This window comes from Rhinolophus ferrumequinum, chromosome 13 (assembly GCF_004115265.2).
Source record: "Rhinolophus ferrumequinum isolate MPI-CBG mRhiFer1 chromosome 13, mRhiFer1_v1.p, whole genome shotgun sequence".
NCBI classification, from domain to species: Eukaryota; Metazoa; Chordata; class Mammalia; order Chiroptera; family Rhinolophidae; genus Rhinolophus; species Rhinolophus ferrumequinum.
The window spans coordinates 50,676,529-50,964,886 of record NC_046296.1 but is presented as its reverse complement, the minus strand read 5'-3'; the positions used below and the strand labels follow the sequence as shown (position 1 = coordinate 50,964,886).

The 288,358-nt window shown below is 41.2% G+C and overlaps 1 protein-coding gene and 3 pseudogenes across 8 annotated transcripts; 3 read left to right on the top strand and 1 right to left on the bottom strand.

Annotated features, from left to right (window-relative positions):
* Window positions 1-75,448: 75,448 nt before the first annotated feature.
* On the top strand, window positions 75,449-238,180 carry LCLAT1 (lysocardiolipin acyltransferase 1). 8 transcript variants are annotated; one of them, XM_033124459.1, is made up of 6 exons: window positions 75,449-75,606; window positions 130,548-130,716; window positions 140,126-140,324; window positions 170,752-170,898; window positions 175,843-175,959; window positions 234,279-238,180. In XM_033124459.1, the coding sequence occupies exons 2-6, from the start codon at window positions 130,552-130,554 to the stop codon at window positions 234,779-234,781; spliced, it is 1,131 nt and encodes a 376-aa protein (XP_032980350.1). In that variant the 5' UTR covers window positions 75,449-75,606; window positions 130,548-130,551; the 3' UTR covers window positions 234,782-238,180. The 8 variants fall into 8 exon arrangements, with proteins under 8 accessions (XP_032980350.1, XP_032980351.1, XP_032980353.1 ...); XM_033124460.1 differs by having other exon boundaries at window positions 75,449-75,627; XM_033124462.1 differs by lacking the exon at window positions 75,449-75,606 and adding an exon at window positions 75,672-75,807.
* LOC117033479 (uncharacterized) lies at window positions 167,122-167,232 on the bottom strand (annotated as a pseudogene).
* Window positions 185,627-204,846, top strand: LOC117033283 (40S ribosomal protein S20-like; annotated as a pseudogene).
* Window positions 238,181-250,627: 12,447 nt separating the features above from the next.
* LOC117032808 (phosphatidylinositol N-acetylglucosaminyltransferase subunit C-like) lies at window positions 250,628-255,635 on the top strand (annotated as a pseudogene).
* The last annotated feature ends 32,723 nt before the right edge of the window (window positions 255,636-288,358 follow it).

The following is a 288,358-nucleotide window of genomic DNA, read 5'->3' as shown; positions in this document are numbered from 1 at the left end:
CCCATGCTGACGGGAATACTAGCTGGTAAGACTAAATGAGAAAGTTTGTCAGAGTCTCCAACAAGGTGATTTGAGAGGAGTCAGGTGATTTTTGTCCATGCGTCGTCTTTCCTTGTGTGCTGATTTTAGAGAGTAACTGTACTCTCATCCTACATGGTGACTCCTAAGGGTGGGACCCCAGCTCCTGCTTCACTGACTGCCAACGTTCCTTTGTTCTCTTCCCATCCAGCTCTAGACCCTTGCCCCCAGCTTTTGACACCACCCCAGGCCTTTAGCTAGGATGGAAAGCAAAGTGCTCCATCCCAGGGGACAGCTGGAGTATCTGGGTTGGATCAGAGGCCACCAGAATTTGAGGGGGGTTCTTCTAATCCTGCAATGGCCAAAAGGACTCGAGGGAGGGCCTGGTATTTCATGGAAAAGGCATCAGCTTTCTCATGGAACTCCGCTGAAAGGATTCGTGCTTGAGGGTGCCAACCCCTTCACGGTTACAGGAATCTGAACTATGAAGACACTGGATGAGGGACAAGGCCCTGGGCTTGGGCACAGATAAGTGTTTCTCTGGAAGGGAATCTTGGCCTCTTGCAGACCTGGGAAGTGCCAGGGCTTAGCTCCTGAGTGAGGATCACTGGTGCTGACAGCTGGAAGTCAGGGCTCTGGGGCAGCTCATTTTGCAGGAGCTGCTGCTCCTGATGCAGCCTGCCTGAGGCTCTGGTTTCTGCAGATATCCACAGGCTGGCCCCTCTGGGGGCTCCTGTGGTGTCAGAGCCATTTCACAAGCACCTGCCACAGTTATCAGCTCAGGCTGAGCGTTTCTGGAGTGTGGAGAGAGGGCGGAGGGAGAGAAGCAGCCGTGGCCCAGAGGAGCCTGCAGCGTTACAGGACACGGTGCATTCACCTCAGAGTTGTCTCCAGCCTTGCTGGTTCAGAGCACACACTTGGGGTCTGGAAGCCTGAGGTTCCAATCCCATTGCTGTAGGTATAGGCTGAATGCTGTGGACAACTCACACTTGAATTCTCTAAGCTTCAGTCTTCTCACCTGTAAAGTGGGGATAAAAAGATCATCCCCACAAGGTTGTTGCAAGGCTACATGAGACAAGGGACAAAAGATACAAAGATGTGTCATAGAGAATGAACCTGCTGGGTAGGCTGGGCCACATGCTGTCAGGGGCAGAGAAGGATAGGTGGCAACCCGACACTGAAAAGGAGCTCTGTATCCTCAATGATGTCTTCTGTTTTGTCTCTAACAAAGGTTTTCAGGAAATGAGAAGAGCTCCCTGTGAGGAGAGGAAGGGATCTAGAAGGTGGGGTGGTGGTAAAGGGGAGGAGGCCAGGATGGGCAGGGACCCCTCCTCCTGGTGGCCGTGGGGTCTGCCTACGTATTTTTGATGTCTCACATATCAGGTAAAGACGCCTATTAACTAAAATAAACTGTTCCCTATTTATCAAAGGAAGGGATTGGATGGGCTGAACTTCAAGCTCTATCCAAGTATAATTTGGTGTCTCTAGACAGCCTGAGAAACACCCTACACATGCACACATGTACACACGCACATACACACTTACCCGGATGCATAGTTGCTCACACTGACACACACATTCTGTTTCCTGGGTCCAAGTCAGCATAAGCTGGTCTTTGAGAAAAACCACGGGCTTGGGCTCCCGGCTTGGGCCCACCTGTGTTACTGCTGTGAGGCCTTCCCCAGGATGAGAGAAGGACCAAGAGCTAGGGCGGCTTTCCGGTCCTGTCTCTCCGCATTATCCCAGTGGCGAGGTGGACAGTTGGGCCAGGGAGGATGCAACAAAGAAGGGAAAGGTGGGGACCCAGGCTGAGGCAAGCCAGGAGGCAGGGGTGTACGACCTTGGCCTCACCACACCCCAGATGCACCCTAGAGAGGGCAAAATGCCAGGCTTAGCCCAAGAAGGGCCTAGCAGAGCAGCCGGTGCTCAGGTCACACCTTATGTTTGGGCTAAAACCAGAGGGACTCGGGGGTGACATTTACAGTCGTCTCCCATGGCTCTTCTGACACAGGACCAAGCAGCGTGGCTCCTCAGCATAGCAACATTAAATCATCGAGTGCTTTATCCATTCACCTAACACACTTCTGAAGCAGACCTATACCCTGCTTTGGGGGAGCTCAGAGCTGTAACCCCCAAGGTTTCCTGCACTGCTGATTTCCCGGCAGGATGAAGGAGGCCTTCTCCTGCCCTCTGAGCATGATATGACGTCAGTGGGCCTCAGTGCAGCAAAGCCCAGTGGAGGGCCGGGTGTACAGCCTCTGGGTTTTGAGTGCCCTCTGAAGCCTTGGAGTAGAGAAGACCTTTGCCCTGTGCCCCCCACACCTGTCTCTCCCCTGTGCCTTCCCAAGCTGATGCCAGACTGAATCCGAATGCCGCAGCCTTAAGCCATACGCTCCAACAGTCATACCGCAGGTCCGACCAGGACAGATGCTTCCACACAGCTGGTGATTAACAGTCCCACTGTAGAGACACAGAAGGCAGTGATTAATGCTGGCGTGGGGACTCAAGGAAAGCTTCATGACGAAGGAAAGCGATGAACTAGCTCTGAGAGATGGCTAGAGTATTAACAGAAGGCTGAGGGGACGTCAGCAAAGGCTCCGAGGCAAGAACAGATGAGGGCTGAATACATATTGGTGGATAACTCAAATGGCTCCCTGGCTCACAGCCAGTCACTTCCTTGTACATGGTTGAAGGGACATGGGTTTTAGAATCCAAAAGATCTGACCATGTACTAAACATGTGACACTAGATAAATCATTCAACCCCTCTGAGCTTCAATTATCTCATCTGTAAAATGGGGATATTGCTGCATAGTACATGGGGATAGCACTACTACAGATAACCCATCTCACAGGGTTGTCCGAGCTTCAGATATATTATCAAGTAAAGCAACTCACTAGTGCCTACTTAGCACGTGGTAGGCAGTAAGTACTGTGTCTCTTCCTGTTCCCTTTCCTTCCTTCCTTATGCCTCCATTTCACCTTCCCCCAAATGCCAAAAAGCTGCTCTGCCCCTGATCCCAACACCATTCTTCTCAGGAGACTTGTAAATTGCTGAGATAGCCCAATTCCTCAGAAGTAAACAGCACAGCAGGGGGAACCAGGCAATGGGCTACGTAGGTCAGCATCAAATGTACTCGTAATTTTCCCAATAAAAGGTGCCTTTAGCCTACATCAGGAGATGAAGCTTCGGTGTCGAGCTGAGGATAGAGCTGAGAACCAAGAGGAAGAGGGAGGAAAGGAGAGATGAGAGGGCCAAGTTGTTTTTCATTTGGAGAACCTCCAGCTCCAGCCAAATAACATCTTTAATTGCTATTGACATGACAAAGCCAAACTTCTTGGCTTGGGCTTGATTGTTTGTTTTTTGCTTCAAGTCCAGAACTGAAGAATGTATGTCCTTTAAAATTGTGTCTGTTAGCCCAGTCCTTTCTGTCCATGAGGCTCCAGCTTGGAGCTGGTCCAATTTGCCAAGGTCAACGAGTGGTTACATGGGCTCTGGCAGTGCACACTTAGGACGAGGAACTGAATGCTGCAGAAGGCCAAGCATGGAAGGTTTCTCCTGGTGCAAAGCAAGCCTTCTCAGTGCCCTTTTCTGTCACTCTCTCAGACCCCGGTCCTTTTTCACACTCCTGTGTGTGTGCACACATGCCGTGAGCTGTGTGTCTGCTGTAGGGCCACATGATTAACGGGGGAAGCATTGCCATATCTGCCTGTAGCTAGAACTGCAAGAATCGAGCGAAATGGAGACATTAGGCAATTATTCCAGTTCTTCAGGTTTTCAACTACTGCCACCTAAAATAACCAGATAAGTGAGGTTGGAGCGGGTGGTCCATTCTGCGCGAAGTGTCTATATAATTACCTCAATTTAACTGTTCCTTTTGCGTGTATAAGACACAGCATTAGTATAATCCAGGTTAAAGAACACGGATATTAAGTAAGCCTTATTACTAAAGGTTGCTGTTTCTAGCCCGGTCTCTCCACAAGTGATATGTTTCATCATTTATTCAACAAACATTTTTCAAGCAACAAATATTTATTTTGCCAGAGACCATGCTAGGTGTTGGGAATAAATGATAAGTAAGCAACCATGGGTTCTTGCCCAGACAGATCGTGTATTTTGGTAAGGAAAAAAGACAAGAATAAGTAAATGAACAAATGTGATGCTTGGAAATTATAGTAAAGGTCACAATGAGTCAAAACTGTTTCTATGCTTACTGTAAACAATTTTGGGTAACTATCCACAAAAATAAAACCTGTGTATCAAGTCAGATTGCCTGTGATCACACCTGGTTACTTGTCTAGTCACTGCCACTAGCCTCTTCCCAGGTCAAGGGCTCACCTCAAGGTTGTATTAAATTACCGTGTTTCCCCGAAAATAAGACTTAGCCGGACAATCAGCTCTCATGCATCTTTTGGAGCAAAAATTAATATAAGACCTGGTCTTATTTTATTATAAGACCCGGTCAATATAATATAATATAATATGATATAATATAATACCGGGTCTTATATTAATTTTTGGTCCAAAAGATGCATTAGAGCTGATTGTCTGGCTATGTCTTATTTTCGGGGAAACCATCAACTCTGGCATGAGAAGCCCTGAGCCTACAGCTTTTATCAATAGCTGAATAACCTTGAGCAAGTCACTTTAGTCTCCTTTTTCTAACCTACAAAGTGGGTGTCATACCTACCCTACCAACCCCAGGGTTCTAGTGAGGACCAAGAAGATTGTAGGTGAAAGTGCTCTGCAAACCATAAAACTCTAAAGTAAGTGGTGTTGGTCAAGTTTCTCCAAAAAGAGGTTTAGTAAATCTGAGAGGGAAGGGAAGGATAGGAGGGAAAAGGAAGTGGGGAGAGAAGAGGGGAAAAGGCAGGAAAGGGGAGGAGAGGAGTGGGAAGGACTGTACGGCCATTGTCATATTTAAATCCCCACAAAAACCCTCTGAGAAGAATCAGCCTCATCTACAGACGAGGAAACTGAGGCACGTGGGTTAAAGGAGCTACACTGCTAATCTGTTGGGAGCTGGGCTGTGATCTGCCCCCCTCCAAAGCTCTAGTCTACCACAAAGCCACAGCTAACTCAGTGGAGGGAAGACACTAGCCTCCCTTTGTTTTGAACTTGACAATTTGAATCCCAAATGGAGCTTGCCCAGGAAATGCCACAGGTGATTCGTTTTAAAGGAAGAAGACGACAAAACCACACAACTTCAGGGAGTCAAGGAAACTATTGACCAACCCTCTTTTTGTAGATGAAACTAAAAAGCTCTGTAAAGTCTAGGTGACTTTCCCAAAGCCATATAACAGATTAGTGACAGCATCAGAGAAAAGAAAAAAGGAAGGATCGATTGTTTTTCATACTATGGGTGCTACTCGCTAGTGGGTCATTACATTCATTAGTGAGTCATAACTAGGAGTTTTAAAAAATGAAACCGGAAAAAGAATCGAGTGCATCGTGCCTACTAAAGCAAAGTAACACTTGCTACTTTTCAGTCCTGTGTGCAGCCCAGTACAGAGCCTGAAAGTAAAACGACAGTGAGTCATGGTCAGAACCCTCTGAATGTCCCGGACTGGACAGTAAGTGTGGAGAAGGAAGAGCCCCATGGGACCGAAAGGAAGTTGGAGCAAAGTTTGCTCCTCCAATTCAAGCAAAACAGCTCTAAAATAACTGCAGGGCCTATTTTTAGCGCCGACTAAAATTACCTTTCCTTCGATCTCTCTCTCACATGGACCAGGGGGGCTCCTCCACAGCGTGCTGCTCCTGGGGAGATGACAGGGGCCCAGAAAAGCCATCATGCAGGAAGGAGGCCAGGGGCCAGACTTTTGTATAAACCCCAAAGCTGTTTCCTTTGCTTTACTTCCCCTGCCTGCCTGGGGATTAGAGCAGGGCCTCGGAAACAGGCAGCAGCATCCTTCACAACAGGATGTAGCAGGGACCACGTACTGCTCTCTGAGTCAGGCCACCAGTGAGCCAGGTTCTGGCTTCACTTCATCACTTCAGGACACCTTAACCCTTCAGGGAACAGGAGCAGACCCAGCCGAGGGCCTGGAGGAAGGTTGCCAGGGACCTTTCTACCCTATGGCCCTATGGACAGGTCTTGCACAACCCCAGGGCCCACGTTCCTTCACCTGGAGCCCACCAGCACCCAAAGCTTGGGGGGTGGAGAATAGACGGCATTTCAAGGATTCCTCCCCATGTCAAAAGGCACGCGTGGGGTGCACACACAGGTGTGTGCGTGTGTGCGTGTGTATGTGGTGGGGCTGTGTGTGGGTGCAGAATAAAGTAGAATCATCAGGAACCTTGTCCCTGGACCACAGAAGGTGTTGGTGAGGGTCCCCACTATTGCTTAGCAGAAGGGCCAACCTCTGTCTTTTCACATGTGAGGAGATTAGTGTATATGTGTCTATGAGTAGAAGTAGACGGAGGATAAAACTATTTGAGACACCATGGGAAACGTTCAATCCTGATAACATGATAACTGAGAGCCAACCAAGTGAGAACAGAAACAGGAAACATGTGGCTGAGTTGTTTAAAAGAACAGTACAGTCAATTTCAGGAGCTGCTCAGCATTTAGGTCTAATTTCCTTACAGCTCATTAATGATTATGCCTGTCCTTCAATACCGTGTGAGACTGACATTATTGTAGGTTTATTTGATTACACTAAGCTCTGCTCATAGGTGTTGGTCCTGATGCAGAGGGGCTGTGCTCGTAACTTACAACATCCCTCAAAGAGTCCTGAGAACCAGTACCAATCCCTGCCCAGAGCAGCGTCTTTGGGAAAGAAGTGCCTGCTCAGGGATTGTGGCCAGTAAGAGGTAAAGCCCAGTGCCTGCGTCCTGACACCCAACCCTTCATCTGCCAGGCTGGGCTGGTCACAACACCCCTGTCTACACCCCAGATTCTGGTGGGACAGACTCCTAGGAAAGAGATTCCTGGGAGAGAGGCTCAGGGAGGCTCTGACGCGTGGCCGAGGTGGCCTTGCAGCTGGAGACACACAAGGATCGATCCTAAAAGGCCACAGTATCCAACGGTGAGACACCCCGAGCTTCTAATCCTGGGTTCTCTCCTTAAAAACTGCATACCCTTGGCCAAGTTACTTCATCTTTCTGAACTTCCTCATCTCTAAGAAGGAGATAATAATACCCGTCTACTGGACTGTGAGGAATAAATGAGAGCAGTGAGCCAAAGCTCCTAGTCGAGAGCTGGCAGAGGAAACTCAATCCTGGAGCTTTCCCTCTTTATAAGGTTGGCATTGACTTAGAGCTGACCCACAGGGCAGGGAGGCCCCACTGCTTATTCCCCTGAGTTCTCAATATTCGGGGTGGTCTCCTGGCAGCCAGTGCTCCTAACTCAATAAGGTCTCTAAGACTTCCCTGCCTTCTAGCACAGCCTGGAGAGAGCTCACAGGCCCCCGGAGGCTGAGAGTTGCTACCATGGCTCCAAAGCAATTGTGGCTTGGAAAGAATCTCTGGCATGTGTCATGTGTCCTCCACAAGCCATGATCCATGATGTGTTGGAGAAGTGCTTTGTTCCGGGGCCAAGAGGTCAGTTTGTGGGAGGGTCACCCATAAGTCTGCATGCTGGGCAGCTCCCCTCATCTGTCGATTCGGCCGCCCACCCCTGTCCTTGGAGCCATCCGTCTCAGATCACCAGTTCAGCCAAGGAGACTGGGTGGCTTGTGCCTGAGCTCAGAGAGGACTGCTAATGAGCTGTGGCCGGGGGACAAGGCCGAGGGTGGTGAGGAGGGGCCATGGAGTGGTCTGCCCACCTGGGTGACCAGTAGGGACAAGAGCGGGTTTGGAAAAGGGTGGTGGGAAAAGAACTATTTTTCTCAGCTCAGTCACTCAACTGCATTGAGACCCTGTGCAAGTCGTGTCCTTTCCTTGGACAAGTTGTGTCAGTTTCCTTACTGGTGAAATGAAGGAGTTGGACAAAACAATTTCTAAGGTCTCTTCCAGCTTTACTATTTTTTGGCTCTAGATTCCTGGTTTTCTTACAAAGCCCACAGTGGTCCTGTGACTAGGAGCCACAGGTCAGTGAGTTGAAGTGGAGGGGGTGGGGTGCAGGATGGCAAAGGGGGTAGAGAAGGCAAGAAGTAGATGCAGATGGTTTGATTTGCCAGTTGGATGACTGTTATGTACAATGTCCTTTTCTTTATGTTTCTGTCATTGGATTTATTTTCTGTCTCAAATCCCCATTTTGGCTGATGGAAAAAAAACTAGTGCAGTTAGTTCCAGGTAAATCTGTCACTCGCCATTTGCTCAATCATTTCAGTACTCAGCTTATGAAATTCAGGATTGTCATTCTCCTTCTTTTCCCGGAGGAGATGCTAAGGGCAGGATCCACTGCATCTGTGCAGAGAGGGAGCCTGTGCCTCTCCTCAGTCGTCCCTGAGTCCTCCTTTGAGATGTGATGTGTCCCTGTCTGCTACTCACATGTGCCCTACCCGAGCGGGTATACATGCCTCAGCCCGCCGCTGGGCCGATGCTCCATGCGCCACAACCTCTGTGCACCATGTCCCCGTTCCTGCACAAAGCCCCTTTGCAGGCCTGTGGCTTCCTCGTGGTCACTCTCTCTAGGCTCATTTCCACCGGACCCCCAACTCCCCACCTGGAAGAGGCATGGGAAACCTGAGGGAGGGGAAGGGAGGGGGCCAGGTGTTCTCTGCCTACACATGCCACAGCGCCACTTCTACTCTGTAGCTCCGCGGCAGGTCCGCGGCACACCATGGCAATCGAGGGCACTCCCTGAGACTCACCATCTCCCTGGGCTTCCCAGAGGCGTGAGGGACAGGTGCTTCCTGCACTCATCCTTCTAGGAGTGCTCTGTCACTTCCCCCACCCAGGACCCGAGAGGGGACTGGGCCCAGGGATCCTAAAGCCCCGGAGGTTCACCTAACTCCCCAAACCCTCTTCCTCTTCTCCAGCTTAGGGTGTTGGTCTGGGGGAATGCAAAAAAGAAGATTTTACATATCTCATATCACATCTTCTTTTCATCTTTCCTGTCTCTCACCTGGGTCAAGGCCTTGAGCCTCAAAAATCAAGCACTTGGTGTCTTTGCGCTCTAGGTCTTTTAAGACTCCCACCCTTTTACTGCCTAAATAGGAAAGAATCACACAGCATTACCACTTCATATGTCGAAGGCTGGGCAAATCGTCAGGGGCAGTCCTAGGCTCTGAGATGCCATAAACAATCATATATAATCGCTGGTGTCCTTTAAAAAAAAATCAAATAATCAAAAGCCTCTGAAGTAAGTACAAAGTCCAAAGTTTTTATCTGGACTTTCAGGTTTTCCTCCTTAAGGCCCAGCTTTCTTCTCCCCACCACTCTCTTACCTGTAACTTCACAGTCCTTTGAGCAAACTTCCTTCATGTCTCTGAGCCTCAGTTTCTTCATCTCTAAAATAGGGTTAATCACTCATGTCTTACTGTTATGGTGAGAATTCTAAGAAGCACCATACACAAATCAATTTTACTAAAAACTAAACTAGAAGTAAATTCTAGCACAGGACCTGGCAAACAGGAGGCTTAACAGGGCTTAGTCCCCTCCCAACTCAGTCTCCAGCCAACCTGAACACTTGTATTCATGGCTTGGTTCTACTAAAATGCCTCCCCCTCCATCTACCCAACCTCTACCACTAAGGCTCCTCTAAAATGCTATCACCTCCTGGAACCATCCCCCCAAACCAAGATGGCCCTGTCCTGGCCCTTCTCATATGATAGCTCCTTCTGCCCACAACTCCTCCTATACCTATGTCGTTTTAAGCTTATTGAGGACGTAAACCTTGTCCTATTTTGTATGCCTTGCCCATAGCCAGTGAAACCAGGCAGATCCATCCATCGACAACACCCCTGCTGGCTCACCAACCACGAGTCAGTGTTTCAGGCAGCTGCCCAGGGCCACTCCCTCCCTGCCCACCTGCTTTTGCCCTGATCCCACCTGACTCCCACTCTTGGGCCTGTGATTCTGACCTCAGTCCTACCTCTGGCCTTCTGAGTGAGGGTTATTTGTGCTCTTCAGTTTTGCTCAAATCTTTGGCTCCTAGCTGTCCCTACTCCTAGCTCTGACCCCAAGCACCCCAGTCCCTACTCTGGTGTCACATGGCCCCACTGTCTGGGCCTTTGTAATCAACACCATAATGAACGTGTGTGTGTGTGTGAATATAAATTCCAAAATGGCTAAAATTGTCCCCAAGTAACTATGACAAAGAAATGAGAAACAACCAGAGCCAATATCTGCTGTGTTGTAGTCACCATTTCCTGCCAGTCAAATGGTAATTGCTCATCTGCTGGGAGAAAAGAAGACAAGATTTGTACGCATGGCCCTAACTAGCTAAGCATGGCAAGAGGCTTCCTGTAGTTTGGGAAGACAGAGCCCAGGTGGAATCCCTATACTCATCAGGCCTTGCAGATCTAAAGACAGATGGCTAACTCTGTAAAAACACTCATAGAGGGTTGGTCAGTAGGTGTTTGAGCCAATGGCTGGGGTGTGAGATCCCCACAGTCTTTACCCAGCCAGGCTTGAGGAAGACCTATGTGGGACTCCCGAAGCCATGGGGTGTGAAGGGAGAAGTATGTTGTCACTATCATGAAACCAAAGTGGGTAAGATAAACATGGAGGTTTCCTGCAAAGTAGGACAGGCCAGGAAGTGGGCTGCTACAGAGCTTCTCTGCATCTACCTTGGGGGGAAGGCATTTCTTCCCTCCTTCAACACATTCTTATAGGGTCCCTTCAATGGGAGCCAGCCACTGTTCTGGGCACTTGGGGGTATGCTGATGAATGAGAGAGACACAGGCCCTGCCCTCACAGAGCTTTCAAGAGTCACAGACCGTGAAACAAGGAACAATGGAGTACGATGGGTATTGTGACCTGCCCCGAGAAGCATATGGGTGTAGGAGTCCTTGGTGGGGGAAGGGCGGTTAGGGTTAGTCAGGGAAGACTTCCTGAGAAAGGTGACAGTTAAGGGAAGATTGATGTTTTAAACCAAGGAAACAGCAGATGTGAATGATAAGTGACCAGAGGGAGGACATCATCTGCTAGAAACTGAGAGACATTGATGGTTGGAGCACAGAGGGCAACAGGGTGGAGCAAGGGGAGGCTTGGGAGGCAAGGTGGCCATAAGAGGTGAGTGAGTGCATCTGGTTTGCTGGCATCAACTACTAAGCACTTCCTCACTGCCATCCAGTCTTAAATCCTGAGAGCAGACTCCGACCTTTTTCATGCCTTCTATTGTATCTAGCATGGGGCTTTGCATACAGTAAGTGCTTAATGAATGCTTGTGGAATCCTTGACCAGGGATGTGGTAAATGAAAGGCTAGGGACTTAGTTCTACATAGAGACCATTAGAAAATGAAAGCATGTACTTGTAGTCACGTGAACTGTAAGTTTATGGCCGTGCAGTTGCGATTTTATAACTAAAACAAAATACTCATTAAAAACTAACAGGAATGTGTAAAATCAGCACTGGCAAGTCTCAGTTGGCAGGCTGGAAAACCTGGCTTCGTGAAGCCTGCCTGGCTCCACGGTCAAAACATGCCTTGGGTAGAGATCCAGAAGTGAAAAATCATTTGCTTCTGGGAGCAAGAAACTAACTCAAACTAAAGTGGCAGGTTTCAGCTCCCTAGGGCAAAATGACATTGTATGCCTCAAATTGTTACAGATTTCAGCATACAAACACATCCATTGCAATGGGAATTCAGAAGAAGCTGTCAGTCCTAGCTGGAGTCTCATGGGAGAAGGTGTAGCACACCGGCCTTGTGCTGTAATTGGGCCTCAGCCAGATCAGAGGAGCCCCAGGTTTCCCAGAACCCATCCTCTCTGTCCTTCAGAAGCCACTGGCCTCCCAACTCTTCTCTCCTCAGCCACCCTCTTCTGCCTGGGCCTCACCACTCAGCTGCCATGCCTTCACAGTATAATTCGCTGTCACCTCTAGGCACACATGGGCCATCTCCAAGCCCGACATTCGCTCTTATACCAAACACCTTTGGCAACTGATTTCTCAACCATTTCAAAATACTGAACGCAGAAAATCTTGTTTCTCATTAAACAACAGCCTCGGATATTGTCTCTCCTCACCCCAGATCTCCTCTCCAGGCCTTTCTCCCCAGCCCTCATGCCCTCCGTCCCTCCATTGTTTGATTTAGGAGTTGAATGAGTTTTCTAGAAATAAATTCCTCAGAGGCAATGCAATAAATTTCTTGAGATATGCAAGAGTGATGGAGCCTTTTGGTAAGAGATGCTGAAGAATGATAATCATGGAAAAACAAAATTCAAGAGGCCAAATTTTACAGGGAACAATTAATATTAACAGAGTACATGTCAGAGGCAGTGGGGTAGTGGGAACTGGCTGCCTCTGCCTCCTTTTGTAAGTTGGGTTTACTAAATGGAACATAATGATATGTAACCAAAATACTGCAAGACCATTTCTTTGCTAAGGAGACCCAGCCAACAAACACAGTGGAAAAACAGAAGAGATACCTTTCACTCTGTGTTTCTTTATTTTTCAATCTTCCCTGGGTGTTTAGAGGACAGACCATAGAGCCTTGAAAAGTCCTACTGGTCAAAAGAGTCAGTGGGGAAAATTCTTTTATTCTCCTGAGCTGGGTGCAGATAAAAATGTCAGTTTTAAAGAAAGGACAAACTAGGAATTGTTCGGTTAAATGTCTGTGTTTGCAAACCTTCTGCCCTGTGTTAAGAAAAGGTTTTTTTTTTCTTTTTTTTTTAATAAAAAAATTTGTGTTGTCATCTAAATGATTGGCTGGATTATGCCCTCACGGGGAGTTAAAGAGAAAACTATTTGGGGTTACAAAATGGGAAAAATTAGTCACCAGTGATTCACAGAGACTATAAATATGTGGTATATTGTTCTCTTATTTATGACCCAGCTGGGATGAGCTGTTTGAGAGGAAGCAGGAAGATACACAAACAGCGCCAGAGGGGAGCGGAGGCCCCCCTCCAGGTTTGGTGGCGCGAACACGCCCTCAAACCTCCCCTCAGAGCCTCTTTGTCTCCGTACTCAGTCCTGGCTGCAGAGAACCGGCCCCTAGAGGGCTGTTCTGGAACTTCTGCTGAGCCAGGAAAAGAGAACAGGCTTGTACCAACCATCCTGGTGTCCTTCATGAGGCTCTGTGCTGTCACAGGGTGACACACAATTAATGCTGGTGTCCTAGGGGTTATTCCTGCTTTGCCATTTCCGGAGGTGGGTAGAAAAGTAAAAGCAGGGATGAGGGGATTGTCAGCTGGCAGAGTTCTACTGCTTGTTCCTCGGAATTCCAGAAACTCACACCCTAAATCCTCCTCACACACACACAGACACATATATATATATATATCATTCATTCATTCACTCATTCATCCATCCATCTTCCAAAGTATATTGAGCCTTTGCGTGCGGCATGCTGGGGAATGATGGTAAGAAGGACAACCCCAGGCCCTGCCCTGCCAGAGCTTTCAGCCTATTGGAGAACAAGGATATTTGCTTCAGCTTTGGGGGCTGTCAGTCAGGGTGTCACTCTGATTTGGACCCACTACCTGTTTGATTCAGGTTGACCGCAGCACTCTCTAGGCAAGGGCTTAGGGTCCTAGGAGCAGGTTCAGGGTCAGCAAATGGTAATGGTGACAGGAACGGGTCTGTTGAGTTGCTCTCCTTGTCTCAGTCCTACTTTTTCCGGACTCATGCCATGTGCCGGCCACCATCTGGATCTGCTCAAATTCCTGGGTGCACGTCGTCCTGCGCTGCCCCATTTTGCTATCATCTGAGTGCTAAATGGGGTCTCCCTGAGGCCTTCAAGAGTGTCACAGAGTGGAGAGCTTAGAAAAAAGGATCTAGAAGAGAGAATATGACCCATAGCTTGGACACTTGCTCCCCGTTCTTCAGAGAGCATGATGAAACCCCCGGGAGGTTATCCCTGATGCCTCATTTTCCTCCCACTGGGGTCATTCTCCCCCATTTCTGAGCATTCTGGGTGGCTTCATACCCTAGTGCTTCAAACTGATGAGGTAACACTTTCTGCATTTGCCTTACCTACTGTCCAAACCTGCTTTCCTCCTCCGCTCAGTTTGCCCGGCCTGGATCTCAGCTTTCCCGCACATGGATTGGCTTAAATATTCCTCGCTCTGGGGAGTCTTTCCTGACCCGTAACAGGATTGGATGTACCTACTGTGTGCTTCCACGTCGGTGGGACTCCCCCATCCTCACACCATCAGTGTCCATTGTAATCGCTGGGCAAACATCCTCTTCTCCACTGGGCTGGAAGTGAGGCCCTAGCCCACACTTGTCAATAGAATGAAGACTGGAATCCACATTGGACTATCTACTATGAGGCTAAAGACCAAAAGAACTGTGCGCAGGCGCTGTCCTCTAGCTAGTATGTTTATTGCTTGTAAAGGGATGGGTTAACAATTCTGAAACTACTTTATAGATTTACTGGAGGTGAGCAAATGCAAACAGATTGCACAGAATGAGAGCCAGGTTCTTCACTGTTGGAGAAAAGAGTTACGAATAAGGAAAGGGGAAGGCTCTGTATATATCACACTTTGGTTATTCATTCATTTGTGGAAGGACATTTGCATTGTTCCCACCTTTGGGCTGTTGTGGATAATGCTGCTATGAACAGGGTGTACAAATACCTGAAAATAGGAATCTTGTCGTCAGTGATTTCCCATGGTTTGGAACAATGCTGGTGCATAAAAGATGCTCAACTAAATATTCATTTTGTGCATACTTGCCTGTATATACAAAGGGTAGCAAGAAAATGTATACACATTTTAAGAAAGGAAAACTATTACAATTGTAATTCTCAATATATACCGATAACAAAAGATGAATACAAGTCACGTTTGACTTCTGCAATTACAAGAGGTGCTCAAAGTGGTGACCATCAGCGTCCAGACACTTCTGATTATAGCGAACTACTGCTTGAGCAACGTTGACCAAAGTGTCCACTTGTATACATTATTTTGGCACCCCCGGTATATTCCATTCCCTCTGCCTAGAAACCTTTCTCCTTGTTCTTGGAGAAACTGTTTTTATCTTTCTAGGCACACATTTCCCCTTCCCCAGGAAGCTGTTTCTGATAGCCCCTCGCCACACACACACACACACACATACACACCCCCACACACACACACAATCACTCTTCCCAGTGCTATCATTGTGAACCATATATGCTTTAGAAAAAGGTTTTAATTGCAAGTATGCACGGCTGTAATTTATTTGGTTATATATCTGTCTCCTCCATTAGCTTGTAAGTCTCGTGAGGGCAGAAATGATGCCCTAGTCATCTCTGTGATCTCCCCAAACCTAGAACAGTGCCTGGGACAGAGTAGATACTTAGTGTTTGATGAATGAATAAGTGAGTAAATGAGTAAGTGAATTAATCTCTTACATAGTCTTTGTTATATATCGAATCACATTAGTTAACACTTTGGCTATGCTTTTCCTCAGTTGTTTTAATCATGGTGGAACCTGTTAACGTAGAAACAAAAAGGAGAAAGTGTATGGGCTCAGATTAGAAGGGTATCAGGGAGGCAGCATGACTGTATATCCCATGCTCTCAGACGGCCCTATTTACACCTGCTGTCCCAGCATCAGTTTTAATAGTGTCCCCTTTCACTGTAAACGTGTCCTGCTTTGGGTATAAATTATATTGACCACACTATGGAGAGAACAAACTTGTATGGACCTGCTGGCTGGGGAATGATCCCCTCCACCCAGGGTGGCAGGGCCCTCCCCTTGGGTTGTACCACGTCACAGTGCTCCTCCGGGGAACCAACTGCCAGTAGCCACCTCTGTTCACTTGAGGAGTTGTTCAGAAGCCCAGAAAGCCGCACCAGGCCAGTAATGCCAGGGAATCCGTATCTGCCAGGAGTAACCCTCAACCAGTGACAGAAGGGGACTGTGTGTCATATAGCACAGCACCCCCGCCCCCCCAGGGAGGGAGAGGGCTCAGGTGTGTGCTCCATACCATTTCCCAAAATATCCCTGTCCCACTTCCTCATCCCCTGCACTTGCCATATAAACTACGTGCCCTTGAATCCTTGCCTCAGGGTTTGCTTCGGGGGGCACCCCAGCTGAGTCACTAAGCTACGTGTTCCCCCCCCAGGGCCTAAGGAGCCTTGTTGTTATTAACTTCCTTTGCACCCCTTTCCACGCACCCCATTCTCAGCCAACCCTGTCCCCAAGGCCTCAGCCCTTCACCTGCCTCCATCGTTCTCTCTCTCAAAACGCGTCCTTCTTCCCCAGCTGAGTCAGTGCAGGACTGAGTCAGCAGCAGGTTGGAGTGGACCTGGGTGTGAGCGGCTGACACCTCCTGTTGGTCATGCCCTCAGCCTGGGCCCTAAGGCTTGGCAGGTTTTCTCATCAGCTGCTGCTATGTCCAATTCCAATAGCAGTCCAGTAACACCTTGGTGATCTGCTCCTGGACCTGACTGCAAGTGTCCACCTCATTGTCTGTTCCGCAAGGACTGCAGACCCCAGAGATGGCCAGGGCCAACAGAGGAAAGGCAACTGTCATTTCTGGGGTGTCCAATTAATATGTTTCGGGCTCTGTGTGGCTATGGCCTTATAACAATTGTTAAGAAGTAATTAAGATTTTCATCAGCTTTTTAGAACTAAAGATTTTATCCACAATTGAAAAAGAAATCGATCTTTCTAGAAATTCAGAAAATATGAAAAAATGAAAAGCATCACCCATAATTGTAGCATGCAGAAACTACCTTAGATATAGTAGTTGTTCTTCTCCTGGTGCTTTATCCTTGCACATCTCGTAGAAATCACACTGGCTTCCTTTTTCACTCAGTGTTAAAATAGGAATATTTCTTCCACGTTACCGCATACTTTACAAATGTTAGAACAGATCGCTCGTCTCTTATTTGTACATTTTATACGGTGGAGAGAGAATATCCACTCCATTCCTGAGGGACGGGCACTTTGGGAAGGAATTTTTCCAACATTGCTGATCGGTGAAATCAAGAAAAGAAACAGAGTGGGCCCTAGTCTCTTGCTGGTCTTTTTTTCTGAGTTAAAAAGAAATATTAAGCAGTAACAATAAAATCGCATTATTTAGATATATGAAAGAAAATACCAAATAATCAGCTAACATAGTTAAAAACTGTTGCCTGTCGGAAGGAGAAACGGGAATGAATGGAGGAACTATTATTTTTCCTAGCAAATCTTGTTGAACTATTTGCCTCTGTAATCTTTGTGTAACTTTGATGAAGATGAAACAACCTCAATGAGGGAGACACGGAATGATTTAGTGACCTAACATAAACACAGATTTTGTTATAAACTTTGTAAACATCATTTTAATGGCTCTGTATTATCCCATTGTGTGGAGATAGTACAATTTATTTATCTATTTCCCTGTCATTAAACATGTCATTTGCTTCCAAATTGTATTCAGATAGTATTGTGATGAGCTACCCAGTGCATAAAGCGTTTTCTGTAAATCCGAGATTTTTGTAAGAAGATGAGAGTGTTCATAGTATCTGAGATCACTCGTTTTCCCACGCCCCAACCAGCTTTGATTAAATAAATGCCTTTTAGAAAGTCTAAGTAACGAGTGAAAAAGTATCTTCCCCGTTTCAGCAGTTGAGAAAATGGAAGGTCAGAGACCTCCAACCTTCTTCTGCCTGTGTGCAAGGTTAAGGAGTGATGGAGCTGGGTTTTAAGCCTGGTCGGTCTGACTGCCAGGTCCTCCAACACCGGGCCTCTCAGGAGAAAGGCCTGATAGAAAGAAGTAGTTGTGAAGAGAACAGGACCCTAGTCCAACCTTTTCTACTACTAGCTAGAACTCTCTTTGTTTCAATTTCCTTGTCTGTGAAACAGGATGCCCTGCCTACCCACTAACCTTCACGGAGCCATAAGGACCAAAGGAGACAATGACTATGTAGACCCTGGAAAGTCGAAATCGTTCCATTTGATTACAGATATCAACAAAGCACGGGCCCTTCATTTTTTTTCCTCCCAACTATATCTAGAGCTCATGTTTATTTAGCATTCACATACGGCAGTTACAGTAGGGTAAGGGCTTTATAGGGATTATCTCCTTTAAGCCGCCTAAAAGGCCTATGAATTGGATACTATTGTTTCTGTTTTAGAGATGAAAAATTGAGGCGATGTCCCGCAGCCAGTAAATGATGGAGGTGAGTTAGAATCCAGGTGATCTGACTCTAAAGCTTGAGCTTTTATTGTTTTAGTAGGTTCTATTAGTACATTTTAGTAGGTTCTATTATTATTCAGCTATGATGGGGCCAATAAATCAGGGGATGTCAGCCACTGAAAAGCTAGTTTCTTACAGTTCTCAAGAGGAGGGGGCTCTCCACGCCATGCAGGGAAGCTCCAGGTTTGGTCAGGAGGCAGAAGGGGTGAGAGAACAGCCTGGGCAAGCGCCTCATTGCAGGTTTTCCTGGGACGCAATGGATGAGGCACGTTAGGCAGGCTACACAGGTTTAAGATGCCCTGGTTTGAATATTTCAGCAGCCTCCAGGGTGTAGGGACTGCCCCTAGTTGCCTGCTACCGGGCCTGGAGTGATGATGGCAGGGAATAGTGGCTCAGTCTGTGAGAGCTCCATAGAGGAAGGAGGCAGTTGGCAGATGTGGGCCCCGGGTTGGTTTGCGTATGAAAGGCATGCTCACAGGGGAGCCATTTGCTATCTTAGGAATTAGCTAGCCCTGGGAGGGGTGGTCTCTCCAGGACAGCAAGGCCCCTCATGCCGAAGCATGAAGAATAGAGAAAAGAAGAAAATATAATTAACATACTTATGCACTAAACTGGGCTGCCATGGGTAGTGCTCTGGCCATAGCTGGGATGATCAGGAACCATTAAAAATAAGGATGTCAAGTCATTCTCGTCCGAAAGTACAGTCTGTGAGGACAGGAACCATGTAGCACCCAGCACCCAGGAGCACTCAGAAGGATTTGTGGAATGAGCAAATGAATGAATGGTCCCCTGCCTTCTGAGGGTAGAGATTCATGCACTGTGCAGAACACATAGTGTCGGTGCTCAATAAATACAGTATTTTCTTCATCAGGTAAGCAAGAGGTCAATGAGGAGAATATCAGGGACAAGAGACTCTCAGCAACTTTAATAGCCAGGACCTAGAGCTATGCACGTATAAAGGGCTCTTCCTAGAGGAACCTACGTAGTCTTCAGACTTTGTCTAGTGAAGAGCTCATGAATGTCACAACTGCTGACTTTGTCTTTAGAAAATACAGAGGGTGCCAAAAAAATGTATACAGTTTAACAGAGAAAAAAACTGTATTGAAATTACGCTGACGCACGTCTTGTAATCGCAGAAGTCAAACGTGCCGTGTATTCATCTTTCGTTATCGGTATATACTGAGTATTACAATCTTAATACAGTTTTTTCCTTTCTTAAAATAGGCACACATGTTTTTGGCACCCTCTGTCTAGGCTGACTCCTCACCTGACTGGTAATCTGACTTGAATCCTCTTTCTCCAGGGGCCAAATGTCTGTCTTATGCAGGGTGTCAGCCCCCTGAAGAAGACAATCAGGAGGTTCTGGCTGTTTTTCATCATCAAAGTCATTCCAAGCATCTTGAGTCATTTACATTTATGCATACACTGAAGCGTGTTTATTTTGCACAATGATTTGGATCGGTCTAGTTCATAGTTTACAACTGTCTTCAGGAAGGAGCTACACAACAGAGTCCTGCTTGACACATTTCAACCGTTTGTCAGAATTTGGAAGTCTGAGATTCGACAGGGGGAGGGCTGAATACAACTTTTGGGCAGACGTCCTGAGCTCTCAGAGAGTTTCATGCTGCTGTATCATGTAACTACCCTGACAGAGTGGAGGAGTGTTCTAGTGCTATGTGGGGAGCTAGAAAGAGGGCTGCCTGACCTCAAGGAGTTTACAAAGAATAAAGAGCAATAGAAACAAAAAGATCCACAGCGTTGAATATTGTCAACATGCAGTGACAAATATATTTCAAAGGGATTATTGACAAAAGAAATAAATGTGGAAACAGAAAAATAATATTGCATACATTAGATCCTGAGCTACTCCCTTCTCCAGAAGTTTCCAAGCCTCACCCAAGCAGCTGGCCTCCCATCCCATCTCTTTATGCCAGTGTGATGTCTGATCCTATTGCCCATGTCCTCTCCTGGTCTAGCCCATTGGAAAGGCACTAATTCTAGAAGCTATTTTTTTCAGAGAAAAAAAAGAACCAATGACTATGCAAAATTAGAAGGACTAGAAAGGAGAGAAAGATAAGGCTTCAATTCAGGGGAGGCGCAGAAAGCCTCACTCCTTATCCAGAGGCTGTCATGTCCACTTCCTTTACCAGCCCCATTCCAAAAACATCTCTCCAAAGTTATTCAGGGATGTCTGTTGCCATGGCTACTGGGTGACAGATGCTTTTTGAATCTGGTATATGAAGAGCCTTTCCAATTTGGAATCCAACCTGGAACAGGTGGCTATTTTTAGCCACATGCTGCTAATACATGCTTTAGGAAAGTCAGTTCTTTGCCTTGTACTTAAACATCACGTTTCTCCACACTCCACCAGTTCACTGCCCAGGTGGCTTGAGACGTTGATAAAAATTTTGCTATATCATTACTACAATGTGAGAGATACAACCAAGACCCCAAGATTCAGGCCATAAATGTTCTATGTCAGACTCAAGACACTCATGAGGAAACCAGCACAAGCCCTGGACAGCGTGTGTCAGCTTCCTCTCCAAGACGGAGGGCTGCTCTCTCCGGGCAACTCTTTGAGTGTTGATTTCCCACTTGATGCTCAGAACAGCTGCCACTACACCTTGCTCTGGGACTCTTGTGTTTGTCTCATCCTCCGTTTTGGTAAGTTCTCCATTTCATATGCACAAATCTTTGCTATTATTTGTGAAATGATACTTAGGATTCTGTGTTTATCCCACGCATAGGTGAAGGCAGCCTGGTCTAGTGATAAGAGTTATAGACTCCCCCACCTCCAAGTTAGTTTGACATTGAAGCTCTTACACGATGTGGCCTCAAGTTATCTCCCTAAACTTACCCCTCAAATCTCTCGAACCCCAAGCCTGAAATCCCCAGGGCATTCTCCAAACAGGCAGTGCATTCCCACTGGAAAGTCTACATGGTTTTCAATGGCTGCATCAAGCTCCCCTTCCCCAGAATGCCTCCTTTTGCCATCTCTCCTTACCTCCTAGTTAAAAGCATTCAAGCATTCTCTCCTTCCTCTAGGTTCTCATATTTCATGAGTAAATATTTTAGAGCTTGAAGCACTGCACACAGCATCTGGTGTTATTTGGACATTTCTTAACTTCCTCATAACCACTGCAAGCTTCATGAAACCAGAGAGGGCAGTTTTTCCCCATGCTTGTATCTCTAATGCCTGATTCAGTGCTTTGTCAGTAGTAGAAACTCAGGAAGTATTTGTGGAATTCAATTGCTCTATAAAAATCTTCAGACCATGTTTCTCGGATCACCTCTGTCACTGACCTTGACCATAACTTTTTCAGATCTCAGTTTCTGTATCTGTAAAAAAAGAATAATATATATTTCGCTTCTCTCACAACTGTATCATTAGACCCAAACTAGCTTTGCCTTGTAAATGATACCTTCTAAGATGAAAACACATGTCCCCCAGAAATGACAGAAAAAGAGAGAATGAGCAAATACTATAGGAATACTGGAACTATTCAAACTAGATACTAGAGTTGTAGGAAACACCAAAGTAATTCAAGCAGGCTGTCCAAGAAGACAAATAAAGAAAAGTGGGGTTAAGGTGGAAGAATAGGAGGAAGATGAGGAGGAAGGGAGGAGATAGATAGGAGAGCATAACGTGGTCACAAACACACACAGTCCAGTGTGTGTGTGTGTTGGGTGGGGGGAGGGCAGCAGAGCAGAAATAGTCACTGATGGGAATGGCAGTGTGGGGCCTTGGAAAGGCAGAGCTCAGATCCACTTTCTCATTGTTGGCCAGGGCTTTGTTTGGGGCAGGGGTTTCCCAGTCCATAAGAAGAGAAACCAGAAGAGGGAGGGCCCCAGGCCAAAGCAGAAGGATCGGTCAGAGCTGGAGCCCAGAAATCTAAATGTTAGTGATATGCACAGAGGATTTTGATTCAGACAGGCTCTGGGCCATTCTTTGAGAAACACTAAGCCAGATAAGACAAAATAAAATGTATTGAAGCGCCTTGATTAACTACCGCTAGAACCAAAACCCCAGAAATGAGAAGCAGCAATAGAAGTAAAACGTTGTATAAAGCCTGTGAAACAAGAGACACACAAGGCAAGTTTAAGAGAGAAAAAAAAAAAGACTTGAAGGAGAAAAACATTAACACAGTATTGGTAAGGCAAGACTGAAAACAGATACACACGGAACAAATGACATAAATATGCAGAACGCTAAAGAGAAAAATTGGATATGGGTTGATTTTCATTTTTTAAGGCTGAAGGTAAATTAAGAAACTCATTATTTATCAAGAAACTGGGTTTACTCCTGGAATCAAGGATAGCAATCATGTAGGGAAAAGTTTTTATGGAGCGTGTATGAAACTCTGGACCAGTAGATACCGCTGATCCCGAGACCTGCTGATATGATAATCAAGGAGAGAAATAGAGGCAACATGAGACAGAATAGTTAGCAAGATTCAAAAGAATAAGTGTTGCAATAACGGCTAAGTAATGAACCAGTCAGATGGGCGAGAGCCCTAGGGGTCAGCATGGGCTTGTGGGCTCGGGCAAGAGATCTCAGGACCATGGATAGCTCTGTGCCTGCTGTGTCTGGGACAAGGGTGGCCTGTTAATTACCTTGATTGGTAGCACTGCCTGGGTCCCATTTTGGATGATGAAAGGATCGGCTTGCCTGATTACCGTATAACTCTAGATCTGAGGAATACCATGTTTCCCCGAAAATAAGACCTAGCTGGACAATCAACTCTAATGCATCTTTTGGAGTAAAAATTAATATAAGACCCAGTCTTATTTTACTATAATATAAAACCAGGTAATATAATATAATATAATATAATATAATATAATATAATATAATATAATATAATATAATACAATATAATATAATGTAATATAATATAATATACCGGGTATTACATTAATTTTTCCTCCAAAACACGCATTAGAGCTGATTGTCCAGCTAGGTCTTATTTTCGGGGAAACATGGTAGCTGTTATCTGTCTGATGGCCTTTGATAACTCTATTCAGAGGTTGTATAGAGATTGGTAGAAAGAAAGAGTACTGGGCTTAGGGTCTGGAGACCTAGGTTTTGCTCCCAGCATTGCCATTTGCTAGATGGATGGTTTTAATGAAGTCAAACTTGGTGAAGCTCAGTTTTCTTTTCTGTAAAATGGGGTTCCTAAGGTTTTCCCTACTTTCTGTAAAGACCTACTGGCAAAATCAAATAAGATTGTGCATGTGAAAGTATTTTGAATTGCAAAACCCTATTTAAGTATGTGCAGTAGTTGGAATTAGTTTCCTATAAAATGAAAAATAAAGGGGGATTCCATAGAAACTCTGAAGGGTAAGGAGACAGGGGTGACAGGCCAAACATGAGTCAGAGCTCAACATCTCCAATAGTAGAAATAGAGCCCTGATAAGAATGTGGATTTTCAAAAGCTATGGGAGCTTGTTGGAAAGATGAATAAATGTGAAAGAGAAAAATGAAAGAATGAAAGGGCAAAGGAAGGTAAAAGAACAGACTTGTAAATATTCATGACTCTGCCAAAAAAAGCAAAATGAATGGACAAGGTTGATTACTTCATGTCATTTATGGATAATACCTGAAACAAGATCAAATAGGTGAAATACATTTCTTGGAAATTCAAACCCATTTTCAACAATATCAAAACTCTTTCTGCAATATGTTAATAAAAAACCTCTTTGGCAAAATAGGATCTCCTTTTTATTATTTTTTTAAAGCCTTAGTTTTAATCTTATTACAAATGTAACATACGATCATTATAGAAAAAATCAGAAGAAATAAGCAAGCCAAAAAGATAATATTAAAAAAATACTCTCATTCCTACGAACTCAAAGATAATCTTCAATTCTTCTTCTAACTTTTCAGTGTATGTAGAAAGAACTAGTTTCACTCACCTTTCTTGAAAACAAATATGGGATCAGCATCACACCTTTTTGCAACACGTCTTTTTAAATAACCAGCATGTCAGGAATATCTCGTCATGTAGGTAACCATAAATTAATTTGGGCAACACAATTTTAATGATTCCATATAATATCTATTATATAACTATATCATATTTATTTAACTATTCCTTTATTGTTGGATAGTTAGGGTATTTCCAACATTTCTTCACTGCGTACTGTGCTATAGGGAGTTTATCTAGTAGTGGTTAAACCTATGTGATCCAGTGACAAACTAACTTCAGCTCCCAGATTCCCTGCATGTTGACTGTATATCTTTGGAAAAGTTAGTCTCTTTAAGGCTGAGTTTCTTCATTTGTGGAATGAGTTTAATAATAGTACCAACATCAAAACCTATTTTTAGAATTAAGTAAAATAATATATTTAAAAACTTTATGCAATGCTGGGCAGATAATAGGTACTCAGTAATAATGTTCATAATTTTATAAATCCTTATAGCTAATTTCTGTTCTCAGCCTGAACTATTTCTGTAAGATTAAGTTTTCAGAAGTAGAATTTTTGCATCAAAGGAAGGACATGCATTTTTTTAGGACAATGCATATTTTAAGTGTGGAGAGAAAAATTCAGTTGTCATGAGGAAGAGGGACAGAGCCAAATGTTAAAAAAAAAAACAGTAATGTATTTGCAAAGATGTAGGACTCATTGCTGTTAAACTAAGAGTGAGCATATCCTAGAAACAACAATCCTACCTCTAGAAAAACATCTTACAGAGATAATTGCATGAATATATACATATTCATTGCAGTATTGTTTATGATTGCAAAAAAAAAAGAAAATAACCAAATTATCTCATTGATAGGAAAATGATGAGATATATTATGGTACATCCATACAGTTGAATATTATGCAGCCACTGAAAAGAATAATTAAAGCTACAGATGTTAACTTTGCAATGAGTTCCTGATATAATGTTGTGGGGGAAAGTGCAGTGACAGAGAGAAAGCATACCATGATCATACATCGATGTAACAATTTTTAAGGATACAGGATTGAAGGCTCATTAGTTACATGTGCTAGCAAAGGAACAAAGCTAGATAATGCACATGAATGGTACTTGAAAACTGTAAAGTGCTACACAAACTTTATCTCAATAATCTGACATACACTTACTAAAAGTGAAAGAGAATCAAGCAAATGAAAAGGACAGGATATGCATGAAACAAAGGTTGTTACAAAATGAAAGCCATCTCTTCTGATCATAGAAATCCAAGTGTTAAAGCAGTAAAGATGCTGAGAATTATCTTATCCATCACTTTGCCTTTTGGTAAAGTATGTTTACCCCTGTATGTAAATGGGAAAACAGAGATGCACAGAGCTGTGATTGACCCAAAGTCACATGGCTCATAAAAGTGGTTTGATGACCAAGATTCTTTCTCACGATCAAAATGCAATTCTCAAAATCTTGGAAATCTGACAAGGTCTAATAGAGAATATGCAAATTCTTATTGGAACAAAAAGAAATTAGAACTATAAAAAGGATCATTAGGAGACAAAAGACTTGCTTCCTTTACAAGATGCCATTTAGAAGTAGGACCTGTTAAACACACACACACACACACACACACACACACACTCACACACACACACACACAATGCTCAAAGAGAAGCACCAAGCCAAAGACTTTAAATAACAGAATATCTCTCCTCTTGCTCAGGAGTGATCAATGAAGAGCATTTTTTCCCCTATAAAGGTGAAGAAACTAGAGCATAAATAGCAAAAATCAAAGAACAAATGAGGAAAGTCTCCAAAAACAAGGTCATGGAAATGAATGAAGATAGAGAAGGTTAATCAAGAAAAAGGACAATACCTATAGGTAGCTTAGAGGACAAGGAAAAAGATGGAGTGTGCCACATATGAGGGAAAGGTCCGGAATGTAGTCTGCCTCCTGAGAGCCACTCACGGGACAGCCCTGAAATTATTACACAGACATCACAGCTCAAGGAAGCGGCACCGTCAGGCTGATGACAGGGGACAAGCTCCTGAGTGTGGACCTCCATGCTGAGGACCACAAAACTTCCTACAAATGTAGCAAAGTATGGGAAAATGACCAATGGGTGCAGCAGTGGAGTGGTGTTCATTTAAAATGACCTGGAGATGTTAGGCAGGAAATCAGTGGTTCAAGGAGGGAGAGTCTGAAAAGTCACAGTGGACCCAGAATCCCTGCAGCCTTCCTGGTCTTTGAGTTTCTACTTCTCTGTTCCAGCTTAGATGGCTTCTCCCTCCTTCTTTATCTTCTGTAAGGTCAGTAGCATCACCATGACTATCTTCAGAACATGGACTTTTCTCTTTGTGTAGAGAGAAACAATCGATATTTTTCAAATGGAACCTATAAAGACCAAGAATACTTGGGAAATACGACCCAATCTCAAGTCTCCAAATACTCAAAATGCATTCGTTATCAATAGATTACTAAACCTTAGATTGATGTGGCTGTCACAGCTTAATGGGGATGTAATACCCTCAGATTCTCTACAGCTCAACCTTAACTCCTGCTTGCCAGATTTTTCTGAAGTACACGCAGGAGTTGGCTAGTCCCACTGTTGCTCTGCTGATCCGTTGTTCTACACTTATTTCTTGGTCCTATTCTCACAAAGGGTCACGTTGGCCATCTTCCAAGGAGCATCGTGTCCTCAAATGAACTCATTCATGAGAGACAAACTTATCTTCTTCTAAAACTCACCACATCTGGTTGAACAGAATGTTCTCTGTTTCAGGTCTCAGAATCACCTAGGTTCTTCACTGCTCTAATAACCAACTCCTTGCCCATCTGCAAGTGCTTCAAGAAGCGCTATTCTTAGGGGATAGTTATTAAATTAAAAAAAATTAATATCCCTTCTCTTATACAAACTGGGATTGCAATCAACTGCAAAATAAAGTTCCGGAGATTGGTTGCACAACAATGAGAATATACTCAACACTACTGAACTGTACACTTAAAAATGGTTAAGGGGTAAATTTTGTATTTGTATTTTACTGCCATTTTTTTTTTTTAAAAAAAGATCCTTAGGAAGCTATAGGAAACTTTAAAACATAGGACAAAACAGTACCGCCCTGGGAATGTCTTATCATTAATTATTGAGTTGGTAGAATACCTTTTAGTTTAGAAGGCACTTGAGCACACCTTCCATTTGATCCTTACAACCATGTTGATTGATAAGTACAGAAGATTTTTATTATCCCCAATTTATGCAATGCAAAATGAAACTAGATTCAATGCCTGTCCAAAAAGGCAAAAGCTGGAATTAAACATAGGTCTTGTGATTCCATAAGCAAGTATTCGTCTCACAATACTGCGCTCCTATTATAGATGGTGGAAAAGAGGTGAAAGTGGGATGGAAAGCTTAGGAACTGACATTTATGGGCACCTATGCCATGCCAGGCACACAGCTCTGTAGTACTCAGGCATCATCATCTCTTTAAGTCTTAACTATAGGCCTATGAGCTCATTTTCATTAGTTGACAGAACTAAGCTCAGAGAGGTTAAATAACTTTCCCAAGGTGGCCCAGCTAGTAAGGGAAGAACTGGATTCAAGCCAATGTTTAGGAGCAAAACTGCTGGGAGATAATTGGACAGGACCTATCTATGTGCCTCTAATTGTCATCAGGTCAGGAAGGAATTTGAAGACAGCTGGCTAAGCTAACATGGAGAACAGCTGCAAGTGCAAACAAAGGACAAACCTTTTCCCAAAGGTAAGCGGGAAAAGGAGCAAAGGATTACCATCTTGGAGATGCAGACAGGAAAGCAAAATTGCAAAGACGTATCACTGTGGTGTCAAGAGAACTGTCCAGAGGAAGACAGCCTGCTTCAGAAAAGACAGTAACAGGTGAAAGGACTTTTTTTTTTTTTTTTGCATGTGCTGCACTTATAAGAAAGTGATAGACAATGTCAGTAGGAAAATATGTGAGTCGAGTGGGAAAAGCTATAAACACATTTAACATTTCGCTAATTTTTAAACAATTTTAAATGCAAAGGGATCCAATGAGATAACACATGGGAAATGCTTCAGTGATAAAGTGTTATACAAAAAAATAGAGTGGCACTCAGTTTTATATGAGTGTATTTATAATAAAAGTGGAAAGAACAGCCAGGCCACGGGACTGAGCTCACGCTGCGCAGAGCTGGCTGGGGCTCTCACTGCGCCTGTCTTGCCCAGGAGGTTCCTCTTTATCTTGTTGAATTGCAGCTCCGCTCGGCCTCTGGCGGTGTGTGGTGATGTGGTGCAGCTGTTCAACAGCTGGCCATTGTTCACCCCAGGTGGTGGTATTTGCGGAATCCGTTGAGCAATTGCTCGGTTATGTGTTGTTTGGGGGTTGCAAAATCCCGTCACGAAAGACTAAGTCATCTCCTAGGACTCCCCAAACTGGGTGGAAGGAGCTACTATCCTGTGTTGGAGAAGTGGGTTCTGGGAGTGAGGGGGAGGCGAGAGGATGCGTGGGGTTTGGGGTGGAGGAGGAATCTTACATTTGTGAGGAAGCATCTTTTCCTTTTTCTTAGGGTTTCTAAAAGATACGATTTGCTGCATGGCCATGTCTTTCCCACAGGCCTTACGGTTTTTCAGGTGTCACTGGTCATACTGTTTCTTTCCCCTTTTCTCATTTAACTTTTTCCCTCTTTTACTTTCCTCCCTTCACTTTTCTCCTTTGCTTTTCATTATCACTTTTTCTTCATCTGCTCCCCTTCTGTTCTTCTCTTTCTCTTTTCTTTTGGCCAATTAACATTTTCAAAGTAGATAACGTAGGTCTGAGAGATGGGCTAAGATGTGGGGTTTTTCAAAAGATGAACGACTCTTGAACCAGATGCCACACAAAGACAGCCGCTCCTGCCACCTTGAGGATCAAGCTGTGTGATCAGAGTCCAGCATTGCAGAAGGAATATTTTCAGGAGCCATTCAGTGATCACCTCCTTAAAATAAAAACCATCAGTCTCCCTCCTAAACAGCCTTCAGGGAGCCCCCTGCTGCGAGTGACAGACCTGTGGCAGTGGACATGTTTTCTGCTCAGTCTAGCCTAATGTGTTCAGACTGCACCTTCCTGTCTCTGGGATCTGCTCTGCTCTTGGAAAGCCTAATCATTCTTGAGACTGATGGTTTAAAGGAGTGATTCCCAATATTTTTGCTTCTTAGCTCTTCTCCCTAAACATTTGCTTTTGAAAGATTTGGTCTCCAAGCAAACAAATGATGTTTTTAAATGATCCATTAAAATGACTTTGTTTCTCCATGTTCTAATTAATCATAGACGAATGTGTTTGCCAGTCATGCTTCTGATGAACCCTGAGCACTCAGTGTCCCCACATGAGCAGGTACAATTGCAGGCTGGTGCGATGCCAGTTGACATTTCAGTTGACCTTTAAGGTCTGATGACAAATAAATGTGTTTCTTCCCTCGGCTTCCTGAAACGTTTGAACACCCTCGGAGATCCCAGACACCCAGTCTACCTTCCCAGGGAACATTGCTTTGAGGTACAGAAGATGAAGATTAAAGTGACCGATGATGGGGACACTCAGAACCAAGGAAACTGGCATTTAAAGGGGACACTTAGGAAGGAATGGATTGTCTCTGGAAAAGGGGAGGGAGAAGTCATGCCAATCAAAGAAAAGGAAGAAGTTTTGGGATAGGGTCGATCCAGGTTTGGTGGAGTTTAAAGCTTGTGCCATTTGGGGAGGCCCTCCCTAAGGTAAAGTCTACAAAATTACAAATGCAAAATTAGGTACTGGACCTTGAGGGGTCCTGCAGCTTTAGGTTTACTATCTTCCCAGCAAATCTGCTCTGACCCCATGGAAGGCTTCCTTCTGGGACTCAGAACTCTTCCTAGGCAACCCTAGAAGGGCAGACTCCTGGGGTTTGTTTGCAAACAACTGAGGTTGTTTGCTCTACCCAGCAGTTCCTTTCCTCTGAATAGCTGCAGTGCCATCTGTCTTGACACCTTGACCTTGAACCTGACCCCCTGGCCCTTGGCTCAGCCTGTAAGAAACCCTTGCAGGGTTTCGACAAATGTTCTAAGCGCTTCTATCTACTTTATGCCAAGAATTGGGGTTGTAAAACCGAATAAGACAGACTCAGCCCGTGAAGACAGCATAGTGGTGACAGACATAATGCATGTTTGAGATGGAGGATGGTGAGGGTTATGTGGAGTCTGTCCAAGTTGCCCTGGAAGCACGCTGGAAGGCGTAATTAACTCTGCCTCGGATGAACGGAAGCTCAACACCTGGGAATCCTAGAGAGAGAAAGTCCACCAAGAAAACCCGTGTTTACTCAACACTTGTGCTGAGTAAATGCATACATATACTTTATTCATGTTTTAGCAAAAATTGTGATTTTCCTGGAAAGCTTAGGAATGAGACAGATCCAAGTTCCCATCTTAGCTTGGTTACTTATTGGGTGTGTGGCACTGGGGCAAGGTTTGTAAAATTTTTGTGAAGCCTTACGTGAGAATAAGGACAATAACAATATTCATATGATTGCTCTGAGAATTAAATAAGACAATGGATAAAAGCACAAGTATCTGACACTTAGTAAATTGCTAATAAATACTAACTATTATACCAGGCATACTACGCTCAACCACTTATGTATAAATTATCTTGAATAACTCCATGAAATTACACAGAGTGCTACCTTTTTCATGACTGCATAGTATTTTATATGGCGGTGCCAGTTTACATAACCAGTCTCTTACTGATAGGTGTTTCTGTTGTTTCTAAATATTCATTACTACGACAAAGCTTTAACAAACAACCTTGCACATACATCTTTGCACCACTGTGCAAATACTTTCATAGTATTAATTTCATGAATTGAAACTGCTGAGTCTATAGATCTGCCGATTTAAGTTTTTCATAGATATTGCCAATTGCCCTCTAAATGGGGCATGCTATTTTAGATTCCCGCCAATGGTAGGTAGGTAAGACTGTTCTCCCATCTACTTACTGACACCAGGTACTACCAGTCTATTAAATCTGTTTCATACAGGCTTTATTGGAACAGAAAGTAACAAGAACAAGTGCAAAGAGGGAGGTGGGAAGGTATAAGAAAACACATCAAAGGGTGTACGAAGTCCAAGGAAGGAGGAGAGTTTGAGGGCAGGGGACTAACTGGCCCAAGTGCAGGCAGACCTATCTCTACCTGCTCTGGTCCCTGCAGAATGAGAAGGCTCCAGGGTAAAACCCCAGCAGTCTGCCCTTCTTCCCAGGGTACTGGGTCCCCAGGATAATTCTGGAAGCATTCATTGCCCAGGCCTTCCGGATCTGAGCCCATGGCATTTGGCCATGTCATCTGTTCCTTTTAGGGAGGCCCACAGCAAAAGTCTTCACCAAATCTCCAGAGTGTCAACCTGTGGCCGTAGCAGATAACCCAGTGTTTGAAAACCACATTTTGTTGAACGCAAGCCTAAGGCATAGCTTTCCTCTAAGGGGTTTCCTGAAACATAGAGAAGTTCAGAATCTAAGTTCAGAATATTTCCTAGAACAGCTCCCATGCCATCTTTTACCCTCAAGGCAATCTAAGACAGGAAAAGAGCTATGGACAGAAGGGCTTTGGATTCACATAGGCTTGTGTTAAAATCTTCACCTCTGCCAATACTAGCTAGCTGAGTGACTTTGAACTCAGTTACTTCATCTGAAAAATGGGGATGATATTCTCCCATTACAGAGAGAATCTTCTTGTGAAGATTCTGTGGGCAAGGAGGATGCATCATATAATCTATGTCAAGGCCTGGGCTCATAATGAATGTAAGTTCTCCTTTCCCCTAATCCAGAGTGAAGCAGATGAGGTGCTGGCACCCCCAAATACATCTGCACTTCCCTGGGGCAGTTTTGTATGTTTGAGTTAGACTTTTTGTAGAATTTTAAAAACCACCATCGCTCCAGTATCTACTCTCCTAAGCATTGCTTGTATTGAAAGATTATTTGTGACAACTCTATGAATACAATTTAAAAAAAAAACAACACATCAAATCATGCACTTTAAATAGTGAAGTCTATGGTATATGAGAAATATCTCAACGAAATTGTTATTTAAGAAAAAGAAAGATTATTTGTGGAGGTCAGCTTTCTGCTTTTATTTGGCTGCAAAGAACCAGTGAGAAAGAAATGTCGTTACGTTATCGAAATATCAATCTTTGTGCTTTTCTTTTCTATGCTCTCAGTCTTAATTCTCCTCAAGATATCTATGTCATTTTGGGGATAATTAGGATTGTTCAAACAGGAATGCCAAGGGAAAAAAGCCAGTGTTTTGTTTTGTTTTTTAACTTCCAAATTTAAAAATTTTGAAAACCAATTAAAATCAATTTCTACAAGGAAGGTTTTGTTGAAAGAAAAATCTCATTGCATCAAAGGGGGCAGCCCTGAAGAAACAAGACAGAGAGTTTATGTTCAACATTGAAAAGAGCATGGGGCTCTGACCACCCCACTTCAGCCCCTGCCCCCAGGGAAACCAGAGAAGGTGCCCTAGGTTGGGACCTGGGTAGGAGCAGGATGGAGCAAGATCCTGGAAAGGTCAGGGGACTGGAGTGGTGTGAGATAGGGGTGAAGAGGTGGTCCTGAGAGAAGAGGGAAGTCAGCAGTGGCCCCGTGAGTCTTCTCCATTGACAGTGGCTGCAGGTTCCCGAAGACCACGCCTGTCGGCTGCCATCACCCAGGTGTGCACCCAGCCTGTTGACTGTACTGAAGAACAGTATGGGTGGATGCAAGTCACTGTCGCATGAGGACCGTTCCTTCCTGCTTGAGGGCTTGTCACTGGTGAATGTGGTAAGTGACGTTTGTCCAGACCCTAAGATGTTGCTGAGCCCAATCCCAGCTGCCCCAATTACATGATGTCATTGCACTGTTTTTCCGTGGCCCTCGCCACAGAGAAGGCATCCTGTAAACACTGAGTAAATTTTTCAGACACAGCCCTGCCCTGCCTGGCTTCCAGCAGCAACTAAAGATCCACAGCCATGCATGGGTCTCCACTGAGCGCTTTCACTAAGGACTTTGTGTACAGGTCCTTAGCTATGGTTGGATTCTTTTTATCTTTTTGTTGTTGTTGTTGTTATTTTGTTTTGTTTTGTTTTTTTAAGCTCAACTCCTACTGTGTCCAATTCTTGCATCAGCCACTGCTCTGCAACCTGGCACCACATATGAAGCATGAAGAACCCATTCAGCTCACTTTCTGAATCCTTTGACGTTTCCCAGACTCCTTAGCCTTTGAGTAGCCAAGGGGAGGAAGAGACATGGGAACGTGACTACATGTGATTTGTCACCTGTGACTTGACTCTGTCAGGAAAAGTGTCTAGCTCCAAGAGTGGGAAAGTTGAAAGGGAGGACAGGGAAGAATAGCATTCTTTTCCAAAAAGAAGAAAGCAGGATGCCTGGGGCCAGGGAGGATGAAGTCACTCTGCCTCTCCAAGAAGCCGGGCTCTGAGGAGTGCCCCTCTTCCAGAAAGCCTTCACAAGACAGAACTGAGATAAAGATCAGGGGAAGATAAACAACTCAGCAAGGATCCAGGCTGAGCTGAGTTCCCTGCTGGCATTGATGAACAAGGCCAACTCAGACCCTGGCTCACCAAGCCTAGCCAAGCCTTGAATTTTAAAATTATGGGGAGGCTTTGTTGTGATTATTTCCAGAGGAAGAGAAAGATGAAGAGAGGCAAGATTACTTTAAATGCTCTTTCTTCATCCCAGAAAATGTCCCCTGATGTTGGAAAGGGGCTAAGCTAAAAGCAAAATCCCGAATATAGAACACATCAACCGAGAAAGGATGGGGACCAAGTGACTTAATGACAATTCATGTGCAGAGGGTCCAGAGACATTACCTCAGTGCCCTGTAGTTGTACTGAAGCTTCAGAAGGGCACGTGTATTCCAGGATGGGGCTTTCTTTAAGGGACAGGGCCTGGGATATAGAGATTATCTCTTTATGCCCCACACTGGTTGGACAATGTCTGAGGTGCTGGGCTGAGTTTTGACAAAGCGGAGCTCTTCCATTGCCTCCTCATTGCCACTGCCGCTGCTTCCCGTCGGTCCACCATGAGCCTGGTACCCCTAAATCCAAAGCTCATCTGGAGTGAGTCATAGTGGTGGACACCTACCATCTGTGCTTCCCCAGGATCTGCCCTCGTTTCCCTCTGAGAAACCACCCTTCCATCATTCTCTGCCTCACATGGTAAGATGTCCACCTCCGAGCTCTAGAAATAGGCACATGACCCAATTCTGGGACATTTTATTAGAATTCTTAGGAAACATAAGCTCATTTTCAGCTGAATATGAAGTGGGAGGAAGTAAACCAAAGCTGCTAGAAGCTACCCCTTGAAAACATCTGCCTTAGAGGAACATCAACTTAGAGCTAAGAGATAGTCACTTGGGTCCAAGAGTTCCAGAAGCAGGAGCTACCCTACACACCAGTACCTTGGAGTTACAGGCACCATTAAGTTTCCTTTGTGCTTAAGACAGGATGAGTTGCGTGTCTGCCCTTCCAGGCAGAGGAATCTTGAAAATACAGACAAGGGGTAGGTCAGCAGCTTTGGCCCCACATTCTGTTGAAGCTTGGAATTGAATAACATTTTTTTTTTTTTAATTTTAGATCTATTTTTATTTTATGTTTACAGAAGTATTTTTATATTGACCTCAACTGTCAGAAACATTCAAAATAAAAAAGCATGGATGGGGGAGGTAGCACGAGTCCTCTGAACAGCCGAAATGGGGATTATAATGGTCAGGTTTTCGTAAGTGAGATCCTTGCATCCACAATCATGTTCATCCCAGTTCACTTTTCCTTTACTAAGCATTTTATTTATTTATTTTATTGGCGTATAATTGACATACAATATCCTACTAGTTTCAGGTGGACATCATAGGAATTTGATATTTATATACATTATGAAATAATCCCTAAAGTAACAATTCCTGACTCAGACTCCTTCACCAGCCTCTTCCCTGAGCCTCCTACCTGTCACTCTTTTGGAAGACCCAGTATCCCCAGGGCATGAGTTTCGGTGACCCTTCCCTCCTTCTACTCCGTCCCAGTCTGCATCTCTACTTTGTCTTTGATTCTGACTCTGTGGCCTAAACCACCAGATTGCAATGGATTCTCTGGTCAGGAGCTCTGTTTGCCTGTTTGGACTTCCCAGAGGTGGCCTTGATCTAGCCAGTGTTGGAAATTATTGTGAACTTGGAGCACTTTCTGGCTACTCCTGAAGTTGCTCCTTAGAGCCAGGTCCCCTCTTCATCTTGGGAACAAGGGTCTTGAGCCCGACAGACTGAGACTAAAGATTCTTCTTGACTCCAATGTGATTCAGATACATATACCAATGGGAACCTCAAAGGTAACCAACCAGGATTGCAAGGAATCTGGAAACCAGGTCCTTGAAGTCAGATTCAATGGAGTGGGGTGGCATTTGGCCTGGAGAAAAGGTTAAAGGAGAGACATGATATCTTTCTGCAAATATTTATAGGACTGTCATATGAGACTAGACTCAATGGGTGAATGTCCCAGGGAGATGAATCTCAGGGGTCAATAGAAAAGGAATTACTTTGGATTATTTTTATGCCCTTGAGAATTGCCCTTGACTTTAGCAGGATCGTCTTTAACATCCTTGCTGTCTGTCAAATGCCTCTCCCTGTTTAGGCCAGCAGAAAACATGTGGGTGAATTCCTGGGAATGGCATCTGGGAAGAGCTCGGGGAGACTGGAATGAGCTTGGCGTGAGTTTCATGGAGAACACCCACTGCCCAGAGCTGGAGCAAACTGCTGGACTGCAGGAGTCCGGGAGTAAGAATTATTGCCCATAAGTCAAGCTCAATTCCAGGGATCCGAACTATTTCCTCACTGGGGGACAAAAGGGAGAGTCCCCTGTGCTAAATCAGGAGGCAGCCATCTTCACAAGGCTGGTGGGAAATCGGGGCTCAAGTTTAATAACGGTAAATCTATCAAAACCAAATGGACATAGCTCACATGCTGTGGGTAATAAACATCCACAGGTGAAATTTTATGAGGTTTTAAAGGGAACTTTATGAGTTTTGAGGGAGCCTTAGTATAAACTGAAACCAGCCATGGAAAAACAATATAATGTGAACTGTAGAAAGCAATATCTGAAAATTCTATCACTGTTACCAAACCAAAGAAACCTCTCAGGGGAAGAAGAAAGATACGTTAGACTCAATGTCTCTCTCGTGATTTCTGGTGAGGTAGACTATTCTATCAGCAACATTTTTAGCTCCTTGAGAGCAAAGGCTATTAAAAGTCTTCTGTTTGCCATACAGCACTTCATACAATGTAGGTGTACATGTGTGCATCTTGCAAACACACAAAGTATGTCTAAGAGATGGGGAATATTTATGAGTGCTTCACAGGAAGTCCCCATTGTTCTGGGGACTTCTTGTATCGCAGATAGGAAAACCGAACTCTGAGTGTTAAGAAGCTTTCCCAAGTTCATGTAGTTAACAGCTGAATCCTGATTTGAACTCACATCTGTCTGTCCCTAGAGTTCCTGTCCTTTCAACCACATCTACGGTTGCCAGACTTTTGGATTTCATCAACCAATATACAGTTTCAAAAACACTCAAGAGAACCCTTGGGTTGCCAACATTTTATTGAGAGGATATTGTTAAAAATTGAGAACGTTGTATTAACAACAGCCCTCAAAGACAGGACATGATCTCAGAATAGAGAGAATAAATTGAGTTTTATGAAATACTCCATTCCTTACTGCACACATGAGTGTGTGCGTACCTGTAAAAACATTGTCATTGACAAGCACCGGATTTGCTCTTGGAATCGCCACTCTCTGCCACACGTTACCCTACCCTCCTGATCCCTTCTTACACCTGGCATCATGTCCTACACAAAGTAGGTGCTTAAGACTTGGTGTTGAATGATTAATGTGATTTGCTCATTTCTAAAAAGTGTGACCCTCTAAAAAGACCTCAATGCTACAGATTTTTAGTGGTATCACAGACCTAGACGATTGGCCTCATCTTGTTTACCTCTGTACTTACGCTTTAGTAAAAGTTGGGCTTTGCCACCACCTCCTTCTCCTCTCCCCTCTAGAACAGCAAGGTTTTTCTCTTAGCAGACTATCATTATAGCTTCATTTCTCCCCACTAAAGAGATTCAGTCACTGCCCCCCTCTGGCCTAGAGTCTCACCTTCAGAGGTTCTTTAATAAATGGGGTCAGGAAGGGCTGTGAAACCCTGAGGTGGGTAGGCATGTTGGCCTGGAGGTTCTGGGGTTTGAGAGTCCCATTCTCTTGTTCCAGCTCTTCCTCTGGGTGATTTTAGGAAATTCTCTCCTTTTCTTTGGCTCTCAGTTTTTTGTCTTTTTTTTTTCCATGTACAAAATGAGGAGGATTGGCTGAAACATCACAAAGGGTGCCCCCAATCTTGTCGATTTCCACCTCTCTTCCATCTGGCTGATTGCAGCTCCTTCCATATCAGGGCTCCTTTTGTTTGAGGAAAGCTGGAATTTGGGGACGGATTCAATGACAAGTTGGCTCTTGAGGAAGATTCTGTAATATGATCCTGCAGCTGTTTAGTGATTCGACATGAGTGTAAGATCACTTCAGGGTGGAATGTCAAAGTTTACCAGACGTTATCTTGGACCCGTTCTCCTTTTTCCATGAGACCAAACCATTATCCTCAAAAGCATTACTAATCATGCACATCCAACAGATGGTGGAAGTCGCAAGCTGGGGATCAGAGGACCCGGGCTGGGGGTCGTCTACCTCACTCAGGTTTCACCTTGGCTGGGCTTACACTCGAGAGCCTGGCAAGTAGCCAGGCTGTGCCCTGAAATAAATGACTTGTCAAGTAAGCAGCCACAGCCCCAGGAGGGGCTCTCACACTCATTTGGTCTTTCATTTATCTTTATAGCCGTTAAACTAGGATAGCAGATAGGCTATCCTAGAAGCCTATCTCACTGAGGGAAAGGTTAAGTTACAGGGCCCACGTTGAAAAACATTTTTTTTGAAAAGACTTCTTTGCCCTTTAATTTCAGAATAGTTACTCTCTGGCACCCATCAGAACAGGGCTATTTTGATGTCATCTAGAAACAGAGAAGAAAAGGAGAGAGAGCTAGCTGTCTGGGCTGCCAATTGGATCGACTTTGGTTGCTTTTTCACATACACAGATCAAAAGCCTCCTGAGCAGTTAACCCTCAACCAGGGAGTGACTCCTACACATAGAGAGGATTTAGCAGACGTGAGTGAGTACTGTGTGCAAATGCATCACCTCACCAGTGCTGGAGCTTTCTGGGCACCTCTGTAAATATCCTGAAGATGAGCTTTGGCTGCACTCCAAACAGCCCTAGGATCTATTAGCCATCTTCACCTGCAGGGAGTAAGGGTCCCCAGAACCTTGGAGATTGGGTGGTGACTCTTTCTCAAGACAGAGAACTGTGGGGGGAGGGGTGTCCAAGAGTGCATGATCTCTTTGTCTTTGGTGCTACCTTTCTATATTATCTCTGGTGATTAGTATCAGAGCTAGAGTAAAAATAGAAAATCAAAGTCTTAGGGAAGGGACAAGACCAAAAAGGCAGAGATACAGAGTTATGTGTCCAAATAAGAAATATTGGGAGTGAGTAGATTCAGGAAAGGCCTTCAGGGAATGGCCACAAAAGAAGTTTGGAGAGCAAGCAAGAGCACAGAGACCCTTAGGGAAGCTGACTTGGGAAAGGGATGCCTCAAACTAGAAATACACCCCTGCAGGAATGCCTGTGAGTGAGAAATTACAGGAGAACATTGCTCAGGTGGCATGGGGACCTTCTGAAGTCAAGTCACACCTGACGTCTACTGAAGGCCCAGAGAACTGGGAGGAAGGCTCCTCACTTGCTCAGCAGCCAGGGAAGTCAGATGGAAAAAAAGCCAGTGTAAGAGCTGCTGGGAGAGGAGGAGAGGGACAGAGGGAAACAGGGAGAGAGGGAGAGAGCTGTTAAGTGGAATTTAATGGGGCTCAAACTACCAAGATGGACTCCAGGCACCCTAAGAAAGAGCACTTTGACCCATTACAAAGAGTTAGAGAGAAAGAGTCAAGAAACTGAAAGGTCAGAGGAAAGCCTTTCATTTAGGAACCATCTGGACCATCCCACCACCAACCTGGGGAGCTACAGGGGCTGTTCTTTCTGTTGATGGGTTTCTCTCATATCTATGAATACAAATGTGGGCCTCACAGAATTAGAGGCCAACCCCGCCTCCTCCGTTTACCAGTGAAGTTACCCAAGGTCACCCTGGAGCTGGTGGGAGAGCCCCCACGGGAACTCTCCTCCTTCCCAAGCCCAAATTCCTTCCACTGCTCCACTGATCTTTGGCACTCTGACAGCGTGTAGCTCTATGCCCCATTTTTGAAATCTTGAGAGTCTCCCATGGCATGTGCCTATCTCTCTGTCCTAGAGATCCTCCCACTTTAGCCTCTCGCTTACATGAACCTGTGTCTTCTTCTGCTGCATGTGGCATATCTGTGTCCCCTGAGCTCACAAGTGCGTATCAACCTCTGCCGACTACTGTGGGCTTGTTGGCTGCCACCTTCCACAGCCACCTCAGGAGCCTCTCCTGGCCTCCTTGTGGGTGTTTCCTTTTGGTCTCAGGCCCACATGTTCCGCTCTTCTTTCAGGACAGGCATATATGTGATTCTGAGGGAAAGGGAAGTGGTGTGTGGATGTGCAGAGAGTAGGGCAGCATGCAGGCAGCCACGAAGGCCTGTCCCCAGCGGCCCTGCACATTTTCAGGCACACAGATGGGAGAGATGATCACGTGTGGTCTATGGTAGCACACGTGTTAGTGCTGCGTACATTCTGTTTTAGTCCAACAACGAGCAAAGAAACTCTCGGAACTGAGAGATGTGACTTTCCTAGGCTCCTGATTATGGGTTTACCGCTTCAGCCCAAAGTTTCTGTCATTTTGTTTGAAAACTGGTTACAGGTTAAGAGGATCTGTTCAATTGGGGGTTGAAAAGGTCATTTAAAACAGGTTCCATTAAACCAAGACCCCATGCAAATCCAAACAGAAAAACAGCAGTGAGACTTAGGGATGAGAAAAGAGGCTTCTCAGGAGGAGCTGGTTTCTGTCTGAGGTGGATGAGTTGTCAAAGCCGTTGCTCCAGAGAATCGCAGGCTCCCAATTGGCCTTGAGCTGGGATGGACTCGAGGCTACAGGACAGACCATAAGAACTGATCTTTCTCAAGGTCTTGCATGTGGGCTTTGCTCAAGTCTCTCGATACCAGAGGCCCCACTCTTTGTTCTTTCAAACGGAAATGACTTTCGTTGTCCCACCGGCCCCTCTAGGTGCTATTTATTTCTTTCAAACCCCAAAAGGACTTATCAGACACCTGTTCTGAGCCAGGTACCACGGTTGGGGCTTATGGGGATGCAAAGAGAAGCTGAGCAGGGTCTTCTGCCTCCCAGAACTGAGAACAAGTTCCAAAGATGTCAAACTTCCTTGAATTTTGAAAGCTTTTAAATATTTTTCCCCAAATGCTTCCCATGCATCGCTGAGAAGTCTGCTCCCCAGCAAGTCGGATTGCAAGTAGCATTAGAGCCAATTTCTGCTGGAAGCAGGTGGCTGTGTTGTCATCTGTCTGGGTCTCTTTCACTTTTCTTTCTATTGTCACTCCCTGAGTGGCTCCCTGAGCCAGTGCTGAGTTGAGGCTGACTTCTGACCCCAGAGGCCTTGCTGGCCTCGGGCTCGGGCTGGTCTTGGTGTCTGAGACTTAGCCCATCCTTAGCACCCCAGGGGAGGTGCAGGATGCTTCTCTCCATTTCTGTCTATGGCTTGCCTTACTGTCTGTGGATCGGGGTGTTGAATGGACCCCTAGGGAGGCTTTAAAAATTGAAAGCCAGTCCTGGCCAGGGCCCCCACCGGATGGTGAGAGAGCAGGGGAGGAAACAAAAGTGCTTGTGTTAACAGAATGTCATTTCCCAACATGATTCAGGCCCCGACATTCAGGCAGGAAAAGGAGAGCAAATGCCTTCCCATTCATCACATTGGACAGGACAGTTATTTTTAGAGCACGCACCAGCTCGGTGCTGGGCTCCCAGGGCCCTGCCGTGGAAGGAAATGAGGCTGGGCGGATAGAGTCAGTCAAGAGTGGCGATCTTGCAGGCATGTGAGAGAGAGAGAGAGAGAGAGAGAGAGAGAGAGAGAGAGAGAGAGAGAGAGAGGAGAGAGCAACAGAGAGAGAGAGAGAGAGAGAGAGAGAGAAGGAAAAAAGGAGAAGTGGGCAGGCAGCCTTCCTCCCAAACAGTAGGTCCTGAGCCTGGCACCTTCTGTGAGCAAGAGGAGGGAAACTGAGCATGGAGGTGCTCACCAGGGGAATCTTTAAGGGAGAAGAGAGAGCCTGGAGCTCAAGGGGTCCGTGGCTCAGGAAGCAGACCTTCCCAGCCCCAGAGTTGATTCACTTCCCATTAATAGCTCAGCTGTCCCTGAAGTTCTGGCCAGTTTTGAACCTTCTTACTGGCAGAGAGGGTTTAGATGACTTTGTGCACAGCCATTGGATGGTTTCCCACAGGCCAAACCTACTGGACAAAGCCTTTCACAATGGCAAGTCCCTGCTACTTCCCCACTCCCAGGAAGCAGGAAAAGCTTACATGAAGCATTGAGGGAGTCACCACTCCTGTGAGCAGAAGTCTGTCTGCAGCCTGTTAACACCCAAGAGATAGAGGGCTTATCTGCTTTGTACCATGACCTAGGCAGTAGGAGAATAGGAGAGGGATAAGGGGGGAGACCACCAGCCAATGTATTTTACCTGTATCTTTTCTTCTGTAGAATTATCACAAAGAAGTGCCATCAGGTCAGCAATTTAGCAGGAAAAATGCATTTGACTATGCTCAAGGACTATCAAGTTCACCTGTACTTAGGCCAGCAGGTGAGGATGAAGCAGGACTGCCTAGGAAGCCAGGTATCCCAATCCCAGCTCTGCCACCGATTTACTTCCATTGTGACCTTGAATCAACCATTCACCTCTATGGACTGAAAAAAGAATAGCGCCAACCAAATATTCTTGGTACATATTCAAAGTACCTCAAAACAAGCATAACTAGGGAGGTGGGGCTTCTAGAAAATATGCTCCCTGGTGGAGTTAGTCCTCATGCGGCTGGTGGAAGCTCAGGTACTGTACACATCTCACCTCCAATCCTTACAAGAACCCTGCATGGAAAATATTATTTTCCTATTGTAAAAATGAAAAAACTGAAGGTCCAAGATGTCAAACCAATTGGACAAGGTCACAGAGTGGAAAAGGCAGAACATCGTTCTGAGGCCAAAGCCCAAGTGCTTTCTGTCATACCACGTGCCTCTCGATGGATCAAAAACAATGCCTGTGTGTTCATTTGTTTTTCTTGTACTGAACATCTTTTAAAAAGCCTGTCCCTTCTCTGTGCTTCATTTTTATTGTCCATAAAATTATTTGTTATTATAAAAGAACTGCAATTCTGTTCACCTCTGCTACGAAAAGTGAGGATTCGTGTGGATAAAGTGCCTGACGCCATATGCCACCAATTCAGAGTCCTTTACAAGTGATGGTTAGGTGACCTCATCCGAAAGCTTCTGTGGGTTCTCGGTGCTTCTGGATGAGTCAGATGCCAGCCCACTTCTTTTCCAAGGACCTGAAACCAATCAACTTCCTGCTTGTCTTTCCTTCGAAACCCTACGTTTGGTCATGCTTGAATGTCCCTAAGAGGGTTAGGCTATTCGTCCAGGCCCATCACCAGGCTTGTGGTGCAGGAGGCAGAGGTGCTAGGGCATGCGACATTCTCTCTGCTAAACTTTTCCTCCTTTTCTCTGTGGCTTGCCCTGTTACTTACAAAATGCATTACCTGTCTCTCCGTTATAGTCTCCTCACTCTTTCTTTCTCTTCTTTCCAGTCACTCTTCTTCGTAGCTCTCTGTTATTCTCCCTCTCATCTCTGTGACATTCTTTCTTAGCTGACAACAACTGGAGAGACACAGCGTTGTACACACAGCAGGTTGAAATCACCTTCCCACAGCCATCTTCATGGTTCTGCAGTACCAGCTGTGGGGTTCCTGGGGGGCTGACAAAGAAGACATTCCACTTGACACTCAACATGGTCTGGAACTGAAAGAAATGGACTCACGAATCGCAGTTTCTAGGCACAACCTTCAAGAAGAGAGGTCTCCAAAAAGAGCCCCTAGCCTGCAGTAGGTGACTGTGGGTCACATTTCTGCTCTTTCTCTTTCCTCCTCACTGATACCTGAGTTAACCATGGGGTTTTTTGGTCATAATGACCACAGATGCGTCCCAGAGACAAAGGACATTGGCAGCATTCCAGAATAATCTGGCACTCTTCTCTTACTTCCATTCACAACAAGGTTTAATCTGAGGAAATGTACAAATAAGCTCCAGCCTCAAAGACTGGTACCAGTTTCCTCTGGGCCCAAGAAACTCTTCAAGTTGAAAATCCAGTTGGAATTGGCATGCTTTACTACATGCTAAGCACAAATAACTTCTTGGTAGGTGGGTGAGTGGCAAGTAGAAAGGATTGTGGAAATAAGTAGAGGCGGTATCTAGATACATCGATCTGTGGATTAAAAGGCTCTTGTCATATCCCACTTCCACCTCTGACTCTCTGCAGGACCCTAAACATAGTTTTCTCTTTCTGTGTCTTGGTTTCCATATTTATAAGATAGGCTTGTACCAAGAAGAAACCAATACATAATTGGAGAAAAGGAAATGCTATGTAAACAGTATTAGAGATTCCCCTGCTGTTTGCTTGACAGCAGTTCACTTAGAAGATTCAAGAGCCTTTTGATCTGAGATGAGAGGGACCAGCTGTCCAGAGATGGAGTCTGATTTAATCCAGAGTTAACCTTCCAGAAGATCTTTGTAGATAATTTGTGATGCTTCTTTGTAGTCTAAATCCAGGACAAAGGTGGAGAATATGATTTGTGGAACTGGTAACAACCATAAACTCTAATTTCTGATCAAACCATTTTCTTCTTTCTGTCTCTCTTACATTTCTCACGCAGGTCACTCTGTCTGTACAGACTCAAGGCACCAGTCCCTCTGGACAGGTACTTCTGACCTCACGAAGACCTTGTAGCCTGCATAGTTAAGTATAAATAAGAAATGATAGCTCCATGTATCAAGAGCCATACAACATTCAGGACAGGAATTATCCCCAGCATTTTTGACTCTCTCCTTTGAGGGGCACTGAGATCCTGTGGCTCCATGTTGCCAATATGGAGAAGGGCTAGTTGGAGGGCAGAGGTCACACAACGTACTTATTGGACTACATACAACTGTCTCCCGGCAATCCTCCCTCACGTCTCCACAGCCAGATTGGAGCAGCCTGTGGAAAAAATTCCTGTCTATTTTCAGAAACAGATAAAAGCATTCAGATTATGCAGTGCAAATCTCAGCCTGAAAGCGGCTGGAAAAATCTGTTCCTTGCCACTGTCACTGACCCCCCGACCCCTGCAAGTAATGACATTCAGGCCCGCTTCCCCTCCTCTGTCCTCACCCCTACCAGCACAGACCGACCCTCCACCGCACATCTGGTCCTTGTCTGCATGTCAGAGCATTCTTTCCTTGGGGAACTGGACACAATGGGAGAGAAGTTGATTTAAAAAAACAAAAATCATCAGCGGGTTCAAGGAGACGTCAGTGTTAAATCCATGTTTCTTTTTATCTGGATTTTTGGGGAGCATATTTACAATGCTGCATGGTCCTCAACTCCCTACCCGGGGGTCACAGGGCTGGAGGCCCAGACTCTGGCAGGCCTCAGTGGGGAGGACAGTAGTCTCTCTTGAGCAGAGCTGTCTGAGACCAGATGTCTCCCTGTCCTGATTTCCCCTAAGCATATGAGGTTTGGGAACACAATAGTTCATCAGACTGGATCTCTGGTGCAGGGATTATTCCTGGCTTTAGGGAAAAGTCTGTTCAGAGACGCCTCCACTGTCCAGCGCCCTCATGTTTGCAATAAATCAGTCATGCTCTGAAGATACGAAATTGTAAACACAATAAACCAGGCTTACGCTTAGTGCATCGGGGAGCAAATATCAGCCAAACACACTCCGGAGGACCACTCTGTTAGCTTTTCATCTGGGAGGCCTCGGAGGGCTCAGGGCTCCATATTGAAAATGTCTTTCCTTCCAGAATGCTTTGTGTTTAGCATTCCTCACTGAATAATTCATGGAGCACCAAACTCCTTCTATAGGAGCATTTGTTTTAAGCACTTGTTTTCTTTCCCTCCACTCCATGGTTTACAATCCAAATAGAAACCAAACAAATGCAGTTGCCCAAGGAGCTGCCAAATGACTCTTCCAGGGGGGATGGGATGGGTCCCTCATTCCACCACCTCCCACCCCCCACTTCCTTCCCTGGATGTACCAGCCAGAGGGCAGGGCTGTGGTGAAGAAGCCATCATCAAGCAAGAGATTTTTGAAGAGGGAGCCATCCATCTGGTAGATGGATGCAGCCAGTCCTTGCAGCACAGAGGGATTCCCAGACTGGAGAACTAGAGCTGCATGCCAGATAGATTCCAGGTGCTCCCACAACCACAGTGGGGATGTGAACAGAGCAAGGGAACTTAGGGGACCCTGCTAAACCCCACCAAGGCTCAAGATCCAAATTTCTGTTTCTCTGCTATTAAATCGAAGGCTCATAATCTGTGAGGCGAGAACCAAGGATCAAAGTGGGAAAGTTTGTGATATATAATAAAAAGCAGTGGCAGAATAGTAGAAGGAGAGAGAAACCATAGCTCAAACCGTACCATGCGTATATCTCTGAATGCTGTATACAACCCCAGGTCTTTGCTCAAGCTGGTCCCTCTGCCTTGAATGCACCACCTTCTACACTTGTCAAACTCCAACTCATCCTTAAAAACTCTATTCAAATGTTTCCTTTTTTGGTTAAGCTTTCCAATATTCCGTCAGTCAGAATAAATCACTCCTTCCTTTGTACTCCAGCAGAACCATCTCTCTAGGCTGTGATGCTTACCTTCTGGTTGTGTTGTAGTTAGTGAATGTGTGTCTGTATCCTCCAATAGAGTGTGAGTACCTTGAGGACAGATCCTGTGTTTTATTTGTATTTTTTCCCATCGGTTCCCAGAACCTAGCATAAAAAGTGCTTGTCAGATCAAATCAAATCATTTATGGGTACAGTGGCCTCCTAAATGCCAGCTTGAATACAGTGCAGTGATATGTAAGCGACCCCCCTCATTCGTTTAATTCTTGTTTTTTGTTTTGTTTTTAGATAAAATTCACATAACATAGAATTCACCACTTTAATCATTTTAAAGTGTACAGTTCAGTGGTTTTTCGTATATTTCCAATGCTGTGCAACTGCCACCAGTAATTCTAAACATTTTATCACCCCAAAAAGAGACCTGTAGTCATAAAATAGTCACTCCCCGGGGCCCCTCCCTAGCCCTAGGGAACCCCTAATCTACTTTCCATCTCTATGAATTTGTCTACTCTGGATATTTCCTATAAACTGAATCACACAATATGCAGCCTTTTCATCTGGCTTCTTTTATGACATAATATTTTCAAGGTTCATCTGTGTTGTAGCATGTATCGGTACTATTTCACTGTACGGATATACCACGTTTTGTTTATCCATTCATCTGTTCACGGCCATTTGGGTTGTTTACACTTTTTGACTATTAGGAAAAATGCTGCCATGAATATTTGTTTACATGTTTTTGTGTGAACATATGTTTTCAATTCTCTTGGGTATGTATACACATGGGGATGGAATTGGTGGATCATATGGTAACTATATTTAACAGTTTGAGGAACTACCAAGTTTTTCCAAAGCAGCTGCACCATTTTGCACTCCCACAAGCAACATATGAGGGCTCCAATTTCTTCACATTCTTGCCTACACTTGTTATTTCGGGGTTTTGTTGTTGTTTTGTTTTTTATTATAGCTATCCTAGTGGATGTAAAGTGGTATCTTATTGTGGTTTTGAATTGCATTTTCTCTAATGACTGATGAGGTTGACAATTATATCATGTGCTTATTGGCCATTTGTATATCTTCTTTAACAAAATATCTATTCAAGTCCTTTGCTCATTTTTAAATTGGGTTGTTTACCTTTTTGTTATTGAGTTGTAAGTGTTCTTTATATGTTCTGGATACTAGATTCGTATTTTCTCCTATTTTGTGGGTTTTCTGTTCACTTTGTTAGAAGTGAACTTCAATGCACAAAAGGTTTTAATTTTTATGAAATCCAATTTATCTAATTGTTCTTTTGTTACTTGAGCTTTTGGTGACATATCTAAGAAACCATTGCCTAATTCAAGGTCCTGAAGATTTACACCTATGTTTCCTTCTAAGAATTTTACAGTTTTAACACTTATATTTAGGTCTTTCATTTATTTTGAGTTAATTTATGTATGATATGAGGTGAATCCAAATTCTATTGCATAGACATGAGTAGTTGTCCTAGCACCATTCCTTGAAAAGACTAGTCTTTCCTCATTGAATGGTCTTCACGTCCTTTTTGGAAATCAATTCCTCATCCACATTTTACACTGTTACTTTCTTGAATTCATCACTTGAAATAAAGTCAATGGGATATGAAAACCTTGATAATACCAAGGTTTTTTAAATATAGCAATTCATCGACCTGACTTCCCCCTACACACCTCAAAATCCATTCCAGGAAAAGTTAACAACCAAGGTTGCATATTTTCACAAGTGGAAATTGCTTGGAATTTTAATCTGTAGTACAAACTGAAGATAATTCGAAGGTACATTTCATGCGTTGTGTTTTTGGTAAGCAGAGCACATGGACAGACAGGAGAAAGAGCTGACTTAAATGGGTCATTTATTTGAGCCCTCCATAAATGGGTGTGTCTTGTTAGCGTCTTTCAAAAGTGAAACAAAATGAGAGTCATTCCTTGCCTGTGAGAAGCTTCTCAGCACTGACAATGGGAGCAGCTCCTTAGAGAGCTCTTTCCCCTCCTGACCCCTGCCTCAACCCAGGGATAGAGAGGGGGCTGAAGAGTGCTGGAGTACCTGTGGGAAATGTAAACATGGGCTTAGAGAGAAAGATGAAGCAAAGGCAAAGCACTCCTGGGGAGAAGTGAGACGAGCAATTGCAGAAGTACTAAGGAGAATGGGAGTGAAGACATGGACCAAGAACGGGGGTTCCCCAAGTGTGATGATTGAGAGACGGGATTCTCTAGCATAACTGGACGATTTTAAAAGAGTGGATCCTGAACACTAAAATAACTAAATAGCTAAAATAGCCAGGGAGCTGAAAGGTAGTTCTCCTTAAGCCCATTGTGCTTACAATCTTTCGGGCTGGTCTTGGCGAATGCTAGCCCCTCTGTTTCAAGCATCCTCCACCTCATCCCACCCCACCATACCTGATCCCACTGTACCCTTCCTCGTCTAGCTAACCCCCACTCATGTCATCTATAAATTTCCAGCACCCTCTTTGTTTCCCAGTGTGTGCTGCCAGATGTCAGATTTGGAACTTAGCACATTTATACAGGGAAACATTTTCGTACAATGTCTGTTTTCCCACTGGATAGCAAGTTCCTTGAGACCAGGGGCCATTTCTTACTCCTCCTTGTAAGCTATGGACTTGGAACAGTTTATGGCACGAAAGACTGCTGAACTGACTTGCAGGTGAAAGTAAGGTCAACATACAGAAAAGAACAATGAGACACTCAGCGATTGGCCCTAAGTTGGGAACTAGAAAATAGAAGGGGAGAGGAACTAAGGAAAGTACTTCATTTCATCTGGTATTCTCTTTCAACCTGTTCTGAGGTCATTGTATATGCGGAGACTGTCTACTTGTAATCAGCTAGTCTGAGCTTTCCTCTCACTAGCCTGCCACAGCTGAGCACATTACAAGGAGTGGATGCAGGATGCATGTGCTCTTCTCAGTGGGCACTGTGGGGCCAAAAGAGACGCAGTGCTAGAATAGAAATGGGGGACCTGGGAGCTGTCAAACATGTCCTTCCTTGTTTTCTGCCAGAATCAAGGCAACACAAAATTGACGTCAGAAAGCCAGCAGGCAGCCAAGTGTTTGGAATCGACCCTGTAGTAGAGCTGGTGATGGGCGATGGGGGAATCTGTGCACAAGCCTTGGATCAAAGCAGAAGTAGCGAGGGCTAAGATAGGAATACACCCAGCATTTAAGTTCAAGTCAACACGGGGAGAATTTTTCCTTCTGTTTTATATATATATATATACATATATATATATATATATATATTTATATATTTATATATTTATATATTTATATATTTATATAAATACATATATAAATATATATAAATATATATATTTATAAATATATATATTTATAAATATATAAATATATATATATTTTTTTTTCCCAAATCAAAAATCAACAGAGCAAAATTAAGGAATCTTTTTTTATTTAAAAAAAGTTACACTCTTCATACCCTAATACAACTATTTTCATACTTTTGCATACTTCTGGTTTTGTTAAAAGGTATAATTCATTCTACATAATTGTAATTATCTTGAGACAATATTAAATTTTATATTCTCCTTTTTATCTTTTCATCATACACATTTTCTATACATCATTCTTTTGGCATCATTATTTTAATAAATGCGTAGTATTCTTAAGGTTTTATGATCATCATATTTTTCTGTGTCCTTTTTGTTGAGCACTTAATTTATTATCAATGTTGATTATTACACAAAACTGAAACATCAATCATACGACTTTTTTGTTGTTGATTTCTAATCTTTAGGATAAATTGCTAGAAAAGCAATATCTAGCTCAAGGGATGTGAATATTTTTATGGGTTTTGATATACGTTATCGTATTAGTTTCCGAATGGGTTACAACAATTCAGATTGCCATTAGTAATGTATGACTCTCCAGTGTCACCGACAACCTGAGCAGCATTGGAGGTCACAATTTATTTTAACTTCTCCTAACCTAACAATGTAAATTGGTGTTTCAATCTTGCTTTAATCTACATTTTTTAATTATAAAGATAAACTTTTTTCTTTGAGTTTATATGTAATCTTGTTTTTTCCCTTATTGCAAATTGCTTCTTCATCTTTTTTTCCCATTCATCTATTGAAATCTTAATGTTTTGTTTTGTTTTTAATGAGTAATTTATAAAGTATCAGGACATGCTCTTTGCCATGCTTAATAAAAACATTTCCTCGGTCTTCTGTTGACATTTTATATTAAAGTTGCCGTTTTTCATTGTTTTAAAGCTCTTAAATATTTATTTGTGCCTATCAGTCTAAATGATTTCTTGTATTGCTTCAAAACTGAGAAAATTATTTCTCTGTTGGTCGGGAAAAGTCTCTATGCTGATTTTTTTCAGTTTTGCCTTATAATTTTTCTATTTATATATACATAATTCTTAGCCCAACTAGAGTTTTCTTTACGATATAATATAAAGTAATAATCTAAATCATTTTCCAAACTTATTACTCCTGATACCCACAGTAGTTACTAAATAAATCTTGTTTTTGTTTTTTTTTCACTCTCTTATTTATCCCATATTAAATAGTGAGATTGATTTCTGGATTCTCTTTTTATATTGATCCATTTTCTTTATGATAAAAATCTTTATGATAAAAATCACCCTGCTTTCATTATTTCTGCTTGTTTTTGTTGGTATCTCTGGTGTCAACTCTGTTGGCTTGCATGTAGTATATGTTCAGTTAATCTTTGCTGACCTGTATTAAATTGAAAACATATACAAAATACCATCCTTAGTTTCAATCCAGAGTATTTTTTTAATTACAAAAAAATCAACTTTTACCTCTATTTGCTGGCTGATTGAGTCACACCTAGGAGTCTTTTTATTTTTATTTATTTATTTATTTATTTATTTATCTATTTATTTATTTTTTTTTTTACACCTAGGAGTCTTCATCTCTGTCTCCAGAGTACCTCCGTTCCTTCCCATCTTCATTTCTTGCCACATTCTTTTGAGAAATGTGAGAAGTAGAAATAACAGAATATGAGAGTAGAGAAGTTTCCAGACTACTTTTGCACATACATGATCTCATTCTAGTCCTCATAGTATCCCCATGGGGCAGGCATTCTCTTTGCATGGAGGAAGGGGGAGCTCAGAGAGTTTCACGCCCTTGTCCAGGGTCACACAGCCTGGAATTGTGACTCTAACCTGTAATACCCGGTTCTAAGTCCAGTATTCTAGCACACCCCTGATTTTATAGACCCTAAGATTTTGTGCCTTAGTTATCTAGGCCATACAGCTTGTGTACCAGTCAATATTTTCTGGCCAAAATCTGACATGATGAGATGCTGAGAAGGAGCATTCTGGCAGATCACCCACAATAAGAGCTGAGAGACACAGCATAATTCCCCACCCAGAATTAATTCTGACCTCAGCACAGGCTGCAGGTAGAGACGCATGTCAGGGTTGAGGGAACACAGACCCTCAATCTGATAGATGGCCTACCAGGGGCGGAGAAGGGCACTTAGGTGCCCTCATCACTGAGTTTCAGCTCACACACTGCTAAAGGAAAGCCACAGGGATAGGCTTGAACTTGAGACTAGAACACCTCGTTTTAAATGCAGGTCTTGCACTGCCCATAGCTGCTCACAGGCAGAATAGCACAAAGAGATGGGACTATAAATAGCAGCTGCAGCTGGGAAGCAAAAGACAGGCCTGACCTGTGCGTAGTGTAGAAAGGACCTCAGGCAAAGCATCAGTCTTGCCTGCTACTCCCTCCCACTGCCTTGAGCACACCTCCCCTACCAGGCTTCCTCCTCCCCAGCAGAACGAGACTGCACAATATCCCTGAGAGAGCTGGCAGCCTGAGTCGATTTCTCCATTCCAGTCTAAGGAGTTAAAACTTAAAACAGCAAGTCGGCCTTGGTTTTGGGGGCCACGCTCCTCTGTGTCCATCCAGCAGGGCCAGGAGCTGATCCTTTATTTATGCTGGGTTGTCTGTCTTTGTTCAGTTCTGTCTGCTTAGCCAGATTGGAAATGGTTTGCTGGAAAAAATTATGGTGCTGTCTAACATGATGTAACAAGATGTCATCTTCTAACTCCAATGCATAAAATGTATTTACAGGAAGGAGGAGGGAAAAAAGCAAAGCCCCAGGGAGCGCTTGACTCAGATAAAAACCACTGGGTTTTGTTTGTGAATGTCAAAAAGCTGCATGTTATTTTACTTAAAAGAACAGACTGGTGTTTCAGAGGAAACCAAAAGATGTATGCTCTACAGCCCAGAGGAAAAGTGTGCAGAGAAAACTTAAATTAGTATTCATTTCCCATTGCACACATACACTAACATGCCACAAACCCTACATACAAATCGCACAGACACACAAAACAGGTGCCGCAAATACCGCACATGCACAACACACAGACACCTATCGACCACGCCATCTCAACCTCACCCACACACAGCACACACTCCCCACCCACACACATCAACACATACCCTCCAGCGTCGCCACAAAGACAAACACGCATTATTTTTTATCGAGAATTCTGTAATTCCTATACCACTGCGCCACAGGAGTGAACGTATACCATGGGTTTAAGCTTTTCTGACGAACATCTGCAAGTCTGTCATGAGCTTTACAGAGCTCTCTTTTATGCAGAAGCATAATGGACGAGACAAAGTGACAAAAAGGGCAAAGGTTTTGTGGTTCTTTTTAAATATGCAATGCTTCCAGAAAGTCACATTCCAACCCAATCCTAATGTAGTGCAGGGGCGGAACATGAGTGGGAAAGGATATGATAGGGTTCCTTGGTCATTTGCGTTTCTCAAAACACCATTGTCTTATTTCTGATTCAAAGCAAGTTCTGGTGTGGCCTCTGGGACGGTTAGTACACCCCCCCACCCCCACACACACGCATTGACATACAAGTAAAGGAATGGGACAATAGTTCTTTTTCCTTTTACTCCTTCCTTACTCATCAGTAGCTGAAGGTAGAGAGTGTTGGTAAAATATCATGTATCAAGAAATGCAATCAAAACGATTGAATTCGCTTTATGCAAAATTTTCACTGTTCTGGAAAAGCTAAGCAGATATGTAAGTATGAGCTACGAAACACTCATTATGTAATTTCATGATTACACATACGAGTTAAAAGCTCTTGCTTTAAAACTGGCATTTTTATATGTACAACATATAGATGAGCGGTAAAATGCATGCTGGTAATTTTTAAATGACCATTTTTCCTAGAATAACATTAACTAGTACATTTAAAATGCCATGACAAGTTGAGAGGGATACTGCAGAAAACAAGTAGAAATTTTATATTTTAGTACCTCTAACAGTACCTTCTTTCTACTGTTTGAATGAGAGGTCCCACATTTCCATTCTACACTCGGCCCCTCAAATTATGTAGCCAGACCCAATTGTCTTTATCCCCACTGGAATGTAAGTTCCATCTGGGTGGGATTTTATCTGTTTTATCACTGTTATGTCTTAAGCTTCTGTACAGTGCTTAGAGCATAGTAGGCTTTCCATAAGTATTTGTTGCATAAATAAATGAGTGAATAAATTAATGTAAGCCCGAGATGACACGCCGAGTCAGCTGAAGGCAGAATTAGTTAGAATGACTGGCACCTACAGCACATTTCATTCTAGAAACCAGCCTACTTATTCAACCTCACCTGCAATGATGTCCGCATTCGTTTGTTTATTCAACACACATTTATTGAGCATGTTCCATGTGCCAGGCAAAGGCAGAGAAGCCATAGTCCTCATCGTTAAGGAGATGAGTATCTAGAAATGGGGAACACAGGTACAAAGGGATAAAAGCAACAAAGCGTCAGGAGTAGCTTGAGAGAAGCATGTACACTGGGTGCGCTGGCAGTGCTGCTCAGTAATACCTGGGGGGCTCTGGGAAAATGCCGGGAGGGAGTAACATTGGCTTCCTGGACGTCAACCCCGGGTTATGTTGCAACTGGTCTTCCTACTGCCCAGACTAAACCATAAAAGGTTTAACCGTCCTCACTCTCACGATTCCCACTGCCCCCTCCAGCCCTTTGCACATGTTGCATTCCAGGAAGGGCCTCTGACTTCTCTAAATTTCTTTCATCCTTCGAGGAGTTTTTGGTCCAAATTGAACTGTCACTTCTGAACGACTGTGGATTAATGAGCCCTTCCGCATACATTGTTTTGAATTGTGCCATCATTGCTTCATGTTTACGAATCTATCCGCTGTCTCCCGCCAACCCCACCCATAACCACCAGGCACAGAAACAAGACTGGGTTGTAAGCACCTGTGTTATATCTGTATATCGTGCTGTGTGGGGGCCTGGTACATCACAGGTAAAATTACCTGAGCTACAGTGAGAGGCACATGTGGACCTCACTCCCCAAAGTCCTAAGCGAGAAAGCCTGTGGTCTGATACCCACCCCTTTAGGGAAGACTGAGTCAGCCCTGGAATCAGCCCAGACAGATGTGAGGTCTTCTTCTAAAGGCCCCAGCCAGAGAGGACGGGACCTGAGTTAGGAGGTCCAATGACCTAACAGTGTACCTAGGAAACGTGAAAAGACTGAATCCAGGTTCCCCGGCCCTTGTGTTCAAGCCAATGTGCTAAAATGCAATCCTATGATGCAGATGCAAAGCTATTAATTAGCTAACCCAAAGCAGTTGCCTTCCTGACTAGCCTGGGCAGATGTGCATTCTGAATCCAGCTTTTCCACAACAATCACTGTGACGGCTAAGACATCAAGTCAAGCTGGCGGCCTTCTAGCACCTGAGCTTTAGCATTCACACCCCCACTTTAACTAAAATACTGAATTGCCAATGAGGAGCCCAATTACCCTGTGCTTCTCCCCTCACTGGGTCACAGTGGGCCAGGGCTTGAGGCTTGAAGAGTGTTACCTCACACAACACAAGGTTGGCTGGCTGATTGAAGGACATGAGCTGATGGAAGAAGTGACCAAAATAACACCCTTAAGAGCAGGATCCATGGGGTCAGTGGATTCATAATGCAACTATGAGCACCAGTGAGCTCAGGGCTCATTCATTTCGATTAAACTGGACATTTATTGAGCATCTACTATATACCTACTATATCCCCAAACCCATAGGGGAGTTCATAACATTTCTTCACTAGGAAAAATAAGATAAGGAGAAGTAGATTATGAGCAAGACTATAGCCTAATGGATAAGGTACAGCCTCTTGTTACAATTGTCAGAGCTTCCATTCCTCAGATGCTTAGCCTTTGGCAAACTAAACCTCAGTTCCCTCATCTGTACAGTGGGAATGATAACAGTGCTTTCTTCCTTGTGTTAAGCTAAAGATTACCTAATGTATTAAATATAAAGCTCTTAGCCCAGTGGAGCCATAGGTGCTCAGTATCTGTTGGGATGCTGATAAGGAGGAAAATAATGATGATGGTGATGATGATAAAAGGAGGCGGTCCTTGGTTTTCCGTGGAACATGGGAGAATTATCCATTCAAATATATTCTTTTCCTCACCTTAAGTCATTTTTCTTCTATCTCAGAGTGCAAACAGGAGGGTCTTGTACTTTGTGGTCACCTGGTAAATCTTCCTTGGTGACAGAGAGGCTGAGTTGATGATTTGGGGATGGGACACAAATGGTTCAGCTGACAGCAGAATCTGGAAGGCAGGATTAAAAGCCTGAGTGGAGTTCAGGGCCTGTGTACGAAGGCCGTGATAATCGTCTAGCCAGGGGTCCAGCAGAGACTTGGATGAAGAAGAGGGGAGGGTCAGACTCTGGGAAAACCCAAGTCAGATGTATACAGAGTTCAAGTCTGTGTGAAATCTCATATGTTCAATTTCCAGGGATTGAAAAGTTCAACTTTTTAATTCCACACCGCTGAGATTGATCAAGCAATGTCTCACATGGAAACTGCAAAGCTTTGGCATCTCAGAAGCTGTGGTCCTCTGTGGCATTTGGCAGGGCTGTCATTGAGTCCTCTGGGTCATCTCTGGCTTTAGGAGCTCCCACATGTATTCCCAGAGTGATAAGGGACAATAGAGTTCTTTTCTGGAAAAGAACAAGACCCCTGAATGCTTCCAGTTTTCCAATTTCTCACAAACGTTTCCTGTTCTTTGACCAAACTACCCATTCTAACCCATTGTCTTTCTTCATTCTGCCCTGTGGAACGGGATTTCCAATTTGGTCACACACTGTCCCCTTTACTCCAGTCACATTGGTCTCCACGATTTACTTGCATTGAACCACATCTGCCTTTGCGAATCCTAGTAATTAAATAAAGTATGTCTTTTTTTTTTAATTTGATTGCTTTGTCCTTTATTACTGCTTTGCCTTTGTTGTTACTGTACAGTCAGGAAACTTGGATATGATACATTGGCTGTCAGCATCCAAAAGTAATAAAAAGCTCTCCCAAATCTCTTTCCGGCACTTCATCATCAACCATCTCTTCCTACCTTGAAATCTTTGGTTTTATTGCTCCCCGTTGTTTCCTGCCCTTCAGCCAATCCACGTTCCGCTGGTGCCAGTTTTCCTCTTGCCCCTCAGACCTGACCTTAGCGGCCATTGTCATCTCAGGCCCTGATATGTGAGTCACAAGGTTATTGCTTTACTGAGCTTCTGTCTGCTTTCCGGCAGAGACCCTCAATGAGCTACAATATTTTGCTTGCAATTTCCCATGTCCCTGCCAGCCTTTATCTTCATGGCCAAGCCCAGGCAATAACTACTTTGTCTTCTTTATCTAGATCCAGAGCTATCTGTCTTCTGACGTGAACTCTCCTGCACATGCTATCTGAGTCCTCTATCTCTTCATTTCTTATAGAATTGCTTTGGTTTATGTTCACTGCTTTGTCTCATGTTCAGATTCTCCCCGGTATAATGTGTTGGTTTTGTCTTTGTACACTTTAAAGTCTGATGAATCAGGAGAGAACTATTTGGTTTTTTACTTATCAATGGAGATGACGAGAAATGATGGAGAAATTCCATAGCTTACCTTCACTCACCCGTCCTCGCTGATTTGATTTTCAGAATGCTCGATCCTTTTGTTTTTATACACCTGAAATCTGCAAGAGTTCCAACCTGCCTTTTTCTATGTATTTCTTTCAATCTGAAGCCATCTCCTGTGTCTCGAGAGCTAATTATCAGACAATATCTGTGTAGTAATTGTATCACATCAGAACTCAAAGTTCCAATTCTATCTTCCTGTCCCCATGAAGGTGTTCTGACACAAATGGGAACTTTCCACTTCTCTAAATCCAACTGAGGTAATGGCAAATTTTGGCAGCCCCCAAATGTGCTCTCTCCTTCCTGAATCTCTGTGTGCTGGGGGCCGGGGGGCAGGGGCAGTGAAGTTGTGTACCATGACTTTGAAGAGCAATATTATGCTCGCATGGTCAAACGTACTTCACAGAGAGCTCATTCTCAGTGTGAAGAGTTTATTTCCAGGACTCCCTGGAGGTCATTTCACTCTTGGTTTCAGCCTCCTTGTCTTATTTGGTGGAATGACCCTGGCGTGCAGGAGGTGATTCATGGGGTTAAAATTAAACCAGGACGTGATCTTCAGGGTTAGGGGTTTTGAAAACCTCAAGCATAGTGGCAACCTCAAAAGTTCCACGGACTTCATTTGCAAGGAAAGAGGTTTACCCTACAGGTTCTCTTCCCCCCCCCACCCCCCAAATCAAAAGTAGTGTTATCAATTTTGGTGTCTCCAAACCAAAAAACAATGTAGGAAGGAAGGGAGAAAGGGCAAAAAAGAAAGGAAGAAAGGAAGGAAGAAGAAAAAAAGGAAAAGGAAAGGAACCAACTTCCCACATTGCAGGCCCCTTTGTAGGCAATGCAGGTTGATGTACAGTTCTTTTGAAGCTGGTCTTTGTTGTTGTTTTTTTTCCCTCAATACCTTGAATTTCTTCCACTGTTTGTCTCATCTAAGAAAAGCTGGAGGGATGGGTATATTTGGTGAGATTCTTCTGCCCTAATGAAGCGTACCTGCAAATGATTAGATGAGGCTAATTAATACACATAGAGTCTGGTCTTAAAATTATAAAGTCATATAAAGTAAGTCTAGGTCCACCGTTTACTAGCTGTGCAATTTGGAGCAAGTCTGATTCTCAGTTTTCTCATCCCTGAAATGGGAATAATAATAGTATCAACTTGGTAAGGTTTTGTAAGATTTAAATTAAATAATCTACATTTCTTGGTACATAGTAAGTTCTTAGAAAATGCTATCTATTGCTATAACCATACCTCAACATTATTAGAAAATAAAGGAGAGAAAAATAAATCCTAACAGAATACTACAATTAGTCAGTGTTTTGCCACATTTCCTGCTATGCATCTTTCCTATGCTCCTCTCTTTTTATATATATATATGATTATAATCATACAATTTGGTGCCCTATGTTTTTCCATTTAACATTGAATGATACGAGTTTTCCATGTTGCTGCATAGACTTCGTAACATATGGCTGGATTGTGGGACACAAACTGACTAAACACAAACCATTTTAACCTAACAATGCTTCCGCATCAGACCAGGAGGCAAAGGCACCTCTCAGACCGCACAGGTGGGCAGCTCTACAGCTCAGCCCCTTCTCCTCCCAGAAGAGCAGCCCTGACCTTCCCATCTGTCCATCCACTCTAACATGCCAAAGGTAGGCTCTGTGTTATGTTCTAAGTATGGGGGAAAAAAAAACATTCCCGCCCTGCCCTCAGTGAGCACATAGTCTCCTTGACAAGAAGACAAAAGACGAACTACAGGAGGTTGGGCACTCTACCAGAGATGCTTGCAGGAGGTGATGAGCACACAGAGGCTCGCCTAGTTTGGAGTGGGGAGACTGGGGCAAATGTCCTGGAGCAGCGACACTTGACTTCTTACTGTTCATCCCTTGAGTACGTTAATCCCCTCCTTGCCATCTTCTTACCACTTTTTCACTGCCCTTCCCTCCACTCCATCCCTTTGACACTCTAGCCCTGCTGTCCACATGCTTTCTCTGACTCTGATTTCTGTTACTGTCTCTCAGTCATTCCCTCCTCGTAGTTGGCCAGGTTCTATCAAGTGCAGACTTGCAGAAGATCAGTGAGCAGCCAATTCAGTTCATTCAACTAATGTTTTCTGAGTTCTTCTAGAGACAAGACTCTATACAAAAAGCTCACAGGCGTGGAGGGATACGGGGATCATGAGGTGAAAGGGTTTCCTGCATGGGAGAGTCATTTGCTCCTTGGGGGTTGCGGGGGTGAGGGTGAAAGGAGCATAGACACAAGTGAAAATTGTAATAGCCAGACAGACTGTGCCCATACTTTGGTAGAGATTTAAACAAGAGGCAATGGAAACACAAAACAGAAACTAATTAATAAACTTGGTTGGGGTGGGATAGGTAGAGAGTAATTAAACTTACATAAGAGGGGAGATAAAAAAAGTGTTATTTATCTGGGTCTTGGGGAATGAGTAGGATTTTGAAAAATGAGGCAATTATAAACTCAAGGAAAATCATAATGGTGTCCAACAACGGAAATGTTACTTTAGTATACTACTTGGTTCTGTGAAATTATGCAAATACTGATTGATTATTGAAATTACTAAAACAAAAATAGAGATAGGAGATTCAGAGGAAGGGAGCAGGGACGTAAAAACGTAAAATTCTCAAGGGTCAGAAGACTTAATATTTCTAAGGTATCAATTCTTACCAAATTGATGTACAGATTCAAATAGTACTTCCAATCAAAACACAGTAGGATTTTCTGTAGAAATTGACATTCTGGTTTTAATGGAAATGAAAAGGACCTAGAAGAGCCAAAACAATTTTGAAAACAAAAAAAAAGGACAGAGTTAGAGGACTAATAGTACCTGATTTTAGGACTTACCATAATGCTACAGTAATAAAATCAGTTTGCATTTGAAGGTGAATGAATATATCAATAGGACAGAATACACAGTCCAGAAATAGATCCACACATGCAGGAGCAACAAATTTTCAAAAAAGATGCCAAGGCAATTCAGTAGAAAGGGTAGTCTGTTCAACAAATAGGGCTGAACAATTGGATAACCATATGCAAAAAAATAATAACTTCGGTCCATAACTCACACCATATACGAAAACCAATTCAAAATGGATCACAGATATAAATGAAAAAGGTAAAATTACGAAAATTATAGTAGAAAACATAGGAAAAAAAACTCTATGGACTTAGGTTAGGCAAATATTTCTTAGATACAACACTAAAAGTACAACTGGATAAATTGAACTTCATCAAATTTTAATAGTTTTGCTTTCTAAAAACTCTATAGGAGATTAAAAAGAAAAACCACATAGAAAATCTTTGTAAACCATGTATCTGATAAAGAGCTTGTATCTGGACATATGAAGAACTCTGCAAATGCAATAGTAAGAAAAAAAACCCCAATATTTAAAATGGGCAAAATATTTGAACAGACATTTCACCAAAGAAGATGTAAAAATGGCAAATAAGCACATAAAAAAGATATTCAACATCATTTGCCACTAGAAAAATACAAATTAAAATAAGGTACTCTACTATATTAGAATGGCCAAAATTTTAAAAACTGACCATGCAAGTGTTGACCAAGATGTGGAGGAACTAGAACTCTGACATTGCTGGTGGAAATACAAAACGGTGGAACCACTTTTGAAAACAGTTTGTCAGTTTCTTAAAAAGTTAAACATACACCTAACGTATGATTCAGTGATTCCACTTCTAGGTATTTATTCATTGTCCAGGAATATTCGTGGCAGCTTTGTTTCTAATAGCAAAAACTGGAAACACCCCAAATGTCCATTCACAGGTGAATGGGTAAACGAACTGTGGTATATCCATACAGTGGGACACTACACAAAAATGAAAAGAAATGAATGTTGATATGTGCAACAACGTGGATAAATCTAAAAGTCACCATGTTGAGTAAAATTAGCCAGGCAAAAAAGAGTACATGTCATGTAATTCCATTATATAAAACTCTAGAAAATGCAAACTAATCAATAGTGACAAAGAGCAAATCGGTGTTTGCTTGGCAATAGCGGGATTGAAGGTAGGAATTGGGATGGCAGGGAAGGTGTGGGAGGGGAGAGATGACCAAGGGGCATGAGGAAAATTTAAGGGTGATGAATATGTTTATGATTTTGATTGTGATGGTTTCATGGGTGGTGTCTATGTCAAAATGTATCAAATTGTACACTTCGAATACGTGCAGTTTTGTGTATGTTCATCATACCTCCATAAAACTGTTTACAAATTTCTTTAAAAATCCTCACCTACATGGGGTGGCCGGTTAGCTCAGTTGGTTAGAGCGTGGTGCTGGTAGCATCAAGGTTGTCGGTTAGATGTCCACATGGGCCAGTGTGAGCTGTGCCCTCCTTTAAAAAAAAAAAATCCTCATCTACAAAACAAGTTTAAAAGTTTAAAATTGAAGCGTCAGGACATAACAATATAAGCATAATATTTAGAAATATGGAGATAAGTGGCAGAAGAACTGCCAAAAAAAGACAAAGTGTTGGGAATAGTTGCCTCTGGTAGCCAGAACTTAGGCAGGGGTGGTAGGGAATTGGTGGGGACTAGAAACAATTAACTGATGTTTTCCATTATGGGCCTTTAGGTTCTAGTTGGTTTTTAAACAATGTGCAGGTATTACTTGGCTTTCATACATATTAGAAGAGAACATTTTAAACAAGAAAATATATAGCTGTGTTATGCAATTTACTCTGGGTAGCACTTTGGTGAATGGATCGTGAAGAATGGCATCAGGAAACAAGGGAGCTCAGTTCAGAGGCTTCTGTGAGAAGCATGAAACTAGAGGGTAGCTGAATGTAACCTCTCCGTGTCTGACGTGTGACACCAGGGATACCTCCTGTCTTCTCTCAGTCTGAGTCCTGTCACTCTCCCTGCCCAGCCCCCATGCACTCCCATCTACCAGCCGTCATGCTCCCCATTCTGAGGCACAGTGTTTGTAGGGATCAGGAGGTGACCCAAGGTGTGCACACGTGGGCACTCGACAGAGGAGCATTGTAAGATTGGGAGACCAGATCCCAAGGCACGGGGGAGGGGCTTCCTGGGATGCTGTTAGCTAGCAGCATCGCTGCCAGAACCTGTAAACAAGCCTAGGTTCACTTTTTACACAAACACGTGTTACATGCCTGCTACCTTCCCCACTTCAGTGAAGGGCAGTGCCTATAATCAAATTTCAGGATGCTGATGCTGGACGCCGGCGCCTTCTGGTCATTTTCATAGAGTTTTTTGCCCATTACCCACAGTCTCTCTTAATCAAATTCTTCCCTTCTTTTGAATTCCTACATTCCTTTCTTGCCTGTGCTGTTGACATTGGCTGTGGAGATGGAATTTTCCAGTTCCATAGAAACTGTAGCAGTTTTAAGGCTGCTCAGTAAACTCTGTTTCGATTATAGCTTTAGCCCTGGAGCTCTTGATGAAACAAACATGTTATAAGACGTCGTGGTTTCTCTCTGAATAGACACCACTGGTCAAAGCCCAGATTACCAACCACCACATCCATTAGCTAGAAAATCCCTCCACTGCCAATTGATATGGGTTGTTCTGTCTTATGATGCTCATTTTGTAAATAACTGTAAGCAACTAATGACAACAGAAATGGACAATTGGGGGTGGGGATAAATAATAGTGCAAGATGACCATTTAAGGCAGCAAGATTTTGTCAAGTGAACAAAGCAGGTTACAAATCACGAAGTACAAGATGACCCCATTTTTCTCAACATGTATGCATGTCTGCATGCACATATGTGTGCACACGGACACAAAAGGAGGAATATTAAACAGTGATTCTCTAAGACTGAGGGATTTATGAAAGATTTATACTTTCTTAGTTTTCGCTTGCCTGGTTTTTCTAAACTTTTTCACATGAACATGTGTTATTTTGTAATAATAAGAAAAACAAGTTATTTAAAAACATAAATAAAAACAGCAAGATCCCAAGCAAACACCATATGGTTTTGAATTCCAAATACCCTTAACGTGAAGAGCCAAGGACCGGCCTGGCTGGTAGGGGGCCCAAAGAGCTGTGGGTGGTAAAGACGGAACTGCTCCCAGGTGGCCACAGGGGACATCCAAACTAAGGAACCAGCAGTTTCCTGCCCCTTTCAGGAAACCAAGGCCGTGGCCATCAGTTGACAAAACAAGAGACAGAGACATATATTAAAGCTGCATTCAGAGCCAGAAATGCAGGCACAGTCATCCATCCATCCGTTGGGCACCCACTGTGGGCCAGCACTGTGATGAGAACGGGGGAGTTGGGAGCAAGGGCAGTCATGGTGGTCCCAGGCACGACCTACTGCTCAAACTTTGCCAGCAGTCCTAGAATGTAGGTCAGCCTGCATGGCTTCAAGGTCCCCAACAAGAAGAGTCGTGCTGGGCTCAAACTTGCGGGAATTGGAACCATGCTGCTGCAGTCAGGGATCACTCCATCCAGCCCACACAGCAATTTCTGCATTAATGCGCATGTGTCCAGGCTTGTTAGAAAAAGCGGTTGGCTAGGATGACTGTTATATTTTATTTCTAGAAATTTCTTAAAACTATTATATAAGGTACAAGTATACAAAGCACTTTGTATTATCTTCACAATAAAGCAGGTACTGTTATCACAAGAGAGTAAATTGAGGCTCAGAGAAAAGAATGGTCCATATTTACATAGCGGTTGGGTCAGGACTGGTCAACCCCTGAGTTCCAATGCTATCTACCTGGAGATAGCATCGGATCCCACAGGTTAAAGACTCAATCTCATAAAACTGCCCCCCCCCCCCCCATTTCAGGTGCTGATGGTCAAACGCAAGTCCAGATTTTTACTGTGCTTTTGACAAACTGGCTAGAAATTGAAGGTTCCCACGACCCCTCCTTGGATTTGATTAATTTGCTGGAGCGGTTCACAGATCTCAGAGAAACATTTTACTTACTAGATGACTATTTATTATAAAAGGATATAACTCTGGAACAGCCAGATGGAAGGGATGCGTAGGACAAAGTGTGTAGGAAGGGACTCCGAGCTTCCATGATCTCTGGTTGTGCTACTCTCCCCACATCTCCACACATTCAACCCAAAACCTCTCTGAACCCTGTCCTTTTGGGTCTTTGCATGGCTTCATTACGTAGGAATAATTGAGTCAATCATTGGCCTTTGGTGATTGAACTCAAACTTCAGCTCCTTTTTCCTCCCCAGAGGCTGAGGGATAGGACTGAAAATTTCAACCTTTTAATCACAGGGTTGGTTTCCCTGGCAACCAGCCCTCATCCTCAGGTTACCTATGGGTTTTCAAAAAAAACCCACCTCATTAACATAACAAAAGATGCCTTTATCACTCTCATCAGGGAATTTTAAGGGTTTTAGGAGCTCTACCAGGAACTGGGAAGAAGACTGAAGATGTATGTCTTATTATAAATCACAATATCACACCTGGGAACGTGGTTTTTTGGCCTTCAGTCCAATATTCTTCCTCTATACTATCTCATCCTTATTTGTTCATTCATCCATGTATTTGTTCAATAAACATTGAGTACCTACTACATGCGAGGCACCATGCTAAGTATTGGAGATTCAGATACAAAGTCATTTACTCTTTTAACTCTCCTACTTTGGGCTTATCACTACGCTATTGCAGGTATGTTCAGGTAATCAAGTACAGGCCCCAATAATTACACTCCAGTCTCTGACCTGGATCGATGATTCTCCATCTTGAATGCACTTAGAATTGCCTGAGGAGCTTTTAAAAATATCAGTGCTTGTGCTCCATCCTAAACCAATACAACTATGGTCTCTGCCATTTTAAAAGCTCCCCAGATGATTCTCACGTGTAGCCGAAGTTTAGAACTGTAGGTCTTGAGAGTAAGCACAAAGTGCTTACTTTCAGCTACCTTATGGGAAGCGGAAGACGATGTAAGAATTAAGTGGGGAACCACCTAATTCTAAAAGGACTGTGCTGATCTTGAACTACCTGAGCTCAGAGGTCCCTCTTCTGCTATCAGATGCTCTCTGTGGGATGGGCGTTGAATTGAGTGTGGTGGTGACAGCTTTGAAATAGGATGGTCCAGGAAAACCAGTGTTCTGGACAGCAGCCAGAGGCCCCCATCCATGCCTCAGCCTCACGCGTGGGAGAACTTGCTTTAAGTGTAAGGGCTTCCTTCCCTTGGCTCCTCATCACCATGACTATTTTCTGAGTTTTTATGTGCAAGTAGAGGTACAAGGGTAGAAGAGGGAACTAAGAAGAATTAAAAGAGTATCGTCGTAGCCAAGCTCCTGCTTTAACTAGCCTGGATATTGAATCCAAGAGAAGGAAAATGACTTGAAACAATTAGAGAACAATGCAAAACAGGTCATGATTCAGTGCCCAAACATGGCTGCAGGCCCAAACTGCCTACTCTTAGTACTTTTGAGGACAAATGGTTCGCCACGGGTCACAGAGTACTAGCACTTTCTTTCTAGGTTGATTGACATTCACGTTTTCTTCTCCCCAGAGACATTTAGTTGGAGCAAATTCATGAGCCAAATTAGATAAAGGAGACAGGAGAGGAGGAAGGGAAAAGAAAGCAACTTCCATCTGTTAAGCATTTACTGTATGTGCTAGTGCCTTACAACAGCTCCACAAGGCAGAAACTATTGATTACTCTCATTTTACAGATGAGAAAACTGAGGCTCAGAGAAGTTAATTTGCTTCAAATCACAGAAGTTGATAAGTAGCAGTGGAACACAATTTTGTCCATCTCTCTCTGCTATATTTACCATTTATGAAACCATGACTATAAATCTTAAATTTACTTCATGCTGTAGCTTGCCTGTAAGTCTGTGAACTGGACAGTATCTTATGATGACGAACTGAGGATCGTGGCATCTGCTGTTCTCTCCCGTCCTTTCTTTCTCCTCATACTTTTTATAATCATCTTACTTGTGTGGCTTGGAGTGGAAAAGGTAGATAGAGAGATCGAGATACAGAAAATGAGTCCACAGTGAACTCCACAACCTGAATCGGAAGGCTACGATCACCTAGGGTGGGGCAGCCGCGGTAGGCAGCATCCTAAGAAGAATGGCAGGGGAAAAGGAAATGTGGACCCTTTTCTCAAGACACTTGCAACTTATTTAGGGACAGAAGGTACTGTCTTCTAAATACACCAACATGTACATGATGGCGCCATGGGTACAGTTTCTTCTTTTGAGGAATCCCTGGAAACAGGTTTGGGCTTCTGGCCCAGCCAGGAGTATCATTCTATTTCACCACTGAACCAAGTATGGTACATCAGGCAAAAGGGCTTTGTGACCTTGCGTACAAGAATCATTGTTCCTGACATTGTTCGTGATAATGCAGAAGCTTCCCCATGCTTGCCTCCTCTTCTTTGTTCACGGGCATCATCTCTCATTACCCGGCAACAACATGAACCAGCCTAGATTTCTGAGAAACTTGATCCTGTCTGTTGGTTTGCATTTTAGAGACTGGGATAATTATGGCTGAGAATCCCTAATAACAAGACTGATTTTCTAACCTGTTGACTCCACTGAGCATTTTTCTCAGATACCTTTCTATCTCTGGTGAAGAAAAGGGTGATGATTTTCAAGTTCCATGAAACAGAATATGCTCTGGGATACTCAGCACCCTTGGATAGTTAGTAAGCCTAAACGGTGAAAGGGAAGGAAATGGCCATCTATTGAGGATCTGATCATGTACTCCCAGCCTTAAGGAGCTAGTATTATCATCCCAAATATAGAGAAGAGGGGATAAAGGAAATGACACCCTATCACAGGCACAGGTTTCAGCCTCAGATGAACTGACCCAGGTGGGCATCTGGGCTCCATCACTACCTAATTCTGTAAACTTGGCCAAAGTCTGTCAACCTCAGGATTTCTTTCTCATTTAATTTTTTAACAACTTATTGAGGTATAGACATACAGTATACTTTACATATTTATGTAAAGTATGCTCTTTGATAAGTTTTGATACACGTGTATATCCATGAAACCAACACCCAATCAGGATAATCACAACTATCAGACCCCCAGTTTTCTACTGCTCCTTTGCAGGCCCTCCCTTCTACTCTTCACCTTTGTCCCCAGCAACCACTGAGCCTCTTTCTGCCTGAGTGTGTTAGAGAGAAATGGGCCCCCCAAAGATGTCCATGTCCCAATCCCCCAAACCTGTAAGTATGTTACCTTATGTGACAAATGGACTTTGCAAATGAGGGTTTCCTGGGCCCAATGTAGTCACAAGGGTCCCTCGATGCCAAGGAGGGAGGGAGGCAAGTGGGTCAGAGTCAAAGAAGGAGGTGTGATGATGGAAGAAGGGGTTGTAGTCAGTGAGAGATTTGAGGAGGATACACTGCTGGCTTTGAAGATGGAGGAAGGAGCCATAAGCCAAAGAATTCAGATGGTGTTTAGAAATTGGAAGAGGCAAGGGAATGGACTATCCCCTAGAACTTCCAGAGGAATTCAGCCCTTGGAACATGCAGGCATCTGACACCACAATTTTAGCTCCGTGGAACCCAGTGGCTGAATAATGGTCCTCAAAAATACCCAGGGGCTCATTCCTGTAAATTATGAATATTACCTTATATGGCAAAAGGGACTTTGCGATTATAATTAAATTAAAAATTTTGAGATGAGAAGGTGATCCTAGATTATTTGGGTGGGTCTTAAATGTAAGCACAAGTGTCCTTATAAGAGGGGGAGCAGAAGGAGATTTTACTATGGAAAAGAAGGTGATGAGATGTTGGAAGCAGAGATCACAGTGATGTGTTTAAAGACAGAGGAAGTGGCCACACACCAAATAATACCGATGGCCACTAGAAGGAAAAAGGACAAAGAAATGGATTCTCCCCTCAGAGCCTCCAGAAGGGACCAGTGCTGCCTACACCTTGACTTTAGCCCAGGATAACTGACTTTCGGACCTCTAGACCTCTAAGATAATGAATTTGCGCGGTGTTAAGCCACTAAATTTGTGGTAATTTGTTACAGCTACAGTAAGAAACTAATACACTGAGCCTCAGTTTTACGTCTGTAGAATTAGAACAATATATCATTTCTGTGGTTATAGTCAAATTAAACAACTTAGTTTGTGGCAGATGGAGTTCTTTTCCTATAATTCCTATAATTTCCTATAATAAGTTCTTGTTCCTTCCTCCTCCACCCTGAAGCATGTAGTGTTTGACATAAGTCATACTATCAGAGGTGGCCAGTATTAACAGGGCAACATTTGTTTGTCCTGTAGGAGCTCTGGTGGGAAGACTATGGGACATATGAGCTTATTGGACAGTAAGACCTGACCAATTGTAGCCTAAGACCAATAACCTCACAGAGTGGGTCCGTGGGTGGAGAGGGTAAATAGGCAGAAAACCACCAAGGGAAGTAGATGATGGAGAAGGGTTTTGTTTTGCAGTGTAGGTCTTATTATTATTCAGGTGAGGTGAGGTCAACAGGTCAGAAGGCTCACATTGAAAAGACAGCTTGTTACAGTTCCCAAGGTGAGGGCCACACCACACCACAACACAGCGGGCCACGTGGGAAAGCACTAGAGTCAGTTAGGAGGCAGAATAGTGGGAAGAAAACCTAGGCAAAAGCCTTTATTGTGTTTTCCATGGAAAGGAACAGGCGAGGCAAAGTAAGTAGGTTTAAGATCGGTGAGTTTGGATAATTTCAGCAGGCTGTGGGGTACAGTGACTGCCATGAGTTGTCTAGTACCTGGCCTTGGGGTGATTAGAGCAGGGAAAATTGGCCTGGAGTATAAGAGCCAGATATTGAAGTGCGGGGTGTGTGTGTGTGTGTGTGTGTGTGTGTGTGCCCACGCGTGTGTGTTGAGCTCTGGATGGGCTAGTGTGCATAAGAAAGGAACATTCCTAGGCAAACTATTTGCTCCAGGTGCCACAGCATCAAGAATACAGAAAATAAGAAAATACAGTTAATACGCTTTTTGGGGTGGCCATCCCAGACAGATTATGTGGACATCAGGAGTGATTCAGTGGTGGTCATAAACAGATGTTGACGAAATTGAAATTGAGCCTTAAAGTTCATTATTGTTTAGAAAAACAATAGGGAAGAGGTAACAGACATTTCTTCTTGGAAGACAGCATAAGTAACTTCTCCATGGGACAATGAGGCAGAGCCTTCACCGGCAGCATAGCAGGTGACAGACACGGTTGGTCACTCAATTTCTATTCCCATCTCCCCTTTCTTTTGCCACCTCACCCTATAGAGTCTAGAAAGTCAGATGCTTGCTTTCCCACCCTCCTTACAGATAAAGGTGGCCATCTGACTAAGTTCTAGCCAATGGGACAATTGTTGGGGAGTTTCTTGGAAGGATTTTTCTTCCTGGATAAAACAAGGAGAATACCTTTGCCTCTGTTTACTGTTTCCTACCTTCTGATACGATTGTGATACCAGGAGATGGGTGAGCCATCTTGTGACTATGAGGCAACAAGCATGAAAATTAAAAATCCATATGCTAAGGAAGGCAGAGTAGAAGAATGGAAAGAACCGGGTCCTTGCTGTCACCCGTGAGTTATAGAACCAATTCCGAAATTGCCTATCTCTATTCTTTGAGTTAGTAATAATAAATATCCGTGTGCTTTAAGCCACCGTCAATTGAGTTTGCTGTTACTTCTAGCTGAAAGCATTCTGTACTGATACAGAAGGCTGGTGTTAAATAGTTGTAGGAGACATGTCTATGTTTCTGCTGGATGATTGGCTCATCACCAGGCTTCTGAATTTACTTTCTGGCATTTTCACCTTTTTTAGTCTAAGTGAAATTTGGGTCCATCAATGTATCAGTCAGAATTTTGGCAAGAAACAAATGGAACATTCAGAAGTGATGACTGAAGAGCGTTAAAGGGATTATTAAAAAGGTAGAGTCAGAGTTAAGGGAAATGAGCAGAGGCTGATGAAGCACCTTGAGGCTAGATATAATAAATTTGGTTTGTCTGCCCTGCCTGAAGGGAGAAGGGGAAGGAGTGGGTCCCAGAACTCAGTGAGCGCTGAGCAGTAGGAGAGGAGCTGTGGCCTTAGGTGGGGTAGAAAGCCACTGCTAGCTCCCAGCTGCACAGGGAGGGAGCCAGGGGAACAGATCTCTTTCTCAACCCACCACGCAGACTTTTGCCAGTGCCTCCCACTGTCTGAGCTCTGCCAGAGACAAAGGGCCAGGGAGCCAGGAGATATGAGCTGGGCAAGTCAGCATAAAGTGTGAGGGTGTATGGGGGGAAAAGAGGCATAGAGGGGGCAAAGAGAATAATCAGAATTAAATTCCACCACTGGTCTATGTTGACTTAAGTTTGTCACATTATCTAAGCCAGTCATTCCAGCACCAAGACTCCTGAACTACCTAACACACAAGACTGCCTTCTCAGGAAATCAAAACCTTTTATTACAAATGCCTTTTGAATTCCAGAATCTCTCTGGGTAACAGATTATTCTAAGTCTCAGTCACAGGGATTTTTGCAAAGAGGGAAACTGGGCCTGTAAGAAGTGGGAGGCTTGGGCCTCCGGTTAGGTGTCCATGGCCTCTGCCAACACTGGGCTGCATGTTCCTTTACGCATTACTGCTGACGAGAGTGGCTCCACTTTTATTGGCAGCAGTTTCCTTGGCTCTTTTTTGAGGTCTGTTATGGAGTACATATTTTATGTTATTATTATCACATTTTGAAGAGGAGGAAGCAATGACGTGGGCATAGAGAGTACCCCAATGATAATAAAAGTACAATAAGAAGGAGGACTTGGGGTTTGCTGTTTGTCATAGTGTCTCCCTGAGCATTGCAGAGAGTGCCCTATTAAATGTGACTATTAACTCAGTGGCTTATGAGGTGGAACAATTCATCAGCCGTGACGCTCTGTTGTAAGAGCTGGGGAGGTTTGGAAACCTGTGGGAAATCACCCTTCTACGCAGCAGAGCAGGTTAACACCGTCTCTTCAGCTCACGATCATGTCAAAGCAGCTTTTAATTTTTCACCTCCTCCAAATTAAAATGGTAATATATACACCCGGCTAAAATTCAGGTAGGACAAAAGGAAATACATTAACGTGGACGTTTACTGGTGTCCAATTTCTCTTCCCAGAGGCAAGTACTGCACTGGTTTCTTGCATGGCCTTCCCAGATGATCTGGGCATGTACAGTCATATGTGTCTTCCTTTAAGAAACGAACATTTAACTGGAATTTATGTTGTGTGTGTAGGGGATGCTGTTGTTGCCTCTCCCAGATGGGGGACCCATGCCCCTGCTGCTGTGAGGGTAACAGCTCACAGCTGCCTCTTCTCTCCAAGGATTCCCCTCAACCAAATAGGAGCTGCTTTGCCCTGCTGGGTATGCACCCCTACTCTCAGGCAGCCTTCAGTCAATAACCGAGTGATTAGGAATACAAGAAGTCGGCCCCTTGTGCCAGGGTTGGATAACCCAGTGGTATAATTCATGTTCCAGAGTTTCCCACGAGATCAGGCAGAAACTCGTCTCCAGGTGACACCATATCTTAGCTAATTTATCTCTCCTGCCAAGTATCTTGCTTCTATCACTCCCCTTTTTTAAGAGTACGTCCTCAAAAAAAATTCATCTGTACCAAGTTCCCTGCTTCCGCCACTGAACCTAGGAAGCAGACTCTAAAGATGGGATTCTGAAGAAAAATCGTTCGATGGCAGGAGGGCAATGAGAGCCATCCCATTGCCAGCTAGAAGTGGAATATTGATTGTTCCTGATATGCTGTGGCAGATTACTCTTGGTGAACCAGAAAAGAACACAGGCAAAAGAGGATGCACTCGCTGGTGCAGTCTCTGATGTCTGAGAGGTATGGGGAAAATGAGTATTTATAAGGACTGTGGAGTTGGGTGTCTGTTGCTAAGCAAGTAATGTGTGAGAGGCAGAAGGCTTCTTTAGCAGCATGTAGAGGATGTCATCTTCTGCAGACAGAGGGCAGCCAGAGCTGAAGACCAGACATAAGGCTTAGTTTTAAGAGTGACAGAACTTGAAAGAAGGCTGAACTCAGCCTAGGCAAATCTCCAGCGCCAAATCCAGGGCCTTGATTGATAGGGAAAAGAAGAACTCTGAGAAGATAAGAGATAACAAGTGTTGGTGAGGCGGCAGAGAAAAAAGAACCCTTGAGCACTGTTGGTGGGAATGTTAATTTGTCCAGCCACTGCAGAAAACAGTATGGTGTTTCCTCAAAAATTCAAAAATAGAACTACCATATAATCTAGCAGTCTCATTTCTGGGTATATATCTCAAGCAAATGAAATCGCTATCACTGTTCTTGGACCTAGAACTTATGAACTAAAGGAGAGACTGGGTGTCCACAAAGAAGGGCCTGGAACACCATGGCAAGTATATTCAAATTTCTTCAGTTCTTCTCCAAAGTGATTTATGGTTATTTCCTTAGATAACCATAGCCTGGGGAAAGAGGAATACCTTGGCTTTTCGAGGGATGTTGGATATAGGGTCTAAACGGATGGTGATCCTCAGGGGCCCAAAGCACTGTCATGGGTTCCTCGTTAGAGCAGGGGTATATTGGAGTCCCAAAATAAATGAAGTCTTCACTTAGGTTTGTCTCACTGTAGGTCCACTCAGTCCTCTTACCAACTTGGTGGTCATTTCCCTGATTCCCAAGTTTAGAATTGTTACAGACATACTTAGCAGTTGACAGAACTCTCATCCTGGTCCTTAACCATAGAGTAAGAGCTATCGTAGTAGGAAAAGCCAAGCGAAGCCCCTGAAATTGCCTCCCACGTTCACTCCACCCCTATTGCTTCCAACTGATAATAAACAAAAACAGTATCACATCCAGGGGAAAATGACATTCACACTGGACAGACAACATCACACGTTGACTGTATTGCTCCAGGGTTTTGTTCATTTTCCTGTTTTATGTCATAATGTGCCAAAGGAACCCAGACCATCTGATCATCCCATTGGTCTATCCTATTGAAATATCCTATTAGCTGGACCCAATGAACAAGAAATGCAAGTGATCTGGAAGCCTTGATGAAACATGTAATTCCAAAGAGTGGCTAAACCCACAAAAATTCGGAAGTCTGTTATGTGGATGCAAACTTTAATGAACAGTTATTATTTTTAAATTTTGACATAATTTTAGACTTGCAAAGGTGTAGAAAGAGAACTGAGATGCCAAAAGAGAACTGTGATTTTCCGAATACTCTTTACCCAGCTTGCCCTTATGTTAACATCTTATATAAGCAGAGAGCATATAGCCAAACAAATGGAGTAACTTGGGTATGATACTACTATTGTCTAAAGCACAGACCTTATTTGGATGAAGTGGTCTAGGGCATGTCAAGACATTTCCTCCAAAGTAAAGCACACCTTTTTGTACCTTGTATCTTCCCACTAAGAAAGAAGCAAAACACTTTGTAGATCTCTCCAGGTTGATGGGGAAGGTGGCTAGTTTTAAGCAGGGCTCAGATCAAGAAAGGACTCAGCAGCATCTCCAACCTGCAGTATAAGCAGCCCTGCTACCTCGGTCATACCACCTGACACATCTCATGAAACTAGAGGTGTCTGTGATAGAGGAAAGGCCACATGGAGCCTCTGGCAGGTCCCCAAAGAAGAGTTCCAGTGCAGCCCTGTAGGGTTCTGGAGCATGGCCATTCCAACTGTGGGAGAGAATCATACACATTTGAAAAGCATCTCCTGGGAGGGTGGCACACTTGGAGGGGGCATGGAAGCGCCCCGCCTCCTCCCAGGCCCCCATATCTTGCTCTACGCATCTCTTCCTTTTGGTTGTTCCTCAGTTGTATCCTTTATAATACAAGTAAATGTAAGTGAAGTGTTTTCCTGAGTTCAGTGAATTGTTCTAGGAAGTTAGAATCCGAGCAGGGCATCATGAGAATACCCAATTTGTCGCTGGTTATTTAGAAATACTTGGAAGTCTGTACTTTCTATTGGTGTCCAAAGTGGGGGGCAGTCTTGTGGGACTGAGCCCTTAACCTGTGGGGTCTGCATTATCAGAGTATAGTTAGTGGCAGAATTGAATTACATTGTAGGACACCCAGTTGGTCTCCATAGGGAATTGGAGAATTGCTTGGTGTGGAAAACCCACACATATGATAAGTGTCAGAAGAATTTGGAGTAAAAAAGAGCTAATACCCTGGACTCCTTAATCCTTTCCTTCCTGTCCCACCACTTAACTCCCAAGAAAGGTCAAAGGCTAAAAGGTGAAATAAAGAAGAAACCAGGATGATTCATTCAAGTCAGTTAACCTTTATTCAACACCTGCTATATTCAAATGTACAAAGTTCTCTCTCAGTTGGCACGGTCTGTTCTGGGAGTTACAGAGATGCAGAGATAAAGTTTTACATAATCCCTGATTTCAAAACCCATCGCCAGTGCCCTCAGGGTTTTCCAACTGGTCTCTCACACCTTAAGATACTAAAAAACTTGTAGGAGGTGTGGGGGGGGGGGGAAGGGAGAAGTTGGATTCAGAGACTTTTATTCTTGCAGCATCAGTTTAAAGATAAAAATGTGGCCTAAGGTCACAGACGTAATTGGCTTTTGTATCTGAGGGTCCATCTGCCACAGTTTATCTTTCCTTTCTAATGCAATTTTAGCACATCTTAAATATTGAAATCGGAGAGGTTGTGAAACTGACTTAGGAGGACAGCACAGGCACCTGATTCACAGAGAATTTGGGGGGTATGATTTAGCTATATTGAAGCTATGCATCCCTCACCTACATGTTCATCATCACACCATAAATTTTGTGAGGACAGGAAACTTGTACTTAAAAACAATTCACCCCGCTCTGTGCCTTGTTGAATAAACGAGTAAAATACATAAAATATATGTGAATGACTGAATGGCTACGTGTGTGGCTGTTTTGTTATTTTTAAGATTTGAATTCAGTGAACGTTGAAGGTCAGCAGGAGGAAGGCGTCGTGTAGGGAACGAAAAGAGGTTGAAGCAGTCCCCACGATTAGGAGCTTTAAAGCCCCGCAGATTAGGGATCGACACTGTCCCAGGGTCAGGACTGGGGACGTGCTGCGCGTGCTGGGGCGAGCTGGGCGCGGCGTATTCGGAATCTGCGTTCTAGAACGAGTTCTCCCTCTGATTTTGACCCGTGCCTTCGCGCTAGTAAATCTGGCTTGTAAATTTACTCCCCAGATTTGTTTTCCACTCTGAAACTCTAGCAGTTGGACGGGCCATCGGTTCTTTGCGACAAGGCACATCTTAAATATTGAAATTGGAGAGGTTGTGAAGCTGAAATAGGAGGTTGTGAGACTTCCTATTTGAATTGTTTTTCGCCCCGACATACGTCGCTCCCGGGGTCCCTCCGCGCCCAGAGGCTAGGCGAGGAAATCAGCACGTCCCCTTTAAGGGAGCCCTCGAAAACTGACGCCTCAGGTGTCCCTCGCCGGGGTGCAGGGGCGGGGCGCCGGGGACCCAGGCTTCACACGCAGCTGGGGACGCCGTTGCGTCACTGCGCTCGCAGCCAATCAGAATAAAGCTTGTCGGAACGCATTACTAGGGCGACGGGCCGGACGCCTCCCCGCTTTGGGATGAATTAGCGGCGGGTTCATCTCGGAGGTTGTGACCCCCACGGATTCCCCAGCTCGCGCACGCGCACCCGTACGGTGTCGCGTGTCGTTCCTGCTGGTCACAGGTGGGAGACTGGAACTGCCAGGTGGGGGTTACGGCGCGGGGAAAATGGCGGCGGCCGCCGGGGGATCCCCGAGTTGGTGGAGGGGGAGCGGCCCTATGGGCTCTTCCCTCTGATCCGCAGGCCTCTTGAGCTGGGGCCGGGGTGACGGTCACTTGACCCGGAATTGGGGCCCCGACGCAGGTGGCGGCGTCGCTGGCTCAGGTAAGAGGAGTCGCAGGGAAGCGACTCCCGGAGGCAGGCGGAGGCGTCGGGGGCTGCGAGGCCGCGCGGGCCGGGCCGGCGACGGCGAGGTGGGCGCGGGATACGGAGGGCCAGGTGTCCCGTCGCTGTTTACAAATGAGCATCAACACCTTCCTGTTCCAGACCTGGGCACCGCCCTGAACTCCGTCCGAACTCTGCCGCTGTTAAATCAGGTGTGTGCCGCGTCCCAAGTGGCCGCCACGTGCGAGTCTCTGACACGAGCTGTCGAGGGCAGGGGCTGGAGCTAGCTGCCTTATCCGTGTGTCCTCCAGGCACCAGACACCTTCCTGTTAATTCCTGGCGGTACCAGGAAAGGAAAAGCAGGCCTCACTCAGGCTGTCAAGCCTGATCTTTCAAGTGTGTCTTCTACTTGTCGGTTTGAAGAGAAGGAAAATAAAGATAGGGCACTATAATCTTGGAGATGTTTTGCTTCCTTGTACTTACCTGGTTCAGGTGGGTTCCCCAGGAACATTGTATATGCCTTCGAAGCTCATTAACTGTATTCCATGTGCATGTGGCTATAATTGAGGCAGAATTGGGATTCAGTTTAAACCCAGGGGAAGTATTGAAATTAAGTATTGGGAAAGGTCTCATGGACATGAAATATTGTTTATTCATGCCAGTGTGGCTTATTTGGGCAGAGGCATGTCATGAAATACAGCTAATTGGTTCAGTTTTCAAAAAACTTGTCTTTAAAGTTCTTTTTGCAAAAGTATGTTTTTGAGAGTAAAAGAAAATTATTTGTTTTAAACAAATTTTTCCTTTTTTTTTTAAAAAAGTCCCAATGGCCCTGTTGTACTTTGATGTGACAGATAAGCATAATAGTAAGGGGCTTTTCTGTTTGGTAGCAGGCTTGATTTTGCAGAGTGCCTTGTGCTGTTACTGAGAGAGCACAATGGCACTTGGTGTTTCAGTCTTCAGTAACTGTTGTCTTGGCGTGCCTGCCACTTGTCAGGCCCTGTGAAAGTGGGACCTCTCGAATTTTTAACTTGTGCAAATGGGGTAGTTCTTGTGTTTCCACTTTTAGGCTGGCTGCTGTTGACAACCAAGAAGAAACAATAGGGAAAACCCAAAAGACTCTTCCAAACCGATCCATGGAGATTTGGTCAGTTTGGCCTGGGATTAAGTATGGTTTCCAGTTCTAACTCTGCCATTTAAAATATCTTAGGGAAATAATATAAACCTCTATTACTGTCTCTGAAATGGGCATAGCATTTTTGAAACAATCTCATTGTACTGTTTTGAGGGGGAAAAATATGTGTGTGTGTGTGTGTGTGTATGTATATATATATACACACACACACATATATATATGTATATATATGGGCTTAAAGAACTTAGAAACACAGTGATAACAGTTGACATCACAGCACATTTACCCTGCCAGGCACTGTTCCGAGGGCCTTAAATGAGCTAACTCAGTAACTCAGAAACATTGTGAAGTGGACACTTTATCATCTTTGTTTTACAGGTGAGGAAACTGAGACACATTGAAGTTTTAATTTATTTAATTTATTAAACTGAGACACATTTAAGTTATTTGCCCCAAGCTGCACCACTAGCACTGTGATTCCAGCTTATGTTCTTAACCCCCAGGCATACCGTCTTCCTGTATCCAGATGTGTTACATGTTAAGGGGATATATAAACAAATTTTGCAGTGAAGGAATTTTGTTTGTGATCTTTTAGTTGTATAAATAACTGTGATTCATTCCATTGGCGTCCCATAGTGATTTATATGGTGTTGACTACAGTTACTTAAGTGGTATATTCATTCTACCATTGATGTCTGGTTGTTATTTTAAAAGGTATTTTAAAAACAGTTGTGACTAATTTCTAACAGGAAGCACAAATCAGTAAGGGAGATTTTAGTTTTTATTAAACTCTTTAAAATAATTTTCTAAGTGACTCTTAAAAGAAAACTTTGGTTCATTGCTTTGACATATTTGTACTAATTTTTTAAGTCTCCATACAAAAAAATGACATGAATAAAAGTGGCTGGGACATTCATTTTTTTATTGAGCCTTTATGGAATTGCCCTGCCAAGTCCTTGGGATGTAAAGATTAAATCCTGACCTTATCCTTGAGGAGTCCAGGAAGAAGCCCCGGTCCAGAAGTTGGTAGACTAGTAAATGAACCATTAAGGGATTAATGCAGTGTAATGAGGACTCAGAGATAGTTGTGGTGGGTACAGAGAGCTGTGGAAACACACAAGGGAATAGTTGCTTCTGCTGGAATGTCCCTGCCAGAGAAAGGAAGGGAGCTGACTGCAGGATAAAGGGAGAATGGGCTTCTAGCCAAAGGCGGAAGCAGTGCTGCCTTAGGCCTAGTGAGAGTGCACGGATGTCCAGAGGTCAGACCGGGGTTTTGCCGGAATTGCTGGGAGAGGAGCCAGGAAAGGTTAGGGCCAGATAGTGAATTCTCACTTAAGAGAGTGGGACCTACAGAAGGGTCTTAATCAGATGAATAGCATGATCAGCTCTGGGTTCTGGAGAGGTGACTTGAGTGATCGGGTGAAAGACAGTGGGAGGAAGAGACCAGTAAAGGCCCTTTCTGTGCTCTAGACGAGACGGTGAGGGCGTAAAGCGGCGCACTGGCTGTGCAGCGTAGAGTTCGGAGTCCACCGTGCCACGCACATTTTGAAGGCAGAATGGACTACTGACTGGGTGTGAACAGTGATGGGGTTGGGGAGTGTATAGAGAAGAGTAAGGGTTTTTGTTGTTGTTTATTTATTTACCTTTTTTTGGTAACTCTATGGTTGGAGAGTGCAGACAGTAGATATTGTTAACTCATTTAAGCAAAAGGATAGAGCAGGCAGTTCTTTGTTACTGGGTTTTGGAAGAACTGTAAACCCTCTGAGGCTGTTGGGTCAAATAAGATGTAACAAAACCAAGCTTATAACTTCCTTTAGGACTCTGATTTCTGAGACTGTAGAAAACTTAATTGTATCATCAAAAGTCAGTAGCGTGTATTGTAAAGGTGATTCCATTGGAGGGAAGTTACATGAAGGGAGTGGGAAGAATTATCTAAGGTATGTTTGGGGTAAAATGCTAGAATAATGGATATTAGAGTTATTTTCCTTTTTTTACATTAAGTTTTTAGAATACTATGTTTCCCCGAAAATAAGACCTACCTGGACAATCAGTTCTAATGCATCTTCTGGAACAAAAATTAATATAAGACCCGGTCTTATATTTAGTTATAGTTTACTAAATAGTAATATAGTAAACTAAATAGTAATATAGTTTACTATTTTACTTATAGTAAAATAAGACCGGGTCTTATATAATATAAAACCCAGTATAATATAATATAATATGATATATAATATAATATAATACCAGGTATGATATAATATAATATAATACCGGTCTTATATTAATTTTTGTGCCAAAAGACACATTAGAGCTGATTGTCTGGCTAGGTCTTATTTTCGGGGAAACGGGGTATTTGTACAGAAGTCACTACAGTATGAAAGTAATCCCAGATGAGTTCTCTATTATAAAACTGAGCAACACTTAAACATTCATAACACTAGAATTGTCTAACATCCAGCAACATATCATGAATGCGTTCTAAATCAACTGCAAGGTGAAATTGCACACCTTGCAAAGATGCAGTATTTCATAAATTCAGAGCAAGGTTGAGAACTGCTCAAAAACATAAGCACTATATGATTCCAATTAATTGAAGTTCAAAAACAGCTATAACTATTTCCTGGTGATGGAAGTCAGAATAGTGGTTCCTCTCTGGGGGGACAGTGGTGGTAAGGACTGGGGTGGGTATGAGGGAACCTTCCGAGATGTTGGAAATGGTCTATATCTCGAGATGAGTCACGGTTACATGGGTGTAAGCATATGTAAGAATTCAAGTTACACACCTAAGATTTGTGCACTTTACGGTTATAGTTTAATTTAAAAAGAGGTGCTAGTGAGACTTTGGCAATGTTAGACCAGTGAACTTTTGGGGAGGAAAAGCAGCAGGGATGATGATTTGAGAGGTGCTTTAAAAATTTTTTAAAGGAGTGTGAGAGGCTCCAGGGGAATAAATGATGAAATCTCTTTTTTTTCCAAAAGTGACTTTTACATAATTGTATTGGATAAAGCAAATGTGAAGTCACGGCTGTCATATCACGTTCTTTTATAGATTGATCACCAAGTCAGGTCCCACACTATCAATTGATTAGTTTCTTGACTTAAGAGTTAGTTCATAGTAGCAAGTGTGACCCAAATTTTGGTAGATATAAGATACATTATGAAAATAGATTTTTATTTTGTTTCATTTTTTGGGGAAAATTCTAATCAAATCTCTTTTTCATCAGTATCAAATGTGGCCCCTGTTTAAGAGAAATCACTCAGTGAGTGGCCTTTTTCTCTACTATGCTAATTGCGCTTGGATAATGAGGATTAGTTGTAATTCTTCTGGCTTCAAATTTTGAATGTCATAATGGAGCTAAGAAAACTCTTTGGTGAGTTCCAGATAGCAAGTGAGGTAACGCTCACAAAAGGCCGTTGTGAGCTTCAGTCCAGTTTGGCAGAGTGTGTTCGTTTCACCGCTATCTGGTCTGCTCCATCTGGCAGTGGGGCTACAGGGATCCTCCTGTGATAACTTGGGAGAAGCAGATGGAAGGGGGACATCTAAGGGACAGCCATCTCTTGTGTCGAGATGATTAACCACTTTTTCAGCAGTCTTTGACAGTTGAGGTTCCTGAAAATGTAAATTGTTCACTTCCTCACAGGAAGTAGATTACTGTCTAGGGACGATAACGGGAAAACTCAGGCTACTTTTAGTTTTCCATCTCAAATAGGGGATCACCTCCGTGTTACGTTTGTAATTGTATAGTTAATCCCTTTGGGAGAACTCATGGGGCAGGGAGATCGCATGTTGGTGAGCTGGTGTGTACTGATGTTACAAAGCAAATGATGGATGAAAGATAGGAATACGAAGGAGAGTGATGAGAGCAGTGAGTGGTGGCAGCCGTCCTGATGGTTCGTCCTGATGGTGCGGCTGGTGTGTGGAGTGACAGCACTGCTTTTAACCCTGACAGTGACTCTTCTCCCACAGGAATATTTAGATATCTTGGGGAAGGCAGCTTTGTCTGTGGCTCTTACTATGTCTGCTGTCCTGTTGTTGTAGTGCAAATACTTTCTTAGAATTATTATTATTATTATTATTATTATTATTATTATTGTATCGTGTAGCCTTTAAATAAAAATCTGCTTGTATGACTTTTGGGAGGAAAATGATGGTAAATAGGAGTGGCTTGAACACCAAAATATTTATTTACTTAACTTGAACATTTAGGACACTTACCATGAACTTGTTAATGGGGACAGAGTTGAATAAGACATGGTTCCTGTCCCTGAGGGGGAGATAAATAAATCAATGCCTTCAGTACAGAGATCACTGAGATTTTGTCACCTCTTGTTACACGTCTAGATTTTCTATGATGACAGGTAAGCATTGCAGTTGTGAAACTCTTATGAGTTCCACAGGTGGTAACAGTTACTCTTTTAATAATAATAATAATAATAATAATAATAATAATGATGGCAGCAGCCAACATTTATCAAGTGCTTACTAGATACCAGGTTCAGTTGTGTGCTGTTTTTATTAATAACTGCTTTAACCCTCACAACTTCCTCTATGAGGTAAATACTCTTAAAATCTTCATTTTACCTGTCACAAAACAGGCCCAGAGAGTTGAAGTAACGTGGGTTTGAATCTAGGTAGTCTAGTTCCAGAGTCTGTGCTATAATGCCTGTTCGAATCCACTTTAAATTTAAAATATACTGTGTTTGTGTGGCTTTAAGTGTAAGAGATTGACTGAGTAAGAGTATGCCCAGTTTCTAAATACCCATGCTCAATGTCATTTCCTGTAGCTGCTTAGGGTGATTTTCTCTGTAATGGAGTTTTAAACGACACATTATTTTTGCCCCTTTCGACTTTCATGTGTTACATGATTGTTTTGGCACTGTTTTAATACTCTTGTATGTTCCATGATAGTATTCAGAAACTCATTAAAAATATTTTACTGGATTTTTATTGTTTGGGTTATTACCATATACGTACGTAATGATATTTTTTGATGTATTCAAACTAGAGAGTTTGTGAATTACTGGGATAACATACTTGTTAATGTGAATAAGTACAGATTTAAACTTAAATTATACTTTTAGCATGTCTGTTCATTTGGATCAGTTGATTAAAATTAGAATTATGTTTGCTTTGTTCTTGTTAAGAATGGGAGAGAAGTATAGAAGCAGATTGAAATAATTTAGAGTAATCCAAGGAGTACTAAAGCAACCTTCTTTTGCTGAGTTTGTTTATGGTAGCAACAAAACCAGCAAAATTTAGCTTTTCTTTTCCTCAGAGAAGAAATACACCAGAAGTCAGAGTTAATCAAGATTGAGTCTTTGCTAGAGCTACGGGATAGACAGTACTTGTCTACTGACTGGGCTAATCGTCAGTGAACTGAGTCCACGTTGGATATAGTTGTTCCCAAAGCCACTTTTACGTCTCTTTTTATCTAGATTTCTTTAACCCTCAAAAATTAGGGGTGCTATATATTCTTATTTTGAATTAAGAACTCTAAAATTATCTGGTTTTCTTTTTCGCAAGTGTATTTCAGACTTCTCAAGGGTCTTTTTTGTGCATATTTTTGGTAGCTCTTTACAACATTTTAATAGATGGATAAGTATTCGTATTAGTTTCTTGTGACTGCTGTAACAAATTACCACCAATTTGGTGGCCTAATACACCAGAAATTAATTTTTTTTTTTCCGTTGTGGAGGCCGGAAGCCCAAAATCAGATTCAGTGGGCTGATGCGCCAACATGGATGGACCTAGAGGGTATTATGCTAAAGTGAAATAAGTCCGACTGAGAAAGACAAATACCATATGATCTCACTTATATGTGGAATCTAAAGAACAAAATAAAGGAACAAACAAAACAGAAATAGAGTCATAGATGCAGAGAACAAACTGATGGTTGCCAGAGGGGGAAGGGTAAGAGCTGGGTGAAAAAGGGGAAGGGATTTAGAAATGCAAATCGGTAGTTAACAAAATAGTCCTGGGGAAGTAATGTAAAGTACAGCATAGAGAAGATAGTAATGTTGCAACAACTATGTGTAGTGAGTGCCAGGTGGTTATTAGACTAATGGGGAGGTGTCACTGCATAAATTACATAGATGTCTAACCCCTAGACTGTACACCTGAAACTAATGTAAAATAATACTGAATGTCAACTGTAACTGAAAAATAGAAAAAAGAATCAGTGGGCTGAGATCAAAGTGCTGGAGGGCTCTGCCACCTCCAAAGGGTCTAGGGGAGCATCTGCACCTTGCCTGCCCCAGTTTGTGGTGAGTACCTGCGTTCCTCGGTTTGTGGTAAATCACTCCAGTCCCTGTGGCTGTGGTCACATTGTCTCTCTTCTTTTTGTCTTCAGTCAAATCTCCTTTCGTCCCCCTCTTAAAAGTACATAGGTGATTATATTTAGAACACCCCCCACCCCGTTAATCCACGATAATCCCCCCTCCAAAAATAATTTATCACATCTACAAAGGTTTTTAATTTTTTCCCTCTTCCACATAAGGTAACATTTACAGGTTTCAGGAATTTAGAACATGAGTTATCTTTTGAGCTTATGGTATTGGTTAAGCTATGTTTTGCAGGTGAAGAGATTAGATTATTTACTTAAAGTCATAAAGTTAGAATCAATCTCTTTCTGTCTTGGTGTATATGTTTCCCTACTACCTACCACCTTTTGGAAAAAAGTAATACTCGATGTTTATGTGGGTTTGTTTTACAGTAGTGTTTAGGGATTGCTGTTTTTAAAAAAATTAGGTTCTATTTTGAGATAATTGTAGAGGCACAAGCAGTTCTAAGAAAGAATACAAAGAGATCCCATGTACCCTTTGTCCAGTTTTCCGCAGTGTAACATCTTGCAAAATTGTAGTACATATTACAGCCAGAATGTTGACATCAATACTGCCAAGATACAGAACGGTTTCGCCATAAGGATTCTTTGCATAGTCCTTTGATAGCTGTACACCCCCTTCCCTGACCTCCGACTATATGTTCTCCATTTCTATAATTCTGTTATTGCAAGAATGTTATATATATGGAATCATACAGTGTGTTACCTAAAGGGATTGTCTTTTTTCATTTATCACAATTCCCTGGAAATTCATCCAAGTTATTGCATGTATCAATAGTTTGTTCTTTTTCTTGCTTAGTATTGTATTTGCTAATATGTTAAGGATTCATGGATTGGTCTGTGGTGCCGTGGAGGCCATGTGGGAAAGAGTAAGGAAGCAGGGTAGTATCAGCAGACTAGAGAGGAGCTGAAACTTCCCCCCCTGGCCGGCCAGCAGCCATGAAACTATTGACCAATCCATGAATTCTTAACATATTAGCAAGTAGAATTCAGCAATAGACAAAAAGTTGAATTTAATCCAGGGATGCAAGTTTAGTTCAACATTCAGGAATCAATCAATGTAATCCACAAATACTAACAAATTGAAAAAATATTCATATGATATGAATCTATACAGAAAAACCATCTGGTAAATTTCAATACCTGTTCCTAAGAAAAATTCTCGGGGAAAAAATAGAAATAAAGGGGAACTACCTCAGTTAGATAGGGAGTATCTATCAAAAACCTAGAGTGAACATTATTATCCTTAATGATAAAAGACAAAATGCATACGGCATAATGCATTCCTATTATCGGGAACAAGAAAAGGATGTCCAGTCTCCCCATTCTTATTCTTAGTGTAGTACTGGAAGTTCTAGCTGATGCAAGAAGGCAGAGTAGATTATTACAGTGGGTGCCAAGGAAGGGCAAAGGAAGGGAGAGGGAAGAGGATGAGATATCACTGCTAATGGATGCAGAATTTGTTTTTAAGGCAATAAAAACGGTCTTGTTACCGCTGGGAGGTGGTGAAAGTCCTTCATCTCTGCTAGGCCTTAATCTCATCCCATCCCCATGGGGATGAGAAGAGGTGCCTGTTTACTGTCCTGGGAGTAGAAGTGCAGGCTGCCCAGGGGGTCTCCGTAGACACTGTGTGGCAGGGGAGGTGGGTCTTAACTACCACCTGAGAGGGAAGAAAGTTCTGCCTTTGATATTACCCCTGCAGGTAGGGAGTTGGGGAGTCATTTTGAGACCCAACATCACAGCCTGGTGAGATGGAAAGATTAGGCTCCCTGCTTGGACTTGGCTGTCCTGGGTTGGGGTGGACCACAGTTTGTTTTCTGTGGCTTTTTGCTGGAGTTCAGTGGTTATTGTATAAATATTTTCTGTTTTGCTACGCTGCTCTTTTCGTGGCCCTTTGAAAGCCCAAGGCCTTTCTTCTTCTTTTTTTTTTTTTTTCTGTCTGTCCCCTTCAGCCTTTCTGGATTACTGGCTTCTTCAGCTCCCTGTCCATGTGGTATATGATGCAGAAGGAAAACCCAGGGAATTCACCACTGTGTTGTTCCATGGGTCCCCAGGTCCCTAGCTGGTTTGCCTCCTCTCTACCTCTTCTTTTGTTTGTTTTATATATAATGTTCAGGAATTTTAGTTGCACTTAGCTGGAGCAGTAGGGAAAAGCACATATACTCGGTTTACTGGAGGTGTAAATTGGACTGCAACTAGTTTTGTTGATTGACCTTAAATAAAAAGTTAGCCAGATATTTCTCCAGCAAAATGGGTTTATTTGAGAACAACAAAGAAGTGCAATCCGGAACGTGTAACCCTGGCGGGCCACTTGCAAGTCTGCTAAGATAAAGGAGAGGAAACTCTTTTATAGAGGAGAAGAGGAAGTTGGGAGGGCTGTTACAAAGAATTCTTCCTGTTGTGCTTTACTGTTGTCATAGGGTTTGAGAGCTCCCTGTCCTGGCGCCCCTACTTCATTTTATTTATTTTTACTTATTTTCTTTTAAGAAGGGTGGCAGTTCACAGTGACCCATGTGGGGATCGAACCGGCAACCTTGGTGTTATCAACACCACGTTCTAACCGGCTGAGCTAACCGGCAACCCCCCTACTTCATTTTTAAATGAGGTTGCTGTTCACTAATTTTTCACACTTTCTTATGGAAGAAAATTAATTTGGGGTGAGTTACTTAGAAGTGACAGTTTAACTATGTCTTTATTTCTCTAGAGAGTAATTCTGTGGGTCATTTTGTTCAGTAAAACCAAACCCTTATTAGTTTTACATCTCTTAAGAAGCTTGACCATCCAATGAATTAATTTATTTCTACATTTATGTATAAATTCATAGTAAGCCTAAATTTGTGGCTTAGTATGTGGTAGAGAAAAATTTATCTTAGTGAAAGAGTAGTTTTGTAGCGGGGACTAACTGAAGTTTTCTAGTGGTTGTCAGAGATCTTGAAGCTGTGGATTTTTTTCTAAATGAGGAAATAGGCATTGTGTATAGTTGTTAAGAACAATGTAAGGAGACTTTGTGAAAGTCTTAGAAATGTACCGGAAATGTCTTCATCCAGTAATTTAGGTGATGTCTAGAGCACTTTTCCTGGAGATCTAATCTATAGGGTCTGCAGCTTTTATTGTTCTTTATTTTACAATTTTGTAAGTTGTGAATAAATGACAGCAATGCAAATAATTCTTGTCCTTAGACATGCAGATGAATTTTGTTGGTTGGAGGTACAATTGATTTCCTGTTTTGTGGAAGAAGCCAGTTTTGGATCAGTTAAGCAAATCCATTTCACCATTTCCAGTTGCCTCAGTGTTTGTGCTCTTTGGATTTGCTTTTGAACCAGTTGGAACCATCTTATTTGTTCCATAATAATTAATGAGTTAAGTAAAATCATAGGTAGGTGTTCATTTTATATTTGCATGGGAGACACAATGGCATCTTTTTGTTTGTTTAAATTATCTTAATAGCTTGAACTCGGAATTTAGCCTGATGGGCTTGAAACCCAATGTGGCAATTAACGGTCATTATGACTTGGAGCAGGGAATTTTATTTTTTAACCTAAGTCTGTTTACCCACTGAAAAAAGAGGTCACAGTGCTGTTTTTCTGCTGTGGTTGTGATGATTAAAAGAGATGTTGGAAGTAACATTTCTCACAGTACCTCATACATCTTAAGAACTCTTTTTTTTTTATTATTAGAAGACTGTGGGCAACTAATTTTACCCTCCCGAGACTTAATTTCCTAATCTCTCTAAAAAAAAAAAGGGGCTTTTTATTTGGTTGTTATGTCGTAAAGTTTCCCTGGCAAAAACTGGAAGGAATGGAATGAGATAAACTGACTGTTGTTGCTTTTGGAAGGAAGGACCAGATATATTTTTATATTTTATATTTTTAACATGCAAGTGACCTTACTGCTCCGAGGAAGGGAAATGTAGGGTTTGATCTGGTGAGCAGTTAGTTAGAACAGCAGCCTGCTACCGTGTTTCCCCGAAAATAAGACAGGGCCTTATATTAATTTGTGCTCCAAAAGACGCATTAGGGCTCACGTTCAGGGGATGTCCTCCTGAAAAATCACGCTAGGGCTTATTTTCCAGTTAGGTCTTATTTTCGGGGAAACACGGTAATTCAATTCAGTAAACATTGATTGAGAAGACCCTGCTCTGCCTGCCTTTGTACTCGGAAGAAGCATTGGGGTTGGAAATATGGCTTAACAGGGTAACAGAATTATCATTTTGCCTTACAACATTTGGAGGGTGGATCCTAATAGATGGAAGGCTTTTGAGCTCAGCACCTTGGTAGATGGGGGCATGCGCACTGGGGAGGAGGGACTGGAAAGGGCTGAGTTTGGCGGAACCTAGGGATAAGCATTTGGAGTGTCAAGGGCAGTTTTTGGTTGAGTAGGGACGTGGGGTGATTGAAGGAGAGAAAGGAGCAGGAAAGATGGCGCAAGGATATCTGCTGTTTATATTGACCATTCTCTCTGCTCCTCATTATTTACAAATGTTTTACTTAAGAATTTTTTTTGGGGGGGAAGGGTTAGGGGTGAGGGTGGATGGAAGCAGGATAGAATTGGTGTATTGCTTGAGTTAGAAGAGAGGATCCTCAGAGGCTGAGAATTGAAGCTCCTCAGAAGGTAGCAGTGATCTGGGGCAGACCCTGGCCTTCTGTGGGTTATGTAATTGGAGCCAGTCGGGGAATGGTTCAAGCCAAGGGCGGCCTCAGTGCCTGTTGCGTAGAATAATGAAAATCAGCCTCAACAGAAAATGTCTACCAGGTGAGCAGGGAGTTTACACGTAGGTAGACAACTATAGTTGTAACTGGTTTTACATTCATTTTGGTGTAACAAAATTAGGTACTACTATAAACAAAGGCAGCAGTTTGCCTCATACGTGTTTTAAAGTTTGATACAAAACAAAATGGTCTCTGTAATTTGTCTTTAGAACCAGAGTCCAGGAAGTAGGGAGAGTGTCATGCCTGCTTTCTTTCAATAGGAAGGTCTTTGAGTTCCTGTAGTGTGGCGAGGGGACTGCCCTGTATTCCTTCTGGAGCCAGAGCCAGCCTCCATTTTGCCTGCGCAGTCCACATTCTGGTTAGTGGTATTGCTGTTAGGGAAAAGCTGAGGTGCCAAGGACCCGGCCAGTTTTCACATTGCTGCCTCCCTCTCCCCCTGGAGTGATGGCGGGGAGGGGTGGTGGTGGAATGGGAATGGGGATGATGGAATGATGGATGGATGGATGCGGCACACACTGGGCTCTCACTGCACTCTTCTGTCATTCCCGTCCTTAGCTCTGTGATCGTCACCATCCTCCTGGCTTCCTGAGTTAATAAGCCTGTTAATGAATCCAGTCAGTACCTGAATGTCTCAGTTCCATGGCTCGTTACAGCCTTTTAACGCGTCAGTCATCTGACTAGCCCAGTATGTTGTCCCCAAACTCTGCTTTCCCTCTCGTCTCCCATTTGTCACCTTCACTTGCCGAAAGACAGCTGGGGCTTTTCTGGGAAGCTAGCAACAAAAGGATGAGATGACGTGTGCATTGTGGGGACAAGAAATTGTGAGGCTTCTGAACCATGGACAATTAACAAGGCAGTTCCTAGTTATTGAATGTACTTTCTAAAAGCTTTGAGTGAGTCTCTGTAGAGGTTTCTGTGCTTGAAGTGTTTATCCTGTTTCATGAATCTGAACAGGAAGCTTTGTGAATTGATCGTACACAGTTGTTCTGTTTATGTTGTGTTGTTGAAATGTTCTATGGTTGTTAGGTAAACTTTTCTTTGAAAAATAAACATTTCTGTTAGGGAGATGCATTATAAGTTTCCTGTTGATAGAAAATAAAATGGTACATTTCTGTGAAAAAAACAAAACCTGGCATTTCTGTTTGGCATTTGGTCATGTGATTCTTCCTGAATCTTTATGTTAAAAATGAAGTATCATTTTGTTTAGAATCCAAAATATTAAATGGAGTATGTTCTAGAGTTCAGCCCTTAGACTTACATTTGATGTTGTATGCAATAATGAATTTTTATTCCACTCAGATAGATACTTATGTGACACCATTGGCTGGTATCCTCCTTTGAGTAGTGAGGGCTTTTTTGGGGGGGCGGGGCATCTTATCTATGTGGATGACCCTGACAACTGATTTTCGCCATGTCCTTTCCCACCTCTAGGCTCATTTCTCCATCCTATCTGGCCAGTGTCCATTTGAAATTCCTGGCTGTTGCTTTCAGTCTCAACTGGATTAATACTAAATTCATTCTCAATCCCATCTTCATTTTCTGCCTGGATATGTGTTTCTTTGTTTAGTCATCTAGGCTTGAACCTTCATACTCAGTTTGACACCCCTCTCCCCTTTGCCTATTTCTTCTTTTGTGATGCTTTTGATGTTTTTTCTCTTCATTTTTATGCTTGCATTATTTTGATTGCATACTATTAGATTGGTGCAAAAGTAATTGCAGTTTAAAAGGTTAAAAACAATTACAAAAACCACAATTACTTTTGCACCAACCTAATACTTGGTTTCTAGAATAACCACTTCCATTTATTGTGTATGTATATAATAAAAATATATCTGGTCATTGACCCTGGCTCCAGACACAGAGCTTTGGAAGCCCTTGGAACTTCCTGCGTGGTAGGAGAATCTTTTGTTACTCGTAATGAGCCCTTTAAACCATTCTTGAGTTTCTGCTACTGAAGTAACTCAGGGTGGGGCCAGCTAGCCACACCAGAAAGACTTAGCTCTCCATTAGAGGGTTGGAATCTTACTACTCCCTTATCTCTCAGGTGACAAGAGGGACTGGAGATTGAGTTCCATCAAATGACCAGTGATTTAATTAATCATGCCTATGAAATGAATGAAACTCCTTGTATAAATTCCGGGCGCTGGAGTTTCTGGGTTGGTGAATACATTGATGTGCTGGGAGCATGACGTCTGAATTTCTCGGAGAGGGCGTGGAAGCTCTGAATCCCCTATCCTCTCTCCCTGGTACTTGTTCTGCACATGTCTTCCACTTGGCTGGTTTTGAGTTATATCTTTTATAATAAAACTGTAATCATTTAAGTATACTGTTTTCAATGAGTTCTGTGAGTCATTCTAGCAAATTATTGCACATGAAGGAGGGTTGTGAGAACCCTTGAATTTGTAGCCAGTTGGACAGAAGTTCTGATAGCTTGGGGACATCTGAAGCAAGGGCAGTCTTGTTGGGCATCTTGCCCTTTAACTTGTGGGAAGTGATGCTAACTCCAGGTAGTGACTGTCAGAATTGAACTGTAGGACACCCCGTTGGTGTGAGAGAACTGGTGTCAGGATGCACTGTGCTCAGTACCCTTTGTCAGGCATTGTGATATTTGATGTAATAACTCACTACAGCTAGGTAGGTTCTGGTTTTATCATCCTTGTTTTATAAATAAAGAAGAGGAAGCTTTTAGGAAGACGTATAATTTACCCGGAGTCACAGAGCTAGAGCGTTGGAGAGCCCAGTTATTATTTAACCCTTTATGCTGAGTCGTTGGCCTTCTTTGCCCTAGATGTTACCCACCCCCACCCCTATCTTCTAATCTGGCAGCTGTGGACCAAGGACTGCTTTTTCTAAAATACACTTTTATCATATCACTTTTGGGCTCAAGAACTTTCAATTCTCCATTACTGCAGGATAAAATCCACATTCCTTAGGTAGCCTTTCAAGACTCACCATAGCCCATCAGGCCCAAACTAATTATCTGTCCCAATCTTGATATAGAAGAAAACAAACTCCTATTGTGTTTCTTGGATGGGCCACTCAATGTGTATCTCCAGTGAGCTGCATTGGCGATGGAAGATATATCTTCCAGTTCCTTATAAATTATAATTGGGAAGACAGAATATATTAAAAGAATGTCAGTATAAAAATAGCACATTCTGACCTAGTGAGCTGTACAGAAATTGAAATGCTTCTGGAGTTCTAAAGAGGGACAGCTTCGTGGAGCTGGTATATTTTGAGCTAGGTCTTAAAGAGATAGTAGGATGTCTATAATTGTCATGGCTGGGGAGAGGACCCTTCGAGGCCGGAAGCCTATGAGTAAAAGAAATGGAGGAGGTTGTTGGGCATACATTGAAAGGTGGTGTTGATGGCAATGAATTCCTCAGTTTATCTGGAGGGAACCTTTCTGAAGGCAGGGACTACTCCCTGTCTCAAAACATGGCTTCAAAAGCTGCAGCATATTGTTTTAACTGACAGAACTTGTGCTAAATCTTTGTTTTTTGAAGCTAGAGTTGTTTGAAATGAGCCAAAAGCTTTTCAGGGCCAACCGAGGTGATACATCTGGGTGATCATGTTGGTTAATGCCAATTTTACTTAAAAATGAGGTGTTACCCTTTTATGTGTCACTGAGCCGACCAAAGGGTGTTCTAAATTATAGAAGTTAAAAATTTTTGCCAGTTTATGGGAAGTTGTCTCAAAATTGAGAACAGAAGAAAATTTTACATGGTAATAATTTTTGTGCTTAGTGCTTACGTAGTCAATATATAGAAAGCATTTATAGAGAAGGGGAAAAAAGGAGACAGGGTCTTCCAACCTCTTTGAACTGTTGCAGTTGACAGTTACATCTGCTTTTAAGGCTTCACTTTTTATTATTGGCTTTTGAAAAAACAAAGTTTGCCCAGATTGAGCCTTTCAAAATTAAAAAACTTCTTCATATGTTAATTCCTTTTTTGATTTGAAAGAAATGTTTATATTATAAATACCAGTTTCTTTTTCTGAAGTCTACACAGGAGGAAGGTCATGGACCAATGGCTGCATCGAAAGTTACTCAGAAAGATGGAAACCTATTTTCTTATAAAAATGCAAGTGGCCCTAGAGTTAGAATGCACATTGTTCTTGCATTTTGTGTTCTTTATAGGGATTTTAATGACAGGTTTTATGCAAGATATTTTTTGCAGAGAGGCAGGATACTATATCCTTTCATACTCATTTCTGATATTTTTAGTGTTCCTAAATATTTTTGGGAAACAACCCAAGAACCCTATTAGAATAATTTTGCTTCTTTAAGCCTTGCCAGCTTCCCTCCCAGCACTCCCCAATCTTGTAATAGAATCTTTTGTACCATATTTAGCTAATGCATTAAATGAAACTTTTAAGTCAGAGAGATGAGGAGGAAAAGAGATTAGCTGTGGATTACTGTGTTGCCTAAAACTATTTTTGCATTAAACAAATTATAATTATGCCTTTCTCAGCATTCTCTCTGGTGTTCAAAAAATAGTGAAATGATTTGCTGTCTCTGAATATAGTTGATATGTCCATGGCCTCACCAGTCAGTGCAGAGCAGGTGTTTCTTCTTGGAAAATAATTTGCCTGGACTGGATAGTTCTGATTGTTAATTCATAATATATGTATCATATACACACATACACACACGTATGTTTATACAATTCATTTTATTTATACATAATACATGCATATATATAAAATACATATACATCTATCTATCTATCTACATATGTGACAGTTCTGAGCAAGGGCAGGGTGTGTGAGTGTGTGTGTGTATTAGGAGTCGCCATAGAAGCAGAACCAGTAGGATATATATATATATTTCTTTAAATATATTTATATATATTTCTTTTTTAAAAAAATAAATTCTATTGGGGAACAGTGTGTTATTTCAGGACCTATCAGCTCCAAGTCAGGTCGTTGTTTTCAATCTAGTTGTGGAGGGCGCAGCTCACTGGCCCGTGTAGGAATTGAACCGGTGACCTTGGTGTTGTGAGCACTGCGCTCTAACCAACTGAGCCAATGGGCCGCCCCTATCTTTCTATTTTTAATATATACATATATGTGTATGTATTTAATATATGCTTAATATATGTTTGTATATATTTAATATATACATATATATGTATATATGTTGTATATGTGTATATGAGTGTATATATATATATATATGTATACACACACACACACACACACACACACAGGCAGAGGGAGAGAGAGAGGGAGAGCATGAGAGGGAAAGATAGTGATTTATTATGAAAAATTGCCTCATGTGATTAGAAGTTTGAGAAGTCCCATGTCTGCAAGATTGAGATTCAGGAAAGCCAGTGGTGTAATTCAGTCTGAGTTCCAAGGGCTGAGGACCAGGGGACCCCATAGTGTAAATACCAGTTCAAGAGCCAGAGAAGATAAGATGTTTCACCCAGCTCCGTGAGGTAGGAGAAAAGGGGTAAATTCTTCTTCTGCCTTTTGTTTGGTTCAGACCCTCCAGAGACTTGATGGTGCCAACCACATTGGAAAGGGCAGTTTTTTGAGTCCACCAATCAAGGGCTAATCTCCTCCTGAAATACCTTCACAGATATATCCAGGATTAACGTGTAGTCTGGGTACTCCCTGGCTACTCGAATTGACATATAAAATTAGACATCACAATGTGCCTCTTAGAAAAGGAATTGAAATCTATGATCCTTTTTATTTCAGTTTAGTAGTTTAGTTTAATTTAGTTTATGTCTTTGGGATAAAGAGCAGGTAGATGGAGAAGAACCTGGTGGGCTTAGAAGCCACCCCGTTTTCCCAATTTGGGTCACTTGCATCTGGAACATCTTTCTTGACTTTGTTATCAATCTGTTTCTAATCCCTTTGCTTCCTTTATAATTCTCTACTTACGTTCTTGATAATTTATGAAACTAAACAAAGACTTTTGTGTTGATTTCTTCTGAAGTGACATAAAAATATACCTAATTTTATGGATGGGTAGATGAACGTGGATGTATTCAAAGTGATGGCAAACTTTGAGAACCTTTTATAGAGCAAACTACCAAATTCATTTCTTTTTTTTTGTCTTCTGACATGAATTCCGCTTTTGGATTGACCATTGTTCTCAGTTGTTTTAACCTTTTAAAGGGGACCATGAAGTGGATAGTGGAGATAAGTGAGCAACAGCTCGTTCTTGCCATTTCTTGCTTTATCTAGTGCTCATTGCTTCGGTCATGGCACGGAAATTCAGAAGGGATTAATTTTACAAAAGCCAAAGGTCTGTTTTTTGATTTACATGAAGAGATGGACCCTTCCAGTCCAATTCATAGTCAGAGTTTGGAGTATTTTTGTTGTTGTTGATAATCTAAGTACTGAACAACATCTAAGTACTGAACAATGTCTTACCGGTAGTAAAAGTTGACTAGTATGTTTGTGTGTAAGTGATAATGACATAGATATAAAAATTAACAGGCTTTAAGGATTTTATTTAATTCATAGTCAGTGGGGGAATCAGGCAAATGGTATAACTGGTTCAAAGGAAAGGTAAAAAAATAAAACCCCACAAATTTATATGAATTAAAAGAATGTTGAAATGGATAGCAAATGGAGACAAAGTGGTTTGTGGGAGAGAGAGGGAAATCAATTAAGTTCTCTATCTGACAGAATAGAACCTGCATATCTGTCAGTTACCTACAACTTACAGAGTTGTACAGTTTCACATAGAGTTGGAATGTGGTGCGGTTGAAGGATGTGCTGTAAACAGTGCCCAGTTTTCCATGTTTTTTCCTCTACACGTTACTATGAATTACAACAAGTGGGAGTTAGAAGATCTTTGGGTACAGTTCTTCTGGACCCTCTTGGAGCCTGATGAACCTTTACAGTTGTATCATTACTTTGTTAATGAATGTGGACATTTTAAAATAATTTTGTTTTAGATCATTTAAATAATTAGTTACACACAGATAACTCTTTGGCACTGAGTCTTCTTACGGAAAGCTGGTGCTGACTTGGAGTCAGGCTGCAAGGAGCAATAATAAGCAGTTTACCTTTATAAATATGTAATCACTAAAGTCGCATACAATTACTGTGATACCTTATTGTGGGGTTGGAAAGAACCCAGGATTGATGATAATCTGAATCACTTACCTTTTACTTACCATGTATTTTTCATAATACATGGATGTATTATGATTTTATAACCTAACTTCCTTTTAATTCGTTTCGAACATTTCAATGTATGTTTAAAGAGAATAATTTTTAAATTAACATGCATGTTTTATACCACTGGATGCAATATTCTCTATTATCCAGAATAAATGTTGAATGATTGTTTCCTTTTCATGATAATTTCTGATAGATAATTTCTCCTAATATTGTGATGCCCTCTAGTGAATTCAGCCTTTCAGATAAGAAGTTTATGAGAGTCAGTAATCAGTACAATGCAATGTTCAAAAGGAACATTCTGGTAATTAGAACTGTTCCTGTATGCCTTGTTGAGATGCCAAGTTTCTGTCCCTGGAAATGTTTAAGCAAAGATTTGATAATCTCTTATGAAGTCTTATTGTTGAATTAAGTGTAATTGTTCCAGATAACTTCTAAAATCTCTTTCAGCTTCAAGGTTCTAGATACAGATGAGCCATCAGTCATCAGTCTGAGGGATGTGAAGATTTCAAAGAAAGTGTTAAGTCATAGGTGTGACTTCGAGTGCTTTTTGTATGCATCAGTTTGGAGAAAACAACAGTAGCTAACTAACCTTTACAGAACATTTATTCTGTTTTGGAGCTGCTCAGAACAGTTTACCTTTGTGTCATTTAATCTTCACAGCAATCAAGCGGTAGGTACCATCTTTAGTTCTATCTCTCTAGTCCAGAAATTGAGACCTAGAGGGGTTAAATAATTTGCCCAAAGTTATACAGTAAGTGGTGGAACCAGGACCAGTTTATATCAAGTAATAGTGGGTAAATTAAGGTAATTTTTAATTGTTTACAGATTGGCAGCTCTCTGATGGGGTATTTAATTGTATCAAGCTAATTACTTTTGGATACATTATTTTTACATAACTGCACTTAAGTGTGTGGTTTCTTGTGAGCTTACATCACAGACGGAATAGTTTAATAATTTTTACCTAAAATTTTTTCATCCATTAAAAATTTTTGGCCCATAAAGTATTTACTTTAAAGACTTATTTGACAGAATGATACAGTCTTACCTTCTTAGTTTACTTTCTGTAAAACATTCATTTTTTAAAGTTTAGAGTATCTTCTGCACATTTCTGTGTTTAAGAATTCTTTGAAGGCATTTGTGACTTTTAGGTTTCTTTCAGCTTTCAGAGTGATTTACCATCGTCATTGGATTTTAAGTCTAGTATAGTTCTTGTCCTCTGCTTTTCATCACCAATTAGATTAAGTAGAAATTGATTTCTCCATTTGTTGGTGAGTTAATTTCATTAGCTTGGGAGATGGCTTTTGAATCCCCTGGGTTCTCCTTATTTGTGATGTACTCAGGTGTTAGTTGTACAGAGACAATATAGTACATCTTCAGTCTAATTATTGGAAAGATAAGGCTGACCATAAGAATAAAGGAATGTTATGATATATAAGGTAGATTTTTTTTTTTTCATTTCTGGAAACTTGTCTGGTGTTTACTTATGAAACCATTTCTTTGCTCCAAAGCATTTGTATATAGTTCCTAACTTGTATATAGAAAGTTACATATTAATGGTGACCTTAATAGTTTGACTACTCCTTAGGCTCCATCTCTCTCTTATTTCAGTCCTTTGTGTTCCTAAAGACTTGATATTATCAACATGCCCGTTTCTTTATCTTTCCTTTTAGGTTCTAAGTGAGAAATGAGAGAGAATGTGAAAAGAAACAAAACAGGAAACATTTCTAATGGAAGGAGAGACACTCAGAAGTGCTCAGCCTAGGATTTCAAAGTCTAGATGGATTAAGCAAGACTCTAGAGAAGAATATTTCAATCAAAGTAGGAGCTTAGAAAAATCCCAGGTGACTCCATGTGCCTTTCGGTGAAAACAGATAACTACTTTTTAGACTTTCTTGAGATTTTTGTGGACTGCCCCCCCGCATTTGTTTTTTCTATTTCTTTGTCCTCTCAAAGGTTTTTCTTGCAGAGAAAATATCAAAGGGTTATTTAAGGGATAGGAATTATGGGAAAAGTTGTGGTCTGAATTCTGTGGCTCAGGATCTGGGAACATAAAGTGAAGAGTGCTGGGGAAGGATAAAAAAATAGGCACAAACGGGTCACAGAGGTATTTGGAAGAAAAGACAGAGATTGGAATGTGTCTCCCACAGTTTATGAGAGTTAATACAAGAGATTGGGGTGTTCAGATACAGTTTTATAAATCATTATTCCAAGTTAGGTGTGTATTCATAGTGGTTAAAGACTGTTGTTATTAGTGGTGTTATTTTCAGGTACATTTGAGTGAAGTTGGCTTTTGTAGGCTACCCTGAAAACCTGATCACTATGTGTCATATCATTGCTGTGAGAAAATGCTTCTGAATTCCAAACAGCTGACTGAAGGGCACAGTTTCAGAACACTACCTGCTCGTGATTTGGGACTGTTGTCGCTGTCCATGTTTTGATAGAATTTCCAGCTTGGGACATTTCTAATCTGGGAACCAAATTTGTATTTGACTAAATTAAATAAACCTCTGTGGAACAGTGATGTGTATGAAAGGAAATTATTTCTACTCCAAACATTGTAATTTCATTGAATGCCATAAGTTAGAGGCGGGTAACATTAATTTTAAAAGTTTTAATGAAGTAACTTTGGTAACCAGAAACTACAGTAATAATTTAGCGTAATGTTTGTTACTGAAGACTTGATTTTGTGTTATGCAAGCATTAAAAAAATTCTTTAAGATTTAGATGAACTTTTGACTGCTGATATGACACATAGTAAAGGGAAAATCAGACCTTCCGGGATCTAGTTGGGTTGTCCAGTTGCTGTGTCTTTGATTAAGTCATTTCTCCCTTCTGGACCTTAGCTTCTTCAACTACAAAATAGGAATGTTCATAACACATTATTTACATAGGTAAAACCTAGAATATTCAAATATCTAACAGAATGATAAATTTTGGTATATTTATATAATGAAATACCATACAGTGATGAAAAAGGATGAACCATCGCCACACTTATTACTATGGATGAATCTCGCAAACATAATTTTGGATTAAACCAGAAGCAGAAGAGTATATACTTGTTGATTCCATTTAGATAAAGTTAAAAAACAGGTAAGATGTAATTATGGTCCTAGGAGTCAGATCAGTGGTTACCACGGGGGGTAGTTAATGATTGGGAGGGAGCATGAATGAAAGAGGCTTCTGGTTGCAAATAATATTCTATTTTGATCTGAGTATACTCACTTTGTAAAAATTCATCAAGCTACATACACTTAGGATTTGTATATTTTATTGTATGCTTCAGCTGGAAAAAGGCTGAAAGTATGCACCAAAACAAAACACAAAATGGAAAAAAGTAAAAGAAACAAAGACTGACTGGATTGGGAGCCAGGAGAATTAGGTCTAAACCTCAGCTATACCCCTGACAAACTGTTTTGTTTTAGGCAATTCATTGACCTCTCTGAGCTTTAATGATTGTATCTATAAAATGGAAATAATACCTGCTTTCTGTATTTCAGTTGAGGCAAACATTTGAAAACACATTGGCAACTAGAAAATGCTCTATGAATGTAAAACTACTTTTGAATTCCTGAAAAAATATAAAATGGTAGTAGCAATTTATTTGACTTTCTTCCTTTTTTATGTTAAGCCATTCAACAAGTATTATAGTAATTGAGCTCTTTCCAACTGTGCTGGGTCTTATGCTGAGGATATTATAATGAAGAATATCAACATGGTCCTCACAACCATAGACCTCTAGAACTAACAACATGCTTGAGGGAGTGGCAAGCTGAAAACAAGAAAACAGACGAATGAATACAATAATTGCAAGTTGTAATGAGGGCCATAAAGGAAGCAGTCAGGATTGAGGCAGACAGAACTACTAGGGCAACTTGCTTTAATCAGTGGTCAGCCACAGTGAAAGCTGACAGCTAAAAGGAAGAAAGGAAGGCAGTAGTTAAGCAAAAAGTCTGAGAAGACCATTCTAGGCAGCCTGGACAATTTGCACAAAGCCCCCAGGCAGGAAGTGGCCTGTTGGAGAACCTGGCGGAAGAGAGTGGTTGGCACGTAGGTGGAGGGAAGAGTGGGAGATGATACACTTGGAAAGATAGGTAGGAGCTAATTCATGTAAGACACGTAGATTTGGGTGGGGATTTGGGTTTTACTTTAGACTCAATGGAAAGCCAATAAAGGTCTTAAATGGAAATGATATAATCAGTTCACGTTTTAGGATTTCTTTTTTTTGGCCACAGTATGGAGAAAGGACTGGTGGTGGGTGGGTGGGGGTGCGGTTGGCCAAGAGTGACAGAGAGGAGGTCCAGGCAGAAGAAGAAGATGACTTGGATTAGCTGATGGGTATTGGAGTTGATGGAAAATGGATGTAGGACATATTTTGGAGATAAAGTTGACAGGTCTCTTGCTGTTTTTATTGAATTTTTGGAGTGAGGGAAAGAAAAGCATGAAAGATGCTTCCTAGGTTTCTTGGTAGAGAATCTGGGTAGCTGCAGATACCTTTTACAGAGAGGGGAAAAAAAACAAGGTCTGCGTGGGGGTAGAGAAGGGGAGGAATAATCCTGGGGTTTTTTCTAGATATGTTCGGTTTGATAGAACTATTTATTAGACACTCAGGTATCAGGTAATCAGCTGAATCTGTGAGTCTGGCGCTCAGAGGAGAGGATTGTGTTAGAGATACATTTTGGAAGGGTCAGCATAAGGGTAACACAGAGGAAGGAGGGAGGAGGGAAAGATTGAAAGAAGACAACCAATGTCTGAGTGGTAGGAAGCCCCAGTAGTTAGAAGTTGAGTCGTGGAGGAGGAGCCAACCAAAGAGATCATGAGAGAGGGATCAGTGAGGTCGGAAGAAAATCTGGAGAGTGGTGTCACAAGAGCCAGGAGAGGCTAGCATTTCAAGGAAAACGTGGCCATTCATAGGGGATGCTGCCAACAGAGGAAGTAAAATGAGCCGGAATGTAGTTGATTGAAGAGGGAATGGGAAATGAGAGACTTCATGGGTCCTTACACATTTCTCTGTTGGATAGAAATGGAACCTGACATATGCGAGGAGCCTTAAAAGCCCATTCAGTTAGCTTGGGGGTTTGCATTGTCCATAAATGGCTGCAGGGAAGTTAGCATTGGCCTATTTTAGAGTAAAATCCAATGTTCAGTCTGTTAACTTCTAGAGCTAATATTATATTCAGTTGAAACTTGGAGTATTTACCTTTTCAGGAAAGTAATTATAAGCCTTGAAAATCATGCAAGGACTATTTCATTTTGAAACACTTAAAAATTCATTTTGTGTTTTTGTAATTACAGTGTTTCAGAGAGACATCTAAACAGGGATTGATTACGTTTGGCAGTTATGTACATGTTCTTGTTCTAAACTAAGCATTGTTTCTGTGGTTTAGATTTTTCCTTTATAAATAGAATTTTAATCAGTGTAGGTTCAATTTTCCCCCAAGCATGTTATAATTAGCACTGGCTACAACTTAATCCTAAAATGTGTATAATAAATTTAATTATATTTTGTAAACACTCCTGCCATTAAATGAAAGCAAATAGGAATTATCTGAATATTTAAAAAAATTCTCTAGTTGATGTTTTTCCATAGCAGTGTGGAAAGCAAGTATGGCTACTTCAGGAGACGTTACATTGTTCGCTCGGTCCTGTCACTGGGAATGTTGTTACTTATATTTTGGAGTCATATGGTCTTATACACCATGACAGCTCACTTACATAGTTTTTTGAGTATACTGTGTATTAGTGCCGTTACCGGGAAAGAAAGTATAACTGTGGGATCTACTTTCCAAATGTGATTGGTCTGCCAATTCAGGCCCACTGCACTGACCAACACAGACCTTTTAAAAATTCTAAGGACAAGCAGTTTGGATTATAGGGAATTGTTTAGGAGAGTTGTTAAAAAGCACCTTCTCTGGAGAAAGATACATCTGGGGTCTCAGTTTTTTAATTTCCTAGATTGTCAAAAACGAGGAAAGGCTGAAAACCTGTTAGAGCCCAGAGGAGCCTAGCGGACATGATGACTAAATGGAAGGTGGTGTCCTGGAATAAAAGAAGGACATTACAGGAACACTGAGGAAATTTAAATGAAGTAGAGACTTTAGTTAGTAAAAATGTATTAATACCGATTCATGAATCGGGACAGATGTACCACACTAATGTAAGATGTTAGTAATGGGAAACTGGGTACGGGGCGTGTGGGAAGTCTGTCCTACCACCGCCATTTGTCTGGAAATTAAAACCGGTCTGGAACAAAATGCTTATTCTAAGGAGAAAAAGAACATGTGGATGAGGAGATATTTTCATAGCCATTGTTGGTAAGTACAGTCTGTCAGACTTTGTGCCTCTGGTTAAGTTATGTAACCGTTGTGGATGTCCGTTGCCTTATTTTTCGCACCGGGATAAAACAGTGCCTAACTCATAGGGTCTTTGTGAGGATGGAGTGAGGTCCTGGAAGTACCCTGCACTGTCTGGAATTGTAAATGCTCGATAAAGGACGTGCAGCAGTAATGACGACAGTGATTTACAATTCTCTAAATGTCTGCATAAGAATGAAAGCACATTCATGCATTTTGATTGAGTTGTAAGAAGTTTGGCTTTGCCAAGCTAGATTTAGTTAGGGCCTGACTACTTTGAACATGAACTACAGTGTTGTCCATCCTGAGTTGATTTTTCTGCAGCTTGTGCCTGCCTGCTCTGTATAGCAGTTGGAATTGGCATTCTTAAATGTGTGTGTTTTAAAATCGAATTGCATAGTCTTACAGAATTTTTGAGATTCCTAACTGTTAATGTGAATTTAAAACTAAAACTCATAATGGATTTTAAAGGCAATTCTACTTTCCTCTTAAACTATGAAGCGTAGGCATTGTAGTTTCTGGGAAAGAATATTGAACTAGGAATTAGGAGACCTGACTTTTTATCCTTAGTTTGGCTCTAAATAGGTGATTTGGATCAATTTCTTTCACCTCCTAGAAATTTAGTTTTCACATTGGTAAAATGAGAGAGTTAGATTGAATGATAGATACTTAATTATAAAGTTGATTTACATGGACTTCCAACAAGAAATGTGTTCAGAGCAGTCTCTTTGGGAGGCTTTACCTTTCCCGGGTTGCCTCACAAGAAAATTGTCATTGCTTTATGTTTACATCTCGTTTTTGACCAAGTTCTGTTACTCTGCTTGATGAGTCATCATATTCTCTATAGCAGGGCCCGTGTGACTCCTTAATTGCTTCAAAAATTCAAGTCCACCTTCCATGTTTGAAGCTTCGTTACCATTTATTGAGGATAATTAGTAGAATGTACTAAAGGTGTTGTTAGGGATTTTCCAAAAAGGAATCTTACAAATATTGTAGGCACGACAGCGTTGTTGGAGTAAATATTGTAGCCTCCCAAGGCAGTCTTTTTGAAGCATACAGGTCTCACTTGGAAATAATGACTTCTGGTGTTTTTTTAAAGTTGATTTACTTTATGGGACTTACCACTGTACTCAGGGACCCTAGATTTGCGACTCTCATTATAAATTTTTAGTGTTTTCTCAGTGTCATATAACTCATAGCTTTGTCATTTACCAATATTATTTTATTGTAATTTTAAGATGATAGCTTGAGAAGAGTGTTGAGAGCAAGAGCTATGTTGTCAGAACGAAAGCCCTAATGCGGATCTAGTTTCTGTTTCTTTGTCCAGGGTTCAGAGGAAAGCTAAAGCTTGTCCAAACATTTAATACATCTTAGCCATCAAATTTTAGTTGACTAAAACTGGTATGATCACAGTGTATAAGTATGTACATGTTTGCCTAAGTCTGTAACATGTTGAGTATTGACTGTAACTTATGACTATTTAGTAACATGTGTGCAAAACATTGTTTTAAAAAGTGATTTTTAAAAAAATAATTAAATTGGATTATTCATCAAATACTATTTCATTTTTCAAATGTGTGGTAAATTGAATTTCAGTGAACAGAAATTCTATTTGTGCAAGTTACTTTTCACATCTTTTGCCATGGCAATAGTATGTTATCCATTAAATTTTTAAAAAGCAGTAACTCTCAGTTAAGCAGAAAGTTCTTTGGAAACTGACTAATTATCCAAACATTAACAGACTGTTATATGGTAGAAGTAGTTTTCCATAATAATTTCATAATAATACGTGTAAGTCATAACAGACTGCTATATGGTAGAAGTAGTTTTTCATAACTCAAATAATAATTTAATAATAATAATAATAATAATAATAATAATAATTAGTCTTACCTTTCACCAAGGAATACTTGAATATTTTCCATGGAAAGCATTATGATAAGAGAGACTGTTTGCTACTATTGGAAATTATCAGCAGATATGTGTTCATTGTATGATTGCTTTCATTTGATTTGCTTACCCCTTAGCTGAATAATTCTAAGCTGATTGTAAAGATGCATGACTAAGATTTACAGGGGTATCTGGAACTTATTGAAGCATACACGAGGTTTCCAATAACTGGAATTTGCACCATTTTAATTTCTCTGACGGCTTTATTTTTCCTTTCCATTTTTAAGGAGGCATGCTGTACCATGTCATCTTTTCAACCCTTGCTATTAGGGTTATATAGGAGAAAAGGTAGAAAAAGTGATTTTTATAAAGCTCTGGTTTTGCTAGAGGCTAGGGATTAGCTTTCTGGCTTTAATAAGCACGTATTTCCATTGGTCACAGTAGTTCTTAACTGTTTACTTAATTACTGTTTAAAGTTAACATTCTTTTAATCCAAATAAAATTCTTATTTCATAGTTGAATGATGACATTTGAATTTCTCAGTAAAAAGAGCATTTTGCTTTCTTTATTGCTAAATGGTAACTAACATTTTAGTAAATAATTAGTAAGAATAATATACCATTTTTAGATTAAGAGTAGTTATTCAGAAAAGGAAATTTTGGGTTAATGCAGTAGCAGATTATTGTTTAATTTGCTAATTTACTGTTTTCTTAAAGTCCCCTTTTGAGTTTAATACTTGTCGTACATGGTATATGTTTATACAGAGTTCGAAATTGGGTCCAGAAGAGTCAACCTTTTTTTTTTTTCTTTCAATCTTTGGGGCACGTATTCTGAGCGTAGTTTATATTTGTAAGACTATCTGCCCACTCTCAGGTAACTCCTGTTTTTTACATTTAAACCCTTATGACAATTTAGGACTAATCAGTCGGTTCTACCTTCCAAAGCAATACAGATTTGTTAGAAAATGTTAAAGTATTAAAAAATATACAACCTAGAAAGTGGAAGTAAATCACCATTCCTTACAGGACAAAGACTGAATTTGTTATAGTCAGGAAAGGGCATTTTCTTAAAACTGTTGATAGCCTTAAAGTCTATGTTAAAAAACATTTTTTAATGTGAAAATTAAAGCCCGAAATATTAACTTTATATTATCACATTATATGTAAGTCATAGAAAATTGAATTATATGTATATAATAATAAAATTAGCATTCTTAACAGGTTATCAATGTGTACTTATTTTTTCTTACTTCATTGTTGACTGGTGGAAACTTTGACATATATTGGGATTGGTCTTCAGTTTACTTAGGGGCACCATTGACCAAACTAGCCTTATCTTCTCTCACTACTCTGCAGAATATAGCCAGACATACTATTGCTTAGTTTTGACTTACTTGTTTTCATTCATGTCATTGTTCCCTTGTTCCTGGATACATTCCACCCATGCTTCATGGTTCATTTCAGATCCTCTTTGTGGTGAAGACTACTAGCTCTCACCAAAATTTGTTCGTTGTCCTGAACCTAGGGGTAGCTCTTATTTCCCATGTGACTGAGTATTAGCCAGTGGAATGTGAGCAGGTTATGGGTCTCTGTGTTGTTTCCTATTCTGCTGACTGGCTGGGCACCATAATGTGGAAGTTGGGGAAAGCAGACCCACAGTGGAAGGAACCTGGATCCCTGAATAACTGTGGAAGAGAGTTGACCACCAACCTGAACCTTCCTCCCTACTCTGCTATTACTACATATACAAGAAATAAACTATTGTGTTAAGTTTGACTCTATTTGTTACCTTAATTTTACATACTATAATAACACTACTTACTCTAGGAGGCAGTTTCTGACTATTCCAGTTCACTTAGATTATCACTTTTTTTCTCCCAAAATTCTATGGTACTTATTAGGTATAGGTATTTGCTATTCACATTTTTTTAAAAAATTAAAAACAAAAGCAGGAAAGAAAGGCATCATGCATTTAATTTGTGTATGTCTTGTTCACAAAAACTGTACAGGCTTTTGGAAGAAAGTGACTTTGTTTGATATGTCTTTTGTGTTCTCTATGGTACACAGTTTAGGCACTCAGTAAAGACCAGAAGGAATGAAACATTGGGAACAAATGTTTAAAATAAGGCATAGATATTGGTGTATGCAGTGGTGCTAAATTTGGTTAACTTCATTTATTTTTTGTTTTCTCTGGTTAGACTTTCATTCTAAAGTGGAAACATGTTACAGAAAACCCATCATTTATTAAATTAGGACAAAGATCTTAATGATATTTGTAGTAATGAAGCCACTTCCTTTTCTCACCTCTCCCTCCCTTTTCCCCTTCTATAAACATTAAACTTTTACAAGGTGTTACGTTTTAGGTCCTGGGGGTACAACAGTAAATAAAACAAAAATTGTTGCCCTCTGGAATTTACAGACAATAAACACGTAAAACATTTGGAATGCTAAGTGTGTTCAGTATCTGGAAAAAATAAAGTGGGGGGTTGAGGGTGGGGGTGCCAGGTGATAAAATGATGCTTGAAGTTAGTGTTACAGTTTTAAATTGGGTGGTCGGGAAGGCGTCTTGAGAAAGTGACCTTTGGGCTAAGACCTGAACCAGATGATTAGAAACTATGTGGGTTACTGGAAAAAGAGCTATTAAATATAGGAGACCACAAGTGTTCTTCTAGGTGAGGTGAGTGTGATGAAAATGTTCTAAAATTAATTGTGGTCGTCGTTGTACTACTCTGCGAATATACTAAAAACCACTGAAATGTACACTTAAATTTGTAAAGCTTATGGTATGTGAATTCTATCTCAGTAAAGCCATTACAAAGAAAACCATCATAACTTTAAAAGTCCTCAGCATCGAACTAGGGAGACCGTTCCTTCCCTGTTGCTCTCCTTAGAGAGTTTTGGTTGTGTGCTAGTAGTTACTACAGCAAATCACGTGAATTATGTTCCAGTTAGACCTAGATACTGTGAAGCACAATAATCACTATGAATCTTGGTAAATTTGTATCAGAGTACTTTGGCTGTAAGTTTTAAAAAATTCCAACACTAAAATCTGGTGATGTATATGCAATCTTCATAGCTTGTTGCTAAAGTAATAGTATGATCCATTTATAACTTGGGGAAAAGTAATGTCTTCATGCTTAGTAATGACTGATTTGGGACTGAGACCACTGGCTTTGCAGCCATGTCGCTCACCAACATGGCAGGTGCCCGAGAGTGTTGCTCTTAGAATCACGCTTGCTTTTTGTTTCCTTTTAATGGCTTCTAGTCAAAACAGCTAGATTGTTTTATGTCTTAGGCTGTCTCCCTGGCTCCTGCTTTTTCAGGTTCTGGCCCTTAGATATCATCTTTCATGTTTTTTTCTCTGGAAATAATCTTTAGCTCTCAATAAGTGTTTTTTGTGTACCACAAGTCCCCGTAGATCCTACCCACCTAAGCAGCGTGGACTTAGATTCTTCTTCCTAGATACTTAGAATTTTAGAGCTAAAAAGCGTCCTAGAGTTCAGTTTTATAAGTAGTCACTGCAAAGTTGTATTAGATTCTCAACAGAGTTATGTAACCAGTCAGTGCAAAGCCTGTATTTGATTCTCAACATCCTGAATTGTGTCCTCAGTGTCTTTTTTCCAATGCCATTACTGTATTTCCATAAGGAATTAAATAATCATCAGAGGAAGCTTCCCACTGACCCTAAGGAGATTCTTTAGACTCTTTTACAGTGTTTAAAATTATTGACTCTAAATTTGTTTTATTAAATCATCAAATCATTTTGTCTCAATCTGTAATTACGCTGCCACAGAACCAGTTTTCCCTTGCACTGGTAAGTTATCAAATGACCTCATGGTAGTTTGGAGTTGAGAACACTTTGTAGTTAGTTCTAGGCCTAGCTCTGCAACTCACTCACTCTGTGACTTTGGCAAGTATCTTAGTCCGATTAAAGACAAATTTTGTATTTGAGAGGTAGATTTGATAAGCTGGATTTTTTTCCCCTTCAAGTGAAATGGATTTTATGCAAAGATTATAACTCATATGGTGTGAGTAAAATAAAAGCAAATGTAATGTGTCTTCTTTGGGGGAGAAAAGGGGAGGGATTTCCACTCCATCAAGAAGTAGAGCTGATTCAAGCTTCTTAACACATAGGAAGAGATGCAGTGGGGGAAGGAACCGGTTCTGTGTCATCTAGTCAAGGATGAAAGGGTAATTCTGCCCCCAGGTCTTTTCAGGGGTTGAAGAGTGCCCTGTGGCCTGAGCCTGGCCTGAAGAGAGCCCAGCTGCTTGTGTACAAGGAACCCACCATTACTCTTAAAACATTGCAAAAAGCTGGTCACACTCTTACCTTCCAGATGAGGCATTTGTATTTAATTTCATACACATGCATCTTAATCTATCCACAACAGTTTGCTTTTAACAACAATAATAACAACCAATATTTACTAAGTATGTACTATGCACCAATTGCTGCTCCAAGCACTTTACGTGTATTATTAACTCACCTGATTCTCAACCCCTTGACCCACATTGCTGTTACCCTTGTTTTTCTAGTTGAGGTGGTAACAGGCTGGAAGTTTCATTTATTAAGTGGCAGAGCTGGGATTCAAACCCAAATAACCTGGCCACAGGCTTTGGCTAATTTAGAGGCGAATCTGATGTTGAAGAGGGTAAGTTTCATTGTAGGAGGCCTAGAATTAAAAAAGGAGATTTTCCTGGGAGCGCCTGCTGATAACACCCAGTTACTTTACTTTTTAGGGTTTCTTCGTCTGTAAAGTAAGCATTTCAAGAAAGTAGGCCGTTGAAGTGCTGCTTCCTGTTGGATGAGTCTGAGATTTTGAATTCACAAATTTTAATGCCTAAATTGTTACTTTTCAACAAATTTATTTTAATACAGCATGAACATTTTACTGTTCATCTTACCTTGTGGTCACCAGTACGCACTATACACTCCTGTGTGCAGAAGTCTATTAATCTGCACTGTCCAAGGTGGTGTCCACTAAATGCATGTGGCATTCGGCACTCGCAGAGTGGCCAGTGCGAACTGAGATGCAGTGTAAGTTTAAAGTACATGCAGATTTCATAACTACAATATGAACAAATGAATGTAAAGTAGTTTGTCAATAATTTACGAGGTCAGACAATTAAGTTCATGAACTTGTTGCAACGATGTTGCTAACCGTTTTTTGATATCAGAGGGATTATTCATTACAAATTTGTACCAACTGGACAGTAACCAAGTTTACTATTTGGAAGTGCTGAAAAGGATGCATGAAAAAGTTAGGCGACCTGAACTTTTCACCAACAATTCGTTGCTCTTACATCACGACAATGCACCAGCTCTCACAGCACTGTCTGTGAGGGAGTTTTTAGCCTGTAAACAAATAACTGTATTGGAGCACCCTCCCTACTCACCTGCTCTGACCCCCAATGACTTCTTTCTTTACCTGAAGATAAAGGAAATATTGAAAGGAAGACATTTTGATGACATTCAGGACATCAAGGGTAATACGACGACAGCTCTGATGGCCATTCCAGAAAGAGTTCCAAAATTGCTTTGAAGGGTGGACTAGACAGACACTGGCAGTGCATAGCTTCCCAAGGGGAGTACTTCGAAGGTGAGCGTAGTGATATTCTGCAATGAGGTATGGAGCGTTTTTTCTAGGATGAGTTTGCGAATTTAATTGTCTGATCTCGTACTTTAGATTGATTGCATATTGAAATGATTCTGTTTTACATCTATTGGGTTAAACCTATTAAAATTAATTCTATCTGTTTTTCTTTAGTTTTTTAAATGTGGCTAACCAGAAGACTTCAAATTACATGTGTGGCTTACATTATATTTTTATTGAATAAGTATTGTTGTTGAGAGTCCTAAATGAGAGAAAGAAGAGGTAGGTATGTATATAGCCAAATGATAACCAATAAACTCTTTACAATTTAAATGAGTGGTATCAAAAAGAAATATGTGATTTGGCATTGGATTTTTTTTCTTTTTTTTTTTTTTATGAGAAGCTGTCTTTTAGGCATTAGCTGCAGGAAAGATAATACATGTTCTAAAAGTTTTTGTTCTGAAGGGGAAATATAATACTGTGTGTAGGTTGACCATACGTTTAGATATTTATATCCCATATATATATAATATAAATGTACGTAAGTACCATCCTAAATTAGTTTGTAACCTAAAATTAAGAAAAAAAAATTTTCTGGCTACAACCTAGGTGTGATCGGCTGTGGAGAATACTAGAATAGATGTCGTAGATCTCTGTCCTGTAGAAATCACACACACGTGAAATAATGAAGTAAGTATCAGTTCAGTACAATAACACTGTGTACATCATGAATGGACAAATATGCCTTATGGGGGTTCTGAGGAAAGGAGGAAATGTTTTGAGCCAGTAGTTTGGGAAGGGTTACTGGAGGAGGAGAGAATTGAGCTGGTCTTGTAGGATGCGGTGACTTTCCTTAAGTGGAGTGAAGAGGGTATAGAGCAAAAGCTTAGACATGAAGAGGTACACGTTGAGCGTAGGGAAAAATTCAGCCATGGCTAGAGTGGAGTGTTAGGAAGCTAAATAGTTGGGAAATTTTTCGAAAATTAATCTAAGTCAGATTGTAGAAGACCCGGAATTCCAGGTGTAGGAATTTGGATTCCTTAAGGAGTTGAGAGTTGAGGGGAGAAAAAGAAAGCTGTGGGTTTATGATAGTTTATCCTTGAGTTACTGCTTATGTGGTGGATATCACTAATAAGTTATGTTCTTGACTTACTTAACATGCTAGCTATTTTTAGTTGTTGGTAACAAGAAATACTAGAGAGTTTGTCTTTTTTGTTTTGTTTTTGGTTATTAGTCAAATCCAGTACATAAAATTGGCTTGTTATAATAGCATCATCTCGGACTTCCTGGTTGGAAGAATTTTATATCACATAGCAAATACTTGACAGTTGTCTTTTTAGAGATGACAAATCAGTATTTTGCACTGGGTGTTAATTTCATTTATAAATTTAACACATACTGTGCATTTATACTCTTATTTATAGGGCACACTAAAACGTGCTCTTACTTTAAAGCTCTGGCTTATCGTGGCCCCACTATCTCATTAGCCCAGGAACTGTGGGCTACATTGTTTAACCTGCTGAATCCCTTGTTTTTCCTTTGTAAATTAGGAAAGATATCTCCTGCCCAAGGGTGGAGAATGTCCAGTGAGATAAGAGCTTCAGAAGAATGTAGTAATGTTTGGTACATTATGGAGGGAGATACTCAGTAATTTCTTCTTCCTCCTTACTGATTTTGCAATGGTTGTCAGTAGAGTATTCTCATTACTTAGTTTAAATATAGTTTCATGTAGCAGAACTCATAAAGAAATTTGGAAGGCACTTACTTTTGTAAAGTCTTTATTTGTTACAGTAACTGGATTTTTTTAAATGATGCCATTCAAGAGAACTTACTGATGTTTTAAGAAAGATAAGCATGCAGTTGTTTCATTAAAATCTACGTAAAAAACTGAATTATCGACTAAAGTGTTTCTACGGAGTTATTTTATTCAATGAGCTAAAAACATACTCTGTGGCATTGAAAGGAAATGAAATCTGGGAGAAATATTCTGTACATACCATTTTCTGTATCATGCTGTTAAGGAAATGCAGTTAACATTTTTTAATTGGCTTTTTTTTGGTGTATATCTTTGTTTTTTTTGGTGTAAATATGTATAAATTTGTGTCATCCCTGTAATAATTAGGGTACAGAGTAAATAATTCCATCTTTCAAAGAAACTCACTTGTGCTGTCCCTTCATATTCTCATCTTCTCCCTAACCTCTGGCCACCACTGGTCTGTTTTCCATTTCTTCCTTTATGGTCGGATTAGTGGAGGCTATGAGAAGATAAATATCGTATCAAATGTGATATGAACAAAGGTAAATTATGAGAAATATTAAGTAAGATAAATATGTGAAAGTACTTAGCATATAGAGGCACCGGGTACTTAATAAAAAGTAGTTTCATACATAGTATTAGGTCAGTAGCTTAACCAGATTCTTCTTACAGACTCAACTTTGTGTAATCTTGAACAACTTTTTTCTCCAGACTCAGGGCTTATTTTTGAAAGGCTTTTGTTCCATATGGTCCTGATTGATGGAAATCTCTGCATTATTTAACCTCATGTTCTTCATAAGAAAAACTGGACAATAAAATCTACCTTGAAGGGTTGTTATGGCAATCAAATGTGATCATATAAATAAATATAAGTACACATATGTGCGTGTGTGCGCACACATGGTGTGCACGCACGTCTGTGTGTGTATGTGTATGTAATTGTGGCCTGGCCCATAGGAGGTATTCTATCAATTCAAAAAAATTATGTTTTACAAATAATATGGTTTACGGTAACTTTTGGAATTGCTTGGTAAAGGAATATGTCCTCTTTTTTTTAAACTTTTTTTATTAGCTTCAGGTGCGCGAACAATGTAATAGTTAGACGTTTATCATTTATATCCCTCACGCAGTGACAACCCCCTCCCCCATCCACTACCCCTCTGACATCGCACACAGCCATTACATTTCCACTGTCTACATTCCTAATGCTGTACTCCGCTTCTTGTAAATATGTGTGTGTGTGTGTGTGTTTGTGTGTGTGTGTATAAACTTGTAGTTGACATTCATTATTGTTCAGCTTCAGCTTCAGGTGTACAATGCAGTGGTCAGGCATCTACATCATCCCTGAGGTGTTCTCCCTAATGGGACAAGTGTCCATCGGATACCCTACAAAATCTTTACAACATTATTGATTACATTCCCCAAATAGACTTTTGTATCCCCGTGGCCATCTTGTGGTTACTGACTGTGCTTTCTAATCCCCTCACCTTCCCCCTTATTCCCACCCCCCCTCCCATCTAGCAACCTTCAGTTTTCCCCTATGTCTCTGAGACTGTTTCTGATTAGTTCGTTTATTTATTCTATTCTTCAGATTCCACATATAAGTGAGATCATATGGTATTTGTCTTTCTCTGTCTGACTTATTTCACTTAACATAATGTTCTCTAGGTCCATGCATATTGTTGCAAATGGTAAGATTTCATTCTTCTTTATGGCTGCGTAATACTCCATTGTATAAATGTACCAGTTTCTTAATCCAGTCGTCTACTGATGGGCATTTCTGTTGTTTCCATGTCTTGGCTATTATGTATAGTGCTGCAATAAACATAGGAGTGCATAAATTTTTTTGAATTAGAGTTTTTGATTTCTCCGGATAGATTACCTAGGAGTGGAATTGCTGGGTCGTAAGGCAGTTCCATTTTCAGATTTTTGAGATACCTCCATATTGTTTTCCATAGCGGCTGTACCACACTCTACAATCCCACCAACAGTGCACAAGTGTTCCCTTTTCTCCACATCTGCGCCAGCACTTGTTGTTTGTTGATTTATTGATGATAGCCATTTTGACAGGGGTGAGGTGGTATCTCATTGTGATTTTTATTTGCATTTCTCTAATGATTAGTGAGGTTGAGCATTTTTTCATATGTCTGTTTGCCATCTATATGTCCTTTTTAGAAAAATGTCTCTTCATGTCCTCTGTCCATTTTTTAATTGGGTTGTTTATGTTTTTTTTGGAGTTGAGTTGAGTGAGGTTTTTTACAAATTTGGGATATTAACCCCTTATATATCATTGGCAAATACCTTCTCCGATATCTCTCATGAACATAAATGCAAAAATCCTCAACAAAATACTAGCGAACAGAATTCAGCAATACATTAAAAAGATCATATACCGTGATCAAGTGGGGTTCATTCCTGGTATGCAAGGGTGGTTCAACATCCACTAATCAATTAATGTGGTACACCACATTAACAAAATGAAAAATAAAAATCATATGATCATATCAATAGATGCAGAAAAAGCATTTGACAAAATCCAGCAGCCATTTATGATAAAAACTCTTAAGAAAGTGGGAATAGAAGGACCATATCTCAACATAATAAAGGCCATATATGATAAACCCACAGCTAACATCATACTCAATGGGGAAAAGCTAAAACCATTCCGCCTAAGATCAGGAACAAGGCAAGGTTGCCCTCTTTCTCCACTTCTATTCAACATAGTGCTGGAAGTTCTAGCCACAGCAATCAGACAAGAAAAAGAAATAAAAGGCATCCAAATTGGTAAGGAGGAAGTAAAATTGTCATTATATGCAGATGACATGATACTGTATGTGCAGAGAATCCTAAAGACTCCACCAAAAATCTATTAGAACTGATAAATGAATTTAGTAACGTAGCAGGACACAAAATTAATATCCAGAAATCAGTTGCATTTGTGTATACCAATAAATGGAACAGAATAGAGAGCCCAAAAATAAATCCATGCCTATATGGTCATTTAATCTACGACAATGGAAGCAAGAATTTACGGTGGGGTAAAGACAGTCTATTCAATAAATGGTGCTGGGAAACCTGGGCAGACACATGCAAAAAATGAAGCTGGACCACCTCCTTACACCATACACAAGAATAAATTCAAAATGGATTAAAGACTTAAATGTAAGATCTGAAACCATAAAATTCCTAGAAGAAAATATAGGAAGAAACTTTACAGACATTACCTGGAGTAAGATTTTTACTGATATATCTCCTCGGGCAAGGGAAGTAAGAGAAAAAATAAACATGTGGGATTACATCAAACTAAAAAGTTTTTTTCACAGCAAAGGAAACCATCAATAAAACAAAAAGGGATCCTACTGAATGGGGATATGTCTTCTTGGTATCTGGATTTTCTGCTCCCTTACCCTTTACCCCAAGCTCCCAGAATGGGAAGGCTGATTCTCAAAGTATCACCATTCTGCTTTAATAATTTTTTGATAAATGCCATTTGAAATGTTTTACCAGTTTCTCTGTTTTGGGGTGGAGGGGAATACACCAAATCTATTTAACTTTATCTTAATATTTCAGGATTCATTTCACATTAGGCCCATTTCATAAAAATGTGATTTTTTTTGAAATTGATGATTGGGACGATGGGCTGAATCTTTGCCAATCCCACAGCTCCTTTTTGAACTTGTATTCCTGAGCTCCTACTATGATAGTGACTTTCACATTTTTACCTTTTACAAGTACACAGTGTTCTGATAAATAATGTCCTAGATGATGGGATAGAATTGCTTTTCTACAAATTTAATTATTTAATCAAGTGCAGAAGCAGATTTAGTATTTTTTTGTCCTTGCCCACAAATCATCATGTTCACTGTCCTTATCATTATTAGTGTTCGAAATATTAATAGAATCAGTAAATTATAGGCCTGAAAAGAACCTTTGAGATCTTCTAGTTAATTTTTAATTCTAACCCAAAGCCCGTTTTTCATAATAAGTATTTTGTAATACTCTCTTTAGTGTCCTGAAATGAAATTTATAGTTAATTAAATTTTTTGCCTACATAATTAAAATAAATCAGTGTGATTCCCTAACTGTAATATACAGGAAAATAAAATACGAGGTATGAGTATGCTAGACGACAAACAACAAAGACACAAAGAGCCACCCAACAGATTTCTTTTTAATTTATTGGGGTGACAATTGTTAGTAAAACAGATTTCTAAAATGCTCCTTGGGGAGTACTATAACCCTGATATAAGCCCAGTTTTCTCATTTCATATTTAAAGAAAGGGGTGGGAGGTGAAAGGGCATAGGAGGGGGTGTTGGACAATGGGGCTTAGTATTCTCAGAATTACACAAGTGTGATCAGTAGGGATGGAACAGGGAACCCAGGTTTTGTAATCTGCTGTGCTGCCCTTGTTAGTGCTTCTGAAGCCACCCTTTATAAGAGGAGAATGAACCCAATGGGTGATGAATCCAGGGGTGTTATATCAGCAGTCAGTAGGTACACAACTTATTTGCCTCGTGGTTTTTCTAAAAACATTATATAAACGTTTTTCAATTTTAAATGTGGTAGTTAACTGGTATTCTTGACTTACTGCTTGCTATGGAGATACAGATAATATATTGGGGTTACTCTTTCTGAATTAATCTGTTGGCTAAGGGAAGCGTTGTGATGTAGTGACAGCACATTGTATCTTTTTTTTTTTTAATTTTTAATTTATTGGGGTGACAATTGTTAGTATAATTACATAGATTTCAGGTGTGCAATTCTGTATCACATCATCCATAAGTCACACTGTGTGTTCACCACCCAGAGTCAGCTCCCCTTCCATCACCATACATTTGATCCCCCTCACCCTCATCCCCCCTCCCCGAACCCCCTTACGCTCTGGTAACCACCAAATTACATTCCCCAGATTAATTTTCAAACCCCGTGGCCATCCTGTGGTCACCGACTGCCCTCCAATCCCCTCACCCTCCCCCCCAGCCCCCACCCCTCCCGCCCATCTAGCAACCCTCAGTTTTTCCTCGGTCACGTATCTGGTGGTGCCACTCTCAGTGTGCATTTGTGCAGGCAAGGGCAGAAACTGCACTGACATTGTAAAAACTATCATCCAGACCCCTCAGGCCCACGCATTTAAGTCTGCAGTCCCAAAGTCTCTCTGGGCACCAGGTGACCGGCTCTGCCTGCGCAATAAGCAGGGGGCTCCTTGGTACAGCAGAGAACAACCTGGACATTGCTTGGTGGGCTTAGGCCGAGACTGTTGCAGCACATTGTATCTTTAACCTTTGGCCCTGCCCCTGACATAGAGCAGTCTCCCAGTTACTTATTGGAGTTTCTTGGGGCCTTTATTCTGGATAGCGTGTAGGTGGTAGATGTGTGGACACGTGTAATGACTCTGGGGGACATAGGTTCAGAGCCACATCCAGAGCTCCCATTTTTCTGGCTTTCTGACCTAGGGCACAAACACATTTCTTCATCTGTACAATTCATTTTAGTAGGTACCTATCACTTTGATACTATTTTGGTGTTTTTTGTTTTTTTGTTTTTTGTTATTTTGCCTGGACCATGGATGTCCCCTTTCTCTTATAGTCTGGCATTTGTGCTATACAAATGTAATGTGTCATTTAATAAGACATTTTAAAATCAGTTTCCTTTTTACAGTATTTTTTCATTTTGCTTCTATCAATAGCAAAAAATTCTATGAAAGTTGACTATTTTATTTGACAAAGGATGGTGTTTTCATTCACTTTATATTACTATGTAACTTTAAAAATGTCTTATTAAAGGTAATGGCATAACTATAGAATTTAGAAATAATGTGATCAGTTTGTGTTGTTTTGGCAAATTTTAATATGAAGCAGGAAGAAAAACATTTTGTTCCTTGTCCAGTCAAATTACTTGTTACATGCTCCACTGAAACAGTGGTATTTTATGCCTTCCAGTGAATAGCAGTGATTTGTATTAAGAAAAAAATTATTGATGTTAGAATATCAACTCTTACACATGGAAAACATTGTACCACTATCTTACTATTTTATAATTCACGTTTCATACTTCTCATTAGTGGTTTACTCTACCCTCAATGATACAGTAGTGATGGACCCTATCCAATCCCTTAATATAAGGAGTCCTGGCTCCTGATTTTTCCCTTTGAAATAAATGTTGTTGGAATTTTTTTTATTATGTAAAAATAATACTTTTTGTGCACAATTTGGAAAAATACCCCACTCGCTATTCAGAGACAGCCACTGGTAACATTTTGATGTATTTCTGTCTAGGCTTTTGTCTGTTCAGTGATTTCATTATGTCTAGTTTTTGGTCCCCTTTTTTCATCTGGCTTTACTTGTACATACTCTTGTTTTTAATATCTGAGGCGGTAGATATCCTTACAATTTCTCTTCCTTCAGCATTCATAACCTCCAGGGTAGAGTTGATTAGAGTCATTCATGTCTTGGTAATCTCCCAGCTAATTCACATTTTTTGTTTTGAGATATAATTCACATACCATACAATTCACCCATTTAAAGTGTACAAGGAAATGGCTTTAGACTGTTTAAAGATACGTGTGTCCATCACCACTATCTAACTTTAGAACGTTTAGTTTTTACCCCCAAACTTCATACTCATTAGTAGTCACCCCTATTCCACCAACTTCCACCACGAGGGAACCACTAATCTACTTTCTGTCTCTATAGATTTGTCTGTTCTGGAAATTTCATATAGATGAAATCATACCATATGTGAACTTTTGTTACTGGCTTCTTTCACTTAATGTTTTCATAGTCCATCTAGGTTATAGCATATATCCCTTTTTTGTTGAATGATATCCACTGATGGCTATACCACTTTGGGTTTCCACTTTTTGACTATTATGAATTGTGCTGCTGTGAACATTTGTGTTTGTCTCTGAGTGGACATATATTTTCATTTACTTAGGTATGTATATCTAGGAGTGGAATTGCTGGGTTATATTGTGCTCTATATTTAACATTTGGAGGACTATAATAAGTAATTTGAACAAGGAAGTTAGTCTTGAATAACAGGGAAGAGGTATAATAGATATACTAACCAGTCTTTCTGAAATGGTTCCATATAGTAGTGTTCAACTTAGTGTGGGTGTATGTGGTTTTAATTTTTACATCTTACAAGGAAACCTTGTGTAATAACAGGAAATAGTTGAAATATAGTGAGTATGCTTGCCATTTACACAGAAAAAAATTGGTGACATTTTCATTAAAAAAATACTTGCTGTTAATAATTCATATTGTTGGAAACAATTTGGAATAAGCAAAATCCAACAGAAATCTTGAGATTTTGGGGAAAACTTCCTTGTGATTAACCAATCACTGTACAGTGTGCACCATAAAGAATAATGTCTTTTTCTCTTTTGTGCTAGCTTGTCTGAGTACTGTTCTTCCTCCAGGCCCAGGCCTTGTTTGCATCTTAATTCCTCTGAATATTTTAGTTCATTGTCTTAGTCTTCAGTGATCCTTTCTAATGGAAAGTGCGCTGGGCTGGTAACTAGAGATAGGAGGGCTTAGCCTAGCTCCGTCACCATTGGCTGTGCCAAGGTGAGCACAAGTGATGTCCCTTAAGTTTTCTTAACTTAAGAAAGCTCCTCACTTTCTCCATTGGTGTAATGAGAGACTCATCTGTGAAACCAAAGATGTTTAAAGCCCAGTGATCTCAATTCTAGTTCTAGACGTCTTAGATTTTACAAATTGTCGCACACACAGATTTTTCATGAATTTGACACTTAATATATGCTTCCATGTACGAGGTGTGATCAAACAATGCGGTGAATGTTTAAATAAAAAAAATTATTACAGTAAAAGACATATTGCCATTAATCCCCCTCAAAATACTCCCCACGCTTCAAACACACTTATCCATCGTTCTTGCCACTTTCTGAAGAAATTCTGGAAGTCCTCTTTCATGAGTCTCTTTAGTTGCGCTGTCATGGCTGCCTTGATGTCCTGAATCATTTTGACTTTGAGGAAGCGCCAAAGGTTGCATGATGCCAGATCCAGTGGCTAAGGTGAATGAGGACACACTGTAATGTTTTAATTTGACAGAAATTGCTGTCAGAAGCAGTGTGTGAAATGGAGCATTGTCATGATAGAAGATGATTTACGGCACACTTTAAAACACACCTTCTCTCAACCTTAGCTTACACCTGACTGATTGCACCAAACAAGTTGAAACTTGTCACACAGTATTACTAAGGTTTGACACACCACTTCCCATATTGAAGATCCCTGCCTTTCGGTTGGATGGCACTCGGCAGCAGCATTCACCATATTTGTTGATCACAAAGGAAAGGCTGTGTGTCACACATCATTTCTGGTATACGGCAATTTCTGTCAAATAAAAACATTACGGTGCATCCTTATCCTAACCCTTATTCACCGGATCTGGCACCGTGCGACTTCTGGCTCTTCCCCAAAGTCGAAGTGACCATGGAAGCTAAACGTTTTGAATAGATTCAGGACATTGAGGCAGCTATGACAGCGCAGCTGAAGTTTTTGATCATACCTCATATTGCTTCCCTCTCCCTCCTTTCTTTTCAAATTTGTTCTTCTCTCTTCACCTGGATGATATGACCCAGGAGGGTAAAGACTGTTATTCTTTGTGGCTGAAGATGGTTAGTGTTTAATGGTGCAAGTATTAGATGAGTTTTAATGACTGTGGAATGACTCTTAATTGGTAGTTCTCTTTGAGTGAAATAGTTGAAACAACTTGGTAAATTTACACAGATACTTTAACTTTTCCCCTTTTCTCTCTCTTTAAGAATATGCTTTTAACTAAAGTAGACAGGGATATAGTCAGAAATGAACATTCTGTTTTTGCTAACTTTTTAAATAATTGGGTTTTTTTTTGCTAGAACTTTATTTACCGTATGAGACTATATATTCCTTGGGCTCATTCCATATAGGAAGTGTTTCAGTAAATTCTTTGTTTGCTTTCTGACAGTCTGTGTACCTCCATCACTTCGTTCTTTAATTATACATTTTACTGGCCAGCTCTATGTCTCATGAAGGGAAAAGCAAAACATGAACTTAAGCTTCAAGTTAACAGAGGTAAATGCTCTAAAGTAAATTGAATGATGGTTTTGAGTGACCTTTTTTAGGCCAAGGATCCTTGAGGGTGGGGGTGCCAGTGTGCTTTATTTTACTTAGGATACTTTGTCATTCCTATCTCAATTTATGTTTTCAGTGGTTTTTGTAAAAATTTACTTTTAGTTTAAAGTATGGCAAACAGTAATTTCGCCATGGGTTATTTCTACCTCAACATTTAATCCTTTTAACTTTGATCATGGGATCATGGAAAAATAGGCATAACTGGCATTACTGGCAAGTGGATTTATTTTGGCTACGCTTAGTGTCCTTTTCGCCACCTCCTTTTCTCCCTCCCTTTGTCCCTTCTTTCCGTTTTGCTATGTAAGTATCAAATGGAAATGTTCTCTTTTTAAAACACCACGGAAAGGTCTGTTCCTCTTTGACCACCATCCGTAGTCACAGCCTCTTCCACCTTCATAGAGGTGGTCGTAATAACATTGGTGTGAATCTTCCTGCATAGCTTTATGTGTACTTGCATTTATCTGTGTAAACCATATAGCATAGGGTTCTTTTTTTTTTACTGGGGTGACGGGATAGGGTTCCCTCCTTCCAAAAACGGTATTCTACTCTTTTTCACTTAGCAATGTATCTTGGAGAGTTGTTCATTTTAGAAAATACAGCTTGACCTCATTCTTTGCAGCCACTGTGTAGTGTTTCATGATGTTGAATGTACGACAATTTATTTAGCCCTTCCTCCACTAATGGACATTTATGTTTCAAATTTTTTTTTGTTATAGACAATGCCGCAATGAAACATCTTTATACTTGCAGTTGAGTATTTCCCTAGGATAGATACTTAGAAGGAATCCATAATGGTAGGCATATTCACAATTATAAGAGCTACTTATCAGTTTGCCCTCTCAAGTTTGTACTGCCTCCAGCTGTGGCAAAGACGCCAACAAATGATTTTTAGGGTATCAAAGACAAAACACACTTTTGCCAATCTATGAGGAAAAAATGGTGTTTTGTTTTAATTTTAATTTTCCTGAAAATAATGAGGTTGAACATTTTCTTATGTTTATTGACTGTTTGTATCTTCTTCCTATAAATTGCATGTATCAAATTGGATTAGTTATAAAGTATTCAGTTTAAATTATTATATAGTATAACTTTTTGGTAAATATTGTTGAAATATAAGATACATATAGAAAAGTGCATAAAACACCAGTATACAGTTCAGTGAATTTTTAGAAACTATACACCATGTGTAACCAAATCCAAATCAAACACAGCATTCCCCAAGCCCTTCAATCCTTGGTGCTCCTTCCAGGTACCCCCCACCCCTCCCAGGATACCCAAGGTACTTCTCACATTATAAATTAGTTCCTCTGGTTTTGAACTTTAGATAAATAGAATCATAAAGTATATACTCTCTTCTTCTGTGTATTAACTTTTGAATACATTTTAAGTAAAAGAATTGCATCAGTGTTTAGAGAACTCTATTTGTACAGATAATTTCTTCTCTCACTAAACTTCAAAAGATAAGTAATGTCATTTTTATACAACCCTAGATGTCCTTATGCAGGTTCACTCTAAGAACTCTCAGAGTGAACCCTCTTACCCCAGGAGTTAACAGACTTGTTTACTGAAATCCAGTTGATTGTTGAAAGTTCTTTTTGCTTAGTTTGGGGAGATCTGAGGTTTGACCCCATTCTGCTCTGTAACTATCTTGGTTTTTGTTCAATCAGAATTGTTGAACTGGTTTCATTTTTGTCTAAGTGCTCTGTAACTTAGAATGCCTGCTTACCTTGGACCTTCTTTTTGTATCTCGGAAAGTGTTATTCTCTTGTGTTGCTTCAGGAAGTATGAAATTGTCTAGTTTGTCCCTTTTTTGTTACTGTTTGTGCCATTTTCCCAAACAGGTAAAGGCGGCAGAGCAAACTTTACACATTATCTTTTCAGCTTCCCCTGCCTATCTTATGAATCCTTAATTGATACAGAAAGGTGTGTTAAGTTCTGTCTTTTTGGCTTATTTTTGTTTGTTTCTTTTAGTGTTTTGCTTATTAAAGGAGTATACCTTTTTGTCTTTAGAATATCTTGAACATAAATTCTAATATAAAATATTTTAGTGATTTCCTGACCCTATGCTTTAGGAGAGACGTTTTTTTTTTTTTTTAATTTAAAGCAAGTAAAGATGAATAAGTCACTAATGGTGACATTCTTTTCAATTTATTTTTAATAAATTGCTTCCTAAAATTTCAGGTGATTTACAATAAAAAGACATGTGATAATGCTAATAAGCATAACAATAAAAGATTGTAATGAAGAAAAAGATATATTAATAACCATCATCTTTGCTTCTGGAATTGAATGTTAAATTTAGCTATGAGCCACTGTCTTTTGAGAATTGAAAAGAAAACAAATTAAGTTCTCACTGGGGAAAAAAGCATACCATCAGGTGTGACAGATGTGTTTATGTTTCTAAATTCCAAAAAATGCAGCAGTGGTCATCAAATTAACATGCATTCAAGGATTTAAAAATGTATCTGTGTAATTAGTTCATAAATATTTCACTTAGGTTTGTGAAAAAAGTAAATCAGTATGATTGTGTGTCTGGGTTGAACTATTCATCTAGCTTACAAGAGTAGTGCATAAAGAGTGTTTGGCTTAAATTATTTAAATAATGAACACAGTTAAATTCTTTCACAGTGTAGAGTAATCTCAATAATCTGGCTGTAATTGTTTTAGCTATCTGGTAAGACATTTTTATTTTTATTGCTAAGTGATTATTTTGCAATAATTATTACATATGCATATATGTGCAATAATTGACATTAGTTTTCACACTTTCATTTTATGTATTTATTTTGTCACTTGAATCATGATCAATGTGCTTATTTTGGAGTAGTCTTGGAAAAATTATAAACTTGTCTCATTTGTCTCAACTGATTCCCAAGGATTGTTTTTTCTGGTAGAGTATTTGACCAGGGATTATAACAAAGAGAGATAATCCTAACCTGGATTTATTAATGTGTTCTTCAAATTTTTATAATTAAAATATTTTTAATTCTAATGTAATATGCTTATTCTTTATAAAAAATAGAGTAATGTAAAAGTACATGAGTTAAAAAGTGAAAGCTGTGTTCCTTCCCTGTTTCCTCCAAGGATGGTGATCACTAAAAACATTTTTGTTTTGCTAATGTATCATATAATTAGGACAGTGTATGACATATGTTATGTGTGCAGATTGGCAAAAATATCTAAGTTTAACCATTGATAGAATATTTTAAAAGTCATTGTTGGTGCTGCATTATTTACAATAGCCAGTATATGGAAGCAACCTAAGTGCCCATCAATAGACGATTGGATAAAGAAGATGTGGTACATATACTATGCAGTGGAATATTACTTGGCCATAAAAAAGAATGAAATCTTATACCATTTGTGACAACATGGATGGACCTAGAGAGTATTATACTAAGTGAAATAAGGCAGACAGAAAGACAAATACCATATGATCTCATGTATATGCAATCCAAAAACACCAAAATAAATGAACAAAGCAGAAATGACTTACAGATGCAGAAAACAAACTGATGGTTGCCAGATGAGAGGGGTGTTGGAGAGCTGGGTGAAAAAGGTGAAGGGATTAAGAAATATGAACTAGTAGTTACAAAATAGTCATGGGGATATAAAGTACAGCATAGGGAATATAGTCAATAATATTATAATATAGTACTAGACTATAGTACAGGTGGGTACTAGACTAATTGGGAGGTTCACTTTGTAAATTATATAAATGTCTAACCTCTATGCTATACACCTAAAACTAATGTAAAATAATATTGAATGTCAACTGTAATTGAAAAAAAAACCTAAAAAATTAGGTTTTTCTTCAATATCCCAACTTTTATTCACTACTTTTATTGTATATTTTATTTGCTATTGCATTTGTCATCTCTGAAACAACCGATTTTCTCTCAATCTCATTGAGAATATTATTTTTATTAAATAATTTAATAGTAATAAAAAGTTGCATTTAAAAAAAGTAGCCACCATCCTTAAGAAATAGAATATTGCCAATATCTTAGAAGCCACCTATGTCTCCCCACCATGAGAAGTATTATCCTTTTATGTTGCTCATTATTTTTCTTTAAAATTTTACCATGGATGTATGTATACCGAACCAGTATATTTATGAAAATTTTTTTGAAAAGTTGAGAAGTGAAGCATAGTCTATCTAACACTGCCACTGAGATGAAGACTCTTAGAAGTATAGAGTCTCTGCGTGATAGTCTGATCTCAGCTTCCCAGAGGGGACTAGAGCCTTTTCTGGGGAAGGTAGTGGGTAAGTTCCTGCGTAAATGAGTCTTGGAAAACCACAGTCAAGAGCTCACCAAAGTCATGGCAGCTGGCAGGACTCTGCAGGTATTGGTGGGATCCTTTTACAATCTCAAATTTACAGTTCCACTGTGGCATATCGCTTCCTCCACTGAGTGCATAGGAGGTAAGTAGAGCAAAATAAAGGCCTGTTGAGATTAGGATACTGGACAGTTGGCCAATTACTACCTAATGACTTGTGGGTTTTGTTTGACACCAGCCTTATAGTATTCAAATTTCAACTTTGAGTTTCAGCAAAATTGCAGATTGCTTACATGTCAGGGACCTTTGGGTTGTTTATGGGTAGTTGAGTATGCAGGTGTTAAACATGTAAATATCAAGAGCCTTCCGTAAAGTGCCTGGCAAATAGTAGGTGCTCCAAAGGTAGCCAAGAAGATAGGCCTTTGAGAGTGTTTTCCCAGCGTCCTCACCTGTAAGCATCCGGGTTCAAGTGCTGTGGTCGTGATCGTCAGGCCGTCGAGTGGGAGAGCGGGGTCGTGTGAGCCTGGCTCACGGACCTCTCTGACATCAGCATCCATCAGTGCTGGGATGTTGCCACGTTTCCCATGCACTGTTTTCTAGGATAGAGAAGCAGTTTGCTCTTAGACTCTTAATAAAACTCATCTGTATATTGATTAAGTGCATGCTTCTATGTACCGTGTCACTACTTTCTCTGGAGGGGTATCAAATTATTTGAGGAGTGCTACAAATGAAAGAACATGAGTACACGATTTGGTACAACTTACAGAAAAGGTAAAGGTAACCCCAACATGCATGTACTGCTTTGGTGACCAGGGAAGTCACCCCTGTGACTATTGGAAGCCGGCCAAAGGCTTAGCTTTCATCATGGACTCTCAGGGTGTGCTTGTCAAAGAGATATTCTGCCATGCCAGATTCGGGGCCCCCCATCTTGCACAAGGTGGTAACATAGTCACCCAATTCTTTGATGGATTTCACCTGCTCACTCAGTAATGCGTCTCAGTGAATCCGTGGCTAGTTTGTACAATTCCAGTAGTGACCGATTCCCTTTTCCCCAAGTGAAACGCACATTCCATTGCATTCAGCCCATTCTGCCGGTCGCCACGGTTGGGTTTCTTGATATCCTGAAGGAGGGGCCCCCTCGCTGGTTCTGCAGCTTCATGAGTTTTTCAGCATGTTCCTTTTCCTCGTGAGATTGATGAAAAAAGTGTTTGGCAAAGTTCTTCAAAGCCACACCTTCAGGGTCAAAGTAGTAAAGAAATGGAGAGGTGGAGGTGCGAGGTGTAGAGCTGCAGGTTGATCTGGTGGTTGATTGTGGCCATGGCCTCCGGGTCCTGGTAGTAGTTCTGGTACACCTGTGAGAGGACACGTCATCACGGCGGGTGGCTAAGGAGAGGCGGCGGCGTGGCTTTGCAGTGCTGGACCGGTGGCCGGGGCGTTGGGGCTGTCTGAGGGCACCGTGAGGAGGTGACGGAGGGCTGGGCCTGAGCAGCTAGCCCAGATGGGGCACGAGGGCCAGGTTCCGTCCAGGCGCTGGGAAGCTGGAAACCGTGGCGACTGTCGCTGAAGACTGCCTGTACCGTATCGCTGTTAACATTTATTTTAAAGCACGAGTCATGTGCCTTAGGTTTTTTTCCCAGCCATGGTGGGATGCTAAAGGTGTCACCTTTAACATGGCTGTCCTGGCCCATGTGTGTGCACTGTCCCTAGGACGTGTGCCCTTGTGATTTCTTGCAGCTCCCCGGGGTGTATCCTATACCCCGTTAATATCGAATGAGTTACAGTTCCCTGCTTACATCGTGCTGTTTCAAATTTCTGTGACTCTGCATGTTTTATGTTACCGCCTGGAGTAATCTCTCCCCTCCCCCAAACTCTCATCCTCCAAGAGTCTAACGTCTTCTTTAATCCCTTTTAGCAGAGTTCATCTAGCCTCACTTTTCTCTATTAAACACCTGTTGCGTACCTCTGTTACACCTCTATTACAGCATGTATCACACTGAATTGCAGCAATTTCTTGGCATACTGAGCTTCACTGTTAGCGTATGAGAGAAATACTAGTTAACATTTGAATTATGTGAATAAAATAACTAAGGCGATTTTATGAGGTAAAATGTGTTTTCCTTACTGAGCAAGCAACTATAGGCAACCCCATGGATTCCATGAGACCTTGTCATTGTTCGGGAATAATGTGTGCAACTAAGAGTGGGCTTTATTTTGGTTCCTGTGCTCTGTTTTGCCTTTGTTTGGTAATGCAATCATTTGTGAACTGCAGATAATTAGACAACATTGGCAAGCATTGGAATCAGAATCACATTATGAGCTAGGAAGTTAGTGGGGTAAGAGATCTTATTAACTCATTGAAGGGAAAGTGGTTTTTATAGGATAAAGGTCTTGGGTTACACTGAAATAGGCCTAACTTTTTGAGAGGATCAACAGTTTAGTATTCTGTATCGGTTTTGGGCAATAAAATGGATATGCCATTTTAAAACTATGATTATTCCTTTTCCAAATGGCTTTTTTTTTTTTTTTGAGAATGCCATAAGTATTATACAAGGAATATTAAATTGCAGTTGTCTGTAATTCTCAGTGCTGTGGCCTTTATTTTTTATTTTAATGGATTTTAAAAGATTAGATGTTTAATTTTCCTGTTATGTAACCAGGCTTTCTTCCAGCAGAAGCTGGGACCCTCGCCTTTGGCCCGCCTCAGGGTTTTTTGTGTGCTATACGTTGTTGGGTGCTAGGGAATGTTAAGGTAAGAAAGGCATCAGGTTTCCTCAGGGAGTTTCTGGGAACTTCTAAAATTTGGAATGATTTTTGTAAGAGGTATTAAAAATTTGGTTGAGAATTGTGACACCTTTATTTTATAGACGAATTGTTTTAAAGTGTATTTAATTATAGAAGTCATGTATTCTTGAAAAAGAAACATAGTGTGGCACTTCAGACTGAGCATGGACTGTGATACCAAACTGCTTGGGTTCAGATCTCAGCTCTGCCATTTACTAGCTGTATATTTGAGAGCTATTGAACCACCTGGTGCCTCAGGAGCCTTATATATAAAAGGTGGGGTAATGAAAATATTTTCACTATGGGATTACTGGGAGTGTTAAACAAGTTCACATGTGCATAAAATATATTTCCGATATTTTGTAAAATATATGAAACAGAACCTGGTGTATTCTGAAAAGCATATTTTTAAAACTTATTTTTTTATATATAGGAAAAAAAATCACTTTTTAAATATATGTTCTGTGAGTTTCAACAAATGCAAAGTCTTGTGACCGTCACTGCAATCAGGAAACAGAAGAGTTTCCTTAGCCCCCAAACTTCCCTGGTACTGCCCGTCACACTCTCTCCTCACCCCTAACCTTTGGCAACCACTGATATGCTTCCCTCTCTTAGAGTTTTGCCTTTTCCAGAATGTCATACTAATGAAATCATACAGTAAAAACGAAATCATACCTTTTGAGTCCAACCTCCCTCGTTCAGCATAATGCACTTGAGACTAATCCAAGCCGCTGCATATTATCAGTTGTTTGTCTGGATTACTGAGTTGTAGTCCATTCTGTGGGTATCCTGCAATTTGATAACCCATTCACCCCCTGACCAACATTTGGGCTGTTTTCAGTTTGGGGCAATTATGAATAATAATGCTGCTGTAAACAATTTTGTACAGCTTTTTGTGCCAACATAAGTGTTCATTTGCCCTGGATATTCAGTAGTGGGATTGCTGGGTAAGTGTACAGTTAACATTTGAAGAAAATGCCCACACTTTTCCAGAGTAGCCGTGCCTTTTTGCATCCACCCCTCCCAGCAGTATGAGTTCTGACTGCCCTGCATCCTCACCAGCACTTGATATTGCCAGATTTTAAAATTAATTTTAGATATTGTAAATAAATGTGTAGCTAGCATAATTCCTAGCCAAATTTGTCTGTCCAACCCTTGAGACTTGGAAGAAGTTATGGAATAGGGCTAGATTAACTGTAGGACCAGGGAGGAGTTCATAAGGTGGAGATGGAGGGACCATTAGATTTCGGAGACCACAGTGGCACACAGTAGGAATCTCATTGTACATTTATTGAATCATTGAACAAATGACTGAGAGGACAGGGAAGAAACAGTAGTAGGATGGAAAATAATTTTTGATTAGACTTGTTCTAACTAATCCCAGTATATTCAAGTGACACATCCCTTTAAATCTCTTTAAGTCTATGTTTAAATACATGTTTAAAAGTTGACTCAGTTCTCTGATTCTGAGCCCCTTTGCAGGAAAAAGCAGAAGGCACAAAAGATTTTGAGGCTACTGACTGGTTATGTGGATTTAGAAAAGTCATCTTATTCTTTGGTCCTCAGCTTCATCGCTGTAAAATAAAAACATTTTATTTGATTATAACTATACCTTTTTTCTTATAATCACATCAAATGCGAGATATTAATAGTTTAGTAAGTGAGGAAGAAGCATGTCTGAGCCTTTGACATGGGGGTGGGGAGCAGTTATCTATGAATATATCGTGAAGTGGAGCTCGTCAGGGAGTTTAGGGGTGTGTCTAAACATAGAGCTACCTGATGGCTAATTGGCAGAAACAAACAGAAAAATGTAGTTAACAGCGTTTTCAAAGAGTAGCAGCATTGCAGGAATTTTTTTGGTGGGGTATAAAAGGAAGTAGGGGTTGAGAATTTTGGGTTTGGAACCTCTTAATTTCCTATTAAGAAAAGCTTTAAGTTAAATGAAAAACTGGAGAGAAGTTGCGTTACGTCTTTTAATACAAAGAGGAGGGCCTGAGCCTCGGAGAAATCAGAGCTGAGAATGTGTAATAAATAACACATACCATTCTGGGTCCTGTATGAACATATTGTTTGTAACTGCTCCCCAGTGGACTTTTTCTCTGCTCTCACGCCCGCACCTTACTTCTTAGAGGTTCAGATCTAGAGTTTAGCAAAAAAACAATTCTTAGCAGATATTTATTGTTTGTACTTTGAAGGATTTTGTACATACGCTGTCAAGTATTGGTAGAGATTTAATAATGTACTCATTATCTAGGTAAACTTGATTCTGTGCTGTTAAGGGATTTGACCTGTTTCGCTGTTTGTCTGATATTTTTTTAAAGCACCATGACATTTGAAATTTTATTTCCTGTTGTGATTCTTTTTAAGTAATCGGAGGTCTTGATCGCTGGACTACCTTTTTTTAGTATATAAATTTTAAGGCCATTATTGTTTTTTGTAATTTTAATGTTTCTAATAGTTTTATTATTCCAAGGTAAACCACATTTTTGTGCTAATATAGTTTAGGTTGTAAAATCAAATGTTTGATTATTAATTTTAGATTGTGTTTCCAACAGTTCGTTTTAAAACATCAATATCATGTTCTTCTGGTTATGAGGACTCCCAAAAGTACAGTCATCCCTCGGTGTTCGTAGAGGTCTGAGAACCAATCCCCCATAGATACCAAAATCCGTGGATGCTCAAGTCCCTTATATAAAATGCCATAGTGTTTGCATATAACCTACGCACATCCTCCCATATGCTTTAAATCATCTCTAGATGACTTACAATACTAAATACAATGTAAATGCTATGTAAATAGTTGTTATACTCATATAAAGGAATAATAACAGGAAAAAAAAAGTCTGTACATTTTCAGTACAGATGCAACCCATCATAACCCAGACCTAACTACATAGTACACATCAGCAACAAGATACCATTTCCCCCCCAAATATTTTCAGTCCGTGGTTGAATCTGCAGATGTAGAACCCGTGGATATGGAATGCTGAGTGTAATCCTTTGGTAAATAGTTTAGGAAAGAGAGTGAGGAGTCTGACTACTTTTTAACCTTTCAGCTCATAAAGAGCCAGTTTAAGCCCCATTGACTAAATATATTTCAGATTCCAATGTAAATGATTACCATTTGTTGATTAAAAATCTTTTCTTAGTGCACTCTGTAAAATTGTCATCACTTTTAAGCATAGTCACCCTTAGGAAGCTATTCTGCAGTTCTTAGTTCATTAAGAATTTTTTATAGTAATACATAAAAACCTTTGGGATATTTTAAGATTTTTCTGTTGGATGACATCCTGGAAAAGAAAATATACAGGTTTATACTGTATAATACTGTTAATACTAATAAACAGATAAGAAAGAAAGTCTTCGTGAACAAGACAGCTTTTTTTTTTGAGGTCAGACATATTAATATCTGTATTAATTTCTAATGTACTGACAACTTGTTAGATTTGTAGAACATGTAAGAGGGTCACATCTATGGTATTCAGGCTTTTATATCCTTTATCAGTGCCTTTTCTGTAGCCCTATAATTAAAGATTATTATATGCATCATTCTGAGATTGAATTTGGGCAATTATATGTATAGTAACAAAATATATCCTTTTTTTAATATCTTTCAGAATCATGGTGTCATGGAAAGGGATTTACTTTATACTCAGTCTGTTTTGGGGCAGCTTTTTTGGAAGCATTTTCATGATGGGTCCCTTTTTACCTTTGATGTTTGTAAACCCATCTTGGTATCGCTGGATCAACAACCGCCTTGTGGCAACCTGGCTCACGTTTCCTGTGGTAAGTTACACACCAGAGAAGGATTGACTTTCTCTACCAAAGTGGCCCAACCTGTTGATTTTTGCTTTGTTAGAGTCAGATTTTGTCAAATGTTGGGTTTAACTTCTTCCTGTTATTTAAGAGGTGCATTAGAATTTAAAGGGGGAAATACAAAAACGAGAGAATTAAAAATTATTTATGTCCTGAAGTAAAATAATAAAGAGATATTTAAAAATTGAATTTCTTCCACATATTTTTTTTTTTTTTACTTTTCCTTCATTGAGGCATGGTTTACATATAGAAAAATACACAAATCTAAAGATACAGATCGAAGACTTTGTATTTCCATTTAATTTCGAATTTCCATTTATTTTACAAAACAGTGACAAAAATTAAGTTAGATAAACTATTTTTTAAACTTGTGATACTGTTGTGATTTATTCAATTCTTCCCAGTAACCACAGAATTTAGGAGTAAAGTGATTTGCTATCTGTGGGCTGGGTTAACAACATCTGTACGGTAAAAGTGCGTGCAAACTGTGTAGTAGATTCTTAGGAGAGCCAGATATTCTCTGCAAAGTCAGTGCATACTGCTCTGAGCACGGCTCCCTCTGATCCTCAGCTGGAGACTTCCTGTAGGATTCCAGTCCAGACTGAAAAGGTTTCCATCCTTTTCTCTTGCTGTCCATCAGCAGTGCCTTCTTTAAAAATGGAGTGATGTGTGTGCAGTTGCCTTTATCTTGAATAGGCTACATTTCCTGAGAGTGTTCTGTACCTTCTTTTTCCTGAGCAACATCTAGAACTTAGTATTACTGGGTTTATTGACCTATTACGTACGGTCAATAAGAGGGGATAAGTATAATACCTAAAAAGGAAAACTAGAAAGGACTCCTCTTCCCTTAGTTGTTGGAAGATCTTTACCTGTTTCTTTCGAATTGTCTATTTCCCCTCAAGCAGACTGCCATTATTATGTTTGTAGAGAGGGGAGTATCATGCTGATGATGTAGACCCCTCACTTGAAGACTGATTGGGAAATATTTTCAGAGACAGTGGTGAGTGTACCTACCTTGATGGAGTAGATAGTTCTTAAAAGTTTCCTGTAAATTGCATTTTAATAAATCATTAATAGTGTACCCTTCTTTTCGTATCTAAAAAGGAATCCTGTGATGAATAATTTTACAAATTACATTTGTTCCCTGCTTGCAAGGTTAATTTGTTTTAAAATTTTTATTCAGATATACCTCTTTTATGAAACATGGTACTGTTAAAAGTAGCCCACCTACCTCTTTCTATCCCTCCTTCCTCTTCCTTCTTTTCTGTATTTACTTAAAGCTGTCTGTTCTAGTAGCACAAAGAAAGGGACAGCATACTGGTAGATAACAAATAGTGGTGGTATGGTTGCATATTTAATTCAAATATAAGGAGAAGAATCACAGGATTTTGTTAAAAGGAAAAATCAAAGTAAAAACCTTAGGGTACTGATGATCATAGCTGTTGACCACTTATGTGGCAGATACTGTGCTAAATGCTTTAGGATGATAGCTTCATTTCAGGTGCCACCATTATCCCTATTTTACAGAAGAGGAAATAGAAGCTTTGAGAAATTAAATAATTTCCCGAAGGTCACACACAGAAGCATGTTATTTAAGCACAGCTGAGATTAAGCCCAGATTGTCTGTTGCCATTAGAGCCTTAGATGATAGGAAAATTTTCAAGACTTGGTCAGTGTCCCATGGATCCTTAACAGAAGTTCACTGGTTCCTCTTGATTGTTTCAAAAGAGGAGATTTGGAGTTCTTTCAAGCCAGGAATGCCTGACTTGAGAAAAAATTATATGACAAACTGATAACTAGTAACAAAATCAGTCTCAGTAATTGAAGATTACCTCATAGTGGAAGATGAAAGTTGGCAAGAAATAGCCACAGAAAGCCTTCTCTTTTGCTAGAGAAGCCAAAGACCTAGAACAAGGTACATATTAATAAATATTTGTTGGATGAATAGACAAACATAAAGAAGTTTCAAGGTCAAACTGCCCAAACTTTGGTATCAGAGTTATGCTGGCTTCATAAAACGAGTTGTGCAGTGTTCTCTCCTTCTCTATTTTTGAAAGAAAATTATATATATAATTTATAAGTTTTTTTGAGTTGTGGTTTAGGGATTACATAATGTGTCCTTAGTGTATCATGGTCCACTTATAGTTAATATTTACTACATCGTGTAAAATTTAAGAACCTTGTAACAGTATGGTGTATTTATTCTTAACGTCCTTCGTGCTGCTGTTGTCATATTACATCATTTACATAATTAACTACATAATGCAATTATAAATTTTGGCTTTAAATAATCATGTCTTTTAAAGAAATTAGAAGAAAAAATATAGTCCTTTATATTTATTTAAATATTTTCCATTTCTAGTCTTCTTTATTCATTAGAGTAATATATATATAACTTCTTTATATATTAGAGTTTCCATCTATTGCCTTTTCCTTTCAGCCTGAAGAATTCCTTTAGTTTTTCTTGTAATGAGGGCTCCTATAGCTGAATTGTTTTCATTTAATTGAAATTTTCCTTATTTTGCCTTCATTTTTGAAGGATAATTGTTGCTTACTATAAGATTTCTGGGGCGACTGTTTTTTTCCTTTCCATACTTTAAAGTTCTGTCTTATGATTTCCATTGTTTTTGATGAAAAGTTAGCCATCATACATACTCTTGCTTTCCTCTATGAAATGTGTCATTTTTCTCTGTTTGCTTTCAAGATTTCTCTTTCTCTTTGTGTTCATTGGGCTTCTTAGATCTGTAGTTTAGTCTGTTCGTTTTCTCCAATTTGGGCCATTACTTCCATATATTTTTCTGCCTGCTTCTCTTTCGCCTCTCCTTTTGGGACTACAGTTAGTTATATGTGTATTAGATTTTTTATAGTGTTATACAGGATGCCAAGTTCACTGGTCCTTTCTTCTGCTGTTTTCTTCATATAGTGGATTTCTATTCAAAATATTGTGCTTTTAAATTGTAGAATTTATATTGGGTCCTTGTTGTTTTAATTACTTTCTTGAGATTCTTCATCTGTTTATTCATTAGACCATATTTTCCTTTAAGTCAGCTGGGTGGTAAGTCACCATTTACTCTGTTAAGGCTGGAAGCAGCAGTCACCCTCCTTATTCTTTTTATATTTTTCTTCCTGGAGAAAATATTTTGCATTGAATATTTGTACAATTCCTACATTACCAGTATGGATCCTCCATGTTCTTTTAGGCAAAATTTCTTTTTCCTTTCTTAATAGAAGGGTGTTTTGTTTTGTCACTTTTGTTTATTTCAAAAGTAGTTAGCAGGATCCCTGACTATTCACCCAACAACTCTTAAGTGTCCACCATGTGCCAAGCATTTTGATAGGATATAATTATGAACAGGACAAATATGACCTCTGTCCATCTGAAGATACTAGTCCTTCTACCTAAAATAACTTTCTAAGTTGTAGATTTACGCAGCTTGACTAGGTTCTTTTCTGTTTTCATTTGACTGAAAGACTGTTTCCTTTGTTAGAGGACAGAAGTTAATTTCCCAGGTCATGAATTTTTAGAGTTAGATTTTTAAATTAACTTTAAAGCTATGAAGTCCAGTGTTTCATTGAAGACTGCAAACATACCATTTAATATAAAATATTCAACTTGTGGTATTGCTTAGCCACTGTCAGTTTCTTATTTACAAAGTGAGTATTTCTTCATAAAATATTTATATTAAGTAAAATAAGCATGTTTTCAGTTCATACAAAATTAACTATCATGAGTGGATTTTTCTAAAAAGTTACCTACATCTGAATGTTAAATAATTCCACTTCTAGTCATTAATAAAACCAGAGACATTTTGTTTTGCTAATGTTTAACTCTTTTTCAAGTCATTTACATAACTTCTTTTAGGTTTTTATATCATCATCTGTAAAATAAGGACGTTAGAGTAGGTGATCTTTGAGATCCATTCCAGATCCAGCATTGTATATCTAATTCTAAAGCCAACATTTAGAGGTAAATGAGTTTTTGGTAACAGTCATATATTGGTACTACACTTCATTTTCTTTAATATCATCAGTTTTGCACATTACATAATCTTTTGATTATGAATCACATGTTTTTGGCCGAACCTCTCTACTAAAACCTTAAGAGTTTTGAGAATTTTCTTGTAGTTACTACATCAGTAGAAATCATTGCAATTGTAATACTTTACAGTGTCCAATCAGTCTGATTTATATTGGAGAGCCAGTGTAAGCACAGTGCTTATTGGTATAGACACTGGAAACAGACATTTGGTTTCACTATTGGCTTTATCACTTTCTAGTCATTTGAACTTGGCTAAGCTATTTAGTTTCTCTAAATTTCTCTTTCTTCATCTCTAAAAATGGGATACTAATACTGTCTACATATGTCAGAAAGTTACTGTGATGACTAAATGAGATAATAATTATAGCCTTTGTAAAGTTTGCTACTATATTAGTTTTAGGGGGTAGGCTAAATTGTATTAGGTTGGTGCAAAAGTAATTGCGGTTTAAAAGGTTAATAATTGCAAAAACCGCAATTACTTTTGCACCAACCTAGTACTATCAAAGAAAATTCAAAGTACAGTGAGTGGTTTGAATCAGGTAGAACTTGAACTTTATTCATCCATAGGTGTAGGTTGGCAGTGCAGCTCTGCCCTCGGATGTCAGTCAAGGACTCAGATTCCTTCCACCCAGCCTGGCATGATGTCCTCCTCTGTATGTCCTAGTTGGTCACTGCTATTTCTTTGCCTTCCTCTTCAGTCAGTGGGGAGGGAGGAAGACCGGAGCAAGCATGTTTCTTTTAGACTGGTGAACTATTACAAGGTGCACATAGCGCTCTTGCTCACCCGTTGGTAAGAACAGCTAAAAGCTGTAATAGAATCTGGGAAATGGAGTCTTTTTTATTCCCTGAGAAGTCATGTATACAATTAAAATGTATTATTCTGGAAGAAATGCTGGATTTTATTGGACAAATTCTGCCATAGCTGCTTCTAGTACTATTACTACTAGTACTATTACTGTTACAGCAGAATTATATTATACATCTGTTTACATTATACAATTTCAATTTACATGCACTAGGAAGGGTGAGGGAAGAGTAGAGAGATAAGTTATTAAACGTAGTGTTCCCTCTGAACCTCCACTTCATGTGAGGTGACATAGGAAATGTGAGTGGTTCTGTGCTGAGTATGATTCATGTGTTTAAAATAACATGTAAACCAATCACATAATCTGATGGTCAGCTGGAGAAATTGGGTCCAACATTTAGAAAACACCAGCTGAGCTGGACTTTGTGATCGTGTGCTAATCTCTTGTGAGGCATCTTCCTGTGAGATTTTCAAGGGTAATTTCAGCTGTTCCTGACGTTTGCCTTATTATCTGACTTGAGAACTTAATACATAGGCAAGATTCAACCATCTCCATAGTATTGTATTGGTATATATTTGACAAAACTTCTATTACCTAGCTGTTTAACTCACTGCCTTACTAGTAACAGAATATCAGGTGGAGAGTCTTCCAGTTAAGAAATGTATTGAGGTTGAATCTCTTACAGCTAGCTTACAGAAAATTGATGTTCTCGTTTGCAGTAGTGAACATCTCTGCTCAAAGAAATGGAGAAAAACTGTAGGGGTGTTTTATATGACTGTTTATTTCATACTTTTACGAGGTGCGATAGGAGTTTTTATTTTGAACAAATAGTAGAATAGGTCATTTTCTTTATTCAGAAGGAAGTTAATCTTGTTCCCCCATAGGTGTACTTTATTTTAAGCAACAGTTAAAAATAGTTTTCACTAAAAATAAGTTAGAGAAATGCACTTAGGCTAATTATTGTTCACAGAAATAATCACAAAATGATCTCTTTTATAAGTTTCTCTTATGCATTGAAATGATTTCATGGACAAGATTTTTATTGTCTTACTATTTTTAAGGAGCACATTTTCTGTGTTAAATGAGGTACCACAGTAGAATCTTTTAGAGTCTTAGAGTTAGATGAGATGTAGAGGTCACCTTGTCTAACCTACTTGTTTGGTTAACCTACAAGAATCCCTTCTAGAACAGTCTGTGGCGTGACCAGTCTCTCAGAACATTCCTGTAATGGGGAATGCATGTCTTTGTTCATTTAATTTTTGGATCGTGTTATTCAGTATTATACTGTCAGGGTCGAACTTTGCATGTGCCCAGAGCAGTTTTTGCTTCTCAAAACTGAGTCTTTCCAACTGTCCATTTGTTAGCTAATTACCTGGGATTTTGAAAATCACTTGGAGTTCTGTCCTTTCACCTTAAATCATGATTTAGGAATTTGGAGGTCATTTTCTAACTCCCCACTCAGGACACAAGTCTCTTGTACAGCCTGCTGATTTCATTCCAGTCCTATAACCAAACGTGTTCAACAAACACAGACTCATAGGTATAATTTCTGTCTCGACTGTTTCTCTTAAGAAAAGGAGTGCTTAGTATTTGATGAGTGATTTGGGATTGCAGAGCCTTAAATAGCTAAGGATTTGAGGAGCGGAGCCCAAGCTGAGTCAGAAAAGACAGAGCAGACTTAGGGATGAGGAATGTCACAGAGTTGTTCTTACTTCAGACTAAATAAAGACCCATTGGGATGATACAGGAGAGCATGGGGCATGAGGACAAAACTGATTCTATGTGCTCATGAAAGGAATCTCTCATTTTAATGTTTTCATATAGCGTGGAACACATGGAGGTAGTCAACAGTGGTATAGAACAGGTACTCAGAAATTCTGTATTTTTAATTCTAGGAGAAATCTTTGTCTCATTAGATAAAAGTCAGGAGAGTTTTACCTAAGAGTATCTCTTAGTTCAATATAATAAATAAAGCTTTATAAAATTTTATAAGATTAGTATGTTCTTGCTAAAACTATCTTCTGTATTAGAAATAGTACAAATATGAGAATAGTATCTTTTTTTAATAGTTTTTAATCTGGATTATTTGAATTCTGGAGTTCTTTGTAGACATTACAACTTTATCTGTGTGTGGTGTGTCATTCTGCCTTCTGGGACCTGTAAATAATGTTGACTAGATAAGTCTTGTCTGGTATTAAAAATGATTAATGTGAGCTTGAGATCTAGGCTGCCCAGAAGGTTATATATAACTTTGAGGCACATTCTGAGAGACTGTTAGATGACAAGGGAGGGAATGCCGCATGATATGCTCCTGGATAAACAGTCTGGGATGTTTTATTTTGACATTTTCCATGATAAAAAGCAAAAGACGGTTTTGGCATCCTTAGGAAACATGTATTAGAAATTGCACGTAAAATGTTAGAATTGAGCTTTTGGGTTTATAAGCTTAAGATTTGAAACTCTTTTCTATAGTACAACATACAATTAATAGTTAACTTTCTCTTTCTGTCAATTAAGGGAGGAGTATCCTGCATTTCAGTTCTTCACAAATCTGAAAAGTGTATCATATTTGGAAAGCAGAGTGGAGCTGATTCAAATTAACCTTGGATGGTGACTTTGCACATATCCTCTTAGCCAAGGCATAAAATTTTGATAGTTGATGGTCCTTTACACTTACAAGTAGAAAGAGAGATATTTCTTATTGTGGGTCCAAACCCAAAGGACTCTGCCCTGATCCTGTTCAACATGAAGTCTTCTCCGTAGGGACTTAACTTCTCCGAGACTTTGGAGTAGGGGTTATAATTGTTTGAGTGGTTAAGGACTCTTGAAAATTACAGGCCTGGCAACATACCTGTGTGCATATTGTCATATCTTTGTGTACAATTTCAAGACAGGTACATGTTTATTGACCTCTCGAAGACCATTCTTCTAGGGCTTGATAAATGCCAGGTTAAATACCCAGGCCTGAAGTGAATCTCAGCCCTGGGAAAGTAACTTAATGGGGACCTGTGGGATATCTGTAGCTATGTTAGCCCAAAGGATCTTTTTTCACTCCGTTAAGATCTTAACATTCTGTGACTCTTTACTTCTTTGGACATATAACATTTCTACCTTTTCCTTTAGCTAATATTCTTTTTAACCTGTTTTTTCTTGGTCCTATTTATTATGTTGTTGAAGTCCTATTGTTCTTTTGCATCATATTATTTAAAAATCAATTTTTGATATGAAACATAACATACTGAAAAGTTAATAAAACAAATACCACTTTAATAAATAATTTTCAAGTATAACTATCAACCAGGTCAAGAAATAGAACATTGCCAGCCCTCCAGCCAGCTACCAAATCACCACCCTCCTGTTTGTTAGAAGTAGCCACCAACCTGACTTGGACGGTAGTTTTTTCCTTGCTGCTGTTTATAATTTTACTCCCTCATTTCCTCGCTATTCTTTATAATTGTACTCCTTATTTTTTACTCCTAGTATATTTTAGTTACTGTCTGTTTTAGAAAGTTTTATATATGGACACTTACTGTACATATTCTTTTTGTTTGCTTGGCTTCTGTCTCTCAACATCATGCTTCCGTGTCATCCATATTGTTGTAGATACCTGTAGTTCATTTATTTTCATTGTTGTATCATATTCCATTGTATGACGCTACCGCAGTTTATTTGCTACACTTGGATCAGGTTTTCATGATATTGCCAAAGAGAACTTTTGGTTTTCTTATCTTTTATCTGCCTTGGACCAATTTTCTCTCCATTAATCGTGAAGTCAAATATTAACTAGTAAATTGGTTACATGTGAATTATTTAAAAATTTAAATAGGGAGTGAAATAAGTAATTAAGGTTTCTTATTATCTGTTTTTTTTCCCCTAAAGAACTTTGGTATATAATGTACTAGTCTTCTAAATATTTCATACATATTAAATATTAGCCCTCGGAAAAGTTGATTTCAAAATTCAGCAAATATTTGACATTTTCTATGTACCAGGCACTATTATATGTGTGAGGAGTGCAGCACTTTTGTAAAAATACAGTTATTTTTTTATTCTTTATCAATTGTTAAAATAAATAGATATGTGTATTTGTTTAAAAAAGATCATAGTACAGAAAGTTATAAAATGAAAAATTTAACTTTCTGTTCCCTCAGCCCCATACCCAGTGTTGACTTTGACTGTCCTTTCCATAAAAAGTGTAATAATCTTATATATTTATAGCTTTTAAAAATTACACAGTGGAATCTTGTTGTATGCCTTTTCCACTTTTTTCTTTTTAACTTAATATCGCGAGGATTTAAATGAAAGTTAGGATACTGCCAGAAACTTAAATTAGTAGAACTAAAAATAGAAACAGTACCTTCAGATTCTCATTCTTTCAGATTAACTGCTTTTTCCTGGTTTGTTATAGAAGGATCATGGGAAAAGCTATGCTTTTGACTTATTTATTAGAAATCAAAAGATTTCTTTATAGGACATGATAAAATGGACTGATGGGAAATCATAACTTTGTTATATACATTGTTTTTTTCCTTAGGCAATGCTGGAGACCATGTTTGGTGTAAAAGTGCTTATAACAGGTGATGCATTTGTTCCTGGAGAGAGAAGTGTCATTATCATGAATCATCGCACAAGAATGGACTGGATGTTCCTCTGGAATTGTCTGATGAGATATAGCTACCTCAGGTTGGAGAAAATCTGCCTCAAAGCCAGTCTCAAAAGCGTTCCCGGATTCGGTAGGTTATTCATAAATTATTTTAAGTTGTTCATTCATTTTATATGTGATGTTATCCACCCGAAAACTACAAAATAACTTACTAAACTCCGCTTAACTATTAAAGCCATTTCCACCCCCCCACTCCCCCACCACCACTAGCCTAAACACAGTCACTAGTTTCATTTTTTCTTAGTGGATCATAACACGTTATTTTAATCTCTTTTTGAAACATCTTACTTTGAAAGAAAGAATGAACTTTTTTCAAGGAAGTAGATACAGTTCCAGAGGGACCAACAGTTTGAAAGACATGAATTAATAGTTCAGTAACTTTTTCTTGCATGTCATACAAGAAAATTTAGGCCAGAAACTGTCTTCCATATCTTGGTTATTGTAAATAATGCTGCAGTAAACAGGGGTGCATATATCATTTCCAATTAGTGTTTTGGATTTCTTTGGATAAATACCCAGCAGTGGAATTGCTGGGTCGTATGGTAGTTCTATTTTTAATTTTGTGAGGAACCTCCAAACTCTTTTCCATAGTGGCTGCACCAACTTATAATCCCACCAACAGTGCACAAGTGCTTGTTTTCTCCACATCTTCACCACACTTGTTGTTTGATGATAGCCATTCTGACAGGTGGGAGGCGATTTCTCATTGTGGTCTTAATTTTTGTTTCCCTGATGAGTGATATTGAGCATATTTTCGTATGTCTACGGGCCATTTATATGTTCTCAATGTTTTGTACAGCTTTTACTTCCTTGGTTAAATTTATTCCTAGGCAGTTTATTCTTTTTGATGCAATTGTAAATTTTTTCTTAATTTCTCTAAATAGTTCATTATTGGTGTAAACAATTGCCATCAATTTCTGAACATTAATTTTGTGTCCTGCTACTTTACTGAGTTCATTTATTCATTTTAATAGTGTTATGGTAAAATCTTTAGTGTTCTCTCTATATAGTATTATGTCATCTGCAAATCAGTGTGGTACACCACATCAACAGAATGAGGGATAAAAATCGTATCTCAATACATGCAGAAAAAGTATTTGACAAAATTCAATTTCCATTTATGATTAAAAACTCTCAACAATGTCGGTATAGAGAGAATATACCTCAAGATAATAAAGGTCATGTGAAAAGCCCACAGCTAACATCATGCTCAATAATGAAAAGCTGAAAGCTTCTCTTCTAAGATCAGGACTAAAACTAGGGTGCCCATTCTTGCCACTCTTATTCAACATAGTATTTAAAGTCTTTACCAGGGTAATTAGGCAAAAAAACACACAAATAAATGACATCCAAATTGGAAAACAAGTAAAACTGTTCACTAGTTGCAGATGACATGTTACATATATAGAAAATCCTGAACTTCACCAAAAAATTTAGAACTAATAAATAAATTAATGAAGTCACAAGATACAAAATCATTATAGAAAAATCTGTTGTTTCTATACACGAATCATAATGAACTAAGGAAATTAAGAAAATCCCATTTACAATTGCATCTAAAAGATAAAATACCCAGGAATAAATTTAACCAAGGAGGTGAAAGATGTGTACACTGAAAGCTACAAGACATTAATGAAAGAAATTAAGAAGAATCAAATAAAGGGAAAGATATTTCATACTTATGGATAGGAAGAATTGATGTTGTTAAAAAGTCCGTACTACCCAAAGCAATCTACAAATTCAGTGCAATCTCTATCAAAATTCCAATAGCATTTTTCAGAGAAATAGAACAAACAATCCTAAAATTTGTATGGAACCACAAAGATCCTGAATAGCCAAAGCAATCTTGAGAAAGAAGAACAAAGCTGGAGGTATAACGTTTCCTGATTTTAAACTGTACGAGTATTATAAAGGTACAGTAATCAAAATAGCATGGTATTGGCATAAGAACAGACACACAGGTCAGTGAACCAGAATAGAGGCCAGAAGTAAACCCATACATTTATGTTCAATTAATTTATGACAGAGGGGTTAAGAATATTTAATGGGGAAATGGCAATCCCTTCAATAGATGGTATTGGGAAAACTGGACTCACACTATTTTATACTATACATGAAAATTAACTCAAAATGATTAGACATGAATGTAAGATCTGAAGCCATAACACTCCTAAAAGAAAAATAGGTAGTAAACTCCTTGACATTGGTATTGGCGGTGATTTTTCGGATCTGACACCAAAAGCAAAGGCAACAAAACCAAAAATAAATAAGTTGGACTTCATCAAACTAAAAGGCTTCTGCACAGCAAAGGAAACCAACAACAAAATGAAAAGGCAGCCTACTTGTAAATTATATAACTGACAAGAGGTTAATGTCCAAAAAGTATAAAGAATTCATACAATTCAATAGCAGAAAAACAGAATCTGAATAAAAAATGGGCAAAGGATGTGAAATAGACAGTCTTCCAAAGAAGACATACAGATGGCCAACAGGTCGGTGAAAAGGTGCTTAACATCACTAATCATCAGGAAAATGCAAATCAGAATCACAATATGAGATATCACCTTACACCTTTCAGAGTGGCTGTTTTCAAAAAGTTGAGAAATAATACGTGATGGCAAAGATATGGAGAAATGGGAATCATTAGGCCCTATTGGTGGGAATGTAAATCACTACAGCCACTACGGAAAGCAATTTTTTTTCATCAAAAAATTAAAAGTAGAACTAGCGTTTGATCCAGCAATTCGATTTTTGAGTATTTATCTGGAAGATTTTTGTACCCCTATGTTCACTGCAGCATTATTTACAGTAGCCAAGACATGGAAACAACCTGATTGTTAATTGATGAATGAATGGGTAAAGAAAAGTGGTACACACACGCACACACGCACACTAGATTATTCAGCCATGTAAAATAAGGAAATCCTGCCATTTGTGACAACATGGATGAGCATTGAGGGCGTTATGTTAAATTAAGTCAGACAGAGAAAGACAACTACATGTGATTTCACGTATATGTGAAATTAAAAAGAACAACAAAACAAACCAAACTCAGATGCAGAGAACAGATTAGATTGGTCGTTGCCAGAGGCCGGGGGTTAGGGGGTGGGTGAAATGGTGAAAGTGGTCAAAAGGCACAGACTTCTAGTCATAAAATAAACAAGTCCTGGGAATAATGTGAAGCATGGTGACAATAGTTAATAGTACTGTATTGAATGTTTGAAAGTTGCTGGGAGAGTAGATCTTAAAAGTTCTCGTTATAAGAGAAAGAATTTGTAAGTATCTGTAGTGATGGATGCTAGCTAGACATATTGTGGTGTTCATCTCACAATATATACATATGTGGAATAATTCTGTCATATACCCAAAACTAATGTCATATATCAATTATATCTCAATTTAAAAAAGTAGTACTGCTTTATTGATGGTTATGATTAAATTCAATGCCAGTAGAGCATTATTTGTTGTTGCCTTTTATTTCGATAGTTTCTGTTGAAACATCCAGCTCTTGCCTTACAGGGATCCATATTAGACCTCTGATTTTTCCAGTGTCTCGCAGACCCATATTCTCTTTCCCTAACCACCTAATCTTTATTTCCACCTATTCTGCACCAGTATAGCCATTTTTGTCATTGCAAACCTGTTTCTTGTGTTGCGTTCCTATATAAGCGTATCATTCTTAGCTTTTCCATTTGCCCATTTTCTTTTCTCACATGAGTTATAAGCTTGTTACAGAGTTTCTTACACTTTCTAGCTCTTAAATATTTGCAGGCTTGATAGGATTTCATGAAAATGCAAAACATTAATGAGAACAGATTTTGGATTGGAGAAAAAATGATTTTAGTAACTTTATAGTGAATAAGTGCAAAGTAAATTAAGCAAGGCAAAAGTGTAGGCAGCAAAAAAACAAACCCAAAACAGAGCTCATTTGTAAATGAGAGTATTTAAGTTGGAGTGTGCTGGAGGAAATGAAAGAAAGGGAAAAGAATGGACGCAGCTTAGTGGTCACAGCTCTATCTGGCTTCAGACTGCTAGACTTAGCTTGTTGACAATTTGGCATAACTTAGGGAGTATTTACTATTGGTATTTATAATTGTTTTTTAAATAAATGTTTGCTTACCACATGTTTGGACTGTAATGACTAAAGGAAAATAATAGTTTATATCTGTAGTGCCAGGTTGGACAATGGATGAAAGTTGGGAATTTGAAAGTTCTTTAATTTTTAAAGTATAAAAGTAACACACTAGGAAAAAAATAATTAGCAGTGTTTAGATTCCAGGTCTAGTTAACTTACCAAAACTCTTTATAACTTAACTGTTTAGATTTTGCTAAGATATGTGCAGTTAGATTTTGATATATGCAGTTAGATTTTAAGAAAAAATGTCCTATAATTAGATGTCGCCAGTTTCTTTCTTTTTCTTTTTTTGGTAAAGCACAGCAGAAACTTTATTCTTTGATCAAGGAATGGTGAGCTCAGGCACCTTCTTCCCAATTTTGGGAAATCAGGAGAGCCATAAAGGATTGATGGAAGGTAGGAGGGAACAGGGGTAGGGATTTCTGAGAAAAGGTGGAAAGTTCTTGAAATGGCAGAGGAGATTGTGCAGTTTCCAAACATGCTTGGCCATACATTGCATGTCTCATTTTAATGTTAAATCTCTACACTTGGGCGTGATTTTTAGCACGCTAATGAAGACAGGTTCCTTAAAAGTCACTTGGGAAGGGGTTTCGGGCACCACTTGGATCTTTCCAGCGCAGATCCTTGGGTTTCTTATGTGGTTCCTGCCGGAATGTCACCAGTTTCTAAAGGTGGTATACACATAGATTCTTATTTTTAACCAATTTTGTAACCACTTAGCAAAATCTAATGAAATGAAATTAAACCCAGAAGTGTCATAAAAAGTCCATTTGCCTGGTGATTTTGTACCAGAAAAGGCGTGTGCCACTTGTGCCCACCCAGCTCATGGCTTCTTGGTTTTCTGGATTATTAATCACACTAGTAGACACAAGAGTTGAGGCTTTTAGAAAGCATAAGGTGGAGTAAATATTAAAGAGTTTATGATTTAAAAAGTGGCCACATCATGAATTAAACTAAAAATTTCCCTGACAAAGTAATTGTCATATAATTCTACAATTCTAAATCTGCAACATAATATAATGGTGAAAGCTAGGAAAATCACCAATTGTGAAATAGATCTGGATTGTTTGGAATGAGATCAGGGAGAAGTCAGAAGTAACAGGTGGGCCCCTGTGAATCTCAGTTTGTTAAAGACACGTAAAGACACACAAAGCTTGGGTGTGTATGTTCCTCAGGTCGTGTGGTATTGGCTTTAGCAGGAGAATTGAAACTGGGTAGGAGGCTATTAAGTTTAGTCTCCAGAGTATAATCTGTCTGCGAAAATATTAAAAACCACTTGGTCAAGTTAGATTTACAGAAATAACGAGAATTTTATTTTAAATGCCTGAGGTGTTTTATAAGCATTTCTCTTCTTAAAGACCATGAATTAAAAAAAAAAAAAGCCTCGGTTAAGTGAAGATCTGTTGTGTACCTGCCAGTGCGCTGGACAAACCATGGTGATAGTATGTTGCTGGTTATCATGAAAGTGCTGCAACACAGGGAGCGCCTGTGGTCAAATTTTCAGTTTTAACTGTATTTCTTTAATGTATTAGTAAGTGTTAGTAAGGTATAAGTTTACTTAAAGATGTTGTTCACACAGTTTTAAGAATTACTAAAGTCACCTTAATTTTATTATCTATTGTATATTGATGCATGTTTCTCGAGATATTTACAGTTTGTAAAACTAAACTTTATCTCCTGTAAGAAGAAAAACTCCCGCTCCTATCTAGCTTCCTCCTCCTTAGAATGGGCATCCACTAAAAGTAGGACCACATTTAAGCCATGAATATCTTTGACCCCATCCAATTTGGTGGGCCCTTTTTCTTTTATTTAACAAAATTTTATGATGCTCTCCTGAGCATCTCAGAAGAATAGGACAAACACATTTCTAAATTGGAGAAGATTCTCCACAAGAGATACATTACATGTATCAGTAACACTCTACTCCTGTCAGTTTCTTTGGTGCAACCAGGGAATCAATTTTGTTACCTACAATAGATAAGCATTCCTCATCACCAAACCAACAACTGCTTGGACCTTCCTGGAAGGAATCTCTACAGCAAACATGTTTGAATGTTTCACTAATTTTAATAATGCATCTCTGTAATACACACACCCCACACAGAGGATGAAAAGACCTAATGCCGGCTTTCTCAGCCTCCTATCGGCCAGTCTCACCAAAGGCACTTAATGTGCTGTCAGGAGACTCTGGGAAAGACTTTCCTCCTTAATCAAAAGGAAGGAGGTTGATGAAGGAGGATACTGCTCCTTTCCTAATTTGAGACATTATTGTGAGAGCACATCGTACTTGGAGCTACTGCAACTGTCTTGAGTCCAAGAGGATGGCTGAGTAGAATGTAGAGAGCCTGGCGTCAGCCTTGGGGCCAGACTTCATTTTATGTGAGAGACATAAGCTCAGAGTGTTTATTTGACTTTCAGATTATTATTCTGTTATTCAGAGCCAAAAGCATCCTGATATAACTTGCCTTCCCCCATTTCACCAAGCGATAAATTATCTAGTGATTGATTTACTCATTCAGTAAATTTTATTAAATGCTTATGAATCAAGATTTTAATGAAAACTGTCAAATGAAATGTAGTAGACAGAGTATATTGAATATGTTTAAGTTCTATGGCTAGATATTGCCTACACATCTCTGTATTTTTAGGTACATAACACAGGCCAATTTTATCTTAACAATTCTCCTGCTAGGTGAAAAATCAGTACTTGTAATTGTTGATTTTACAGTTTCAGCTGCCGGACTTGCTTAGCTGAATGAATTTGATGCCATTCATTCATTCATTCATTCACTTATTGTGGGGAGGGAAATCCATTGGCAACAAAGGTTCAATTCAGTTAAATCATGTGCCAGGCAGTATACCAGGATTATACTTCTTTTTAGGATTACATTGAGAACTAAGTAATTTTTAAAAATTGCATTGAAATCTAACTAATTTAAAGGAAGCTTTTGTTTTGAATGGTTTAGCTGACTTCTTGACAAATCTCAAGCCCTGAGCTGATGGAAGTTGACAGTCTCTTTGTCTGGGAGAAATGGCTGTGGGTTTTGAGGTTATCCAACCAGTAACTTACTGAAGTCAATGCAATTGGTTACCCAAGTCGGCTATGCCATTGATGTGTAATGTCCCTAATACCTGAGTCAGATTTGCATTGCTTTAGGCTGCTAGACATCCCAAATGTGAATTATGAGGTGTATTTTTACTTTAGGCCTTTCAATACCCCAGGTCTACTGTAAATTAAGGAATTCCTTGCCTAAATTAATAAGTAGATTCTAAAAATTACCTAAAAGGAATGTTTTCATAACAGTGTGATTTTAGGAGAAGGCAGTAAATGAATTTGGAGAGAACTTTAGTGTTTTGTATGTGCTTCTCAGTCAGTGAAGAAACACAAATAAAAGAAATCTTACAACGATCAGTTGGAGCCAACTTTGAAAAGGGTACTTTACAATAATAGTAAAAAGATGGGAGAAGTGGACCCGCTGTACCTTATAGTTTGTTTTTTCATCTTAATTTCCATCAATAATTCGAGTCCAGTATTTTTTAGTTGTCCTTTCACTTGAAGCTAAGTTACCTCTAAATTGTAATGGCATTTTAAAAGAGAAAGGCAACATTTCAATACTGGTGGGGGAATGAATTAGCTGTTGTATGTATTATATATGTCATCGTTAGGGGAGTTTAAAAAAAAACTATGTGGCTTTTCCCTTGTTTATTCCTTATATAAATCTTATAGAAAATATTTTCCTTATGCTTAAAGTGAGAGATTTCTGAGAGTTACACCATTGTGTAATGAATACCAGGCAGGGACATATTATGTAGCCAAGAATTAAAAATGTTCTTCCACAGTGAAAATGGTGCCAAAACTGTATCTTAGAAAGGTTGTTACTGATAATCTTCAACTGTTACAATCAAGTAAATGGTATAGTAAGTGAAACCTAAGTAAGGATGTTTAGGTCTTTGATTTGTTAGAATGCAAATAAAAGCAATGATGAAAGTGACACCATCAACTGCCAGCAAAAAAAAAAAAAAAAAAAAGGTATTAGTAAGATCTGGGCACTGATCATGCTCTGTATCACTGTCCTGTTACTGCTTGTACCAGAAATGGAGTAACTTCAGCAACAACACACATTCAGTATTGCACTGTTCTAGCAGTCGGAAGTCTGATGTGGGTCTCACTGCGCTAAAATTAAGGCATGGGCAGGACTAGTTTCTTTCTGTAGGCTCTGTGTAGAATCCGTTTCCTTAACCTTTCCACTTATTAATGGATTTCCCCATTCCTTGGCTCCCTTCCTCCATCTTTAAAACCTGTAAGGACCGGTCGAGTCCTCACACTTCATCACTCTGACGCGAGCCTTTTCCTGCCTCCTGCTTCCACATATAAGGACCCTGCTGATGACATTGGGCCCACCAAATTAATCCAGGAAAATCTCCCTATCGTAAATTCAGCTGATTCGCAGTCCTAATTCTTCTTTGCCATGTAACATATTCACCGTTCTAGGAATGAGGATGTGGACCTCTTGTGGGGTCATTAGTCTGCTCACCACGTGCCAGTTGTTATCGGCCCTCGCAATGTGCAGAGCTAGTAATGTAGTTAGTACAGGAATCAACTTTGCAGCAGGAATGGGTGTCTCAGATGGCAGAGCATCTAGAAAATTGATTAAATGGCACATCTCACACAGTATGAGATTGGTTTTGGTCCCATAGTAGTGTGAATCCTGAAACTGTATTCATAACCAAGAAGTCTCATCTTGCCAACCACAACGGATATTTCTTCAATTCAAGCAAGACTTTCTACTGTCTGCAGGTAGAGATGCTAATCTCTTTGTGGAGTCTGGTGAAATTTGCAGTAAGGGTGGTTTTATCCATTTTTCTCCATTCTGTGGTATTTCAAGTTTGAAATTATATTTAGAATCAAGTTTGCTTTAGAATAATATTTAATTGCTCATATTTTATACTTTGATTTCTGTCTTGTGTTTTCAGCCTAGGCACATTTGAAACCTAATGATACAGGCATACTACAACAGCATTATTACAGGAAAAAGTCATAAAATTGTCTGCCTCCTCTCGATGTTTTTGAAAGCCAGACCCTTCATGAAATTTAATCACCTTAGAAGAGGGAGGTAGAAAGCATTATTTAACTTAAAATGTGAGTTCCAAGAAGGCAGAGCTTCCCTAACTTTCTGTAGCCTTTAGTACCCTGACAGATGTTGAAATTCTGAGAAATATAACTACTTGTTCTGGATTTATTTGTATAACTTTTGTTATATACACTCAGTAAATATATTATTTGATCATGATTGTTGTGATATGAGTTTATATAAAATTTGCATCTGTTCATATTATCGTTCACTCTCATTTAATAGAGGCCTGTGGGTAGCATTTCCTTGGTTGCATCCACACCTTGCATATTCAGGACTGAAATTATGTTGAAGAGAACAGTTTGTCTGTTCTTCTACATTGCTTTTTGTTTCTGGTGTTGCATTCATAGTCTCATAGTGGATACCATAATTAATTAATGAATACATGGACAACAGTGATAAATCAGATTAATCTGTCTTTGAAGTTCAGGTTTTAGAATACTAGGTGAGTAGTGTAGATATTTTTCTGATTCCCTTAACTGTATCCATCTACACTAAAATGAAAAAAAAAGGATTAAAATGATGAAAGTGCTTGCATTTTATTGAGAAAGAATACATAATGTTAAAAATACCCTCAATGTAAATAGTTTATTTAGTTATATATTTTTTACCCAACCACTTCTAACACTTGAGAAAAGAGAATTTAAGCCATGGAATGGCGTTGAACAGTAGAGTATGCTCAGGGGTTATTCCTGTCTACTTTGAGAAGGTAATGCTGATCACATAAATGGGGTTTTTGAAAGAGGACAGCGCTAGCAATACCATGCCAGCACCCACAGAATCTGTCTTTAAAAGCCTTCCAGACTCCCAGCCCTTGTCTGAGAACCTGAGGTGATCGATGGAATGTTCCCCAATGGCAAAGTTGGAAAGACAAGTTATAAAGCTTAATTTCAAATGACATGAGCAGTTGTCCTATCATCTATCAGCCCATAGGTGTATGAAATGTCATAGAAATGTACAGTTCAGGGTCTCAAGAATATTCAGAAAGCTCTGGCTATTGCTTTTAACACTAATAAAACATGCTTTGATGGCAGTGAAATGGGAAAAAACTCACGAAGTGTTCCTGTGATTTTTATGAAAGGGTGAAAAACGTTTAAGCTAAAAGAAGTAAAAATTCCAAAGCATTAGTGATGTATAAAGGGAACAAGAGAAAGCAAAGGCCCAGCGGGGAAGAATCATCATATCTTCAAAGGAGAGGTTAAAGAGGCTGACTGATTCAGCCATTTTACTTCCCTTTCTGGGATTTCTGAAACATACACAGACTATTAGAAGAGTTTTACGGCACAGCCCCACAGGTCTTGCTACTGCTCCCTCCCTGAAGGGAGCAACAGATATTCTCACTTGGAATGGAGAAATACGTTCTACATGTCAGCCTTTTTCAGTATAGAACATTCTTTACGAATATGAGGATAATGCAGAGCTAGTATTTGAGGAAAACACACAACTTTTTTTTTAAAGTTTATTGGGGTGACAATTGTTAGTAAAGTTACATAGATTTCAGGTGTACAATTCTGTAATACATCATCTTCTACAAATCACATTGTGTGCTCACCACCCAGAGTCAGTTCTTTTTCCATCACCATATATTTGATCCCCCTTACCCTCATCTACCACCCCCGCCCCCTTACCCTCTGATAACCACTAAACTATTGTCTGAAAACACACAACTTTAAATAGAGTAGTACTAAAAAATGGAAAATCTACCCTCGGAGAAGTAGATAATTCTCTGAAGAGAATTTAAACTGTGTTTAACTAATACCTTTAGAGAGAGTCAAGTATATATATTACATAGAGTCTGTTTAGGACACTGGTTAAAAACATCAACTTTGGAGCCACACTGCCTGCGTTTGAAGGCACACTTGTTTTACCACTTCTTAGTTCTTTGAGTCTCAATGTGCCCCAGTTTCCTCACCCATAAAATAGGGATAATAATTTTACCTAATTCATAAGGTTGTCCTGAGAATTAATTGAATTAATGAAAAATGCTTAGAACAGTACCAGACACATAGTAACCATTCAATAAATATTTTTATTAAAATTATTACTCTTTGTATTTGTCATAACTTATCTTTCTATTTGTCCATAAAATTGGGCTGCTATTAAAAAGAAGCAATTGTAAAACTTGGAAGTGATCAGTTAGTAGACCGCCTTTTGTCTGTTGTTGACAGCAGATGCAGCAAAGCTACATCACACATGCCTGCTGAATGTTATCGAAACAATTATTCATGTATTCATCTTGGTATCCCGGATCTGCACTACGGATCCTGCAGACATGGTCTTCACGAGTGCATTGACAGAAACCTGTGTCACCTGCAGTAAATCATGCTCAGCCCGTATCGGCCGCATGCCTCCTGACACAGTGCTGACCAGGAGATGAGGGAGCCTCACTTAGACACACTCTGGGGAGAATTGAGATTCTCATCATCGAGGAGCTAGTGATACTGAAGTCTGGTGCTATTACTTACATGTCCCAGGGCCTCAGAGAGGATGCAGCCTTGCCTTCTGCTGAGTGGGGATGGCACACAGTGAGAAGGGGCTGAAAGATGGAATTGTTTTCATCAGTCAAGCAGTGAAGCTGAGCGAGTGAGTGACCAGCAACTGTGGATCACCCAGTGTCTTCACTGAGTTAAGACAATTGTTAGACTTTGATTAAAATATGTCTCAGCTTTAAATGGGAGCCACACAGATGAGCCAAAAAATTTTATTTTTTAATTAAAATTTTAAATGAAAGTTTTTAAAGAGACAGATGAAATTTTCTTAAAATGTTTTATTAACCATATTTTTCCCAAACATTATCATTTCAATATGTAGCGAATGGAAAAATCATTACTGATCTCATATATTTTCTTCTAATTATGTCTTCACAGTCGGTTTTGTTGTTTTATATGTACAGCTAGTTCTTCTCAGTTCAAAGTAGCCACATTCCAGTGCTCAGTGACCCTAGGTATTAAACAAAAGGAAAGTGAGTGAACGAAAAGAGGATGGTCCCAGAAGTGTTCACACCCAGAGTCATTCTGGTTTTCTAGCATCCGACAGCAAGATGCAAACATGAACTGTAACAGTCACAGAGTCGATAAAATATGAAAACAAACTCTTTGCCCCTTAAAGCACGTTTATTTCTGATGATAAAAGTTAAGCAGACATTTCTCAGTTGATCTTATCAAGCACATAGCGTCACATAATCATCAATGTCTGTGAAAAAACATCCTTACACTGAAGACTGGGATGAGTTTCACTGGGCTGCTTTTCATAACATCCTTCCATTGTTCTCACTGCATGAAAAATGAACCAAAGAACCTCAAAAGCCCAGTGAGTCAGAAAAAAGCAATCTGTAGGACGTTTGGAAGGAGGTGATATACGATGGCACCCAGCAAATGGCTCTACATGTCTGGCTCTGCATTTCAGTGGATTTCTGGATACCTGGAGCAGAGGTCACAAACTGGCAAATTACGGGCTTCACGAGACCTACAGGTACGGCGTCTTTATGCCACAGAATTAGTTCCCACAGTGTCTATTTTTAAAAAATACTCTAACATAAAAATCAGGCAAGTTCACATAAAAATCCAGATTTTGAGCAATTGTGAAGCCGGACACGGGTAACACTGGATTTTCATTTCCACGAAGTTAACACGTTGCTGGAGAGCGCCCCCTGCTGCATTGGCTGCTGTGCACTGCCCACCTCATACCCGGGCGCAGAACGGATTCGCTTCACTCACCCATGTCAACTCAGCCCAAATAGATCTTCATTCACTGACAACCCTCCTGCAGAGGCAAAATGGGACCATTTGTTTTTCAAGCAATCCCATCAATGTTGCTTCTCTCTGTCCAATTCTGTAAAGGTGTGAATGACCCTGAGTTTAAGGTCATTTCTATGGGAGCTCTTACGCGTACAACCAGCCAAGTATTAGACTCCATTCTTTTTTTTCTTTTTAAGTTTCAGGTGTACAAAACAATGTAATAGACAGTTATTTATACCCCTCACAAAGTGATAAACCCCCTTTTCCAATCTACTACCCCTCTGACATCGCATACAGCCGTTACATTTCCACTGTCTCTATTCCTTATGCTGTACTTCTTTTCTTGTGAATATATATGTGTGTATATATATATATATATATATGCATATATATGTATATATATGCATATATATGTATATATGTGAATGTATGTGTATATATACACAAATAAGTAAAATTATAGTTGACATTCATTATTATTCAGCTTCAGCTTCAGGTGTACACTGCAGTGATCAGGCATCTACACCGTCCATGAGGTGGTCTCTGTAATAAGACAAGTGTCCATCGGATACCCTACCAAATCTTTACAACCTTATTTTCCCCAACCTGACTTTCGTATCCCATGCCAATCTTGTGGTTACTGATTGTGCTTTCTGATCCCCTCACCTTCCCCCTTATTCCCACCCCCCTCCCATCTAGCAACCCTCAGGTTTTCCTCTGTGTCTCTGAGACTGTTTCTGATTAGTTCATTCATTTATTTTCTTTAGATTCCACATATAAGTGAGATCATATGGTATTTGTCTTTCTCTGTCAGACTTACTTCACTTAACAAAATGTTCTCTAGGTCCATCCTTATTGTTGCAAATGATAAGATTTCGTTCTTTATGGCTGTGTAAAACTCCATTGTATAAATGTACCACAGTTTCTTAATCCAGTCATCTACCGATGGGCATTTCGGTTGTTTCCATGTCTTGGCTATTGTGTATAGTGCTGCGATAAACAGAGGGGTGCATCAATTCTTTCAAATTAGTGTTTTGGATTTCTCTGGATAGATACCTAGGAGTGGAATTGCTGGATCATAAGGTAGTTCCATTTTCAGATTTTTGAGATACCTCCATACTGTTTTCCATAGTGGCTGCACCAATCTGCAATCCCACCAACAGTGCACAAGGGTTCCCTTTTCTCCACATCCTCGCCAGCACTTGTTGTTTGTTGATTTATTGATGATAGCCATTTTGACTGGGGTGAGGTGGTATCTCATTGTGGTTTTTATTTGCATTTCTCTAATGATTAGGGAGGTTGAGCATTTTTTCATATGTCTGTTTGCCATCTGTAGGTCCTCTTTAGGAAAATGTCTCTTCATGTCCTCTGCCCATTTTTTAATTGGGTTGTTTGTTTTTTTTACAGTTGAGTTGAATGAGCTTTTAATAAATTTTGGATATTAACCCCTTATCAGATATATCTTTGACAAATATCTTCTCCCATTCAGTAGGATCCCTTTTTGTTTTATTGATGGTTTCCTTTGCTGTGAAAAAAAACTTTTTAGTTTGACATAATTCCATATGTTTATTTTTTTCTTTTACTTCCCTTGCCCTAGGGGATATATCCGTAAAAATATTACTCCGGGTGATGTCTCTAAACTTTCTTCCTGTATTTTCTTCTAGGAGTTTTATGGTTTCAGATCTTACATTTAAGTCTTTAATCCATTTTGAATTTATTCTTGTATATGGTGTAAGAAGTGGTTCCACTTCATTTTTTTTGCGTGCGTCTGTCCAGGTTTCCCAGCACCATTTATTGAATAGACTGTCTTTATCCCAACGTAAATTCTTGCTTCTATTGCCATAGATTAAATGACCATATAGGCATGAATTTATTTCTGGGCTCTCTATTCTGTTTCATTGATCTATGTGTCTGTTTTTATGCCATTGCCATGCTGTTTTAATTACTGTAGCCTTGCAGTATGATTTGATGTCAGGTATCGTTATACCTCCCACTTTGTTCTTTTTTCTCAAGATTGCCGAGGCTATCTGGGGTCTCTTATGGTTCCATATAAATTTTAGGATTATATGTTCTATTTCTGTAAAAAACGTCTTTGGTAGCTTGATAGAAATTGCGTTGAATATGTATATTGCCTTAGGCAGTATGGACATTTTAACTATATTAATTCTTCCTATCCATGAACATGGCATGTGTTTCCATCTATTTGTGTCTTTTTTAATTTCTTTCTTCAGTGTCTTATAATTTTCTGAGTACAGATCTTTGACTTTTTTGGTTAAATTTATTCCTAGGTATTTTGTGGTCTTTGAAGCAATTGGAAACGGGACTGTTTTCTTAATTTCTCCTTCTGATATTTTCTTATTGGTATATACCATTGCAACTGATTTCTGAATATTAATTTTGTATCCTGCTACTTTACTAATTCATTTATCAGTTCTAATAGTTTTTTGGTGGACTCTTTGGGGTTCTCTGTATGTAGTATCATGTCATCTGCATATAATGACAATTTTACTTCCTCCTTACCAATTTGGATGCCTTTTATTTCTTTTTCTTGTCTGATTGCTGTGTCTAGAATTTCCAGAACTATGTTGAATAGGAATGGAGAAAGTGGGCAACCTTGCCTTGTTCCTGATTTTAAGGGGAATGGTTTTAGCTTTACTTCATTGAGTATGATGTTAGCTGTGGATTTATCATATATGGCCTTTATTATGTTGAAATGTGGTCCCTCTATTCCCACTTTCTTAAGACCTTTTATCATAAATGGATGCTGGATTTTATCAAATGCTTTTTGTGTATCTATTGATATGATCATACGATTTGTATTTTTCATTTTGTTGATGTGGTATATCACATTAATTGATTTGTGGATGTTGAACCAACTTTGCATACCAGGAATGAATCCCACTTGACCACGGTGTATGATCTTTTTAATGTATTGCTGAATTATGTTTGCTAATATTTTGTTGAGGATTTTTGCATCTGTGTTCATTAGGGATATCGGCCTGTAGTTTTCTTTTTTGTAATATCTTTGTCTGATTTTGGGATCAGGGTGATAATGGCCTTGTAAAAAGTGTTTGGGAGCCTTCCCTCCTTCTGAATTTTTTGGAATAGTTTGAGGACAATAGGTGATAATTCTGTTTTGAATGTTTTGTAAAACTCACCCGTAAAGCCATCTGTTCCAGGGCTTTTGTTTGTTGGGAGCTTCTTGATTACTTATTCAATTTCCCTGCTAGTAACCAGTTTATTCAGGTTTTCCGTTTCTTCTTGAGTTAGCCGTGGAAGATTGTAAGCTTCTAGAAAATTGTTCATTTCTTTCAGATTGTCTTATTTGTTGGCATATAGTTTCTCATAGTAATTTCTTAAAATCTTTTGTATTTCTGTGGTGTTTGTTGTCACTTCTCTTCTTTCATTTCTGATTTTATTAATTTGGGTCCTTTCTCTCTTTGTCTTGATGAATCTGGCTAAAGGTTTGTCAATTTTGTTTATCTTCTCGAAAAACCAGCTCTTGAAGGATTCATTGATCTTTTGTTTGTTTGTTTGTTTTTTGTCCTATTTCATTTATTTTTGCTCTCATCTTTATTATCTCCTTCCTTGTACTCCCTTTGGGCTTATTTTGCTGTTCTTTTTCCAGATCCCTTAAGTATAAGGATAAACTGTTGATTTGTGATTTTTCTTGTTTCTTTAGGTAGGCCTGCATTGCTGTGAATTTCCCTCTTAGGACTGCTTTCACTGCATCCCATAGATTTTGGGTCATTGTGTTTTCATTTTTGTTTGTCTCGAGATATCTTTTGATTTCTTCCTTGGTCTCATTGTTGACCCATTCATTATTTAGTAGCATGTTATTCAGCCTCCATGTATTTGTGTGTCTTCAGTTTTTTTCCTGGAGTTGATTTCTAATTTCATGGCACTGTGGTCAGAGAAGACTCTAGGTATGATTTAAATTTTCTTAAATTTATTGAGACTTGTTTTGTGGCCTAACATATGGTCTATCTTGGAAAATGTTCTGTGCGCGCTTAAGAAGAATGTGTATTCTGCAGCTTTGGGGTGAAATGCTCTGAAAATGTCAATTAAATCCAATTGGTCCAATGTGTCATTTAAGGCCACTATTTCCATATTTATTTTCCATCTGGAGGACCTGTTCCTTGTTGTCAGAGGTGTGTTGAAGTCTCTTACTGTGATAGTGTTATCTCTGTTTTTTGATCTCTGTATTTATGATAGTCAATATCTGTTTTATATATGTATGTGCTGGTATGTTGGATGCATAGATGTTTACTAGGGTTCTGTCCTCTTGTTGGATCGATCCCTTTATTATTATGTAGTGCCCATCTTTGTCTTTTAATATATTCTTCATTTTAAATTCAATTTTGTCAGATGTAAGAATTGCTGCTCCAGCTTTTCTTCTCATTTGCATTTGCATGAAATATCTTACTCCATCCCTTCACTTTCAGCCTGTATGTGTCTTTTGATCTGAGGTCTCTTGTATATAGCATATGCAAGGGTCTTCTTATCCACTCAGCCACCCTATGTCTTTTGAGTGGAGCATTTAATCCAGTTACATTTACAGTGATTATTGATAGGTACATAGTTATTGCCATTTTGTTATTTGTATTTCTGGTCTTCGTTAGTTAGATTGTTTTCATCTTCTGTTTATAGAAGCCCTTTTAATATTTCCTGCATTGCTGGCTTGGTGGTAATGAATTCCTTTAGCTTATTCTTTTCTGGGAAGCTCTTTATCTCTCCTTCAATTTTAAATGATAGCCTTGCTAGATAAAGCAATCTCGGTTGTAGGCGTTTGTTTTTCATCACTTTGAATACCTCCTACCACACCCTTCTGGCCTGCAAAGTTTCTGTGGAAAAGTCATTTGATAGTCTTAAAGGAGTTCCCTTGTATGTAAGCCGCTGTCTTTCTCTTGCTGCTTTTAGGATTCTCTCTTCGTCTTTAACTTTTGCCATTTTAACTATAATATGTCTTGGTGTGTGCCTGTTTAGGTTCATCTTGGTTGGACCTCTCTGCACTTCCTGGGCTTGTATGTCGGTTTCCTTCACCAGGTTAGGGAAGTTTTCGGTCATTATTACTTCGAATATGTTCTCGATCCCTTGCACCCTCTCTTCACCTTCTGGTATTCCTCTGATGCACATGTTTTTGCGTTTGATGTTATCCCAGAGATCTCTTACACCATTTTAATTGTTTTTTATTCTTTTTTCTTTTTGTTGTTCCGCTTGGGTGATCTCTGCTAACTTGTGCTCTAAATCGTTGATTCGATCCTCTGCCTCATTTAACCTGCTGGCAATTCCTTCAAATGTGTTCTGTGTTCTTTATTTCAGTTTTTGTATTCTTTAGTTCTAACTGGTTGTTCATTATGATTTCTCTGTCCTTCTTTATGTCATCACTAAGCTCCTTAAACATTCTTATCATCAATGGTCTGAACTCTGTCTCTGATAGGTTGGTTACCTCTATTTCATTTGGTTCCAGTTCTGGAGGTTTCTTCTGTTCTTTTATTTGGGACACTTTTCTTTGTTTCCCCATTCTGGCTGACTCTCTGTGTTTGCTTCGATGTATTAGGTAGATCCCTTAGGGTTCTCAGTCTTTGCTGGGTGGTCTTATGTAGTATGTGTCCTTTATATTTGACTTGTACCACTTCCCTATTCTCCTGTGCATGTGCTCCAAAGGTGACCCTTGTGTTGTGTTTGTCCTCCTGTTAATGTTGAGCTTTAATTGCTTTTGGCTTGTCAGTAGGTGGGATTGACTTCTAGGCTGTCTAGTTGTGAGAATTGGCTCTGCCCACAGTGGATGAGCTGCTGCATGAGGGTTGACTGCCCAGATGAGACTTGGCCCCTATGGGCTCTTATGCCTGTAGAGAATTCCCTCTGGGTGTGTCACTTGTAGGTCAAACCCAGTAATACTCTGGTTTGGTCTGGAGTTGGCCTCTGGGTGTGTGTAGGGCCCTGGTGTAGGGCAATTTCAGAGCAAAACAAATCAACAAGCACAACCACAACAACAAAGAAAAAACCAAATACACTCACATGTAAAAAGAATTGACAACCCACACTCAACACAGGCAAAAATATCAAAAATACACACACACACAAATCAATACAGAAAAATGGAAAGAGGGAGGAAAAGTAGGACAAGGAAGAGAAAAAAGAAGAGAAAAAGAGAGGAAATGTATATATATGTACATACAATATATGCTAAAAATGATAGTCATACAAAAAAAGTGTTTTGCCTTAAGCCCACCAAACAATCTCCAGGTTGTCCTCTGTTGTACAGAGTCCTCTACGTCTTGTGCAGGCAGAGCTGGCCATCTGGTGCCCAAAGTAACCCTGGCACTGCAGTTCTAGATGAGTGGGGCCATGAGGTGTGGTTGGTGGTTTTACAAAGTCAGTGCCCTTTCTGCTCTCGTCGGCACGTATGCTCACTGAGAGCGCCACAGCCAGCCACTGGTAGGTGGGCTTCTTCTCTGTGAACAGGTCTCCTGAGTCTTAGGGCACTTCTTCCGTCGGGGGGGTGTGGAGGGCTTGAGATTTCTGAGCCACTGAAAGCCCAGAGCTGCCTCTGCCCCCTGCTGTTAACCCCTGCATGTGTCTCTGCAGCTGTAATTGTCTTGCCGCAGCAGCAGCCCAGAAAAGGCTGGGGCTGGGAAGGGAGGTGTCTGCCATCTCTCAGCCCAGCAGTGTCACACTCTTCCCAGCCCCTTCCCTAGGTCACAGTTGCAAAGCGGCTTTTTCCAGATCCTGAGCACTACGGCTCCTCTGTCATCTGACATACTTCTCGGTTCAGGGACCAGCTAGAGACTCTGGAAGGGCGGGGCTAGGATTGCCGTGGGAGAGTGGGAGAAGGGGCCCAGGTATGGCTTTTGCTTTTTTGTTTGACCTAGGGCCCAGCTGGAGATCTCTGATGAGGTTCCTGCCTCAAACGTGGGATAAGCTGGTGTCTGTGCAGGAGTGATCAGCTGTAGGACGCAGAGCAGGAGCCCACCTCCTGGCTCTTGTGATCTCTGTTCTGTGTCCTCGGGCCCCCGCAGCTCCGCAGCCGCGGATGTGGGCCCCGTCTCCACTCTGCTCCCTTCCCTCTTCCCCTGCTCGCCCAGTTTGCCCACCTTTGAGTAATCCTTGTACGAGCCTCTGAGCTGTTTTGTGTGATAAGCAGAGAGTCCTTTGATGGGTTATACATGTTCAATTTGTGGTAAGTTCCAGAGGAGCACTTAAGACCACATCGCTGCCGTCATTCCTCTAGACTCCATTCTTTGATTCAGCTGAGCTGGTGGTAGAATCTAGTGCTTTACGAGAATTGTGCTGAATGGAGTGTTAAACCATTGGATTTATTCCCGCTCTGTGCTCCAATGCACTTCAGGGAAATGTTCCATTCTCACCAATGATGGTGACCCAACCATGCTCTGACCTCTAAGGAGAATGGGATGCGGGGCTGTTGGCAGCTAATGTCACTTTAGAGACACACATCTTTAGACAGTGCTGGAATCATGGGGGAAGAGACGCTCTATTTCTGTTGGCTGACAGGATATGACATCATCCAGTGGCAGTTGGTGGCCACCTTGCTTTCATAAAGGGAAAGACCACCTGAGAATGATGCCAGCACAGAGGGAAGGCGGCAAAGCCAACAGGTCAGGGGAGATGACTCCTGTTGCCATCACCGAGCGCCCAGGAAGGAGAATCTCTCACGGAAGCCCCTGTGGACTTCCTGTATTATCTCATTGGCCAAAACGGTGTCATGAGTCCTTGCCTCATCCAGTCGTTAGCAGGGGGTTGGGGGAGGGGAGTGGTTGCCATAACCGAGTTGGACCAACTGTGATTCCTTCCAACTGAGCCTCCACAGGAAGAAGGCAGCATGTGTGCCATGTGAGCAAGCAACACCATCCTGCCACAAGGGAGAAACGGACAAGGGAGCTGAGGGCTCAAACCCAAGGGAGCAGAAGACCAAGAGGGTACAACATGCAAAGGTGCAGAGTTGTGCCAGTTAAGTCCAAGTATTACATCACTCCACGCTCCTCAAACTGGAGGATGCAAAACAACATTACCCAATACATCTTTCGGAAGCAAGACATTTATTGAAAGCTTTAGAAAACCAAGTTACTTTCATAAGAACCGTCCATCTCCTTCCCACAGTGCAGGGGAAGGAAGAAGGGCCCAAGGAAAAACCGCCCAGTCTCTGAAGTTGCACCCAGCTAGGGGCCGAAGTGCTGGGCCTGCAGTGAGGGTGGTCCCTCCTCTTGTGTGCCAGGGAGCTCCAGGCCGTCCTCCAAGGAGGTGCTTCTGAAGGCCTCAGCTTTATCCAGGTAAGGCCCTAAAATGCAGGGAGCCCGGCTTGACCTCCCCGGAGTCTTGTTTTAGCCCTGCCTTTGCCTACCAGAATCTAAAGGGGCTTTACCTGATTCCGTTTGCAGTACCCCTTTTTTGGTGGCAGACAGAAGATCTTCCTAAAAATATTCAAGCACCTCCTAGCCACACACCACCGGCCCTGTTTATTTTCTTCTGGATTTCCACAGCTGCCGGTGGTGCTGTGGCTGGAGAGAGAGTCCCCAGGGTGACACTGGGATGCTGTGTCAAGGATGGTGGTGCTGGAACCAGGGATGAGCTTGGGAATGGCAGTCCTGGACCCTGGTCTGTGCTCGGGAGTGGCGGTGCTGGTGCCTGGTCTGTGCTCGGGCGTGGCTGTTCCGGAGCCCTGCTTGGGCTCGGCAGTGGTGGTCCTGGAGCCCTGGCTGTTTGCGGGATTGGCAGTCCTGGAGCCCCGGCTGGGTTTGGGAGTGGCGGTCCTGGAGCCTGGTCTGTGCTCGGGAGTGGCAGTCCTGGGCCCCCAGCTGGGCTCAGGACTGGCGGTCTTGGCTCCTGTGCTAGATGGACGGATGATGGTCTTGAACTCAGTAATGGTGGAGCTGGACTCCAGGATGGCTGAAGGACCGCCAGACTCTTGGGCCTTCTGTCCTGGCTTGTGGTCCGCAGGCTGCTGCTCTGCCTTCTGGGAACCGGACCACTCTGGTTGACCCTCCTGGGCTGGGGAGGGACTGCAGCTCTGGAGCTCAGGAGGCTGGAAAGGCTTGACCTTGATGGTACGATAAGGAATATTTGGGTTTTGTCTGTGTAAGATGTAATACGTGGCCATGATGTTATTGTAGGTGTTCTTTGCTAGTGTGTCCTTGATGTCTTCCTGATGAAAGCCCAGGTTCACCATCTGTTCTATTACCCTGGGCTCTATGACATCATTAGGTGGCTCAAGTATGGCTTCAGTTCTTCCTCTTGGTCCATATTTAGCCAGGGATCTGGCATGATGGCCTTCAGATCGTTTCTATGCTCAGGTTTGGGTTTCAGCAGCTTTTTGAGGAGATTTTGTACTTGGATGGATAAAATAAGATGACATATAGTACTGCCCACAGCCTAACCTCTCCAGCAGCTCATCCAAGCAGACATCCTCGAACGGGATGGTGTGTGTGAGCATCTCATACAGCATCACCCCCAGGCTCCTGGTGTCCGTGGCACAGCCATCATATATTTTGCTTAGGAACAGTTCTGGGGCTGCATACAGGAAACTGCCACAAAACGTGCTGAGTTGATGGATATCGGAGGCAGCTCCCAGTCCAAAGTCTATAAGTTTGGCGTTCATCTGCGCGTCTAACAGCACGTTTTGTGGCTTCAGGTCCCGGTGAGCAATGCCCTTCTCGTGGCAGTAGTGCACTGCTGACACCAGCTGCCGGAAGACGCCGCGGGCTGTGTCCTCCGACATGCAGCCGTGGTCACGCAGGTAGTCCAGCATGTCGCCTCCGGGCACGAACTCCATGACCAGTAAGAGGGATTCCGCCAAGCTGATGACGTGGAAGAGTCGGACGATGTTCGGATGGTGCAGGTCTGCCATGCAGCGGACTTCGTGCAGGAGGGATCTGCGTATTTTCTTGGAGACCCGTTGTTTGATGATTTTCACAGCCACCTTGGTCTTCGTGAGAATGTGCTCACCCAACACTACCTTGCCAAAGGCGCCCTCTCCGATGATTTCCTGGAGCTCGTAAGGGCACTGATGGGCTCCTGGTCAACGCAGATGTCTCTAATGTCACGTGCCATGGTGACCCGCTAACTACACTCACCGACGATACTAACTATGCTCGCCAACGGTGTTACCAAACAATAACTACACTAACTACGCTGACACTACTAACTATAATAGTACTGTGATAATAAACAATAACTACGCTAACTACACGGACTAAATACACTAACTGTATCAACAATATTACGGTGCTAATAAACAACAATAACTACACTAACTACACTGATACTACTAACTATAATATTACTGTGATAATAAACAATAACTATACTAACTACGCTGACTATATATACTAAGGGAACAAGGAGAAAACACGCTAAAAGTCCAAGTCCAACAGGTCACCACAAATCAGCTTCCTGGGCTATAACGGACAGAAAGCTCAGCCCAGCCAGGGCCTTATATGTGGCTAAGGATAAGCCACAGTGGTTTTCTCAGTTTGGGGTTTCAAGACCCTTTTACTCTGAAAAAAAGGGGGAACCCCCCCAAAGAAATTTTTGTTTATGTGGATTATTAAAGACTGATATTTACTTTATTAGAATTTGAAGTCTGTAGGATACTTAAAAAAAAGAAAAAAAGACTTGTATTCGAATGTTTTTCCAGGGGTGGATAGTGTTGCATTTTGAAAAGCCCCTAAAATGACTTGTTTCCACTCCTTCAGCCAAGAAATGGTGCTGTCCTTTGAGAAGCATTACTTGGGTGTATAATAAAGTAACTTTTATGTAAAATGTTCATTTAAAAGGTATCTACAAGCAATTGTTCTTTAAAACTACCTTGTGCTTATTAATACCATAGCTTAGCTGACTAGTTCCCTCAGAAAATACTTTCCTTTCAGGTGTGTATTCATTTTGGATACCTTCGGTTTTTTGTTTGTTTGTTTGTTTGTTTTGTTTTTAAATAAATGGAACCCTGTTAAAAGTGAATTTGCTTCTAAAAGTGGCTACTTCATAGGCATAAAATTGGCTGGGCACAGGGGAGTCAGATTGAAATAATGCTAAGGACACAAAGTCTACAAATTTTCACAATTGATTGAATCCAGTTAATTGTTTGAACAATTTCAGTTTCACAACTTCCAGAAGTAAGAGTTGCCTATTTTTCTCTAATTAGTAAATTATCATGTCAATGTTTGATACATTGTTTAGAGCAGATTTTTGGTCAATTTTTGTATCAGTTTAAAATAATCTATTTCAAATCATGGGAAAATCATGAATATTTACTGAGTATGTTGGATCTGATCTCAGTTTTCTTGAAGAGAGACTTTTTTTCTTTAAGCTCTGCCTGATCCACTGCACTGAAGCTCCAGACATAGCTGAAACTAAACCATTAGTTTTAAAACTAAACCAGTAAAGCCCTTCAGGCTATGCCTCCCATCTTTCTCCATTAGCAGCACACAAAATGGAATGCAAGAAACATCTTGGAATTATTATAATTCAATGCTTTTGGATAACTTATTTATGCCATATGTTTTGTGCCAAGTGTGGTTTTTTTTTTCTTAAAATTCATTCATTCAACTTTGTCTTCCTCACCAGCTCCCAGACGCCATTATCTTTCCATTAGTAAACTCTGATGCACCTCTTCCTATAGTCTTTGATCTGTTCTTCTCGGTGGTGTTTTGGGTCCTACAGAATGCCCCTCCCCACCTCCCCACACTCTTGGGATTTATAGGGACACTCATTAATACTGAGATATTCTGAAAAATACTTCTGTTCTAATTGATACCTGCAAAGGTACCACATTAGACACCTAACAGCTCAAGATCAAATTAGTGAGTTGTTTGATCAAGACAAGGAATTTATTTTCCTTGGACACAATGTCAAATGAAAGGAGATGAAAAGTATGTGAGGCCAGAGCCAGAAGTTTTTTTTTTAATATTATATTTATTGGGGGTGACATTGCTTAATAAAATTATATAGGTATAAAGTGTACAATTCTATAATATCTCATCTGTATATTGCGTTGTGTGTTCACCACCCAAAGTCTAATCTCCTGTCACCATATATTTGACCCCCTAGATCCAGAAGTTTTAACATCTGTCTAACAGAAGTTCCAGACAGAAAGGTTGAGAATGAAGAGGAGAAAAACATATTTTCTTAAATAATGGAAACAATATCCCCAATATTAAAGAAAGACTCATTGGAAGAGCATACCTGCTGCTGAGAAGAATTAATGCAAAAGTTCCATACCTAGACTCATACAGGTGAAATCTTCCAGAGGAAAGAAAATTAGGTTATCTACACAAATCAGATTGATATCAGACTTCTTACTAGCCATATTAGATGATAGAAGACAGTGGAAAATAGCTTTGAAATTCTGAGGGGAAAATGATTTGGCATCTTGAATTCTGTTTTTAGCCTTACTAACCTCCAATATTGAGAACAAACATACATTTCAGGAACGCAAAGACTCAAACCATTTTTCGAAAGATATTCCTTCAGGAGGACCAATAGGAGGACATAGGATACAAGAAACAATGGTAAGCAAAGAAGTCAGTAAACGTAGAGTCAAGTCTAAACAATTTCAAATCTTTCTGTGAAGCATGAGGAATATGTTAGTAACAAAAATGAAATAATAATGATAGCCATTTTGGGGAACTATTGGATAGTTCTACAAATTTTGGAAGAGGGACAAGAGGAAACCCTACTTTTTTGTTTGGGGAAGATTATTATTTAATTCAATGTTGATAGAATTATGTAAGTTTAAATGTCAAAAAAGGAAAGGTGAAAAAATTTTAAGGATCACCACTAAAAGAACAAAATAGGGGATACAATTTCCAAACCACCACTAGAGTAGGGGTCTGGAAACTGTTTCTGTAAAAGGCTAGGTAGTAAATATTTGAAGCTTTGCAGTAACTACTTCTCGGTTGCACAAATTCTGCTCTGTCACTGTAGCACCTAAGCAGCCATAGACGATATATATAAACAAATAAGTGTGGCTGAGTCCCAGGCAAACTTTGTTTATAAACACTAAAGTTTGAATTTCCCATAATTTTTGCATATTACAAAATGTTCTTCTTGTGGGCCATATAAAGATAGATTTGCTCCATAGTTTGCTGACCTATGCATTACAGAACAAAGGAAGTGGGCAAAGAAAACTTAATTTTAACAAAAAAACAGAAAAGGGGAGAAAAGTGGGCCTGAAACCCTAAGGAAGTATAACAAACAAGAAACGTAAGTTGGGAAAAGGAAAAAAAAAACAGTGCTCGGAGTAACATTTTCCAGTAAAGACACATTCTCAGATTGGGTATATCCTGCATGATAATGGTACTGGGTCATGCCATATCTATATTACAGAACCATGCTATTTAAAGTGTGATTCATATAACAGGGCCAGTTAGCAAACTGGTCTACCGTAAGTACAAAACTACAGTAGTTGAAAACTTTTCAAGTGTTGTGATACTGTTACAACTTCCAAGTGTGTGATCATCTTTCTACTAATTTATTGTATTTTACAAAACTGTCAGTCAATAATGGTTTGGAAATTAAAAATAGAAAACTGGTTTGAGAAACACTATTAGAGAAGGCAGTGCAGGTATGAAGAAAATGAAGTAGATCCATATATATAGACGAATTTTAAAAAAGCAAATCATAGGCCAGTATAGAGGTATGGTTCAATGTCCTTTTTTTAAGAAAAAACAATACCAATCATATATGTAGTGAATTTTTAAAATATAGAACAATTCACTTCAAATTGTTAACCGTGATTACAACAAAGATGTTGTGGTGGGGCAGAGTAGGGTTGAAGGACATGATAATAAAGGAGTATTTTCATGTTCTGTTTTTCATGGCGTATACTTTTTTTTGTTTTGTTTTTTTCCCTCAAGAAGGGAACGCTGCACTTCCTCCTCGTGGTTTCGGGTGCTCTACACGTTCAGAGAATCTTTTCTAGTAACGTACTATAGAAATGATCCCTGAAAGTATAGTCCTCATGGCATATACTTTTGTTTTGATCTTTTATAGCAATGTTTTCATTTATTGTGTATAATGTAATCTTGTATTAATGACCTCTTGATCTTTTCAATAAATGGTTCTTGTCAATTGAATATCCATGTGGAGAACAAGAACCTTTAACCTCCAGCTCACACCCTATTCAAAAATTAATTTGAGATGGATCGTAAGCCAAAATGTGAAAGTTAAAACTTGGTAACGCTTCTAGAAGAATAGGTGGAATAATGTCTTCATGACTTCTAAGTAATCAAAGGTTTCTTTAACAGGACACCAAAGCACCAAGCACAATGAAAAGATTTATAAATTGGGCTTCATTAATACTAGATGTTAGATTTATAGCAAGATAGCATCTAAGGGGAGAAAATGCAAGTTACAGATGGAATATGTTTAGTATATTATATATGTGAAACCTAGAATTATATAAATTTTTTCTGTGTGTTTATTTGATGAAAAACTTTATATCCTACAAGTTAATAAGAAAAACATAATCCCACTGAAAATGGGCAAAAAGTTTGAAGAGGCATTTCACAAAGAAGCTATCTAGGTGGCCAATTTGCATGTGAAAAGGTTCTCAACATCATTAATCCTAAGGGAAGTGCAAATGAAAACTATACCTGGATCACATGGCTAAAATTTTAATTTAAAGGACTCATAAGACCTAGCGATGATAAAGCTATTAGAACTCTCATACATTGCGGTGTCATTTGGTACAATCACGTGGAAAACCAGGCTGTCTGCTGAAGCTGGACACACAGAAATCCTGTGAGGCAACAGCTCCACTTCTGAGTATTCACTCAGCAGAATAGAGTGTTTGTATTCAACAAAGATGGGTACGAGAATATCTGTATTAACTTTATTCCTGATAGCCAAGAAACCTCTCCATCAAGACTATAAATAATTTGTATTATTCATATATTAATGTAATTGATGCCTACACAGCAACACGTAGAAGGAAATACTGCTACACATAACGTGAGTAAATCTCACTGACATAATACTAAGCAAAAGGAGCCAGAGACAAAAGAATACCGACTGTGTGGTTTCATTTATATGATTCATGGTTAAAGAAGTCAGGATAGTGGTTTTGTTTGGCGGTGTATTGACTGGCAGGGGAGCGAGCACATAGGAGCATTCTGATATGCTGGCAATGTTCCGTACTTTAATCTGAATGGGGGCCACACACATGCATGAAACAATTCATTAAGCTTTACTCCTACACACTTAGTATCTGCATAGTTCACTGTTTTACCTCGATAAAAAGGTAAAAAACAAGAGCCCAACTCATTCTTTACCCCCTTGTTTGAAATTCTTTCATTATCATATACCAAATTCGTAACACATTTTCAGGGCCCTTCTGTAAAGAAAAGTCTTGCATTGTTTTTCATTTGTCAAAACACATATACTATTCTGATTTAATCATTGTTTCTTCATAATACATTTAATGAGTATATTTAATGGTGTGGATCTTTCCTACTATTCTTCTATTTCAAAATTATCTTGGATATTGTCACCTCTTTATTGTTATGGATAATCTGTAGAATCATATAGCCAATCCCTCAGACCATTGGAATTTTAAATGTAATTACATGAAACTAATAAAGTATAAATTTGGAGCTCATTAGTATGTGGATTGAGTTGAGAAACATTGTATGTCTCACTATTTCCTCTCAGTTGTGCAGTTACGTAGCCGTCTCTATGTGTCTGCAGGGTTTCTTTTACATTTTTGTTTTGCTGTTGTGGATGGGAACTTTGTTATATTTTTATGTTCCTTGATATATATAATATCTTTGATATAACTATTATTAGAACTTCTTAATCATCATCATAATAGCTGTTTATTGAATACTCGGTGCTAAATAACCTTATTTACTTCTTATGATAGCCCCTATCAGGTAAATACTATTACAGCATTATGCTCATTTTTACATTTGGGGTCAACGAGGGACAAAGGCTTCAGGCTGAACAACTGGTCTGTGATGGAGCTGTGATTCGAACCCAGGCAGCCTCACTCCAGAGTTATGCTACCTTCAGACACTGCACTCTTGGTGTAGGTGTCTTCGGGGGAAGGAGAGGAGATGTGTGGGAGGGGCAAGTGTGGGCTCAAGTCCAGTACTAGTGGATATGACTGACATCACAGTGGGTGAGTTGTCATTAGATGTGTATCAGCAAGACCTATACTAACATGGATTTGGGGGTGTATGCTTATTTCTGTTTGTAGAATACAGTATTCTAGTGTGGACTTATTCAAACCAAATAAAGTTCTACAGTTTTTCAAATCATTAACAGGTGATTTGTTGACAGTTTTATATATTCTCAGGGTACTACTGTATTTACCAAATGACGATAGTTATTATTTTACATGTGTTCTTTACAGTAGTAGTAGCAAGAACTACTACTCATCCCCTCTAGCTGAAATAGTGAAAAGTCTATTGTAAAGTTACATATGGTAGTGAGAGAGATGGATTCTCGTGGATGTCCAAGGGATGAATCCATAAACTGGCCAGCGCTTGTGGAGACTAAAACTGTCTTGTTCTGAATCAAAATTAGCTGTAGGCACCTCAGCAGCAAGATTTTTTTAGATCGTCACTAGAATATGCTATCTTCATCCCGCCTCAGCTGCTGTCTCTGTTACCTGCTTTTTTGTTCATCCGTCTGCATTTGTATTACCAGCTTTTTTTCTCCAGGGTCCCAGGTAAAATTTCTGAGAACATTTTATTGGTCATGATAGTTACTGTGTTTGGGCCAAGCATCTCATGCTTCGTAGACTACTGAACAGACTTTACATTGGCTGCCTTAAGTCAGGTGTTTACCACAGCAATTCTAGTCGTTTCAGCCAGGGTGGGATGGCTGGTTGGGTGAAACCTGGCTCAGTTAGGGCTGCCTGTTCAGTAACAAGGTTGATTTGCCCCAGAGAAAGGGATGTGAGCACAGTGTATGCTCTGATTAACATGTGTAACAGCCATTGAACATTTTCCCTTTTAAATAAAATCTAAAGGTGTGGCCAACATTGAAAATAGCAGTTGAATTTAAAGACTGAATAGTACAGAAAGCAGAATGTTAAAGTGTGCTTGTATACATGACTTGAGAATGGTCCTTGGTTTATTGCGTTGTAAACCTGACAATACATACTCGTAGTTATGTATCTCTTGTAGAGAGCTTGGTTACAATGTCTGTTTAGTTAGGATTGTTAAAACTTTGGATGAGTTACTGATAAATATTAGGGAAGCTTTTTTTTCTTTGATATTTTAATAGCTAGGTTTGGCTCGAAAAAGATTTTTTTGAGAATTTTGCAAACCCCAGAATTTAGAAAAGTCCTTTAAGAATATTCTCTGGCATACGTGCTATTTAACCTAAGATCAGTGCTGAATTTAAGGTATATCATTAGATGCTTATTATGATAGGAAATTATCTGTAGTAAAAACGCTGAAATATTATGTTCAATAATATATGGTTATTGACAATAAAATTGTATGTAAATACTTGTTAAATTGATCCTAGGTTGGGCCATGCAGGCTGCTGCCTATGTCTTCATTCATAGGAAATGGAAGGACGACAAGAGCCATTTTGAAGACATGATTGATTATTTTTGTGATATTCGTGAACCACTTCAGCTCCTCATATTCCCAGAAGGGACTGATCTCACAGGTAAGATAGCCTGGGTTTGGATCACAGAATTTTAAAACATGAAGGAACTTAGAAATCACGTAGTCTAAACTTCTTACTTTTCAAATGAAGTAAGTGAACCCCAACAAGATTAATGTCCCACCCCTGTGGTCGCTGAGTCAGTCAGCAGCACATTAGAACCCAGCATTCCTGGTCTCCAGTCCATAGGATGTATGATGTGCAACCCCAAGAGATCACTGTTGTTCATATTTGCCAGCCTGGAGCTTTGTATGTTGAGTGAATACTGAACGTATTTTAAATATCAGCCTTTTATATAATTTTATATAATTTGTATGGAAGCACAGAAAACTGATAGCCAAAGCAATCTTGAGGAAGAAGAACAAAGCCTAGTTTTAAAATCCCCTTTCTGTTCTTTATATTCTCTGTCCTCTTCCAAGATACATATTTCTCTTTTAGACCTTTTTTTCTCAACTTCTTTTTTATAAGAAAAGGGTCCGGTAGCAACCCGTTTTGTTTATTGTTGGTATGTGCTAATATGTTGCCTTTCTCCTGGTATTTTAAAGCCTTATTCCTAATATAAGCAGGAAAGGCTTTGTCCTTTCTCAGGAAAATTCAGTCATAATTGAATTGTGGAGAGGACATAGGAGGACATATTTAGGATTTTCTACCTTCCCAGATATCAAAGTACATAGGTCAAGAATGCCAGTGGATCGCAAGGAATTCTTCAAAAGATTAAAAACAAAATAGAGTGTTTTATCCTTACTAAATCAGTGGTTTTCACGTTTTAAACCACAGACCATTTTTGTAGATGAAGCTCTGTATTGCAGTGTAGGATTTAAAACAGACTGAAGAACTGCTTTGGTTGAATGTTGGTGGGGGTGGGAGGTGGGTAGTCTTGGCCAGGAAGCAGTTCTATAGATAACTTCTCAACTCAAAAGAGCAAAATTTTAAAAGGTTTTAATACCTTGGTTACTTCAAGAAAGATATAGCAGAATTTGAGAAGGATCCAGTGGATTGAGATTTGCTGTAACAGGGGAGACAGACTGAAGCAGGATAGACCTGAAATCCATAAATCACACGTAGTATGGAGAGATGGAACATGAACTTGTCTTCCAAATCCTCAATACCAGAACGAGGCAACTAAGAGCTAGTAAGAGGGGCAACCCTTAGAAAACTTACGAGAGGAGAACATGCAAATGAACGTACTAATTCACTCTCTGGACATAGTAATTTATGGGACCAGTACCCAAAAAGTTAATGAAAAATATCATTTAAGTAAGTGAATGGGTGACTAAGCCATAATATGCCAATAAAGGAAATAAAGGTATTTTGGGAAACATTTGCCATTGATAGCAAGGAAGAGATCTTTGACTCATCTATTACAGCTGGAACTGAGCTCAATGAACCATGGTGATTTTTATATACTAGTATTATATATTAAAATATATGCTTACTGTGTAGTATATGGTTGGTGTTTATAGTTAATATTCTAAAAGCAGTTAGATCACTGAGGATAATATTGGCTGCACATTGTTTAAGCTTGGAAATATATCATAAGTTATAAGGTGATTGATTAACAGAGCAAACTATCATTGGGAAATTATAACGGACAGACAGCCATACTTAAATTTTATGATACTTAGAATGTATAACACTTAAGTTTGGGTATTGAAATATCGGCTTTATTAGAGTGTCATTTACTGAAATGACAGATTGATTTATATTTGTGAATGCCAAAATGCACACTAAAAAATGGGAACTTTGGAAGTTGTTTAGTAATGAAAAGCTAATAGAGGGGTGGCCAGATGGCTCAGTTGGTTATAGCAGGAGCTCTGAACAACAGGGCTGCCGGTTTGATTCCCGCATGGGCCAGTGAGCTGTGCCCTCCACAACTAAATTGAAGACAACAAGCTGCCGCTGATCTTCCGGAGGGGTGGCCGGATGGCTCAGTTGGTTAGAGTGTGAGCTCTCAACAACAAGTTTGCCGGTTCAATTCCCGCATGGGATGGTGGGCTGTGCCTCCTGCAACTAAAGATTGAAAACGACAACTAGACTTGGAGTTGAGCTGCGCCCTCCACAATTAGATTGAAGGACAGCGACTTGGAGCTGATGGGCCCTGGAGAAACACACTGTGCCCCAATATTCCCCAATAAAATGCGTAAAAAGAACAAAAACAAAAACTCACAGGTTGCTGCTACCTTGGTACGTTAATGTTAAAATGTTCATACATTAGACCTTCAGAGCCTACCCAATATATCTGTTTAAAACCTTTTTCAGTCTATGTTTTTTCTCAAGTGTCTTTTTTAGGTGTTGAACTTAACATGTAGTTGCATATTTGCAGGGTTCAGAGTACTCCCCATTACATGATGTAGTTGCATTTTTTCCCCCTTCTTCCGCCCTCCCCCCACCCCACTCCGGTTCAAGCCATTCTGAGTCCAGTTGTGGAGGACCCAGCTCCCTGGCCCATGCTGGTACTATGAGCCTTGCGCTCCCCCCAGCTGAGGCAGTCATTGGTCGGTCGTTGGTCGGCCGCTCACAGCAGCTCATGGCAGCACACACAGGGAGAGCCATTGTTCCCATTGTAGAGGGCGCAGCTCACTTGCCCATGTGGGAATCGAACCAGCAACCTCGGCATTAGGAGCACAGTGCTCCAACCACCTGAACCACCAAGCTGGCCCGTAGTTGCATTTTTAAAATAAAAGTTATATAAAATGGTATATACATTTTTAAGGCCAACTTGCAAACCCTGACTATTTGCCAAATAGAGAAAACAGACTGATCTTGAAGCTTTAAAAAGTTTTTTGTTTTTTTAAAAAAAAACAACAATATTATACAGATAGTTTCGAGTTGGGATAAATGTTTTCTTTTTAAGTAGGCTACCAAAATTCTTCCATTTTTGAAAAAGTATCTGTTAATTCAAAGATGTTTTTAGTTAACCATAGTTAACTTTAAATTTGGGTTTTTAAGCCCAAAGAGAATGTTTTTATAATCCTCTTTAAGTTCTGAATCCAGCTTGCTTGCACATTTTCAAATTAGTGCATTTAAATACAACTTTACATACATATTCTGTCTTCATGTGTTATTGTTGGTTATTATATAAAACTTCTTCATGTAATAAAAATGAGTGCCTGGAGATTCTATGAAGGAAGACAGATAAAAAAAAAAAAGAAAACAACTAACAAGTTCATGAAACTATGCCAGATATTCATAAATCCTGTGCAGAAAAATAAAGATAAGGAGAGAAAGTAATAGAAAATGGTGGCCAGGGTGCTATTTTCTATAAGGTGGTTAGAGAAAGCCCCTTACGTTTCTATTTAAGTAGAGACTAAATGAACAAAGGAGAAAACCATGCAGATAGTGGGGTAGAAGGCATTCTGGGCAGAGGGCAGAACAAATGCACAGACTCTGAAGTGGGAACAATGTCTGGCTGTTTTGAGAACAGCAAAGTGGCTAGTAGACCCATTGGAGTAGCAGGAGTGCTGGCATTGGAGCATTACAGGGCGTGAGCTGACAAGACAGGAGGGGCCTGTGGTCAGAAAGTGGAAAGCTTGTGCAGTTGCTAATAACCACAGAGTCTGGGGGTGGGTGGGTGAAGTGGAGATGGAATAATCTCCATCGCTAATCTCACTGTGTCTCTGATGATTTATTTCTACCTTGCCACGTTGTAACTGTATCCTTAGAACTACTTACACCACATTCTACAACAGAGCTCAGTTTTGTATTCAGTTCCCAAAAGTCTGTGGATAACTAGAAGAGCAAACTGAAGAGTAGTTAACTACTCATCTTTTGAAGTGTCCTTGGGCTTCCTCATCCCATGTAAGGTCCTGCCAGCTGTCAATAAAATAGTGCCCAGGATATTCTCCTCCAATGAATGTGAAAGATGCTTATTGCTTTTCATGTTTAGGGTCTTTACTTTTGACTTGCTGGGGATTTGTGGGTATTTAATTCTTTGACTCAATTCCTCATTTATATAAAAAAAATATAATGCTTTTTGTAGGAGTGTGCTTTGAATATTTTGAATCCATCTGTGTTTGAGGCTTTGAGTACTCCATGGTCTTAAATTTACTCCTAGGAAAGTTGCGTTTATATATATAGATCTTTTTCTTGTGACTTGTAATAGTCTATAAATGTCAGGATGCAGATGAGGATTGCAGGTTCTAACATCTGCTGTCATCAGAAGGCATTTCATGATCTCCCTCAGGAGAAGGCCAGATTCTGAACACTGTACTTTTTCCAAATGTATTTGCTGAATAATGGGTTTAGTTCTTTTTGGAACTTACGAAGTTACCTCATGGAATGGAAAAAGAAGTTTTTGCCAACAATTGGAACATATACTTGACTCAGTAACTATATTCAGCCAAACCATGTTCAGATGTTTGTACATGATGTGCTAATCTGTGCCCGTTCTGTTGTGGAGCGGTTTTGGTTAGTAATATTAGCGTGCTCTGGGTCTGAGCAAGGCGGATACTTCACTTTGCATTGAAGCCCTAAATTACTGGGTTAAAAAAAATGTTGATCTGATATATACGGTAAATTGCTAGTTATTTCTTTTGGATGCCTGAATCCTTATGTTTTATTACTGTTTTATTATATTAGCATCTTATATTTTAGTATTTTAATTTTTATTATGTAAAGACTGTTTTATGAAAATTTTAGTTTATTGGGATTCATATTTCAGTTTTCATTGTGTATTGACTATTTTATGAAATTTCTCAAAGAATTTTAAAGATCTGAGTATGAATTTATAAATTATTAATAAAATTTTTAAAATTCCGCTAAATAGGGTCTTTATTAGGGATTTACTAAAGTGTTTATATCTTCTCATTTGATTCAGTATGCTATACTATACACAGTAATTCCAGAAAAATTAACTGCCACTTTTATTAAAGAAATTCTGCACTATTTCCTTACCTCACTTTATATTCCTTTATTTTATGGCTTCTAATGGTCTATTGTTTTGTTTAGAAAACAGCAAGGCTCGGAGTAATGATTTTGCTGAAAAGAATGGACTTCAGAAATATGAATATGTCTTACATCCAAGAACTACAGGCTTTACTTTTGTAGTAGACCGTCTAAGAGAAGGTAAGCGCCCATCTTAAAGTATACTTTCTTATATAAGTGGCAAGAATTGCTAAACTTTATATATAGCCCTTTAGTATTTACAAAACACTTTTTCATATTTCATCTCAAGAAATGAGATACTATATTTTTACACTAAGTTGACTCCATGCACTAAAACGTTCTATTAATATTTTGTATTCTTTAGAAATATAAAAGAGATCTTTGTAAAAACAAAACATTTTCCCCCTTTTTTGGAGTAGACAGAAAATGATATACAATTAGACTATCGTTCCATTTAAAACTGTTTCATAAAGCAGCAAAACTGTCTTGAAAGTATCTTATTACTTATACTGTAGTTCTTTATAGCTTAAAAATATTTTTACATCCATTATTCCATTCACTCCAACAAATGATGCTGGTTGATAAGGAGGGCAGTACTGCCACCACCGTTTTACAGATACTTCGCACTGGCATCCAGAATGGTTAGTGCATTTTTGTAGCTCAGGGACAGCAGCACATTTGTCTGCTTCCTATTTTTTGGCTTACAGCATCTCACACTTCTAGAGCTTTGTCTGTTGAACGGCCTGTGGGGACAAGATGATTCCATTGACGATATCATACCCAACACCCATTTAAATATTTACATTTTGATATTCTTATGTCAAAAAGCCAATTGTATGTTTCACTATAGCTGCATATTTATATATTTATGGGTTCATATACACATGTGTACATACACATTTAGCACACATGCGAATATATTTGAAAATGGAGCTACCCCAAAACATTCTGAAGTGTTACTAATTTTACAAGAATAATTCGAAGCCCAGAGTCACCTAGCAGAAGAAAAGTCTTGTCTGCATGTTTCTGTTCTCCACTCTGATTTCTAGCAAGCCATGTTGTATAATGGTGACATCTGTGACAAATTACCACCTTCATTTGGTAATTGCTACATTGTCACAAAACTGCTTGTTCCTAACATGAAAGATCTTGGAACATTAAGTATAAAATTTTTACTTCTTTTCCTAAATAGCATCACTGTTGTTTCTTTAGGGTTTAATGTGTTTTAAGATAGCAGGTATAACCTCAGTTAATGAACCCTGCCAAAGATGAAGCATCTTTACAACTAATTACCCATGATTTTAAAGAAATGCACAGTCAATCCAAAATCACATTACAAGCCAATAATGCTGTCCCTGTTAGTTTGGTTTGCTTTTGGAATTCTGTGGTTAGAACTAATGTGAAATGGACTCCTGGGCTTGATGGTTGTATCGTGTATGAATAGTGAGTGTCCATCTACCCATAGAACTCAGTTCTTTTTGCCCATGGAATGGGACAGGGAGGCACCAAAACATTAAAGCAGTGATGCTTTTTTTTCTTCCTTCTTTCCTTCCTTCCTTCCTTCCTTCCTTTCTTCCTTCCTTCCTTCCTTTCTTTCTTTCCTTTTTTTTTAAATGTGGTATCACTTACTGTGGCTTCCAATTCAGACTCACCCTTCTCATTCAACAATATGTTTTTTATTTCCTCACATAATCTGATATTTTATAGTATTTAATGATTTCATTAAAGGTGTTTCTGACATCTTGGAACACATTCATCTACTGGATTTCTCTGTTAACACAAGCATTCTGTTGGAACACATCTTTTGCTAATAAAGATCTTTCTGAGCGTAGGCAGGATAATTGAGAGATTATTTTATAGTGGGTAAGGATATGTCTATAGAGCTCTCTGTTCTGAAATCTGGAACATATTTTAGTAGCAAACAGATTTATAACTATGGGGAATGTGTATTACTTAGTCATCAGAGTACTAGTCAACAACCACAATATATAATTTTTCCTGCCACAACTGGCAATTGGTTGCCCCCTCTTTATATCAGTAAAAAATAAACACAGTTAGATGACTCCATTTGCTTCGGCTGAAAAAATACAGTTAGGCGATTCCATTTCCTTCAGTTAGAAAAGTAGAACGGGACCTATACACTATAATAATAAGAAATGTGATGATGATTGTAGTAACAGCAGCTAATATTTGAGTATTTGCTAAGTACTGGGCATTATGCTAAGTGTTCTGTCAGTTAATCCTCACAACAACCCTACATGGTAGTTGCCATTATTAATACTTAACTCGTAGGGAAAAAATGAAGCAAAAATTGAGGCAAAGAACCTTGTCCAAGTTATTGGAATGTGGTTTGTCTAACTGAATAGCTGTGCTCTTGCTATTGTAACTTGGGGCCTTTTGTATTTAGTGTGATTTTAGATAATAAAGCACTTTTGTAATAATAGCGATCTGGATGGTTTTCTTTAAGAAAGATTTTTTTGAAAAAGAAAAAAAGAGGCTCAATGACCAGGTCATGGAGGGATAGTGGTCACAAGGGAGGTGGTTATGAAATGACAAGGTGAGCAGGCACAGCCTAAGGAGGCATCAGGTGGAGAGTCAAGAGCAGCTCTGATCTGGACAGGGGTTTGGGGGGAGAGTGTAGGGGAGTCAAATGAACAGAAAAAGAAAGTTTCGTCAAGAATCAGGGGTGAAGAGGGTCTTAGAAGTCATCTAGGCCAGAGTATCTTTTTAGAAAAGGAATCTGACTCAGACAGGGCCCAGCACAACTTTCTGATCTTTCGGCCCCTTAGCTCTGCTTTTGATAATCAATTTGAAAAAGAAGCTTGCTGTTAAAACAGATGACCATTATAAATAAATCTACTAATGGAATCCTGGAGACTGCATATTAAAACCATTTCTCATTACATAACATCTTTACTGCTCACACGTGTAACTGAATTCAGTGTTGCTCACATCTCATAGCACAAGTGGGAAAATGAGAAATTCAGGACATCAAGAAGATAAAGATAAAAAGTCTTACCAGGAAGCACTGAATAAGAGAAAATGCAAAACAAGGAAAGTGATTTCAGTGCCTCTGTTTAGAATATATTTTATTGAGATGAATAACATTTAGAAAATAACACACTTATCTTGAAATATAACACCTATTATGTAACTTCATACAGATGTGTTGTCCCTGTAATAATAATTGCAAAAGGTTTACCCTGAGTACCTTGATTTCCATCATCAATACTTGCTTTATACTATCACTAGATCATAGCCTTAAGAATATGTAATGTCCTGCACATAATAGAGACTCAGTCAGTATTAGTTGAGTTGAATATTGTTTTCTGTTATCAGAAAAGTAAGGCAAGCATAGTGTACTAGCATCATCGTCTCAGAGCGCTATATATTACATTGATACCTGTCATGGATGATTTATTTCTTATGTACCTCTAATCTCAGGGCATTTCAATATGTGATTATATAATTTTTTCAATACTAGATTAACCCAAATCCAACAGGAAATTGCTAACTTAGAGGAAAGAGGCTTTTACATGAGAAAGATTATTTTTAATTACACAGCAATAATAAACTTTTAACTCATTGCACCAAAAATTAGTTATATTTATCATCCTCTCTTGTGATTTATCATTTTTAATAATAATAGCTTCATTTTTCTTTGACTTTAGACAAATAATGATTTGGTCCAACCATTATTTGGTTTTGATAAGTGTTTTGTAAGATAATTACTGAGTTGTAACCATGCAATACTTACTTTCACCATTAGGCAACATAACTGTGCACATTGAAACAACTAGAAATTAGGTTATAGTAATTGGGTTGAGGGATAAAACACTTCATATTTGTTTGGAGGTATGTCTTGTTTAAGATTGACCTTGCCTTCAAGAATTTTACCATCTTCATGGATAGATAAGAATAATATATGTGGAAAAATCTAAAAAATAATATAAGACAATGCAATTACATGCTAAGTTTTATGGTATATATAAATATTATGTTGAGTAAAATATCGGAGTGTTCAGTAAAGAGAGATCATGTAGTGTTGAAATACACTCAGGTAAGGCTTCTTAAAGAAGCTGAGTTTCCCTTGGACCTTAAGAGACTGTCTGTGATTAGAATAAGCAGAAAAAACGAGAATGGCTGAGGGCAGGAAAGGAAGAATACGAGGAAGGGTACAGAGTGTGGACCAGTGTGAAGCTGAGCAGGCAGCCTGAATGAGCTGAAGACTTGTGTCGTAGAGTAACAGACAATATTTAAGAAGGTTGTGTGGAACCATCATTTTTGAAAAACTTGATTCCTGCCCCCAAAGAGTCTTGTTTTTAGTGTTTTCATTTCTAAAACAAGTCAGTCAAACAAATCAGCTCATGTGTTAAGACTCTAAAACATCATATGGATCTCTTTTAAGTGTTGGGTTTGAAATAAATAAAATGTTTTTGAATTCAAAGTAAAACAATCCATATTTCAATCCATATTTAGCTCATATGCCTGAATTTTAAATAGGAAGGAATGAAGGATACTGTCTTCCCACTAGTCTAGGGGATGTAGGGTTAACCACTAAAGAAACAATTAATTCCCATTAGGTAATGTGATCAGCACACCTGATCAACCCTCTTCAGTGTCTATCCTGGGAGAGAAAACTGTTCACTCAACCCCCGATTACATCTGCAGTATCTGATAGTCCTGTCTTTGGCTCCCTCACTTTGGACTACAGTAGTTCTCATCCGCTCTGAGAAAGTTGGTGCTTACCTAGGAGGTGAAAGCAGTATACCAATCACAGACAGCTCAGTCTTCAACAGTGGGTTAGACCATTTAATTTCTTGAACTTTTTGCATTGTACACAACTACCTACCCATAATCCAGTCTGTCTCTTGCCTGTCCCTGTATACAGTGTGTGTGGGGGGGAGAGGGGCGGAGTAAAGGTGGCCAGCAGGAGCCACCAAGCCCTGTGGCTCACACTGCACTTGTCTTAGTTGGGGAGCCTCCCCCGGATTGTATTTCGAAGATCCTTCCTAACAGACAGCATGTTCTAGGGGGCCAGGAAGAAAGGCAGACTAACTATTGAAATATTGGGTGCATTAAATGCCATGTACTCTGACCTTTTCATATGACTTTTTATTGCTGGAAACTATTTATGAAATAGGATAAGACCTTTCCCTTATGTTAAAAAATGTAATTGTATAGTAGGTCTTTGACATTTGCTAGAATATTTTCTGAGACCTTTTACATTTCCCCAAATTTGCAGATAACTTTAGCATAGCAGTTGACTCTCATTTGAGGCCATTTTACAAGGAATAAAGCTTTTCTGTGTTTATGATGAATAGAATACAACAAAACCTAAGTGAAATTTGGATACTGATGAGTGGGAGTGCCTACAGATAAGCTCAGTAACTCGGTCCTCCACATCATGAAGCAGAAGTGATTCAAATTTGCTTCAGCAAAATTATACATGACCACATGTCAGAGACCTTTGGAGTCACTCATGTTGAATCTTTGAATGGCATGGTACTGCTTTCGGCCAAAAATGTCATTTATATTGTTTTCTTTGTTCATTTGTGTTTGCTCCCCGTCCTGCCATAGCAAAAAAATCTAAGAGACTCACTTAGGACAGATCTTGTCGTTATGTTTAATGAAAAACGTCATGACAGCCTTCATGGAAAATGATAGAAGCTCTATATTCTGTACATAAAAACAACCATCTAACATTTATCAAGTAGCTACCATGTGCAGGGGACTGAGTTCCCATGTTTCTTTCCTCTCATGTTCCCATGTTTCTTTCCCCTGCAGTAGACTCACCTAGGAAGCTTTTTAAAACACAGACTGTCAGGTGCAGTCTCAGACCTGCTGCTTCACAGTCTGGTAGTGGAGTCCTGGGCTCGCAGCTCCTGCACTGACCACTTTCATGCAGATCACTCAGTTCTCACAACTGTACCAGGGGCTGGTTTGCACCATGTGGCACCTGAGGAAGCTGACTCACTTTAGCCGCCTGCCCAGGGTTACCTGGCTGCTACTAAATGGAGGCAACATGTCTTCAACCCAGGTCTGTTTGATGCCAGAGCCCCTGTTCTTCCCAATGTGTAATGAGTTAACAGTTTTTCTATTCCAACTGGTATAATACAAAAATGTCATCTTCATAGGGTTTTTTCCTCTCTTTCCAAGATTTTTCCCTTGGCTGTACTATGCATTTTGTTTAAATGGAAAAATACATCAAGGATATCATATCTTTTTGTAAGCATCTCTTTTATTTTCCTAGATCCCGTGTTTACCAGCTCCTCCCTCTATTTTTTAAAATCTTTAAAATAAGACAAAACAAAAAATAGGGCACTCAAACTATCTGTCCTTTCAAATTGTGGTTCTGTCATTTTTGTTTTTTTGCCACCAACTCTCAAAAAATAGCCTGACAACTTGATTTTCTCAATACTATCTCACTTGCTACAAAAAGGGGATGTTTATTTTTTATTATAAAAACAGAACATTTATTATAAAAAATTTGGAAAAATTAATTACAAAGAAGAAAAAGGCATTCATAGTCTTGCCAGTCGCTTCTCAGAAATATCCACTGCCTGCCTTGTGACATATAGTCTTCCTGTGTTTTTCCACATTTTTATATAGATCAAACAAAGTTAGGGTCAAATTATATATTTTGTTTTATAAAGTTTTTTTAACTTACTATTCTTACATAATTTTTATAAGTATATGTTAATGTGTAGCCTGTCAGAGGGACCATTATTTATTTAACTAGCCTTCTGTTGTTGAAAATTTAAATTGTTTCCAGTGTTCCACTCTTCTAAATAATACTACAGTATGCATGAATCTCTGTATTTCCTTAGGATATGTTTCCAAGGATATATTTCCAAGTCTAATTACTGAGTCAAAAGTTTTTTTAAGGTTTTAAAAAAATGTTAGTCTTACACTCTGCCCCATTTCATTTGGTCCCCAAATTCTATCAATAGTGCTTTGGAAGCATCTCTTTAGAGACAACACACTTTCCTGTATTTTCCCATTACTTCTCCTCGTCACTCTTCCTGGCTTTCTCACTGCTCTGCCCCTGGTTTCTCTTTTGTTAATCCATATTGTACACAGCTAACAACCAGTCTTCATAAAGTATCACTCTAATGTAATCATATATGTTTATTTAGAAAATGTTTCTTGGGCACATATGTTGTCTGGCTTGCTGAGATACCAAGACACAGCCCCTTCCTTTGAGTAGCATAAGGTTTAGGAAACATAATTATAATGCAGTGTCATAAGAGATATGAATAGAAAGTAACTTGAGGACATAAAGAAAGGTTAGTCTACCTTTACCTAAAATGACACTGAAGAGGTAACATATAAGCAGAGAATTAAAGAATAATTAGGCATTTTCCAGTGAGGAAAGACATTTAAATATTTGCATTACTTCCATATTCTTGGTCAAGAATTTTACCACTCAGAACTCGCATGTAATAGGAGTCAGCCTGCTTGAATTAATTAACCTTTCCTGACTGTGCCTTATGCTTTCTGAATTTTGCCTCTGGTTATGTCTGTCCAGTCTAAAACCTGCAATGCTTTGCTCTTTTCTTTAAACTCCAAATACTATTCTTCTTTTAATGCTCTTTTTCTAAGACTCCATTCCTGTTTCTCCCAGCTGGCAGTCGTCTGGACTGAATATCTTTTTCCTCTCTAATAGGACTTAGCACAGTAGACCTTATATTAATAGCTTCTTTAATGCATGTTACTTCTTACTTCCTAATAGGACGGCAGTGGCCATGTCTCATAGACTTAACATTAAGGGGGAAGATTTTATTTCTAAATCCAATTAATACCTTTCCATCCTTATCTTATTTCCCTCTTAGCAACATTCGGCACTGTTGATTCTTCTTGAAATACACTCTCCTCTTAGCTTCTCACTTTTTTTTCCTCCTTCTCTGGCCGCTTCTCAAGACTCTCTTTGCAGGTGCCTTGAATGTCTGTGTTCCTTTGAAGGCTCTCCTAGATTCCTTTGTTCATTCACTCCACACATTCTTCCTGTGCTATGTTCCTCATGTTGGTGGTTTAAATGATCATCCATACGCTCATGACTCCTCGTTCTAAATCCTTAGCCCAAAGCCCCTTCTCAGTTGAGAGTCATAGATGTGACTTTTGCCATTTGGAGGTTCTGCAGGCACGTCAGCTGCAATATGTTCAAAATTGAACTTGTTATTCCCCCCTTTCCTCTTAAAATCGCCATACCGTGAAATGGTGGTGGTGAGAATAATATTGAGTGTTTGTATGCCAGTATGATTCTATGCTTCATATGAATTAGTTCATTTACTTCTTGCAGGAGGTATTATTATCATCTCTATCATATGCATGAAGAGACTGAGGTACCGAGAAGTTAAATAATCGTCTAAGATTCCCCCCTTTTAAATGGCAGAGCTGGGCGTCTGACTGTAGAGTCTTTGTCTTAACCACTATGGATCATTAACTCAGTTGCTCAAGCCACAAATCCAGGAGTCATTCTTGCCTCACCCCTCTCAACCTTTGTCACATACCCCGAAATCCCAACCAAGGCCTTTTGATTCTGTCTCTTCAGTGTCTCGCGAATTCATCTTTTTCTTTTTGTTTTCACTGTCATCATATCTCCCTTGAATTATCATATAGCTGCTCAGCTGGTCTTCCTAGTTCTGGCGTCTTCTTAACCAAGCCTTTCTCTACATTATAACTGGAATGTAAAACCTTTTTCTACATGAGGCTGTTAGACTCTTAGGCTCTGGAGTCAGAAAACCTGGGTTAGAATTCTGGCTTCACCAGGATTAGCAGTGGGACTGGTCAGATTACTGTAAATCTGATTACTGGGCTCAGTAAACCCCAGTTTCATCATCTGTAACATAAGAATAACCATAGTGCTTACTTTATATGATTTTGTAGGACCTTTGTGAGGATTCGTTGCAGTCATTTACGTAAAGCTCAGCACAGGGCCTGGAGAATAACAAGCACTCAATAAATGTTACAGTGCAAATCTGATTGTGTCAGCTCCCGGCTGAACTCTTCCTGGATTTCCCAGTGCTCTAAGGTTAAATCTACTTTCTTTAACAGGATTTACTGGCCTGTAATGACCTGGTCCTGGCTCACCTCTCTGGCCCTATCTCCCATCTCCATAACTGCACCATTTGTCCTAGCCTCACTGAACTGCTGTCCTTTCCCAGAATGCACAGGGCTCAGAGCCTTCTCCAGTGTCGCCTAGCTCCTCATACTTAGATTGTATAGGTCAGAGCTTAGATAAAACAGTTCATTCTGGAAGCCTTCCCAACTGTCTCAGACTTCCCAGTTCCCGTATGAATGCTTTTCCTACTATACTTGCCCTAGATAAATGGTTTTCCTATGATATTGTTACTTGTTTAATTGTCTATTTTGTCCATTAACTCTCAGTTTCCTGACCATAAGCATCAAGTCTGTCCCCCTGACAGTTTCTATCCCCAGCCTTCAGCACAGGCCTGGCATATAATAGACACCCTTTAAATTTTTTGAACCAATCAGTTTGATGTAATTTTATACCCTGCTATGTTCCAGTAAAGATTTAAACATAAATATATACACTACAATAACAGCAACACAACAACATAAGAGAAGAAATTAAGGTAAAGGGAAAATAAGGATGTGAACTCAGTATACAAAATATGTGTTATAAGGCTAGTATATATGATATAAGGTTAACATACAAAATATATGTTACAAGGTTCTTTGTTCCTATAAAATATAGGTCCAAAAATTGGCCCCGAGTTTTCTGACACCTTCTGTAGAGGGAAACTGAATGGTATCATTGACAAGGTCTATATGATTAAAGCAAACCACGTGCTCTGCAAAAGCATGGTCGTTTCTGAAGGACATGAGAGAAAGCTCTTCCCTGGTCCCTCACAGGGCAAGGTACACTGGCGTGAGCAGCATCCGCACAGCATCTTTGTTACATGTCCCGCAGAGCCTCAGAGTGCTCGTCCGTGTCGGCGAACGGCAGAGGGAGAAAGAGCAGTTCGGTAAAAGCAGTGTCGTAAGCGGTCAAAACATTGGACTGTATGTGGATTTAGAGTTTCTCAGCTCTGAAGGTATGGAGACACTGCGTGGCCTTCAAACCATTCTCCATAAATGGTATTTCACTCACCGAGATTTGGGTGAGAACTGGTTGGTATGCAGCTTGATTCCTCTTCTCAAAGCATCTGTTGACAGATACTTTGTACTACAAGTGAAGTACAGGCCAAGGGCTTCACTAGAAGGTGGAACTGGGAGTAGGATGCTGTAAGGAAGCTCAAGCGAGCCTACTGAGAATTCACACAGAATGGATGGCCACCTTACCTCCGAACGGAGGTTGGCCAGTGTGTTCCTCAGAAAATAACTGGGATTTACGTATTTGTGTGTCCTCTGCACTGCTTAACAAAACAGTTCCCTGCACATCGTCAGTAGACCATTGCCCAAAGCCCCGTCCTTGCCTGTGTGGCCTTTCTGCTCTTGCTTCTTGCTTTGATTCCACATCCTCGCTTCATTCCAGCTACGTGGGATATACGTTCTCATACTATTTCTTTTCCAAAATTGTTCCCAATTATCTGGGTAGCTCCTGTTGGCCCTTCAAAACAGTTTACGTACTTTTTCCACTTTAAACAATCTCCTGACTTCTCTGGGTTACTGGGGCTCCCTCTTCTTACTCATCATACTCTATACATTTGTCTTAGTCACTTCTTTCATATTCTTTTATAATCAATGACCTTTTTTTTGGTCTGTCTCTTGCTTGGACTCTAAGCTCCTTTAGGGTAGCTACTGTGTCTGTTTTTCAATCTGAGGCATTAGTACAGTATCAGGAATATTATAGTACTCAGTACAGGTTTGTGCAAACTTTTGTCGATGGTCTGTTTCCAGCATCTCACACATATATGCACATTGATTAGTAATGCCTCCTGCCACCTTTGTCTAGACATGAGATCCTTGGCAGGTATTAATTTACTTAGACCCCTTCATCGCAGCAGAGGTTAGATTTATGACAGTGCTAGAAGGCCACATCAGGCAGGTGCACAATTGGTGAAAAAAAAATGCTGTCTTAAGACAGTCTTCTCTTTTAACTACTGAAGGGTAAAGGCCGATTTTCTTTCTTTCTTTCTTTTTTTTTTTTTTTAAGATTATCTGTACTATTAGAAGGGACATACAGAATCATGTTATTTGTAACTTAAATGAACAGGGTCTGGCATTTGATCCTGTAAAAAATCAGTATGGAATTGTGGTTAAGAAATGTTTCCCTGGTTTATTAGTATTTGGACTCAGCGAGTTTCAGACTCTGAGGTAGCACTAATGAGGCAGTCATTGCAGCCTGTACCTCTCTGTACCAGTTGACTTCAGCAGGAGAAAAATCTTATCCTGGGGCTATGTACTATTTCTCTAACATCAGCTACAATAAACGCCTACTAGTGTGAAAGGTAGGTCAGGGTGATAATGAGTGCATGTCTTATGGCACTAGTAATAAAACATTCTCAAAATATTTATTCTGCTGTTGGTTAGATGTTATTTTCACACATGAGTGAAAATTACATACGTGTTATATTTTACTCATTCAGAAAGCTTGTCTGTGCTTAAATACTGATGTGCTGTTATAATGTTTATATTATTTTAAGAGTAACATGCTGAAAAGATGCTGATAATTGTGACTTACAAAACATGTTTATTTTAAAATCCCAGAATTGTGGAAGAAGATTTGTAAGTAAAATTTGTGGAGTTGCTGTTGAGTGATAACTGTATACTGACTATAAAGAATATTGTTACATACATGAAAATGTTCTGACAGTTTTTCCTCTGAAGACAAGAGTGAGGGATAGGACACAGCAGAAGATGCCAGTAGCTGTGCCATCACGGTGTTAACTCACCATGTGGCAGCTATGTACGGAATCTTTATGTCCTTATGATGTTGTTTGGGAGCAAACTACAAGCGTTTCAGCGCATATTCAGAAATGTATGTAGCAATATACTTTAGCTTCCTGTTCATATGAAAATCAAAATTTATTTTCACTGAAGTTGAGATGTGGGCTTGAATCTAAACCCTGTGGTTCCTTGAATCCAGAAATTCATCTTAACAGGAACTTACGCTTGCTTTTGGTTTTACAAGTATACAATTTTGTTGTGGATATATTATATTTCTTTTTTGGGTTTGTCCAAAAAAGCTTTACCTTGTTTCTCCTTTATTCTGGGCATGTGTCCATTTCATTATTGGTAAAGGTTGTGCCTTTTCTCTTTTAGCTTTATAGACTTTTCTTCCTTATTCAAAATATCTTCCTGTATTTTTTCCAGTTGCTAGGACCTTTGTTTTTTGTTTTTAAATAAATTGATGTTTGTTTTGAGTATTACAAGGTATTGTTAAAATAATACGGATCTTACTGGTGTGTGTGTCTGCGTGTGCACATGCAAACCAAGTTCATGTGGTTTTACTTTTTAGAAATAGATTCTGATAAAAAAATCAGTCCCCAAGAACATGGAACTAAGTACAGAAATTGTTTACTTATTAATGTTGAAAATTGAGCAGCTTTCTAAATGAATCATTTTTTCCATTTTATTCTGCATAATTATATTTTATATGTAATATAAAATTATGTATAATATAATTTACTATATATATTTTATAATGTAGGCACCCTACAATTCCCATCTGATTGCTAAAAGCACCAGATGGATCTGGGCTGAGCAAAACAGCCCAGGTCTCGGTACAGTTATCTTAAGCTGGTACCTCTGTACTGCATGAAGCATAAGATGTCGCTTTCTTCTAAGAAAGTTACATAGGAGAGGAAATCATACGTGTCCTCAGTGGCTTTCATTCCTGGTGCAGGAATGAAAAGTGTCATTATTTATCATTTGACTACATGGAGTAAATTCCAAGTGTTCTACTTGGTAAGATTATTGACTTGGAGAACCTGTCAGAGCACGCAGTGCACACAGCATGCTGCACATTTCACTGTGTTCATTTTGTGATAATTTATAACTGAATGCAAATACTTTTCATTGTGGCTTAGTCATCTTTTCCAGAGGGAATGATAATTGAAAGAGAAATTAAAGTAATATAACCAATAACCACTAACTTACATTTATCTCTCAATCTTTGTTTTGTAAAGTGTCTTTTCCAGTTATAGTCTCATTTGAATGTAATAAACTAACAATAATCTACAATGTGTTTGGTTCTTTTCATTCTAATATTTTATGTGAAAAAAGTCACTGTCCGAAGTCTTTTGACAGCAAGTGGCATGCGTGTGCTCTTCTTTGTCTTTTCGTTCTCTGTTGTTCATATTACATGCCTGTGTGGTGACTAAAGTACTTCTGTGGCAAATACTTGAGGGCTGTTAAGTAAGCATCTGTCTGTGATGCCTTCTTATTTATTATGTATAACACATTTTAAAGGAAGCTAGAGACGTGGGTATTTGTAGGCTTTTAAACAACCAGCCTTTGATACTGTGAGGCTGCTACACAATTTCTTAGATGTTAAATGGGAGAAATTTGTGTTGAACATTGTTTGCTGTATTCTGGAGGTTAACAGCTGTTTTCTTTGAAGTGATCGATTTTGATCTCCCTAAACTCCATTCTTTGGATTACGTTTGCATTGTATAAATATAGTCTGAAAGTGGTTTATGGTTCTATGTAGAACCTTTTACAGAACTTTTGAGAATGTGGTACAAAAGTTTAAGATCCTGTATTCATAGTTTATTAATGATTTGCATCGTCCCTGTTTCCTCATAGATTTGAAATGGTCTTTAGCATAAGATAAGGGAAGTTGGGTATTAAAATATGTGTGTGCATAGGGCTTTATTATCCAAACTAAGAAAAACTGCTCTACTCAAACCTGAGCCTTAGCAGTCACCTTCTTAAAAGTCAAGGCATTAAGGTTCTTCCTGTATTTTACTTATTGCATTAAGTTCTTAGTGATTTATGAAGATAACGAGGTCATGTATAGCAGAAGAGGAAGCGTTGGTCAATGCCTTTCTAGGCACAGTTATCACTATTCTTGGGTAGCAGATGTGACTGAGTTCAGTTAACCAGCATTCCTCCAATATGGACAACAAACTATTCCTATTTTTGCAGACTGCTTTTAGACGTCGTTATTATAAAAGATCTATCACTTGGCCATGATATGCTTCCACTCGAGAGGAACTTTACACTCTTGATGTGAGTACGTGGAAAGTGCAGTAAGTCCTCACTTAACGTTGTCAATAGATTCTTGGAACTGTGGCAGAATGATACATAAGGAAACCAATTTTACTGTAGGCTAATTGATATAACTAAGAGTTAATTTCCTACAGAATCTCATCAATGTCATAACAAAACAACCTTAAACAAAACGACATTATTTGAGGACTTGCTATAATTTGAACATTCTTTTCTGGATCATAAGATTTACTTGCTTTCATCCAGAACAGAATTTCAACAACCACAATAGGTTCATAATAGTAAAACTAAACAAAGTTTTGAAACAGTTTACCAATTTGTTTTTGTTAAAGAAATTAATAATCTTTCTGATCAGTGGAAACATCATGAATATGTTGGTTCCAATATTAGTTCCCTTAGTAATTTAAGTAGACTGTAGACACCTCTTCTGTTACTAAATCAGTCATAATAAAGGCTTATATTTTAATACAGATGCTCCTAGACTTTTGATGGGGCTGCGTCCTGGTAAAATCTTTTCAACTTAAAATGGGTGTAAGTCGAAAATGCATTTAATACACCTAAATTCCTGAACATCAGAGCTTAGCCTGGACTACCTTAAACATGCTCAGAACACTTACATTAGCCTACAGTTGGGCAAAACCATCTAACACAAAGCCTATGGCCTAATAGTGTGAAATATCATATGTCATTTGTTATGCCATCACTTTCATACCATCGTAAAGTCAAAAAAGTTGAAAGTTGAACCACCGTTAAGTGGGAGACCATCAGTACTTTAGGGATGGAAATTGGTAACAACTGAAAGTAAGAAAGACTTGATAGAAAACACTGACTTTTGTTTAGACTTCACAGATGAACAGAGTTTAGACAAAGGGAAACGTATTATAAAAAGTTTGTCTTGTACCTATTATCATTAAAATTGTGCTTATTAAAGGTTTATATTTAAACATCCTGAAGAAATTTTTTTTGTAAATGCATATAATCTGAGTCTTATTTAAAGCCTGTGCTTTATAGCTAATACTGTGTGATCAAGGAGTGCTGGTAACAGGATCAGAATAAAAATTTATGATGAACCCATCCCTATGCCCACATTGATCACGTCTCACAGAAACAACAGACACGTGCTTAGCAGAGAAGGGCTGTAGAGAGCAGCAGAGTAAGGGAGGGAGGTTAGAGAACTGGACCTTGAATTAGATCTTAAGGAATAGTACGATTTGATTTGGTAAAGAAATTGAAAGAGTACAGTCAGAGTTGGCGATCCAACAGTGGAGACTGGCCCGATTGGAGCCCAGAGTTCAACTTTTTAAGTTGTAAGATCTGAGTTAGAGGTAGTCTTAGTTGTCATGAAGTCTAACAAAGTAGGGAAAAGAACAGAATCAAACAGTGGGAGTTGTGAAGATAATATTTATGACTTTATAAATACTCTGGAACTGGTGAGGAAATTGTTCCCTTCTTAGTATTCCAAGAGAGTTGATTATCTTCCTAAGCAGTTTATTACTTCTTCTCAGATAAAATAAGATCTATTGGCTTTATCATCCTCATAATGTTTATCAACATCTCAAAATAGGCTTCTTTTAAATTTTCTGCATGAATTATGTTCATGTTAAAGGAAGACTCAGTAAAAGTAATTGGATCTCATGTTTTTTTAATCTTTTTTGATCCACGAGTAAGGTATTTACAGACAGTAAAATGGCATATAGTAGGGGAAAAAGTATGATTTATCCTAATTAAAAAGCTTTTTCCTAGGAAAGAATCATTGGAAAAATATCTTATTTGTGTTTTTACAAATGATTTTGAGAATTAAAAAAAAAAATCTTGCCTTTTCTGTATATGGCTGTAAATGGTCATAATTTTATGTTTGCAAATATTGCTTTGATCTGAATTAACCTTTTTCAGCAGTCATGGCCTGTTTGCAAGGTCAGATACTCATGGACTTTGTAGATTCATTCTCTAAAACATCAGCAATGTGTCTGAAATTCTAGGTGCTAATAGAATCTTTAGATATAAAGTCTGAGAAGAGTCACTGAGTGCATCCACTAGGATGTATTTGTTGACCTTCGAGAAAATAGTTTCTCAGGAACGGGGCTGCCAGAAGCCAGATGTGAGTGGAGTGAAGATTAATACGAGCAAGTAGAGATAGTGTAGATAATTCCAACAGGAGTTTGCCGATAAAGGACAGGAGGGAGTTAAGAGTAGTTAGTACAGGCGGCTGCATCCAAGATTACTAGGGGGAGGTAAGTAGTTCTACAGGCTGAGAAAACCCAGTAGAGGAAAAGCTGAAAGTGACATGGATTAATGATGGAGCAAATTTTTCTAAGAAATTGGGAGGAGCTAGAAACAAAGTTAAGAGGATTCCTCATTTTCTAGGGCAGGAGGAAAGGTTGAATGTGAATATATATTTTGGTTTGGGGAGTAGGTAGTGAGCAAGTGAGGGATTATTTGATGGGAGACTGTTCTCTCGGTTTGATCAGAGGTGAGGTAATCTGATGATGATGGTGGAGTTGATCAAGGGGAGTTTGGAATGGTTGCTGTGGAAATGAGAAAAGGAAGCTGATGAAAACAAGTTCAAGCGTTGCCGAGCTCTCTGACCTCGGGCTACAGGCCCAGTCTGATTCCACTGCAGCTTTAAGCTGCACCCAAAGTGGTGACCGGCACTGCCTGCACGGCTGCACTCCTCCCTCCACCTGCAGCACTCCCATTTCTTCTGCCATCGTTGTCGGATGTGCCTGTTCTTTTATGCCCAGCTCAGGTCGATTATTTCTCAATCTGTTCAGCTGGCAGTGCTATTAGTCCTCCTCTAATCTTTTTCTACAGCAACTGAAACACTCTTAAGAATCACATAATTTGCAAATATATTTTATCTTCCTTCCTAGATTATAATTCCCTTTGGGGCAAGAATCATGAGTTTGTCAGTGTCTGTGTTTTTGTTTCTCTCTGCCTAGGGCAGTGCTGCTATATATATATATTGTTCAATAAATATTGAACGAATAGATTAATGAAGGAAGCAAATCCACTGCAACCAGATTGTATCAGAGAGCAGTGGACCTCTATGGAAGGTAAAGTTTGTCAGAATTGTTTACGTGGCTAATAACCCGCAGGCATCAATTTGAAGAATATTATTGTTGTGTGTATATATATATATATATCTTCCCTTTCACAGTAGCAGTGACATATATTGTATTTGTACATGATTACTCTACCTTGGTGGCTCAAGTTTTTTAGTATTTGGCTTATTTGTATTCTAGGCATGAAGAGCTCACACCAAGCACAATCTCTATTGTGTCCAACTTTTTTTTTTTATGCAGCTTTTATCTCGGCGTTTCTAATGGTAAGGGCGCTAATGCCATAATGTACCACACACCCAGAGATTAGCCTTCCTTTTGAAATCCCTTTTAGTTTCCGACTCAGTGACTCACGGTGCCATGCTGAAGGAACTTTGTGTACCAACATGAGCGTCTTATGCCGCTGGCCCTACAAGATCTGGCTAGGAGAGGAAAACTCACGATGAAAACAAGGCGGCAGCAATTACAGAAAATGGCTGTGTTAGACTTAGCACAGGACAGTGGAGCGTGCCTGAGAAATCTCAGTGTTCGGAAGCCTTGGTTTCCATGGTCTAGGAGCTCACAGCATTTCCGTGGATGACAGAGGTCTCATCCTCTTCTAAAATCACTTCAGAATTTTTAATAATTCAGATATTTGTATTCTGCTGACTGTTTTTCTGCCCTATGAACCCGTTCATTTTATTTATACTCTAATTAGCTCTTTGGTGTTTTTATCTAAAGTGTTGGCCCACACAAATTTAAAATATAGCTAAGTTAGCCAACAGATATAACTAGCTATTTATTGGGTAGTAATTAGAAGTACATTATTGTGGCTTATTGTTAAAATAAAACTCAGTAGTTAGATCTTAATTTGCAGTACAGAACCTTATTTGGCATTACTCATTTGCGCTAACTCAGAAGGTTTTCAGATGCTTCTCATGCCTCTCTTGCCATTGTGGATACAGAGATAGAGCAGTCATAACTCAGAGCGCTGTCCTCTGACCACCATCGCCCCTGCCCACGGCCTGGAGAGCGCACACTTGACTTATCCCCTTGTCTCAGTGGTGCTGGCCCATCCACTTACATCCAGGTTTTCCCACCTCAACCCAGTGCAGTCTCTGGAAAGACATTGCTAAACCTTACTCTCACCTTGGGGGAGGGTGGTCGGGACAGAGAAAACCCTCAAATTCTAGGTTTATCTGCTGAAATTGTCCAGAGGAAGAGAGTATATTAGTAAGTGGGGTGAATAAAATGCAGAGAAAAGAGGAAAAGGAGTCTTGCCAAGCAAACTGCCATCATTTCTGTGGCAGTTCCTGCCTATACTGGTATATTTCCACTCACTGGCTTTTTCCGGCTCCAGTGTGTTTACATATACAGTTTGGTTTGGAAATCACTCAGGATTTTAGCTTTTATCTCCTACTGAAAGTAGTACATAGGGATATTTGAAGTGGACAAGAAGTTGAGAAAAAAAGGGTCATTACTAGTTGTGGCCAATTCTCCCGTCAAACTTCCTGATGCCGTCAGCTAGAAACAGTCTCTCCCTCCCCTAAATTCCTATAGCAGCTTAATTGTACTTCTATTAAGACACCTCACTTTGTGTTGTATTTGCTTCTACAGATCTCATTTTTCTACCCTATTAGCCTATCGGCTTCCCTGCTCTTGCCTCTTTTCCAGCCCTCAGTACATACAGCCAAAAGTAGCTTGGTTGTTACAGTTATTCTGGTTAGTCAGTTCATATCTAGAATGGTTTTAGTAATAAAGAGGACTTCTTGGTGAATTTAATGAATCCATTCAAGATATAATATGTTTTATAGGTACAGATACCGCAGCCCTAAAGAAGGTTAAAGGTCATGGCTGTGTAGAGGTTGATGGCAGAGGACCGTGCTCTGGCAGGATTCTGGAAGGTTTTCTGGATTACTTGAAATTGTCTAGTTTGTTGTCTGCAATTGGACAGTGTCCTTTCCAAGTAGAAGGATTTGGTCATAGTTGCTGATGCAGCTTAGAAAAAAAAAATATTTCTTTGATAATAATTAGTCTGACTTTTTTCTACTTGAGGGTCATGAGACCTCTGTAATGATTAGAATTGAATAGAACTGGCTATATTCTAGGCTGTAATATGAAGGTCTTTTGACTTCAGTGATGTCCTTCGCGTCTCAAGCACAGCATGAAGCATCAGTGATCTTTCCAACGATGTTATTTGGTCCCCACTAACCTGGGGGTTTAGGAAATAAAGAACCAATTGCTGTCCTGATAAGGAACCAACAACACTGTATTTCAAAACCTCTAGGCTTCCTTAAAGACATGGATAAAGGTAAAGTTTTAGAAAATCACAGTGCCTTTGTAAAAACCAAGTGACAATCTCTATAAAAGAAATATGGGGTAAGTAAGAAATAATCTCAGTCATCAAGAGGATGGGTCATTTTCCCAAACAGCCGCCTCTATGTTGACCATCCTGTCTGCCTTGTTGCCTTTATTAAAACGTAGCCATCTGCTCATCTCTTGCTTCTTCCCTGCTGCCCCTAAGTGAAAGCTGTTTATTCTCACATCTTACTACCTTATGACTCTCTTAATTCACCTCTGACTTATGCACCGTGGAGTTGGAAAACACAATCCAGATTTCTTTGAGCCTTTTGCATCTAAATAAAGCAACTTCTGCTCCTCTCAGATATCAATCGACTCTTCTCTCCACCCTCTGCCTCCGCCCTCATTTCACAGCACTTCCATTCCATCCCTGGTCTAGCCATTCTCTTAGGTAACTTCACTGTCTGTGTGATGACACATTTAGCCCAGCTTCTGGATCTCCCAATTTTGTCTTTCGGAACTGATCTACCTGTTAAATGTCAAACGTCTCATTCTCTGACCACAGTCTCTTCCGTTACAACTGTCAAAAGTTATTCTGACCTCCCCCCTCCAAGTTGTTCCTAACCCCCATTAAGATCTCTTTTCCCTTAATGCTTTTATTCTTTTCCCCCACTCATAACCACCCTCCCGCCTCCCTCTTGTTTCCTATCCCAGGGTACTCTAGGCCCATCCTTTAAAAGCATACTCTGGTCGCGTCCTCAACTCCTTAGCCCTCTTGCCCTCACCTGGTAGAGGTGCCGTGCTGTGTTTTGCCTTCTCTACATGGCAGTGGCTTTGAGCTCTGTGAGAAAATCCCCCCAAACCGTGCAGATCACTGCCAAAAAAAATCATTGGTCGCTGTAGTAGTTTTCTAGGTGCTGCTGTAACAAATGATCCCAAACTAGGGTGCCTTAAAAACACAGAATTTATTCTCTCACTGTCTAGAAGTTAGAAACCTGAAACCAAGTTGTCGGTGGCCACGCTCCTTCTGAAGTGTCCAGGGAGGAATCCCTCCGGGACTCTTCCAGCCTCTAGTGGTGGCCAGCAATCCTTGGCCTTCTTTGGCCTGTGGTAATGTCACTCCCGTCTTTGTGCCTGCACCTTCACTTGGCTTTCTTCCCTCTGTCGCTCCTCTTCTTGTAAGGACACCACTCGGACTGGATCTGGGCTCACCCGATTCAGTACAGCCTCATCATAACCTAACTAATTACATCTGCACAGGCCGTAGGTCCAGATACGATCATATGCTGAGGTTCCAATGGATATGAATTTGGGGGGACACTATTTGACCCAGTTTCTGATCTCAAAATGACCCTCAATGCTGACTATAATTTCAAGCCTCCCCCGCCCATCTGAAGCACTCCAGCACCGCCACCCACCCATTTCTTTTACAAAGAAATCAGACACCATCACCCCAGAACCCCCTCTCCTTCTCCCTCTCCCTCTCTCTTTCCTTCTCTCCTTTTCCCTCTCCCTCTCTTCTTCCTCTCTACAAACCTGCAGATTACCTGAGTCTGCATCCATGTTTTCTTCCTGTTGTAATAAAAGATCATTTTTCTGTCTAAAACTTCATTTCCCCCCAGCTCCACACTGGATCCTCTTTCTCCTGCCCCCTAAGGAAACCTCGCTGTAACCGCCCCCCCTTTTTAAACCATGTCTTTAAGCTCTAACTTACTAACGGTTCCTTGTCTTCAGCAATTAATGTCATTTCAATATCTTCAGTCTTTAAGAAGAAAAGACAAAGAAAAAAACTATGAAAAACTAAGAAAAGAAAGAAAAAACTGATGGAATCAGTTTTTCATCCCCACCCCTACCCCAGCTTTCATGCTACCTCTTTCTTCCCTCCAGACATAGGCTTCTTAGAAGTGCTGTCAGCCCTCTGTCACCAAATCCTTATCCCCTAATAGCTTCACAACACTTGGTAATCTGTCGTCCAGCCCTTATAGTCCATGGAACCTGAACAGTCTTTCAAGGACCACCTGGTTGTAAAACCCAGGTGTCGTCCCTCCTTGCCCTCACACGAACACTTGACTTGGATGGAGAGTCCCTTCCTCTACAAACATCCCGTCCTGAGGGGAGTGTAGGGAGAACTGAGGGAGAAGATAAACTAGATAGAGCTAGATGACTTTTGAGATCTCGTCCAATTCTAAGATTTGATGCTTTTCTGAGATTTCAGGAATTTCAGTTCTCTTTGTTTATAAAACTTTTAGGCAATTTGTGGTTATTTAAATATGGTAGTGCTTTTTAAAAAATAATGTTGAGACTACAGTATATAACATTTTTCTCATGAAGTTACTGTAATTTCAAAGAGATTATTTTTAGTAACTATTTGTTATGATAAAATTTCTCAGAAATACACAACACACTTGGGAACTTTAAATAGAAACTAGCTGTACTGAATTTAAAGTTCTAAGATCTGAAGATAGAAACTTTGATATATTAAGTTACCTTTGAAGTACTGAAGTCTGAAAAATTCTCTTGTAATACAAGGTTTTTATAGCTATAAAAATAGGCTTATTATCTGATTTAAATTTTCAAAAGAGTAGGATGACAGAGTAATAATATAAGAGAAAATGGAAACTAACTGCTATAAAAGAGTTAAGCAAAACTTCAATAGTTTATCATTTCCTCCCTTCCTAACAGTATCTACAGTATAAAGAACTCAGTTGTTTATAGTAAACAGTTTTCTTTTTTTTTCAAACAGCTCTCCTTTTAGGTAAATAGTTTGTTAGAAGTGGAGCAATTTGATTTTATCCAAGAACAATGTTTAAAAGATAACTGGTCAGTCTTTAAGTTGTTGTAGCCATTCCAAAGGTTCCCTCGTCTTCCTCGCCTAAAGATGCGGCGAGGTCATGTCAACACCAAAAGAGTCTTGTCTCACAGCCCCCTCCAGCCTGGCTGTCAACCTTCAGCATCTCTTTCCAGGTCCACCAATAATTTCCAAGTATTTCTGTCGCATGGCTTCTGACCCTCTGGTAGAAGTCTGCTCTGGAAGCCGCCTTGACCAGGTCATCTCACGGCTGGCACAGGCCATGAGACACTGCTTTGCTGCCTGGGGCGTGGCTTCGTGTGCTCCCCACGCTGCCAGCCTGCCAAGGGCTGGGTGGCCCTGTCCTACTCCTCTGCCCTGATGGGAGTCCCTCCTGGAAAGAGTTCTTCAGCTTTTAATTAGAATCCTCTCTCTCCCTGAGAGTCAGACCTAATCCTTGGGAAATAACCTTGCCCTCCTCTTCTGCCCCTTTTACCCGTTTCTGCTCCTGTGCCTGTACCCCAAACATCCTCTTCAGAGACCTCTCTGCACTGACCTGTCATTAATGCACATAAATGAGGGTAGAGAGGATGAAAAGTTATATCAGAGATACTGGTACAGCTGCCTGGCTCCAGGATTCTGAGGCTTCAAACTCTCCCTTCCTTTTAGTCCCTCTGCCCGCGTCAGTTTTGTCCAGCTGTAGCAAATTAATAAAACACCCAATGAAATCTAGTCAAATAAAACCACAGAAGTCTTCAAAAGTTGTTAAAAAAAAAATCTCTCCAATATGAATTGCTACAAACTTGATGGTTTAGCAAGATTTTGGTAAACAGTACATTTTGTAAATTCTGCAAATTGGTTATTTGGCAATTGGATCCTTTAGCAAATTGGCCTGCTTTCCAGTTCATCAGATATTAAATGTCAGGTTCACTTGGGACGTCCTCATGCCATAGCGCTTTCATGACAGTGAGCCTCAAAACACTTTTAAAATATTATATAATGTCTTCCAATTGAAGTAATTGTTCCACATTTAGTTTTATTGAGAACAAAATGTTGTCATCTCTCCAGGGTTTAGTCAGTATATGCAACACCATTACAAATAGTTCTTCTAGGATATAGTGTTTGAGTACTCTGCAATATAACTGCATGCTGACCTTGTTTTAATTTATTTTTAATTGGATGAATTGAGGAAAGGGTGAAACTAATATTTATTTAAAAAGTAGAGAAAAGGGACAGTGTGTTACCATCTACTCAAGATTTAAATTAAACATACAACTGAATAAGAATATATTTTTCTTCTGTTTAATTCTTAAATTATAAAACTATTGCTATGGGATGTCTGTTTTTTAAGCACTAGTATTATTAGAGTGAATTGAATTTATGTATTATACTGCAAAAAAAAGTACAAATGTGTCTACATATAAATAGATACTACTATAAATAAAAGCTATTTTATCTTTGTTATTCAAAGCATATTAAAGTATCCAGCTGTGAGGGACGAGCTTTTACCCAAAGCCCTTTTGGTCTGCTGTAGCTCTTATAAAATTTTGTGTCCTTTTTTGCTGTCTGTGACAAATGTGTAGTAAAAAGCCTGGATTCTTTTTTGCTGCTCACTCAGCATTTGAAAAGGGTCCCTTGTAATAAAACCCAGCATCCAAGAGGTGATTCAGACTAAGTTTTCTGCCTTCTGTATGGCATTTTCAATTTTATTTTATTAAATTGTTTGTTTTGAAACAGAGGTGATAATTATGTTTCCTCATGAGCGAGAGTTCAAAGAGCATCTGCCTTCAGTGCTGCCCTTCTGGTGCGTTTGATTTCACTTACATAATCATTCTACTCTTAGATTTTACCTAGAGAAGATATTTGGAACCTGCTGTGTGTATAAGGATTCTGGATCCTTCTGCATAAGAAGGGCCTTCATCCAAACAACCTCCTAGTGGTTCTAGAACATTTGTGGGTGAAGATGTGGTTTAAAATGTCGCTTAAAAATAGTTTTGCCACTCTGAGGAAGATGTGATCGCAGCTGCAGCCGAGCTCCTTCCGCCTGCGCCTGCTCCTGACTCACCGCAGTTCGCTCTCGCGGAGGAACAAGTAATCGGGGAGCCGCGCCACTGCTGTGGCTTTTAAAAGTGCTGGAAAGACACCCTGGAACCAGAGGTGGCGATTCACCGAATTAGAATGGCTAACCAGCTGCAACGTAAAATCCTTGGAGAAGGTGTGTGACTTCATCAGAGGCACAAAGGGAAAGAATCCCCAAGTGAAAGGACCAGTTCCGATGCCTACCAAGACTAAGCCTCACTACAAGGAAAACTCCCTGTGGGGAAGGGCCTAAGACTGCGGGTCATTTTCAGAGGAGGATCCACAAGTGACTCAGTGACGTGGCACAGCCCTTCTGAGATTGATAAACAGATTACTTCCATCAGTAAGGAGCCAGGAGCTGAAATTGAACTCACCATTGCAGATGCTTAAATCAACCTCTTTAATAAACTGTCAGTTGTTAAAAAAAAAAAGTTTTGCCAGCTATTTACTTTAAACTTCCATCGTTGACTTTATACTATAGGGCTTTTGGGAGAATTCTTTTCAGATAGGAAAAAAAGATAGCTGCTTAGCTATTCTTTAGCTGAAGCTAAATTTATAGGTGGCAAGCAAACCACCTGATTTCTTAAAAGAAGTGAAGAATGCATTCAAAAGAAGAAGAGATTTGGTTTGCCCTACCAAGAAGCAATAAACCTGTTTACTACCCATTCTTACATGAAGATGAACCTAACATACAGAGAGTGCCACAAGAATGTATACAACTTTAAGGAAGGAAAAAACTGTTATTAAAATTGTAACACTCAATATATACCGGTAACAAAAGATGAATACAAATGGTGTATATATTTTGGGGGCACCCCCAGTATATATTCTGGGAGTGTTGAGGCGTGTCTGTTACACAGTGAAGGGAAATTAATAGGCAAATTACAACTTACTTTGGATTGGAAACTTGACAGTGAGACAGATCATCTTATGTTTCACTGTTTGAAACTCAGTAAGTGTTTCAAGAACTAATTATCTAGCAGCAGGTAGTGACATGGAAATATATTAAATATACATATAAAACTTAGATACTCAAGCATACAGAAAGGCCAGGTCAATTTGTTTTTACACAAAATAAGGTTCAAGGGTGCCAAATATATTAAAATAAAAAAAATAGTACTAATAAACCATCAATAATAAACCATATGCCTGGCCAAAGCTAATTGATATGCCATCCATTATTTGTCTAGATATCACTAATGAAATATACTATATGATTTGTAACATCAAAGCGTGCTATGATGTTACAAGTGTAATGTGTAAAATTTTCCCTTCTTTTCAATCCTTCAACTTAGAGGTAAAATTGGATAGCTGATACAGTTTGCTTTGTATTTGTCGATCAGCAGATAGAAGAGTGCTGTTTTCACAGTTTTGGGCATTGTAAAAAGTTTGTATAACTGAAATGTACATAGTACAACTATAGAAGGAAAAAAATGTTACTTTCTAAACTAAAGTGTGGTGATCAACTTGCTAATCTATCCCCATCACGTCTGTAAAATGAGGATACCTGCCTCATAGGATTGTCAGGAACGAATGACAATCTGTGTTAAGAGCTTAGCTCAGTACATGGACCACACTTAGTGTTTCATAAATCATAATTATCATAATGACTACTAATTATCTGTTCAAATATAGATTTCAGCTGCTGAGCTTTGAGTTTAGCATTGAACTGAAGTCGGATATTTGTGTTACATTCTTTAAGGTCATCAAATGAAAGTCCTTTTGGAACTTTTTATTGCATTAAGTAAACAATGTATTTCATTAATTTTTAAATTTAGGTTATCATCATCTATAAACATTAAAAATAAGTGTTTTATATTCATGCGTTATACTTGGAATGTTAAGGTAACTGATAGAGGAAATAATTCTACAGAAGTTTTATTGAGCACCTGCTATAACCAGGCCCTGAAACTACAATAGTTCATAAAACATAGAACTGACTTCCCTAAAAGCCTAAAGCCCACAGGCGATTAAGGGAGACAAACGTGAATAATTAATGACACATTACACCATTTCATCTTTCTTTGTCTCTCTCTTTGCCCTAAATGCCCCATTTAGCTTAGAAGTGAATACCTGTACACCTTGAAAACTGGGCTTGGCTTTTTCTCTTCTTAGAAATTTCCCTTCCTCACCCCTTCCACCATAGTTATTCTTTCCTTCCTTTGAATGTCTCTGTATCTTGTATATTCTTATATCAGTAATATTTACTATTTATTTATTTACAAGCTTGTGTTTATTTACATGCTTGTCTCTCCTACCAGACTGTTAAGAGAGGTATCACTCATCTCTGTGATGCCAGCTCCCAGCACAGGGCTTGGCATGTGCCAAGCACTTCATAAATATGGATGAGTGGATACTGTCTACTCTTCTCCCCTCTACAGTCGTCCCTTTCCCATATTCCAACACGCACTTTGAAAAGAAGTGATGGAACATCAAAGAAGTGAACCAAAACTCATTAATAGAATGAATATTAAATAACTAATTTGACTGATAAGAAAACATTTTTCTTTCCTAGCTTAATAGTTATATTCATGTGTAGTGAAGCTCTATTAAAGTGACTTTCTCAATTGAGAATGAATTATATTGTTTATAGAACAGGACTGAATAGATCATTATTTTATGTATGAGAAGGGGGTTGCCAAGCAGAGAACAGTGTGAATAAAACTGCTGGAGGGTTGATTAATCCGTTTCATACATTTTAACAGCATCCAGTTAAGTATATTCAGTTACTTGATTGATTACAAATGATAATAAAAGAGTCATCTACTTATTAAAGCACATCCAATAGGAACTATTATTTGCCAATCTGCTACTAGCAGTTTCCTTTAACAATACACTTGAAGCAACAAAAATGCCATTCTTAAATCTAAAGTGGAAAATAGTTCCTCTTCCTTCCAGTTAATCCAAATTAAAGGGCTCTTGAACTCCCTACCCTCAGTGATGAATGGCTGTAGAATAAAGTCTTAGTTTAAGGACTTTCTTAATTTAAAATCAAATCCAGTATCAGTATATTCTGGCATCTGAACCATAGATTCCATATATCCATTCAAACCAATATTCAACATTTATGATAAAACATTCACTGGTGGTAAATTTTATAAGGATTTTAGTAGATGTATCTCATAAAGCTTATTCAAAAATCATTCTCAACACTTAGAAACCTACTTTTCGTGAGATGAAACTAACTAATCAGCGAGGTCTAAGACTTCCGTTAAGAAAGATAATTACTTTTATTACTAACGCTCATTTTTATTTTAATGTTGCCTGATTTGACCTTGCTATGATTCTGTATAACAGAACTAAATATTTTAGGGTAATGTACTATGTCTCTAAGAAGTTTTTTCTGGTCAGCCATCTTTGTTATTTGAAAACTAAGGTATATTTTATATTTATACCCAAATGAGGTTTGTTTTGTAGGACAGAGTTGGACTAGATAAAAAAAGTAACGTAGCTGCCATCTATTTCGTATCCCCTGGACTTGCGTTATTACTGTTATTTAACTTTGTATCAGCCTACCTGCCTGCCCACCCTTTCTTCATACACCTTTCTATCTTCTGTAACTCTTTCAGTTCATGTAAGTATAGCCAAGAAATCCAGTGCTATTTCCAGTTGTCTAAATCACCTAAGGCAAAATGAAATAAGTCTTAAACTTTATTAACACCAACACTATTAAGAGAATATTATACTGCAACTTCAGTAAAATAATCAGATTGATTATATTTTGTCTTTCCAAAGAAAGTCACATTCAAGGAAATACTTTTCCTGTACTTGGAAAATTGTTCATTTTAATTATTGGCAGAATGAATTAATTAGAATTTAACATTGCTTTCTAAAAAGAGTATCCCTGGCCAGCTAATCAAGAATTTGGCCATATTACTTAAATCTTAGTATGTCTGCAAACTCCATTATGAAAAAGTTTTAAAAACTGGCAAAGTGGCATATCACCCTTATGTTTTACTTGGGATTAATCCTAGTGTCAATCTAGTTGGAGAATAATAGAAAATTTTGCCTGAAACAAACTTCAGGGAAATATAATCCAGTCCTCTCATGTAGTATTTTATTCAGCTTGGGTTCTTTTTTTGAATCAGTGGGTTGTACAATGATATAAAATTTCACATCTCAATAATTAAATTCTTTGGGCTCCTTAGTGAACTGAGCTTTCTCTTTCTCTTGCCTAAAGTTTAAGCACCACTAAGAAACCCTGCCATACTAGTCCCCTGTGCTTCACTGTGATTTCTTCTCTCCTACTTCAGTTATAAGCAGAAGACATTTCTGTGACAGCATTTTATTAGGTTGGTGCAAAAGTAATTGCAGTTTAAAAGGTTGAAAATAATTGCAAAAACCGCAATTACTTTTGTACCTACCTAACAGAAGGTAATTTCCTGTGTTTCATCAGAGCATGTAAAATTCTAATTCTAAAGTTTTGTCATTCCGTGACCATCCAATTAGTTTTATTCCCTACTCTTCACTCAGTTTAAAAAAAAAAAAAAAAAAAAGCGTACACAAGAAATGTAATATAGGTTTTCTATTTTAATGACGTTTTAAGTTCACACATGCGTTTTCAGGAACTGGAAACTTGGGAATATGGTAGCGGCCTGCTATTATTTTTCATTAGAAGCCTTATTGTACTATATGACTTTTTAATCTATGTGTATACGGTATTCTAATAAAAATTAAGGAAGAATAATCAAAAGTTTCATAAACTTGTTCATGCCAGATATGTTTTTGTCTGTGTTCAAATAGTCCTGCCAATTCACCTAGTTTTTACCCAACATTTTATTATGAAAAATTTCAAACATACAGCGAAGTTCAAAGAAGTTTATAGTGAACACCCATACACTCCCATCTAGAGTCTACCCTAAACATTTTACTCTTCTTGATTATGTATCTGTTAGATAATTGCTTAGTTGAGCATAATCACTGACAAGAGCTCTTTTACGAATTCCTGGTTTTGGCTTACTTTTCTTAATTTGCATCAAGTTGTATGCTGTTTCATATAGTCTTATTTACTATGATTCCTTTAATCGCATGTGCGTGCGTGTGTGGGTGTATACACGCATTTTCAGAATCAGAGTTCCAAGGTGTTTATAGCAGAGTGGCCAGTCATTTCTACTGGATTACCCATCATGTGGGAAGGTCTTTCACTTCTCAGCACAATGTATAAAGTTGTGATCTCCTGTCTTCTTTCCACTCTTGTCTTAGGAATTCCATTTTAATTGAAATGAAACAGTACCCAATTAATACTTCTTCAGGAAGAAAACAACAACAATGAAGCAGATTTTATTGGATATTTTTAAAGGTGTCTACATTTATGCCATATTGGAATCTTGTTATATAATCCTCAAATACTTTAATGAAACATAAAATAAGCATTATACATATATATTTTCCTGATAAATCATAGCTATCACCTAAAGGCTATCACCTTATTTATGCTAGTTTTCAGAAATGATTGCCTGTAGATTTTATTGGTATGTCTTTGACCTTTCTCTTTTATGTTCCTTAAAGATGAGTTTTAATCATAGCCTTTTTGTGAATAAGAGGTTTATTATATATCTTTTATTCCCTGGAATTTAGAATCAGTTTTCATTATGTTGTCTGGTGTACAGCCATTTCTTATCACTGAATTTCTCCCATCTTTTATCTATTTTCTTTCTAGGTACTGCTCTGTAATACATTATTACTGGTGTACAGCAGCCCTCCTGACCTATTTCCTGCTTGTTTGATTTCCCATTCCTTGTCTTTCTCTGAGGCCCATGCTCTTGCTGATTTTTATAGAAGAACCAGCTCTAGTCATTCATTCAAATCACTAATGTGTCGATGGTGTGCCAGCACTGACTTGAGTACACAGCGAAGCCGCCACCTGACCTCCATTCTGCCAAACTTGGGATTCTCAGTGCTCATTCCCACCTGGAACATTTGCTGTTTTTTGCAATGCCATTCTCATCCATCCTCCCTGTTTCATTTTTAACTAGCATCCATCAGGACCCAGCTTCTTTGAGCTTTTGCTGACCTTAATAGGTACATTTAAAAATAATATGTTAGAAAGTTTTATTTATTTATATCAAGTTGATATTTATACCAAGGATTCAAATAATGGGTCTGCATAGTTTTCCAGAAAAGAGCCTGAATTTTGGGTTTCTAAATTTGAATATGGTATGCTATCACTTTTCAAATATTTTTACTACATGCCAAGAACTGTTGTAATATTTCTGGGCGATTTTTCAACACTGAGCTGCTCTGTGAGTGAAGATAATTACTGAAGTGGTAAAAAAAACCAAAGCAGAACACTAACTTTACTTCAGCATATTATTTCTTTTGGTTAAAGACCAATAAGACCAAGATTGTGGGTTTAATCCCATGTGGGCCAGTTAACTTCCCACCAATAAATACTTTTCAGTATTCACATGAATATGAGTCGTTTAGCACAGACCCATTTATCATGGTCAGTGGTGCAAACTTCACATCCCAAGGTTAGCAAATGCAGAAAATAATACATTTTAATGAAAACATTAAAGTTATTTGGCAAGATTTCTATTTTTTCTTTAATGTAGTGCCAGAGACATATGAATACAGTGATATAAATATTGCATATAAGTTCTATGTAAATCGTGTAATTCAATTGGAATACATAAAATAATTGTTAAACTATATAAATGTCACAAATGCAGAAGAAAGAAATAGCATAAAGTTTAAATAAAACGGATTTGGGGCCAACTTCAACAGTGAGTGGTTCGGGTGAATATAAGTGATGAGGGTAGGAGCCACTGCCAAACCGCGCTTGTTAGGTTGAGGGGACTGGTTGGTTGGTATCCACCAGCTTCTTTCTCAAAAGGATTTCTGGTGCTAGGCTACAGGAGTTGGATTCAATCAAAGAGACAAACAGAAGACCTGTAGGATTTTCACCAGGAAATGATGGCTGATCGATGTGATTGAGAGAGATTGTCTTCGCAGCTGTGGTAACAGCACAGCAGAGCAGATTGCTTAGCTTTCAAAACCACGAACACTCCCTGCTATTATGGATCTTACTGGACCCTACCAGCAACTTGGAAAGTGCCCCTCAGAAGAGTGTGTAGTTCATTCCTTCTGCACAGACAACCAGGTCCAAAATATTTCAACTCTGAGAGTTCAAGAGAGCTTTGAGACGCTCTTTAGAGGTGAGGTTTGCTTTGGGGGTCACTGCCCTCCCTTTCTCTACTCCCCGTCCTTGACTGAGATCCTGCTGTTCTCTGGCCACCTTAGGCTGCCACCTAGACACACATGCATTGGGGATTGTGCTATCCTCTGGACTTGTCCAAAATCATCAGTCTGTGTCTCATTTCCTTAAGAGCTTTTCACAACCCAGTTAATCTAATCAATTGTTTCTCCCGAATGTCTCTCTCTTCCTTTCTGTGTATTATGCACACTCAGTAATGGAGCTTTTACTTTAATGCTCTGAAATGAACGAGTGAGTCTAATGGTTAAAAGTGTAAGCATCATGGCCATCTGTTGGGGAGGCTTTGCTAGCACATTGATCCGTGAGTGGTGCTCTTCCAGTCACACTAACTCTGTATAAGGTCAGCCCTGGTTTCCCATCCCTTGTCTTTAAAGTGATCGTGTATAAATTTAGAGAAAAGATAAGATCTCTAGAAATGGAGACTGTACAACTTTCAGAGTAAAACATAATAATTTAGAGCATTTCAATTAGGAAAGAATTGAGCTAGAATCATAATTCCATGTCTGCTTAGCTGTGTGGCCTTGGTGATTTATCATTTCATTGGTAAATCAGGATAATAAAGCTTTACCTAACATTTATTGTGCTGCTTCAGTGAAATAATATACAAGTATATAAAAGAAGCTTAGCACTAATATATAATGCAAACTATGTAAGAAAGAAAATATGTGAGAAACAGTACCTGGCACAGAGTAAACACTCAAAAATTATTTCCTGAAAGTTGCAGTCTTTGCCACAGGGGATAAATTATCAAAGAAATTATTCAAGAAATGATCCCAGAATTTTTTCAAAACCATAAATGTCTAGATAAAACCCAGTGAGGACGCAAAGAAAAAGACCTACCACAAATCATAATCATTATTAAATTTCAGAATGCCAGCAACAAAACAAAGATCCTAAAAGCTTCTAAAGAAGGCAAGTAAGATTCAATAGATCAAAAATTAGAATAGCATCACATTGTCTAACGTGACACCGGTAAAAAGAAAATAGTGGAGGAAGTCCTTCAGTTTTTGGAAGGAAAATGGTTTCCAACTAAGAATCCTGAACATACCCGAATTCTCGTGTGAGGACAAAATAGACATTTTCAAACATTCAAAATTTACCTCTCATACACCTTTCTTAGGGAGCTACTGGAGGACGAATTCTAACAAAAGAAGTAAACCAACAAAAGATGAAGTTAGAGGACACAGGAAACAAGGAAAACAGCACAGAAAGGGAATCTTCAAGATGGTGATGAGGAAGGATCCAGGATAATAGCTGTGCAACAGGCTCTGGTGGCAGTCCGATCAGAGCGGGAGCTTGGAGGGTTTCTGGAAGAACGGGTCCAAAATGATGAAACCGATAGATTGTCTGATGTGTCTGAACGTACTGGAAGGAAATCTGCACTTCTAGCTGAATTTGGGGATGAACTAGTAGCCAGTCTCTAGAAAACCAAGCAAAGAGAAAAAGGAGGTCATTATTAATTCCAGGGAAAATGAATAGTAATACAAGAAAGAAATGTAATAGCTACTACACAACTGTACTGTGAATATCTGCCTCATTATATAATGGAAATTCTAAGTATTAACCTTACCAAGAATTATGATACGACTACTTTGGGACTGGAGGAAGGGAACTACGGGGGGAAATGTTATAAGAGCAAAATCTTCATTTTTCGTAGTAGGAAGTTGATAGGTAACAGGAAAAGTGAAAACATTAAGAACTGTCAGTGTAGGCCTTTTATTTAGCTCTATGGGGGTAAATATGAGAATAAACAGTTTAAAATGCCGGGAGTGGTTATCTTTGTGGAGTGGCATTACAAATAAGGGAGGATTGGGCAGGAGACTGCTGCTTGTGTTGCTCGTAAGCCGTGGTAAACATTACTAATGCTCCTCAATATGGTTCTTCTTCCTGGGCAAATGGAAGCGTGTGTCCAGCTAGGCAGGCCCGTACAACTAGCTGTGGCCTAGACAGAGCAGAAGTGATACGTGGCATTTCTGGGCTACAGCAGTGTGAGCCTTCAGCACCTCTTTCTATGCCTCAGCAACCTAAAAGGGAGGAGGACAAACTGGAATGCATCCAGTAGTCTGGAAATCTTTCCTATTCTTTAGAACTGTGACTTCTCAGCGTAAAGAAGAGAAAATTAAGAGATCTGGGAAACTTTTTTCTAAACGTTCTAGGCTTGTGTAGGCCATATGGTTACTTTGGCAACGAAACTCTGCTGTCGTAGTACAAATGAATGAGTGGGTCTGTGTTCCAATAAAACTTTATTTATGGACTCTGAAATTTGAATTTTATTTAACTTTCACATGTCAAATTCTTTTTATTTTTTTTTACAACTATTTAAAAAATGAAGAAAACATTCTTCGTTTACAAGCTGCATAAACACAGGTGGAATTGGCCCCTGGGCCTTAGTTTGCTGACCCCCTGCTTTAAATATTTGCAGGATTATTATGCACAAAACTAATAGTGTATTGTTTGTTTTTAGAGGACAAAACTGAAACTGAAAAGTAGGAGTCTGGGGGCACAGGGGACCAATTCCAGCTTTAAATTTCCTCATATAATAAGAGCATTTCTGTAAGTAAGAGCTGCCTTCAGTGAAAAAGGCTGCCTCAAGGTGTCCTGTGCTTGAAATGTTCACAGAGGTGGGAGGTTGCACTAGATGACCTCTCAGCTCCCCTTTTAATTCTTACATGTCACGGCCCTATAACACAATTAAGATGTCATTCTGATAAAGCTGTTTTAATGTTTTCCAAAGTACAGTTGCTTCCCATAGGTTTCAGGACATTGCTTAGAGTTAGGTCGATAGGTAGGTGTGTGTGTGTATGTGTGTGGGGGGGCGGGGGGTTGTTGCCTTAAGTATTTTAAATTAAGCATCTGTGGGGCCAAAATTTGCAAAGACTACTTGCTAGCCGAAACATGTTTGCACCCAGCAGGATATTCTAAACTCAATCATAATCTCCAAGCATCCCTAGCCTAGACTAGCTGAAGGTATAGACTTCATTTTCATCCCGTTAGGCCACCTGGAAGCTGCAGTCAGTAGTCTTGAAGTCAGTAATCTGTCTGCTTCATTAAAGTGTTAATTTCATGGATTTAATTTCCTTTGTAAAATGTACCACTGCAGGACACTATATGCAGATTTAGTCTAAAGCATACCAATTTGCATGTCACATTTTTGTATATTTATTTCTTCAGATTTGTCTATTGCTATTCCTAGAAATTGCTTTCATGTTTATAAAATGTTCAAATATCTAAAATCTTTAGATATTTAAGCCAATTTCACCCTGGCAAAATGAATTTTAAAAGTAATTCTGAAAGCAATTTTCTTCATCAGTGACATAATTCTCACTTCTAAGAGTGAAATACACATCCTCTTTCCCCCTATAACTCTGAAGCTCCATCTTCAAAGAAAGGTTCAGTGGCAGTTTTAGTGAATGATCAGAATGAATCTAGATAATGCCAGGTAGAAAAATAGATGAGCAGAAGAATCTTTGATGTCCTATGATGTCCTCTATCTTTTATGTTTTGAAAGTGCCAATTTAAATATACCAAGTTCTCATTTTTACGCCCCAAAACTGAATTCTGATTGATCTCCCAAAAGGGAAGTTTAATCAAAAGAGATAAGCAAGAGGTTACTGCTGCTCTAACAGTAAGACCTCCCAGTCAGTGCCCCGAAACCGGTAAGCAGAATAATTGTACTACAGAAAATTCCGATAAAAATGTTTTAGTTTGTCCAGACCCTCGTGGTGTCTTGGACCTTCCCTTTCACATATTTGCCAGGACCTGTACATCTTGCTGATTTTCCTCATACCCGTTATCTCCTCTAAGGTCTCCTTTGCTGGCTTCCTTTCCTTTTCTGGTCTCCAATGGAAAAGCCATTTCCCAAGGTTCTGTCCTCTGCTTGTGGCTCTTCTCTCATTATCTTATCCTCGCCTCTCCCTTAGAATAGACCTCCGTATCACCTGTTCGCCAATGAGTCCCAGAGTTACGCTTCTGACTAACCTGTCTCCTGCGGTCTGACCCACCTGTGTCTCCAGTAAGTGGATCAGATAGTTTTATTTAGATACGTCTCAACCACCTCAAATATGTCGATAACCAAACTCCCTACTTTCTTCCCAACATCTCCATTTCTATTCAGCAGTGCCACTATTCTCAAGCTAGAAATGTTTCAGAGGGTGGCCCACAAAGATATAATGTAGAAAATCAAAGAACAGTTTACTCCTTTTGATGAATATCAAAAATTTGTCTTGTTCTCGGCCAATTGAATAGAGTTAAATTCTTCTCAGCCCAAACATACCCATAAGAATCTATGCACATTAATAATAACCCTATAAAATTATTAGCCCTCAGTCATGTACCCTCAACTTCCACCAGGGCCATGGTGCAGACATTTATGTTGCTTGTCATTAGGCATGGCGGGGGGAGGGCGGTTAGGGTGGGACATTAACTTGATCAAATGTTTCCAAATGATCTGAAGTTTTTATTAAAATGAACATAATTCCGAGAGGGCCATGGAATCACTCTGTTCTCAAGCTTCATAAGATTAAGGGTGGCCCAAGTCATCAGCTCAGGGCTATTGGCTGCAAATTGACCTTCCCTAGTAACTTTTGAAAATAGGAGTTTAGCAAGTGGCATTCCACTCTGTTTCTTGATGAGCAGCTCATGCAACTATTCTCTCGGGTACATGACTGAGGTTCATATACAGCTGAGCTTTTAAAGCTCAGTAAAAACAAAAGTGAGCATGCAAGTTTCTGGCCAATATGATACCATCATTGCTGATTATCCCAGGTGACTGGGACATAGTTTAAAGCCACATATGTTTAAATTCACTATTTTAAGGTATAACTTAATATCTCTTACTGATGTTTCAATGAAAATGATTGTTAAGAAGGCTGAGACATTTTTATTAAGCCAATTATGATAGTTATCCATTCATTCAGCAGATATTTATTGAATGCCTATGAGACAGCATTGAACTAAGTGCTGTATAACATACTAAGGCTTATATACACTGTCATTACTCTTAAAGAACCTACACAATCGAGTGAAATTCTTCATTGAGTTGAGGTTTTTGGTTATTTTTCACGTATGTCAGTTTATTTTAAAGGGTATTATAAGGATACAGATGAACAGCTAGACGAAGGGGTCCACAGGGCCAGGTAGGTGGGAAGGGGCACGGGGCTTCCCTGCTCTCTCTGGGCACACCAGTCTCCCTGCATCTCCATGTGTTCACCAATTCAGCAGCTCTGGGTTGTTCAGTTTTAAAAACCAATGGAAAAAACTATGAGATTAAAAGCTTCCTGCTTCCATATGATTCAGTGCTGAATTCCTCAAGTCTATAATAATTTTTGGAAATCTCAAGTGTTAATTTTTATTTATAGTCTCCTACCTTTATTAGGGGCCTGGAACTGATTCTGTGACTACTTTTAAGTCATTCTAAACTCAAATAGGATCACGGATGATGTCTTCACAGCAACACCCCCACCCCCCCACCCCCAGAGCAGGGACAGTTTGACTTTGACTGTTAAAGTCAAAGGATCCCCTGACACACACATACAGAAAGTTAACTGGAAATAAACTATGTCCATGGCAGTATATGAGACAAATTAGCCTTAGAATGACTAAGCTGTTTTCTAGACTGAAAGATACACCAGAATGTAAGTTTAGCTTTCATTTTAAATATGCAAGCTAGTGTTTCTGAGAGTCTTATTGAATTTACTTTTGCTATCAAGTTGCTTTTCCTCATTTTTTTATTGTGGGCAATATTTTTGTATACATACCTATGGTTAAGAAAGGGGAGGCTACATCTAGAGACAGATTTGAAGAGTCAAGTCAGACTCGAAGTCATACTATGTGACTCCAGCTGAGCCAGTTATAACAGAGTATTTCTGTTTCTGTAGAGAGAAAAGGAAATGGTGTCCTAAGAGTGACTGATGTATTTTCATGAGAAGTAATGGATAGTAGCAGCGCCATAAAGATAAAACTATAGGCAGAGAAAAATGAACCACAAGAGAATCTTTGTTTATGTGGACATTCTACTCACTTATAAACCTTTAGTTTTCTCTGTCAAGCTGGATATAGAAGGTACTTACTAAAAAAGTTTATTCCTAAGTAGCAAATTTACTCTAAGCAATGTAAATTCACTGGAATAAAAGATAACCTAGTTCAATCTAGGAATGTGATAGGCCATACCATTTCTCACTTTATTGCAGGTCAATGATGGAACCATTAAAAAATTCACATGTGAGCCATAATTCTTTCAAATAGAATTATATTTTTATAATAATACCTAGAAGAGTAATGGAAAACTTTTCCATTTTTAGAACCACATGCAAGAAAACATACCATAGCCAGTCCTCTTCTGATTGGACACATTCGCAATTAGAACAGTGTGTTTTTTCTGCTGTGGGTAATTAATTGATGTTTTGTTTGTAATATGTTTCAGAAATGGAAAGAATTTCGGTTGTATTTGCAGTATAATTAAATTAAGATATTTAACTTTGTCTAAAAGACTTTTGCTGCCAAACTTAACATTTTGAGAGACTTTTAAAAAGATAATGTGAAGACCAATTGTATTCCTCTAGAATTTAACTTTTAAAAGTTGTACTTATAGAGGATACCAAAGTACAATTTGAGGCCTTCACTTTAGTCCTTTTCTACAATGAAAAGAGCTAACTAAAGCTGGGGGCAGGAAAACTGGCTTCTAATTTAGTCCTTTTATTCAGCCAACTCTAAGCCTCTTTGAAAAATTACTTAATGTACTCTGATCTTCAGTGTTCCAAACTGAAAATGAGAAATTCTAAACTGTCTCTCGATATTAAATTCTTGAATCTAACTCCAGGGCTTTAGAATCAGATTGACCTAGGTTAGAACTACGACCTTTTCCCCTTACTGGTTTTGTAACCTTGGACAAACCACTCACCCTGACTCTTAAGACCCAGTTCATGGGGTTATTGTGAGTATTGAATAAAATAATGTGAAAAAGTACCTTTATACTGTTTGGCATTCAGTGTTTCTTCTTTTTTTCCCTTTGTCTTCGTAATATAGAGGAATCATTTCTCTAACAGGTATTTGTATGAATAGTAACATTCAAAACAATGTGGAGAATACAAAGATGAGAAAGGCATGTACCTGCCCGTGAGGAGTATATAATCTAATCCAAGAAATATGATTTTGACATTAACACTTAGTGTAAACTAGAAAAATGGTAATTGTTATAAGAGAAATTCACATAAAGAGATGTGGGATTTAGAGAAGGAAAACAATGTATACATTATCATCAAATCCCCGAGTTCAAATGATTGGGAGACAATAAAACATAACATTGGAATATTATGATATGTTCTAATGATTGACACAAACCATGGTGATGTATATGTAAGAAGTGAATGTTACCCATCCCGGTTGCATCAATTTGTATCGAAAAGAAAACAGATCCTGATTCACTGAGAAGGGCACGTCATCACTTCTGAAGTATTCGTGCCAAAATGCATAACTTGGATTTAATTATGAGGAAACACTAGACAAAACAAATTGAGAAACATTCCACAAAATAACTGTCAAACATTGGTCTTGGATTGGATCCTGAACCAGAAAAAGAACAATAGTGGAACAACTGGCAAACTTGGAATAAAATTTGATATATAGATTAGCTAATAGCAAAGTATCAATGTTACTTTCCTGGTTTTGTTTAAGTGTACTATGGTTGTATAAGATGGGGAAGGTGGTGAAGTTTACTGGAAGTCTTTTTACCACTTTGCAACAGTTTTTATAAATCTGAAATTATTTCAAAATAAAAGTTAAAAAAGAAAAGAAAGGTAATGGATTCTTACATAGTATAAATCCTTTGCAGATTAAGCTAGCTCAAGTAAAGATATGTTTTAGATTTATATGTGAGAATTAAGGGAAGCTGAAAGGTCACAACAGAGCTGTTCCTGAATTTAAAAATATTTTGACAGATTTCAGCTGACCTACAACTTAAAACTAAAATGATGCACATAAAAACCAAGGAGATCTAAAGAATCTTGTCCTCAGAATATGAGTACTCTGGTTTAGAATAGATTTTACTGGCCAAGACTAACGACCCTCCTTTATCCCATGATGTATATTAAAATTATAATGTTCCACGGCAGTGGAGATTGACCTTTAAATCCTGCTTTGAAAATTTTTTGTTAGTACTTCCTTTGTAAATATGCTATTATTTGAGTGGATAGGCTAGCTAACTTAGATTGTTTTTTGGGGAGTGGCTGTTACTTTTAAAGGGCCTGATTTGTGTTTTCTAGTGTCCATTAATTATTGAAGAATGCTTCTATGACTTAATGAAGACCTCAGGTTTACAGGATTGAGTTAATCACACAGGACATTATTACTGGTCTTAGGCAAAGCTGCTCTTTTGTTTTATTGGGTTTTTTTTTTTACTTATTCTACTTTACTCCCGTGTCCTACTCCCATTTCTTCTTCCTTCCATAGGCAGTCATTCTGATATATTTAATGTGTACCTTTTTGCTTCTATGTATTCCTGTAAAATTTTTGTTTTGTTTTACATTCCCATATTTTTAAGTTTACACAAATAGGCCTGTTACATACCTAGTTCTGTTTCTTCCTATTCCATTATTTATTCATTGAACAAAAATTCTTAACCAAAATCATAACATTTTTTGCTTTACAATTTATGTTCTTGAAGTTTTCTGTTTTTTAAGAAACCCTTCTTTGGTACTTAATCAGAAAAATAGTCTCTATTTTCTCTGTTAATTGCGTAACTACCTTTTACATGTAAGTTTTTATCCATCTGGAATCCTTGAAGTGTGTTCTTGGTGAGGACCCAGTTTTATTTTTCTCCAGCACCATGTATTAAGCAATCTGTCATTCCTCCATTGATATGTGATGTCACTGTGGTTGTCTATTAAGTTTCCATATATCTATCAGAATGGTTTAGAATTTTATTCTGTTGCATTACCTTTTTTTAAAAGACACTTGTTTGTTTTTCCATAACCACTTGATTTTTTTTTTAATGTACTTTCCATGGTGAAGACTCTCTCTCTTCTAAATCTCAAGGAACTGGTTTCTGCATGTGCTAAACCAGAATAAGTGCCTTCTTGCTTTCAGAACTGGTGAAGCATTCCAGCCCATGGTGATCTTGTCCTCCTTTGAACTCACTCCGAGTACTCATTTTTTATTACACTCATTTCACTTCTCTTAAAATTTCATATTAACTTTTATTCATTTCCTGTGTTAGTACTTAATTTTCCACGTTTGTATCGTGTATTTCAACTAGATTACAAACTTCCAAAAGGCAGGGATTGTTTCCACATCTTTGTCTCTCCCATAGTAGCTGCAGCTAGCCCAGGATCTGGAGTCGTCATCATAGCCAGGATTTAGTGAGCACCTACTAGGCTTTTCATTAGTTTACTTTTGATTTGATGGATATATGACTTCTTAACAGAGCTGTAAGCACATAAGGGCAATGATTGACTTATGAAGGATGCAGGACAAATACAGTTTCTCCATGCACTAATTTGACCATGCCGTTTCTTCTGCAGGACTTTGTTGTTAACAATTAGACTTTTTGTTACATCTGAATTTCTCCATCTTAAAAAAAAAGTTTAAAATTACCAATTCTTTTTTCTTTCCCCCTTTATTTTTAGTAATTGCATTTCATTTCATTTTCCTTAATAAACGAAGTGAAAAGCAGTTGTGGTAAATAAATCATGTGCAAGGGAAAGCAATGCATTATAATTAGGATTCATTATTATTTAATTAGACATTCCATTATTGAATTGGTGTCTCGAGCTTCTCCTGGTATCTGACTAATCCTGAAACAAACCCTTCTTTGTGGACAAATATTAGCCTGTAATAATTAGAGTGTTCATCTAAGCTAAGTCTTTTCATTAAATCTTTTTCTGATTAAGATAGCTCCGCAAGTACAGACTAATTTAATTTCATATGATTTATCCACTTGTGTATCAAAGTCTAGTGGAAATTGTTTTTAACATCAGAGGATTAGGAATATTAAAATCATCTTTATAGTCACAGATCTTTCAGGTATTTAAAACATTGCTGTTTGATAGGTCTGTAAACCTAGGTCTGATGTCACTCTGCTAAATTTAAGAGTGTCACAAGTGCTGTAAGAGGCTGTCATTGAAAACCATACACTGATTCTGGTTTATATTAAAGTACTGAGCTTAGAGTTAGTACAGTCTTACGTTGCTTGGGTTTGGGAATCAATTTGCCTTTTCTGTTTTACCGGAAGGTCAGTGGCACTAGAAACAAGCAGATCGTAGACAAATATTCTGAATTAATGGCTTCCACGGACATGAATGTTACTTGTCTTTTTAAAAATTTTTTTAATTACTTGGAGTTGACTATTGTTGCTTCCTTACACTTTACCTCCTTACTTCTTTTCCTCATTTTTCAGTGGTGGGCATTTCATTTTGTTCGGGGTCTTTTTACTTCTGTCTTAATCATTTCTCCCCAACATTCCTCCCTTACTTTATTAAAGTCTGACCTCACCACTTGCTCTTATACTTTTAGCCTTTTGTCCAGGTTTTTATTTTATTTTTTATCCCTTCAGTCCTTCCTCCTTGCCTGCTGTGTGTACATGAGAAAGCTTGCATTGCTGGCTACATCTGACTGACTAAAGCTACACGTGAATCAATCATGTGAAGCCAAAGGATATATTCTAATTTGCTGCAGCCAAATTATCCTGAAAATACTGCCCTTTTTTATGATAATCCAGAAAGCCCATTGATGAAGCAAAATGAATGATTCTTTTTTCTGCTCATCATTTAACTCCAGTTCTCAGAAATCCCAAGGAGGTTGAGAATATGTGTGTACGTGCATTCTCAGTTGAGGGTGAGAGGGAACGCCATGAGAGGGGACAGAACGGCATTTCAGCATCCTGAACGTTCTGAGGTCCCCATTTCCAGCATTCCCCCTGGAGGTATCAGGTTCCGGAGAGGTGCCGATTCTTTCCTTTCTCTCTCCTTCCCTCTGCTCTGCCCTGTGTGACCCGTTTTCTGTTGAAAACAGTGGTATGGTGGGAACCTGAGTCAGCAGGTCAAAGGCAGGTAGAAAGTGCTTTGGAGTCAGGACTGGAAGCTGAGGGACCTCAGAGCAAGTCAGGCTGAGTTAACAGGCCTGGGCTTCGCTTGAGGGGCTCTAAGCAGCTCAGTGGCAGTGAAGGGGTCGCCTTGTCTGGATCAGCAGAGGGAGGTTGTTGACAAATCGGTTCACAGGCCACATGCAGTAATAGGAGGATAATCTATAACTGACGAAATTCCGTGTCATTTGCACAAGAAACCCTCACACCCCCACTCCCCACCCCCCAGGAGGAGGTCAGAATAGAAATGGGAGTGTTGTGTACGTAAGGCAGCAATTATTGGTTTCAGATGAATGTCTGTACTGATGGAAATGCCAGCTCCGAGAGATATTTTCAAGCTAGTGGGAACCCCTGTGTCTTGTGGACAGAGAGAAAAAAATAGCACAGTAGAGAATTACAAGGCTTTCTTTGAGGAAGTTGGTGGTTCCATTTAAAGACAGATTTTTGAGAATTGATTAGGAAACAAATGCTTCTATGGTAATGCTTCAGTTAATGAAGAGGCTGCATTCCAGCAGGCATAATGAAATGTCTTTGTTATCAGAAATGATACAGAAAGCATTTGGTATTGCTTTCCAGAATTTCAGGAAAGAATTTCAGTTTAAAAATAGCATTATATATTTAACATTGTCAAATATGCCATAAACTAGAAAATATTCATCTGGGGATTTGAAGGTAGTGAGAAGGGGGGAATACCAAACTCACTTAGCTCTTTGAACCTACAATAGGCACCTGTCCACATTGTAGCCCCCTGTAGCTGTGTATCCCGATGTCGGTCAGTTAGCTTTCTTGTCAGTTCTCTTGACTTTTCAGTCGATCACCTGAAACCTTTTATTGTCTCAGCTTGCCATGAAGAATACCAGCGCTTTAAAAATAATATAACAGTAATTGCAAATAGACATGGAGAGGGGCAGAATCACAGGCTTAACAATGACTGATGCTCCCAGAAGAACCGCAACATGAATTCCTGTCTGCCTTCTCTCCTATAGTCGGGAGGATAATTAATCACAATTACTCTCCAGCTCCAGCCCCCCAGTGCACCTGTCTACTGTAAGCTATGAGCAAAGGCTCCGTTCTCAGGCTCTCTACCAAACAGAAATACACCAGAGAGAGAAGCTCAGCTCAGTTTCCCTTTTTCTGCTTATTCAGTTTATTCAATAAACAGATATTTACTGAGCACATTGAAGAAGCACTGGGGACATACCAGTTAGTAAAATAGACAAAACTACTACCGTGCGGCACTTCCATCTTAGCAGGAGGAACACAGACAATAAACAAAGAAATAAGGTATGTAGTATGTCAGATGGTGAGCAGGGCTATGGAGAAACATAAATCAGGGAAGAGGAACGCCTGCCGTTTTAAAGAAGGCACTCAGGGCCTCCCTGAAAAGTGAATATGGAGGAAGAACATCTCAGGTAGAGGAACAGTACAGGGCCTGCGATGGGAGTGTGCCTGGTGTTTCCAAAGACCAGCACACAATGAACTCAGTGTGTCTGGAGCAGAGTGAGCCAGCTGAGTAGTGGTAGAAATGTTGGCAGGTGGTGTAGGGTTTTCTAGATCACCGTAAGGATCTCGGTATTCTGAGTAGGTGGGCACCGTTGGGGTGCGGGACAAAGGAGGGGGTTATAAAGTAGTAACTGCCATGAAGGGGTTACTCTGTTACGTTGAAAACAAAGCTGTAGAGGGTGGGCAAACAGGGAAAACCAATTAGAAAGATATTTGTAATAATAATCCAGCCCAGGTGAGAAGGGGGGGTGGCTTGAGGTAGAATTGGTGAGGAGATAAGAACGGGCTGGATTCTGGCTGTATTTCCACGTAGAACCGCTAGGATTTTCTGATGGGATGGATGTGGAGCATGAGAGAAAGAAAGGATGACTGCAGGCTCGTTGGCCCCAACTGGAGGGAAGACAGTTTTGCCTTTAATTGAGAGAAAGACTGTGAGAAGCACAGGTTTTGGGAGAAAAACCAAGATGAAGTTCAGGTTAGGCCATGTTCAATTTGAGATACTAATTCGACATCAAGAGATGTGAGGTTAGTAGTCAAACCTGTGGGTCTGGAAGGGAGAGAGAGAGGCTGGCGATGCAGATCTGGGGGGCAACAGCCCTTGTTGGGTATTTAAAGCTGTGAGACTGCAAGAGACCACTGAGGGAAGGAGTGGAGAGAGGAGAGTAAAACCCAAGCCCTGGGGCACGCCAACATTTAGGGATAAGCCCGCAAAAGAGACTTGAGAGTGGCCAGGGAGGCTAGAAAGCACCAAGAGAGTAATGCGGGCGGGAAGCCACGTAAAACTGATTTTTAAGGAGGGAGGGAGTCATTTGGATTTGGTTATATAAAGGTCACCCATGACCTTGAGGAGAAGTTTGTGGAGACGTGAGGGCAAAAGCTTAACTGGGATGAGTTCACGAGAGACGGGAGAGGATTGAAGACAGCGAGTGTAGACAACGCGAGAAGTTTGGCTGCAGAGGTGAGCAGAGAAACGAGTGGTAGCTGGAAGGAGGTGTGGGTCACAGGAGTGATGGGAAAAATTATACACATATTGATAGGCAAGACAGGAAGGACTGATTAGAGGGGAAATGGATGATAGAAGCGAGACGGGAGGTTCTGGTGAATATCACTGCGTAGACAGTACAGGATAAGACAGAGCAAGCACACGGGGAGGGATCGGCCCTGCGTATGGGCAGATCAGCCACATACAGAAGAGAAGGCAAAGTATATGACTTCTGTGCAAGTAGGTGAGTAGATGGGGTGGTAAAGAGCTTGTGGACGGTTTTTATGATTTATTTTCTCAGAGAAACAGAATGAGAATGAGGGATGGCAAGGCAGTAGTGGAGGTTTGAGAGAAAAGCAAAGGCATGAAATACTCAGATCTGGGTGGATGGAACACAGACTGGACTAAGGAAATATGTACGGTAAGAGCCCACTTTGGGCTAATAATCAGGAAATGTGTCAAGGACGCCCACTAGCCTCCCTTCCCAGTCAAAAACTCCCAATACTCCCACCAAAACATGTACCTGTCCATAACATGTTCCACTGAGTTTCTGGGTGAGTGGGGAGGCGGCAAATGAAACCCTCCCGCAGCCAAGGGGGGTCATGTAAGTGGGTGAAGTGAAAGGCGACATAAAACCTTAGGAACTGACCGTTCAAATTTGGTTTCATTTATTTCCTTTATGGAGCTGTGGTGGAGAATTTTTACCAGGGAAAGGTAAACTCTACGTCAGGAGGACTGAATCAGATTACCTTCTGATTATGTCTTAAGGCTGGTTGAATGATTAAGACCTCATGACATCTGTGCATCTCAAAGTCTAATCAGTCAGTTGGTCAGCTTGTGTAAAGGACTCAAATGAGACCCTTTCCTGTTTAGTGTGTCTGTGTGTGCGGGGGGCGGTGGAGGGGGGCACGGCACTAGATTACCATGCCTCCTGGGCACCCAGAGGGCCACTGATCACTTCGCCGTCAGCCTCTTCACGTTGTGCCCAGGCCCGGCCCCGCCTACAGCACTGGCGTGAGGAATTCGAAGCTGTGCAAGGTGACTTCACAAGTGTCGCACCCTGTGCAACAGCTGAGAGAGAATGCTGCTGTTGAACGGCTGTGGTGTGTGAGGGGATTGTTGTGGGTGGTGGTAGAGGGAGTGTTTGGCAAAGGAGAAGGTTACAGTGCACGTCCAAACAGTTCCCAAGTGTTCTATGATTTCCTGTATCATTGTACTGATTAAAAGCAGAAAAGCAAAACTATATCCTCCAAAACCTGGACTATTAACACAGATTACATTTTCCTTTCGAGACATTAGCAAGAAAACATTTTAGGAATTATTTGTGACCCTGAAAGAAATTAGGGTGGTAGAAGTTTTAAAATGTCAGGTTGCACGTAGAGTAATCCCTTAATTAGGGAATTATATTGTGTATTAGCCAAGGAAGGAAAAAATGTTACAAAACAATAATGCAAAGCTTGTGGATATGTTAATGTTTATTTGAATAAGAAAATGTTCTGTTTCGAATAAAACACTAATACCAAAAAATTATTAAAAATTAGTGTGCATGTATAAATTTTGGATGCGTTTCAAACTTTAAATACTTCGTTTTGTAACATTTTGGTTTGATGAGACTCAAACCAGCCTAAATAAAGCTCTATTTAAACTATAGCAGATATTACAATTTATGATATTGTATGACTTTAAATATTTTTTAGGGCACATATTTGAGAAGCTTTAAAAAATAAGTTCCAGAAGTACAATTTACTTGCTGTAAAATGCCAGTACATTTTAAGTGTATAATTAGATGCATTTTGATAAATGCAGAGTCATGTAACTACCATCATAGTCAAAACATAGAACATTCCATCACCCCCTAACGCAGATGAGCCTGAGGCCCAGGGAGGTTGAGTAACTGGCTCAAGGTCACATACGTGGCTAAGTCCCTGTGCCTGGTACAAAACCAGATCAGCCTGACTGTACGGCCTGTTCTTAATACGCCGTGGTTAGCAGGCAGGGTAGCATAGTGGAAAGGCTTTGCAGTCAGACACAACTGATAGCTAACCAACTGATGTACAGCAAGTGAGTTAACTTCTTTGCGCCCCATTTTCCAGAGCTTATCAAAGAAGGACGATATCCCAACGGTTGTTAAATATCATAATATTTAAAAATAACCGTGTCCTGATAAGCTCCACAGGGGCAGGGACCTTCTGTAATGCTGTGTTGTCTCTGATCTCATTTAATTCAAAGAGCAGCAAATTAGCAGAATATGCATGTGCTGACACTTCTGATCGTTTAATCCGTTTTTTTTTTTTTTTTTTTTTTTTTTTTTTTTAATTTATTGGGGTGACAATTGTTAGTAGAATTACATAGATTTCAGTTGTGCAATTCTGAATCACATCATCCATAAATCACACTGTGTGTTCACCACCCAGAGTCAGCTCCCCTTCCATCACCGTACATTTGATCCCCCTCACCCTCATCCCCCACCCCCCAACCCCCTTACGCTCTGGTAACCACCAAATTACGTTCCCCAGATTAATTTTCAAACCCCGTGGCCATCCTGTGGTCACCGACTGCCCTCCAATCCCCTCACCCTCCCCCCCACCCCCCCACTCCCCCCGCCCATCTAGCAACCCTCAGTTTTTCCTCATTGTCTCCCAAACAGTTTCTGATTAGTTCATTCACTTATTCTTTTCTTTAGAATCCGCAAATAAGTGAGATCATATGGAACTTATCTTTCTCTGTCTGACTTATTTCACTTAACATAATGTTCTCTAGATCCATCCATGTTGTTGCAAATGGTAAGATTTCTTTCTTCCTTATGGCTGCATAATACTCCATTGTATAAATGTACCACAGTTTCTTAATCCAGTCATCTACCTAATCCGTTTTTGATTCATGTCCAGGGGTTTGGAACATCTAAGCAAATTTGTTGAGTCCAACAGTAACAAATTATATTTTGTTATTGCTCTTGTTTTTCATGTTGAATTCTGCATGTCTTCTCTCAACATCATTTTTAGCACGTTTTTCTTTTCAAGAATAATGAAAACAGAGTATGAATTTTCAAAAGAATAGTCAAAATAAGTTCATTTCATCAGTAACACAATCTATAGATGCACAAGTGTAAGTGGCAGTTATGCTTTAATACAGGTACTGAGAATGAAAACAGTTTGGAACTACAAGGACTCTTGTTCCTTTCCCTTCAGAGCACATTACGTTGTTTTATTCTTTGCTGGCTATTTTTGCTTTGTAATTTCATACACTACAATCCTTGGGGTTGAGGAGATGTGGCACGTGAGTACAACTGCTGGGTTGGCCTACCTATACCTATAGCACCTATGCCCTTTGTCCCTATGACACACCAGTAACGCAACCGTTTGCATTTGTAGTGAAAATAGACTGAATAGTTGACTATTTTTGAACTGAACACAAATTTTCATCATGAAAATACTACATGGTATATATAGTACATATGCACATGCATACACTACTGTAGTTTATGTATATACTGTATGCAAATTACACAATTTTATCACATAAGTAGATTCACATGTTCCTAATTTTTAATCTCTTTTGTATGATTTTGTTTCCTTTGCTATGTAATCTTGAACATGTGCTCGTATGCTCTCTTTTTTCCTCTTAATCCTATTCATAGAGTTAATCATATTCATCTTGTCAAATATCTAGCTTTTGCATTGGTTTATTCTTTCACTTTTCTTAGTGTTGTTTTATTAATTATTGCTTCTTTAGTAATTTTCTCTTCCCACTTCCTTTTGGAGTTTCTTTTTCTAATTTTCAAGATGAGTAATTTCTCCTTTTCATTTTTCCTCTTTAATAATGAAGCATTATTGAGTTAGCCTTCACTATATACCATTGATTCTTTTTCCTTCCCTTTTAGGTAGTGCATAATTTCCCCCTTAATTTCATCTTTCATCCAAGTGTTATCTAAAAGTATTCTTTTAGAGGGGGACATTATATTTTATGATTTATTTGTATATTTATGGTGTCTTGATGTGAGAATATGGAATCTCAATGTGACAGATGGCTTATAGAATCTCAATTTTTATAAAATATGTTTAAATCTTCTTGTCACCACGTAAATAATCAAATATTTATAGGTATTCTATGGATATTGCCCTCTTTAAAATATTTTTGAGGGCCTATATAAATCTGTTAAATTTTCCAGTAGTTATTCAATTCTTTCACTTAATTTTTATCTACTGCAGTTGCCCTATTATGAAACTATACACTATAATTGCCTACACTGTAATTTTATTATGGTGCCTACACTATAATTTTATTATTTTCCAATTTCTCTACATTTCTAATATTTTTCCTTTCAGTATTTAGCCACTCCATTTTTTGGTTCATACAGTTGTTTGACTAATAGTTTCTTTAAAAAAATAACCATTTGATCCTCTCCATAGGTGTTTAAAAGATATTGATAAATTTAAGCCATTCCTTATAAAAACTAGAACAAAATAGAAGTTAACTACTTAAATGTAATACTATTTTACCAAAATTCAGCAGTAAATATCATGCTGAATCACTAAAACACACATTTTGGTTAAAGTCACAACTATCCTTTTTATTACTTAGTAAATACTAATGAAAGCACTAAGAAAAGACTACCATAAAGATGAGAACATTGAACATAAAACTGTTTCTGCTGCTGATAGAAAATCTAGAAATTCAAAGAGTCGGGTGGACGGGTGGCTCAGTTGGTTAGAGCTCAAGCTCTGGGCACCAGGGCTGCCGGTTCGATTCCCACATGGGCCAGTGAGCTGCGCCCTCCACAACTAGAATGAAGTCAATGAGCTGCCACTGAGCCCCCGGGTGGCCAGACGGCTCAGCTGGTTGGAGACCGCGGGCTCTCAACCACAAGGTTGTCGGTTCCACTCCTGCAAGGGATGGTGGTCTGCGCCCCCTGCAACTAAAGGTTGAACACAGTAAGTGGAGCTGAGCTGTCGCTAAGCTCCCAGATGGCTCAGTTGGTTGGAGCACGTCTCAACCACAAGGTTGCCGGTTCAACTCCTTCAAGGGATGGTGGGCTGCACCCCCTGCAACTAACAACGGCGACTGGACCTGGAGCTGAGCTGCGCCCTCCATAACTGAGATTGAAAGGACAACTTGATTTGGATGGAGTTGATGAGTCCTGGGAAAAACACTCTACTGTTCCCCAATAAAAAAAGTCCTGGACATACACTGTTCCCCAATAAAGTCCTGTTCCCCTTCCCCAATAAAATAAAAAAAAAAAAGTCAAAGAGTCTAGTAAAGAAAATCAACTAGATTAAATAAGAAAAATTGTTAAGGTGGCTACTATAAAATAAATACACCACAAACACTAGATGTTCTGTGGTCTAGTAGTGATTGCCTAAAGGCAGAAGGAAGAACATCTATTCCATTCACGATAATGATAAAAATCAGGAAGTTATTTAGAAATAAATTTTAAAAGAAAGCCACAGAAGCTATGTGAGGAAAACTGAAATCTTATTGGAAGGCATAAGACTGAAGCAAATAAAAAAGCATACTTTTTTTCTTGGATGAAAAAACAATATAAAAATGTCAGTTCTTTCAAAATAAAAATGCAGATGTAATACAAATGCAACTTCAAGATGAGGGGTGTGCTGTTTTAGAATTGAATTAAATGCACTTAAGTTTGTATTGCAAAATAGTTGCCAGCAGGAGCCAAGCATAATATGAAAAAGAAAACAGAAGCCCACTTGTTTACCAGGTACTAGGTTACTACGAAAAGTAGTATGAATGAACACAGATCAGTAGAGCACAAGAGAGAAGAGAGACCAGAAATCTGTATATTTGAGAATGTAACATATGATCAAGGTGGTATTTTGAAACAGTGGAGAAAAGAGGAGTTATTTAATAAAGGATGCTAGAAAAACTGATGTAATCTAGCTTTACTTTCTTTCAATAGACAAGATTAAATGAAAAAAAAATGTTTTCCATCTTGCAGAAAAACATAAAATATACATACAATCTTAGGGGCAGGGCAGACAAATATAGGAACCCAAAAGCTGTAACAGAAAAATAAATGAACTTATGTAGACATAAATGCACTCACACGCATTCCGCATATGCACATGCGTATTGGAAAAGATGTCATAAATAAAGGCGATAGATAATGGATTTGTAAAAATATTTACAACGAGGAATACAGACAGACGGTTAAGAATCCATGGTAAAAACGGAGCTTTGCAAGTTGACTGGAAAGAAACAAACAACCTAGAGGGAATGGATAAAGGGAATGAAGCTGCATTTACAGAGCTTATCCAACAAAATAAACTCTAGTGGCCACGGACATATTAAAGGCCCGATGACAAAATTGGTATGAAACATTTACAACATATATGATAGACGAGGAGAAATATCGTTATAAAGAGTTCTTACAAATCTGTAAGACAGCAAATAACAATTTTCGAAACAAGCTAGAATATTAGTGTATATATTCAATGAATTTTTTTTATCTAATCAAAGATACAGATTAAGACAATAATGACAGACTTTGGCAACTTCTAAAAATGTCAATGTCATGCATTAGTAAAAGTGTTAGAATGAAAGCACAATCATACATGTCTTGTGTGTGTTTACATTGACCTTTCCAGGGGTCAGTTTACCATATGTAGCAAAAGCCTATTAAGTGTTCATATTCTTTGATCCAGCAATTTGACTTACTGGAATTCATCCTAGAATATCATTATCATTAGTTACAAAGATATCAATTTAAATGTTTATGTGGAAACAACTTAAATATCTGAAAACAAGAATTTTTAACAATATATATATATGTACATACAATCAAATATTATGCATCCATAAAATAATATTTTAGAAAATCTTCAACGGCATGGATGAGAAAGATGCTTAGAAAACCAAGTTATAAAACAGTATGTATAGTATGGTCCCATTTTTGAAAGTTGATCTTTTTTTCAAGGCATGTATTTTATATACCTATCCTGGAGGTGCCAAAAAAAGTAAACCACATGACTTGTATTCATCTTTTGTTATTGGTATATGTTGAGTATTACAATTTTAATACAATTTTTTCCTTTCTTAAAATGTATATACATTTTTTTTGGCACCCTCTGCATGTGCATCTGGTCCCAGCAAGTATATACTGTTATTCACATCTTGCCTTTGATCTATTCATGTACCAATATTGTCCAGTTGTGGGAAACATCAACATGTTTTCATTCTGTCTAGAAAATGAAACTTGTGTTGAAGATCCAGAGACCCAATGCCCATCAGAAGAGAGATATTCAGAACTGAAAAGATCACATGCATTTATACAAAACACACAAAGTTCAACAGATTTAGGATAGGAATATGAAAAAATATGCCCCTGAACTTACCTGTACGTGCTGAATTCAGAGTGGATAAGCAAGATTATTCACGAGGATATCATTTTAGTTTCACCTTTCCAGCTCAAGTTTGATTATTAAGCCAAGGATGGTTCTTTCTTAGAAAAGGAGTAGGTACTAATTTTGACTTACTGAGAAAACAAAACAAACCAAGATATAGCAGGAGGCCAGTGATCCTAGAGCACAGCTCATCATCGGCAGATTTAATATCTATGCTGAGCTTAAAATGTCTAAGGGATAAGTTTGTAGAGATGGAGAGGCATATGTATCAGGAGATCGATTAGAGCCTACCCCTAGTGCCCAGGTCAGTCCCCTCCACGGCTTTGCTTTTATACTATGAGAGACAATGGACTGCGCGTTAGAGAATAAACCACAATGTACACTACAACAGACTTGGTGTCTCTCCCCACAGAGGAGGAAATCTAGAGAGAAAAGGAAGGTCCAGGGTGGCAGCGTAAACCTACGCTCACGTCAGGTGCTGTGAGTGGTCATCCCTCCTAGAGGAGTACCAAGAAGCACACATCATGTGCCAGGCACTTCTGCAAGCATTTTGTAGCTCTGATCCCAGTTGAGCATCACGAAACCCTGTCAGAGGAGGTGTTGGTAATTACCAGCATGTACAGACCATGCTTGTAGTGACCATGCCAGGATCGTAGCCGGATAAGAGGCAGGTGCAGCCGGAGGACTCCCCCTTCTGTTCCGTAAGTATCCAGCTTACACAGAAGGGAACATGGTGGTATTCCTAGGAGAAAACAGTACTATCCTCTCTGACAAAGGAAACGGTACTGCTAGAGCCTTCGTACCAGTTGTTTTTAAGTGGTTTCACGCATGCCCTTTTATTTTGAAGCTGAAAGGTATCTTATTCCTTAGCATTCTTAGTCTAAATGTACCCAAATCTGTCAATTCAAACTGTTCCTCAAAGTGTACTGACTAGGGCCAATTTGTCATGTTCATTATTATTAGTCAGATACTATTATACATCAGTGTCCAAATGGCACCGTGAGTAATTGTTTAGTTACTAAATCCAACTTGTATCCTCTTGGGGTAATTTTTCTTTTTTAATCTGAAAAACAGTGCACCAAACCAGTAGCCTCAGCATTTTCATTTAATACAAAGGCTTCTTAAATGACAAGCTACTTTATCTAAAACTCTCTAATATATGTAGTTAGATTTATGGATTCAGACCTAATAGAAAATAGAATTATGTTTGTTTTTAATTTTTTAAAGCAGGTAGTAAAATCCAAAATAAATTATATTTCTGTATATTCTGCATACACTTAATTATGGAATGGGGAAAAAAATTCAGTTATCAACCCTATTAAAGATTACATTGGGTTAAAAAGAAACAAGCTTATATTTCTATTATTCTGCCACTGAACTTATATAATTGGATCTGATCTTTAGCAGCCATGGGCAAACCAGGATTTCTTCACTTAGTTCTTTTATTTTCAACACACAAATGTGTAAATCTTTGGCTCTCTCTCATTCCCAGTGAACTTTTTCATATCGGGTAGGACTCTTCTAATAATCATGGGCTCAACTTGAAATGCTTGGAGGCACTCCCTTCTGTACGTTTACGTTTGTAAATTCCAGTCATATCTTTTAAACTTCTGTTGGTTAATTAAACATGAATAAAGTATTCAAACTGTCTCAGTCTGAAACTAAAAATTAAGATTTTTAAATATTAAACAAGCACTTGTTCTGTTCTTCCGGGAAAATAGAAACATCTGTGTGCCCAAGTAATCATGGCTGTTCTAATGGAATGGTAGCTTTACAAAATAACAGTAAAGTATGAAACTTTCTAGTAGACTCCATATTAGAAACAGAACAGATCCATTTTCAACAGATCCCATACAGATTGGCAGGTGACACGTGGCTAGATACCATCTAGATTTGGAATTAAACTATCTAAACAGCAATGAGATCTTTTAAAAATGGCTTTTATGGATAGCAGCCACTTAATATGCATATTTAAAAGTCTAATGTTTTCATATTAAAAGATTTAAAGACATTATAAAATCCTTTGCAGTTGCAGAAATTTCTCTTTTCTTAATTTATTATTGCATTATTTTAGTTCCATTGTATATCGGTGAATGAAATAAAGTCACATCTCAACTTTTGAATATTCATTTCATTATTGTCACTTACAATGAACCAAGTGCTGTAAGCCATGGTAAACCTCTACCTGTTACCTTCTAGAGGAAACTAACTTGTACTGATACTAAGCGAGCTTGTAGAGTCGAGGAAAAGTTTGATCCATTATAAAGTAGGACAGTCACGATTAATGCCAGGAGGTCTTTATAGGATGACGTGAGAAGAAGCTCTTCTAGCAGGAAAGAGTTACAGATAGTTTTGTGTTATAGTTTGTTTTATATTCGGTTACTTTTATTTACCGAATATAAAAGTTAGAAATTGTCAAGGCAGTTGATTGACTCCCTCGATGTGTAAACCATTTTCTCCTCCCTTGCTCTGGCGTTAAAGCATTTCTGGGTCTGTGCTGCTTAAAGATCCAGTGCAGCTCAGGGAAATGACGAGGGGATGTAAACTATCTTTTTTCTCCCCCTCCCCAGTTCTCTCTTTTTCACTTTGTCTTTTTAAATTTCTAACATGACAATATTGCTCTTGTTTATCATATGAACAGATGGCGTCTTCAGGGCCCAAGCAAACCATGGATGGTGGTATAGAGAGGTATTTGAATGACGTCTTTCCCCCACAGATACTACACTGCACCAGTGGACTAGTAGGAGCTGGAGTTAGAGATGACAGGTTAGAGCCTAACATGCTAACGTTATGATTCAATAATGACAGCAGCAGCAGCTAACATTTACTGAGCACTTCCTGTGTATCAAGTCCTGTTTTGTGTGTTTTTACATAGGTTATCTCATTTAATCCTCTCAACCCTCTGAGGTAGTTTACAGCTACAGGAACTAAGTAAGCCACAGAGAGATTAAGTAATTCATTGTGTCAGTAAGAGGCAGAGCTAGGACTTGAACCCAGGCAGTCTGCTTCCACAGCCCTCCCTGCTGTGCACTACAGTGAATCTAGAATTTTTCACTTAGGAGCATTTCTCTTAAGTGGTATCATCACTGTCTCAAAAAGTGCCATTTATATATAACTGAACAGACACGTGTGTGCACATGCACACACACACACCTACTCTACAGGTTGTCAAGAAGAAAGCAGAAAGCAAGAGGCAGTTGAGTTTCTTACTGGTATAGTACATATGCTCTTGGTACCAACTTGTGATAAATAATATATGACTGTATGTGTTTGATAAGTATTAAGAATTGCCTGTAGGAGGAAGGCTGGGACTTAGGAGCCGCCCATTAAGATGAGCTGTGAGAAGTGGTGTAGAATGACGGAGTAGGAGGCTGGCGGGAGCTGCATGGGGAAGGACCTGTTCAAGCCCGTGAACAAGTGAGGCCGATGAGACCAGTAACCCTGATGGAAGAGAAGGGTGTGGGCAGAAAGTTTGATTACAGAGGACTTTGGACAGTAAATGAAACATGAACCCAGTTCTAAGTGAGAGGTTAAGTGGTATGACAAGTGACAAGAAGTGCAGACATCTTCCTTCCTCCCTTGTGAGAGAAAGTGGGAAAAGGGCAGATGGAGTGGAGCTAAGGCAACCAGAACAAGGATTATGGTTGGGGTGAGTGGGCATGAACGAAGGGGCCCTGAGGTCTGCAGGTGGAGGGTGCACTCAGATACTAAGCTAGCTTGTAGAGTCAAGGGAAAGTTTGATCCATTCTAAAGTAGGACAGTCATGATTAATACTAAATAGACAAAAGGTTGCTCGATTTTTAATGCAGGCAAGTTAACACATAAGATGTACCAGTGCTGTCTTAGTTGATGGATCATGCTCAGTGTACCAGGGAAAATAGGTCTTCCTTGTTTGATCAGACAACCTACCTTCCGGTGTGTAAATCCCTGCTACAGCTAAACAGGCAAGTGGTCAGCCAGCCTTTCTTCAAATGGTGAATATATCACCTCTTGACAGCTGTTGCAAAGCTTTTCCCTGTGGCTTCGAACCACCAATCCCACCTGTTTTCTCTGGAACAGTCTTGCTTCTAGGCATTCAGATAGGACTCCACTCAGGCCTTCTACCATGAGCCTTTCATTGCACCTCCTCTCATGAACAATGTATAGAACCCCCAAGGGACAGTCCCCCAATTTTGAATCTAAGCCTTGTTGATGATTTTTATTTTTTTATAATATAGCTCTTATTAAGGTCTGATTATATTTATAAGACAGTTATGAAACCAAATTGAAATCTGGTCCTCACCCTTAAGTAAATCACAGAGTAAAGGAGATTGACAGTAAACATTTACAGAAGACTTAAAGAATCATTAAAAATAAGTGAGTACAACCTAACAGGTTCAGTAGAAAAGGTAAACATGGTGAGAAAAGGTGGGGAAGTTGCTGCATATCTTTGTTATTAATATTGAGGTTAAGATTTAAACAGAGGGAAATACACAGGTCTTAAATATACAATTTGATGTAATCCACACCCTCATCAAGATACAGAATGTTTTTGTGACCCAGAAAATTTCCTCATGCTTCCTTCCAGTCAGTCCCCATCCTCATAGGCAACCACTGTTCTGATTTCTGTCACCACAGATTAATTTTGCCTACATTATACAATTATCAAAGTCCACATCAAAAGTCTCTCACTGAAGATAACATGGTATAGAAGAAAGCAACATTCAGAGACTGCACCAACACACTGTGAGACCTTGGGCAAAAAGCTTAACCTCCCTGGGCCTTGTGTACACTGTTCAGTGATCTTCATGATTCCTTAAAGATCTAACGCTCCACTTACATTTCTAAGCTCAAAGGCCATTCGCTCAGTACCATGAGCCAGAAACAAACTTAGGCTCATTCCGTTTTATCCTGTCACATCCAGTTGACCAGTGTGACGTCAGTTCTTCCTTGGAATTTCTTTTAGACATGTCACTTCCTTTGGCCCCTACCTCCTCTTCATTTCTTGCCTTTCTTCCCTTATAATGACCAACAAATTAACCTTCCTACCGCTCTTACCCCTGATCCTCTCTAAACCATTCTTGTCATTGCCCCCAAGGTAATCCTTGCTAAAATGAAACAGTCTGATCCCTTCTCTGTTAAAAAATCCTTATGTGATTTTCCACCAGTTGAGGTGCTTCTCTACCACCTACAGAATTGAGTTCAAATTCTAAAGCTTGGCGAGGAGGGCCCTTACTGGATGCTTCCAACCTCTTGTTAGTGCCCTCTCTCTGCCACCTCCTGGCCTGCCCCCTTCCCGCCTTTTCCACCCCTTACATGTGTCCTCTGGTCTGTTTAGGGCACTCTGCCTGTCTTCCTATTCCTGGGAAAGAGTGAGGTCAGGGACCATGTTTTATTTATCTTTTTATCTCCAGCATCTAGTATATGACTTTGCTGAAAACCCTTAACCCCAAAGTGATTAATCGTGAGAGTGCTAAGGATGATGAGATACTGGGTCAAAGTCTTACTCAGACTTCAAGTTGGTATGTTTTTAAAAATAAAAAGTCATGGGGAAGTTTACATGGATTTCTGACCACTGTATCAAGTCTGAGTCTGAGTTTTTCTTTCCAGTAGCTCTGTTGGCAATACCGGGGTAAAGGTGAGAAAGCTTACATTTTTATTTGGAGAGAAGGGTGTATTCACAGGAGGTCTCAGAGCCTGAATCCTGTTGCTGCAACAGGGCTGGTCCTGTGCTCTTTTATTCCTGTCTCCAATCTGACTTAATGTGCTTCGCCATTCAGCTCTAGAACGGCAGATTACTGTTTCTGTGAATGAAGATGATTTCTCTCTAAAGGTCTCTGTGGTACTTAGCAGGCGGATATAAGGGAAACTACAAATGACTGGTAAACGCTGGCCCAAGTGCCCTGAACACCGGTACTTAGAGCCCATGTTTGTTCGTCGTGGTTCAGTCTGTCCAGAATTTTTTCCTGGTTTTGTGAATCAGCACTGCTTCCCGAATTGATCATCACGCATTCCATTTATTTCTCTCCCCAAACCTAGGTAAGAACCTTGATGCCATCCACGACATCACGGTGGCATACCCTCACAACATTCCTCAGACCGAGAGGCACCTCCTCCAAGGCGACTTCCCCAAGGAGATCCACTTCCACGTCCGCCGATACCCGATAGACACCCTCCCCGCGTCCAAGGAGGACCTCCAGCTCTGGTGCCACAAGCGCTGGGAGGAGAAGGAAGAACGGCTACGCTCCTTCTATCAGGGGGGGAGGAATTTTTCCTTCACTGGACAGAGTGTAATTCCACCTTGCAAGTCTGAGCTCAGGGTCCTGGTGGTCAAGCTGCTCTCTATGCTCTACTGGACCCTGTTCAGCCCTGCAATGTGCCTGCTCATATACTCGTACAGCCTTGTTCGCTGGTATTTTATAATCACCATTGTCATCCTAGTACTGCAGGAGAGAATATTTGGTGGACTGGAGATCATCGAACTTGCATGTTACCGTTTTTTACACAAACAGCCACATTTGAATGCAAAGAAAAATGAGTAAGATTGTAAGATTCACCGTGTAACGACCTAGGGAATACTTTAGAAATGTTGTAAGCCTTTGTAAACAGATGCGTTTTTGCATGACCTTGTCAGATATTTCTTACTATCATCATTATTCATCAAAGATATTTCACACTTAGTTTTGTGGGAAAATATGGCTACACACAATTTTTTTTTAAAATCTCCGAATGTAATTTCAATACACATAGCAGGGAGCTATCGCTGTGAAATAACTCGGGACAGAGACAGAGTCCTCTTAAATGATCACCAGGCTATTCGCAGACAATGTACACACAAGATTTTCTCCAAGGCCCAATCCTGTTTCCTAACAAGAGGCGGATCTGGGGCCCCTGAGCGAGCGCTGGCCCAGATCAAGTGCTGGCGCTGGACTGTGGGCGAGGGCCTCCCTCCCAAACGCCTTTCTATGCCAGTCAAACCATCGCATCCTTCCTTAAGACCAGAAACCAGAAATCTCTCGTCCTTAAACTGACCAAACATTTTGATAGGAAGTCCTTCATTATTCATAAAATCTTGGCTTTTTGCCTTGTGCCAACCTAGGCGTCAGAAGACCACCTGTGCCCTTTTTTCACGTGGAAAATAAGACCTGGACGTGTCTCAGGTAGCAACTGCAGGCTCTCCACTTAGAAACCTTAGTTTGAATTTTTAAAGATAGGAATTACTACAGTTTATTCCTTCATTGCTACTTAATCTTGCATGCTCAGTACTGGTTTCTTTCCAGCTTGTGGGCAGGTATAGCCTTTTCTACGTGAAAAACAGTAAAAAGTCACTTTTTTAAAGGAAAGCGTAGAACCTTCTGTTACTGCAGTCAGAAACTCTCTTGAAGTTACATCTTTTGAAGTATTTCTTTAAAACCCGCCCCAAAAAGGAAGGTTAGTGTACTTTCTACGTGAACATGGGTCTCTAACTTCTGCCATTAAAACAATAACAACAAACAGGGCAGTAGTGGTTTATCCCAAATTATTTAACCAGTGTAGCCTTGACAAATTTTACTCTTAAAACCAAAACAACACCAAAATGAATTCATTTTTTAATGATAGCAAGGGGCGGGGGGGGGGGGGGGCGCTCTCCTTTTTAGTCCAGTCTTCCTCTTTCAACAGTAAAATTTAAACCCATTTTTGACCAATTGTTGGCCTAAATATTCCTGTCATTTAAAGTCAGTGGAAAATCCAGCACACCAACACTAACCTCCTTCTGAGGCCTGAAACGTGTGTGGTCACTGTTTCCACGTTCCCGAAGCTGGGCACTACTGTGCTGTGTGGTGAGGATTCTGGTCAGAGCAGCAGGAAGCGTGAGGCAGTGACAAGTCTGGAGCTGCTGGCAAATCTGTCAGCTTTCCTCCTGCTTTGACCCAGCCTCAGAAGCTATTGTTTTATGTACTCTTTGGGCATGAAGACCTTCTCTTTAATTACATCTCATTTTGGCTCCACAGTGACTTTGACCCAACAATGGAAACGTGCATTGCTGTGGCAGGTAGGCAGGGCGGGAGCTGAGCTTACCAGGCGGCTTCTTTTAGCGGAACTGGTTGCGGCAGACCGATGTTGACACACAGCTCTGTTTGGGAGAGTAGCAGCAGTGCCTCTGCGGAAAAGCACCAACCTATATTTAACTGCTCCCTCAAGGCTGCTTTTAATCCTGCCAGGAGCTACTAATTAGCCATTATGTACATCTGTTGCAAACCCAGCTGTATAAGGATAGTTTTTAAGGGTTTTTTTGCTGCTGTTGTTTTCTTAATAAAGGAGGTTTCTAATTTAGGTTTCTCTCCGACTTCCTTTGGTTATATTTGGAAACACAGAAATAGTTTAACAGTCAGGATTGCATTTGTCCTGGGCAAAAGAGAAAAGCTGAGTTTCCACCCACCTCAGGTGTTTATACTGTAGCTCCTCTGCCCTTCCTCCAACTTCTCAGAGCTCTTGTTCTTCAAGGTATAACATGTCCTCTTTAACCTTCTGAAACTTGTGAAAGGGGAAGTCTTTTTTTCTTTCTTTTTGAAAAATGTTTTCTTTTGATCATACAAAAATAGATTTAAGATAAAGTGGAAACTTTTTTTTACCTACCCCAAATTCATAAGCACTAAAACTGGGAAATACAGACATTACACTTTTAAGAATTAGAAATGATAACTTCAGAAAGAAAAAAAGTTGCTTATTTGTGTTTTCTTACACATTGATATTTTTCTCTTATTTAAAAAAATATATTAAATATACAGTTAATGACCTGGAACTTAGAACTATCTATGGTTGCTATCGGAATGTCAGGTAGAAACTAATTCCACTATAGTATTGGGATTGGACTCAGGACTGATCCCTCCACACCTTCCCACGGGGTCACTGGACTCGAGTGGCTGCTAGACACACACTTAATGCCCTTTCAGCCCTTTGAAGGTAAACATCATGGACTTGAAAATGTTTACGGGGCTGTATGTCCAATGGTTAAACCTTTACCATTCAGATGCATTTTAAATAAAGCGAGTGTGGTTTATACACGACATGCGCCATCCTACTGACAATGGGACCCACAAGGAAAGGCGATGAATGATTAGCTCGTAAGTTCTTCCGCCAGACATCTGTGATGAAACGAGCCGAAGTGATTGTGAAATTCAGTAGAAGAACATGGTAAGAGACTAAAAGAAAAAATAAATGTTAGACCAAGCCCAGAAGTTAAAACTCCTAATAAAACTTTTCCTTGTTTGTTATACCATTAAAACAGATTAGGGGGAAATGACAGCTTCCACAGCACCAGTCAGAAACCCTACAGGGGAGCCAAATATACGTACGTTCTGCCGAAAGGGGGAGACATTCCCATTTCACCTGGACTTCAAACTCTGGCCCCCACCACCACGCCCTGTGCACTTTTACAATAGAGACTAATGGAGGGAGCCTGTTGGTATTGTTTACATTTCTTTATATAAATAATGTGCTTTCAGTGCCTTAGTTACGGGTCCCTTTCTTTTTCTTGTTCCACAAATCCTGGAATGCGTTTCTTAGGTAAAAGTGTCTTTTTGCTACTCACTGGGAGTGGTTTCTAAGCCACTGGTCATTGTGGTAAACATTACTTTGTGATGTCATCAGGAGAAGAGAGCTTGATGCTGAGACAGCGGTTGCCTTAGACCTATTATTTATGCTGTAGAGAACGAAAACGGTCTCGTCACATGCTGAGCTTCAGATTAGATATGGCCCTAAAGTTGTCTTGTACTGACCTTACATTTTTATTTCAGATGAGAATCTTGGTTTTGGTAATTTATTTTTTAAAAATCATTATGTGCAAAACACCAAGTTTTAAAAATAACTCACAGAATGGCCTTAGTTTTCAGTGTCCACTGGTATGTACGTGAGTTGTGTTACCTGTAATATAGATCCCAGAATAAAGTGGAGTGAATTAAGTAGAGTTTACACGTGTGTTGTGTTTCTGATTTTGCAGGACTGACTGGGTACTACTGCGTTCTCCCACATTGTGCTAGCCTTACCATATGTAGTAGTCAGGAAGAGCTGATTGCTTAGAATTCTTTCACATATGTTTAAAAAAAAGTCTAAGCAAGAACAGAATATACCGCTTGCATAATTGAAAAAGTCCAGAGGCCACAGTTGAATTCAGGATTAGTGAGTGTCATTAGAACTTGGTTTTCCCCCATCTCTCATTCAGCCCTGAGGGCCGGATAGTCATCCCACAAGTGTGGGGTTTTGATGGTAAATACCAGCACCACCAGCTGTAAGTGGTAAAAGGGACTCTGCACCCCCCCACCTCCCACTATCAGGGAGTTTACCTATGAAAGCAAATCTTGGACCAAAACCTGACAAATGTATGAAAATGTGCTTTGCAAACAGACATACACATGGAAATCATGAAACTGAAGGGTAGCAGAATTTGCCACCCCAAAATATGATTGTAGAAGTTCACTCAAAATATACCATTTTGGTAAATTGATGATTTTGAGCTGTAGGCAGTTGAGAAATGGCAAAATGGGGACAGGCTTTTTCTGAACTCAGCCTAAAGACAGACCCTCCGAAAGGAACTGCACTGCCATAAATCCCCTCCCCGGGAGTTTCATCAACCAGAGAACATTGGCTCTTGTCACAGAAGAGACCAGAAGTCCACACCACACCCAGACAGACACTGTCACAGCTGTCATACCTCCCATCTATTCTAAGGGCCCATTCATCTTTCCTAAAAGTCATCGACTCTCCCCTAACAGGTCTCCTTCCCCCTTCGTTTTCGCCATTAAGATGATCATTTAAGGCCGAATTATAAGCCACCTCGGGGAGTTACTCATTTTTTCCTGGGTTTCTTCCATGTGTTCCTGACGGATACATGTTAATAAACTTCTGTTGGTTTTTCTCTTGTTAATCTTTTATTACAGGGGTTCCAGCCAAGAACTCAGAAGGGTAGAGGGAAATTATTTTCCTCCCCAACAGAACCTATTCTTGTAAGCTCATTCTGTCTTCGGATTCTCCAGCAAGCACTTTGCTTGACAGAGTCACTCTGTGTGGAGTGCACAGTGTCATTCTGTGGGAAAGGGGCACGCGGGCCAGGCCTATGGGGCCAGGAGAGCACAGACCTCGAGAGCTGGTTTCACGACTGGTGGGATTTCTACGTACTGTTTACACAAGGGGGAGGGAGGAGAACACAGTCTTTCTAGCCACCCACCTGTCTTCCACATTCCTCATTTTACCGATAGATTATACACAGGGCTTAAGTAACTCCCTGGGGAGGGTGGGCTTCAGATGCCAGCTAGGAAGCCCCAGCATGGACACAGAAACTAATCTGCACACCAACAAGGCGCTCGACTCGCAGTAACATTTTAAAAGTAAATTTCCAAGAGACAACTTGTGCTCTCCCAGCTGCGCTGACTTGATTCACAGGACCTGCACAGGGGCTAGATGCCTGCAGTCTCTTCAGCCCTCCATCCTCTCAGGTTCAAGTCCACTGGGAAAGAACCAGAGACTTCCTCCCCTGTGGCTCAGCCAAAATCCTAAATTAGGTTTCAGTGATCATTCCTGAACCACTTGCTTGGCCCGAAATACCATGTGGGTTACATCTCTGGGTTACTCACTGCCTCCTGGAGCTAGGGGTGGAGTTTGTTCTCCTGGAGCACATGGGGTGGGATGAATTTTAAGACTGTTACTGAGAATAGGATGAAATGATGCAGATGGCCAGATGTCCACCTTAACTATGGAACTTCCCAAACCCACCAGTGGAGTGAGGAGCAAATCAGCATGGTTTCCACTGACCCCTATACAGCGAGACACACAGAGGGTCTCGGCAGCCTTCTCTGTCAACTCCGGGGGAACCCAAGCTCCCCCATAGTTGTGCACGGACAGCCTCATCAACAATCGGCCCCTCTGAATGCTTCAGTCCTCGAGACTTAAGCAATACAGTACTGAAAGCGTTTTTCTTTCCCTGGAAAATCCGTTGACGTATAAATAACGGTAGCTCTAACATCTCTCCTTGCTGGTTGATGTGCTTCTCATTCTAGCACTGCAAGTGCAGAGTCTCGGGATATCACCCATTCCTCCCTCACCTGGCTCCGAAGGTCAAGTTGTCACCCCACCTGTGCCCTCCTCTTCAGGGGCAGCCCTTCCTTCCTATTGCATTACATCTGGCAAGTCTGGGAACCTGCTACATAGCAGCTCTCCCTACTCCAGGTTCACATACCAGTCTTAGTACACAGGACCCAGTTGGTCTCACCACAGCCCCAGTTTAACGATGGAAACCCCTTCTCATAGCCCTTGGAGGTCTCCTACTGATCGTTGGGCAGCGCAGACCCTACCTGTTCCAGTTCTCCCAACCCAGCCCAACCTCAGGCCCAGGATGTCCCCAGGAGTGATGTGAACCTTTTGTAGCAACATAACTGGCTGCACAAACCTTGTTGATGTCCCAAACCTCAAGTGTCCCTCGTCCTTTCCCACCTTTGCTCATAACCCTCACTTGCGAAAGGTGCTTTCTTCATCAGCCCAAGTCTAGGCAAACCCCACTTTCTCCCTGAAGCTTTCCCTGATCGATCTAGCTTGAAATGTCCTCCTGCCATGCTATTTCTCTGCAACTCCCGCTTGGCTATATTACATACTTTCTTATGTTATAGTTATTTTTCAGTCTTATCACCTCAGCTGGATTATAAGCTTCTGGAAAGCAAAGATAAGGATGTCTCCTATTTCTCTTATCCCAAACAGTGTTCAGCCCAGCACCTTATCTATTCTTTTTACACAATGAATTCTTAACAGCGATTCCCTGGAAGTCATTCATAAAGGATCCTGTTCTAAACTAAAGCTTGGGCCAGAAATTTACAAATTTAAAATAACAAAATAAAAAATTGAGATGCAAACCTACTCACCTCTGGAAAATAGATTTTTTTTTTTAACCAGAACCAAACCATGTTTGACTAATGATATGACTTATCAAAATATATTAATATCTGGATTCTTAAAAGTAGAAACTTGGTTCCAAATGTGCTTTATTCTTTGCCCTTCCTGCCCATACACCCACTTTTCTTCTTTCAAAAAAAAAAACCGCCACAGTTTAGGAAGCACCACCTTCCAGGTGTGAAGCCAATGAGACAGAAACGAAGAAGGTAAATAAGAGAGGACATTCTGTCCAAGGCATAGGCCTGTTTCTGGTGCCAACGTGTGGGTGCAGCAGGGCTGCAGGATCCCTGAGCACAGCTGGCCAGCAGAGGGCACAAGCCCTTGGGCCACTTGGTCCAAGGCACAGGGCTAAGTAGGTGTTGCCAGCAGTAGCGGGTAGTGCAACTTCCAGAAACTGTTGTAAAGTGACAAATGACCACAGGCCACAATGGGAATTTTCCGTCCCATGGGCTGGAGAAAGGGTCCGTCTTCTCTTCACTTCTTCATTCTGTAAGATCTCAACTCCAACTGGGAAGCAGTCATTAATATGACCAGTACTAACCAGGGACTTGAGCAGCAGACTGGGTTCCCCTGGTTGGCCTCCAGGCGTGCAGGGAGTGAGCCAAGGAAGGGGACATATTACTCAGAGGGTGTGAGTGCACAGTGACAGATTTGAGATTGGGCTTGCAGCCAGAAGCCAGCACACACGAGGCTTTGAGGAAGCATGAGGTCATTTCAAGAAGGAGGGCAGGCGTGCAGAGAGCCCAGCTCTTCCCAGCATGCCTTCTGCTTCAGCGATGACTTCATTCATTCTGAGGACAGACAAGGCTGGAGGCCCAGCTGCCTTGAAGAGTCAGCCCATGATTCTATGCAGAAGAGTCACCAAGGATGAGAAATTGGCTGTGAGCCCTTCCAAGGCGGTTGCTGGGGAACTAAGAGGCAGAAACAAGGCTGGCTTCTCAGGCATGCATCTGGGCAGTGGCACAGGGTCCAGGGCTCAGAAGGGTCCCATCCTTGGCTCAGTGCCCTGCTGTCCTTATCTTGAAGGTCTCAATAGTTTTCTGAGCAAGGGTCCTCCCTTTACCCTGGGCCCAATGAATTTTGTGTCTGGTCCTTGCTGCAGGCCGTAGAGACTCAGGAAAGTCTAGTTTAGAATTATGGTCCTCAGCCCTGGCTGCACATGGAATTCACCCGATGCTTTTTAAAACTATCGGCAGCCAGTTCTCCCCAGCCCATCCCACTTCCAGGATGGAGATAGCACAGGCATCAGTTTTGGGGTAACCCTCCTCAGGTGGTTTTCAGGCATGGCCAGCCTGGAGAAGGCTGATTGTCAGGTGTTCTCCCAGGCTGTGACCTGCAAGAAGTCCTGTCTGAGATATGGGTGCCTTCTCTCCAGGGAGGCCCTCACTTTGTAGCCCTGCGTCATGCCCTGCGTCATGGCGCTCACCACACTGCCCTGAAAGCCTCCCTGCTTCTGTCTCCAGCGGAGCACACATACCTAAAGGCAGGGACTGGATTTCATTCATCTTTGCACTGGACACCCAGCAGGCGCTCAAGAAACTTTTATCCCGATTCATTTGAACTAAAAACCAACATGCAATCCACATTTTTATCACTGCCTCTTTAAACCTTGGGGCTGAAACGCCTCATGACTCACCAGTGCAAATTGTTCCTCCCTGCCAGCGCATGAAATGATAAAGAAGGGCTCAGTCTCCTTTCTGGAACTTACTCTGCTTTCCCTGGGATCCAGCTACAACTTAAGAATCACATTTTCATCACAGCTCCTTCAAAGACCAACTTCCTTATCAAATATTTTAATTATTCTACTATTTTTCATAAACTTATAAAATTGTCAAATTTATTTTTGAAAATCTCCATTATTTTCACAATGTCTGAGGTGCACTGCTTTTTGCCTGCGTGTATTCTGGTAAATTCTCCTATGTTTTTGTGGAAGTCAGAGATTAGGAGTCTGCTTCCTGGGCACTGCAGTTGGGCAGAGCATGACAGATAGAACCTTCTGAGATTCCACCAGCGCTCAAAGGACTTGAAGGTAGTAAACAGCAGAGATTTTTTTTTTAAGTTGTTATATCCCATTTGATCAGAATATTTTAGAAAACCATTTCTAGAATATTCTAGAAAAACATTTTGGTCCTGAGACCTCTTTACACTCTTAAAAATTATTGAGAAGTCCAAAGTACTTTGTACGGGTTGTATCTATCAATAGTTATTATGGCAAATATTTAAAATGTTGATTTATTCATTGATTAAAATAATAAACCTACTGCATGTTCACACATATAATGTATTTCTTGTGACAAATAACTATTTTCCAAGAAAAAGATTAGTGAGAAGTATGGCACTATTTTATTTTGCTGATCTCTTTAATGTCTGGCTTAATAGAAGACAGCTGAATTCCCATATCTGCTTCTGTAGTCAGTCTGTTAAATATCACCCATCATGTAGCCTCTGGAAAACTGTGCACTTGTGAGAGACTGAGAATGAAGAAGGTGAATTGCGTCTTGGTGTTCCCAGATACCACCCGGTCAGAGGGAAGGGCGTACAGGGAGCGAACGATACGGGCTTGACCTGATGGACCCTCTGAAAGGGCTGACAGAGGTCAGTGCAGATGTAAGAACCACTGTCCAGAATGTCCGTTTTCTCTGGCATGTGATCCAGCAGCCAGCACAGTGAGTGAGAAGGAGGTGTGAGGAGGCCCAGGCCTGGAAATTGGGAGACAGAGCTATGGTCCCAGCCCCCAACTCAACTGCTATCACTCTCAGCAAGTCCCTCCCCTCCCTGAGCCTTCGTTTCCTCATCTGCAAACTGATGACAGTGAGTTACATCAATGGATCTCAATCCAGGTTACACAACAGAACCTCCTGGAGAGCTGCAAGGATGTGCGAAAGCCAGGCCCCACTCCAGAATAACTACACCAGGACATCTGCCTGTGGAGACCAATGTCAGTGTCTCCCACGTGGCAGGTGAAGGACACAGGAGTCCGTCGAAAGGAGCACTCGATCGTCAAAGCTGGAATAATGTGAGCAACTAGATACACCAACTGATAGAAATGGATTATAACCCACAAAATAAAATAAATATCCATGAGTTCATATGGATATAAATAATAATTGAACACATCATAAATAGGGGAGAAGGAATGACTCCTCCTTACTGTAGTATTCCAATTAGTAAATGTAGAAGAAAGAAATGATGGAAATGACAAATCACCATTTGGCAAACACCACAGAAATAATTGTCATAGGTAAGAATCATTGATGGGCACTAAATTTAGTGAGAAAAAGTATCTGATGAGAAACAGGATAGCTACAGAGCCTCACAGTATATCTCCCCATAAAATGGTGATTAAACACAAAGGGAAAAATAATAACTTTATAGTGAAGTCTGGCAAACACCACCGTAACCATCCGATCTAGGTTACCATCACCAGAACCAAAATGTACTGACAGCACACACCCCCTGAGAAAGGCACAACATCATTTTGCCCCAAATGCATAATCTTTACAAACTAACTGTCCAGTACTTTTTAAAAGTGTCAAGGTCATGAATGACAAAGAAAGACTGAGGAACTGCTGCAGATTCGGGAATAGGGGAGACTCAGGAGACAGAACCACTAAATGCAAAATGGGACCCTGTAAAAGTTTGACTAAGCTCTGCAACTTAGTTGCCATTACGGTATCAATGTTCATGTCTTGGGTTTGCCGACTGCCCTCTGGTTATGTGAGATGGTAAGGTTTGGGGGAGCTGGGTGACACGTACACTCCTGCCTCAACATTCTTTGCCCTGTGCTTCCTTTTCCGAGATGCTTTCCCCCTAGAGAGCCACATGGTTAGTCCAGTCATTCCATTCATTCACTCCTGTCTTTACTCAAACATGTGGAGGCCTGCAACGGCCATTTTTCCACAGTAGGAGACTATCACTCAACCAAGCCATGTGCTCCCCATTCATTGTTTAGGAAATATCTCCACAAACTTCCTACTGAGACCAGAAATAAAAGTATCAATGGTGGGAGAGGCGGGGCCAGGGCATCATCTTTCTTGGCTGGATGAAAGGAAGGTGAAGGTAGGAGCCCTGAGCGGGGCCTGCAAATGTCCACATGGGGTGTCGTTAGGAAGAACAAAGGGCAGCTTCTACCCACCACGCCTCCTGCACAGGGCCCAGGACTAGAATGGGGCCTGGTCAGCAACTGAGGCCATTGGCACCCCTACTGCCTGCCCAGCTCCGTGCGGGACGAATGCCCACTGGGGGGATGGGAAGAGGCCAGACGCTGTCAAAGAATTGTACAGAATGCTGCTGAAAACCCATCACTCCTTTTCACCCATTCTTTGATTTGACTCTCATAGCATTCTGTGAGGGAAGGAAGCTGGGTCACGCGCCTTGCCTCCATTTCTCAGATGCGGAACTGAATAACTCCAAAGTGAGGTCCTTTTGTTTAGAAAAGATGGAGGGGCTTCTGCACAGCAAAAGAAATAATCAGCCAAATAAGAAGGCAACCTACAGAGTATGAGAAAATAGTTACAAACCAACTATCCGATGAGGAGTTAACATCCAAAATAAATAAGGAACGCATACAACCCCGTAGCAAGAATAAAATAAAAGAAAATAATCTGATTTAAACATGGGCAAAGAACTTGAATAAACATTTTTCGAAAGAAGACATACAAATGGATAACAGGTACATGAAAAGGTGCTCACCATCGCTAATCATCAGGGAAATGCAAATCGAACTCACAGTAAGAGATCACCTCACACCTGTTAGAATGACTCTCATCAAAAAGACAAGAGATAACAAGTATCCCGAGGATGTGGAGAAAAGGGAACCCTTATGCACTCTTGGTGGGAATGTAAATTGGCACAGCTACTATAGAAAACAGTATGGAGGTGGCTTAAAAAATTAAAAATAGAATTACCATATGACCCAGCAATCCTACTTATGAAAACACTATCTCAGAGAGATAGCTGCTCCCCTACGTTCATTGCAGTTTTATTTACGATCGCCAACATGTGGAAACAACCTAAGTGTCCATTGATGATGAACGGATAAAGAAGATGTGAGATACACACACACACAGGAGTGTTATCCAGCCATAAAAAGAAGGACAACACAGATGGACCTTCAGGACATGATGCTCAGTGAAACGTGTCAGACAGAGAAAGACAAATACTGTATGATTCCGCTTACATGTGGAATCTAAAAAACTGAACTCACTGAAATAAAAAAGTAGAGTGGAGGCTGCCAGAGGTTGGGGGATGGGGATACTGGGGAGACGTTAGTTAAAGGGTACAAACCCCCAGCCATAAGACAGATAAAACCCGGGGATTAATGCACAGCAGGGTAACTGTCATTAACTACCTTGTATTAATATACTTGAAAGTAGTGAAGGGAGTAGATTTTAAATGTTATCGCCGCACAGACACACACAAAACCATGGGGAGGGAGCGTTGTGGCAATCGTTTTGCCATATATACATGCTCTCTAGTCATCATTTTGTATACCTTAAACTTACATACGTTACATATCAATAACATCGCCGTAAAGCTGGAAAAGAAAAGCTGGAGGGGCAGGCACGATCCGATCGGCCGCTGAAGCCGGCTTGCTCACTTCACCAACCAGCACTGACTGAGTCTCCTTGGGGCCGGGCTGTGCATGGGGGCAGCTGAGGAGGCAGAGGCTCTGCAGGGAAGCAACTGGGGTGCAGCGGGATAGGAGCGGGGGAGGCAAGGCCAGTTCAGGCAGCGCCCCGTAGGCCAGAGCCGGAAATGTCCATGGCGCATTGTGTGCGTGTGGGAGACTTGTCCTGGGGAGAACATAATCTGGGTTATGTTTTAAATAAAGAGATCACTACTGCTGCGTGAAGGATGGGGTGCAGTGGAGAAAAGTGGAACTGGGGACAGCAGCTTATCAATTTGGGGGCGGCCGCTGGGCTAAGGCATCTGTTTGCCACATTAAAAGAGCTCCAGCATCTCATATTTCCCCGTCCTGTGCCAAACCTGCTCCAGAATCTCTCTTAGATTCCTCGTTCTGCGGCCTGGTGACTGCAGCCGTCCTCCCCGCCAGCCAAGCAACTCCCTGCTATGTGTCAAAGATCTGCTCCAGACAGACCCAGGCAAAGGACAAAGCCGTGGGCAGGGCGCTCGGGTCCCAGATCCTGCCCTCGCCCCCACGGCTGGTCTCCACCCCACCCTCTCTTGGTAGATCTCCTGGGGACAACACACTGTAGCCAGTATCTCTGAAATTCTGGACAGCCTTGGGGAATTAAAGGGGGAGACACGTTCACGTGTGCAGAGCTTCTCATCATAGAACAAAGCCCTGGGAGGCCCTGGGGACCACAGAGCTGCTTCGGCGTCGCCTTCTCCCCCCTCTTCTTCCTCAAGCCACTGAGGATACAGGTGCCCTAATGCTCGTTGATTAGCTATCATGGGATGCGCTACTCCTGGCTCTGATCTCTGCCCCATTTGCACCCTTGACCATTCACCACTCCAGCCCACCCTGTGGGGGGACCAACAGCTCTCTGTCCTGCCTGGTCAGTAAAGCTCAAGCTCGAGCAACCTGTCTTCAGCAGAGACTCAAGGTCATTCTGGTCTGTGGGTGGGACTTTGAAATTTTCTGAGGGCAGCCTGGTGCTGTTGGGAGAGCCTAGGCCTAACAGAAGCCAGTGCTTCAACTTTTGGAGAAGGAAAACTCCAAAACAGACAGAAATTCACCACGAGGGGGTGGGAGAGGAGAGAGGAGCGGGAGGCGTAGCTGAAGACTTGTGCTTCACCGTATTCAAGGAGAATGGGGTATGTTCTTGTGGTGCAGCAAGGGTCTTGACCTTGCGTAGAAGGGATAGTAAAACAACCCGGGCTCCCAGTCCTGGCAGATGCTTGGCTTCCATATAGAAACATGACTTTTCATGAGGTTACAGAGGCTCTGACTACGGACCACAGGTGATCATTTGCTTAGAGGGAAAACCTCCTGTGTCTTGGAGCAGAAAGAGAACATTCTTCTGCCAGACAATGTCAAGGCCAGTGTCATGGCAACTGACCATCTCCTGAAATAGGAGCTGCAGGGCCTTGCCTTGACCCTCAGGTCAGCAACCTAGACCCAATGGACTGGTGGAGTCGGACTCCTAAATCAGACACTGCTGATGGGAATCTTCATTTGTCCACAGCTGCGTTGTGATTCCATGTTAGCTGTGAAACAGCCTCTTGGCACAAAAGGAGGAGACTCCCATTTTCATTAGCCAATTCCATCAACAGCCAGCTCCTGTCTGCGACTATTTGGGGACTGCCATGAAGTGGATTCCCACCGGCTCCCAAAGTCACAAAGCCACGGGCCAACCGTGCGCGAAGGGGCAGCCTTCGTGGGCCTTTCTTATGTGCCCCAGCCCCACACCCCCAGCTGTACCCCCTGCCATTCTGCTTGTCAGCACCCCTTGCCGGTGTCTGCACGGGAGGCTCAAACTCCTTGTCTGCCATCCTCGTAGGTGTTCTCCTTCCCTTCCTGAGCTCCTTTCTTATGGCTGTAGCACTTAAAGTGATTTGTATATTTTATCTCCCCTAGTGGGTTATAAGCACCCCATGACTAGGACTCCTGGGTTGTGTCTCTGTGTCCTGCAGAGCTTCGAACCAATTTCTGCACGCAGGAGGAACTCAGAGCGAGCTTGTTGAATGAAAGATCTGAACACGGACATAGAATAAGGGCATTTGCTAGTGGGTGCTGGTCCCTTCGCAGGTTGTCTGTCTCGCTTTGGTAAGTCCTCAGCCTACGAATACCACCACCAAGGTCCAGCAAGCCTTTCATGTGACAACCATTCTCATCTAAATGTGAACCGAACACAGGGGTGAAAGGGGCCCCTGCAGTGGAAGTGCCCTCGTAGGCAGCTCTGCGCCCTTCTAGACGCTCATGTCTAAACAGCCCAGGGTCCAGCCGCTGCACACAGCACCGGGGACCATGAGAGCAGGTTTATGTGCAAAGAAATGAATAGAGCTGCCTCGTCCTGAAGGCCCCTTTGGCTCCCCACAGGGAGACTGCTAAAAGCTCAGCTGCAAACTTTAGAGGACCTCTCCGACCCACATCTGGAGGCCATTTCACATCCAGCTCACACCTCCCAGGAAATCGGCCCACATTTATTGTGTTCCATGTCCTCCCTGAGCTGCTCTGGCCCACATCCCCTGCTCCTCAGGATCAGAACGAGAAGCAGGCTCATCGACTCGCATGAACTCATTTGCTCTCCGGGTGCCTCCGCACCTGCTCCCTCCCGGGCCGTGAAGCCAGCCGTTTCCACAGCAAACAGTCATAAACAGCCGGAAGGGGACCAGGACCTCAGGTGCAGCAGGCGAGGTGGGGAGTAACTGCAAACACTTTGGCAGGGCCCATGTTCATACAGATGTTTTTAGCCATAAACTGGGGGGAACTGCAAAGCAAGAACGGGCCAGGTTCCTAATGACAAGGCCTGCGAAGAGCATGAAGCCGAAGCTCGGAGAGTGACTCAGAACTTCCGCAGGTGCTGGTCTCCACACCCGCCAAGCTGGGCTGGGGCTAAGCGCTGGAGGACCGGGGAAGTTGGGTGTGCAGCCCAGCAAGCGATGCCAAGGCGGCAGCCCTGGAGGTGCAATGGGATTGGGACACGGACACCCCTGATTCCCAAACCCACATTGTGCTGCAGTGTCAGTCCGTTTTCTGCAATTCTAGTGAGCACCATTCCCGAACCATCTCGGAGGTGCCGACCGTGATGGCAAGGTCTGCAAAGAAGACCCTGTCTCCATACCTGAGTGTCCCCAGTCATGAAAGGTAGATGGGAATACAGCTGATAACACAGGTTGGACAGTGTCTTGTACTAGGACAGAGGGAGAACATGCAGGGGAAACAAAGAGGAGAGGGACGGAGTAACTAGCCGGACGTGGGGCTAAGGAACAGCAGCGAGGTAACCCTCCCTTGCTGGATAGGATCTGGACAGACATCAAAGGGAAAGTACAGGGGAGTGTGGAAACAGCATCAGCAAGGGTTTGGACGTGTGACAGGCAAGCCCTGTCCTGGGAGTGACCAACAGCCTAATGTCCGGGAGTGTGGCATGGGTTGGGTCCTAAGTAGGGAAGACAGCTGCTCTGAGAGATGGTGCTGGAAGTGTAGGTGAGATCCAGACAGAGGAAGGTTTGAAATGCAGGCATAAGAAAACTGTCAATGTTTCAAATGTGAATTAGTCACCAACTTTGATGAATTAAGAAGTTTCATAAACAAAGCTGGGTTCTTGTGAAACTCTGGAAGGTCTGACAATGTCGGGGCCTTGGTTCCCTGGTGGCCACACTTAGCTGTGGCTGGGGGGTTGGGGTCGCCCCTAAGTGGGACGAGCATCCTCTAACCTGCCCCAGTCCTCACCCCTCCCTACTGTAGGCCTTTATTAACTCACCCTCAGCCTGCTTTCCTCTTTCCTGTCACCTGCCTGCCATCCATGGCCTGAGTTTTGGTCTTTGCTGCAGACCCTGAAGAGATGCCAGGGGAAGGTGAGGAACGGCCACCAACATGTATTTAGGAAACTATGTTGAGGGCAGTGAGGAAAAGTCTGTAGCCTGAAGGCAGCGAGGCCAGGGAGGAGGTTCCCGAAAGAGCCCTTGTGGAGGAACGGGCATGAAAGAAGACAGAAGCAGGAGAATGGCAGGGGCAGACTGGGATGGATTCAGTGACAGGAGTGAGGGAAAGGGATGAGTTGAAGCTAACGCCAGGATTTCAAGGCCAGGATTTCGGGCAGAAGGTGGACTAATTCAAGAAGGAGATGTAGGAGGCAGAGGTGGGCTCCTGGAGAGGATGGTGAGCTCTGCTCCGTGTGTCGAGTTTGAGGGGCTGGGACAGGGCCAAACGCACGCATACACTAGCCCGGGCCTTGGCCGGCCAGAGGACCAGAGACCCAGCTTTGGGACTCTCTGCAGGAAGGTGTGGTCCGGGAGGGCCCTGCAGAGGCAGGAGGTGGAACAGAGCCACCGTTTCTCACTTCTCCCCTGGCAAGCTCAGCTCCTGCCTGGGAAATGAATCACCTAATCACAGCAAGTGTTCTGCGGACCTGTGCCAGGAAGGGACGGTCACCCCCTCAGAATATCCCTGAAAAGATGTGTCACCTGGAGGCCAGAGCAGTGCCCACCACCAGGTTTCAGACAGGGAGGGAGAAGTGGGCGTGAGCCAGGCCAAGCTGTGCCTCTCTCTGCCTGAGTCACATGGAATCGTTTTTTCCTCTTGTTCCTGTGAAGCACTCCTGGGGGATGGGGTGGGGTGGGGGCTGTGAGTCATGTGAGCCCTGCAGCAGATGGTGGGCAGTGAGTCACAGCTCTGCTTCTTAATCAGAAGCATATCAGAGACCTGAAGAGAATGTGTCTATGTCCAGGTCTGGGCACCCAGCTTGCTGGTGACTGTCCATCAAACAGTGACGTGACTCTCACCTGCGGGGCTTCTCTGCTCAGATGTTCACACATATTTCCTCACTGGACCCCAATTTCTAATTATACCTTCATTTGTGTGTTTTTTTTTTTCTTTTTTGTTTTTGTTTTTGGTTTTTTTTTTGGTGATTGTCTACACCTACGTCTGGACTCTGTGAGAGCAGGAACTGGGCTGTGTCCTGAGCATCTAGTCCGTTTAAAATGAACGACTGAAAGAAGAAATGAACAAATGGTTCCATTTGGTGTTAAGATTGAATATAATGTGTGGGTGTGTATGTGTAACCTATTTATATACGTATATGTGCTTTTTTATCTATGGAATAACTTTGGAAAAATAAGAGTTCACAAAACACTAATAATAGAGCTTGCTTCCCGGACACAAAGGCTGGGGATAGGAGTCTGGGCTGACAAGAACATTTGTTTTCAGTTTATATTTCTCTTTCTCTCTCTCTTGCTTTTACAACGAGCAAAACCAGTTTGCAAAGTGGCTCATACTAATCACACTGTCCCACAACCCTCTCTTCCCCAGCACAACATATGGAGGACATCTTTTGTGTCTGTCTTTCTGCCCTTGATTTTGCACCCCTGTGGGGCTGCTGTTGCATGTCCTGGCTTTCTTGGAGATTGCTCTCTGGTAGGTAGACTCCACACATGGGCTTGGGGATACTGGTGTGACCCCTCATCTCTTGGTTGTTGCGTCAGGTTCTTGAAGAGATAAAAGCCTGCGTGGTAGCCAGCTGAGATCTAACCCTAGAAGTGGAAGGAGGGGGTAATAGCTGAGCAAGGACCCCAGGCAGATGGGGGTCAGGGCTGAGTAAGGAGAGAGGAGAGCGGTCAGAGAGCTGTGGTGTGGGGTGCACTGTGAGCTATGCTGCTTTCTTCCATTGCCAGTGTGCTGGCTGATCCTGATGGGCAGGGCTGGAGCCTCCATAAGGGGGAACTTTGCCTGGCTGCGTCATCTTTTGGTCTTCTGGGACAAGGATGGATGATTTATTTCACTGGCTCTACAAATCCAGAGACATCCTTTCCTGCCAATCTTCCCTCCTGCAGTTTACTGTATGTCAATTAAACCTCAACAAAGTTTTAAAAAAATTAGGTCAAATTAAAAAGCAATGTACATGTAAACATATAAACCATTTTATCTCTGCAAAAATGAATCTGAACATATCAATCATCTCATTAAATTTAAACGGATTAAACTTGCTGGTTTAAATAGAAATTGTTGTATTGGATGAAAGAGAGAAACTATATTCTGTTGGCAAAAAAAATACAAAAAAAAAGGAGGGGTATCCAAAGAAACATATTTAAGAAAGTAAGGACTCCAAAGGATAAAAGTGAAAGGATGGAAAAATATAAACCAGTGCAACTCTAGCAAAGAGAAATCTTATGTAACTATCGTGCTATCAGAAAAATTGACACCCTGAGAGCGTTTGAAAGAGGAACTGACAAATCATGGTGAGCTACTTTAGCAATCTCTATCATGATTGTTAGGGCGTAAAGATAAACAACCAGTAAGGATATAAAGGACTTGAACAGCTCTAGTGATGAATTTGATTTCAATGTAGAATTCTGCACTTACTAACTAGAGAATACATACTCTTCTCCAATATACTTATACTGTTCTCAATTACCTTTCTTTCTTTTCTTCCTTTGCTCCCTCCCTCCTTTCCTCCTTCCTTCCCTCTTTCCTCCCTTCCTTTCATCCATCTATCCACCCATCTATCCATCCACCCACCTATCTACACAGAATACTTACAAAAATTGACTATGCATGAACCAATCAACTGTCAACTACTTTCAAAGGATCAGTACTACACAGATCACATTACCTGACCACAACATAATTAAGTTAGAAATCAGGGATGAAAACAACATAAAACCTCTCATGTACCTGGAAACTAAACACACACACACACACACACACACACACACACATACACACACACATCTAAATAAATCACGGGTAAAAGAATCAAAATGGAAACTAGAAAACTCTTATGACTGAATTACAGTAAAAATATTACATCAAAAATGTGTGGAATTCAGCTAAGATAGAAATTAGAGTGGAACTTAGTATTTATATTAGAAAATTAGGAAAACTGAAGATTAATAAGCTAATACCCAACTGAAGAGCAATAAACTCAAATAGAGAGGAGAGGAAAAGAAACAACAGCATCAAGAGCACAAATTAGTACAACAGAACACAAATGTACAGTAGAGAGAATTAATTGAGCCCATATCTGGTTCTTTGAACAGATGAATAAAATATCTCTAGCAAGATTTATCAAGGAAGAAAGGTTAAAAATAAGTATTACAAATAATTTTATTTGACTACTTTAAAATTATAGATGAGATAGATAATATCCTACAGAAAATATTAATTAAATATTGTTTAATGAGAAATATGAAATCTAAGTATACATTTAAATAAATTAAACTGGTGACTAAATAATGATTTTTAAAAAAGAAACCCTTAGATGGCTTCATAGGCTAGCCCCTCCTTACCCCACACACATACAAAATTCCAGGACTAGATATACCCTTTTTTAAAACACAAATTGTTCTAGAAATGAGATGAGTTTCTTAACTCTTTAATGAAGCTGGTAAAACGGTAAGTTTTGACGGTAGTCAAAACAAGGAAACAAGAGAAGTGAATGGAAAATTATAGTTCAACAACACTGATGAACTCATGGGTGCAAAAATCTTGACCAAACTATTAAACAATTCATTCATGTATACAAGTTTGGCCCAGGATTGTAAAGTCAGGAACAAGTTTAGCCCGGGACTGTAAAGATGAGTAGGCATAATTACATAAGCTATTAATGTAATTCATTACACAAAAAGATGAAAGTGAGGCAGTGCCCCGGATGGGAAAGGAGACAGGAGCTGCCGTGTCCCCGCCGCGCATCTCTACGAACTGGTGGGTAAGACCTTGGCTGTGTTGTCCTGCTTCCAACAAGAATCTCATCTTCTGCCGGCCTAGCCTGGGTTGCTGCCTTTGAAAACTAGGAAAGACCGGCACAGTATCAACCAGAACACAGCATGGAATTACCAGAGAGGTCTTATTTCAAAAGTTTATGAAGAATGAGAACCACGTGGACTTCTGCAAGGAAAATTGAACTGGCCTGAGTTTCAGGGAAAGGACAGCATGAGCCCAACCTGGAACTAACACCGAGGAGATCAGGTGGCAGAAGGTCTTGTATGAGTGACAGCCCTTTCCCGCCGGCTACGTGGACAGGCGTTTCCTGGAAGAGCCCTGGGAAAACATCTATGCCGGGAAATACCAGCTGGTGGACTGTGGTATTTGAGTCTAGCATGGTCGTGCAGCAGCTGTGCAGTGTCTGTGTTTTTGTGGTCATCTGGTGGTACATGGACCAGGGTCTTTTGCCCCTCTTCCCCCTCGCTCCACCCCCCTACACACACACACTGGCGTTTTGGGACCAGCCTGGCCTCCGCACTGATTGGCTATATTTTGTTTGATCTCACTGATGGAGATGAAGGACAGAGAAGAGCGGGCGGACCGGTGGGTCGACTTGAAGAGCACACTGGTCTTTGTTACTGTCACACACGGTTTCTCGCCGATCTTCAAGACCCCGACAGAGTCTGTCAGCACTGACACCCTCTACGCTACGTCTGTCTGTCCATGCTGTTAGGCCACCTCAAATTCCGCCACGACTGCACCAATGCTGCCATTGTGTCCAGCACGCTATCTGCAAACATGGCCATCTTTGCTTCTGTCCACCTCGCCTCATGTTTTTCCCGGTCCCTGCACGCCTTCATCATGGTGACATTTGCCATCCAGATTTTTGCCTGTGGCTCATGTGACAGAAAAAAGGGAAGGCACGCATGGGCGCTCCCTGCAGCTATGGGAGTCACCCTGCTTTTTGCGTTTTCAGCCTTGGGAGGCCTGCTGTCCACTAGCGTGGTGGGAACCATCGTCATCACCCTTCTGCTGCTGACCATCTCCTGTCTTTGCCTTTCTACCTCATCCACCTACAGCTTTTTAAAGAAAGCATTCATGGGCTTTGGGATGTGGCTGAAATCAAAGACTTGTCCAGGTTCCTCAGCTAAGTTAGGGACCTTCATTCCATCATTGTGAAGGTAAGCTGACACAGGAGCCTTCCAACTACCGTGTTTCCCCGAAAATAAGACCTAGCCAGACAATCAGCTCTAATGCGTCTTTTGGAGCAAAAATTAATATAAGACCTGGTCTTATTTTACTATAATATAAGACCCGGTATTATATTATATTATTATATTATATTATTAATTATATTATATTATACCAGGTCTTATATTAATTTTTGCTCCAAAAGATGCATTAGAGCTGATGGTCCAGCTAGGTCTTATTTTGGGGGAAACGGTAGGATAAGATTTGAAAGCAGAATTCCATCCTGGAAGCAGCAGACTAATGTGGGTGGGAGAACAGAGATCAAAGGAAAAAATTAACCAAAGGCTTGGGTGGTGAAGGTGTTCATCCGTCCTGTTACTTGGCAGATGGAAAAGCTTTCTGGGGCCCTTAGGGATGATTGCCTCCCATACATTAGTCACTGTGGCAAAGGAAGTGATGCGGTTTCTATATATTAAAAAATAATAACATATCAAAAAAAAAAGATGAAAGAGAGGAAGTATGCTATTACTTCAATAGATGCAGAAAAAGCATTTGCTATGATTCAACACCCATTCATACTAAAAATTATTGGCTATCTTGGAGAAAGGAAATAAACTTAACCAAAGCTGTGCAATATCTCGTAGGTGAAAGAAGTCAATATCCTAACAATGTGAATTATGTTTAAATTAACCTATATTTTCAATACAATCCTAATACCTACCCCCTTTTTCATGGAAACTGTCAACAGATTGTAGAATCTAATTGGCTGAACCAAGGACCCCGAATTGCAAAGGTTCTTGGAAGTAGAATGGGTGAACTCTATTGGCCAGATATCAAGACTTGTGAAGGTATAGTAATTACATCAGTAGGGTATTGGCACGTGGAAAGATCAATAGTCAAGTGGAAACTGGAGATATTTCAGAAGTGTCATTATAAATCAGGGGCAAAGGATGAAAACATTTGGTTATCTGAATGGAAAAAGATAATATTTACTTCATGCTACACCAAAACAATAATTTCCAGATGGATTAAAGATCCAAATGTGAAAAGCAGAACTTTAAAAAGTGTTATAATTTTATACCAAATTGAGACAGGAAAGAATTGTTTAAACAAGTCACAGACAGCACAAACTTCAAAGACCGAGAATTTTGACTACATTAAATTAAACATTTCTGTTGCTCAAAAAACACCACTATTAAGGCAAAACATAAGTCACATATTGGGAGAGGATATTTATAACCCATTAAACTAAGAAAGAATTAATATCCAGAATTAATATAGAAAGAACTTCCACAAATCACCAAGAAAAATACAACTTCGCAAATGAACAAAAGAGAAAACTCAAATTGCCAGAAGCATATTTAAAAAATAATAACACAGTCTCTTTGTGTTCAGACGAATACAAATTAAGACAAGATACTCTTTTGCATCAGATTAGCAAAAATTTAAATTCTGCCAATTCCATGTGTGGGTGAGGATGGGAAGGAAAAACAACTCAAAAACACTAATGGCAGAAGCGTACATTGATAAAAAAAAATTTTTTTCGAGAGCAATTTGGCATTATTTTATAAAATGGAAGCTGCACTTATGCCCCGATCCAGAAATTCTGTTTCTAAGTATAGATCCCAAAGAAACTTTGTACACGACACAAGGAGACATAAACGAGAATGTCCCCAGCAGCAGTATAGCGACAAATTGGAACCAACCTAAATGTTCATCACCAGGAGAATGGATAAATTCATTGTAATAATTCACTTATAGCAGTGCAAATGAACTAATTTTACCACTCTTGAACACGGGTGAGGCTTAAAATCACCATGCTGAGTGGAAGAAGGAAGTGAGAGAAGGCATCCTATTTCAGCATCCATCACCGTCAGCTCATTCCTGTGTGGCCAACCTCATGCTTGCTCATCTGCTGCTCCCCTTAGTGTGGAGAGTGGGCTCAGAGTACTCAGTGGAAAGGACACCCCAGGATGCAAAGCCTGGCTCTGCCACTTAGTAACTGACATATAATATCCCCTCAGAGAGTTGGTACGGCAATGAAATGAATTAATACTTGTAAAGAGCTTAAAATCATGCCTAGCACATAGTAAGTGAAATCTAAAAGTTTGCTATTTTATCATCACCCCCTTGAATAAGCCACCTCACCTCTCTGAGCCCCAGCTCCTTGCCTGTAAAGTGAGCCTCTCACACTCCACAGGCAGAATTTGAGGATTCCTTGAGATAGCTTGTAAACAGCACATAGCAAGTCCTGGGTAAACATAAGTCCTTTCCCGTCCCCTCTGCTATGTCATTTCAGAAGGCCATCCCTTGCAGTCACAGGGTTTGCCTTAGGGGAGCAGGAGCCACTGTCCTTGGAAGGCACTATGCTAGGTGGGCCAAAGTAAAGGCTGGAGCAAAAGGAGCAAAACCATCTCTGCTTGCCTGGAACCAACAGGAGAAAAAGTATTATTGCTCCTTAGTGTCTCCCTTCCATGTGGGATGAGTTCTGGGCAGGGAGGCACAAAGCCTGGGTTCTGCCCCAGCTCGGCCTGGGATCCATTGTACAAGACTGGGTAGGAGTCTGAGGCCTCTGCCACTCTGTGTATTGAGAGAGATGAGTCAGGTGATGTGTCCCTCAGTGTGGACAGTGACTCCCCACTGGACCCGTCCAGGGACCATTCTCCCTCTCCCTCATCAATGCTTCACCCTGATTGTAACTTTTTGCGCATGGCCTCCAGAGTTTATTATCCTCTGGCACAGCCCGGCATATTCATTCCTCCCAGATGCACTTCTCTGCTCTGCCTGGAGAATGGCGATGAAGTGACATCTCCATGGAAACAGATGTTGATCCCACAGTTGCTTAGCGATGTGCTGCAGGATGATGTCAGCCACTGTCTGGTTTCCTTTGATGTGTCTGTACTTCTCAGCTGGGATGAGGAGGAGGTTCTTTCACTTGCTTCTACCCTTTTTATGTAGAAGTAAAAAGCAAAACGAACTGGAAATTCACCTTCTTTAGGAGGAATGTTATTGTAAGAAGAGCAAGGTGTTGGGAGTCAGAGCTTGAATCCAAGGTAAGATAATAAAGGTGCTGTTTTCCTTTGGAGACCTGCAGGCTGGGGGAGTCTTGGAAACTCTCCAGAGGGGAAAGCCGCTGGCCAAAGATGAATACTCAACTTCTCCTCTCCTCTAAAAGCCACTGCAGCACCTTTCACCTGGGCCACAACTGCTTCCCCTGGAGCAGCCCTAACAACATTTGCAGGGCCTGAGGCTAGAGTGCAAATGGAGGCCACTCACCGTCTCTCTAAATACTTAACATTATAAACCAAGTCAACAGATTGTTCACTAAAATACATTCTGTCCTCTGACTTTGATAACTGTGGTAGGCAGAATAGTGGCCCCCAAAGATGTCCACTTCCTGATCCCAGACACCTGTGGATATGTTATGTTGCATTAAGGTTGTAGACACAATTAAGGTTGCTAATCAGCTGACTTTATGATAGGAGGTTATATCATAGAGTATCTGTGTGAGCCCAAGGTAATTGCCAGGGCCCTTGAAAGTGGAAGAGGGAGGCAGAAAGAAAAGTCAGAGTGATGCAATGTGAGAAATACCTGCCCAGCCATTATTAAGCTTTGAGGATGGAAGAGGCCACAAGCCGAGGAATACAAGCTACAAGCTGGCCTCTGCAAGCTGGAAAAGGCAAGAAAATGGATTCTCCTCTAAAGCCCCCAGCAAGGAATGCAGCCCTGTCAGTCTCCAGGTGAGGCTTCTGACCTGTGAACACTAAGATAATACATTGATGTTGATTTTAAGCCACTAAGGTTGGGGTAACTTGCTATAGCAACAGTAGTACACGTATACAACAATCATGTCGTGATGACCTGTGGCAGCCACAGCGGGTCTTGCTAACCGGCAAACAAAATGAAAGTAAGAAAAAGCCCAAACAAACCGAGCTGGCCATAAAGCCGAAGCCCACTCTCCAATTAGAAGAGAAAGAAGGGTAGTTCTTTTGTGCTAGAAAAGTCGTGGGGCCTCGGGCCCTATGGGGACGGAGGCCCCTTGCTTATCTGACTGTACCACTAATGAGCTATGATCTTGTTGTGCCTCAGGGTTTTCATCTCTAAGATGGAATTCAGAAAGTACACCAGGCACTACTTCCTGGGCTGTCTTGCAGTTTACTACGTTGTCTTGCTTAGCTCTGAGGAGGGTGCTCTGAGCAGTCAGGCAAAGGAATCGGTGGTAACAGTTCTCCTCTCTCTATTCCATTATCCTACATCCTGCAGGTCCAGGGCACTCCCTCCTCCTCCAGGAAGTCCTCCATGGCCTCTGCTGTCCATTCTCATTTGCAGCACTTTTTGACTACAGCCCTTTGAGACCCTTGTTTCCCTGTCTGTGTACAGTGACACATTACGCACACTGTAGTATAAACTCCCTGTTCACTGATTGTTTCATGCCTCCAACCCCTAACACAACGCTCGCCACATTGCAGGTCTCACCAAATCACTGTTGCTCAGTTGATTATCAGTTAAGGTATTCGGGACCCAGGACAGCTGGTTACACGTGCAAATCAAAGGCTGAAATAACTTGTAACACTCAGGCTTACCTTCTCTGCTGAGTGCAATGTCTTGTTTGGCTTCGTGCTCTTCTAGCTTCCCATACTCCTTACCTGGGACCTCTTGATCACCTTTGCGTAGGCTCATGCCTGCTGTGGTCCCTGGGCAGACTCTTTCCTAAGCTGGGAAGAATTTAATGCTGTGTGTGTGGCTCAGAGGATTTGTCCTTGAGCCAGCCCAGCTAGGGTCCTTCTCTGGCTTTGATCTCAGGTCTACTAACAGGCTCCGGTGTCCCAGCTCCACCTCCAGCTCCTGACCCAGCTGTCGCCTAGAGCCTTTGGGCCTTGACACTTGACCCAAGGTCTACTTCCTCTATGAGTCACCCTGGTTGGGGTCTGGAGTCCTGCTCCCGAGGCTCTGTGTCCACTGTGTGACCGTCACGTGTCTCCTGCTCTTGGGACACCTATTGACCTTCTGGCCGGGATACCTACTCCCCACCTCTGGCCAGGCTGCCCTGTTGCAGCCTCCCTCCTGTCCCATCTCCTCTGAATATATTGTAGGTTCCCAGTGGGATTGACTTTATCCTCCTGCCTGCTCTAGGTCTGCCCTCTTACCTAGTGCATATATAGCCGTCAGGTGCTGACAACTCTTAGCTTGGCTCTGGCTTACAACTTTATTCATTCTTTCATTTATTCATCTACTTTGCCACTCATCCATTCAGCAAATATGGCAGCATGCGGGAGGGAGGGCTGAATGCTGCAAGCCCAGCCAGACTCTGATCCCTGAGGCTTCATGCAGTGCCCTTTCCCGCAGCGCCGTGGGAGGGAATTAAATGGAATGAGGATTTGATTGTGGCCACCTATAGTGCTGTTTATAACAATTACATTGGTAACACAAGGCAGAAGGATAGAGGTTAGATGATATTACAATTCTACTCTTGATAGAATTGTATGGTGTGAGAGGCACTTGTAATAGGCAAATGAATACATAAAAGCTACATTTAATTTTTAGTTATTTAATGTAATAGGTGCCACGAATCTTTCAAGAAGTCCTGGTCAAGACTTCTTTACATCTAAGAGTCGAAGAGGAATTGTCTTTAGTCAGTTAGAGTTCAAGAAAAAGGAAAGCTTGATGGTCTGGATGACATCACCATCGTGGGCAGATTATATTGGCAGCGACCTCAGAAGTATGAGTGTCTGGTGAGTATTATAAATGTATTTCATAGGGAAATGGTGGGCGCCGTCTCACAGAGGATGGTGCTAAGATGTTATTGTTCCTGAATGATAAAGTCAACCTAGAAATCTGAATATTAAACATCTTAATAATAAAATTATAGCACTAACTACACATTTAAAAATATATTATAACGATTATTGTATCCCAAAGGGTATCTATACTGGCAATATTTGGCTTCAGCTTAGTGTTTACCACTTGGCCATTTCATGCTGGGCCAAGAAGAGCATATTCAGTGCACCTCTAAAAGGATCTCACTGAGCCTTTTGTGTTTCTTTCCTTGACAGATCTTTTTTTTAATCACAATTAAAAATAGTGCCTCACACAAGAGCTGAAAACAGGTTTCTTTAATCACGTCCCCACGCTGGTTCTTAGCCTCCTGCTGAATCATCATTGTTGAGCTAGATCAATGAGATTTCATGGTGATGCCAGCCAAGAAATGCCACATTTCCTCAGAGACACTGTCAGTGGGCGCCCTTCCCACGGGAGTGGCACCAGCTCAAATCAGGTGCTGTGAAGCCAGAAGGCACTGCCCCTTCCAGAAGCACCGCCCTGTATTCTAGCAAAGAGGAAGGACCGAGCACAGCATTTGTCCTGGTTGAGGAAAGCCTGCAGGCGCTCCTGGTCTCTGGCCATAGCGCATAACACCTGGGCCTTCAGTCCCACTCCATGTTTCAGGCGGAGTTTTGAACCGTGGTGAAATTGTTCACGCAGCCTGCAAAAGGAAGCCAAGGAGGAAGCAGCGGCAATAATGGAAGCAGTGGAAGATTCAAACATTCCCCCAAAATCATGGCGAATGCGTGATCCATATTTTTAAATGTCCAATGCCACCTGCCTGATTTCACAGCATCCGTGTAGCCAGACCATGCCTCCATCTGGGAGTCAGAAAAAGTCCTGACACGCTTTTTCTGCGTGAGCCGTTGGCTGAATAAGGGGACAGGTCCCTGAGCCGGCTGGAATTGTCACAGATACATCCTCACACTGTAGGTACTAATGCTGTCAAGTAAGTTCTCCCACTCTGGAAACCTCCTAAAGGAATTTGCGCGTATATCCCCTGGCCCTTCAGCTTTTAGCCACATGTGTGTTCCATGTCTTCAGTACAACGTCCATCTTGGCACATTTTAGAGAGCGTTTGCTGGGTTTGTCTGCCCAACAGGCTGCCTTGGTTATAGATTATAAATAATTTCTTTCCAGGATTTTAAGACTTTCTTCAGGATTACATTTTATATTTTCCATGCAGTTTGCCTGGTGCGAGAATGTTCTGGGATGAGTAACCGATTTATCCAGCTGGCCTTCCTTTCAACCACTTTTCATATTGTAAGGCTCCTTTATTCATGTATTTTAAAGTGGTGTGTTTGATTTGAGGATTTAGTCTAAAACAGCATTTTACTACAAATTCCTGCCCATGTACCGTTGTTTCATCTTATGAGCCGACTGGGTGAAAATCTCCTGCTTAGCTGAGACCCTCAGGGCATTGTTTCTCAGAGTTAGGGCTGTGCAACACCTGAGTCCAGACTCAGCCTTCTTCCTAAACCTGCAGGCTGCTGGGTCTGCTTGCAAACGCACTGACTGGTCATTTTGGCGGGCATTTTCCACAAGTGCAGCAGGTGATACTTGTACACTGGAGAGTTTGAGAACCACCATCCCAGCTAAAGAAGCAGGAGTGGCCTACCCAGAGGTCCTCCAAGGCTGCCTTTCTCCACCCATCTCCTCCACCCACACTATGAGAAGGACCCTGGGGTTGGGTCTTCTCGCCCGCCTTTGTCGCTTTCAGTAACTTTAATATTGTGCAGAATCTTCATAGCCCTTCTGAGCGCAAGCCTCATGATTGTAGTCGGACTCCATGGGGCTGACTCTGGCCACAGTGCCTAGGGTGGGGCTGTGTGGGCAGAAGGGGCACTTGGGAGATGGGTGTTTCCCCGTGTTGCTCACATGGAAGCATCATAAAAAATATGACGGCATTCGAATTGCACAGTGAGATTAACAAATGACGCTTTCTGAGCCTGCAAAATGCTGGTCTAGAGGCTCCAGTCTCCCCAAGACTCATCTGGTCACCAGAGAGCTAATGAGAGGGAACTCTCAGCACACGTGAACCCGTTGGTTTGGGTGCCAGGCATTCGATGTGTTGCTCTCTGCCAGATAAGAAATGAACGATGGCCTGAAAAAATAGGAAGGGGACAAAGCAGCAGGTATCGAGTGTGGGAATTTTAGGTTTAACAACTGATTAGATGCAGGGAAAATGAAAGGGAAGGCGTCAGAGGGCTATAGGGTCTGAGCCCAGCTGGGATGTAAGGCCACAGAGAAATCATGACGGAGCCTGGCCTCGTTACTGTAGGAACTGTTCATTTACTTCTCACCTCTCACCTCCGTGACCTGGCTGAAAACACATGCTTCTCCCTGGTCATGGGGTCCAGAAGTCCGAGACTACAGAAGCTGCAGGACTGTGACACTCCAGGTGTTGGGGCAGACGTCTGCTTTCTCCTCCTCAGCCCCTGTTCCCCTGCTCATGATGGGGAAGGGTGTGTTTTGTGTTTCCCCATTTTATTTCTTAGTTGAGTCAGGCACGCATAGATTATGTACCTTGTTCCATGACTTGCCAGAGGCTGAGGTAGGGAGTTTATCTCTGGCTTTTTCATCCCTAAGTCAGTGTTTTGTGTCTTTTTGCAATCACCTCTAGCAACGTCATCTCAGCATGTTGACAGATAACCCATTTGCACTTTATATCAACCTTGTGCTGCGGGCAGACCAGGCTTCTCAATCGCATTTTATGTAATTTTAAAAAAAATTATTATTAGGTTAGTGCAAAAGTAATTATGGCTTTTGCAATACTTTTAACCTTTTAAACCGCAATTACTTTTACACCAACCTAATATTAAAGTATAGTTGGCATACAATATTATTAGTTTCAGGTGTACACCATAGTGATTTGACATTTATATACGTTACCTGCAATGTGCTCACCACACTAAATCTAGTAACCAGTTGTCACCGTGCAAAGTTATCCCAATATTATTGACTATATTCCCTTCACCTTGTCCACTCATCCTCCAACGCCACTCCCCTCTGCCAACCATCAGTTTGTTCTTTGTTTCTGTGAGTCTGTTTTGTTTTGTCCATTTGCTTTGATTTTTCAAATTCCACATATAAGAGAAATCATGTGTTATTTGTCCTTCTGTGTCTGACTTGTTTCACTTCACTTAATACCCTCTAGATCTACCCATGATGTTGCAAATGGCAGGATTTCATTCTTCTCTATTGCTACCATGTTTCCCTGAAAATAAGACCTAGCCAGACAATCAGTTCTAATGCATCTTTTGGAACAAAAATTAATATAAGACCCAGTATTATATTATATTATATTAATTATATTATATTATACCAGGTCTTATAGTAAAATAAGACTGCGTCTTACATTATATTATATAAGACTGGGTCTTATATTAATTTTCGCTCCAAAAGACGCCTTAGAGCTGATTGTCCAGCTAGGTCTTATTTTCGGGGAAACACAGTAAGTAATGTTTCATTGTATATATGGACCACATCTTTATCCATTCATCCACCAATGGACACCTAGGTTGCTTCCGTATATTTGGCTATTGTAAATAATGTTGCAATGAGCATAGATAGGGGTGCACATATCTTTTTGAGTTAGTGTTTTCATTTTATGGTGGAGGTCTCCTAGGCTGAGATTATATGGGGGTCATCCAAATCCCCCAGCCAGCACGTGGCAGAGCAGGGGACTCGGAGTCGCTGAGGACTGCCAGTCCATGCCTCTGTTCTGCTCCACTAAATCACCAAAGTCTTTAGCACACAGTGCAACCCTCCCATGACTGGCACCCGCAAATCTATTTGCCAGTCTTAAATGGCAACAATAGGCAGGGTCAGCTTCCAGGCAGAGCCAACTTTGGTTTAAATCCAGGGGTGGATTAGGTTTTATGAAGTTTATACAATTTTGTATACAATTTTGGAGAGTGTCTTTAGGAAAAAAAATGCGAATATATACTACTTTTGCAAATTTCACAGACAACACGGGACTGTGCAATTGAGGGTCCCTGGAGATTATGCTCCACTTGCTCCCTGGTAACCTGCCTCTGCTTAAACATGCTAAAGACCGTTGAGGGCATGCAAAACTTTGGGTCCCTTCTCCCTCCTGCTTGCATCTTGCCTGGCACAGTTGAAAAATTATAGTATCCTTGCATTAGAAAACAGCACGGTCATCCCAAAGCCCTCGAGGCCCTTTATAAATGTCAGCCTAATTATTAAATGATCAGATAATAGCTACAGTGTGTGCTCCCTGGACGAGCTGCTGCTGCGGCTACCAAAACACCCCACCTGAATGCCAAGTGACATGTTTGGAAAGATGGGAAGGGCGTGTTTCAGGCCTGGACAAGCTCCCAGGTCACCTCTGTCAGGAAGATACCTCAGAGGCAGAGGACGGCGAGGAGGCTGGGCAGGTACGAGCCTCTTCCCCAAAGAAAAGGAGCAGTTGCAGAAGAAATTTACTGGGCCAGCTAAGCTCTTCGTGTGCATTAGTTCCTTTAATCCCCCAAATGACCTTTTAAGGTGGGGCCTGTTAGTACTAATTAAAAGATGAAAAAGAGGCCACACAGCTAGTACATGGTAGAACCAGTATGTAATCCCAAAGCTCATGGTGAAGAGCACCCTGGGCAAGATCCCCTCTCTCTCCCGGTTTTGTTCACACACACATAGGAAGCCTCGCCTGGGGTGTATAACTGACATCCCCCTAAGTCCACCTCAGACCTGTGTATAGTCAGGACTTCCCTGGGCAGGGCAGGATGGGAAAGTGTGTACCAACAAGGTGGGACCCCAGCAGCGCTCCTCTGGTCCCCAGAGAAGGGTTGCATCAGGTTGATGATTTGCACATGTGATCTGAGGACCCCTAGGATGTTCCTGGAGCTTTCCTGGGAAAAGGGAAAGGGGAGAGAGACATCTGACAGGAGGGGTGGGTGGCGCGGTAGAGCAGATCCAAGAAATGCCCACACCCACATGCGACCAGAGCAGACCCGTCTTCATGTGGATGGGCTGGCTTGGGCTTCCTGATATGCTTTTGTTTGAACAAAGGGAGCTGCACCCCCAAAATGTTTGCAGGCCCATGTGGGTCGTCCCAGCCCTGCACCCAGCACACTGGCTGCTTCGGTGGGCATTTGATGCCAGGTGATACAGGAAAAGTGGATCCTTAACTTCTTTGTTAGGGCAATCTGATGAAGTTCTGAACTCCTTCGCAGAGCAATATTTTTAAATGCATGAAAGAGAACACATCAGATTCCAAAGGAAACCAATTACACTGATATACAGTTATCAAAATACTTTTTAAACCCTTAGATTTCTGATACCGTATTGCACGTGCTTTGTTAACACATTCAGCAAAGTCTCGTGATAGGTCTAACAACCGTCAAAATGCTGAAGTCATGTCAAGTTTAAACAATAACTTAAGATATCTGCCACCAGTGCACTGTGACATGAAAAGTGTCTGCGATTTCGACCAGTGACAGATCACAGACACTGCTGGAATGTCTGAGGTCCACTGCTTACATTCACAATAGCAGGAAATGCTCAATTTTGGCTGAAGGTTAGTGACAATGAAGATGTAAAAAGGTTCCCGTCCGAGTTCACAGACCCCTTGAATTCTGTCCCTGGGCCCCACGGGCCCTCATGGAAAGCCATCAGCCCGGTGCACGTTAGCCATTCGAATTCTCATGCCCTACTTGTTATGGGGATGTTCTTCTGGAGCACAATTTCTGGCTGGGCCAAGCTCCTCAGTGCTCGTCCTTTGCTCTGTGTCCCAGTGACTCACGAGGAGGAGCGTTTCTCCACACCTTTTCTCACTGGAATGTGATCTCGGGGCCTCTGGCCCTAGAGCCTGTCCCTAATTCATCCTTCCACTGAGGAAAGCTGGAAAATGATGTCTGCAGCGTCCCATCCTAGGTCTGTGGGACTTCATCTGTTGCCCCAAGATAAAGTCAGTCGTCGTCGCACCCTGCAAGCTCATTCCCCGAGAGAGAGATCCAGAAGGCCTGCTCGGCTCTGTCAAAATAGCAGAACGTCTCTGTTGCAAAGGCATGGGATTAGCAGCGGGCAGAGCTTCAGAGAGCTATTTTGGGACGAGTGGCTTGTTTTCCCTCCCTCGGATGGCTTGTTTCCAGACTCATTCACAGAATGCCACAGAGGCCTCAGAGGGGAGGAGAGGGTGGAGCTTTCTCCCTGCACCTATGGAGGGTGGGGGTGGGGGACAGGGGTTACCATGCCTCCCCTCCTTCTCAGGAGGGAAACTGCTGGTTGTTTGCAATTTCCAGAAACCCCACAGTGGTGCCCAGTCCCTCTCTGGTGGCCCACCGTTTGGATGGCTCTTGGCTCAGCCTGGAAGAAGGAAAAGGGCAGGGCAGGGCCTGGAGGAGCCCAGACAGAGCCAAGAATGTCCGAGCTGGGAGGGACCCCAGAGGGGTTCCCCTGCCCCATTGCCCAGGTCAGGGGCTTGAAGCCAGGTCCCGCCCAGCAGGTCAGGGGCAGAGCCAGCACTGGCAGCCTTCATCCCCTCTCCTCTGGCCTGACGTGGCCTGAGCCCCTGGCAGATCCCACTCCTGATGGCTCAGTGAAACTTCTGGGCTGTGTAGCAGCTCCTGCCATGGGGTATCTAAACAAGGGGGCCTCAGAGCTCCCACCTGCAGGCTCTCCTGTGTCAGTGGAGTTGGAGTAACAATATTCCTGCAGTGCCCTGGAGGCTGTCCCCATCTCTGTCCCAGCACCACTCTGAGCCAGTGCATGGAAATAGACCACCCCCAAGAGTGACTTTGCCTTGGGGCTTTATGGGTTGGGGGTGTCCTCAAGTGGACCGCCATGTTCCTCTCCATCCTGTGATTTTCAGGCGTGCAGGGATCGTATTGATCCTTGTTCCAAATTTCTCTTGCACAAGATGCCTCCTCTCCACCCCTTAGCTATGGGCCTGCAAGTCTGCTCTCTGCAACTCCTGGAAGACAGAGAGCAAACTGCTCATTCTGACCCAGCCCCAGCAGGTGCCTCTGGGCATGTCTCCTGCCCTCTTCGTGCTCCTTAGACTCTCCAGTTTCTCTTCGATCTAGGAGTAAACAACACACGCCTTTTCTCTTAGTTCCCTTAGCTTCTGAGCTGAGGCTAGACCTGATGTCCCATGTCCAGTTCCCATCTACACCCTCCCACACTGAGGCTTATACCACTGAGGTCCAGGACCCAAGGCAGATAGACAGGCTGTCATGTTCTCCATCCCAAGGCTCCTGGTGCATGAGGGGGAATTGTTAGGGAGCCCTGTCTCCCTCTTTATGGGTCTTCTCCCTGTGGGCAGCCCCCACCCCCAGCTTTAGGGGCCAGTGTCTTCATACCTTCCCTCCCCTGGCCTGTGAGATTCCCTCAGGAAAGCATTTAAAGCTCTTTCACCCAAGCGGATACGGCTAGCTCAGCTTGGAGTGCTCCCGGCTCTGTGGGATTCCCCAGGGAGCTGAGCCTTAAGCTGACAGAACACAAGCCCCCACCTTAGGGAGCAGGGAAGGGCCTTGAAGCCATGGACTCACCAGAGGGTGAGGGTCGGGGTGGGGGCTGCTGTGAGAGCAGCTGGGTGGGGGCCCCATAGGAGAGCTACTCAAAGCCCTTTGTTCAAACCTGGAGCCTCGGTGGCTTCACAAGGCTGTTAGTGAAGGCTGGTGTGGGGGGGGCCAGCCTGCAAATAAAAGCCAGATCCCAGATCCGGTCCTCTGTGCCCTCCTCGCTGAAGAGGGGAGAGGCCTGAGAGAGCCTCTCTTTACCTAAGCAGTTACCAGGACCTCCTCACTAGCCCTCTGGTCCCTTTCCTCTTCTTGGGGTGAAGACGCACGTAAGCAGGCCCTCCAAGTGGGCCCCGAAGGCGGGAAAGCCATAGAGACAGGACGGACCACGTGCTTTTCCTACCTATAACCTAGGAGCAAGATTCAAAAAAAAGAAGAGCAACAGATACAAGTGTAGTTTATACTCCCAGAGGCCTCAAAATGGGGCGTGCCCAAAGATTCATCGGTTCCAAGGCAGGAACAAACTATTGATCTTCCATTTATGTTTATTTATAGCCTTTCACTTTACTATGTTTATATTTTTTGAAAGTTTTAAGGTGCATAATATATCTGTATACCTATTTATGCCATATAATTTTTTAAAAATGCATTTATTGGCGGGCACGCTGAAAAATATTTTACTAATAAGAGGATTGGATTAAAATGGGTTTAAACTGTGCTGGTGAGAATCTTCTGGTGGAAGGAGTATCAGAAGGGCTTCCGGAGGTCTGGCCCCCTCCCTGCGCCATGCCTCCCCCGCTAAGGACCCAGCCCCCACAGTGCTCTGACTTCCTCCCCAGAAGATGGGGTCTTCCCATCTGTGCTCTGGGACTAGCCACCTGCTGCTTCAGCACCTGTCACCTGGAGCCCTCACCCTCCCAGGCCTGGGCAGTGAGCGGGGACAGCTTCTCCGGGGACATAGGACTCAGGCTGCCCTGCTCCCTCACAGAGGGCCTCACCTCTGCTTCCAGAGACAGGCGCTCAGCTGCTGGAATGGGTCTCAGCTGAGCCAACCTGGGAGAGCAGTTCCGACATGGGGAGCACAGATGGAATGATTTTCTGTTCAGCTTTCCTAACAAAAACCACTTGGAATTTATGTCCCTGAACATACTGTTCCATGTTTTTGCTCAAATTCCTCTCACTGCTGCCTAGAAGCCTTTACATTTGAAACAGCCCTGCCCCGACATTTGGGAGGTCATAGCCATCCATCACCACCAGTGTTTTATTTCAACAAGGATTCTTTAAGTCCCCACTGAGAGCCAGGCCCGAGGACAGGCACTGGGGTTTCCAGAGAAAGTGACGCAGAAGGGGAGGTGGGCAGGGACCACCTTTTCATGACCCGTTTTCAACTTTGTGCCAGGTATGGGCTAGGCACTGCATAACAGAATTCGTCCTCCCAGCAACCTGTGAGGTCCAGGTTATCATTCCCACAGTACAGGTGAGGAATTTGAGGTGTGGTAGGCTGAATAATGCTCCCTCCAAAGATGTCCATGTCCTAATCCCCAAAACCTGTGAGTAGGTTCCCATCCATGGCAAAAGGGGTTTTGCCTATGTGATTAAGAATTTGGGGGTAGGGTATTATCCTTGGTTATTGAGATGGACCAATGTAATCACAGGGGTCCTTAGAAGAGGGAGGCCAGAGTTAGAGAAAGGGATGGAAGCAGAGGTCCAAGTGCTGTGAGGCCATGAGCCAAGGAATGCCGGAAAGCCAAGGAACTGGATTCTCTCCTAGAGCCAGAAGGAGCACAGCCCTGCCGACACCTTGATGTCAGCCCAGCGAGACTGATTTTGGCGCTTTCCTACAGAACTGTAAGATGATACATTTGTGTTGTTTTAAGGCATTAAGTTTGTGGTAATTTGCTTCAGTAGCAATAGGACACTAACATAGAAGGCAATGATTTCCCCAAGGCTACAAGAGGTGGGAAGTGGGAGAGGTGGGATTTCAACCCAGGTCCAAAAGATGTTTAGAAGTTTTTCATCAGAGCTCAGAGCCTATGAGCCAAAGGTGCTCTTGCTTGGCCAGGTAAGAGAGGTGTCCCAGGCCTGCAATAGAGTCGGAGGGGCAGATGCTTGAGGCACTGGAGGGGAGTCCAGGCTGCATCGGAGGTGAGTGAGGTGTGAGACATAGAGGAGCTAACGACTGCAGAACGGCCCCAACAGATTCCTCCTAGAGGACCTGCCATTACTGCCAACTCTCTTCCCACAGGAACTCAGGACCAGGTGTTGCCCCTTCAGTGACCACAGCTGGCTGAGTCTTCTACTGACAGGCAGGGCTGGACTGGGGTGTCTGCAGAACTTCTACCCTCCTTTACGTGGAGCAGCTGTGAGGCAGGGGGCCATTCCCTGAAAACTCTCAGAAGAAACAAAGGCCAGCTCTGCCATGACCACCCAGGGGACTGGAAAAATCATTGACTTACTCCTGTCCTCAGTCTCCCCATCTGAAAAATGGGATGACCATACCTACCTCCCAGGGCAGCGGGAAGGATCAATTGTATGTGACTTTAAGTGGAGCTGAGTCTTAGCTCATACGCAATGCTGCAGCCCATATCTCTCTTCTGTCAGGGGCTGGAGTCCATTCTGGCTGGTACGTGCCTCTGCTGTGCTGGTGGCCAAATAATTTTAATGGCACCAGTTTGGGTCCAGATCATGATTTTTTAGCTACAATACCGTGCTCCAGCCACCACACCTGGTAAATAAGCCTCTGTGGGCTTATTTATCAGCCCTTTTGCTCTGAGCTTTCACTCCACTATAACAGAGAAGTGACCTCTCAAGCTGTTCTCTGGCTGGAAGGGGACACCTGGTGACCTGGACCCTCTGGCCAGAAATACCATTTAAGAAATACCATTGCTCCTGCAACGCTTCCTTTGCCAGAATGCTAGGGGAGGCCGGGCCCTGATGTCCCTCCTCACCCTTCTCCTGACCGTTGTCTGGGAACACAGGGGACATAAGAACAAGCGGAGACAGCCAGCAGTAACCACCTCTTCAAGTGACTCTTCCCGGGTCTGTTTGGAAAGTACTGCTCAGTGACACCTCTACTCGCTCGTTGTATTTATTTGTGAGAGAGGCCGGATAGTTTTGAACAGATGTAATTTCTGGCTCTTTCCCTATAAGAAAAAAAATTTCTCATTCCTATTCATTTCCTCCTGTCTCTGCGTCTCCCATACTCCTCTATGAACACACACATGCATGCATATACACACGCACACAAACACACACATAAACCCTTGCTTCAACGACAACCAACACTCTGCGGGGTTGACGCAGGACTTTCTAGCATGATGGACAAACAGAATAGGGAGAAAAGCACTGACAAAACTGTAGGTTTGGTCACTTACTGATTTTTAACCTCCAACTTCACTGAACACTCACTTAGTGTGAGGAAAATTGGGCAAGGGCAGGAGAGCAGGCCTGAGAGGCACCTGACAGGGCTGGGGGCTGGGGCTTCAGGTCAGAGGGAGCAGTTGCTCTCTGGCTTCCATGAAGGTGCCCAGCAGGTGTGCCTTGCTCGCAGCTGACACCGAGCTGAGCGCTGGGGTGAGAAACCTGAAGCAAGATCCACGATGGCAGGGCAAGCTGAGAAACATGAAGGACGCACCGAACCGGTACAGGAGGGACACTTGCAGTGCTGCGTTTACATGAAAATAACTAACCTGCCAATGTCTGTGGGAAGCAAATCAGGGAGACAGGAGATTGGAAATACGACTCTGGGCTTCTTTTGCTGGGTCATAGACAGGTTCAGGTGTCGTCTCCAGACAGCGAAGTCACAGAGTTTTCTATGTTCCTTCTAGAAGTTTCATCATTTGGGGTTTTACATTTAGGTCTCAGAGCCATTTTAAGGTAATTTTTGTATAGGGTGGCAGGTATGGTTTGCTCTTTTCTTTTTGCATATGAATATTGAATGGTTTCAGCATCATTTATTGTAAAGAAGATCCTTTCTCCATCGAACCACCTTTGTCCCTTTATGAAAAATCAGTTGACTGTGTAAGTGTGGATCTATTTCTGGACTCTCGTATGTACCATTTATAGATACATAGTATATATATTTTTTTCCCTCCCAAATCACACTGACTCCATTATTGTAGTCAGTCTACTAAGTCTTGAAATCAGACAATGTGGTTCCTCCAACTTTGCTCTTCTTTTTCAAGAGTGGTTTGGCTATGCAAGGTCCTTTGCCTTTCCATGTAAATGTTAGTATGAGCTTGTCAATTTCTATTAAAAATGTGGCAGTTTTATTGGAGTTGCACTAAATGTACAGATCAATTTGGGGTGAACTAACATTTTAATAAACCCTCACTTTGGGGCTTCCCTCTGTGCCTATTTGTTAGAGAAAATGTCTCTTTGTGTTCTCGACACTTCCCCAGCAATAGATTGCTGTTAGTGTTATTCCACACTTGTTAGCCTGGGGCTGGTGTTGGGGTGGGGGTTGGGGGCGTTCTCTGCTGTTCTGCTTCAGTTTCTGTCTTAGGCAGGGGCTGTGTCCCTGTGTCTTGGAGCGGGGATAGTTCTGTGATCCTTCAGACCCCCTTCTGTAGGAGGCTTACTCGTCTGGATGTATTTTTGCCCTTCCCCCAGAAGGAGAGGGTTTCATCTTCCCTTGTCCCAGCTGCAATGGGTCTTCTTGTGTGCCCTAAGGACAAGACAGTTTGCTGCCCAAAGGTTTATAATTATTTCCCCATAAGGGATAGAGAGAGAAGGATCCATGTGGAACATGGTTCAAAATTCAAAGGAATATACAATAAAAATCGTTCTCCCATCCCTCTTCCCCCACCACCTCGTTCTCTGTACAGAAAGCCAGTGTTATGAGTAGTTTCTTATCCTTTTAGAAATCTTTTAGGCAATTACAGGACAATACCTCTGTGTTCTTTCTCCACTTATTTTTCACATAAACGATAGCATATTTTGCACGCTGTCCTATGACTTTGCTTTTTTCACCTCGCAATCTGTGTGACCAGAGACAAATTCTGAGATGTTCTAAATTAAATTATAGCAGGCCAGAGAGTGAGAGAAAGCGACAGAAGAGTTAACCAGCTAGTAGCTGTGGGGCGACTAACAACAGACTGCTCACATTTCTCAATGTATGCTGGGGCTTTCAATCAACTTCTCTAGCAACGCCCAGCACCCACTGCACCCCACAAACACATGCACTTTCACGACTATTGTCGGTATCCAATCAAAACAGTAAATATTTCTTTCTTACAGAACTGCCCCCACTTCACATTTTCCCAACCGCCTTATTTGTAGCCAATGCAAATTCTTTCAGAACACATTAGATCTTTCTTCCCCCAAACATAATGTGCTAAAGAGCCCATTGACCCCAGGACAGCACAGACATCTTGCTGCTGGATCAGACCGAATGCCCCAGGACCGGAGCCTTTTCTGGCTAGCGTTAGGCTCAATAAATCTTCTTTTTAGAAAAGCTTTTGGCTCTGAAAATTTCTTTTGTTTAGCATGTGTTTGGGAGATCGTTTCTGATCAACACAAAGAGTTTTCTCATTTTAGGGGATCCAGAGTATTCTGTTGAATGGGAGAACCATTGAGTTAACCGCTCCCCATTGGGAGACACTGCGTTTGTTCACAGACAATGCTGTCAGGTCATTTTCCTCAGGGGCAGAGAGGTCCGCTGTGGCCTAAGCTCCTGCTCGTGGGATTTCTGGGTCTCAGACACGTGCAGGTGTGTTACAGATATTGCCAAATTGCTCTCACAGGTGTGTCATCAGCTCAGAGTCTCACCTACACTGCAGGAGAGTGCCAGTTTCCAACACCTTTGCCAAAATACAGCGTTCCTAGCCTTTTTGACCTTTGCCAGTCTGATCAAGTAGAAGCAGTATCTCAGTGCAGTTTTCATGTGTACTCATCTCACCCAGAATGAAGCTGAATGTCCTTACATTGTTAAAGAGACGGTTCATTTCCCTTTCTGTTTTCCAGGGCCCAGGGTGCCTTAGATCCCTGTGAGGTGGGGGTGGGTGGAGGGTGGGGTGGTGGTCGAGCTGAGCGCAGGATTTAGAGCTCTCATTCCCTCTGCCTCCGCCAGGTGCAGCCAAGCAGTTCTGTTTTTACTGTTTTATGTGTACCGGCTTTCCTACCTGAAGCTTGATTGTGAGCAAAAAAGTTAGAAAATTATTGACTGAATGCCACGTATTTTTGAGTCACAGGAAAAAGACCCCCTATTGTATCCCTTGCCTCCTTATATGCCAGGCTATCTGGAGGAAATCCAGTGAATAGAGTGGTGAGGACTTCTAGGCTAGCAGGGGAGTAAGATTTCAGACACTGTAAGACACTCTGAGGAACGTGAAGTATGGCCTCTGTGTCTAACACAGGAGCTGCCGGGACCGGCTGGCTCAGGTTCTGGCCTCTGGGCCGTGACAGAAGCTTACGTCTGCGTTAGCTGGAGCACGGTGGGCAGGGGTCTCTCGAGGAGGAGGCTGCTCCTTGTTGGCCCAGAGAGTGCTCCTGTGCTCTGGGCTAAGCAGGGCATGACCCCCAGGAAGGGCCTGGAACCTTCTATCTTAAAGCATGTGAGAGAGTGTAGTTTTTATTTTTGTTTTTCAGTGTAGCATGGACACAGGGAAAGGAAACAGGGTTCCATGAGAAGGTCAACAGCTGAGAGGAGGTAAGGGGACAGCTGTGCGCCCACAGCAGCGTGGAGCTCAGAGGCAGCAGGTCGGGTGTGAGTACAAACCTCCAGGAGGCCGTGGGACTCCCCGGGGAGTTTGAGCCAATCTTATCTCCTTCTTAGGGGCAGGGGGACCCGCTGACTTCTGGGGACAATACTGCTACTGTAACTAGAGATTAAATACTTCATCCCACTTATGGGGCTGCCACCTGCAGTGTTTCCCCCTGCCCCGGTGCTGCCTGGGACCACCCTGTCTGCCTGCAGGGGCTGCCCCTCTCCAGCCACCCGCCCGCCTCCCTGGCCCTGTATTCCCACATCTCTCAAAAGCTTGAGCCCCATACCGGACCGTGGCCCCACCGTGTATCTCTCCTCCATTCCATGAACCTTCTCAGAGCTGCAGGGCCTCGGGCCTCTCCCCAGCCAGGACTGCTGACACGCAGGAGCCCCCAGCCTTGCACAGCCCACAGTGGCTTCTCCCACCATTGCACCTCGCAGCCTCTGTGCGGAGCTGCTGTCCCTCGGGCGTCCACACCTTCGGAGGTGGGAGAGAGGAGGGCCCTGGTGGTCCCTGAGGGCGGGGGTGGCAGGTAGATGAACCATAGGTTAACCACAGCTAACTAGCTCTGATTGCTTGTTAGGTTCCAGGCTCTGCTTTCAGCTCGCACGCTATCTTAGTGCAGTCTCATAAGCATCCCTACCAGGCAGGACTAGTTTTATCTCCATGGAGAGAGGAGGAAACTGAGGCCCTAACTTCAAACGAGGCTGTATCCGTGGGGGGCATGGAGGGGTGGGGTACCTGGCTTCCTTCGCTGCCGTCTGGTGAGATTCACAGCAGGGAGAAAGAAGGTAGACGACGCTAAGTGGGACAAGCTGGTGGCCCAAACCTGCTGGCTGAGGGGCCACAGCAGGACACATGTCTGCACATGTTCCTTCCCAGGAACATTTGGGGCCAAAGGGACTAGAAGCCACCGAACCGCATACGCAATTGCTAAAGGAGTTCAGTGAAGGAAGGATTAGCCAGGATTTGGAGGAAATTTCCCACAAATCACTATGACTCCAGGGGCAAAGTTTACTTGGGAACTGGGAGAAGTCCTGTTGGATGATGCAAAGCGACATAGGGTGCCTGCTTTCCCAAGGTTCTCAGTGGCCCCCAGAGAGTCCAGGCTGAGCCTCACAGCAGTGGGGCCCGGACTGATGGGATACTCCCAGGAGAGCAGTCTGTATGAGGAAGGGTACCTTCCTGGGGATCGGGGCCCTGGCTTCTAACGCCCTCCCTCCTTGGGCCTCACTGTCCTCACCTGCCCAGTGGGGATCCTGGACCCCATTAGGAGACCACCTCGCCCAGTGGGCAAGTGCCCTGGGGGCCCCGGAAGGGGAGACTGGGTCTGATTCCCGGCTCTGCCCCATGAGTGGATCCTCCCACCTGAGCCCACTTCTCTCCTGTACCAGGTGGATAGTTACAGCTCCCTCCTTGGGTCCTTATGAAGTGTTTGTTAAGTGCTCCCCACTCACCTCGTGTGGTAAGAGCTCAGCGTACAGCCCTGCGGTTATTGTTGCCCAAAGGCCCTGCCAGGACTCACGTTCTGTGAGGTGGCAAACAGCCTAGAGAAAGAAGGCACCGGTTCCATGGCCCCATGCTGCCACCTGGTGGTCACAGGGAAGGAAAAGAAACTGAAGAGGGTGATGAAAAGAATGAGGATGATGATAATAGCTGTTATATGTAGAGTTCTTACCAAGGCACCATCCCAATGTTTTACATGGACTATCCCATTTAAGGACAAGATACCTAAGACCTCATATTAAATAAAGTGGCACTACTATTTATGTGGCCAGAAGCATTACTTGTGTCATTTAACTTAATCCTTACAACAACCATGTTAGATAGAGATTTATTCTTTCCACCAAATAGAGGACAGGAAAGTTCAGAGCTGTTAAATAACTTCCCAAGGTCACACAGCAAGGAAATGGCAGAGCTAGGATTGGAACCATTTCCGTTTGGAGCCAAGCTCACGCTTGTTTGAGCATCACATGCTTCCTCCAGAGAAACTCCGAATCCTCTCACAGGGGAGGGGACCTGGCCGGGAGGACAGGAGGACCATGGAGGGAGGCTCAAGGCAAATAAAGAGCTGTGGTCAGGAAGCATCCACTTTTGTCCCGGGTCAGCCCTGGACAGATGCTGAGGACAAGGTCACAGCCCTGCCGTCTTCTTTCAAGTTATCCAAGCACTTCCCAAACAAGAGTCTCCTTCCCACAAAGGTGGGCACAGAAATGTGGATTCAAAGGGCAAAAGCAAACAAACGAAACAAACAAAAAACGTGGCGGAGGCTGGGAGGAGATGTAGCAAGCCTGGGAACCGTGATTAAGGAAACCTTTTCATTTTCACCTTTATGCTTTCGGTATGTGTTTTATATTTCTCCCAGTGTATTTAAAGTGCCTCATATGAGAGATAATATTACAATAGGAAAGCTCTCAGAGATTGTCTGGCTCATAGTCAGCGCCCAGTAGTGTATTCAGTGAAAGAAGGAAGGAAGGAATCAGGTCTGGGGAAAACTGAGGCACAGAGAAGGGGAGAGCTGTTCCCAAGGTCACACAGCTGCCACAGAGTTGGGTCTAACACTTGGGTCTCCAGACACACATGTGTTCTCTTTCCACTCACTGAATGGGACGCACACGGAGCGGCTGTAGGGTTGAGCAAGAGAAGGGAAGGCCTGAGTGTCAGGCGGAGGCCCTGGGGAGCGAGCAAGGATTTGGGAGCAGGGGAGTGGCCAGCCGACCGGTGCTTTTGCCACACAGCCCAGTCCTTTCTCATTCCTTCTGTTGGCCGTGAGAAGGTTTGCCTGGAGAGGGATGGAGGGAAAAACTGATCTTACAAACCCTAGGCCTTGGCCTGTTATTAAGTATACTGGGTCCTGGGCCATATTTACTGTCCTGTCTCCTGATTTGTTAACAAGCTACTTTGCCCAGTCTGGTCTCGTACCTGCCCCCAGACCCCAGAGGTGTCCCTGAGGGACATGAGGTGGCAATGCAGATGAGCATCGTGCTACTTCCGCTGTCAGGGTCCTCCCATGTCAGCACCATGCTTACAAGGTGATACCCCCTCCTTCGGCTACCATGGTCCCCACTGTGCACCAAAATGGGGCTAGGCCTTTGGATGACAGTATCTTATTTAATTCTCACAAAAACCGAAGAGGCAGCGATTTTTAAATCTCTTTTAAGTAGATCAGTTTTTAGAGCAGTTTTAGGTTCACAGAAAAATTTAGGGAAACGTGGAGTTCCCATGTATCCCCGCCCCACACAGGCACAGCCTTCGCCACCATCAACATCCCCACCAGACTGGGACATTTGTTACAATCCATGAACCTACACTGACACATCATTACCCAAAGTCCACAGTTTACATTAGGGTTCACTCTTGGCATTCTAGTTCTATGGCGTTTGGATCAAAGAGGCAAATTAATTTTTATTAATTTATTTTATTTTTTATTAAACTTATTGAGGTGATACTGGTTAATAAAATTATATAGATTTCAAGTGTACAATTTTATTATACATCATCATATTGCATCGTGTGTTCACCACCCAAAGTCAAGTCACCTTCCGTCACCATGTGTTTGACTCCCTTTACCCTCTTCTATTTCCCTGTTCTTTCCCTCTAGTCACCACCCTTCTGTTGTCTGTGTCGCCGAGTGTTTTTTTGTTCATTTGTTGCTTTCAGTTTTATATCCCACATATGAGTGAAATCATATGGTTCTCGACTTTTTCTGTCTGACTTACTTCGCTTAGCACGATAAGCTCGAGATCCATCCATGTTGTTGCAAACGGCAGTATTTCATCTTTTCTTACGGCTGAGTGATACTCCATTGTCTATATGTACCACATCTTCTTTATCCAATCATCTATCAAAGGACATTTTTGTTGTTTCCATGTCTTGGCCACTGTGAATAATGCTGCAATGGACATAGGGATACATATATCTTCACAGATAAATGTTTTCATATTTTTTGGGTAGACACCCAGGAGAGGGATTGATAGTAATGGTAATTCTATTCTTAACTTTTTGAGGAACCTCCATGCTGTTTTCCATAGTGACTGCACCAATTTACATTCCCACCAGCAGTGTGTGAATGTTCCTCTTTCTCCGCAGCCTCTCCAACACTTGTCTTATTGATAATAGCCATTCTAACAGGTGTGAGGTGGTAACTCATTGTGGTTTTGCTATACATTTCCCTAGTAACGACTGAGGTTGAGTTCTTTTCATATATCTCGGGGACTTATGTATGTCTTCTTGGGAGAAGTGTCTGTTCAAGTATCTAGTTTCATTCTTTTGCACATGGCTTTCCAATTTTCCCAACACCATTTATTGAAGAAGTTTTTTTTCCCCTCCATTATATGTTTTTGGCTCCTTTGTCAAAAATTATTTGCTCACATATATATGTGTTTATTGTTGGGTTCTCAATTCTGTTCCATTGGTCTGTGTGTCTGTTTTTCTGCCAATACCCTGCTATTTTGATTATTGTCACAAGAGGTGGTATTTTTAATTGCTTGTTTACAGAGGAAAGCAGCTAGGTCCAGAGGGGTCAGGACCAAGGCCACACAGCTGAGAGGTGGCAGGGATCTGAGCCTGGACCTGTCTGACCAGTCTGCAGGATTTCCCACGGAGGGCCCGCCATGTGACAGGCATGAGGTGGCCACTGCAGAGAAACCTGAGCAGGTAGAGCTGGTGGCGATCGCAGCACCCCGCAGCTACGTTTTTCTTTGTAGTCACAAGGCCTAGTCAGCCGATACAGAGTTTCCTCACATCTCACACTGGCTGGGCAAAGTCTCAGGGAAGTGTTTAAGCTGTTCTCACCCTTTTGTAAGATTAAACAGGCTGGCACTTGAGGCATGTCTGAATGTGATTTTACAGGTGACCATTTCTACAGTGACTCAGGAGAATTGATCAGGTATTGTAATATCAATGGGGCCCCCATTACTGGTGAACTAGATTACTATTCCTTTAAAAAGTTCACATTCCTGGCTTCCTCTCAATCTCTGTCACCTCATAGCTGTGTGTGTGTGGAGGGGTGCAGTGGGGGGTGGGAGGGCGTGAGCCTCAGCATCCCCTTCTCTGCACTTCTAGGGCCTCCTGGCCTGAGTTCTGGCCCACCTGGTGGGTGGTGCTGAACCAGCCCTCAGGGCAGCAAATGCTCAGCCCCTCTAGGGACCAGTCTGCCCGTCCCCCCTTGCAGGGGCCCTGAGCCAGAAGATGGTTCCTCTCCCAGGCTATATGGGCCCGTAGAAAGAACATGGCTTTGGAGTGGGACCCACCTGCACCTGAATTTCAACTCAGCCCCTTGTATCTGTGTGGTCTCGGGCAAGACCCTCAGTTTGCTCATCTGATACTTGTAGTGATAATCCTTGCAAGAGGCTTTAAGGACAGGAGACAATGGAGCACGGTTCCTGGGACATGGTAGCTGGTGGCTCTTATTCCTGAGCCAGAAGGCTGTGGCACGTTCTAACTTTGAAACACCTCCTGTCTAGCAAATATGCCTAAAAGGGCTGCCAGGCAAGGGGGCCGAGGCATCCCAGAGCCCATCCTCCAATTATCCAGCTGACAAATAGGAATCAATTCTGCTTCTGTTAGAGCCTTGCAACTTCATCACCCATAAAACAGATCCATGTGCCCTATCTGATTTTCATTTCAGAAATCAGGTATCAATATTGACTTTTCCACAGGGCGCCGGGGCTTACAGGAGCTTGTTAGCAGGGTGTCTCCCCTCCCCCGATCATAGGCCGGGCAGCTTCTCACTTTCCACTTCTAGCCCAGTGCAGGTTGGTGTTCCTGTCTTGGAGTACATCAGGATTTCTAGGAAGTTTGTTAAATGCAGATTCCAGCCCCCAACCCCAATTTATGAAATCGGAACCCACAGAACAAACTGTCTTTTATCCTTTACAGAGAAAAGTGCTGTTAGCTTGGTGTAGAAACCCAGGCTCTAGAGTCACACATACAATAGCTTAAACAGCAGCTCAGACATGTATGTTAGCTGCATATCCTTCTCAAGCTTACTTCTCTCTTTTAGTGTCTTTCCAATATGAAAATGGGAATTCTAATATCTATTTCAAGGAATATTGCTTGAGATTATATGAGATTCATGGGGCAAATGCACAGTCCAGGGCCAGGCACAGAGTAGGTGTGCCTTTTCTCAATTTGTTGCCTCTGAACTCCAAAACCATCCTTTTTTGCCCGGCTTTGTAATGCAGGAGCTGGACCCTGTTAACAGTTCTCCTTTGCCAGGTGGTGTAATATTAGGCTTCGTCAGCAGAGGGTGCTAGAGGGACACTGCAAAGAGCTACCCCTCCTGGCTCAGGCGGGCGCGTTTACTTCCTACAGTGGGGCTGTGCCCAGCCTCTGGACTCTCTCACCCAGTGGTGCTCACTCCAGTGAGTTTTTCTGGCACTCAGCTGATGGGACTTTTATGCTCCAGCTTCACCTGCTGGTGCCCAGGTGAACTACTCCACCATCCAATGGGCCACAGCCACACTCGCTCAAACACGGTCTGCGTCTCTCTCACCCACGTTTCTTTGTTTCTTCTTTGGGTAACTCCCTCAGCCCTAGAGACAGCAGCTGCTTCCTGCATTTTCCAAACCTGTATTCCTTATAGTCCTCTTTTGTCCCTTTTAGAAGTTAACTACCTTTCTCTAGTTAATTGTTCTTTATGCTAAAATTTCCCTTTTCAAACAGATGGTGGGATTTTTGTATCCTGACTGTGCCCTAATAATAGTAGGTGTTTTAAAATAATAGTCCACCTGCCCTCCACCACCAAAACATGTATTTTTACATACACTATTTAATGACAACGGAAAAATGACCACACTGGGGCAATGGTCTAGGGGAGTGTGGGGACAGAGCCCCAGAGAGCAGTTTCCAGGCTCTCGGCCTCACATGGAAAGGTGCTGGCTCAGCTAGTAAATGGCCATCAACTGTGATTGGATGGCCATCAGCTGTGGCTAGTTGGCCGTCAGCTGTAACCAGTGATCCATTGGCCACTAATATAACTGCTGTGGCTATGCTAGCAGCAAATGGGGGCTAGCAAGAAGATGGTGGCTGAGCCTGCAAGCGGCGCAGTGAGGGTTGCGGATCGTGTGGCTCCTGCTTCCTGTGTCTCCAACCCAGCCGCCAGCGAGAATATAGTGGTGTGACTCCCCTACCTATGGCTCCGTGGGTGTTCCTCACCATGTCCTGCGTTCTTATGTGGGGAGCGGGACCAGAGACCCCGCAGGCCGCCCTGCATGACAGGGAGGCCACGAGGAATAAAAGTGACACGAACACAGCCTCATCCAGCATTTTTGCAGTTTGCACACCGGAAAGCACCAAGGTCTACTGTGCAAATCATGCAGTGCTCAAAGATTATACTTTGAGATAGACTAATAAACACAGACCAAAAGCTCCTGAGAAGGGACATGGTTCAAGAGGCAGGGAGCCCAGTTCTTCCAGGATAAGAATAACATGGGACGCAGAAAAGACCTAGCTAGCTTAGCCCGTGTCCTCAGACATACCGAAATAGGTGAGTGCCTGCGCCCTGAGGGGAGGTTCCGAAGCCTCAGCACACAACCCCTTTCCACTCTTTGCAGTTTGTGGGGTGTCAGTATAGGGAGGAAAGTGTGTTAAAAAGAACCCATCTGCATTGTTCTTTAAGGATACATGAACCCTGTGGACTCCACCAATAGGGAAAGATTCTGGTGCCCAAAATGGGTGAAACCAGGTAAACGGCCCCTTCAACACAAAGCTAGCTCCACGAGGCTTCCTTCTGGCTGGTTCTGTTACTTTTTCCTACCTCAGCATCAGGTAGCCTGGAGGGAGGCCGGCCTTGGTGTGGAACACCTGTAGTCAATGAGGCTACGTGGCCCTGTGTGTGGCAGGTCTGTGTCACGTGGTGTGTGTCACGTGGGTGGAACCGAAGGGTCCTGGGGTGAACTCTGGGCTGTGCCTTCCCAGGAGGGATAGCACTGCCTGCCGTGTGGGCCTAGGATCCCTGACTATTTGACATAAGGCACAGCAGAGTCACAGCGAACAAGGCGGCTGGAAGGGAAGGACTTAAGGGCCAAACTCCTATTTGAAGAACCTAAGGTCATACATAGAGGCAGTTCCAAGACAGACTACAACCCGGGGCCTTGCGTTACTCACAATGTGGGTTAATGCCGCCCATTTAACCAGGGAGGAGCCCAGGACCTCAGCAGGTGCTGAGAAGTGCTGCGATTAGTGAAGATGGCCACTAGGTGTCACTGTCCCACCACCATCCATGGCCGCTCTGTGGCCTGATTCCGCCTCCCTAGGGCAATGCCAACGCTAATGGCTGACTTGGGGTGAGTGAAGGGGCTTTTGAATTTCCATTGTCACAAACAGAAAAACAGCAGAAACTCCCAGGCTGAGTGGAGGAAGAGAGCACTGTTTGATTTAGCTCCCCAGAGAGTGGGTCCCGGTACGAGATGCTGTCGCTGCTTTGCTAGGGGGCTCCTTTCCTGGCCAATCGCTGCCCCTTTATCATGATTGCGGATTAGAATCCTTAGGACCTGGCTCCCCAAGTTTGTGATGTGGAAGGGACCTTAGAGATCTTCACGTTAGGCCCCTTCCCTTTGGAGAAGGAGGCCCAGAAAGAGAAGCCATTTCCCAAAGTACACGTAGCTGGATGGAGACAGAACTTGGACTTGAACCTGAGACTCCAGAGTCCTGGCCCAGCACCCCGCCACGATCCCTGTGTTTACACTGCTCGTGTTCAGTCATTCTTTCTCTGAACGCTGATCAATTACTAACTATATGCTGTTTTCTTTTCTTTGTGGCTGAACAGAGTTGGCAACTCTTAAAGTTATAAGATGACACGTCATGTCAATGACCAAATCGGGGTGGCACAGCTGGGGGTCAGCTTCCTTCCCCCTTGGTCGAGAGTATTTGCCAATGTCACCCACTCTTCATGCAAAACATCAGAAATGAGACCAGCATTCAGGCAAAGATGCAGGCAGACGGATGATGGAGCTATTCACAGACACGGCAGCTCAGAAGGTACACACTTCGTCCGGCCTGGCTGGAGGCTCCATCCTCTGAGGCCCACAGTGGGTAACTGGGTGGGAAGGAACTTTGGGAGGCGGATGCATGACCATCAGAGGGCAGTGTTTTTTCACATCCTGCCTGGCCACAGGGACTAGTTTTCTAGCACTGAAGAACGTAAATGTTTTAAGGGAACGGGGGTTTAAAATAATAGTCTAAGTGTGGAAAAGAGAAAGCTGTATCAGTCTGGACTTGAAATTAATCTCTCAAAGTCAGTCATTTTATAGTCTTGCCCGTCTCTCCTCTTACTCCAGCAACTATATAGTTGACACAGCTGTAAATATGGAGAATTATGTCTCATGTCCAAACCCCTTCCATATGACTCTTCTCTTATGGTCCAGATTTTTTTTCATAACCTTAGAAACCCTCTCAGGGATTTGATGGTCTCTGAAAGAATGGTCTGGAATCTTCTTAGAGATGTCCCAGCCTGTGCAGCCTCAATCCAGTCACCTTCCTCTCCCCTCTTCTCCACCAGACAGCAAATTCGGGCCCAGTTCCCCATTCTGCATCTATTTTCTCAGATACTGCCATCACCTGGCTTGCTGCCGTTGCACTCATTATGGACCATTCTGCTGGGATATTAAGCACTTTGGACTAGGGTGGGGGATGGTTAATCAACAACCTTGTCAGAATGATGGATTCTTCTAGGAATATTGCTTAATTAGTTTGTTTAGAGGTAAAAATCAACTAGGATAGCAGTTCTCCAGGAGCTGGAAGGAAAGGGAGGAGTGAGCTGGAAGGTGGTAGGAAGGAATCTTGGAGCTGTCCCAGGCAGCAGTGGGAGGCAGGAGGGCGGTCTCTGACCAGAGCCGGCCTCACACTTGAATTCATGAGGTATTTCACCCAGGTTGAGGTAACCCAGAGTCTTTCCCCCATTCAGTGAAGTTGCAAAAGGAGTGATTCCTGAAAGGTCATCCAAGGACCACAAACATTACTTGGGAGCTTGAAATAATGCAGATTCCCAGGCTTAGCCCCAGACTTCCTGGGTCAGAATCTCCAAAGCTTTTTTAAAAAGTTATTCCAGTTGATTTTTATGCACAGGAAAGTTTGAGTTGTTGCCACAACGCTGATCAGTATTGGGCAAGTCAATGTTTCCACTGGCAACGGGTTTCAAATGAGTGGGTTCTATGCCAAGCCTGCACCAACATCCACGGACACCAGTCTTCTTCTGTTTCATTCTCCGGATCTGTCTTGCACTCTTGCCTTTTCCGCCTTATTTTGTCTGTATGGTTCCCTGCCATGCCTCATTTGTCTGCCCCTCTGTCTGTCTGAATCTTCCTTCTTCCCCCAGCTCCCCAGCTCCATCTGCTTGTATTTCCTTCTCTCCCTCCATTTCCTTGGTTCTCTGTGCTCTTGTCTGTTGACACATGACACCCTTTACACCCCCTTCTATAGTCTCCCCTGTATGGCAAGGGCTGGAAGCCTGAGAACTGTCTTTCCAGGAGAGTTCCAGGTATACTTTAAATCCCACCAGTGAGATGCATTTATGTGGCATTTGGAAGGCAGGAGAGAGGTACAGTGTTATCATGCTGCCTCCAGCAGCACAGGCAGATATGTAGGCTTCAGCAGATGTGAGGTTTTGTCAAGCAAGTCACCCGCCTTGGGGCTGCAGGCAGTTGTGACCGTTTCTGGCAGTCCCCTGCCGTGTCTGGCTAGAGTGGCGGCAGCAGCTTCGTGGTGCTTAAAGCTAGTGGTGAACCTAGGAGTTAGTGGTGACCTTCTCTGGCCTTTGCTTCTCCAGCCACTCCAACAGCTTTGTAAGCATCTCAATCCCTGCGTCAAATCTCTGTCTTGAAAACCTTGAGTGGCTCCTGTTTTCCTGCCTGACACACTTTCTGCTCTTCCCTCCCACTTAACCTCTATTCCACACTCTTTCCTTTTCTCACCCCTCCCCGCAAACTGGTTATTATATGTAACTGAAAGTTTTAAATGTTTAGTTTGGGCTAAGTTATATTATCTCTATTCTTAATTTAAAACATGGGGGAGCTGAACATTTTTTTAAGTTGGAACAACCCCCACTGAGCTGAATTGCCTCCCTGGATTCTGTCCTAGGAGGGGCTGGGGGAGGGGGAGGGAAGAGGGAGAACACCAGCTGGCAAGTCCCCTACGATTTCCTACTGTACAGCCTGCCTCTGTCCCCCTGGGCCTGGAGGGAACAACAGCCAAGTCAGGCAAAGAGGCCCATTTCTGTGCTAGGGAGCTGCAAGGCTGACATCACCCCAGCACCACTGGATTTGCTCATGGAGCTGCTTTTTGGGGCTGGGCTTCCCTGTGTACATACGCACACACTTTCAGATGTTCACTGTCTCTGGGGTGACCCCCAGCTCCAAGGAAGCGGGCCAGCCTAACATCCAGCTGCTGAAGAGGGCACAATCACTGAGTTAAGGGACTTGGGTTTCAGTCCAGGATCTGCCACGTCTAATGGGGTGGCCACCTCTTCTCTGGGCCTCAAGGCTGTCACCTACAAAATGGCAAGGAGAGCCTGGCCACCCTGCTTCCCTCATGGGGTGGCTGCAGTTGCAGAAGCTCTGGGGAGTCTGAGGTCATTTGTTCCTTGAGGGCCCTTGTCCTTCCGACCCCTCTGTCCGACACTCACTGTGCTCCTAGCTCACCACCTCATTTCCAGAGAGAACACAACCTGCTTCCGGACACACAGGTAAGAAGCTGGCAAAAACAAGGCTTCAGAGGCCTCTCTTGACCTTGGATGAAGGATGGGGGGAGCCCTGAGAAGGTGCAGCCTAGGGACAAGCTGGCTGATCTGCCTTGTGCTGAGGCTAAGGATCAAGGCCTTCCCTGTCATGGGGGGGACAGGGGACAAAGTCCTCCCTAGTCCTAAATAGAGAAGCCAGACCCTTTTGCCACAGCCACGCACAGCCTCCCTGAGGCCTCTGGTCCCAATGCAACTGTGAGAATCAGCTTTTCAATTAATCAATTGGGTAACCTTTCCCTTTATATCCTGTTTAAACAGAAAAATCAAAGATTTCTTCTTGAGCTAAGCCCTGTGAGGGAGGACGCTACTCTGCATCTTATGGACACCAATCCAGCTGGAACAGGGCCATGGCCTTCCCTGGGCTGCTTACTACTGACCCTAGGACTGTAAAGGTTCGCTCTTCTCGTCTCCCGGGGCCCAAGCAGGCCCAGAGGGGGCCTGGGATGATGTGTGGTTGGGGCAGCAAAGTGTGCAGGTGTGTTGGATTTTCTACCCAGACATCATGTGAAGGTCACCTCTGAGTCCTGCTGGAAATGGCTCATTTGTTCTGGGCTTTCCCTTTTTTTTTAGCAGAGTCTATGTTGACCTGTCAGCGCTGGCATTTTGTGTGCTGAACATCTTATGTAACAGGGCCGTCTGACAGCTCAGGACTCCAAGTCTTCAGGCATTCACTTTGTCTGCCTCCAAAGTCTGTGCTGAGAACCACGGCCATCTATCCTAGTTGACCAAGCACAGGGCCAGGAGGCCAAATGACCTGGCGCAAGCTTTGCTGTGTGTCTGACGCTGCTATACCACTGCAATGATTGTGAATACTTTGCAGCAGTCCCTGTGGGATGCAGGTTGGTTGGCTGTGTGTTTGTACTTGTACCACGACGTGGCCACTTCTGAACGCTGACCTTGTTCCTGAGCGTGGGAATTTGCATCATGGTGCCGCCCTGCTC

Excerpts from the sequence above, each read along its gene's own strand:
- LCLAT1 (XM_033124459.1), top strand. The coding sequence starts at position 130,552 with ATGGTGTCATGGAAAGGGATTTACTTTATACTCAGTCTGTTTTGGGGC. Across the intron at positions 140,325-170,751 it reads CAAAAGCGTTCCCGGATTCG|GTTGGGCCATGCAGGCTGCT; the intron begins GTAGGTTATTCA and ends AATTGATCCTAG. Across the intron at positions 175,960-234,278 it reads AGTAGACCGTCTAAGAGAAG|GTAAGAACCTTGATGCCATC; the intron begins GTAAGCGCCCAT and ends CCCCAAACCTAG.